The following is a 285,665-nucleotide window of genomic DNA, read 5'->3' as shown; positions in this document are numbered from 1 at the left end:
CAAATAAACTGAATACTGCCAATCCGTTACCGTCGTCGATAAATAATCAAACCATTTTAACACTACGTGCATTTAATAATAATGCCATCTATAATAGAGTAGCTAAACCTAGCTCTCTTTCCAAAGAGACACAAACCGTGGAGAATTATTCAATGCCTAATCAGGACATTGTGCGAACAATTGCCGACCATATAATCGAACAAGAGCATAATATTTTTGAGCAATGCCTTGAACCAGAAATTGATATTGAGGTATTACACGTAAATACATGTACAAGTTTCGAAACATCATTATATTTTGTTTATCCTTTTAAAGGAAGTAACCCTACATAAAACAGATGCGGCAAACAATGAAATTGGACTAAGTGTATCATGTAATGGGTTCTTTATAAAAAGCAGCAGCGATGAAGGTGTAAGAACTGCTGCCTATAACGACAATTGCGAAACAGATTTGGCGCCAGAAGATCAACTTACCGAAGCGGATGTTGATGCAGATGCAGAAGTTTTCATTAGCGACATACAGCCAAACAGTATTGCCGACAAAGACGGCCGCCTAAGACGTGGTGATCAAATACTTCGCATCAATGGCATTGATGTTAAAACGAAAGAGCACGCTGAAAGAAAAATCGCTGAAAATAAGATGGATGTGACATTGCTGGTCAGTCGTCTAATATATCCCGTAAGCCAATGATAATTTTAATTTGTTGTATATATAAAGGTTTTTTCATATATTTCAGGCTGATGAGTTCTCAGATGGTGATGGTGATAATGATGTTGACTCTGAATTGGATAATTTAAATGATGACATCGACAGTAACTTTGAATATACAAATGGTTTTCTTAATGATGACTACATAAATGTTGTTGACAAGTTAGATAAACTGATTTTATCCCAAGAGCAGGACATTCAAATTAAACCCATTAATGGGCTATTAACGGAAGTCGTCGCGAATTCAGCAAAGCCGATACCAGAAGCTCTGAAAGTTGTCCATTGTAAAACTTCTGTAAACACTATAGCGGAAAAGACACCATCCGTTGATCACTTAAAAACATCCGCATGTCATACCAAGTCACAGTTTGAAGCTACAGATGCCAATTTAAGTCAGGGCAGAGGATTACTATTGAAGCAACCGAAGGAAAAATCTTTGTTAAACACAAAAAATGTTGCCCACCTCACTGCTTCAACGAAATCAAATCAATTTGCTTATGATGAAAACGAACATATTTATGAAACTATACCTGAAGACTCCGAATCTGAGCCTCTTTATTGCTCACCATATCAAAGCTCTAACTACATGACTACTGTAGGGTCTTGCTCGTCCACAGCAACAACAGCCGAAACCAACGTAGAAATGCAGCAACAGAGTCAAAGAGTTGCTCAATGGCTAGGCATCAAGTCGCATCTAAATCCGACGAGTCCCAAGGCTGTGCAAATTTTGTCTGGCAAACTGAACTTTTATAATAATAAGCAACAACGCATTTTCAATCGTGTGTCTACACTGCGCAGTGCAGTAACAAATACAAGTGGATCAAGCAGTAGCGGAGCTGGATACAATGGTTTTGCCACACTTAATTTGGAAAAAGGAGCTAATCAAAATATATGTATAAATTTCAGTGAAGAAGTAGATAACTCGTCCAGTGCATATAATACTGGTGGTTCTAACAATAGTGCCAGTCCCCGCCAAAATCTAAGAAGTGTAGACACCGAAAATGTGGCAACGTCCATTGGCAATCAAGTCGCAAGTTCCAGCATTACTAGCCCCATAAACAGCATTATGATGCCATTTGGTAAAACCAGTCGCATTCCAACCTGTTCTCAACCCAACGGTCCTCTTAATGGTATACCATTCAATTACACCATACTAAATTTAATACTCAGTCAATTCATTTGATTTATTTCTATTTAGACATTTCGGCTCACAACAAGGTAATTGATGAACAAAATCAATTTGCTAAGACGGATTGCAACTCAATTCGGCAAAAATCAACCGAAGAACCACAATCGCAATGTCCACAATTTAATGCACCCAATTTGAGTAGCTATCACTTTGTCAGCAGTCAACAGGTAAACAATGATTGATATTCTTATTTCGCATAGCATTAGTTTTGTTCCTAATTTTTTCTAGGTAGCGAAAAAGTCTGAAGTCGAACTAAAGCAAAACTCGTTTGTGGTAACTACGAAGAACGCTTCAGAAGAAATACCCATGGTTTGGAAAGTTAAGCGTCGCCCGGATGGAACGCGCTATATTGTCAAGCGCCCAGTGCGCAATCGTATTCAAATGGGTAGTATACGTAAGAGCTTGCGGAGCAATGAAATTACTACAACAGAGGATGACACAATATCTGAAGTTAAGATTGGCAGATACTGGACTAAGGAAGAACGCAAGCGACATATTGAGCGAGCACGAGAGCGCCGACACCACCAAATGCAACAGCAACAGTTACTGCATCATTATCATCATCAGCAGCAGCAGAAATAACTATTACCTAGCTTTAAAATACATTTTTGTTTCTCTCCCGTTAGATTAAATTAACAAAACGAAAGTATATATGTATTCTTTCACAAAACCAAAGTATATATGTATTCTTTAAGTATGTATACGTATACAAAAGGCGGGCTTCCAGCTCGAAATCGTTACAGCTTCAAGAATTACGGTGTGTGGCTACCCGACTGAACTCATAAATATGTTACTCCAAAATGTAAGTAGATTTTCAGCTTAAGAACCAATAATAAAATTATTCAAGAAAACTGTTCTTAACACAAATTATAATTCCGACTTTTTAAAAGTCAAAATCATAGCACGAAAAACAGTGGATCAATGAAAACCAAAAAATGCTGTCTTAATTAGTAACTACTTTTAAAATTTAACATCACCGCGAGTTTATATTTCAAACCATAAATTATAGACATTTATTATTATCAGTTCAATTAACGTAATGACAAGACAAAAGCATCAGCAATAAAATTTTTAAATAAATAACGGTATAATTCATTCGAAATTATGTATTTGAACTTTTTCATAATTTGTATAATAAGTAATTCTTCAGTGTCACTGACTTTTATTTAATAGATTTGGATAAACTAAAGCTTTGAAATAAACAACTTACTTTTAAATGCCATTTAAATTAAACTTTACAGAAATACGTTACAAAAATCAACTTCCGAGTTATACCGTTGGATCCAAATTAAACACATTTTTGAGTCAGGAAATCGTAAAAGTATTTTATTCTTTAATTCAACTTTTTTTTTTTTAATGTAATTCAATTCTATGGTACAATTGGTATAGCCAGAGCAACAAAGGCCTTCAGACTATTCCTATTTATTTATATTAATTACATCAACAACATTATTTAGGAGAACAAACGTTTTTTTTATTTGCATCTATATTTTTGGGAACTCTGAACTTTTGGTTGACTTATGGCCGTAGGGCTATCCCCTTCCCAGGCTTACATACTCAAAAATTTGTTTTGCAAGTTTTTTTACACCTTGAAAAGGGTATCAAATGTATGTCTGCAGACGTATTTATATTCTATATATATGTCAAAAAGTATATACACTATTTTGTCATACAATTTTTCCTGCTTATCTTTTTATTTCTTTAAGCAACATTTCCAAGTTATTTATCGTAGTTAGCTCTATCCGTAAGCTTTCAAATATATATGGAAAAAGTCAGTTTTTTAGCGTATCTACATAGTAATTTAAAAACAAGCAAAACGATATAACCATGTACAGCTTGAATTTTCATATTTCGAAAATTCGAAATGATATTACGATATTCCTAACATTAATTCTTAGATATTATCTACCCGAGAGCCGGCCAATACCTGGAACTAGAGCAATAGTGAGCGATAGTTTTTCCTAACCAATAATAGCTATCGATAGAGCAAAACCACATTGGGACGCAGTGTATAAATTAGTATTTGCATTTAGTGGATTGTGATTTGTGTATCACACACAGAAGATGGCGTGGCCATCTTGTTTGTCTTTACGAATACCTAGATTTCACCAACTTGAGACATCACAGACCTTGGCATCTTAAGTCATTCAAGTTTATTTTAGTACATTGATGCAGCCCATTTCCTTTATGAAATCAAGAAGAAATGAACCAGGCATAGTTTTGAAGATATTTGAATATACCTAATTTAATTATATGCTGTTAATTTGCCTCAATTGAATAATAATCTCAGAAAATTAGTATTTTGTACTTGTATTTGTAAATAAATACAAATTTTCTGAGATTATTATTCAATTGAGGCAAATTAACAGAATATAATTAAATGAATAAAACTTATTATATAAGTAATGAGAACAAAATATATTTCAAATTAAATTTAAAAGTATTTAAAAATTAAGTTTTTGTTTTTAAATTTGATAAGCTTATAGATTGGGAGTATTAAATTGATCATAAACATGAGACCTAACATAATCCGTCGGTTTGATGGTTGTAACCGATAATTTTTATAAATATATCTTAATACTTTTTTATAATTATATTTTAAGATTCTTTTTTTTTTTTTTTTTCAAATCATGAAAGTTCGTGGCTTAGTAGTCGAACTACCGTATTTAGCTACGGAAGACGCGGTCTTGAATTCCAGCATCAATATTTTTATTATAATATAATGATCAATATTATTAATTTGTTTTTAAGTTAAACGATTAAATTATATTTTTTTTATGTATAGGGTCGCGTAATTACGGCTGCACACAAATTTCGAATTCGTATATTCCAGAACTGCGAAGCTCGCCATTAAATTTGTTGTGTTACACCCCTGATTTAAGATAACAGATATATCGATATTATTTTCTTTTCATATAAAGTCTAGTATATTCTTCACAACTCAGCAACACTGGGCGTAATAATTGTTCGCAGAATTGTTTTGTCAATTATTTAATAAATTTATCAAAAAAAAAACAACATATTTTTCACTTACACGAATATTGGTATTGATCTAATAAACAAAAGCATAATACATAAGGTATTTTATTTTATTTTTCCAATTTTAAAGCATTAATAAACGAAAAACGCCGGAAAATACATTTTGTGCCGGTAATATTTAAAGCGCGAGGCGTGGCTTTTGTCCTATAATCGTAGAATATATGTATGTACATATGTGTATGCATACGTATATGTGTACGTGCCGACGACTGTTATGTTTATAAATGTACATATGATATTAAGATTAAAAATACGTATGATATAAATAATAAATATTGCAATATTTAAGTACATACATAGATATGTATGTGCATGATTCCAAAACGCTAATATAATAAGGCAGCATACATACAAACGTATACGTATTTGTATACTTACATACATGCACATGTAAACATGCGAAAACATACATACATATTTATGTATTTACATATGTCCATGTAGATACATACATTCAGTCAGTCTGCACAGCGGGTTGAATGCGCATTCACATAGAGATTTCGGAATTAGTTAGGCTACGTATACTGTCAGTTGGCTGGGGTTCGGGTGCGTTTTGCCTCAAAAGAGCGATGGCTTTCCAAGGGGTGAGTGACACAAAACTCAGTGATAAGTTAGGGGTTGTTACTAAAAGGAAAAAAGATATCTCGGAATGTTCGACGGGAAAAATAGCAGCAGCCGCTAAACAAATTGCGGCAGTAAATATAACTATGAAATTACATTAAATCTATGGACATTTTGGTGAAATAAAATGCATTTTATTTTGCGTTGAACATGAAAACAGTGAACTACAAATTTAGATATACAAATAATTTGTGTATATAGCACATACATACATACATTACACCCTAATACATTCTTAAGTTTATATGTGCATATGAACATGTGTGTGTATACTTTAGGATTTTCAGACCATTTCTCTTTTATTATATTAATTGCAGAATTCATAGGATCACCAGTTTTAGCGGGAACTGTTCATAATATGATGGCAAATAAAGGAATTCAAAATCTAGTATGTATGTACATAATTTGTATGCTTATGATAAATTAGATTTATATTTTAAACCAGTGTATTTAATCTGAAGTATACTACCACATACATATGTACATGCATAAGAACGCGAAAAAAATATGTATGTAATGTTGGCTAATGGCAACAGAAACGATCGTTAAGTCCCCGAAAACCCGAAAATTTACCAAAGGCTATTGCCATAACGATGACAGCTTTATTTCCGACGCAGAATTTGGAAATGACGGCAATGGATTCAGCGTAGTGAGTTCCTCAACAACACTAGCACTAGCTTCGCTATCAATGTCGCCCCACATCAGATAATTCATTGTCATCTACGGCAACTTCGACGAGCTCTGAGCTGAAACTAACATCTCCGTTGAAGATTATTCATCAGCATTTTTCTTAGAATTGGAATCGTATACTCAGATTCAGCTCAGTTCCTCAGATATTATTATAAAAATGTCTAGTCATGAGTCTATAAGTGTAAAAGGATCTGCCTCTATCTCAACTGTCTCACTCATTACAACTAAAATGATCAACGACATCAACATGACAGATACCATTCATAAAATCAATCATCAATCTAATCCTAGTCAAATGATTGAGCAGCATCAAAGCAAAGTGCATCAAATACCTCTATCCGAAGATCCACGCACCTTGCAGTTGGCATTGGAATTGTCGTTGGCTGGGTTGAGTGAGAACCAAAACTGTTATACATCACAGCATCCTCTGCCACTGCCAATGCAAAGTGATTATGAGTTAAGTTCTATTAATGTAGTATCTGCCGCTTTCGCCAGGACTGACATGGCCATGAAAAATCATCCCCTGCCATTATTAAACACAGCTGGAAATAGCTCTGGAACTGAAAATGGAATTGGTCACACATCTGGATCAGCATCTGGTCTTTTGATGCCTTCACTTGGCTTAGAAGATCGCTCAAAGAAGTCTCAAAATATGACCGAGTGTGTTCCCGTTCCCAGCTCAGAACACGTTGCCGAAATAGTAGGCCGCCAAGGTAAGCTGCTCCAAATTCCATGTTCTATTTTATTACCCTAATTACCAATAACTGGTAATTATCCATTTTCAAAATATTCATTAGGATGCAAAATTAAAGCTCTGAGGGCAAAAACAAATACGTACATCAAAACACCTGTACGCGGAGAGGAACCTGTATTTGTGGTAACCGGTCGTAAGGAGGATGTGAATAAAGCCAAGAAAGAAATTTTGTCTGCCGCCGATCATTTTAGCTTGATTCGAGCATCACGAAAACCCTCAATGGAAGGCTTTAATACTGGTGCTAATGCTGCTAATGGACTCAGCTCTGGCTGCGGCGTCGGGGGCTTGGAGCTAACAACTGGTTCACGCATACAATCAGGCCCGCCTTCTCTACCTGGCCAGATAACAATACAGGTGCGTGTCCCTTACCGGGTAGTGGGTCTGGTGGTAGGGCCTAAGGGTGCCACAATTAAGCATATACAGCAGGAAACTCAAACTTACATAGTTACGCCATCTCGCGAAAAGGAGCCCATTTTTGAGGTGACTGGTCTATCGGATAACGTTGAGACAGCTCGCAAGCAAATCGAAGCACATATTGCCTTGAGAACAGGCAACAATAGCAGTACTAACAATGTGCAGGGCATAGAAAATTGTACTGAATCATTGGAGTCTAATGAGTTTACACATTGCACACTACAAACATTATCCCAGATACTCAGCGATGATAGCATTAATATTAATTCGCACATGTCATCTTCTATCTATAAATGCGAAATGACACCAGGGTTGAAATTCTCAGACAATATAATTGATAACGTGACTGCGTCCAGTGCAAGCAAAACTCATTGCAATCATTCGGGTATATCTTCTGTACCAGTGTCAGTATCTGTTTCAAACTGTTTGTCTAACTCTAATCAAGTTGACATTGAACAGACAACGACAGCTGGTGTCACAGATAAGAATTTTTCAATATCTCCAGCACTTAACGAGACAATATGTGTGGCAGCGGGATCGGTACCTTTACCAGTATCGTTACCAGTTCCCTTGCCACAGAGCAAAGTAGCCAGTATGTATCGTAACAACGTGAGCAATGTAATGGGAATAGGAGACACGTCTGTGTCTAATAAAAGCCAACCATTTTGCTCTCCCACATCCGCATCTGGGCATGGTAGCATAGGAGTTGCGAATATATTGACACGTTCGTGCTCATCGGCCTCCTCCACGGCATCCACCAAAAGCACAAACAATAGCGCGAATAGTACAAATAGCAGCAACACGCCTCCAGAGTTGTTAACTATATGGAAAAATTTAAATGAATCCATTGATGTTGATGAGGGAATTGGAGATTCACCTAGTATCTGGAATTTACCCACAACGGCAACTATAATGCCACAATCCCATTGCTCACCCACCTTCTCAATTAGTCCGACAGATTCGCTCTTGAGGGAGCATAGCCTGAAAAATAACAAGGACATTCGTCCTATAACCTTTGGGACTGTCATTTCCTCTAGCATTGGCACATGCTCTACAAATGGCTCAAGCTCAGGTCCAAATACTTCTCGAGAATGCTATGTTTGCAATAATAAAGAAGTTACCACCGCCCTGGTTCCCTGTGGCCATAACATGTTTTGTATGGACTGCGCTAATCAGATATGCGTCTCCATGGAATCCATTTGTCCAGTCTGTCAATCTATTGTATATCAAGCCATGCGAATTCTGCCCTAAGAAATTTATTACTCATATGTTTTCGCATCCAAATATTAGAGCTATGTATGTTTGCGACCCGATTCCCTTAATAATTTAAAATATGGAATGAAGACAACATATGGGATACATATGTATGCTTGGATGTATTTCCAAATTTAGATGGTCTGACTACCGTATACAGTTAGCTACTCAAGATTGTGCTTATTTAGTTAGTTAATACGCAAATAATGTATGTATGTTTCAGGTATTACGGTTTTTACTGTCCCACTACTCTCTACTAGTACATTCTTCTGTAATAAAGTTTAGTGAGAATCTAAACAGATTAAATGCACAGTACTGCACAAAACCCAAAAGATAAATTACATAAAAATAAAATCTAGAACGAGTCTTGCATTTAGACCGATAGTTGCATTTAAGTATCGATAGTCTCTAAATAATATAAGAAAGGTATGAAAAAAACTGCATGCCATAAATAATTTTTCAAACATACACATGCGAAAATTTTTAATTTTATGTGATTGCCAGTTTTGTATTATTAACAAGATGCAATGCATTTTTCTAAATTTAATAAAACATATAAATTGAATGTAGCATACATCTGTCCGAAAAAATTTTAAAATTACTTGAAATTAAATTTAAATAAAAAGAAAAAATTTTATAAATTGCACAAACGCAATACATAATAGAGCCAGTAAAATTAATATTGATAATGATGATAACAACGTATTAGGGGCGTGGGGTCAAAATCAAACTATTCATAAAAATCCCAATAACACTTATTGAAACATATTTTTTAAATCTTAAGAAAATTATTACAAAGAGCTCTAAACTAGGCACTAAACTAGTGTAATAACACAATATATTGATTGCATTTTCCCTATATATGTTAACGGCATTATAGTATAAATGTTTATTTTTTTTATGTATATACACTTTATTTTATGCTTAATTATTATTTTAGATTATGAATCTTTCCTAATGTATGCTTTAATTTATTCATGTTTTAACCATTTACTCTGGATGAAATTAACAGCAAATTTAACGATGGAGAGTTAATTTTATGATGAAAATATATAATCAATAAGTTTAACAAACTTACTGTTAACTCAACGGATATAACATTGTCAGTTTGTAATCAATAATAATTATTGGGCTTTTGTGATGACATTTGGAAGTAGTACTCCCATTGTCAAAAAAAGCTTAAGATAAGTTGACTGATAAATAAGTAGTAATATTAGGAAAACATATATAAAAGACAACTATATCATAATAAATATATTAATGTTACTTAAATTTTACGATATTTATATACTTATGTGAATAAAAAAGACTTTTAAAAAATATAATAATAATGGTCATACTAAATATTAAAATGAAAATGTATTAAATTTTTATGAATTTGTTAAAAACACAAACTGTATTCACTTATTCATTGTTATAAAATGTACCAGTTAAATGGTTTCGATTTTTGAGATTTTGTTATATTTAGTCATAATTTTCCTGTTTTATCGTACAATTTTTAATAAGTTATACTTTTTTATTGTAGCCAAGAAAGGCACATATGAGTGAGACTAATTAATGTTCAATAAGTGCGCAAATCAGAGACAACTTTACCATTATCGAATAAATATATATATAAATATATTTACATAATAATGCACACAGTGCTAGGAATATATAATTTGATACCAAAACCATAAGCATACACTCAATTATAATACCATAAAAATATATACAGTACATAAGCATTGAAAAATTACCAAACCTAACCTTTATAATGTATTTATACTTATATAAAACAAAAATACTCATATTAAGTAATTTGAACGAAATAGCCTCCTTAAATATTAATCACAATAAGTAAAGAATACACACAGTATATACAAACATATGTACACGACCATGCATATATACATATAAATATATACTGTTTTGTATCTTAAACATATATAACATTAATTAATAAAAGCCTAGAGTACTTAACATATACATACAAACAGATACAAAAAAAAAAAAAAACATTTCGCGAGAGAAAAAACTGAAAAGCACAGACAAAAGTAATATTTTTATATTTATGAAGGCAAAATAACTTATATTGTCTTATTTTCGTGCGGAATTTATCTTCTAATACAATAATTGTATAAGTTTACAAGATTTTTTCATTTGACACTTACTATGAGACAAAATAGAAAAGAACTCCAACACTAATATTCTACACACTTATTTATTTTGATTCCAAATTATTAAGGTTGTTAGGCATGTATAAAAAAAAAACACTCAAAAATAGTCTCTTACTCGTCATTTATACTATATATTATACTTACCCAACCGCGTGGGACATATTTTTTTATACAGTGTGTAAGCTTTTACATGATATTTGTGGATGGAGGTAAAAAATATTTACAACGAATATTTTATACAGAAATATTTCTTAATAAAATTGATTAATTTAAAAAAAATATGAATATAGTATATTAAATATAACATTGAATAAAAAAATAGTAAAACATAATAATACTCTTATCTCTAGTCAAATATCCGCATTGTGTTCGCAACAAAGTATATATGTATGTATTGCCTAAACATTCATTTTAACTCGTGCATACTAAGTAAATGCAAAACATAACAAAAAGATGTAATATATACAAATTATATATATATATATATATATATAATTTTTATAATATACAATTTTTCGAAAAATAACTATTTGTTTTATTTTGCTGCATAGTACCACTAAGCATACAACATGTATGTTGTATGTTGTACAACATGTATGCTTAGTGATAGTACTTTAACATTTGGTACGTAATAAATAAATATATGGACGTTATGGACTTGTACCAGTGCAATTGATTTTCATTTTTTGTTTAATAAAACACATAGATGAGACAGTTAATATTTAATTTGTTTATTCAATATATTCTTAAATAATATTAATAACTCAAATTCTGATGTTTATATTGATTTTTGTTTCATTAATAACTTGTTTATAGACATTAAAACAGTTGCCTGTTAGTTTATAAGTTAAAATACATAAGAATAAGTTTGAACAATGATAATTAAATTCTTGTATTCCACAAATGATAAAATAATTTTTTTTATCTACAAAATGTCTTAGGTATTATTAACGAAATTCAGATATATGGTACATATGTATAATAAATAATAATTATTGAAGAATTTCATAAACTATTGTTTATATGAATATGGCTTGCAGTTTTGACGCAAACAATACAACTGCTAAATCTAAATCAACAAATTTAAAATGCAAATATTCACATGTATGTATTTTCGGCTATCCGCAACAGCGAACCCTTACAAATCTTTTTTTTTATATTTTTCGTAGGAAGCAAGTAGTTTTATTTTGATTAGCTCTGAAACGGACACGATAATACATACATACGAATATTAATGATAATTTTATTTAAGTTTATAATCGTAAATAAGAGTAGAAGCGTAGACTTATATTATGGGGACGGAGATGCCTCCTTCTATATATTTCGAGTCTCATTCAGACAAAAGCGGCATTCATTAATATTATGTATTATGTTATATATGTATTCAGATTTTATATTGGACAAATTTGCTTATAATATTTCCATTCTTGTATTTAATATACATATGTATGTATCTTACGCACATTTTCCAAAAAAGGTCTTATACTGCAGTTTATAATCATGAAAAGGGCTATGAATCAAATTGATAACTGAGTAAGCCTTTGGTTTTATTAGGTTTATTTTTATTGAAATTTCCGATCATTTTTGATAACTGTATAATCTCTTCATCAAAATAATATTTATGCATGCGAATTTGCAAGGGAGTACCTTTTACATATAAATTTGCAAGGAAATGCATATTTACTATATGCGACATTTTTCTTAAGCAGTTTGCATTTAAGTTTACGCGTTTACTCTGGCTCGATAAATTCAGAGTATAATTGTACTTTATGTAAGTTTTGTCGTTGATATAATCATTTATTAAAGTATGGGCATGAGCGCTACCAGACTTCTCTCGGACAGTGGAAGGGCCCAGATTATTATCTGACACTCATGATATAGTGGTGATCCATGTACTATCCTTTTTTCTTAAATATTATACATACATTGTGAAACGGAAAAGTTATGCTTATACATTCATAAACACTGTGTGAAGTAAATATGTACGTATGTGCGCAAAATACTGAATTCTTAGCGGCTGCTTTCGGGTTATTTGTTGATTTTCTACGTTATAAAATTGTGGATTCATAATTTTTAATTTTAAAAGGAGATTTACATGTATTTGTTTTGCAACTTTACTCTTTATTAATCAACTCACACACACGCGCACATGAATATGTAATTCAAATTTAGTTCGCCGATGAGAACATGTTGGTGTTGTCCCATTCGAGCTGGCTGATGTGAGCGAAGCCATCCTTTATAACTAAACGTAAGAAAAAATATGCATTGGTTAATTTAAAAAAAACCTTAATTATATATTTACTTTCTTCATCATCCGTATCAGAATTATCAGAATCAGAGCTATCCTCAGTTGGAACATCTGTTTGCATTGGATTTATAGTTATAGTCAATGCCGAATCATCCCAGATTAAACCATCTTCGGAAATCTAAAAAATAAATAAAAATTAATAAAATTAGAATAACACAAATTGCGCTGACAATCTCTTTATTTACATACCTTAGGGCAAGGCTGGTGTCTATCAGAATATTTTTGATTATTTTTAAGTCTTGCAATCGATACGCCACAGAGAAGAACAACAAGAAATACACATATCAGAATGATCAAAATGGTGGGATGTGCTGATTCTGCTGTAAATGTTAAATTCTAATTAATCGATCTGAGGTTATGATTTAAGGTAATAAACAAACCTTTATGGATAATAGAATGTATGTGTGACTTTGGCTCCTGGACTTCATTTGTGTGTAGAAGCGAATATGAGAATAGTTTTGCATCTAAATGTACAAAAACATTTTTATTTGAGCTTTTCTATTAGTTATTTTATATATGTAGCATGTACCTGAACCTTGCTCCACATTGTCACTAGGTCCATGATCATTGTGAAATGGAATTAATGGATTTTCATTTTCCTCAGCATTGTATGTAACCATTAATAGTGGCGCACTTGTTGTTTTTGTTGATTGTTTGGGATGTAATACGGTTAAAGTGAGCGTATACTCAACACTCTTAAATTGATACCCTAGCTGAGAGCAAGTGAGCTTAAAAACACGGTTTAAGTAATATGCCGGCTTCTTGTTGCTATAAACTAAAGCGCGCAACACACTCAAATAATTGCCAATCGTATCTGTGCCGATCATTTCAACCCCATCCTTATTAATATTAGTTCGTATATCCATTGTCGACGACAAGGACTCATCACCATCTATTTGAATATCTTCATGATCCGGATTCAATGATGGAAATACAATTACAGTGCAAGAGTTCAATATTGCCTTTTGTAAATGTTGTTGAAACTTTTGTTGCTTCCGGTTATTATCGCTTTTAATCCCAATGTGAATTTTATCTAATATATGTACACCTGCCTTGATTTCTTGATAAGTTACCAATTTGTTTTGTGTGCCTATAAATTGTTCAGTTATGAACACAAAATAAATACATATATGAATATATATTTAGCTCAACTCTTATTAAATTTAAACTTCAAAATACATACCAATAATAGTTATTTCGGCAGCCTCCGTTTGTTGGTTATTTGTTAACATGGAAACCAGCTGATCATGGTGGTCTTTCGGTTGAAGCTTACCAAATTTATGCACAGAATTTGAGAAAGAGCCTGAGGTTAAGGATGCGGTTGAGGGTGAAGACGATGATGCAGTTAAAGAAGTCAATTGATCAATGTGTATTGGTATCGGCATCGCTATTGGCATTGTCGAGTCGGTCAAATCAACCGTAGCGATGGGTTCATTAACCATAATATAGGTCTCTATGGTGGGTAACCGTATGGCACTATTATTGCTGCACATCATGGTGGTGCGTACTTCGATATTTCGACGGCCGATTGTTGGCCTCCGCTTAATATTAATATATTGGATCTTTCGCAAAATCTGTTCAATTTTATGTTTGCTCTGAGCTTCCACAAATATCTCATTCATCTGCACATTGATCTGAACCTGGAAGTCTGACAAATCTACCAAGTCAGGGTCCAACTGATCGACTGACATATCTGTAGATGTAGTTGAAGCTATTAAATGCTCTGCACAACTTGTTCCGCACTTAATGTCATCAACAGAGAGTATGCTATTAAGGGAGACCTTTACTTCTGAAATATCCCCTACAAATCCATGCTTCAGGCGATTCTCGGAGCTTTGGTAACAGGCGCCAACAGTTAGTGTGGTATTGACACCGTGGGCAGCGTGCAACGGCCAGTCGTCAATGACTTCTGGGTTGGTGTGGCGATCCTCACCTGAGCTTTCAAAGCGTATGCCATCAATAAATAGTTCAACTTTTGATGACTCTTCGAAGTTCAGAACATAATGATGCCATTCATTGTCGCAAACCTGCGGTATTTTCCACCGCCATTCTGCAGGACTGAATATGTTTAAGTCTCCTTCATTAAAGTTTTTGCGTAGTAATAAGATAAGGCGACAGTTGCGTACAAACAATGCCATGTGATGACGATTCATCTTATGATCATCTGCACTGCACACAATATGCTCCTTCACATGCTTATTAGTGGCACTCTGACCTCCATGTCGGAATATGGTCACAACACTAAATGGGCGGGCTGCGAAATCGTGCCGTCCTATCACACTGCTTGGCACTACTACTCCAGTCGAGCCGTCAAAATGAAATATGGGTTCAGCACCTTCATCATAGCTTAACTCCTTTGTCCAATCCGCTGCTCGAGGTAAAATGTTGATCAAAGTAGAGCTTGCAGAGCAGTTAGATATATCCCGATCGCATCCAAATGATATGTGCTTTGTCTAAGTGCAAATACGTACATAAGTGCAGATTATTATCGGAATTTATAATAATTTCAATTTAATAAATAAATTGAGTTTTTTATATTTAAATTCTTGATTTCAATAGTTATAAATTTTGGTTAGTTAGACCTGTTTTTGCTCCTAGACAGCTAATTTTTATAAATAAAATATCAATATCATTTTTATTGTATTGTTAAACTAAATAATTGTCTTCTTTCGTTCATAGTCGATAAGCTATTGATCTGAAAGATCAATTGAATAAAATAATCGGTATTGCTCATGAGCGATTACATAAGTTTACCAGATAATATTGATATTAATATGGGACGTAATATATGCAATTATGCTTATATAAACTCAACTTTCATTAGAATATTAATGAGATATTATTGAGATCTAGATTCTTACCTTGAGTGTAATAGATGCGTGTATATTTAAGTCATCTGCACTGCACAATATATTGCAGAGATCAAGTCGAGCGTTAGGGAATAATTGCAGGCTCTCTGTGTTTTCAGACTAAAAATTAAAAAAAAAAAAACAAAAATTACTTCAATATGCACGCCCTTAACATGTCGATGGACTTTGGATGATGTAATAGAAAAAAAACATTTTAAAGAACAGTTTTATTTATTTATTCAATACCTTACCAGATAATGAGTGACTGACGTTAGAGCAACTGAGCATAAATATCTCAATTTCGATATAATACTTTCTCGGAAATGTGTCGAATATTAACAACTATATATATTTACCATATAGTCAATACGCTCGGGAATGCCCAGGAACTTTGCTTCGCAAACACGTCGCACTTTAATAGTGACCATAATAGGAGCGGACTCCATCATTGCACAATCGTAGGCCACAACAGAAAGAATATGGTTGTGTGAGACTTTATGGGAGAGTGGCTCAGTGTTTTTAATAGAGCCTTCATTGTCAATGGTGAAAGGCTCGTCGCTGTTCAATATTTCGTATTTGCATACATCTCCAAAAAGTGGAGTGCAATCCTTGTCAGCTGCCTCTACGCGCGTTATTTCATTGTAGAGTCTGCCTTCATCAACCTCAGTTACATACGAAGGTTGCAAAAAAGTTGGCGCATATTCATTTATATCGATGACGGTAATATGAACATTTGCAGAATTTGATGGAGTTCCATCGCAATATATGGCAACGATTTCAAAATGATAACTCTTGCGTTTCTCACAATTTAATGTGCGACGAGCTTTCAAAATGCCTAAATTATTTACTAGCTCAATCTGTAAAATATATAAAAATATGGGCAATTTATAAAATACAATTTATAAATCATCAAAAGCAATGATTTGTCACCTGAAATGGTATCTCGTGATATGGCTTTTGTAAAATTCGAAAGTTGCAGATTTTCTCCTCGTCAACTTTAATCAATGGCGTGATTTCCACCAGAGTCTCATTTTCTCTTATCAGACCGTGATATGACTTCTCCAATATATATTCTGAAAGAAAAAGAAAGAAAAACAAAATTTTGATACGCTTTGACTAGGGCATCTCAGCAAACACACGGTCGCACTATCAAATAACAGTTTACGCGTTACAGAACATATTCGCTGTAGCGTATGCAGGAATGCTTCCCTACTCCATTTAAATGGGAATATTTTCGATGTTTTTTAATCGGACGTTAAAATCTTTTTATTCGTTTTTGTGGTGTAAATGGGGTTTTTTCGATTTGCGAAATAACAATTTTTCAAATAAAAACGATATCTCTAGCTCATACAGACAGACGGACTTGGCTACATCAACTCAGCTTGTCTTGCTGATCAAGATTTATATATATACTTTTCCCAACTTTATGATGCATTTTCTATATATGTATGTATTTTAAAAATCCCAAAATGTTTATCTGATATATATAATTATAATACATAATAATAAAATTACATAAACATATAGTTGTCTGATTTTTTTTTTTTAATTATTAGTTGTATTTTTTAGTTATAATTTTGTAATTCATTACTAGATCTAATTAGTAACGACCAACCATATCCTCTATACACATCTTTTGATTATTATATGTATGCCTTAACTTACCTCGCTGTGTGAGATACTCGTCTTCATTTTCATTCGAGATCCCTATTCCTGAAGGTACTGTAGCAGAAGAACGAATCACAACAGAAAGAAGACAAAGAAGTATGACAACTTCAATATGGAATATGCTTCGTAACCAGGCCATTTTTAACATGCACATATATAGATGTTGTCAAATTACAAGATAAAATTCTGAAATAAGCCAAAGATACAGAAAAGTAGTTAAGTTATTAATACAAACTTTTTTACATATATGAACGTTCACATACATATATGTATATGTATATGTGTTTGTATATATTCATGTTCGAATGCAGATTTTTATGTATGTATAGATATACATAAATCTCATATTATTTAATGTTAAAATGTTCATGTGTTTATGTATGTATACCGTACGTGACTCCCATTTTGTGTGATACACATTTTAAAGATACATACATATTACCTGCCTACACACATGCACATGTATATTTTTACTTTTTACCTAGTACCTTTTCTAATGTAATATTTTGCTTATGATCGTTCTCTTCTGCAGGCCAAATGGACACGATTTGATTTTTTAACTTTATATCTTAATTCATCTCGTTTGCAGATCTGATGACAGTTTTACACCCACGCAGAGAAAATCTTGTGGAAAATCGATATTAGTACTAACATTTTTTCCGTTTATTATAATGTTAGCGGGTTATGTATATTCAATATTATAGCTTGAAATCTATATTTTAACGAGTTACAATTGCTTTAGGAGCTGAATTTGCCATTTATCAGTTGTTTATCTGTTATTTGAATGAAGAAAATTATAACACGTTAAAAGGCGCTGTTATTACTGCAAATTAGTGATGTGACGAAACATCGATGCAACGATTGCTTATCATCAAAATGTGCCAATGTATCGATAGGCGAATAGAATATTTTTTATATTCATTAACGTATAAAGTTTTGTTTTTGCTTACAGTCATCATAATCTTTAAAATTAAAACTATTTGATAGCAAACTGCAATCCATCGGAAAATATTTGGATTTTGTGATTCACCAATAGGCTTGTAAAATTTTCTGCTTATTAAAAAAAGGGCGTCACAAATCACAATAACTCTTGGAATATCAGCATGAAAGTTCACCTCGTAGATATGCAACGAAAACTGTCAGCCGTGGGGGATAGGAAATTTAACGAATAAAGAGTCAAATTTCTCAAACATTTCGTAAACATAATTTCTATTTTAATCTTTTACGGAGCAAAAATATGGTTACCTTTTCTGAATTATTAAAAAAAGTATAATAGAAAGAGATGAAATATGAAGACATCAAGGACGCAAAATAATTTTATCTGAAGCATATGGGAATTTCTGGCAAATGATAAATAAAATTTTGGGAATTGTATTTTTGCACATATTTCTAAAAAAATGTCTTAATTTTAGACTATTACAATTCATTAAGAATACTATACTATACTTTATAAAAACTTCAGAAAAAGCTAGAGTGTTAGTCGTTCAGCGGAAACGAAAATAAGAAAAGCCCAACAGCAGCTTTAGTTACAAATTCATTCATGGCATTTTTATATACATAATACAATAAATGTATGTATATACATATATACGGCTAATATAAGTATGTATACATATGTATGTACTGAATGTATTCATGTGTATTCAGAAGCCGAAGCAACAGCCGAGGCAACAAACTGAGAAGAGGATTTCGGTTCACGAGCTCCTTACGTTTGTACACCTACCCACAAGTAATTTAGTACATTTAGTTTCACTTGTAGTGCACATCAGAGAAGTCCTTATTACCAGCTGCATGTCTCTTCTAAAAATATTTAAAAATTGTATAGAAGAGGATAATTTGATAACATAAAATATATTTGAAAAAAATATTTACATGCCAACACCATTTAAAAAAGTGTTTGTAAACCACATAGTTTTAAAACAAAAAAAGTGACAAATTATTAGAAAAATTTTTTAACAGTGAATCAATAAAAAAGCTATATATTCATCTTATATATCTATGTATGTATGAGTTAATTTTATTATATTTGACGAGTACAAGTGCTAAAATCCAAAATTAATTCTGATAATGATATACATATATGTACATAGTATATAAATCCTTGTGAATGGATATTGGTATTTTCTGAATGGCGAACAAGATATTGCATAGTATTTTTATGCAAGTACGCATGTACGCATGTATGCGTTGAGATATGTACATACATATTTCTGTATGCATACGTAACACCATAAAAAAAAAAATGAAACAAACATTCCTTCAAAGAACTAAAATACTTTTATATAAAAAAAGATTGAATTACATTTATAAAATTAAAATTTTCCTACAGCGAAAATGGTTGATGCTTTTGATAATATCTTGAAACTAAGGTATGAGCACATCGAGAACGCGTACGACTTCACATGTGAATATGCGAGTAAAAAGCTACTATTATGCGACTTTCAAATAGGAAAAACTCATAAATATCGCAGAAAAGTAAATGAAATTTTTAAACACAAGTCCACGCCTTATCTTCAATTCAAACGAAATGCACAATTTAAAATTGTTTTTAGACCACCCAGCACCTGCACTAAGTCTATAATGCAAATAATATAATTGCACCAACTTGTATAAATACTCATGTTACATTAGCAGTCTAATAAAAATATTTAATTTGATTAGTAATAAGAATCACAATCTCCAATTGATTTTGAGTACTTTTTTTAAATACATTTGCATTAATATAACTCACTATTTATGTAAAGTACAAAAATTTTAATATTTTGTCGACTGTAAATAATAATAATCTGAAGACTTATATAGAAAACAAAATAAATGCATATATCAGTATAATATACTAGATGTAAATATAAATTATACTGACTATATTTTTTCTGACGCTTTAATTAAAAAACTAATTGAATGAACACTTAGGCTCATTTATACACTTTGCCAAAGAAAAGAGATCAAAGTTCATTTGTAATTACAGGCACACTTACACAAATATTTAAGCAGCTGTGATGATGGTCATCTTAAAGTTATGCTTGAGGACACTCTTGGCAAAGTATTTACTATCTTAGAAATGGTAATATGTATATGTACCTTTGTAGACTCAGCCTGTTCAAAAGCAAAAAAAAAAAGCGGTGGTTCGTATGAGACTAGGCAAGTTTCCGCTTGCCGGAATTCTGAACTAAAATGCTTGTAGAAGCCATGCGCTAAATTTTAAATATACTCAAAAAATCTTACAGCACATGCTTATTTGTCTATTCATTTTTGTAAAACAAGATACAATTTGTTCCAATTATCGAAAATGACCAAACTGTTTATATCTAATGCAATGTTAAAGATCCTGAAACATGTCGGCCGGAATACTGACCAAGAAATAATTAAATAAGATTTTGATTGAGTACTTATAAAATTAACTTACAATCAAAATGTTTTTATATTTAAAAAATAAATGTAATGTTGCACGTTTTTATTTAATGTATATGGATAAAACGGTTATTTTCTAGATTGACTTAATTTATTTTCTCTTTTACTTTATTCAACGATAGAAAGGTTATCAGTAAATAAAGCAATTGATGTATCGACTTTATGGAATAATCTCTACGAATTGATATTACATGAATTGTGCGTGCAACTGTATTATAAATAGATAATTGCTAAAGATGTTTTGTAATTGTAATGCGGTAAGTTTGAAAACTTATTTAGTTAGTAAGAAAGTTAATTTGATTCACTCCGCTTACATACATACATATTTCATTGTATGTTCATATTCTTATTTCAGAATAAATTCTTACATATCTATATACTGTTAATAATCACTTTCATGGCACATGGAAATGGAAATTTTTTCAATGTTCGCAATCGTAACTATGATGCGCAGAGAAATACGGACAGGGAAAACAATAAATTAAAAATAAAAGGTGATGTTAATAATCCTTTGGTTGAAGACAGAGCTGCGAGTGCCGTGGGTGAAGTTTTCGTTCCTAAAACGTTTCCTTTAAGTTCTCAAGAGCCATCATGCGAACAGCTGCGCGCAATGTGGATGTGAGTACACAGTTCAATATATATAATTTCGGCAATTGTTATAATTTATTGAAATAATAAAGATTCTCCAAGCGACAATCCCGAGCAGCGGAAATTACAAATGAAATACCAACGTACCGGGACCCCTTTACATATAATGTCTGGGAGCCACTCTACTCAAATGCACGAGTTCTTGGCTCGTAGGTATACGTACAAATGTAAAAGTAAATTGTTAATTAACTTTTTATTTCACTTCATTTGGTAAATCATAGAATACGTATGGGAGGCAGAGAGCGTGCCCGCTCTCCCGTGTTTGGACGAGTTATTAATCGGGAGCCTACAATTCCCCTTCGACCTAGTTTGGAGCAACGTCAACGACTTGTTGATGGAAATGTCGGAGGGGCCACTAATAGTGTATCTAGTACTTCTACTCAGGCTCGACTTTTTGGTGCCGAATCGAGACCTGTGAGTGCGGGTAGTAGCTCCTCGTCCCCACGCCGAACCAGTAAAAATAGATATATGGGAGTACCTACCAGTTCTGTGGCTAATATGCCCGGAAACCTAAATTCTGTGGCTGTACAGGGAAGTTTTCAAAAACTTAAAGAACTTATTTGGACGGAAAGAGCAAAAGAATTGACTCAACAACGACGCGCCGAAGAATTGGCTGCACGAGCGGCTGTACTTAAAGAAATTGCGAATGGTCAAAAGTAAGTATTGGCTTTCCAATAAGTAGGGTGGTAGAGAAGGACGGTTGTTTGACATTTTATAAAAAAGGGAAGGAAAAGGAGTGTGTGTGGAAGACCTCATAAAAGTATATATATTTTTGATCAGAGCTGAGGACACCAAATTTGGCACGCAGCTGCTACACTTACCACAGATTGCTTTTAATCTTTAAATTTAAATTTATTCCCCCAAAAGAAACAGATTAAGGTTGTATAACTTCCCCTAACTTTTATTCTAGTATACAAGCATCATATAAACCAGCTTTTAGCATGCATTCGGACTCTATTCTAATGGATGAGAATCGCACTCCGGATAGAAACGCCATACATGACGAGCGCATGTCTATTGTTAGTGATCAGAGGTTTGGAAGTAACCACAACAAAAATGGCCACAGAAACATCGTCAGCACTGCAGCCACAATACGGCGCATTGGCAATTCGTATGCCACTGGCACTGCTTTCAGCCATAAAGACAGTGGTACAGGAGCTGGCTCCATATTTTCTTTAAATGTAAACCCAAGTAATCAAAAAACAAATTCTCGCTTAAAAATACCAGCCACTGAGCTGAGGGTCGATAACCTATCTGAAAATAATCAGGCAGTTATTGGTATACCAAGAACATATCCAATACGACAATCATACTTCAGAGAAAGGAATCGTTCACTTTTAAAACAGGTAATCCATTAATATGCGAATATATATCCGCTTATTTGAATCCCATAAGTTGATTTTATATTATTTCTCATATCGTAAATCGCCTTGTATAGAATTCGCCAAATGATTATTTCCAACGGAGCATAAGAAAACTAAAATATCAACAGCCGGTCGAAATTGAAGATATAATGCTACGCGACATTACACCTGGAGATGATATTGAGATTATTACCAGTCCTTTATACATGGATTACAATAATAATGATCCAAGAGTTACAGGAATAAGACCTTTTCCCCTTTCGACACTGAATACCGATATTTATGAATACAATGACTATTAATGCAAAAAAAATTAAATTAAAAGTGCTGACAATAAGAATGAACGAGAATTAAAAAGTAACTTTGGATGAAAATCAATAAATTCAATCATTAAATAATGGCACGTAAACAATTATAATAGAAAAACCGTCTGTTGGGCATAATGTTTAAAAATGTTTCACAAAAATTAAATGTAAATACAGAAAACTCAAAAATACTAAGCTCAGTTAAATATTTGAAGAGACTCTAGTTTGAAATAAACTTTTAACAAAGCAAATGATTGTCAATTGATAATAATAAATATAAGCATTATATTTATTAAAACTTAAATTAAAAGTACTTAAATAAATACAAGTATTAGAACTAAAACAGTACAGGCTCACAATTGTACATATCACATAATTCTCGACTTTCATATGTATTATTATTCGATATATTATCCATTACTGAATCACATCGCCTAGAAATTATACACATATACATACCTATAAATACATATCTATCACAAGAATGAATGAATGCAATAATATCTTATCAGTTATATCGAAGATAATCAAATGCTTCCAATACAAAACAATCATCAGATATAAAAAACATAGCAAGAAATAAACAAAAAACAAAAAGAAATTATAACATGTATGCCTGAATAAATGTAAAAATATAAGTAGTAATTACCGAAAAACAAATATTATAAATGAGACATGCCTGAACTTACATACATATATACATCAACGACTAATGAACAAAACAATCACAATGGTTAATAAGAAGTGTAGTAATCAATAACGCACATGTTGCTTTTTTATATGAATTCCGTTCTGCTTCTGTTTTAACAATATTTATATATACTTTTTTTACTGTTATTTATGCTCTAACTATATTTGACTGTTGTCGGGTTAAAAATCGTACTTTATCTTTATAAACGGTTCGCAGACGTACATACCTAAATACTACAAAACAGAAGAGATATTTATACATACAACAAACACATGTACGTAATCTATTTGTAATACAAAATTATTATGTACTGTTAATTTGAATTGTAAACCTTAGTGCATACAATTGCAATATCATTTACATTTAATACGTGAAATATTCCATTACATACAAAAATAAATACGATGTCTTTAATAACATAATAAATCTAACAAAAGTTTGGATACCTTAAATAACCATTATTAAGATGTTGTACCCTATTGTATAAGCATCTCTTGTTGTGAGTTCCGTGACAATAATAAAAATGATTGAAAATACATATGCTTAAGTACAAAAATATACGTATACATAAAATTAAATTTAAAGATTGGTGTATACTTGAAGTTAATTAATATGGCTTGACATGCTATATGTAATTGCATTGAAATTGTCTACGCATGGTTGATGTTTTTAAATAAAATGACAATTAAAATACAATAAAATAAAAACCACAAATAACTAATATAGATATTATTGGGAATCTTATTGTAACTATAACATATTGTAAACAGATTCAAATAAACTATATATGAAACTATAAATATTTTTGTCCTTGGGTAAATATCAGGCAGATTATTTGGATTATACTTATTCCATTCCGCAACAAAAAAAATGCATGAAATGCAAATTGAAAAATTATATTATTACTATTATTTGTATAATACATAATCTAATCATTCATTTATAATTAGAAACATTTTAAATTCAATTTACTTAATATTATTAGGAAATTGTGAAGTAAGGACATCTTTTTGTTGTTCATTGGCATCCATCTTTCTAAACTTCCAACTACCTTGACCGTCGAACTCTAAAATATGTGTGTGAAATTTCCTAATAATGTAGAAAAAATAAATTATATTAAATAAAATCATATAAATAGTACCACATTTTACCAGAGGGTTGGTCTATGAGTAATAGTCAATAGTGTAATGTTCATGCTTTTTGCAATTTCATAGATCGAGCTCTCCACGTCAATTGATACAGCACTGGTACATTCGTCTAAGAGTGCATACCGGGGTCTGGACGAAATAGATAGTTTTATAAATCAAATCAGACTAAAATAACTTCTTTCTAATACACACTTGTGATAGAAAAGCCGAGCAACAGCCATCCGCTGTTTTTCACCACCTGATAGGATATCTTTCCAATCGCGCACTAAATCGAAGCTATCCCTGGAACAAATTGTTAACAGTCAATAAATCCAATATATATATATGTACGCAAGCTTACCGTTGTGCTATGTGCTCCAAACTGACCATTTTCAGAATGGATCTGAGTTCATTTTCAGTAATCCCCTTTCGCTTCATATCGTCTCGTGAATCGGGATATATGATCTGATCACAGAGACTGCCAATTGACATATATGGACGTTGTGGTATGTAAAACATACAAGGTCTATCATCAACTGGACGCGGTATATGTAGCTCGCCGGCATAGATTGGCCAAAGTCCACTCAAAATTCGGAACAAACTAGACTTTCCGCAGCCATTTGGACCGGTTATTAGCAAATGAATGCCGGGCTCGATGTAAAGTGTTAGACTTGGCACTACAACATCACAATTGGGTGTAACTACAGGGACAGACCGCAATGTTATGGACATATTGCCGGGATCATCTGTGTATATAATGCGACCCATAGCTATCGGTTTGCCATCACGGAATTCAATGATCCCGTTCATTTCATTGTTTTCTACCACAGTAGCCTTGCTGTAATTACCCTGAGCGGTTTCTTCAAACACATCCAGCATGCCGGCCACACGATAAGTGTAACCAGCAAGTGCTACTATCTCCTTATATGATGACATTAAACGCTCAATTGCATCTGCAGCCGAGATAAGTAAGTTTCGGGCCGTTGTCAAGTACTGAGTGCGCTCGCTAATATTAGAATCATTAGCATAATTTGCAGTTGATATGTTTGACGACGCACCGGTAAGTATCGGAAGAGAAACCATTACCATACCTGTTCCGGACCAAACATATTTCATAAAGAATTGCTCGAGCATTATAAACCAAAGCTTTTGGCTAAATATGTTATTCATCTGATTCACCAAGCGGTTATAAGCCTGGCGCAGCTGGAGTAGTTCAACCTGATTAAGTTAAAAATAATAAAAAAAATATCAGATATTAATTTTTACTTCCTTTACCTTGTGTCCACCGTAAAAAGCTATTTCCTCCGCGTTTGTAATAATGCGTGAATGAATATGTCGTAAATAGCCATAACGATTAGCTTCCTCCGAAACGAGCTGTCCAAATTTTGGTGATACAATACGTAATATGTGAGCTGTGAGTGCTATAACTGTTACTGATAAAGCGGGACCTATTTAAGGAATACACATAAACTTAAGAATGGTTGTTTGTTTTATTAAATTAAACTAAACTTTTTTAATACACTTGCCTGATAAAATGCTAGCGTTCATTTTGCTTGATGAGCGCATTAATGCCAAACCAATTAACATTAGGTCGAAGCAAGGCTTAGTCAAGCTACTATACAAATGAGCTACAGAGCTGGCAAAAACTGATATGTCCTCTGTTAGTCTGTTTTATTTATACAATCGAATCGTGACATCGAAAATATGACATCAATTAAAATGTTTTATCGTTACCAAAGGTTATAGAATGTATTCTTAGTTGCTACTCACCTGTGATCTGCATTTTCTATTCGTCCATCCAGATTCGAAACTCTATAGTAGTTCTGATTTTTAAAATACAGCCGATAGGAATGCCGAACCAGCCGAGTCCTAAGCAAAAATTATTATTATATTATATATTATTATAATTAGTGCAAAAAACTGTGCGAATAAAAATTGTCAAAAAATAAAATTAAGAGTATCTGCATATCAAATATGGTTGCTCTAACTCTTATAGTCTCTGAGTTCTTGTTGCTCATACTGACGGACGAACAAAAGACGGACATGACTATATTGACTTTATGGGGTCTGTCATCCCTCCTACTTCCTGTTACCATTTTTTATAAAATATTTCAATGTGTATAAAAGGCTCAACAGCATGAGTATTATCATATCTCTAACACATGGGAAATATTACGTACTTACCGAAAGGCCAATGATAGTTTACATTCTAGAAAACGGATCATAGAATTAATAAATGTTGCTGGAATAGCAATGCCAAACCATTTAAGAAGAACAATCGCAAATTGCTTTACATCTTTACGAACGATAAACTTTACAATAGCGCCTTCTAAAGCAGCAACATAGATGCTAAGGAAAGTACGGGAGAATAGACAGATGGTGTGTATAGTAAGTAGTCCAGTTTCATAGCAGAATTTTTGTGGAATCATTATGCTGACGAGTTTGCGCAACTGATCTAAAAACTCCTTGTTTAGACCCGGCTCAATCATCTGTTTCTGCTTTAATTGCTTTTCCACCAATAGTTTTTCGGCTTCTGCCAGTTTCAAATCATCATTAGATCCATCAATATCCTTTGGTGTCGGAGAACCTTTCTCTATTTTATAGTCCGCAATGCAGCTATTTTGTTTGCTTCTTCTTATTAGAGGTAAACTAGCTTTTATGCCGAGCGCTAACAAAGCAGAGCCCACAATAGCGTAACTGAACGCCTGCTTGGAAAGTCCAGCCTGTTCAAATTTTTCCGCAACACGGTCAACATATTTTGACAGTACTGTCATGTTTACTCAATAGATTAAGTACTTAAGTTTCTGCAAATAAACACGTTTATATATAATTGTTAGTTAAATTGTACGCAATTTACCAAAAATTTTATCTAAGCCAAATTTTAAAAAGCATTGGCAACAGAAAATTATATAATTCTAAATGTATAGTTTTTGTTTTTTTTTTTTCTTTCTTGTTACGCTCAAATATATATATTTTTTAATATATTTCTTTAATGATTAATTTGTGTTCGACTTTGACAGCGTGAGATGTGTCCTATAAGCTTAATCTCTTAATCCCCTTTAATTATTTGTATTATTTATATATATTACAAATGTGTGCTTCTTAGAGAAAAGGTTCACTCAAACTGTCTACCCGGAAATTAATTGATAGGTGCAAAAACTTAAAAACATTAAGATTACTTTAATCTATATACCTGATAGCACGCATGGATTAGATTACCTCAAATAGTGCTTTTTGCATATCGAACTTATTTTCGCGTCCGAAACGCAATCGCAATATCGTTATATGCTAACTTGCTTAGAAGAAATTGTGGTTGCTTACATGTTACAAAATTTACTGTATGTGGCGGCTAAAACTCGGTAATTTATACATATTTATTATACTTCTTATTTAATCGTTTGTGAAATAACAAACATAAAAAACATTGTAATATTGTTGGATATACATATGCTTAACCTATGCAATAATAAGTACGCATTTAAATAGGACCCGGCCTATTTTTTTTGCACTTTGACCAATGCATCGCAGCAACGATTTCCAGATTCGTCGTCGGCGACGTTCATGTGATGTGTCACCAAGTGACCCTCGCTGTCTTATGGAATATTGAATTGTTGAGTGTGAAGTGTATGCCGTCAAAAACGTAATAATTGTGTATGCTGAATTTGAACCAAACCCGTAAATCGGGTTTTCGATTTGCAAAGCGTTTTAATTTTCTTTGCAAAATTTTGTTTTTTTATTTGCATTTGAAAAAAATATAGAAAAATAAAGTTGGGCGCAACCAACTTTTATATACACTTTGACTAGATCATCGCAGCAAATACACGCACAAACACATACCCACAAAACACCCAACGCGTCACAGCTCGTTTTCGATGCGTCGGCAGTGACGTTTGTATGGTGCGTTAGCAAGCGCACCCTGCTGTATATATTGAAAATTGAAATGTAAATAATTCCTAAGTTCCGATCGTTCTGAAATGAACAAACATGATTATCAGCATATGTGTAATATTGTGGGTGTAATCCGTTTTTTTCGATTTGCGGGGTAGGGGGAAGAAAAATAAATAAAATTATGTATACGAAAAACCTACATATAAAATTAGATTGCTCTCGCTCTTAAAGTTGCTGAGAAACAGTTGCTCAAGCATTCAGACGGACATGGCTATATCCTTCTTTTTTTACAAAAAAGTCAAAGTGTATAATAAAAGCGATCTGGTTTGAAAATAAGGGTATATACCAAATTTGAAGTTTGTAGCTCTTGTGTATAATATAGACAGACTTTTTTTATCCTGCTGATCAATAATATCTGCCACGCCTTCTTTTGCCTGCCAAATAAATTTGCACAACAACGTCGTAATACCCATTTTCTATTTTTTTTATAATATTGACAAAGTGTATAAAAATGGTTTAATTTAATTTGTCAATGAATATCGTAATGTGGCACATTTGAAGTACTATTAGATTGAACGTTGCTTTAAGTTTATTGATTCTATACTTTCAGAGTACCTTCAAACCTTGTACTTTGAAACACAAGACATGTGCATACATACCAAATACATGTACACATGTCATATAGGGTGTTCCGTTATTGCTGGTGGCAAACTATTAAACGGAGTTTTACAATGGGTCGTTTGGAAATGGAAAAACATAATGTTCAAGTTTTTAAATAAACTCTAACTTAAGTTTAACAAAGAAGCTTATAGAGTTTTTTCTTATTTTTATTTTCCTACTTTTTTAATAAAAACAAAATAATTTTATTGAAATTCCGACGGGAGTTAACGGAACTCGAGAAATAAAATTAAAATAGAAAGCGATTTGATGAGTCATAATATTATCCTAACAAATTTTTCCTAAATAAACAAACGGACAAATTAAAGTTGGGCGCAACCAACTTTTATATACACTTTGATTAGGGCATCACAGCTAACGCGTCATAACTCATTTTCCTTGTAGCGTCAGCAGCAGCTCCCCTGCGTCGGGAGCGACGTTTGTATAGCGCGTCAGCAAGCGCTGTCTATATTGATAATTAGAATGTGAATAACTCCTAAGCTATTAACCCAAACTTTCTAAAATTTCGGTTGAAACATGGCCAGGCATTTTTTGATTTATTTTAGAATTTCACATATATTTTGTATTTGCTTAAAATCTTTTTTTTTTCGATTTGCGGGGGAAATTAAAAAAAATAAAATAAAAGCGATATGTCCTGGGTATAGGAGCACCTACATACCAAGTTTGGTTGCTCTAGCTGTTATAGTTGCTGAGAAACACGCACTCATACAGACGGACGGACGGACTGACGGACATGGCTATATTGACTCAGTTTGTCTTGCTGATCAAGAACATATATAATACTCTATTTCATCTTTTACAAAAATGCTATAGTATATAAAAAGAGAAAAAATTTGGGTGTGATTTTTAATGTGCGGATTTTGCTAAAAAAAAGAAAATCATTTTTGAGCGGCGCTCTGTGACTTGTTTCACCGAAATCGGATCTCTAACTTTTTTTTTAATCTTTGATGGCGTCACACATAGTACAACAACAACTGAACGCATACGGGGAATGGCTGAACAGATGGAACATCGTTGTAAACGCAGACAAGTCCTCACACGCAACGTTCACCAAAAGACGAGGAAACTGTTCACCTGCCAGCCTTAACCAGGTAGTTATACCCCACAGCGACACTGTAAAATACCTAGGGCTTACTCTCGACCGACGGCTCACCTGGCGCCCTCATATCCTAGCAAAGAAAGTACAAATAAGCCACAAGATTCTGCAAATCCACTGGCTCCTTGCGAGACACTCAAAGCTTAAGCTAAGAAACAAGCTCTTACTATACAAGACCATTGTAAAGCCGGCATGGACGTACGGAATCCAGCTATGGGGCACCGCCTCCAACTCCAACATTGCAATCATCCAAAGAATCCAAAATAAGGTGATACGCTGTATAACCGGAGCGCACTTTCTCACCACCAACAAAGAGCTACACAGTGCGTTGAAGATCCCTTGGGTGATGAAAGAAATACAGACAATTAGCGTCAAATACATGGAGAAGTTGGCTATCCATGACAACCCGCTGGCTATCAACCTGCTAGATAACAGTGCAACAATAAGGCGACTAAACAGATACCACCCACTGGACTTGCCTTTTAGAGACCCAGGCTAAGACATTCCAACCACCACTACACTAAATGTAATGTGAATCGTCAAAAATAAAATATATCCTAGGCTAAGCTATACCAGAAAATTTAATGATTGTCTCTGAAGGGACAGATTTGAAATAAACTCTTACAAAAAAAAATCTTTGAGATTTTGGTATCGACTTGATGATTGGAAGAGCGAATATTTTATAAAATTAATACCACTTAAAAAAGTATTCGTCAAACGGGACTTTTACTATTATTGCAAGCGCCCCTAATATCTAAATATGTTCATACATACAAACATAAACTATTTAAATTTAAATATTTTTTTTCTGATTTTCAAAAATTCAAATTTAAAAATAAAAACTTGCTCTGCTTCACTAATAGGAGTATATCAGAATTAAACCAACAGCTACGGACTATACCTATATTATTTAGGGACATGGCTTAATCCACTGAATTTGACTTCCTTATCAAGAATAAGAAGAAATAAAGTATGTTTATAGCGTTTACCAAAATACTCTTTTCCATTCATTATAAAAATGTCAATGACAATATTTAATATTCAAAAAACTTTATTTCCACATATACATACATAATTCTTCATATTATCATTTTAATGTACATATGTACATCCATATATACTTATATATGTACATGAATAAATTAAAATACGTATGTATGTATGTATATGTATAAGATAAGTATGAGTATACATATGTGTGTATATAAGTATTTCATTGATTAGGGTTAACGGAAATCTTTAGTTTATCAGCTGCAATAATTGAACAACAATTTGATTATTATAGTGAATACTTTTCAAGTGATTTTACTGAAATTCATTTCATATGTATAATACATATATACATATGTACATATATATGCGAATAATTATGTATATGTTTTTATGATGTTTCTATTCTCTATTTAAAAGAACTATAAAACTAGATGGTTATACAAAAAATTCCTTATTTCATTTAGTCGTATTAACAGTATTTGAATATTTACATATGTACATATACATATGTATATTATTAAAATACATAGGTTAATTATGTATTTATGTCTTGTAATCAGAGCTCCCAAAATATGCTCAACCAAAATTTCACAAGACTCGCTCACTCTCTGAAAAGAACACTTCTAACTTGTTTCTCTCGTGTTTTCTGTTTTATGCTGATCGGTGAGAGAACACACGAAGCGCTCTTGCGACAACAGTTTGAATGGGATATTTTTGGTTTGCGTTCAAGCACAAGGTGTCTTTTTTGTTGTTGTTTCATTAGTGCTTTGTTGTTGCTTTATTTCATCATAGGCAAAGCGTGAAAGGGTGAGTGAGATAGCTTCTTCTTCCTTTTTGCTTCTTGCACTTTTCGTTTTGTATACGGTGTGAGCAAATGAAGCTAAGTACCCAAACACTCGTGCTCTCACTGATTGAGCAAAGAGCACGCTGAGTAAAATCAGGGTTGAAGTGTCTTTTTGATCCCGTTTTCAATTGTGTCTGCGAGCAACAGTTCCTTTTGGGACTTTTTGCAAAAAGGGACCACTTCTTGTGAGCTCTGCTTGTAATACAATGATAAAGAAATTCTATAATTTTTTGTTATTTAAAGATTTTTTTTCTTAATTTTTATCAAAAAAAAAAAAAAAATGATGCTAAAGGCATTGTATTACAGTAATTTACCCATTTATGTATGTACATACATATATGTACATACACATATATATTTTTAGTCGCAAGAAAGCAATGACAATTTGCAACACTGGGAATTTTGGGAAAATCGATAGTTTCTCACTGACTGTTAAAAGGATATTCATTATTTAACACATTTTTGCATTTGATAAAACTTGGCCTTGATTAATTGGACATGAAGTTTAAAATCAGAACTATTAAAAATGTAAGCATTTTGCTTTATTTTACCACATATTAATAACATTTGTTGATTGTTGGCAACTCATTTTGTACATCCATATGTATGTATGTATGTACATACATACATATATACATGCATACAAATGTCTGTAAATGCAAAAGTTCTGTCTCTTATAGGATTATAATTTGTTAACATTACAATGTAGATACATACATATTCTTTATATATATATATATATATGTGTTTGTCTACCGCGTCACCTGTAGATATCAAATTGACTTCTGAAAAAAGCCTCAGTTGATCAAAACATTGCAAAATGTGTACATATTTATATACATACATATGTATGTATGTGTGATATCCGGTGTGTGCTCTGATATAGAGATTTATATATGTGTACACATTAAGTCGAGTTTGTGTGTACAAGGGAGTTGGGCGAAATTTGGCGCATAGTTTTTGCTGGTACTTTTTTCATGATTCTCTTACACTTACAAACAATTATTCGAAAAGCTTTTAGAAACAGCAGCTATGTGCATAATCAAACTATAAAGAGTTTTAACATACACATTTTATTACTATGCTATTTGAAATATACATATGTATGTATACAATAAATGTATTGAATTCACAATAAAGTCAACACCACACAACATGTGCAAAACAATTATTCGAACAGCACAACATCACAACAAATAAAAACACAACTGAATAACGCGAGAGCTTAAAGCTTAATGTACCCGCACTTGTAGATATGCACACTCATGCATACATACATACAATGTATGTATTCGCTTACTAGCTAAGCTTATCATTATTCTTCTTTTACTATTACATATAATCACGTTCATACGCATATGATCATCAAATTACACAGTATTAAATAACAAATATGTAGTATGTACATACATACATATGTACATATGTATGTTAAATACAGCAATATTTAATAGAATATAAAAAATTTAAGCAATTAAATACATATGTATTATATGTGTAGTAATGTAAAACACTTAAAAATTAATTGCATAGTTGTGTCTGTGAGTATGTGGCATTAGTCAGAGATCACTAATGAATGAGAACAAATTAATATACATACATACTTACATACATATACTAGTTACTTTTATTAACAGAGCGTAAAATATGCCTTTTCCGTACAGTACAAAGAGCATATGCATGTGTAGTCAACGGCAGTTCCATAAGTCCATATAAAAGTATATATGTACATATATTAATTCAAAATAAAACAAAGAAATGGACATTGACGATAGTTCCTCAGAGGTAAATTAGTGTCTGTACTAACTAGAAATATAACGTATTTAGTTAATGCAACTTTTTAGGAGTATTTTGATGCATGCTCATATCTGGATGTTCCGCCTGTGGAATCTTCTGCTGAAATGGACTTGAGTACATCATTGGAGGAAGCCAAACTGGCAATAAATTTTTTTTTTGATAATCGATTTGAAGAAGCCCGAACTCTTTTAAAACCACATGCAAACCAGAGCTTATACCACTCAATGGGAATGGCGACTTTTTCATTTCTTGAGGCGATTCTTACCTTTGACCACATTGATAACGCTGCAGAGGAACTAAAAAAGTGTGTGGAGCTATGCCAACGTCTGAGAAAGAAGAGTACACTAACGGAGTCAATTAGCAATACATTTAAAAAGGTCTATACAATGTTTGCTGAAAAACAATTTTTACACGCTTAATATTTATTAATAGAAAAATTTTAATTTGTTGACGGATTTGGAATGTCACGCTGAGCTGTGCTTGGCAGAGGTGTTACTTATGCGGGCGTTGCTCACATTTCTTGAGGACGAGAACCTCAGTGGACTAATACGGGGTAGCTTACAGGTGCGTCAGTGCTTTAATGGCTTTAGGTATGTAATCTATATGTAATATAAATATTTTCCAGTAAATTATCAAATTGGTACACACTAGATCTTGTGCACAGATAATGAAACAACGTATGTGGGATGAGAACTCAATTCCACTTAAAGTCCACTTCGATAGTGGAGTCCATATGGGCATCGGTACATTTAATTTAATGATATCCATGTTGCCTGCACGAATTTTAAAAGTTCTCCAATTTATTGGCTTCTCTTCAAGTCGAGTAAGTAAAAAAAATTACTTTTAATAATCTAATCCAATATCCTATGCAGAATACTGGTCTAAAAGAACTTCAAAAGGGATACCAGGAAAACGGTTTACGACAGATACTTTGCGCTTTGTCCCTGCTGGGATTTCACTTGATGGTGGTACCTATGCTTAGCGAGCGGCAATGCCTCTCTGATCTAGATCTATGTGATAAAATAGTAATGGCTCAGTTATCAAAGTTTCCAAATGGCGTGTGGATGCTGTTCTTTAAGGGTCGTTTGGAATTAATCAAAGGTGATATGAAGGCTGCAGAGCATTGGTATATAAAATCCTGGAAGTCCCAGGATGTTTGGCCTCAATTTCATCACATAAGCTTTTGGGAGCTCTTTTGGCTATTAAGCATGCAATGTAAGTGGTCTGATGCCCAGTTCTATGCACGTGAATTATTGGAAAAGAGCAACTGGTCAAGAAGCATTTATGCCTATCAATTGGCAGCAGTCAAGTTAATGTCAGACCCAAGATCTACAGATGACATACATCAAATTGAGGATTTAATGCAACAAGTACCCAATTGCAGGCAAAGGATTGCCGGCAAATCACTGCCAATGGAAAAGTTTATGGCAAAACGTGCTCTGCGATATGGCATACAACAAGGTAAACTGGTATTGCCGCTCATCGAACTTATGTATCTATGGAACATGTTTAAATTCATTGGTAAACATTTCCACATTGCTGATGGCGTTTTGCGCCTTATCGATACCGAATTTGCCAACTTTCAAGCAAGCATTGCGCCTTCATCGACTGTTCATACACAATCTTATTACGCAGACAATCGAGCGCTTTGTCTGCTTCTTCGCGGTGCTTGTTATGCTCAAATGGGTAAACCATCTCTAGCTTTGCAGTAAGTGAATTTTAATATATTTAAATAAAATATAATACGAATTCACCTAAACTAGTTACGGAATAATCTCTATTATTTTATTATTCAGGGATTTGAATGAATGCATGGCTCAAAATGGGATTAAGGAGGATCACTTTATATTACCCTACGCCAACGTTGAAGCCGCATTTTGTCACGCTGACAACAATCGTCAGCTTGCCATTGCAATGCTGATCGATACTAAGTATTCTCTATTCATTCGAAAACTAAAAGATTTGATTAACCAATTTTTAAATATAATTTCAGAAAAAAATATTCAAACTTTGCTCTTGAATCTAGGCTACATTTCAAGATACACGCAGCCCTTCTAAATCTGACAAAATTGAAAAGTGAGGCCGAGCAGTAAGCTATAAAGAAAAAATAATATCCTTTATAAATGCAATAAATGTTGACAGAATATAAATTGTACTTTTATAAATTTATATATATAAGATAATTTTTTCTTACATATACATATGCTTGTTTAATTTTAAATATTAATTATTATAAGAGAATAACTTTACTATTTGTATATAAATCCATGTATTATAAAAGAGTGTCAGCGTTAAATATGCGTTGGTATGTAAGTTACTTAGTAATATTCCTTTTTAAATTGTACATACGTATGTATAATTATGTTGATCAACTTTAAAAGCGTCTTTAAGTGAAAAAGTTTACGTACATATACATGTATGTACATATGTGTATGCAACATTACGTTTATGCATTTTACAACACATTTCTATCTCTATCAAATAATTGTACAATAAAAATGCAGAAGCCTTATCTAATCAGTACAATGTATTTACTTTTTAATGTAACAGTTTGTATTTTTTTGTTGTTTTTCTTTCTATTCTTTTTATTATTTGTATATGCGATTTTCCGTATAGTTAGTTGCGTGTAACGAAGACGTGTAAACCTTAATATTCTTGCAATTTAAAAATCGGATAGGTTTTTCTAAAAATTCTTCAATTACAACCTTTATCTACTGTGTATACTACAATTGTTATGATATCGTATGAAATGTACAAAATTTGGATTAACAATTTTTAAAACATAATATTAATCAGCAACTTAGAGATTTGGGACAAATTTAATTCAATGGTTTTACAAAAATTGATTAAAACGATTTGAAGTAATTATTACGCTTGCATTATTGTTTATCTTTAATAGTACTATAAATTTCATTATTAGAGCATTTGGGGACGTGATAGGTATTTAAAAAAATATGAAGTAACTGTAACTTTTAAAAATAGAAGAATCATGGTATCATGTTCGGCAAGTGTTTTTCCAAAACAGATTTATTTACAGTAATTAAGGATACGTGTACTTGTTTCTGTAGAAATAAATGTACAGTGGTCGGCATGTATATTTTGTTAAAAATTTTTTCCTATGTATCCTTTTATTTCTTTAAGTAAAATTTATAAATTATTTATAGTAGTTACCTTTATCTGTAGACTTTTAAAAATATATGGATAAAGTCAGTTCGGTATGATATTAATCCATAGAAAATTCATAATGCTATTAGTACGGCGGCATAAGTATAAAGATTTTTTAAAATTTTTTTTAACGTAAATGGTATTTTTGACAAAGTGGAAGTATTTTTTTTTATATACAATGCTTAGTCTCTTAAATAATTTTTTGAAAATTTCCAAATTGTATTTTAAATACCTTCAGAAGTATAAAAATCCAATTTACTATGAAAAAACGTAATGCTTACAAATAGAGCTAGCTACCACATAAATAATTTGGAAATTATACTTAAAGAAATGAAAAGATACATAGGAAACATTATTTGACAAAATATATATGCCGACTAGTGTCAAAAATCAATTGCTTACTTAAATGATATTCAAAATGTTTTCTAATTACAGTGGCGAAGATAATATATAAAGTATTAAGCTTAATTCGGTATGGGTCTCAAAATAACTTAAAACAAAAAATTAAATAAAAGGATTTTAAAAGAATAAATATTTGAGAAAATTTGTAATTTTAAAAATATCAAAAAAATATTAGTGATAATTTTTAAAAGCATCAACGACTCTAATACAGAGTTCTCAGTTCATATTTAAATACATGTTTGCTAACAGTATGTATGTAACATTTTTAGAATTTATGAGCTTTCAGTTTGCAATAAAATTAAAAAGGCTTACTTATCTTGATGTGCAAGGTTTACTTATGGTTAAAATATATTTTTTCTATATGTTCATGAAAAGTAAGCATTTTAAAATGAATGTGAATGTGTTTAAAATACTCATAGATAGTTATCTGAGACATACACATCTGTTAAATATTATTTACAAACAATGTGTTAGGCTTATTGAATTTATATAAACGTGAGTAAATTAACGTGCTGTTAATAATTATTTAGCTTTTGTTTTCTAATCTAAAGCATTGTTGTGTGTTAAGCATACATAATTATATAATTTACACATATGCATTTAAAAATGTGTAATACTAATAATTAATAGATTTTTTTGCATTTGTTTTTGTGTGTGTATGAGTTTTTACATGTATATATCACAAGTTTAAAGAGAATAGAATATGACAAATTTATTACAAGAATTGGCAGAAAGCAGCAGCAGCGGCGCCAGCGTCGGCAATCGATTCTCTTGCGGTTAAAACTTGAATGAATCTTAGTTTTCATTAAGAAATTCATTTTAAGTTTAGCTACATTACAAGAGCATGTACTACATTTTTTTTCAATATTTATGTATTATATTTATTTTGTTGCACAGTTGCCTTCGATTTTGTTCTGGATTTTTGTTTATTACTGTTTAATTAGCAATCTTTGCCATTCATATTACGTTTATTTAGCAATCTATGCCATTGATATTAGTTGCTGTCGTACTGCGACTATGTTGCTGATGCATGCCTAGAACACCGTGCTCATTTAAGCGAAATCGCAAGAATGCTTGCTCAGCGACACTTATACTGTCCGAGGCACTTGAGGTTGAAGCTTCTAATACAGCATCAACGGAGGATCCAATCGCATCGCTCTCAATGGTAGCATTTACTGAGCCTTCATTGTTTTGTACATGCAGTTGATGCTGGTGATGTTGACCCAGTTTATTATTATCGATTATGTTGGTTATTAAATTTGTGCACTCTACATTACCGCCTGTTAGCATATCATCCTCTTCTTCTCCTTCATCGTCGTCATCCTCAGAATTATGATTGTACTGATGCTGATGCCCTTGTTGTTGGAGCGATGTCTCAAAATCGTTGGTCAAATGCCGTTGTCTTTGACGCCCACTTTTTATTCCTTGAGGTTGATAGTAGTGTGAGCGGTCAACCATTGATAGAGTCTGAGCACCATTTATCACTCGCTTGCTGGCCCCAGGCACAGCATTTATTGCACGGCCAGATGTACTAGTATTATTATTTAAGGTAGTTCCTTTTATAATATTATTGAGCGTTCCACTCTTGCGTAAGCCGTTATACTGTCCACTTGCCCGATCATAGGAGTTGAAGCTTGAATACCGTCCACCACCATTTGAAGAGGAACAGGAATTTGTAGAATTGGAGCTGCGACGTTCTGGGTTCTCATAGCTAGCGCGTTCAAGAGTGCCATTATTCTGATGCTTTCGATCGACACGTCCTTTTTTAAGCTTATGAATATCTCTCTCCCGCTCTTGATCTGACGGCCAGCATTCGTTCTCGTTGCTTTGGCAAATGCCAGGCAACTTTTCTTTAAAAACGGGACGCTCAAAATTACTGAATTCATAGCTCGAGTTCTCCTGCAATGGTTCGGAATAACAACTGTCGCTCTGCAATAGCAGCATTTGCTGTTGAGAAGTTCCAGAAGAGCAACCAGACCCAGATCCGGATCCTGAACCCGAACCTGAACCAGAGACTGAAGCTGATGCTGAACCAGAAGCAGAGCTTATTATGTTTTTGGTTATTTTTTGCATTGCGCCACCTGTTACTGTTGCCGTGTGTGCCAAATCGAAGTTTGGATTTTCATAGTGATCTGTTGTAGCATCGGTCATATAATCAGCACTCATGTAGGTTACCGGATCGTGACCACGGATCTGATGCATCTGCATTTGCAAATGGGGATGCTGATGATGGGCACGACGATATCGATCGGCGGTTTTAACACCACTATACTCGGAAATATTCTGATTGACTGCATTTCTTATAGATCCAGTATCGTATGGTCGCTGATACATGGGCTCTTGCAATTGATATTCGGCATCACGTCGTCCACCCGGCGTTGCAGGAGGTGGTGCAGTTGCAGCTAACGGGTTAAGGGCATAGCTATCATCATAAATAAGTTTCCCCGTACGCATAGTGTAAGTGTGGAGATTGGTGTTCGTATTGCAAATAGCTGGATAATCGTTTTCGAATTGTTCTTGGCTGCTGCTTGAAGTGCACGGAAGAAAAAAGTTTGCAACATTGGTGTGTGAATTTTGTTGATGTCCAGCAGTGGTAGACGCAGCACCATTCTTTTCTCGCATTGTATTTGTTGCAGTGGTACCTCCTCCTACCATCCCTAACCCTACTCCTGAAGGTGAAGTTCCGACCATGCGGACACCCCTATTAACACTATTAACGATCCCCTGACCATTTCCTCCCATATTGGTTTTCAAGCCAGTCACCCACGATATCAAGGTAATAATGGCAATCTCAATCAATCGCAGAGAAAACTGATAGCCCCACTGAAGCCAATCAACTTCCACTATGTTGGCCTGACTCATCAGTGGTCGCGTCGAAGAAATACACACAGCACCAAAGATTTGTAGCACAGCTAATAACACAAAAAGTAGAGCTGTTGCAATGGTTATGTGTATGGCATATGAAAGGTTTTGATAGCCGTGTATATAGTTCTGGGATTTGCTTCTGAGTATGCGTTTAAGAATACGATACAAATATAGATAGAGTATGCCCAGGCTAAGACAAATAAATATATAAATAATTTGACAGATCAGTGATAGAACTCGCGGTGGTGGTTGCGGGTTCGCTATACTTGCCGCAGGCAGCATCGTGGACAGCAATTGCTGTTGCTGCTGTTGTCGGCGTAAAAATTGCTGTTGCTGCTGTTGTTGAAAGAATATATGATGATTCTGTAGCGTATAGGACTCTACATAATGCAGCGTAACACAAAGCACAATGTGTACACCACAACCAACAACAACGGTCAGCGGGCGAACTAGCGCAGAATAGCGATTGTTTTTGTGATTTAGCGATTTTAAAAACATATAAAGAATTAGCACTGAGAATGCGACAGTAAGCAAGGTCGCTGGCAAGTTAAACAATAGTTCAGCAATAAATATGGGAAATGTGCCATGTATATTGTATGCATCAAAGCATAAATAAATAATACGCATTACTCCAATCGAGATTAGTATAAGGTGAATATAAACAAAATATGATTGGGCAAACAAATGTGTAAGCTTATTGTACGTGCATAGTTTGTAAAGCGAGTACACAGACAGCATGGTAAAAAGTACCACTGATAGATAGATGTGTATGTTCCACGCCCACGTCCACGTACTATGAACAACTGACGCTGTAGCCGCAGCTTCTTCCCTACCCACACCTACTCCTCCTGCTTTGCCTGTGTTCGTAGGAGTGCTACTAACGCCACTTTGGCGTGTATTCGTTGTAACCGATGAAGTAAAGGAAGTTGCTGACGCTTCACCGATTGCCGCTGCTGCTGCTGCTGGTGTGGTAACTGTATCCTGATTTTCATTTCTCTCATTTAAATTGGCATCTAATTGAGTGGTTGGCGACGGCTTGCTTTTGTTTATATTAGAGCTAAAATCATCATGTTTGGTGTCGCCGTTGCTGCTTCTGCTGTCTTTTTCGAATTTTGGCAATGAATCATCAATCAACACTATTGGCGAAGCTGGTGGCTGATGATAGCTTACAAGTGGACGCTGGGTTACCTGCCTTAGCAGTACAGCGGGAATATCACTATTCTTGCCATTTGAGCCTAAAATTCTTCTAATGTTTGGCAGTACCTCTTGCCTCTTATTTGTATCAGGAGGTAACTTGTGGTTATTCCGTTTTGCACTGTTACTGTTTAACTCTGTTGCCTCTGCTCCTCCATTAGAGGCATCGTTTCGTGATGGAGTATTGAGAGCTTTCTTTCGATCCGCATTAACATTGTCGCCATTTTCTATCATAGTTTTTGGAGAACCGCCTACAGAGCTTAGATAACTGCCGTTGCTGTTACTATTAACATCATTTGGTTGCAACAAGCTGATGGCCTCACTGTTAGTGTTTCCTATTGAACCAGTTGTCAGATCAGGTGGACGAAATGGAATCCTTTCATGCCCAGGCATTAGACTAGGCGGTGGTATAGGTCTCCTATTTATATAAGTACCCGTATTAGCAATAATCCCTTCATTATTTGTTCCGCGCAATGTTGGCTTATCAGCGAATGGATTTTGATACTCCGGCGGCAATGGAGGCGTAAAAAATGATCGCGATGGCGGTGAATATGATGGTATATCGGCCGGATGCATTGAAATAGTAGGCTGTCCGTTAAACTTCTTCAGCAAATTTGGAACTGCAAAACATATATTATCAATTTTAAAATTTATAAATGTCATAAATTGAGTTAAAAAGAATATTTTTTCAGTTACTTGACGGCATCGGTGTCGAACTATATTGCATTGTATGACGATGGCGGTCTCTGTCTTTCTCGTGAGGGCTGCTATGATGTCGATTTGGATTGGGATACGTCGGATTATTGTTGCTCTTCAATATATCAGCATTTGGTGCTGACGTTGGCAAGGCATGATCTCTTTCCAAATCAAGTTCATAATTTCGATGTCGATTTCCAGAACTTTGTTGTTGATGCGCAGTTTGGTATCTAAAATATTAAACAATTTTTGCCACTTTTTATTCACTGAAAAATAAATATTCTATGATAGATCGCTCTTTTAATTAGAGCAATATAATTACAAATTGCTGTGCAGCCAAACAGCAAAAGATCTAAAATTCATATAATAGCTAAATGCTTCACAGGAGCACATTTTTGAGTTTCCACCGGGAAATTTGGAAAACTCCATCTTTGTCTCAATAAAAATGACTTTCACGAACGGCAAGAGATAGAATTCTGAAATTTGAACTAAAAATCTATGAATAACTCGCAAGAACGCCAAGTCATAACAATGTGAAATGTTCACTAAAATCATGTATGTGGAGGCAGATTAATATATATCGATAAATGTAAAAACTATCGAGAATTACAATAGTTAGCACATCTCAAAAGTTATCGAATAGTTTGAAATTTATCGATACGTACAAATATGAGGAAACACGCCATAAAAAGTGAAAAATGTCATAAATATTGATAAAAAGTAACATTTTCTACAAAATTAAGTTAGAGCTAATGACACTTTCACTAAGCAACTTTGGTCTTATAAGATTTGAAATATTTTATGAAATATATACGTGTACGTGTTTTAATTTGTATTTTGGGAATATACATATGTGTGTTTAAATATATTGACGAACGAACGCACCACATTTTGTATTACTTAAAACTGCCTATCAGAGTATTTGTGTACTTCGTATCGTTTCTAAACATTATCTATTAAATAATTTTTAATATAAAAATGTTTAATGGCTTTAAACAATTATTATTTATTAGCTCAAAAGATTTAATGCAATAACTTAAACTTATATAATACGGAAAACAAATGTTATTTTACAGAAGTCCTAAACAGCATGCTGACTTTTTAGTGCAATAGAACTTGGGGTTGTCGGCGTTCACAAGGTGAGCGGAGTAGGAAAGGAAGTCCCCAGTATAGGCATATATACCCCAGAATATAATTTAAGGAGGTAAAGCTGAATTATTCGATTTTAAGTCTTTCGATTGTAAAAATGGTCTTGAGTCTCAAAGTAGGTAAAGCCGACGCAAGGCATTTTCTTATGGTTGATTTCTATTTTATACTTCAAAAGTAGCAAATGAGTCAAACTATTCTTTCCCAGTTGAGCAACTATACATAACAAGAAAGATCTGCAAGACATGCTTGAATCAAAAGTTTTGTCCGTTTGTATGAGTGAAGCGGCCCATCCACAGTAGAGCATGTTGGGGACGACGAAATTTTCATCGTTGGTGGTAATGCTCGTCTCCAAATTTTGTGTTGGCCGAGCCGCTCGAAAGATATAGAAATCATTCTATCTTGTTTGTGTTGGCAAGCAATGTTGGCACTAGTTAGTGGCAAATTAAATTTTAGCTCGACGAGCAAGCTCGGCTTACATGCTCTACTGTGGATGGGCCGCCTTACAAGAGCTCAGAGACTATAACAGTTTGCGGCAATCTAACTTGGTATAAAGGTACTCTTATATCCCAGGAGATACCTTTTAATTCTGTTTTATTTTTATTTCCTCCCCTCCTACGCAAATCGAAAATAAACAAATGATCTTTTGTTTGCTGCTTTTGATTTTTTAAGATTAATTGATTATTTAAGTTTTGAGTGCCATCATTTGAAGGTTAGCATATATTAGCAGCTCATTTTTAGAGCATTATGACATATATTGTACGTTTAAAAATGAATTTCTATATAATACACACTTCAGAGCTAATAAAAAACAGAGATTATTTAAAAAACAAAAAGGAAATTTAAACATTTATAGCGATTTGAAAACTATAAAAAAAAACACGTTGAACTTTTACATACATTTTGACTAGGTCTTAACGCTAGTTGCTTGACTAGCCGGCGCGCACATCTGGACTGAAAGATCAGATACAATAAAGGGGTTCACCGACTTCCCCGTACACCTTATTAAATAATAATAGAAATTTGTCCTGGTCTTAGGAGCACCTACACACCAAATTTTCTTGCTATAGCTGCCAAGAAAAACGACATGGCTGTATCCACTCAGTTTGTCTTGCTGATCAAGAATATATATACTTGATGGGGTCTGCCACGCTATGGTTAAGCTCAACTTCAATTTTTAACTTGTTGGAGCTTTAAAATTGTATTTAAATATAGGTAGGTAGGCCCGATTTCCCAGCAGAAACAGTGTACTGTGACGTGTTAGTTCTTTGTGTATATGAGATTCGGTATGTGTTGTGATGCTAAAGTCAAAGTGTATTCACAACTGGGTTGTCTTACTTTAACTGTGCGTATAATTTGTATAACTTTAGAAAACTACACTTTACTACATTTTAAAAATGCTTTGTCACTTAAATTGAGTTGGGACTCATAATATTTATCAGTTGTGTTTATTCTTACCTTAAAGTAGTGAGAAGGGGTGTAGCGACAGTCGTAAGCCCCAAAATGTAGCTGTTGTCGGGTATACTGCGCTTTGTTGTCGATGTTGTACCATACGCAACTTTTATAAGAACAGCGGCTAAGCTCCGCTCCAAATTGTCCAAATTATCGAGGTAACCGTTTGTCGCAACCGAAGATGTCGAGGATAATGATATTGAGACGTTGTTATTATTATTGTTGTTGCTTCCTGGCAACAATTTGCTTTGGGTACGACTAACAGCAGTATTATTATTGTAAAAAGCTGTGCTTTTTACAGACATCTCATTGATCATATCTGTTGACGATTTCTCAACTAATGACGTTTGCGCGAAGCATATCAGAAAACATGTGGTAAAAAGAGCAAAAAGATGCATATTGCAACGATTTAGAGAACTATTGCAGTTTATATATGCTACAAATCTGTAGTAGCTGCATCCATATCTTCGTGAATCGAAACATTCTCCAATTCTTTTTCTTGTCAGAGAAGAATATCTATGTTCAGGGTTTGACAATTCTTTTAATACTGATTGGAAATCTTTTGTTGTTGTTGTTTTATCACTTGAAACGTCAGCTGTGAAATAAACTTAAACGCATTAAAAATACAAGTCTCTTTTGGTAATCCTTATGTACTTGCCATTGGTAGGAATTGACTCACTGGCTAATCGAATTTTAACCTTAACTCGGCGTTTTATTGTCGACATGGCGAATCCTCTGTTTTTGCAGCGTCGTTTACCCGACTGGCAAGCAAAATTATTTGTCCTCAATGCTTCAAATATTAATTTGACATTTTTACTGTATTAAGTTATCCTATGGACGATAACAAGATATAAACAAGAATATGAAATAAACATTTTGATTTCAATATCTAGTTAGTTTTGAAACAAAGTCATTTTTCAAATTGAAAATAAATTGTGGTAGTAAATTTATAAGCCATTAATGGGATAACATAATTTTACTTATAATATACACAGACCCACCCAAGTAACATGGTATACTATGCACATATATAAATAACACCATGAAATTCGATCGATAATGAGTTTGATAGCAGGTCTTTTTTGAATTTGTACACATGAATACGCAATTATTTATTTTTACCATCTTAAAATAAAATTTACAGAAAAGGTGGGGCAACGTCCTTAGACAAACTTTATGGAATATTAGTGTTTTTAAGATGCGAAACACATACATGCTTACCTGAACATACACACATGCATGCACACACATCTTTACCTCACAATTTATGCAGTTTAATACTTAACATTTTAGCCGAAAGCAACACTTACTACAATATTACACGTTAATGTTATACCGGAAATTTGCGCGACGTATGCATAACTAGAATATTTTCTTTATTTAAAATAACAATTACATGTATGTAACATATACATAAGTATGAGTATGCGAATCAACACTTGTCGAACATTATTTTTCTTAGGTTTTTTTTATATTTTTAAGTATGCATTAAGGTTATGGGAACCACAAGTCTTATCTAACATTTTTTTGGATTCGCTTATGAAATAATAACTTGTATTTCTGTTTTCGTTTACACAAATTTTTCACTGGTACACAAAATGGCGTAGCCATTAGTGATGCACAACATTATAATGATTATCACTGCATGTTTTTTAGTTACAATACTAAGCTATCGAGCAGAACATCGATTTACACTATATACATGGAAACAATAGATACTTGGACCATCGACAGTGAGTGATAGTTTTTTCGTTCCATTGTATATACCATACCGTTCAATAGTACTTTTAGATTTATAAATAAATTAAAGTACTGTATAATTTAAAAGAACTGATTCGATCAATTTCAGATTAATCTGATATAGAAAACAACAAGCAAGTCTTGATGCTAACGGATCACTACGTGGCACTGCAACGAGAACGTTCTGTGACACATTATGTCTTGAGTCCAAAATCTCTCCATCCTTTTTTTCCAATTTCACAGGTTTTAATATGCTTTCAAGTCATGAAAGCCATTCGAAAATCATCGTAGTACAAAACCATCGATAGTGGCGATAGTACTACAGATGGGACTCCACCGCTAATTTGTAGTAGAGCCTTCAAAGTAGTGATGTGAAAAACCATCGATGCATCGAACATCGATGTGTTTTTTGCGATTTTTTCCCGATGTTTTCCGATGTTTTTATTGATATCGATGTTAAGCGATGCATCGATGTTTTGCAAAAAATCGACTGTTGAATTTCACTATTATTTGATTGTTCTTCGTTACTTGTCGCTAATTTCGTCGCCCTGTATTTGCAATGCCAATGTAAGTAAATTTATTAAAATTCGGTTAAAGGCCTTCGGGTTAATGACCTTTTTGAAGTTTGCTTTGATTGTTACTACAAAAGAATTAATTTCAGAGTAACAGCAAAGACAAGCTTTTGCTGGAAGTATTTCAGCAAAATTGATACAAATGCAAATACCCAACAAAACATCGATGTAGTTGCTAAAGAAACACCCGAAGAAGCACCATCGTGTAGCAGCATGGTGTCACGACAACCTTCAATATTTCAAAGCTTTCAAAATCTAACGGATTTCGGACCAGACGGCCAAAGAACCAAAAAAAATTAATGAAGCTATCATATATGTGATAGCAAAAGATGTGCAGCCATTTTCAGTGGTTGATATTTATGTTATGTTATGTTAGTTATGTTGATACACAAATATGGTTTGAAAATAATACTAATTTTATTTTAAAATAAAAAGTAAACTTTTGCAAAACCAAATTAAAAAAAAACTAAGTTTATTAAACTAACAAACAAAAATTTAAAAAAAAAAACGGTAGGGTTTTAAAACATGTGACATACATCGATGCATCGAAGTTTTGGTCCGATGCATCAACCCAACATCGATGTTTAATTTTTAAATTTCGATGCTCATCGACATCGATGTTTCTACTAAAATTTACATCACTACTTCAAAGGTGTGCAACATCGATATCGATAAATTCAAATAAAAATGTTTAGTTTACAAAAATTTATAAATTTTTTACAGATGTATAAACTTAAAAAAGAATAATAATAAACATTTTCATCTAATGTATATCTGAAATGTATCTGAAATACTATGCTTTAGTTAATGTAGAAAATTACGGGGGTGATATATATGTAGATATTTTATAAATATATGTATATAAATACATTTTAATATTATAATTGTTTTAATTTATGATTTTTAATTAAACAAAATCTGTAAGTTAAATCTACAAAAAATTGAAAGAACAAAAGTTGAAACATATGGTAAACTCATTGTACATGTGAAAATAATACAATTGAATTATCTTTGAAAACATTACTAAAATAAGAAATACATTTAAGAAAAATTTATGTATGAATGGTCGCAATTGCCAATCTCCGCGTTTACTCGGACTGCATATGGAAAAATAAAATCTGTGCAAATTCTGTGTCATCTACGGTTTTCTTATAGAGATTTCAAAATCTACTTGAGGCAAATAGACAATAGCGCGCCAGGCGCACAGCACACACAAGCGGTCTAACTGCATAGCATTTTAAATCAAACCATTATGCGTAATAAATTTGTATTGCTTTTTCAAATCAAGTGTCTCTTCTTTATTTAATTCTTGGTAACGCTTAATAATTTCAGTGTTCGCAGCTCCTCAAAGTTGGATAGCATATGTCACACTTGTTGCGTCGATGCCATTGGCTAGTGAAGGCTTAGTAAAGCAAAACGATTCTCTCAGGTATTAAAACAAGTTGCGGCAATTTGTATTAAAATTGTACATAAAATGGTATTTGGTTTACAAGAAAAACAAAAGTTGTACAATAATAAGTTATTAGTACTAAAAGATATTAAATTAAATTATATGCTGTGTATACGACGATTTTTTTTAGGCTATTGACACACTATCTTACAAGCGAAAAAATTTATTGGCACATTTATATTATTACTATAAATACACATACATACATAAATAATGTCAATAATATATAACTTTTTAAATATAATAAATATATTGAGACTATATTGAACTTTATTTGACGCTGAAATATAGTTTAGCTTCCCCGGTATATTTGATATACTGATATTGAAATTCGTATAACAATGGTTTTATTCAACACTGTCATAATTAAAATAAAAGCGATATCGAGAAAATTGCAATTAAAGTTTAATCTAATGCAAATTTCCCTATACAAAGGTCGATATATTATTATCTATCCTCTTTTACACAATAAGTGTCATTTAGGTATTATTTTCGCATCAGGAAATTAAATTTTCTGCATATTCAGTAAACGTTTCATATGTAGAATAGTTAAATGGACTCGAAGCCAGATTGATCACTCTCAAACTGAAATAAGTAAATAACAAATATTATTAATCTTTCAATTGTATTTTGGTTGATCCAAAATACTTGCTTTATCTGTTTTATATAGATGGGTGTGCGGCAGCAAAAATGTTGAACCCAAATCACGTTCCGTCATTGTGTTAGCTTCCTAAGGCGCAGATTAAATTGTTATATGTATATGTCTGATTGTTTCTTACTTTTAGCATTTACCTCATTTGTGTTGCTCTGCGCTTGCATATCAAAACATAACTGCATTGACTTAGTTACTGCTTGGACTGTAGTCTCATCGAAGGAGCGGGCATCAGCCGAACTAATTTAATTGAAAAGAGGTAACCCTTGGTTAATAAATACCTCGCTTAGCGAAAATGTTGAAAATTTTTTACCAAACCACTTTTGGCTGACAACCATTCAAAATTAAAAGTAAAGACATTGCGCAGTGTGGCCGTGATTCTACACATAAAGTTGTAGAATTGTTGGTGAACACAATGCGACCAAAGACTATAGAAAAAATTAGACGCCCATAGAAACTAAATCTGGTTTATGATGTTTATGATGTTTTCGGTTTACAAACTTTCCGAAGCTACATTACCTCATAACATATTTTCATAATGGGTACTTACACGGCATTGGCACGAATATTACTTATCCAGGAGCTCATCCTCTGAATGTCTCTGAGTAGCATTTTATTATGAATACATTTAAGCTTTTCCCAAAATAAATCATTTCAACTTACTTGCTTGAATGTAAAATATCGCCAATGTTTTCTCGAGGCATGCACTGGTTCTTTGTTGATTCTGATTCATATGCAACTGGGATTAACTTGAGAGCTGTAGATGCAGTGGACTCATTTCTTACATGGTCGTTTACCATGGTAGAGACTTCAAAGCCGGCTGAAACTAAAGCTCCCATTGTTGTAACATTATTGTCATTAATATTTGGTTGATCGGAATTTGTTCTTATCGTCGTCTGAGGCTTTTCAATTTTTTCTGCTGTTAATTGATGGTGATGCGGTAAGACTGGCGGATGATAATATTTCGCTCTTGGAATCATTACCGTTAATGAGCGGTCTGTTTGATGAGTTGTCTGGGTCATAGGCTCCGGTTTTAATTGTAACCGTAATTGAGATGGTAACTTTGATTGGGATTGTTCTAGGCTTGTCTTGCTAACTTCTTGCTCGAGTTCATTTTGTTTATTTTTTTCCTTGTGCTTATCTGACTTTTCCGTTGTATTGCCGAATGGTTCCTAATAGAATATTATTTTTACACTTTTTGGGCAAGTCCTATGCAGAATGCACTTACCTTGAATATATATGTTTCCGAATTCTGACAAGATGATTCGCTTTGTGAATCGTCTAGGATGTCATGCTTTGCTTGCTTTTGAATAGTACAACCATGTACAAAGGCGGAGGAGATACGCGATTTGTTACTGATTTTTGACATCATACCGGGTTTCTGGTAGTTATTGCTGCATGTTGATATAAAAACGGGGTTGGGCGTAAGTCCGAAATGTGCGTTCTTTCGCCTCATGTTGATGAGCATCATGCTAACTATCAGGAATATGAATACGGTTCCAATCAAAATCAGGCATATCAATAGAATCTTCAAATTTAATTGGCACGTCACTCCCGCATACCAAGCGAAGCATTCACAGACAGATATTTCGTGAGGATTCTTACGTTCATTTACAGTTCGACCTTTAGTTGAAGTATCTCTGGAAGATACACAGTGCCCATGATAGTTACACTTATCGCAACCAATTATATGGCTGGCACATTGACGACCGGGGTAGATTGGGTTTTCCGATATGTCAGCATATCCATCTGGACAAATGCAAGTGTAGCTGCCCACTAAATTAAAGCATTGTGCACTGGAGGCACAGTCGTTGAATATTCCATTGTTACATTCATCGAAATCTATACACACACACACACACACATATATATACATATATATATATATTTCAAAGTATCATTTATAAAATGCTTTATTAATTACCTTTTATTACAAAATTATTGACAAGGTCCCCAGATGTATAAAGCTCGGTGCCGCCAATACTGTAGTTACTCTGTCGTAGCAGCTTTCTTAAAACAGTCTCCAAACGTTTCTCGTCACTGTTCTCAAATAACTAGTAAAAAATAAAAATCGAAAAGTATGATGGTATAAAATCCTCTCAAAGCAAGTTAGGTATATGAAATAACAACGCATTAAAGCTTAGCAGCAATCTTTTCACACACTTTCACTAGAGCATCGCAGTAAACTCACAAACACATGCACAGAAAATAGCTAACGAGTCACAGCACTTTTACGTCTTATAAGACCATGCGTTCATTTCCATTTATCGGGTCTAATAACTATAGAGTTATAGTATAAAATTTAAATTTAAGAGATTTGAAACTTAATTAACCCTTAATTTGAAAATTTGTTCTTTATTGACAGACGCACCAATCTAATAACCATACACAGACCGCTAGTCAACATGACATATTAAAAATAGCCAAAAACGAAATGCCTTTTTATTACAACATATGTACATCAGAGAACGGCAAGAGTGCACACACCCTTAAAAACACAACGCATACACCATGGTAGTACTGCCACACACAAGCGAAATTGTGGTTGAGACCAAAATGCAATTACTTGTGCGTATAAAAAATGATTTCAGCAGCATATTGTGCGCAGGCAATTCTTTCCCGAAGCACAACTCAAGAAAAAGGTCAAAATATTTATGAGTGCTTCTGTTTTGCTACCTGCTGTCGCGTCGGCGTCGCTGCCAATGCATAAAGAGCGAGACAGCAAGCGATATTGTTTCTCGCTTATGCTTATATGCTAGCCGATCGACCTCGCTAACATTTCCTTTGCGCTTGTTTCGTTGTAGCTAAAAACACAACGGACCTTTTCTCGGATCTCTCTGGGTATTTTGTGCGCTGTTTATGCATCGGGAAAATGTCCATCGACCATCAGCTCGGTCATGGAAGAAGCATTAAAAGAGGTGCTAAGGTGGGCCAAAAGAGCTGGCCTTGACATCAATGCAGACAAATCTGAACTGGTTCTTTTCACAAAGAAGTATAAAGTTCCCAGATGGATTCCGCCAAAAATAAAAGATATACAACTAATACCGTGCAAACAGGTAAAATACCTAGGAGTAATATTGGACTCGAAACTTACATGGAGGTCTAATGTGGAGGACAGGGTGGAAAAGGCTACTGTGGCGCTATACACATCGCAAAGGATGTTAGGTAGCACATGGGGTCTATCACCCCGACTTACGCACTGGATCTACATCTCAGTAGTGAGGCCGATTCTGCTCCACGGAATACTTGTCTGGTGGGTAGCCACCCAAAAATCAACATACCTCAAAACAATGGAGAAAGTACAGCGGCAAGCGTTAGTCTGCATAACGGGGGCGCTGAGAACAACTCCAACGAAAGCGCTAGAAACAACCCTGGGTGTCCTCCCTCTCGACATCCAAGCCCGCCTAACAGCAAAAAAGGCAGTGCAACGCCTAAGTGCGACGGGTAACATAAGAATACAACCCTTCGGGCACAGCTCAATCGGTAATGGTTCGGAAAGACTAACTGACTATATAACTCCCAGGGACAACTTCAAAAGTATCCCTACTATGCTGGGACCTAACGACTGGTGTTATGGTCTCAACCAACACGCGACCAACGTGTTTACGGACGGCTCCAATATGGTTTCGGGTGTCGGAGCAGGAGTCTACTGCGCGAGACCAGAACTAAGGCTCTCGCACAAACACTACCTGATTACTGTGGTATTTTTCAGGCGGAAATATTCGCTATAAGGAAAGCCGCAGAAGCGATCCAACAGCAGCTAAGGTCAACACGAGGTTTAATAAACTTCTTTGTAGACAGCCAAGCTGCTATCAAATCACTCCAAGCAGCACACATTTCATCCCGAAATGTCATGGCTTGTAAGGATGCGATAGACAAGCTAAATGTATCAAAGAAAGTGTGTATCTACTGGATTCCTAGCCATCAAGGCATAGAAGGCAACGAGACGGTAGATGCTCTTGCCAAAAGCGGAACAAGACAACGAAATACGGAGAACCAAATAAGACCTCCACTAAGATCTATATATAGCGATATGGAGAGTAAAGCAACAACCGAAACAGAACTAAGGTGGAACAGCACAACTAACTGTAAGACGGCAAGAATAATGTGCTACTCTGGGAATGATAAATTCACCAGATTCCTAATACAACTTCAACGAAAAGAGTGTAGGCTTCTGATGGGGATACTAACGGGACATTGTCTATCAGGCGTCCCATGCGAAAAAACTGGGCCTGTTAGAAGAAGACAGCTGCAGGAAATGTAACGAGCCAGGAATCAGGGAGACCCTAGAGCACCTGTTGTGCAAGTGTCCGGCACTTGCGAGAACGCGCACAAAATACCTAAACAAACACGAGATCCCCAACTTGAAAGCAGCAGCGAGGATAAGTCCCTGCTCACTGCTCAAGTTCGCAAAAAACGTCGACATTTTAAACGAGCTAAGCAACACCTAAACGCTCCATGACAGACTCCGGCGACACTAAGGACCAAAATTGGTCTATGTGAGGTCACTATATGGTGGCCTACCGGTCTAACCTAACCTAACCTATGCATCGCACAAGAAATTTTTTGTTGTGTCCGTGTGCGTATATTTTCCCGAGTTGTCATTGTCTCGCACTTGTTTTTTGTGTGTGCCATAAATACACATACATTGTGCTTAAAAAGTGCCACAATTGCCGTTCTCTGATGTACATACATATGTGAACTCGATAACTTTTACTATACGTAAATGTGTGTATCTGTTTCGAATTTTCTCTTCATTTATAAGTGCATTGAATTTTAACTTTATCAAACCTGCAACAATACGCTGCCTAATATTTGACCAGCTCGGCCTGCTTCTACGCTTTTCAGTTGAACTCCATAATAGACATCCCGAAAATCAGACTGCATAACCATACGATCTGTGGCGTCCAGAATAATAGATGTAAGCTGACGATATTGACTCGATGTTTTAATCGTGAACTCTTTTTTAAATTTGAGTAAAAAGTTTCCAACTCTGATAACAGCCATTTGCAGTTCGTAGGTAAACGTAGCTGCAATATACATAGATTGTTAAAAATTTTATTTAATCTGTTCTTTACTCTGTATGGTTACTTACGCTTGCAAGGACGGTCGGGAAACATGCGCGCAAAGCCCAATCGGCATTCACAGCGACTGATTTGACCATCAATAACTGTGCATACCTCATTTTTGTGAGACTTGCAGGCTGGTAGGCAATCATTTGTATACTTTGGCATTGATTTTACCTGCACATTTTCAGACGGTTTGGACTCACCATCGAAGTTTGAGGGCGTAGAAAAAATAATACCTCCTAGTAGTACGCTTTTTAAGTCAATGGGCGGTATTAACTCCTCGTCCCTTGTAGGCAATTCAAACGGTATATTCGTCTCATAATCGAAAGGTAATTCAGGCTGATAAAAATTAGACTCCTTATGATTTTCCTCCGTCCTCTGTCCCAGACTCTGACTGTAGACATGTGTGGTTTGCACTACAATGCTAGAATAGTTTCTGTCATTTGATGCGCTAGCAATGCCAACGGCACCATTGCTAGCACTTGTAACTAAAGTTGAAGCTGTCGTTGTTGATAATTGATGAAGGAATGATGCTTGGGATAGTGGAAGATGGTTTTTAGAGCCTGACATATATATGCTACCATTAATCGCAGAATTTAATGGACTCGTTGAATTCGACACGAACTGCACTGAATTCGAATTAAGCGTTGTATAAATAGTTGATTTGAGTTTCAGAGGATTGCTTATTGATGCGATATTTTTTGACTGAGTTGTAGGGATCGCCTGCCCACCATAAAGGTGTGAAGGTAATGTCTGAACTTTAGTGGTCACCAATATAATATCTGGAGTCGATTTATAATGACCGTCTGTTTGGGTTATTGTAGTCCAACTGGGATTATCTTTTAACCATTTAATTTTTTGCTCAGTTATTATTTCAGAAGATTCAAGTGAATGACTTTCGCTTAAGGACATAGATGGAGGAGGATAGATGTTTGAGTCAATTGTAGTAATCGTACTTCCAATCCAGATAGAATTTGTGATTAAAATATATGGCTTAGTTGCTATCTTATTTATCGTGTCGTATGTGTTCTTGGTCGTCCCATCTATTTGAGAAGAGCTTATCGTGAGAGCTATTGTGGTTTCTTTAATAATTGAGGACTGCAATGCTTGGTTAGTCTTCATACTGTTCACTCTATGATTGAAGCTTACGGAATGTGGCTGTCCATATCGCTCCCCATCTTCGGCTGTTGGTAAACGCACTTGCAGGCTAACAGTGGCCGGATTGGGTCTGGGATTGAAATGAGAATTATGGCTCAAACTTTCCGCTTTCGACGTCGATAACATTAACGTGACTGGAGCCGGTGGTGGCATTAAACCAATTAAATTTGTTGGTATTATTTCACTGTAAACTGTGACATGGGAGCTTACTGGGATAGGTGGTGGCAATAAAAAATTGGCAAATTTTTGTGTTGATTCTTGATATATAGATTGAGGTCTTGTAGGAATTCCCATTTGTTCTTCTTCGAGATTAAATCGTTCTCCAATATTGGGAAATATGCTCTTCTGGTTATTGCTCTTTAAAGAATATGATTTCTTTATTGTCTTCCTCAAGGGTTCACGTATTTGCTTGACAAACATGTGGTCATTGTTTTTGTCTATCGATTGCCCTAAAGATGGCCGTAAGCTAGACTTGCTAGATGTTAAATGGGTGGTATTTTCTATTATAGTTCCCAAGTTAATAATGGATCCCGGTTGTTCGCGTTTCATTTCCAAGGATCTGCTACTATTGCTACTATTAATCGCAACTTTAGATAGAATGTTTGTATAATCTGCATTTTGATCATCATCAAAACTATTGAGTGTAGCAGCATCTGGGCCTTTTACATCTTTTGTTTTCGCTGTCACCAGATCGGGCTTAAACCAATTTACTTTATTATGGCGTACATCATTTGCTGGACTTTGGGTCAGTGGCTTGAGATGCGCTTTAATTTGCGTATTGACAGAAAACTGGTGAGCTAATGAATTCATATTTCCAAGTGGTGCTGAGTGCTGTACAACAGCTATTTGGCTATTGTGCGGATTCAAACGAACATCCACATGTGTCTTATCATGTGGTATTTTAATAAGAGGCATAGGAGCTGGTGACATGTGGCCGCGTATTGCTGCAGCCAGTAGTGGGTAGACATCAATATCCGTACCACTATCATTGTCACTACCATTTTGCCTATCGTTATCATTGTCGTTTTCTCTTTTGAAGGTTAATGGTGGGACATTCATGTTAACGTTGTGGTTCAAAACATTTGTCTTAAGATTTATATGATGGTGTGTAGAGTATGTTGACGAATCGGGAAACTGTAAATGCATCTGCAGCTGACTGTATGCACTCTGTGTGGGTGTAACTACACTGTTTTGAATATCATTGGCTTTCAGATAATCGTACATTGTCATTGGAGGCACTTTAATACTAAATATTGGCGGAATCTGCTTAATTTCAAGAATCTCGTTGTCACTTAATTCGGAATTTAAATTTAATATCTGCTGTGAGCCACGGATCGGGTCCTTGAGTACAGCTTTATTTTTTACCGTTGGTAATGTAATCAGAGGCTGATGCACAATCGTATTCGCAGGATGTAAGGCATAATTTAGGGAGAAACTAGCTTCTGGTAGTAATGGCGGCCGAAGAACAATATTAAAGTCATCGATTGTCACTTTTTTGGCGCTCGGAGTGAGGGAATTGAGATTGGCATGATGTTGGGTTTGAAAATGAGAATGAAAATGCTTAAATGGTGGCCGATCAAGCAAAGGTCCTGCCGAAACTGGTATGAGCCGCGGTGGAGTGAGTGAAAGCGGTATATTAGATGATAGCCAAGTCTTCTGCAGTGGTTGAGCACTGAAGTTATAATTGTGTAAGTTTGGCTTAATACTGGTGTTAATTATATTCAGTATAGGTCGAGCATGCTGCGCATCTATACCATTAGGTCGACCAATGACTACATCTGCATTTGCGCTTATAATCTCGCCAGGACGAATGGCAATCCCATTATTGATGAGTGCAGCAGGATGATAGCTTGTTACTACAGACAACTGGTCACGATCATAGCCATGTTCATTGCTATAGCTATGGCTCCGGCTGGGGTTTCCGACCGAATGGATGAGAGAATCCTTATCTTCCAACATGTTTGGGTAGATAAGTTCAGGTGGACCAATATGCAAACTATGCGGCGCTAGACCGCCTATTCTTGTTTCGTGACGCAATGCGGAGTGCAAAGTTTCCTTATCGGTAGACTGCTTTATATGATTATTATTCGTAAGTCGCTTATGACTATCGGCAGCAATAAGGGGTATGTAAATTGGATTTGCGGTGGATACATTGTAAATTGTTGTAGACTGATTATTTGTATGCAACATATTGTGTATATTCTGAATAGTTGGCAGCCGAGTAAAAGAAGCTTGAATTATTTCTGAGGTCGCCGATGACTGACGCTTACTATATCTAATTTGTTTGTGAAGCAGATCAGCCATAACGTTGAATACAGGTCGCAAACGCTCTAAACTAATTGAGCCAATTAGTTGATTAACGGGGGATAATTCTGCCTCTGCGGGTTTTACTAATTCATTTTTATTTTCCGATTCAGCTGTATTGAGGTCTTCACTTGTGCCCGTTTTTGATTCTTCTATTGCAATGGTTTGCTTTGTAACAGAGCTTGGCCTAATATCCGCCATCAGCATGGAGTCACTATTAGTCTCGGCTAATAACTGACTAGCAGTTGTTTGGGATTCATTTTCCGAAAGCATATTTATAGCAGTTACTTGCAAAGTTTCACCACCCACTAAAGTGGCCAGCGTGATCAATATCTTGCCTTTCTTTTGCATCAGCTCAGTGCGAAATAATGATATAAGCTCGGGCTTCAACAGCGAACTTGGCACAATGTTGGTTACAACATTTTCAATGACTTGTGTCTTGTAATTTCCAGAGTCTTGTTCCGACGTCTCATAAGAATGCTTATGTTTTGTTAGCGGCTCTGAGGTCATTGGCAATGTAACTGTCGTAAAAAATGTTTTTGTGGTGAATATGTGAACATTCTGTTCAGGGATTGCAGTCCTTGTTGCCTTTGGAACATTAGCATTGAAACTGTTGCCACCTCCGGATGGTATGGACTCCGTGACAATAATTTGGGTTAGAATTTTCTCGGTTATAGCATGTGCTGAAATATCCATTTCTTGTGTTCTTCTCAAGGTCAGCCGACTGTAGTATGTATTTGTCTTCAATGTCGGTGTAGCTGCCTCGGAGGGTTGCAAGAAAGATATATAATCCTCTGGACCAGTGACAGTGTTTTTAACAGTGTATTGAGAACTTGTCATCAATTCGTCACTCAGTGTATTATAATAATAATAGGTAGTTGGAAAAATACCCTCAATCATTTCAGGTGTCTGTATGAAGATAAAACGATTTTTTTATAATTATAACACGTGATATCGTAAGGGCTTAACAGTGTTTGTCAGTGTAAAAAGCTGATATATGGCTAATACTTACACTGGAAAGTGTTACACCTAGTGGTAATTCGGTGCTACCTCGGAAATAATTTCGGTCTTCTGTATGTCGATTTGATATGACCTTTTCCTTACTGGTGACGGTAATTGTGCCATTTTCGACGAATGTGGTGCGATATGTATAGGTTGTAAGACAGGTTTTCGTTATGAATTGATTGTCATTGCTTGGAATGGCGTAATTATCCTGATAAAAGATTCGAGTATTTACGTCTCCGCAAAGATCTTACGCAAACATTTGTTAACTCACCTTGATTTTTGGGCTTGGCACCGCCAAGACCATATGGTTTTTTAAAGTGCTTGGTGCCAAGGTCACAGGCTTCTGGATATCAGGGTCCGCATATTGGTCTATATTTTTAATGTGAGTAGAAGTAATACCCAATAACTTATCGTTGAGTTTTAGTTTATCGCTGGCAATAATAAGTTCAACACCATTGGACATCACATGCGTGGCCAAGTTATATCTAGCCTCATCGTAATTCTTATTTTCCGAAAATGGCAAGTTCATCACACGGCCGGATTCGACTAGCAAACGCATTTTGGATATCCAGGGGCGGTATCTGGTGTCTGTGGGCCCACATTTTAAATGTGTTCTGAATTGTTTATTGTATCGCTTAAAGTAGCCTACATCAATTATAGTATGTATGGAAGAGATAAGAGTTCATCAGGCTCACACCCGATAAAATAGGTAGTCTCTTAACGGTCACTTGCGAAGAATATGTACAATTTTTTGAAGGTAATACCTTAAACTTTTTGTCTCTTACACTTTTTCTGTCGAGTTTTTTTTTTTTTTTTTTGAATATCCTTATACACCATATACATATATATATATATATTTATATTTATTTTTATTTGTAAATAAATATATTTAAACAAATAAATAAATGAGATATACGTGTATGTATAATGTGTTGATTTTTTGAATATAAAGAGGTTTTTAATTTTACAGCATATATATTTATTTGTTTACAAGGGATTATATATATAGTACAAATTTATATACATATTCATAGATAAATTTATAATTTGATTTATACATTAAAATTTAATTTGCATTTAGTGTAAATTAACAGTTTTAAGCTTACTCATTGTGACATCTGACAAAATTTTGAATGGCAGTGAATTCTGTAACTCCTAAATCAGGATTCTTAAAATCGTATCCATGTATCTCACGATTTGCATTCAGTCACTGATATAAGTTTGTTTTGTTTTACACATTAAGAACATAAAAAGAATGCGATGTTGATAATAATGATAATAATGTCCGCGTATGAGATAAAATTTTTGCACTACAATAAAATTTGCATATTTTAAAAAAATAGTTCAATTCTTTTAAGCTTTTTAATATATCATACTTATCTATGAATTTGTACGTGTGCGAGTCTATATTTGCAGCCTAGCATAGAAAGGGATCAGTTCACATTTGAGTGGGTTGTATTGCAGTTGGACTTATATCCTGTCTGCGTGTAAAAGTCAATGTTAGAGGCACTGTTCGAGTCGTGATTCGAGTAATAGTGGATAATAATTGGGTTTCGTGCTCTATACCATGTACCCGATCAATAATATAAGTGTAGGTGCGTGTATAGACTTCTGTTTTGCTTTTTGCTAGTGCTGTCTTATCAGTTTTGAATTGAGACACGTACAATCCTACACAAGTTGTTAAATTATTATTGTGGACAAGACTGCGAATTCTGGTAAAACTCGAAACAATTCTTTCTTCTAAATCAGAACTGGACTTTGAAGAGATTGTTTCTTTGGAACTGTGAAACGGATAACTTGTGGAATTTGTTACTTTATGCTTGAAAATTATAAAACGTTGTTTCTTTGGCAGTGGCTCTACTAATTTTTCGCTGTCCCCTTTCATATCCTGTTCTTCGTTGATGCTGGTGTTGTTGTTTTTGCTATTGACTAGTGTTTGGTGAATAATATCCTGAAGAGGCTTTCGTCGCACGAGCACTTTACGAAATGGCTGAGTGCGTCTCGAATTTATATGTCGCTTCAATCTATTACTTAAACATAAGGGTATCGGTGGCTGACAGGAAGGCGAAGGCAAAGCATCAGGTGAATGTGATGCGTGCAAGCTTTCAGTTGTGACCTGCAACTGAAGTGGGAGCAACTCAGAGAGGTCACTTAGGCTAAAAAATATTTTTGGGTAGGCTTATTATGACTGATCCGGTCCTGCTGAATGTTGAAAATTTGACTTGCTGATGGTACTGTTGGATCTGATAGTTTGGTGGTCTTCGTATACCATACACCAACATCGCCAATTATGCTCTCTAAAGATGCTGTGGGAGTCTTAGTTTCACAATTCGGCTGTTCGCATTTGCTGTTGTCTTGATCGAAATTAGAGCCAATTGAGTTGGACCGTAGCTCCCGCTCCTGCTCGTAATACGGTAAAAGCGATTGCTCTCGTTCACTGGTCTCAAAGTTAGGTGCGCTCGGGGAGCTAGAAAGAATTGCAGTACTCTGAATTTGTACATAAGCCTGCCGCTTCTGCAGGCTGGCAGAGTGGTCATAGCTATTATATACTGTGGATAATATAGTGCTGAATTCACCAGGACGTCGCCCAGAAACATAAAGCGTTATAACGCTGCTTTCTTCTTCATGCACCGGTTGAGCAGATGCTGGTTGTGGCCTTATGCGTTTGTTTCCTTTATGACCAGTCTTCTTCATTTTCTTTCGATTGTTCTTATTCGCGTGTAACTCATCTCCGATCGGCGATAAAATGTCATCGACAACGCCATCGTGTAAGATTCGTCCTCGTTCATGTTCATCGATATCCTGTAAATTTTCGCCAAGTAAAATTTGTGGTGCTATTGTATGAGTAGCCCCCGGTAATTGTGTTAGCTGTGGTAACTGCGGCTGCTGCTGTTGAAGGAGCAACTGTTGCAACAACAAACTATTCACCTGTGCCACCTGGCTAGCAGCGTGAACTTCATATTTCTGAGTAGCTACTGGAAGCGGGGTATTGATAATTGTGTCCACACTGTATTCCGTGGCCGTTATGGTTTGAGCAGTCGTATCGAATACCGTTGTGAGAATTTTTTTACCCTGAAATGTGATGGGCAGAACGGTAGACTTGCCATCAAATATTGTTGTAACATATGTCGATGTGTGAGTGCGATACTCAGTGACTGGCGTCGCAACAACCAAATCTTGTGTGGCTTGTGGCTGACCACCAAGCGCGCTAAGAAGAGGGTTGCCTGGTAAATTGATGTTACCGAGAAGCAGCTGGGACAGCAAAATATTTGCCAGCGGCGCATTTGCGGATATCTGCGGCTGTACAGTAGACACAATATTTTCCACTGAGTACACCGTTGAAGGTAGGACGTGGGAGAAAGATGTCTTCCGACCGCGAATCATTGTTGGTGTGAACGTTACCGATGTTGTGGCGGAGTCATGCAATAAGTACCGTGTGAGCTCAGTCACCCCGGCCAAATTAACGCTTGTATCCTCTCGGGTCAAGTATATTGACGTTAAGCCATTATTACCCACAATTTGTGTGTATTGATGAGCTCGAAGAACCTCGATGCTAGTTTTTCCGGTCACTATGTTTTTATATTCAGTTACTTGTCCATTCACAACAGGAACTGTCGTCTCAGATGGTACCACATGAGTAACTGTGATGATTTCACTTCCAAAATCAGACATTGCGCCGTCCAAGCTATGATCATTGCGATTTCGACTTCGGCTGCTGCCTCGCCCTCTATTTGATACATTAACGTTACTATTACGAGAACGGCTTCCACTACCAGATAAACGCTCCCTAGAAATATCCAAATTATTATTATTGTTGTTGGTATTACTAAAGTTCTTCAAACGTCGCCCATTGGAAGACGCGGAGGAGGTGCCTGAAGAGGCTGATGGTCGTCGCAAAGTAGATGCCTGTTGGCGTCGAAAATTTGATTTTCCTGCGGCGCTCGTTCTGCCGCTGCTATTGGCGGTGTCCTTCTCTCGAAGTGTAAACTGAGTACGCGCACTTGTTGGTCTGGTGGGACGAATGGAGCGATGACTTGATGTGTTTAAAGAACTAGGCGTTGTTCTTTCCTGTTTTGACGTTGCTGTTGCAGCTTGGGACTGGTATCTAGAGCCAAAGCGCGAATTTATTTTTGCCCGCATTTGCGTAGAAGTACTGGACATGTTCTCTATTGGTTCGTTAATGGACTGTGGACTCCGGATTGATGACGATGGCTCCTCATTTTGAATTGTTTTTGGCCGACGAAAGCGAAATTTGCTTCTATTTAATGAGTCCGAGACTTGACGTCTCACGCGTGATTGATTTGATAAATTAAAAACACTGCCTATGCTGGATCGCTTGCGGCGTCTTTCATCATCATCATCATCATATTCATAATCAGAATCGATATTGGAATTGACATCTTTTTCTGTTTTTATTGTATCATCACTCACAGTGTCGATTTGGTATTTTGGGCTCTGATTCACATTTCGATTTTGGGTATTTAAGAATAGACCACGTGGCGGATAAAGATTGTTTTGAGGTCTGGCTCGTGCCTGGAAAGATGATACAGTTGGACGTTGAAAGTTGCGTGTTCGTGGTTTTGCAGTTGTTGTTGTTGTTGTCGATGGTGAGCTTTGTTTTGCCCTCGATGTCAATGGACTCTTTCGGTTGTTGATTGCTAAGTTATTCGTTGAACTTAAGTTTGGTCGAGGTATAGGAGTAAAACCGCTGGGTCGATTTAGGGGTCGGCGGAAACGTAATATAGGATTTTGATTGCGTCGTGCATTTTCGGTTGTGGTTTCATTCTCTTCATTTACAAGGTTTTGCTCATCCGTTGAGTTTTCCACATCATCGTTTAGGTTTTCCAGCCCAATTGCATTCGTAGTTGCTGTCGATGATAGCCATAAAGAGTTTGCAGAAGTGGGTTTGATTCGTAATTTCGAGCTACCAGTGCCAAGCACAGATGGTCGAAAATTGCCAGCACTTGACGGACGGTAGGTTGAATTTATACTAAGACGCCGCGATAATATTGTACCGGTAGCACGCGATGAAGAAGCAAATCGATTTCTGGAAGGATTAAAGCCTGAGCTTGATTGAACATTGCTACTAGTGATAAGACTGAATGCCGCTGAACTTGATGGTTTCAATGGACGACCAAAGAGTCGTCTCGAGGAAGAAGGTATAAGGCTTGCATCATTAGGGTTATTAACTCCACCACGGCGAGACGAGCTAAACCTACCAATTGTTTTGAGAGCTGGTGTGGCCGTTATGGTGGGTGTAATATCCGACCTTGTAATTATGGTAGCACTGCTCGGACTCAAGGTCTTCTGCTTTGGTGCAAATGTGGGCCTGTTACGAGAAGCAAAAGGTCTAATAACAGGTGCAAATGTCCGTTTTTTAGTCTGCAATAATTGTTCTCCATCGTCGTCAACATCTTCTTCGGCAGTAAGTTCAGTGTGGTTCTCTTTTCCCTCTGTTTCAATCTCTTTATTGGTATAAATGCTGCCTTCCAGCATTCCAGATGATTGTAGATTCACAATTTTTGTGGGAACTACTGTTTCATAGTTGGTAACTGAGGATGGCAATAGATTACTCGCTATAGGTATGTCCTTCTCAAATAGGAAGCTTGAAGTACTTTCAATAATCTGCGCATAACGACTCTCAATTATGGTACCAATGACTTTCGATTGGTACAATGTAGTAGTCTTATTGCCAATCCGTGTTCCCTCGATAAGTCGCACAAGTCCGGTTTTATACTGCCGAGGAGCAGCATTGGTTGACTCGATAGCCAAATTCGATTTTTTTGTTTCATTTATGTATAAGCTCGATGAACTACTAGTAAGTTCAACGGGATTTCCTTCGATGTTCAGTGTTGACAAAATTCTTGTCGTGAAATACAGTGTGCTCACTTGGTCTGCATCGATGATATGTTTATAATCATAAAAGAATATATTAGATGTACTATTTTCAAGCATTTTGTTCCCAACATTATTTGTATGCTGATGCTGTGAAGGTGTTGTAGTGACCATGAATTGGATAGTTGGAGTTACTATGTTTGTTATAGTCTCAAATCGTGAATCTGTTACTGTTTTATTTGCTTCATATGAGGTTGTGTAGTACGTATAGGTGGTGTAATATGTTGTTAGCTCCGGTATGTTGGCAGAGCTCATTGAGTATACTAAAGGTGAATTATCAACGCTGGTCATATTGTCAATCTTCTCCCTGACTATATTATCATTATTATCAAGTGAATTTAGTGGGAAAGTAGGTGCAGTTGTTGACATTGCTTCGGAACTATGGACGGTGGAAAATTTCTCAGACTTAGTTAGTGGGTCAATAACATTCGATATTGTCTCCTCTCGACTTATGGTGGTGATCTCGCCGTCCTTGGCAAGTTTTGTCCAATATGTAAATGTTGTAAAATAGGTAATGGGAAGCGATGCATCCTCAAGGCTTAGCATCTTAGTAGGCTGTAATGTTTCTGTAGCAATATTGGTGACAGTTTCAAGGCTACTCACAATATTCGTACTATCCGATACATACATTGTGGTATAAAAGGTGAATGTGGTGAAGCTTGTCTGTAGGAGTAAAGTTGCTGAAGGTAATATTTCTTCAGTGTTGCTCTCTGAGCTCACTTGGTCATCAACCAAGCCCATTTTCTTTCCAATAACTTCTTGCTTACCATTGGAGCTACTTGATCGAACGTCTGTTACTAATGTTGTATGCTCTTCCCGTTGGCCTTCAGCAGCATAATTCGTTATTGCCTTCTCTCCACCTCCTGTAGTTTCCGTTAAATATCCAGTTGGGGATAGTACTAAATTTGACTGGTGTGTATTTGTGGATATGTCTCCTGAAGTGGTTGATTCGGTCACATAGCTGGAAAGAACTTCAGTTCGAGACATTATTTCGGTCTCACCTTCAGCAAAAATCGTTGTATAGTACGTATACGTAGTGTAATATGTCTTCGTGTACTTAATATCATCGAGGTAGGTAGTTTGTTGTGCAATTTCACTGACGCTATCACTAAGACTGGCATGGAGAATGCTTTCCAGATCCTCGGGTATTGTATATTTTGAGCTAGAAGCTATAGTTTTAACTGCTGTATCTTCTGTCCGTGTAATAGAAATATCATTTGCACTTATTTGCCCCACAACATCTGTGTGCTTAGTATATTGCTCATCCTCAGTGCCGATAGTCGATGTTATTATATTTGTAACAACCTCTGTATGGCTCGACACTGTTGTCGATTTACCTTGAAAGAAAGTCGTCAGATATGTATAAGTAGTATACAAAGTTTTGTATAATAGATCAATTTCATCAGAGCCGTTTTCTGTGTCATAGTCTTCGCTATCAAAACCAAAATCAGGCTCAGTGTGATCATCCATAGTTGGAACTCTAATAGTAGAGGCTTCAACCACATCGACACGCTTTTTGGTGAAACTTTCTTCTTTTTGTCCTGTGTCCCCTGTGATGGTCTCTTCTGTGATGGTCTCCTCTGTGACGGTCTCCTCTGTAATAGTCTCCTCTGTGATGGGCTCATCTGTTATGGTCTCCTCTGTGATGGTCTCCTCTGTGATAGTTTCGCCTGTAATGCTCTCCTCATCAACTAAATTTGTTGTAGCGGTATTCAAGTACAAAGGCTCATTTTTCGATTGCATTACCACTGGAATAGGTTTTGATGTTTCAACATGGGGAAATTGGATCGTTTGTGTAGTCCGAATGCAGTAATATTTTGTAGTCTCCTCAATATCGTATGTGGTGTATACACTGAACTCCATATTCTGACTTTTTGCCGTTACTGTTTTGGGTCGTTGCGTTAAAAACATCTGGGTGCTCAGCTTATCGCAATCTTCGCTATTTATGTTGTTGCCGTCTTCATTCACTTCATCTAAAATAGGGAGAGTAACCACTTGCTTTATCTCAGAAAATTTTTCAGCTGCTTGCACAATATCCGAAACATTATTAGCTGTTGGGTGCATGGTAGTTGTATTATCAATATCATTATCATCAACAGTGTTTGATTGTGAAGTATAAGCTGAATCTTCTGTAACTGATTTAGTTTCATCGCCAAAAGTCGCTGATTTTACTAGTTGGGCCCCCTCGACAGTAGACGGCTTCACAAAATTTGCAAACGGATCGTCATCAATAAAAACTGTTGTAGCTCCGTGGACAGGAAGTTTTTCATCAGTTATGTGCGTGACAAAACTCTGATGATCATTATCATAAATATGTTGAGATGAAGTTGGCGATAAAACTTGATCTTCAACCTGAGCCTGAGCTTTGGATAGTGACGCGTATATTTCAAGGATCTCTTGATCAGTTGGCAGCGAAAACATCGGTTTATTATTAGGATATTGAGCTGAGTTTTTGATATTTTGACTGCTTGTACTAATCTCGCTACTTTCAACTGTTTTTATCTTTAAAGATGGTATGCTTGTTATACTTAATAATTTATCTTCCTTATCTTTTGTGACATCAATTGATAAAAATGGTTTGGTTGTTTCAGTTGCTGTTGGACTCATTTCGGGTAATGACTTAAGGTTGACATCTCTTGTAGTCTGAAGATTGACAGTACTAAGCGTCGCCATGCCTTTGATTGAAGTCACATGGCCAGCAATCGGGCTTGCCTGGGAACTTTTGGGGGAGAACACAATTACACTATCACCCACTAACGTTGTGAAATCCGCAAAGCCATAATAAGTGACAGTCGACCACAATCTCTGTGGTAAATTAGATGATTTGACATGTGATTCTGCCTGAGCTTCGAAATTATTGTTTGTTTGTTGCATTCTATGAGACTGGTTTTTAAGCTGATTATGGTAAACTTTTGGAAATCGACCGTCATTATCATCAATATTATACGCCGATGCGTCAAGATCATGAAAACCGCTTGGTTTAAATTGGTTTTTTACAGTAAACGTGGGCAAATCACCAATGGGCAACACTTTGTGAGCAGCCAACCTGCGGGCATTTTCATCAACATGCCCTGAATGCTTCTCTAGCCTAACAACTGACAGGTGCGCCTGATTAGATATGGAAGGAGATTCAAGCGAAGATGTAGATGAGCTGAAAATAACTTTGAGAGGCTGACTTTCACTGCTTAGTTGGATGAAATCTGTGTTACCAACAAATTCATCGCGATTCATTGCCCTTTTGTCAGTTCCGAGGCTATCATCGATAGCTTGCCAATCTAGAGCATCGGCGTTAAACAAATCGTTGTGGCTTTGCAGATATAAGCGGGTGCTAGCCATAGAACGATCACCCACCCAACTGGTTACTACGGACGGCGACAAAAGCCCATTACCGTTATCATACAGAACTCTAGAGCTCTTTTTAAGATATTGCGCATACACACGGCCATTGTCTAAAGTCGTTCCCAAGACCTGCGTCGCGTATTCCGTGGTAATACCCTCTTGTATAAAAGTACGGGCAGTTGATGTTAGAAGTCCCACCTCCGGACGTACTGATAGAAATCGGCCATGACTGTCACCCAAACGTCCGACTCCATCATTATTTACCAATAGTACAGTAGTTATATCTAGTAGCACAACCGCAAACATATACACGCACACATATTTTTTTCGGTTATATATAAGTAAGTCAATATCAGTAATAGGATAGAAAATAGATAACATAGATATTGTATAAGAATATGGTGAAGTGCAGATATTTACAAACCAATGTTTTTAAATGTACAGAATGTACAGCATAGAGAGTTGGTGAAATCAGTAACATATAAAGAAATAAAGAAAAGAAATTATAGAGTTTATAAATAATTAAATGCAATAAAAAATTAGCTAATTAACTAAATGTACACATATTCAAAGTTATTATCCCAGCCCATTCAGGAAATGTTTTAGAGATGGCTTAGAATATATGAATGTTTTATATTGTACACAATCAATCACAAATAAGACAGTATAATAATTAGTAAATTAGTTAAATAGTTAATTTTCACAAAAAAGTATTTTATCAAATACCAAATAAAATAAAAATACATATAATATTTAAATTCTGGCAATATAATTATTATCACAACATTAGTTGTATTATATTTTTATCTGCCGCTACAGATATAGATTTTTCGGTATAGACCTGCAAATTATGTAGTTAGTGTTTTAGCTAAAGGAATAACCAGAATTATTAATGCTTATAGTCTAATATGCTGCATTCATTAATATATGGTGTTATACAAGTACAATTAAAGTAACATATGTACGATTCTCTTACCATCTGTACCTGACAACCGTAGTACTGGAGTTGCCTTGACACTAAATGGCTCATCTGAAAATATGATTAAAGATGCAAATTGAATATTTGTCCCTTGTAGAAAATATCGTGCAAAGAAATTTTTGCAATCATAACGTATAACACTTCACGTAAAACCAGAGACCGTAACGATTATAATTTTTATTAAAAAAATTTAAAAATTGTTTATTATTTTTTTTATTTTTATTTTTATTTTATTAAAAAAATTATTTTTAATTATTAAGATTGATTTAATTAATAAAAATTAAAAATAAATTTTTTTTCTTTTTCAAAAAAAATTATATTGAAATATCTTTTTAGCCAAAGTACCCAGATCAAAGATCGGACTATATATATAATCTACATATTAATACCTTTCATTTGATATATAATAGATAGATATTTATTTATTTATTGAATGTAAACTATATAGAAAATATATATGATACTCGATACCGAAAAAATAAAAAATATTCCTATGCTTGATTATCATTTGCACACAATTATGTATACAAATACATACATATGTATGTTATGTACAATGTACATTTAAATAGAGATGCGCTCTAAAAAAGCGAAAGCTACCAATACATACTATACATGCTAAGGCAAGTGTGGTTTTAAAGAGATGTCTCTCCTCTCGCTTTTTGTATGCATACATACATACATATATAGTTCGGTGTCTTAGTGAGTGTAACTAAAGTGCATCTTTAAGCATTTAAAAAACCTTCAATAGCCTAAGTTTCTCTAGAGTAACAGAATGTATGCGGACACAACGACTTCTGGTGATGCTGCTGCTCTTGAACAGCAAAAAGAAAGTAGCATGTCCAAAAAAAATGTCTTCTGAGAGATTAATCTTCACTGCCAGCAGCTAACGAATTTTTCTCATCTGTCTTGACACTTTTTTTACCTTATTCTTTCACAATTGACCAGGAATATGATTTTATAATAGAAACTGCCATTGTTAAACTATCAACTTTGGAGTCAGAGCGTTTTGTTTATTCAGTGTTGAATAATAATGGCAATGTGCTCTGCCACTTGCAGTGAGTTTTTCTTACTTTGTGAAAGCCGGTTAAAGCGCAAGAGCAATCTTTTTACATAGCTTATGAAAAGTAATCGTCACATCGCATTGCATCGCATCCGCGTCAGCATCTGTAACTGGCACACCCGCTGTCCAAGACAGAATAGCCTTAGAAGTAAAACGGACATAAATAAGCAACAAGTCAATGACATTGTTCAGGAAGCTACGATATACATACATACATATGTATGTACCTATATAATATGCAGACCAATTATATTTCTAGAACGTACAGATGGTATATACAAAGTGTATTGTTTAATTGTATTGGTAATAGCAATGAATAAATTTTATTCCTATTTTTTTTAGCAACTTTAATGAATAAAATAAAAAGGAAACTACAAATTTTAGTATATTGTATAGATAAGGCGCAAGCACATTCGCCCGCTTATATATACTACATATGTATATGTATATAAAAGAAATAATAGTTTGGATTTCCAATAACCTTACAACATACAAAGTTATTCACAAAAGTTTCTACTGTACTTTGTTTTGTTGTCCACTTTTTGGGCCAACATCCAATAAACTAGTCAACCAGCTTTCTCCTCTGTTGAGCTCGTTTGTATTTTATTTGTGATAATATTGGGCAATTGAAATCGAAGCTACCTTGATGCTACACATATTCATATACAAAGCATATACATACATTTGTAAATACACAGAAATATATCTGTGTACAACAATTTTTAAATTTGCATTCAATTCGATTACCTTTGTGGTAATATAATATATAACTATACAAATTTCGTTTTATATAGACTCTAAAAGTAAATCCGGTTTGTCAACTTGCGTATCTGTACCCTTACTCAGATACACGTAATATTAAATGACAATATCGAGCGTAAAATTTATTTAATTAAATCTTAACAAGTTAATTACACATTATATTTACGTTTTATATAGTATTTGTGTAAACTAGTATTATTAATGAGGTTGTTTCAACAGTGTAAATGAAGGACTATAATTTTTCATAAATGGTAATCAAAATGTAAGAGAGAGCTTACTTAAGTACGTACCAAACATTTCAGCAGCTGCAAAATATGGTGTAAGCGTCAGTGCAGCAACCAATAATATATACATATAGCTTAAGATTCGTGGCATCGTAAAAATCTGGTTCCGGAGTCGGATTAATCTTTGATTTTGTTTTTCCTCGATTATGTTGATTTCAAATGAGTCTTGTAACGTAGGAGATTCGTATATTTGTCGAATCTTGCTGTATTTCAAATTTAGGCAAATCTTTATCATTTTACCACAGATACATAATACTTATGTACGTTAGCTCAAAGCATTTGCACCTTTGGTTTTTTTTTATTGCATTTGAGTTTTTATTTTATTAACTTAATTTTAGTTTTGAATAACAGCTTTGTGCTTCGAAACTGAAATTTATGTATTTTTTATATTTATATGAACACACATGCGTATATACCACATACTATATTCTTTAAAAGGAAGTAAAATTTATATTTACATACACATATGTATTTATTAGTACAGAGTAATTATGTATATGTATATACATAAGTAAATAGTAATAAACATCTGCACGTTTACCTTTATTATCACTTGTCGCACTTGTTGTCTTACAACTTTTGACATTTAGCTTGAAGTAATTGAGATAGGGGCAAACGATTGCGAATTGTTTTTGTTGTTTCTGGTGGTAAAAAGAAGGTAACGGTGAGACTGCTTATTGGCTCAAAGACACAAACACAACACATACGCGCAGCAAGAGGCAATAGATATGTACGTGGGAAACTGGCACGATCGGTTTATACACAATGCACATATACATATATGTATAGCATTTATATATGCATAAATTACATATATGTACATATATACACTGATCGGTTATATATATGTTGTCATATTATTCACATAGTTATGCATATGTATGTACATATGGTATTCAGCTTTTTTGCGCTATTTCACGAACCTAGCTTGCAGACGAGAGGCAAAGAACTAACTCTTCCTCAGACGGTTGCCAGCTCAAAGCAAAGCATGAAGTTGAACTCACAGTTGAATATCGCGGCTTGTGGTGTGAACCGAAAAATCTGGTTTGGCTGCTTTGGTGAGCTCTTAAGATAAAGCCAGTAGCGGAGAGCTGGAACCGTATTTGGCAAGGTAAACCGATCTACAAATATCAGCAGAGCCGGAGTCGCAACTTAATTCACCACGATCAGCTTCTTCCGCTTGCAAATTTCATATATCAAAGCATTTTGTACATACATATGTACATACTTACATGCTTTAATTTCCCTCAGAAATCAAAAACAAAAAAAAAGAAGAAATTTACGAGAAAAATATTTTTCCAAATACGGAAAACACAAGCCTTAGCATAGTTTCGAACAATAACGAAAGATTTCAGACTGATAAATAACTTCAAAGATGTGATTGCATGTGTGTGCTATCTGAGATTTTCTAGTCAAGGTGTATGAAAAGCTTGCTGCACCCAACTTGAATACACTCTGGCTTTAAGAAATTTCTTTAGTTTTTAAAAAGTTTGTTTTTTTTTTCTAATATTGAGTGCAAATAATGTAATTACTACGACAGTTTGTATAACTTGCTCCTATATCTCATCCCAATCGCCAATTTCTACCAAAAACACGTACATATTTAAGCCTGTAAAATCTTTAAAAATTACCAAATCCTTGTGATTATTATTATTTAAACTAATATTAAATGTAAAAAAATACATTCTTTTCTGCTAATTTCCTCTCCGAAAATAGTATAAGCCGGAAAATACAAAATAAATAAATCCATCACAAGGCTTGTAATGTTCTCGACCGATACCGAAAGTTTCAGAATGCAGTTATACACATTTTAATTTCCCATTTAGACAGCACTTGTTGATGTACCATCCAAACGTCGCTGCCGACTCAACTGTAAAAATGTGTTGTTTACTCGAAAACTGTGCGGATATTTGTGCATCGATGCACTAATCAAAGTCTAAGAACAAGTTGTCGCTCTACCGTTCTACTTTCTTCAATGCTACTTTGTGAAGCTTGGATTACCCTAAATTTATTAAATACGAAAATGTACGATAATTTAAAATTATATAATCGTTTATATATATCACATACCTGTGGGCTTCGTTCCTATCTCCGTTCGTTTCGTGAGCTACGTTAACGTCGCAGTATAAAGTCGGACCGGTGAATAGGTATTCTCTAAAATACAATTTTTTCCGTCTTATATCAGAGTACGTTATTGCAGGAAGGTTTTGTATTTTGTATCTGTATTTTGTAGATAACGAATAATTTTAGGATTTCCGGCCCTTTTTCTCCGCCAACTTTTGAAATTATCCTAGTTATCAAAATATTATATTTTGACATATTTTGATAACTAGGAAATTTCTCCTCTCTACTTGTTTTGAAAATTTATTTATTGAGAGAAAATTTAAATTTAAAACTTGTTCTTCGAAGAACCTTAAATTTTTTTTATAGAGCTCACGAGTTCTTATAAGTTGAGCTGTACAACGATCACCCGTAACCCGTCAGTTAGGACGATATTTTCATTTATAATAATTGATCAACCATTATCAATAAATCAATTAAGCTAGCGTTTATAATAACAGACATTTTAACTTATTTATTTAAAATTGAAAAACTAGTAAGACATTTTACGCATTATAAAAGATATCCATCCCAACTCAAACAGGGTCTGTGTCACCTAAAATATGCATATCTCACAATCAGCTATGTTAATGAGAAAATTTGCACGAAGACTGAAATGTATATTTTTAATCAATTTTATGTATTTTTATATTGAATGGAAAACATCTATTGCTTGCCATTTTCCTACAACATTCCGTTATTATTAAATCATTTATTGATATGAATAGCAATTAATTATATGTAAATTGTGAAAAAAATATTTTTTTTTTATAATAGAAAATTAGGAAGGCACAGTTTCAGTAGTACCAATATCGATGCCGGGAATCGATCCAATCACGCAGTTAAATCAGGTGGGTACACTCATGCCGTTCTCTGATACATAAGTACTATAATAATTACCTTGTTTTGTCCAAATACTTACTTACTCAGTGATTTAAGCGTTACTATAATTTTAATTAATATTTTAGCAATGAAATGGGTCGCTGTAAATTTGCTACTGAAAAACGTTTCTGTACTGGTCCAATAAACTTTTTCGATACTCTCAAACATAAACATCATGAAACAAGTGGACAGTTTAAAGTTGGGCGCCACCAACATTTAAATACACTTTGACTGGGTATTCGCAGCAAGCACAACCTCCCACGCATGCACTCACAAACACATACACACAAAACAGCTAACTCGTCACAGCTCGCTTTCGCTGTAGCGTCAGCAGCGACGTTTTTATGGCGCGTCAGCACGTGCAACCCGCTGTCTATATTGAAAATTACAATGTAAATAATTCCTAAGTTATTTTTAATCCAAGTCGATTTGAAATTTTTCACAAACGGTCGAAACCATGACTAGCAATTTTGTGATTTATTCAGATTTTAAAGATTTTTGTACTCCCTTAATATATAGTTTTTTTTCGATTTGCGGGGAATGGGGGGAGGAAAATAAAAAAAAATAAAATAAAAGCGTAGTGTCCCTGGGATTAGGAGCACTACAATACCGAAATTTGGTTGCTCTAAGCTTTATTTATTCTGAAGCAAACACGCACTCCAATACAGACGGACGGACGGACAGACGACATAGCTATATCGACTCAGCTCGTCGAGCTGATCAAGAATATTTATACTGTATGGGGTCTGCCACGCCTCCTTCTCCCTGTTACATAGATTTGGGCAACTTCATAATACCCTTTTCCATTTTTTACAAAAATGTCAAAGTGTATAAAAATATATTGAAGAATTAAATGTTAGTAAGATAATTTAAATTTATTATTTATTTATTTTAAAGTTACTAACTTTGTAATCGAAAACAAACTTAAATAATTAGTTTAATAAGTAAAGCGCAGATAGCGTGAATTATGTGGTTGATAGCAGAGGTAGTTGTCTTTATATTATGAAAGTACTTCTATCACCACATAATTTCAGGAAATACTTTAATAAGTACAAATGCACTTCTAAAAATTGTTCATTTATCATCGCATACGGTTATTGTAAAAGTTCTTAGCTAAGTACAAGTTCATTTTATAATCTACAACATGTTTATTATTTTTTAATACATAAATATAGAAATGTTTCAATTTCTAGTTTTTTCTGCTTTGCTCCATAAATGGGGTCTAGAGTCATGTACTATGGGTATATTTTATATTTTTTATCCATTTTGTGTACATTACACATGTGTTTATGTGCACATAATAATACACATAATGCAGCATAAGCTTTTGTTAAGTATCATGTGATTTTTGGCGCGATATCCGCAGTCTCAAAAAAGCTAGGAAACTCATTGTGCTGAGGATCCAGATTTTGTTCAGCACTCAAATTTATGTATGTCGGCTGTTGTTGGTCTAGGCCAGTTAGAACGTGTGGCTCGTATATATCTGTTATGGGTGGCCAGTTATCAAATGTATTGATGCTGTATTCCAATTGCATATATTTGCGATTGGATGTCTTGTGATTTAGTTCACGTTTTACCTGCCACTTTTTGAATACCAAAAATTCAACCACAAGCGATTCGAGCAGTGTATGAATAATAAAGGCAAGAGCTCCGTATACCAGCATAATGTAACGAAATTTCATTTCTGGAGGTACGATAAGCTGGAAAAAGCTGGACACCCACTCGCTGGGATAGACAACTAGATAAACTACAATGCAAACATTCAACAGCAGTGTTAGGCACAGCGGCCAGTTAGACCAGATGGGTTTGCGATAAGGTGCACCCTTGGAGAAAACAAACGCGAGTATAATGTATTGAAAGCTAGATATTGCAAACATCGTGTAATTCTCATAGCACCCCAAGTGATCCTCATTATTGCTGGGTTGAAATGGTGTAAACCAATTTTGCTGGTGCAACTGAAACCAACCTGGAAAAATGGCACAAAATAAGAAATGTCAATCCAAAAGCAAAGACAATCATAATAATGATGAGAAAATAAATCGCTTACCAGCTACTTGGAATGCAATCACCACGGCAAGATGAAGGAGCAATGATGCCAGTGGTGTAGGTGATATTAGAGAACTGAGAGGGACCTGTTTCACCAGCTGGCCAGCATAGGCTTCGGTTTTGCCAAAAAAGAATGCAAATATTGATATTAATCCCAGGTCGATATATAGGTACTGTTTATCTGTCAGATTCGATTCAATGGAGTACAGTATCATCACGGATATGAACTGGACCAGAGAATATGCAGCCATGTACTTAAATATGCCGAACGAAGTGACCAAGGCCGCGCGACCCTCTTTGATGACCCTTGGTACAGCCGCAATAGTTGGATTACGGGATGTAAATGGTGATGCAATTGAGGATTCAGATTCGCTCAATGATATACCAGTGTGAGCAACCTTCAAGGCACCGCAATCATTGGCACCGTCCCCACACATTGCCACATAATAGTCTAAATTCTGTAGCTCCACGACTAGAGCTTGCTTCTGATCTGGCGACATGCGTGCATAAATAGCTCCACGCGTCAATATGATTTGCAACTGATGAGGGAATTGATCTCTAATCACTTGCCACGTCTTTCCATCCATGGCAAACACATACTGACGCCGCCAGTTGCCGTTTGCAGCCACGTGTCCATTCTTTGCATTCGCAGTTGCGGTTGTGGATGAGGGGTCAACGCCAAGTTCCATATCGTCGCCATCGTTGTGAGTCCACGTGTCCAGAGTTTTCACGCTAGTGAGGCTGTTGCTCTCGGGTAACATGCTTGTGGCATAGCTCGTGCTTTGTACTAACGAATATGTCGATTGCGTTAGGTCCACATTAACAGCGAATGCATCTGGCTCACCTCTTGCTTGTACATTACCATTACCACTCTTATTTGCATGGTCCGTAGATGAGATTGCAGTGGTGCCCAGCTCGAGCGTATATTGTAGCTCATACTGTATATGAGGGTCTGCATCTAACTTGCCCAGCATCTCGATAGGCACTGCATGTACTGTAACCACGGCTTGGTTAGAATGCACAATCCCACAGTCCCGGGCAACGCTCAACGCTGTCAATATATTATCGCCGGTGACCATAATTGGGCGTACATTCGCTATATTGAGGGAGTTTATAACTGTCGTCGTGTCAGGCTTCAGCCGATTCTCAAGTATAACAAATCCTAGAAACTCCAGATTGTGTTCGACATCCTCACGCGATAGTCGCTGTACCTTTGTGTAATTAAGTTTTGAACTTATTGTTTTGTGAGCAACGGCAATGATACGAAAGCCCTTTTTTGCATACATGGACAATTGGTGTGTGTAGTTATCCGGCATGCTATTTGGTTTACAGAGCTGTTGCAGCATCTCGGGCGATCCCTTACAATATACACTAAAACCTTGGGCGCTCAGGCATCGCGTTATGACAGACATCCTCTGCAAACTGGAAGTGAACGGGAACTCCCGCACAATTCCATGGTCAAAGTTTAGCTCGGTCTGCGATAAACCAACGTTGGCCAGTAGATCATCCACCGAACTCTGCCGTTGTACATTCCATTCGGCTGCTGGCACTGAAAACGACGGCTTTTGATTGGCTATGTTAACAGGTTTTGGTTGTCGAAGTATGGTTGGGTATATTAGGCTATATTTTTCATTCTCTGGTATATTATTCGAGTCTTCGAGTTTCCAGCCCGTTGAATCAAACATTTTTAGATCCAGTGGATCTCCCATCATTTTGCCATTCATAATTGTAATCGAATGACAAGTAACCATGCTAAAGAGAAATGGCTCATTTGGCAAACGCTTTACATCCTTCAATGGTATTTGAAATTGATTTGTCGACGATTTTGGCACAACCCCCCACATATCCAATCCATCCTCTGTCAGCGTACCAGTCTACAGTACAAAAGTATGTTATTGAAAAGTCTAAGAGATTTGGTAATATGTATATATCCAATATTTACCTTATCAAAACAACAGCAATCAATACTACCGGCAACGTTAATTGAGCGAGGTGATATGCAGTAAATCTCGTTATTTTTCAATCGCTTTTGCGCATAAAAACGTCCTACAGTCATGGCAGCAGGTAAAGCTGGTGGAACCACAATGGTTATTAAATCCAAAGATTCTACTACAATTTTTATCGGATCTGTTCCACGCAATATCTGAAAATAATTAATTATTCATATACTGCGGTGCCACAAAATTGAAATAAAACACAAACCAAATTCAGCTTCCAAATTCAGTTTCACAGATTCATCTTTTATAGGTAAAAGTTACATTCTAAGACAATATTTATTAACATTAGCAACTCATATCGTAACTAAATATTCCAAGCAATTAAATCTCAAAAGTTCTGCACCTACGATTTAGTTTACATGACCAATGAATCATTCAATTAAAATTAAAATTGGAAAAAATCGCTATCTATTTTAAGCAGAATTCTTTTCAAAATCAAAAATATATTTTAATTATTAATGAAGGTAGGAAAAACTAGAATAAAAATTCCTTTATGCATGCGAGTAATTATTGCAATAAAATATATTAATAAGTTTACATACTACGTATGCATATACGTACATGTAAGATGTATATACTTGGATGTAAACTTACCTTTGTGACTAGTGTATATACGAAGCCAAGACAGGCAATGGCTGCTAAGCATTGTATAAACTTATATGAATCCTGTTCAAACTTATAGTCCACCGGAGGTGGATATAAAATTGAGCGTATAAGTCCGCCTTTAGCCGTTATATTTCCTGTATTTATCACAAATGCTAGAACCTTTTTGGATCCAATGTAACGAGTCTGTATGACCTTGGTACCGCAGAAAAGTGTGTGTCTAGCGTGCTCTTTCTTGTCGAATATAATGTCTCGTTTCATAGGCAATGGCGTTTTGGTAACCGGAACACTTTCGCCCGTAAGCATCGATTCATCAAGAATACAATTACCGGATAGTAAAACAGCATCGCATTGCATAGTACAACCAGTTGAAGGTATTTCAATGATATCACCGGGAACTAAATCTTTCGTGGGTATTTCGTGGGACACACCATTAGCACTGACCACCCAAGCGTTACCAGTATTTTGCACGGTTTGCTTCAGAACGTCTTGATTCTGGAATTATATATGCATGCAAAGGTGGGATTAATAATAATAATATTCCATTGATATGTACCTTTTTTTACCTTTTTTGTTTGCACAATGGACATGATTATGCCGAAGATGGACATAAGCAAAATCACGCAGGCGTAGTAATAATAGTCATATGTGAACCACAGAACAACTGAGAATATTTGAAACACATAAAATGGATTGAGTACCTCTAGAAAGAGCAGTGTCTTCACATTGCGTAGCGGTATTGTAATCTCATTTTCACCAAATACAATACGGCGCGAAATTTGCTCCTGTAAAGTAAGGCCTCGTTGATGATGAAAATAGAGACAGGGAACGTTTGTGTCTAAACCATTAATCTTGCTAAACATATTGCAAGCGTTGTCCCAAGCATACACCAGTTGTTTACAGCGAAATATCCTTAATGTATGGCAGCCTGTAAGAACCAATCATTTAAGAATAGCGGATATGTCAAAAAATATTTGTTAATAGCAGTAACAGTAAGCAATGAAATATATGATATTATACTAACTACATAAAAAAAATGCGCTTAAGGCGAACACGAGTTGAATTGCCATCGTTAAATAACTTATAGACAAAAATAAATTCTTTTCTTTTTAAACTGTTTACCTTAAAATAGTTTGGCAATAGTTTTTAGTGATTTAAAATTTTATTGATTATAGAAGGATAAGCTTAAAAGTTTTACTCAATTACATTTAATAAACAAATATTTTATTATACAAGATTACATACTTTTAAAGTTTGCCGAATTAAAGTGAAAAGACAGATTCAGCTTGCTGTCATCAAAGTGTTCATCCGGCAGTTGCTGCTCTAATAATTTTCTATAAGAAGTTTCATTGAAAAACAAAGTCTAAGATAAAGGCCAACAAGCTGACTTTTAATTATACTTACTTTAACTGTTCTACGCTTAGAAGACGCACAGGCTTAACGTGGTAAAGTTTGTGCTTTCCCTGGTAATCCTCCTCTATTAGCACTTGTTGTGCCTCCTGCAAAGGGCATGGCTTGCAGGTTGCAAAAAGGTACCAATGACGCCACCAATGTAACACCAGTCTCAATAGTCCGCCACTTAGGCAAATGCATACCCAACATAGTATTGTGCGCAATTTGGAACGGCGATAGCCGCATATTTTCATCTGGTCCGATTGGTCCTGATTTAATACTCCTATGCATTGTTTCACATCTAAAACAAAGAAAAAAAATAATACATACAAAAAGCGGGTACTATCATAAACCATCGTTTAACATATATAGTTGTAGTATCGCACAAACTGATTTGCACAGAGGTTCATCTGCGTACCTCGTAATTTCTTACAATTCATCTTTGCTTAAACAGTATCATATATACATATATATATTTATATAGATATGTGTTTAGTATTTATGTTCACTATGATTCCTTTTTTTCTTTAGAAACATTATATGCCTAACGTGATACTAATTTAAAATTATGATCTACGTATAAGACTGGAAATAGAAAACCTTTTTTTTTGCTAGAAAAATGACTAAGATTGTCATTATATCATACTGAATAAGCTACAAAATTTTAAATATTAAAAACCATTTATAAAAAATCTAAAATAATGTGATTAAATTAGAAATGTGTCTACACGTGCCACATTCACTGGTAACAATTGTTTCTATCTTAAATTTTAATTGGCACCTAGCCAAGGCAATACTTGAACAATACTGACTTAATCAGAATACTTAACTTTGTGACACAATATATATGTACATATGTAATATTAATATAGACATGCATTCATATATTTCTACATATACGAACATAGATAAAACAAGCTTGATAAGTAAAGCTGGTGAGAATTATTTACTACTTGCAATTACACAAATACATATGTTCACCGTGTATTAATGTCTTTGAGACAAAATCACTTTTTTAATAGTTTGTTGTTCTTTTGAAGAGAATAATGAGTTACTCTTGAAAAACAGATCCAGTAAAAGTAAGAGCGAATTGTAAGAAGTGTTATATAACATTTAAAAGCCTTGATTTTGAATAACTTTCTTATTTGTCGACTATAATTAAATTCAACAATACCATTATAAAAAAATTTTTTTAGTTTTTGAAAATAAAAGATTATAAAGAGTTTACAAAAATTAGGATCACATTATCTACCTTAACTTTTCACATTCCGAAACTCTTTCAAATGCTGTAGAAAGACATCGAAATTCACTAATACTTCGAAAATATGTGGCGCTAAGCAACAAGTAAGAAATCTTAGTCAATTAAGGAATACACACACATACAAAGACGTACATATATGTTTACGATTAACGTATGCTTGTGTGCAGATATCAGGCGAACACAAATAAAATAACCGGACAAGTGTCTGTAGTAAATCAAATACACAATGTTTAACAGAGTTTAGTTAGATAAGAATAAAAGCTCTGACAGTTTTGGTACAACTTTTTTAAAAGCACTTTACATTTTACCTTGTGACTAAAGCTCGTCCACGTTTAAATGTCCATACAACACAAGCATATGCAAAAGTGTGTGTACATATATTGAAGCATACAGCTACATTATTTTATGATTACTTGTCACGCACATAAATATTTTATAAATTAACTCGCCCTTGCCCTCAATCGTTGCATACTCCGTGAAGTTAGATAACGACCTCGTGTTTACTTGACCCGAAACCTATAGATAACTGCGTATGTACATATGTATATTTACATACTTGCATAGCTAATAAAACACCTGTTTATTATTTTTTAATCGCAAGTTGAATTGAGTTTCTATTTATTTTTCCATACAAAATAAATTAGACTGATAAAATTTTCACAAATAACTGTAGTTTCTCTACATTTCATACATACATACTTGAAGGTCCATATAGTATTAAATATACAATTGAAATGCAAACTGTATAAAAGAACAAGACACTCAAACACAAAAGCTAACTGCAATAACGATCCAACAAATATCCACTCTCGCACTCTTTTGGTTCACTTAACACAATGTATAATTCAAAACTGAGCGAACAAAACACCGTACTACGGAACTAATTTGAGCTGAACCGAACTAAACTGAACTGAACCAATCCGAGCCGTTCCGATCTGATTCGATCTTATGTCAACGACACCGCGCGCGTAATCATCAGCACGATCCACTGGCTATTTATTCAGTCTATAATAATATCTCATGGCTATCTATCCTAATCTCATACGAATCAATACAAAGCTGTTCTTAATTTAACATATCTGTTAGCAAATTAAAAACCTACATACATATGTACATAACTAGGACTGATTTATAGACATGACGAACAGTTGTTTACTTAAAACGCATACAATTGTGGTGCTTCTTTTCTTTCCACCACTTTTGATAAATAATTATAAGTAACATTTATTTTGTGCGTAAAAATTTGAAACTCTGTTGAACAGTAATTAGAGACCTATAAAAATATTTGACTGTATTTTAATTTTGCTAACACGATAACAAGATTTGGCAACTGGTTTGAAAGTCAGATTTTCTGGTTATTGATAAGAAGTCAGCAAATAACAAATTTTTATTTCTTTTTTTACTATGGACAATCGACGGAGAGTCTTTAAAATTTATTAATCTAAAATTCTTGAATAATTAAAAGAAAACATGTGGACAGATTAATGTTGGGCGCCACCAAGTTGTAAATACACTTTGAAAAGCAAACACACGCATGCACTCACAAACACATACACACAAAACAGCTAAAGCGTCACAGCTCGTTTTCGCTGTACGTCACACGAACGCCCAGGCGCTGCGTTGGCAGCGACGTTTGTATGGCGCGTCAGCACGTGCACCCCGCTATACATATACATATGTATATTGAAAATTGAATTGAATGAATGTAAATAACTCCTAAGTTATTTATCCGATCGTTCTGAAATTTTTAAAATCCCGAAAATTTCAGAAATTCCACTTTAGCTCTGTTGATAGAAACATTATTTTGAACTTATACTATTTTCAGCAATTAATAAGCAAGAGGTTTAAATAATATAAACTACTCATTGTGTTGTGTAATATTTTTTGTAAATTAAAAAAAATAAAAGAAGATGGGTCAAAAACTTATAATCTTAGGATGATGTGAAAGATGTTAATACACAAAACACAAAATAATGAATTCTAGATAGAGAATTTTAGTTACCTTTTTGTAATAATTGAGAGTTTTGATGGTCATCATCATCAGCATTGGTGGCAAGATTGTCAAAACTGGAGATCGCGAAATCCTTATCCTTTATGCTCAAAGGTCGGTGCGTGTTCGAATAAGTTGGACTAGCAATTGGGCTGGATGCTGATGTTAAAACTTTTAACTTTGGTTTTGATTTTGTTGGGGCATTGAAGTTGATTGGCGGAGTAATAGTCTTGTTATTATTGTCAATAACAGGACTAGATGAAGGTGAAGCTACCTCCTTAGGGACTGGCGCTGAAGAGTGCCACCAGTTGAGTTTTATTTGATTGTTTCTTGTTGCCATTCGCGGGCATGTAATTGTTTTTGTTTCAATCGGTTGCAATTTCTTTAGGGTTTTAGCAGTCTCATAAACCTTTTGAAGTGGCAGCAGTTCTGTTGAAACAGATTCTGCAATCAAGCAAGCACCAGTTCCGTCTTTACCACTTTGACAGTGAGACATTTCAATATACCCCGCTCCAAATTAATATTAATGGAATTATAGGGTTAGCAATATTTGTTTTCTTGTTTAGATGAGGGTTCTTTAATAACTTTTACTTCCTCCTATTGATTTAATTATTTTCGGGCTTGATTAATTTTATAATGCGCCTGTATATTACGATTTCTTCCAGCAAGGTCAGCATTCTTTTTGACAATTACAAACGATAAGACGTAATCATTGGCTTTTTATGGAGTCAGCCCAGACCAAACCAATATGTATATGAAAACAGTGGAGCCAACAATAAATTAACGTTAACATGCGATTTAAAGCGCTTCCGTTTGCGCCGGCGCAAGGAGTGCGAAAATCCACCTCTTAATAGCTTGCAACTATCTAAAGCTGGAGAGTGGACAGCCACTACCCCAATAAATGTCAATCATCCAAAGTTGGAACTGAAATGGATCAAGTGTTCTGTAAGCCACGCTATCGTTCCAGTGCCTTCTACTCCTGTTCCTCCACCGCTGCCGACACGCTTCTCGAAATAGAATTGCTTCACGTATTCCTTCTGTAGTAGCGGCAAACCAGGCAAAACTTCACAGTCCCCTTCAGCGTTTCGAGATCTACGCAACCTTTTCTTGAATGACCCGATTTGCTCCTGCTGCTCGTTTACACTTTGAACTGAATTCATTACGTTTAAACTAGAATAAGTTTCCGGTCTTTTGTGACAAACCAAAGGTGTGTCAGTCAATATTAACTGAGCGTTATTTTTGCTTTGTTTGTTTTGTTTTGTTTTTAGGCTTTTTTCTTTTGGCTTCAGTAAATTTTCACAAATCCACTTTCACAATAGAATCTATTTTTGTATTGCACTATGGTTAAATAGATCACAGTTTTGCGAATTCATTGAGATGCTTATATTAAAAAGGTTTTTAAATTTTCAATATATTGAATAAATAATGATTCCTTCTTGCTGTTTATGATTGGTTTATATTGATATCCTTCAAATGAATTGCTAGACTGTTGTAAGATTGGTAATTGACAATTGCTAATCAAAGCGGCACACATTCCATAGGTTGGGATATTCATCTTCACAACAAGCATACCGGGAAACTCAACGGACTCATGTGTACGCGCTGAGTCTAACGATTTAAAAATTGTCTGAAATAGGAACAAAGTAATTAGGGTAAACTACATAAATTGTATATACACCTCTACGTATATAATAATATTTTATAGTTTAATAAAAATGTGATCGAAAATAATGTGACTAAGGAAATACATTTACTACATATGTATGTATGTATGTGTGTGTACATATGTATATACCTACATGTATACATTTTGGCGAATGAGGCGCTTGCGCTATCTGCACGGTTATACAAACTCACATCCCATACATTTGTACATATGCTGACCAATGAGTCATTAATGAGATCTTATAGGTGACATAATAAGATATAACATATTATATATTTACACACGTATTCATTACTTTACTTGCTTATTACATGTATGCATTTGAATATATACATATATATGGAAACTGAAATTTATACAATTGTTTTTGACATTATTCTAAATAAACATTAATCTATGTTTAATGCCGATGTACGTGATTTCTTTTATTGATTAAGACGTTTATTTTCTTGTCCACTCACTTTTATTCAAAATATGCAAATCGGTGAAAGACTAATAATAATTTTCCATTTGCACGCGCTTATTCGCTAGATTTATATCAGAGCTGGAAATAAATTCGATATTTTTCTCGATATATAATTATGGATTCTTATTTGAGAAAAATCGATCTTATTCAAATTAATTTAAATTTCATAATTCAGAATTATAATGACGATATTCAAAAATGAATGCTATCACAAATAAACAAGTACTTTATTAGAGAGGTTCACAGATATCGATGGTTGACATTACAAGAAAATATATCAAAATATGTAGAATTTAAATAAATAATATTTTATTATCTTTCGTCTATGCACATATTTCCATTTGCCTATGATATATTGTCTAATAAAAATACTATCAAATGACATCTAGCATTATCGATGGCTTGCACTTATCGCGAGAAAAACATGGGTGAACAAGTAAAAGCAATGCTAATAAAAATATATTAATATACTGCGGTTACAACATCGCACTGATATTAACATACAACATCCAGAAAATATCATTCATCCTATCTGTCACTTTATCAAGTAAAAAGCATATACTCGTAATACAAGTCTCGTATATTAAGGCGGAGTGAAAAGGGCCAAATTGTTTTTTTGCATCTTCTGTTCTTTTAATCGATGATGCTATGTACATAATTTCTATGTATGTATCGGAGAACGGCAGGGGTGGCACTTTTTTAACAACATGGTGTCATCCGCAAGTCGTGGCTGTGGGTATGTACACGCGAACACAACACGAGGCTATGAGAAACATACCCACATCCACAAGCATGAGCAAACGCGAATACGCGTATGCAAAGAAATAGAAGGGATGTCTTCAGACACCCACAGAACAAGGCCAAAGGAAAATTGGCGCACGCACAAAATACGATCGGCAGGCATATAAGCATAAGCGAGAAACAATATCGCTTGCTGTCTCGCTCTGTCTGCATTGGCAGCGACGCCGACGCGACAGCAGGTAGCAAAACAGAAGCACGCAGAAATATTTTGACCCTTATCTTGTGTTTTGCTTCGGGAAAGAATTGCCTGTGCACAAAATGCTGCTGAAATCATTTTTAATACGCACAAGTAATTGCATTGTGGTCTGATCCACAATTTCGCTTGTGTGTGGCAGTACTACCATGGTGTACGCGTTGTGTTTTTAGTGGTGTGTGCACTCTTGCCGTTCTCTGTTGTTTTGTAATAACATACCGTTTTTTGCACACAAATTTCACTCGCCGATTGTGAGGTCAAACGGAATCGTATCTGCCAATGCTATATATCGTTTTATAGGTCTTGGCAACACCTTTTAAATGGCGTATAGTTTGTTATCGGTTGTAGACCTTACGAATTATAATATAATAAGCAATTTTTAAATTTTATTTTGCGCAAGGAAAAATTGATGCCAACAGATTGTTTCTTTCTAAAGAGATAACAAACTATCAATTCAAGCCGCTAAACAGTGGTTTATGCCACTCCGAAGTGTTGGAAACACCCAAGCCCGCCGGACGACCAGAGATGGATAAAATCATAAAAAAAAGTGGATCGATATGGTCATGTGACTGTTAGAGACTATTAAAAAGATCACAGAGGAGCTCCAACTACGCACGGAAACCGTCTATTGGCATTTAAAGTCGAAAGAAAAAAAAAAGAAGCTAGATGTATGGGTGCCTCATGAGTTATCACAAAATAACCTTACGGACATTGTCTCAATCTGCCTATCTCTGCTGCACCATAATAAACTCGACTCATTTCTGGATCAATTGGTCACAAATAGATCACATGTGACAACACCAAGCGTAAAATATCCTGCTGGAAGCTCGGCGAGTCGTCTCAAACGATAGCAAAGCCAGGATTGGTGGCTAGAAAGGCTTTGCTGATTATATGGTGGAATATCAAAGGAATTATGTACTATGAACTGCTGCCCTATGCCAAACCATTAATACTGACCTCTACTGTCAACAACTGGAGCGATTGAAGATCGCACTGGAACAGAAGCGGCCAGCCATGGTGAAACGTAAGGGCAATCATGACAACAAAAGGCCCCACACATCTTTGGTGACTCGTCACAAGCTACGGGGGCTTGGCTAAAAATTTTTAGTGCATCCACCCCATAGTCTGGACATCGCCCCAAGCTATTGCATTTTTTTTTTGCAAAATTATTTTGATGGCCAGAAATTGAATTCAAAAGAGGCTTGTGAAAATCGACTCGCTGAGTTTTTTCAGTAGAGGCATATATGTAAATATTACCATAAAATTGGTAGTAAATTAACGAAGAAAAATGTATATATTGCACTTAAATCGGACAATGCTAAATATGTTAAAATAATCGTCAAAAAACTAATATGAATTTTTTTTTTTAAATTTCAAGTCTACCTTAAGAAAAAAAGAAGAAGAACGAAAGAAAGAAAGCTGAAAAAATGTTTCCACTCCATCCATACATAGATTTCTGACACAGATCAAGCAACACAGCTGACCAATCAAGAGAACAGAAGCGCATGGGACAAGAATACCCCATATTCAAAAATGGTATAGTTTTATATGATAACAAACAACAATATATGAAGTACAGATTAGCATTGTTAGAATTCAACAATTTATTTAATTAATAGGTTGATTACAATTTTCAACTCGAAAAAGTATTGCGAAGCCATTCGAAATTCGAATACTGGGATATAAATAATTTAGATAAGTAATTAAAAACATTCATTGTGTTGAGTAATTGAAAAATATTTGAAGTTATCGTTTCAAGAGTCAAAATGTTTTGACTTTCGACAATAGTCACGGATAAAATAGTTTATCAACATTCATCAGTCTAAAAGACTGTATACTACATTAACCTCGATTGCAAGTTTAAAAAAGGTAGATAAATACGAAAAAAATTATATTAAATAAAATAAAAATATGTATGTATGACGACGGTATTTTTGTATATAAACTATTTCTCTAATTATTGCTCCTGTTCTGTACTGATATGCCTCTGTTGTTCCTGTTCGTTGATGTCACCGTTATTACAGCTGTCAATATTGATATTCTGCAACACATTCGGTTCGAGAGGCAAGTTGCATTTATCGGCTAGGGACTTTAGTAGAGCATCTTCGGCTGCAACAGAAATATCTTCAACCACTGCAAAGGCCATAGTTTCAATGACGGGATGAGCATCTGTTCAATTAAATAATTGTTAAATTGTTTACTTTCACTAAAACTAACAAACACTCCAGCTAACCTTGTAACTTAATGATTTTCTGTTGCTTAATCGGGTGCATGGGTGCTTCATCGTCGCCATTGAAATCAGTTGACACAGATTGTTTAGTATTTTTTCGTTCTGTTAATTAAAAAACAACAGTAGTGAACCACTTTAAAAAGAGAAGACAAACTTTATAAAAATTACTTACCATCGTTGTCATTTTCAAAATTTGTAAAAGGTTCATGTTTGAGTATATCAATGTTTCGTGTTAAATCAGGCAAATCTGCCGAATGGCATACAGGCATAAGCTCAACGTTTTGTTGTTGGATTCTCGCCGTGGCCATACCGTGCTCCACCTTGTCAGTGACAGGCTGAAGATTAAAAATGCACATATCTACAATATCATTTCTCCCAATACGATTCAATGCCTGGGCCATGGCGTTACCGGTGGCGCGAACACCCTCCTGATTTAACCAGAGGCGTAGCATAACCAGACTTTGATGTGCCAATGCCTGATTCGCATACTCCGCTTTGACTAGGTCGATGTCGGTCTCGGAAACACCCAGTTCCTTAGCAAGTTGCGGCCACTCACTACCAAGAAGATTCGATATATCTGAAAGTGTAATGTCGGCGCGCTGAATTTCCTCATGCAATTTCTGAGGTATCGTTGAGTTAGCCTTTATTTCGGCATTTATCATATCTTTTTGGTTAATCGCATTTACTTTCAGTTGGTTTTGTTCGTTTCCATTTCTTTGTGGTTTAGCATTTCGAATATCCAAAGTTCTTAAATTTCCATTTCCAGTGCAGTTTTCCTCTTGGAGTATTTGCTCATTAACATTTTGGGTCGAGTTAACAGCATTCAGAGAGACATTCAAAGCACAAATGGGTTGCAACGGCGCTGCACCGGCGCCAACTTTTGGCTCGTTCATGAAACAGACGCGAGCGTAAGGATCTTCTTGGTCCTTAATGTGAACAATGAAGGATAGTCGATTCTCACGAAATGCCTGAAAATTTGTGTAAAGTTGTTCACCAGCTTTTAGCACAGGTATTAGATTACCAGCGAACTCAAGGTAAATATTTTGATCCTGCAATATCTCGACATCTCGACTCTTTGCCACTTCAGTAAAATACTCTTGATGCTCCAGCGTTTTATCCTCCTTATCATCGGTCATGCAAAAAACGGAGAGTTTTGCTTCCATTGCTGAAATACGTTTTGCAAATACCACAAATCTAACTATAAACGGCACCTGGGCCATACATGTGTACAGCTCAGTAGCCATGCGGCTTGCGTCAGCGACATTGCGGCAATCCATTAGCCAAAATCGAGCTGATACTGTGGTTGTGAAACTGACGCTATCCTTGACAAAAGCCAGTGGAGTTGACCCAGTCACATCCTCCCATACAGCGTGGTTCTGACCACCGGTAATAGAGCAAAGTAGTCGCAATGTTGGCGAATTGGAATTTCCATTTGTTCCGTCATACGGCATATTAACCATGCCTTGCTTACATGCTTTCGGTGCGGGAATGCTCAACGTGATCGCCTTGTGGAACTTGCGACGACGTGGCTCAACCGTAACAACTGGTGAAACAGCAACGCCTTGACCAAGCAGTTTGGAGCAACCAATTAAGTCAACTGGTTGTGCCTGAAGACCGACTCGAATTTTTTTAGTCAATGCATGCGGTGGAAATATCGCCTGTACCTGGGGTACAGCGGTTGAGAAGACCGTTCCGCCATCTGGTCCGATTGGATGCACCTCCTGTCTCACCCGTGACACAACAGCAAAGAAATGTGGGACAATCAGCGTAACAATGCGTACGATGCGACTAGTGTGTAGATCCTCCAAAGGGTTTACCTCTCCTCCATCGATCATATTGCTCAGTGCTTCCAGTAAATGGTTTTCGTTTTCGTAGGCACTATGCTCGCGCCAATTCTCTCCATTATCTGACCGCAAAATTATTATCTCTCGTTCCTTTTCACGTAGCGAACCAAAATGAGGGACCTCCAGTACAATGGGACTGTAATAAATCCACATATTATTATATGTATTTTAGCTTATGCTTAGAAATTGTGGGTGTACTATTTATATACTTTGACATTTTTATAAATATGGAAGAGGGTATTATGAAGGTCGGCAACTCTATATAAACAGGGAGTAGACGGAGGACCCCATAAAGTGTAAATATTCTTGATCAGGAATATAAACTGAGGCAATATAAGTTTGTATGAACTGAAACTGTAAAAGCTAGAGCAACCAAAATTGATTTGTATGTATGTTTTTTTCTTCCCAGCAAATCCGGAAATAAACACTTAACCTGAATGCATTCTTGTTTCTGTATAATATTTCATTATCCCAAACAATATTGCCGAGCTATAAGCAAACCCGCACAAAGCCAGGTTTCTGGTTTCAACAACTGATTTGTGAAAATCAAGTTTTTTTTAATGCTATTCATTGTTTCGTACCGACATAAAAAATGACTTACTAAACAAAGCTAGCTTATCTGTGTCTTTCATATATCTTGGATTACACCAGAATATATCAGAATATAAATACTCTTTTCGCTTTTGTTAAAAAAATAATAAATAATAGTCTTTATATCCTCACCTTAGGAACCTGCTTTCGACTGGTGTCATTTCCAAAATGCGACTCACAAGCGCCTCCCCTTCCATAAGTGGTGGGGGATTTGCTACCCTTTGTGGCTTCACATACCGACATGTAATGCGCGTTGGCTCAGCACACGCCTTTGGTGGTACAATTATTCTCACCCCACTATGACGACAGCCACGCATTGATCCGCCGCGAGCATCCACTAGAAACGATACCAGAAATCTACAAGACAAGGGAAAGAAATAGGAATAGATGATCATGAGTTTTAGTATGAGTCTTAGTTAATGCTTACCCCAGATGTACCGGAGGTCGAACGATAACAATATTGTCAGTTTGCTTCTCCATTAAGATGTCGTTAGATTCCGTATAATTTAAATTAGTCTCCGTTCTTTTGGAGTCATCTAAAAAAAATATATATATATATATATAAATAAAAAATTTGCTCGTATATATAACGCACGTACCCTTTTCGAAAGCTGATCCGCCTAAGCCGTCTAGTTGATCATGTTCCGAAATGACTGTGATGTTTGTGGTGTCAAAATTTTGATTATCGTTTTCATTGGTTGTTTTTAAATCATCTGTCGCCATGTATTTGTATTGATTGTGATCTAAAAGATCATCGCCGCCCTCGTCTTCAGAATCGGATATAAGTGTTTCGTGCATAAATTCAGGTGCCACTACTGTGAATTTTTCCTCAATCACACCCGTCATTGTTTTTATTAAGGACGTTTGCGTTACGACTTTGAGTGTTTCCACAGCGGTTATATAGCCTAAGTTGTGAGCGATATTTAATGCTGTTTGTCCATTCTAGAAAAAACAATACAAATCATTTGTCACAAATCATTTAGCCACTTCAACATTCACCGAAAAATGTTCAACAATTAAAAAACTACGCCCAAAAAATATCTCTAAAGTATATACACACAAATATACATTTTCCCGTGTCCGATAAACAAAAAAAAAAACGCATTAATCTGTATCACTCTCTGATGGTCACTCTCACACAAAAGCAGCTGGAAAATACAACCTGAATTTATAATTTAAAAAAATATTCAAAAGAGAAAAAAAAATAATAAGTGTATCACTGTGCAACATACAAGCATTACTGCAATATTAAAAGCTTTATATATATATTTTTACACTGTCCTCATTAAAATGGGAAAGATTACTCAGTTGAGTAAGCGAGTGGAAATAAATAATAAAAAAAAACCGTTTAAAAATAGAAATTGATGCTGTTCATCTCTTTGTTTATGTGAGTCTTGTTTATTTGAGAGCATCTTTTAGATGGAAGGCATGAGTTAATTCTAAAATTAGAATATATTAAAAGTTTGGCACGAAATTCCAGTTTCAAATTGAGGCAAGTACGTTACATGTTTAAGTACGAGCAACTTAACTTTTAACACAATATTTTAATTATATGCTTGGCATTTTTATGAAAAAAAAAAATGGTTTCTTGATTCGTTTTACAAGCTCTTTCTGTTCATCTACAGTTATGAGCACCGAATCTCTGCAAACTTGGTAGGTGCGTATATATCCTATATCGGTTAACTAAAACCATACTAAAATAAACCATACGCTTAATGTTTCAAATGACTTGTTTCCAATTCAACGAACATAAGCATAAATGCAATCTTGGTCGATCCTGGAAATTTAAACCGAGGATAAATAAATTAGGAAGCAGGCAACCGATATAATGGGTTATCTATTATGTGGAGACTATTACAGTACTTATTGTTAGACGTTTTATTCACATGCAAAGTCTTATACTTATTCTGTCATCCCCACCTTGTTTTCAGAAATAAATGCTTTTTGCAACGTGTGAAGTGAAATTAAAGCTTACATTGGTAAGTGCATCGGGATTGGCTTTATGTCGTAATAACAGGTTGATCACCATGGTGTGGCCCTGTTGAGCTGCCTGATGAAGTGGTGTGTATCCTATATTTGTTTTCATTTCGATGTTCGCATCATTTTCGAGAAGAAACTTGATTTGATTGATTTGGTTGTAATGGGCTGCAATATGAAGAGGTGTATATCCGGCCTTAGTTCGTTCTGCAATGTGACTACCATGCTCTAGCAGATTTCTCGAAACTTCAACATGTCCTTCTTGCGACGCTAAGTGCAATGGAGTGAGTCCATTTTTGGCTGCAATATTAGGATTAGCTTGATGATCAAGTAGCAGTTGCACCATCTCCATGTGACCCTCCAAGGAAGCCAGATGTAATGGTGAAAATCCAGATTTACTTAGCGCATTCGCATTCGCATTGTTCTCGAGTAGCTGCTGAGCTATGTCTAGATTATTCTTTTTTGCAGCAATATGCAGAGCACTGTGACCGTTGCGAGCGCTTATTTGAGTCGAGGCACCCTCTTTAATCAGGAGCGATACCACCTGCTGATGATTGTAATGAGTGGCCACATGCAATGGAGTTACATCGTTCTTGCCCTGGCAATCTATATTCGCTCCTTTCTCAATTAACAAAGCGGCCACTCGTTCCTTTCCGTACTTGCTGGCCAAGTGCAGCGGTGTAAATCCCTTCTTAGTCACAATATCTAGCTGAGCCCCATTCTCGATCAACAGTTGGCATACTTCATCGTGACCCTCCTTAACTGAAATATGCAGTGCCGTATACATATCCTTAGTGCGAGCGTCAACCTTAGCCCCATGCTGTAGCATAAGCATTATAATGTCAACGTTTCCAAGACGAGAGGCCACATGTAATGGCGTTTGACCTTCTCGAGCAACTGCATCCACCTGAGCGCCATTACGAAGCAAAATCCGTATAATGTCCGTCTGTATTTGCAGAAATACACAATATTATTTCAAAGGGATTTTTACAGTTAATAGTAGCAATGGCTTGGAAAACTACAAACCTGATTAGCACGCGATGCGAGATGTAGAGGAGTCTCTCCACGCACAGTAGGTATATCCGGGTTGGCCTGATGTTGCAGTAAATAAATTACAATGTTCATGCAACCTACACGCACAAAAAAAAAAAAAAACAATTAAAGAACCAAATAAAATTAAAGAATATATTATAATTTGTGTATGTACATTTCCCATACAAGAATTTTTACAAACAGTCGAATGGGTCGAATATCCGTCGAATATCAGTGTGAGCAACAAGATTTCAGAAATATAAAAGCTAGGAATTTAAAATATCCTTCTCCTGATGCGAATTCACCATGTCGAAATGAGCGCCCAGAGCACATGCATAATATTCACATTAAAATTGTTCCGTAATGCTTTGGTGTGCGGTGACGCTGTAGCAGCAACTGTTAACTGTTTGTGTGTTGCGGTACGCTAATCAAAAAGTATAAAAAAAAAAAAGGATGATGCTAATCATGTTGGCAGAATAGGTTTACCATAGCTGAATTTAAAAGACAATTCTTATACGATCGATCTGCCATTGTTGGCAGAATAGGTTTACCATAGCTGAATTTAAAAGAATTCCGATAATTATTTTATCACTACCTCTACTCTTTCATACAGGCGGGCATGACTATATTGAATATCCTATCTATTGCTGATGAACAATTTATATTATTATTTTTGGATCCGAATCTCCCATTATGATACAACTTGCCACTTTTTACAAAAATGCATATTTCAGAGAACTATCTGTTTATAGCTTACCCATAAAACTAGCTACATGTAATGGTGTCAGTCCTGACTCGGTGGTGGCACCAATATTCGCGCCGTGCTTGAGAAGTAATTCGGCAACTTTAATGCGATTCTTCTTACAGGCAATATGAAGAGGTGTGAAGCCGTTGAGTGCACGCGAATCGGGATTCGCTCCATAGTCAAGCAACAGTTTAGCCACTTTAACATGACCGCAGTGAGCGGCGACATGCAAAGCTGTAAGATAGTCCACAGTTACTTCGTCGACAGGTGCTTTATGATCCAGCAACAAGCGAGCTGCCTCATCGTGTTCTCCCTGCGCTGACATGTGCAATGCAGACAATCCGTTCTTGGTCTTTGACAAAATTGGCGCATTGTTATTGAGAAGTAACTGTATGACGTCGACATGGCCAGAGCGTGATGCGCAATGCAGCGGGGTAAGGCCATCGCGGGTGGTGGCATCGATGCGTGCATGTTTTTCCAACAAAAGATTACATACAGCCTCTTTACCCCACTTGCAGGAAACATGCAGAGGCGTTATGTTGTGCTTTGCCGTATAATTGACATCTGCTCCGTTGACGAGGAGCAGACTAGCTATGTCAACGTTCCCATAATGTGCGGCAATGTGGAGTGGCGTGAATCCGGACTTCGACACAATGTCAGCATTCTTGTCGTGTTGGAGCAGCAGTGTAGCTGCAGTTACATCATTCTTTTTGGCCGCAATGTGCAATGCAGGCAATCTAACCTTGCCGCGCACGTCACTCTCCAATAAGACGGCCACTACCTTGTCGTGACCCTGTTGCATGGCTACGGCTAGTGGAGTGAAGCCATCCTCGGTGGCCAGCGATGGATTGGCCCCCTTGCTTAACAGCAGACGACAGCAGACATCGTGATTCTCCTGCGCGGCCATATACAACGGTGTAAATCCGTTAAGCGATTGCACATTTACATTAGCATTGTACTGTATAAGCTGCTTTATAACCTGATTTTGTCCCGCCAAAGATGCGATATGAAGTGCGGTATTTCCCTTCTTTGTGGCACTGTCCACCTTAATTCCTCGCTTTAGCAGTTCGGCGCAAATGTCCACGAAACCATCTTTCGCTGCCAGATGGAGGGCATTCAATCCATTCTAAGGATTCGATTAATTGACAAAATAAGAAATTTTTTTTAGGCTATGTAAAAATTTGATAATTAAAATATATATTATTGTATTCATATATCTATATTAGAGGTCTGCACAAATAGACTCAAAATTTTCGGTTATTTGAGTACAACAAATTTGGTTCGCAATTCGGCGTGCCAAACCGGTTTCAACAGAATGAGTTGCGTATTAAGTGACACTTGCATTCAATACAACAAACGCTCAATGCGAAATGAGTAAAATTCAAACCAAAACGTAATGAATAAAATGAGTAAATGCAGCAAAACTGTATTCAAGTATTCGAATACAATTTTGGCATTTTCGGCGTTCAGTTTTAGTTTTATTGCTTGCAGAGCCAATGCGCTTGCATAAAATGTTTTATACTTAAAAGCAAAACAAAAACGCAAAAACAAACACGCAATAAATTTGACGTCGGCAATGCGGCGCTCACTCGAATTTTGCGCCGAGTACTCGAATTTTGAGTGAGTGTGCCAAATGCCGCTTTGGCTGTATTCATGCAGACCTCTAATCTATATCTGAAAAATTCGCTTATTGCATTTGATATCGTAACTCTGTAAAATGTCGAAAATATCTTTTTAGATGTATATTTTTTGAATATCTGGCAATATTAACAAGTGGACAAATTAAAGTTGGGCGCTACCAACTTTTATATACACTTTGAGTAGGGCATTGCAGCAAACACACACACGCACTCACAAACACATACACACCACCAGGGGACGCGTCACAGCTCGCTTTCGCTGTAGCGGCAGCAGCGACGCCGCCGCCTGCGTCGGCAGCTACGTTTGTATGGCGCGTCAGCAAGCGCACACTGCTGTTTATATTGTATCTGAATTATTCTTATGTTATTTGTCTGATCATACTGACATCGGTCAAAAACATATTTTTGAGATTTATTTCAAATTTTTAAGTATTTTTTAATTGCTCAATATTGTGAGTGACTAGTAACCTGATCAGAAACCGTATCAAGCATCACCGATACAAGGAGCTCGCAGAAAATTATTTACAAGCCACAACAATAAGAATTTAACTGGATAGTGGTAAGCAACTTACTCTAGCCGCAGTATATTGCCCCCCTCGTTTCACCATAATGAAGGAGAGGTTCATGCATTCTCGACCATTTATAACAGCAGGAGACTTACAAAGCAAAGCACACACAACTGGGGATCTCGCCTTGTGACTCCAAAAGGAAAGCAGCTCTATAATGCAATTATAAAAGCCAGCAACACGACCACGTTTCCCCCGGTTGACCAACATACTGGCCAACAACCCAAATAAACTGCCTTGACTTAATAGACTCGCATACCAAAAATTATACCTCAAACATTTAATCAGTGCCGAAAGTCTCTCAGATCTCTCATCTGACCACTCACCCGTCCTTATTAATTTACTCAGTCATCCAGTAACTGATGATGAACCGCTTAGATTGACCTCACACAAAACCAAATGGATCTGCTATAAGAAAGATATAAGCTCATATATTACGCGTAATCCTGTACTCAACGTTAAAGATGATATGGACAGTGTTATCAAAACACTAGAGTCCAATTTTGTCACCGCAGCCCGCATTGCAGCTCCTCAAAACGCACAAGCGCCTTACACTCAAAAGAAGACAAATCAGCAAATCGAGCAACTCGTTCTAGAAAAAGCGACGCCTACGACGAGAATGGCAGTCTCCCAGGTCGCCATTATGCACGTCAAAGGCTTAAAGGCGCCACCCGCAAGCTACCAACGGTTTAAGGCAACAAGGAGGCAAGATGACAACATCGCTACATCCAGCAACTATCATCCTCTCTACGAAAAACTCACTGTGGAAAGCTCATCCAACGCTATGCCCACCAACAGAAACCGTGATGCCTATAAGAAACCAACTAGGCGGCTGGGCCCGCAGTGATGAAAGACAGAGCCAAAACATTTGCAGGACACCTTGAAAATGTGTTTCAGCCAAATCCTGCCACAAATTCATTCACAATACCAACATTAACAAGTGACTCTCAGCTTCAACAAGAGCCAATGGAAATTTCGCCCAAACGAAATCGCACACATCATCAAAAATCAGTTGAACCCGAAAAAATCACCAGGCTCCGACCAAATAACGCCAAAAATGATTATTGAGCTCCCATATTGTGCATTTGCACCCTCGCGCAACTCGTCAATGCCATCACCAAGCTTGGTCACTTCCCAGAGAGATGGAAAAAGTCAATAATAATAATGATACCAAAGCCAGGCAAAGATCTCACAAATCCATCGTCATACAGACCCATAAGCCTACTATCATGCCTATCAAAACTCTTTGAAAAATGCTTGCTGGCTCGGATAAATCAATATCTAAGAATCCTTAACAAAATCCCATCACATAAATTTGGGTTTCGTGAAAAACACGGCATTATCGAGCAGGTCAATCGCATAACATCTGAAATAAGAAGCGCATTCGAAAACCGAGATTATTGCACTGCAATATTCTTAGATTTATCCCAAGCATTCGATAGAGTCTGGTTAGAAGAACTAACGCATAAGATCAGAGCAACGCTTCCTAATACACACAAATTATTAGAGTCGTATCTATATGACAGGAAAATTGCAGTGAGATGCAATTCTGCTATGTCTGACAACTATGTGATCAGAGCTGGAGTCCCACAAGGCAGCGTACTTGGAACAACACTATATTCCTTTACACAGCAGATATGCCAACAAGTTGACGACTAACAACATCCATTGCTGACGATACAGCTATTCTCAGGCGTTCGAGGTGCCCTATGCAAGCAGCAGCGCAACTGGCTCTTCATATGGTCGAAGTGGAGAAATGGCTCTCTGACTGGCGAATAAAAGTAAACGAACAAAAAAGCAAACATGTTACGTTTACCCTAAACAGGCAAAATTATCCATCGCTCTCACTAAACAATTCCGCACTCCCGCAAGCAAACAAAGTGACGCATCTTGGAGTACAGCTCGACAGAAGACTCACATGGCGTAGGCACATCGAGGCCAAGAGAACGCAACTAAATTTACAATTCCGTACTTAAACCATCTGGACCTATGGCTCCCAAACTATGGGGGAACGCCAGCATAGCAATATTGATATTGTCCAGAGAGGCCAGTCAAAAATCCTTAGAGCTATCACCGGGGCACCGTTGTACGTTCGAAACGAAAACATACAGAAAGAGAGAAATATTCAAACAGTCAGAGATGTAATAGCTGAACACAACGTAAAATACTACAGCAAGCTTTCTTCGCATCCTAATCCCTTCGCGCGAGGCCTAACAAGGCTGTACAGCCGCTCACGTCTGCGTCGTAACGACCTACCAACCAGCGATAGAATCTAGGAACGTGCCATCCTAAAACAGTTTAAAGAAACTGTTAAATAATGTTTAGTTTTAAGGTTTGTAATACGATTTGTATACTTATTATTAGTCTCAAGTTAAAAGAAGCTTCAATAAAAACAGCAAAGTTTCAAAAAAATATATATATAAATTGTGGGTGTAAATAGTTTTTTTTTTCGATTTGCGAGGGAGAAGGGAGGAAATAAATAAAAATAAAATAAAAGCTTTTGGGTTTGGGTATAGGAGCACCTACATACAAAATTTGGTTGCTGTAGCTCTTATAGTTGCTGAGAAACAGTCGCTCAAACACCCAGACAGACAGACGGACATGGCTATGTCGACTCAGTTTGTCTTTCTGATTAAGAATTTATACACTTTGTTAGGTCTTCCACACTTCCTTCTCTCTGTTTTCCATTTTTACAAAAATGTCAAAGTGTATAAAAATTTAATATAAACAAGTTTATATTTCAGATTAAGATTAATAATCTCGACCAATTAAAGTTGGATGCAACCAACTTTTATACACACTTTTACTAGGGAAACAGCTAACGCGTCATAGCTCGCTATCGTTAGCAGCTGTCGACTGCGTATTTTATATTGCGCTTCAGCATGCGCACCCCGCTGTCTATATTGAAAAGTTTTATGTAAATAATTCCTAAAAAAAGTTATTCATCCGATCGTTCAGATTCGGTCGAAAATATGACAAAGCGTATTTGAGTGTTTTTCAGATGTTTAAATGTTTGTAATGAAACGTTTTGGTTGGGGTATGGGAGTCCCTACTTTCAAAATTTGGTTGATATAGTTGCTGAGAATCAGTTGCATAAATATTCAGACAGACAGACAGAGAGGCAGGTAGACGGACGGACAGAGGGGAATTTTTGTAAAAATATTAAAATAAAAAGGATACGAAAAATCTCAAATAAATATGTCTGTTATTGTGCTAGATTTATTATTTTATCTTAATCTTCTTCGTAAATCTAAATCATACATTTTCCAATTTCAATACTTAAAAAGTGTATTTAAAACTATATTCTGGAATTTTTTGAGAATTTTTACACTTTGACATTTTTGTAAAAAATGGAAAAGGGTATTATGAAGTTGTGCAAATGGGAGAAGAAGACGTGGCAAACCCCACAAAGTATATATATTCTTGATCAGCAAGACAAACTGAGGCGATATAGTCATGTTCGTTTGTCTGTCAGTCCATCTGTATGAGTGCGTGATTCACAGCAACTATAAGAAATAGAGCACCCAATTTTGGTATGTGGGTGCTACTATATCCAGGACACTACGCGTTTTTTATTTTCTCCCCCCACCCCAGCAAATCGAAAAAAACGATATTAGGCAGTACAAAAATCTTTAAAAATATCTAAATCATGGATCTAAAATAAATCTAAATATTGCCTAGTCATGTTTTCGACCGATTGTGAATCAATCAGAACGATTGGATTAATAACTTAGGAATTATTTACATTTCAATTTTCAATATAGTCAGCGGGGTGCACGTGCTGACCTGCCATACAAACGTCGCTGCCAACGCAGGGGGCGGCGTCGTTGCTGACGCTACAGCGACCAGCTGTGACGCATCCGCTGTTTTGTGTGTATGAGTGCATGCGTGTGTTTGCTGCGATGCTCTAGTCAAAAAGTATATAAAAGTTAGTTGCGCCCAATTTTAATTTGTCTACTTGTTTTTATTTAAACATATCGCAAATATCAATATACTACAAATTTAAGTTATTTGTTGTGTTACAAATCAGTGTGTTACAAATTAGTGAGATATTGTGACGAACACAAATAGAATATAAAATAAAGAAAAGAGATTTCACATCGACTTATTACATGCGATGCATTGCTAATCTACCAACTTTGCTCTAGTACAAAATATTTAGATATATAAATATGTTATAACTATATTAAATTTACTTGTATTTTTAAATTATACATGTATAATACTTAGCTATAGTCGAACTATAAATCTTACCGCATTGCAAGTGTTGATATCCGTAATTAGCCCCTCTTCGATAAATTCAAGTACCTTAGGAAGGTCTCCACTGCGAGCAGCACGTAAAAATGATATTGTTGCATCACTCTGTGTAATGTACAATATATTTCAATATAGTTTATGAATAATATCGATTAATATTACTAAACAAAACAAATAAGACAAAGAATATTATACATTTTAATCGAATTTTTTAATTTATTTAGTTGCTCATACATCCAAACAAACGGGCGACAGACGGACATGGCTATATCGACTCATTTTACCTTGCTGACCATGCCTCCTTCTCCCTGTTACATACGTTTGCTCAACTTAATAATACCCTTTTCCATTTTTTATAAAAATGTCAAAGTGTATAAGAAAATGTTTATATAAATTGTCTTTCAGATAATAGTGTGTTTTGGGGTTTCTTTAAAAGGCTATTAAATGTCTTAATACTGACATAATTATCATAGTAACTTTGATATTAGCTAACCGATTTGCAAGACATGTTGTGGAAACATTATTCAGTGAAATTCTAAATACGTATCGTTTCACACTAAAACAACTTGAATTGCAAAACACTTTTATACAAAGATTTGAAATTTTTTAAACATAAAGCTTAAAGCCTTCGCAAGCAAATAGATTTTCGGAATGTATCCTAATCCGGCCCAACCAGTCTACTTATTGTGAAGTCCTATTAAAGCGAACTAACTAAGCTCTAGACCATTGAACGAGCTTAACGAAAACAGTCATGCTAAAATTATAAGTAATCAAATGAATGTCTAATGCTTAATCATTTTTAATGATTCTTAAAGCTCAATTTGAATATTTTTTAAGGCCTTATAGAATACGGCGAAACGTACCTTACGTAAATCTAGTATTTTCTAATACAACAAAAATTCAATCGACCGCTTTACATGACATTTTACCATTTGATTTTAAAATTCAGAACAATCAAAAACATTATTTTAGTATGTTTCAGAATCAATCGGAATTAAAAAGCTGAAATCTTTATTATACATATATAAACATATGATCAGGGTAAACGGTTTTATACATATGTATATAAACATACACACATTTACAAAGTTAAAATTGTGATTTTATTTTATTTATTTTATTTTCTACTGTTTTTCGGGAACAGCAACAAACGGATGTGCACTAAGCATACCATCTTAATCTTTAGGGTTATGTTGTTTATATAGACAGGAAATTGACTTAGATTGCTTTTCAGATTGAAAATATATTCATTCATATTCCTGACGACTTTTCTAAAAGGCAAGCAAAAATTTTGAAACAATGTGTTGTTACAAACCTGTAATCAAGGTTGTACATCGTTTTTTTAGAAGCTTACAGAGCTTAGCTTAAAGAAAATATATCTACCAAACAAAGTAATGTGAGTACTGTAAAAAAAATGTATGAAAATTTTTTTTAATGTTTCCAATATTTACACTAATTCAACATACACAAGTAGGCAAAAGTAATTGGACAAAACTAAAGTTGAAGGTACTCACCAGAGAACGGCATGAGTGTAACCACCCCTAAAATCACCATGTTACTTACATGGTAGTACCCACACAAGCAGCCGAATTTGCGTCTGTTGCTGACCAACAATATTTCGTAAGCCTTTACAAGCCTTTTGAATGTGAGGAAACACAAAAAAAAAGGTCATAGAATTTTTTGCTTGCCTAATATGCGCGACTCTTTCGCTACCTGCTGTTGCGTCGGCGCAGCTGCCAGAGCAGACAGAGCGAGACAGCAAGCGAGATTTTTTCTCGCTTATTCTTAAATTCCTGCCGATCGTATTTTGTGAGCGCACACATTTTCTTTTGCCCTTATTTTTCGGCACTTGCAAGTACCCAGGCTTGTCTGGTGTATATGAGTAAAAGGCTTATGCATCTGTTTTGCTTGCGCGCGTATTTACCCACACCCATGATTTGCGAATGCCACCATGGTGTCAAAAAAGTGCCACCCCTGCCGTTCAACACATGTTAGCTTTGAACGTCATAGAAGAATCCAAAAGTCGATGGAGTAGCAATTGTGTGTTAGTAAAGAAAGGCAACAAGAACCTGTATTTTAAAAAAGATACAATTTTTTAATGGGTACTTAATGGGTTAAGACAAATTTTGTACCATTAAAAAGGGATTTTGAAGACCTTTCCATTAATACCAATATGTCAATAACAAAATGTTCAATTGGTGAGTACCTTCAACTTTAGTTTTGTGAAATTACTTTTGCCTACGTGTGTATGTCGACAAAATAAACTTATCTTTATTATTGCATAAAACAATTTTATCATGAACTTAATTTACTTTGATTGGTTAAAGCGCCCGACTGCTAATACTTTAAACAAAAGTGTCTGTGTGCGTATACATAGATACATACACTATGTAGAAATTCATATGAGCAAGTGATCTCATCAGCACTATTTAACCGCTAGGTACATATGTATGTATACATGTACATGTACATACATATATGTACATATATCACAACAAATAGAATGTTAGCAAGCCCTAGTTATACAATTTTAGCTAATTAAGGTTTTTTGACTTACATGCTTTTGATTTTTGGCACTACCATTTGTATTTTTTTCAACGTTAACATTTTCTATTTGTTCTTTTTTACTGTTTTGATATGGTGTTTCTGCTGTTGTGGACGCCATACTCGTATTGCCCTTTGATTTAATTTGCAAGTCTTTATCTGCCTGTATCTGGCAAAGTTTCATGTTTTGCTAAGAGCTGTTCTGCAAAATCACACACTTTTAAACATGCTCTTCAATTGTTAGGTTGCACATAACGAATCTGTAAACACAACTTAGATTACCCATTCACTAACAAGTATTTTTACACTTTACATATATGTATGTATACACACATAGATATAATTTGTACTACGTAAGTATGTAATTACATATGTAAGTATGTAATTACATAGTTGCAAATATTTGTTTCCGTGTTTTCTGTAATTCTGTAGTAAAATAGGCTATTTCAAAAAGTACACCGGTACAAAATACCTACACAATTAATAGCACAGCGATTTCTACACTTTACTTTTTAACTTTAATTTACCTACATATGACGTCATTTCCTAAGGCATCATCTAATAGTAGATGACATCTAAACTGCTTTCAACAGCCACTGTTAAGACCTCCAGAGTTAACATAGAATATCGATATAATATGTGTTGTTGATAACATTGCCGGCATAAGACATTTTCGTTAAGAATAAAAATTCAATTTTAAATTTAATATATTAAGCCACCTGAACATTTAGTTATTTGTTTCTCAATATCAATATCTCGATAGCATACAACACAGCTTAAATAACACAATTCGTGCACAACGATAATTTATTTTAGTACTCCTGTGTGGAAAGTCCTCCGGATGGAGTCCAGCGTTGCTAGTTTGCTATAAATTGGGGGATAAATTGTAAACTAGAGGGTAGCGGGAATTCAGCTATTACATAAAAGACGGATTATGAAAATTTCTTTGAAAAGGGACCCTTTTTTGAGTTGCGGTGGAAGCTTATGATGAAAAGACTTTTTAGCTATTTCTGAGTTTTTTGAAATCTATCTAGGACCATCAAGAGTTGGCAACACTGATGGAGACTTCTTAGGCGACTTGTAGTGTTGCTGTTGTACGCGTTTCGTGTATTCAAAATAGTTAAAATAAAAAAATCAATAAAAGTTTGTTCACATTTATAAACATCTATATATATTTTTATTTTGTACATAAAATAAGTCACATTATTTTTTTATATACATATATAAAGCAAAGCTAATAATATAGTAAATTGCCAACGATATTAGCGGCAGATTTATTCATATGTATATAATAAATATATATTTTATTTATGCATAATGTAATTAATAATTATTATTTATATTATAATATATATGTTTCATAAAAACATAAGCATTGGCTTATTTAAATATAAGTCTTCTAGTTAAATAAGCTTAATAGATTTTATTTTAGCTTTAGTCTCTCGAATACTACAATGTTGTTAGTCTGGATTACAATACAAGTCTTTTATTGTAAAATTTGTTCACCTTTCGATTCTTATGCATTAGACCAGTTTTCTGAATATTCTCTCGGATTCCGAAGTATTTTCAAAGATGTACATATGTATGTATATTGTAGGTACTTTTTCGCTTCTATTTCGCCTCATTTTAAAAAGTGATGCGTGTAGATTATTCAAGAGAAAGAGAGGTAAAAATTTCGTTTTATTCACTATCGATAGTTTTAATTTTTACTCTCGATATTTAGAAGAAAAATGATCGTCGATGTATCAATAGTTTCCCATGGTTTGTTAAATCTTTAACACGTGCTTCACATTTATAACTATCTGTTTTGTGCTTTTTTAACACGTGCTCAGCTTTGAATTAAAATGTCGTTTGGTCGTGGTCGTGGCGGGAGCGGAAGAGGTTGTGATGAAATCAAATGCAAATTCAGCATTCATTTAACATTTTCGTATGTTCCAGGTTTCCGAGGAGGAGGCGGTAGCGGTGGCGGTGGTTTCAATAAGTTTAGTGGTGGCGGTGGTGGCGGCTTTAGAGGTGGCCGTGGAGGAGGACGCGGAAATTTTGATCAGGTAAATAATCCCGCTATCCTCAAAATACTTCTTTGTTTACTTATGCAAATACATATGAAATAATTTTCAAAGGGACCACCAGAGAGAGTTATACCATTGGGCAACTTTAGTTATACATGTCAAAATGACCTCGTTTGTAAAGTCAGCATTGATGATGTACCTTATTTTAATGCTCCAATATTTCTCGAGAACAAGGAGCAGATTGGAAAAATTGATGAAATTTTTGGCACAGTCCGAGACTACTCCGTGTCCATAAAGCTAGCAGAAAATGTGTACGCAAACAGTTTTAAGGCAAGCCAGATATTGTATATTGATCCAAGCAAGCTTTTGCCAATCGCAAGATTTTTGCCAAAACCGCCGCAGCCGAAAGGAGCTAAAAAGAAGGCTGGTCCAGGTGGAGGAGTTTTTGGAGCCAGGGGTCGTGGCGGCGGTGGTGGCTTAGGTAAATACATACATATGGTAGCCCCAAGCCAAATGAAAATATAAAATTTCTAAAATATTTTTAGGACGCGGTCGCGGAGGTGGCTTTAGAGGAGGCAATCGTGGCGGAGGTGGCTTCAATAGAGGTCGTGGTAGCGGCGGAGGTGGTGGCCGAGGTGGAGGACGTGGTCGTTGGTAATAAATTAACGCAAATTAGATGTAATCATTACAAATTATAAACTTTCATTATAAATTGATTTCTTAAGCATTTATGTATTCTTTATTTGCTCAAAACACATACAGAAAATTGGAATTGTCGTTTTACGGGAGCATTTGTTGTTTTCGTAGGTATGTAAGTATGCACATTTTGTATTTGTGCCTTAAGAATATTTGTGTACTTAAATATTGTGCAGATTTTTATTATTTAATTTTAAATGACTGACGCAGCCGCACGATTTATAGGCCCTTTGATGCTGTTTCAGTTATATTTGTGATATAATTGTTAATAAATTGCATATCCTCTACTGCGTTATCCGACTTGTTGATGGATTTCTTGCCCATATAACGGCTAAAGCCAGAATTGTCTCCCACGGGGTTATCCTTTTTGGACGTATAACCGTCATCACTGTGATTTGAGTTGCGAAAGCTAAACGAACGATAGTAGATAGGTTCTTGCCAGTGCTGTGACTCCAGTTGTTGCTGCGCGTCAGGATATACATGCTGTATAAGTAAAATAAATATATTGGTAAAGACTCTTTACAATAATGAGAACGATATTCAGTCTAATGCTTTAAAATAAGATTTCAAGTTGCTCCTTTATGCCAAAATAAAACAATATTTTACCGATATGCCAGTTGTAACGCTGTTTCGAATTATATCTTCCGAATGATGGTGATAATAAAGTTGTGGCTTCTGGTTTTGTACATATCTGCGTGTGGTAGTACTGACCACCTCTCCGCTGTTAAAGTGTCCTACGTTGCTATTTGTAGGGCCGCTATAACCATAGCTGTTTTCGTTGCCACTGCTACCAAACATATCGTCAACTAAGTTGACTGAACTAAACTCGCTGGGATACACGTAGAAGGTTGCTATTAAAGTAGCGCACACAAACAAATGGAAAAGTATGCAGGTCCAGATAAGGTTAATCTGTAAAATAATGGATTCAAAATATTAATAGTTTGAAGATTATGAATCAATATCGAAAAAAATTAGCAAATTATTCCAGACTATAGTATGTTACATATGTATATGTACATACGGATGCATTTCATGTCAATGTATGTATATATATAGGAATTTTTACCTTTTTCCTGCGGCCGTACTTTGAGAATCCTGCAAATGGCACCAGCGATATGGTTAAAAATCCTCCACAGGCAACGCCAGCCAATAGTCCAGCAAAATTAAGCTGATAAGGCAGTGTACCAATTCCAAAGAACACTATGCACAGAAGTAAAAGTTTTAAAAGCGCCACATACGGTTTTTGAAGGTACTTCCAGTGCATCCAGATCAGCAAAGCTATAAGCGAAGATACCACACCACAGAGGGATGCGGAAGGTCCAACCTGTCAAATGAATATCTCAATAGTGGCTAACACTCTGATGCCGACCAGGTCTCGATCAGGTTCTGATCTAAAGATTGACTTACCTCGGGCCTGTGGGGCACAAGCACAGCACTAGTTATGTTACCAACCAACCCGGACATTATATAGACAACCGCTGTACGCAGTGTGCCAATCAATCTTTCCAAATCGGCTAAGAATAGGTGTTGAAATAAAAGCGTAATTGCCAGGTGTAAAATGCCTGCATGCATGCACAACGATGTCAACAGTCTGTATATCTGATCAGGAATTTCTACTGAGATGAACGGAAACATGCCGCAAACGTTGTTTAGGCAGGATATCTGTAATTTATTTGGTATTTTGATATGTGAAAGAATGTGTTAAAATAAATAATTAATTTAATAATTAAAAGTAAGAATGCCCAAAAATAACATTGCCCTAAAAAAAACTACATAGATAAAATTTCAAAAACTAGCTTAAAAGCTGACTAAAATATTGTTATTAAAAGTGTTGTTAGGCACCTGCATCAACTAAATTAAAAATTTATTACCTACTATTTATGTTGAGAAAAATTTTAAATTAAAAATTTTATATATTTTATGCGAGTAGAAATGCTTTTTACTTTTATGTTGTTCATGCTTATGTACTTCTATAATGATAAATCTAACAATGTCTTTTCTCATTAGAATATATCTTTTTTGTTTTTAAACCGTACAATAAGTTTACTTAGTTCGTCTTTTGAAAAAATGGTTTTTCTTTTTCATTCATTTATACATCTATTTGGTAGTGCACGTTGATGCGGAGGCGTCAGGGACACAAATTTCAATGAAATCGCAACGTAAAATGGAATATAAGAAATGCATTGAAATGCATGACAGTCGACACTGTGGACTATCAATAACACAAAATTTGGATTGGTCTACGAAACTGTCTAGGAATCAAATGATTTATGAATATACCTGTGAGCACAGAGAGGCTTCCTCGTGAAAATAGCCATTGACAAAGTCACAGTATTCGCGTGTCGTAATGCGGCATTCGCCATATAGACCAGTGCAGCAAGGATGGCCAATTACCTCGCAGACCATATGCTCTGCTGTGTGATCCTTATAGCGGTATCGCTGCGAAAATGAGTTGGTCTTACGACAAATTGGCCATTTGGTGATATCATCAGGCCACTCATATGGTGCAATCGAGGCAGGAGCATCACAAAATTTTGGGTCTAACCCGCATACGGATCCTGAAATTCGACCGCCCGGACCAGATTCACCCGGTGACCATTTTTTCCAAGTTGAAATGGATTTCTAAAGAAATTATAAAAATTTTAACTTAGAATCATTGTCAGTTTTCCTGTCACTTACAGTTGGATATAATCCGCGTATAGAGCAATCGGCTTGAGAGCTCTGAACACAGCCGGAGTCATCATTACGTATGCAGCACGCTGTCTCGCGCTCCTGTCTCCTTGTTTTAGTAAGTACGTCGATTATTTTTACATCTCGCCGCATGCAGGCCGCAAACTTGGCGCCCATATGCACCAAGTCATTGTTTCGCGGCCCAATCCACATATTTCGCTGCTCCACATGCTGGACCGTCTGCAAGCTCAAGCTGGTAACCAGAACCTGGCCCGTTCTCTGCTCTGTTCCAAGGCCAATCGGAGCGATGCCATAGCAGGCTATTGACAGAAAGAGCACCACTATTTGCACAGTGTTGATCCAGTATGTGAAAAATGGGCGATGGTCTAGACGATCGTCCAGATCATTTGAATTGAAGTACTTGATACGTCGCATTGGTGGTCGTCTTGAGTTCTCAAGAACTCCATCGAGTAATTGAGCTGTTATACGGACACCTCGACAGCTACCTGATGTGCCACGCAAAGCTGACTGACTGTGCCCTGAGCTTGGGACACATCCTGAAACGCCTCCGGATCCTGAACCTGAACCCGATCCAGAGCCAGATACAGATGTAATCATCTGATTCGATTGTGCATTTCCATCTCCAATTATGTTTATATCATTAGATGCTGAACTCGGTGCTGATGTGCGCCAACCAATATGATGACGGTCAGCCATATAAACTCCAGCGACAGCCCCATCTACGCCAAGTGGCAATCCAAGTCCCACGTCTTGAACGGCATTATTATGTTTGGCACTATTCTCGTCGCTTGTGTGAGAGATTCCGTTTAACATGTCACTGGGGTTATCGAAGAAGACCTCATCTTCAATTAGTGCTGCCAGACTGTCGGCCGTGTCCAAATCCAGTTCCACGTCCATCATCTGCTTTTCACCTACATTCGATCTTGGTCTATGAACATGAATAGGCGCAAAGCTGCGCGACCACTGTCGGTGCCCACGATTACTGCTGCTATGCCCATTGTTTAGGATTGTTCGGGGATTGCGATTGAACACGTTGATAAGGTAACACACAGTGGATATCAGCATATGTACCACCGATGCCTTGCGTTCGACAAACTCACCGGCATTAAAGTTCATATTTGTGTGACCGTGGCCATTGCATTTTCGCCATCTGCAGTTACTGGCGAGCGACAGGTCTGCGTTCTGGGCATCTTGAGCCGGCAAAATATCTGGTCGATCAGCTGCGTAGAAGCTGCCATTGCCAGTGGCATGCGAATCAATTGTATTACTCTGCCGATCACTAGAGCAGTTTCCCTCTATTTCGGCTGCATTCAAGATTAATGAACCAAAACGTCTGACAGCCAATCTCCGATGCCGTCCATACCACAGCGTAAAGTCTTCAGATTCAGTAGTAGACTCTACTCCGAAGAAGATCGAAATTTCACGCCTCATGTAAATACCAATCCGTTTTTTACATGAATAACTATGATTCTGTTGTTGTTGTTGCTGTTGCAGTTGTTGTTGATATTGTTGTTGCTGCTGATGGACATGCAAGGTATGAAGTTGACTTTGCTGTAACCGTGGCGAATTGGTGCTTGACAACTGATCCATATACAGCTGTTGCTGTTGTTGTTGTGTTTGAGTGACCTTTGATAATTCATTTGGGAGTGGAAGTGTGTGTGGGTGTCCTATTTGCATATTAATAGCGGGCATCGTCACAGGCACAGGACTAATAGGTCCAGTAGTCTGCGTTGTTTGATGCACTCCAGTTGTCCGGCGCACTGTGTTGCAGTGCAAACATGTACCGCTGGTGTCAATGGCCATTCCTTGAGTTGCGCCTGACGGTAATACAATTATAGGCTCATTCTCATCTTGCGGACTTGAGTGCAGTAACTTACTTGCCGAGCTACCGAGGACTTTTACCGAGCTAAGTCCACTGCTGCTGTTGCTATTGTTATTAATCTTTGAGTTGTTGTTATACACACTTGGCGAGCAGACTCTTGACACAGTTGCTGGGAATGTGACTGAAATGCCAGACGATGCGGGCGATGGACAGGGACAGGTAGATGACGATGATGAAGCTGATGCTGATGCTAAAGATGCATTTATCACTATTTGGGAGGTCTTATTATAGTTGTTGCTGCTGTTGTTATTGCTCGTCGGGGTTGCAGCTGATTCAATTTCTCCGTGGCAGCACTTTGGCCGATAATTATATGACATAGACAGTGGCATATTCACGTATTGCGTGCTCGCCAGAGGGAGCGCTGGAACTGCCGGCGTCAACTCGCTGTAAATTTCGCGTGCAGTCGTCGTCGGCGGCGGCGTTGGCACATATCGCTTAACCGGTGTGTGCACAGTCGACCCAAGGTAGCCGCTGTACCCACTGTCGGACTGCACTTTCGGCGGCAAAAAGAAGCGGCCTGAAGATGTTGACGCACTTGCGTTTGCTGATGCTGCATATGTTGCAGCTAATGATAACTTTTGACTCTGCTGTGGTTCACGGTAGCGCTCCAGTCGATAACGGCTGCTAACTGCAAATTGAACCAACATGCAAGCAAGAGTCGAAAGTGATAAACATTAGGATCTACAGTCATTTTTTAGGAGGCTATCTAATGACCTTCAGAATCCATATGCTTGGGCTAAAGGTATAAATATATGTATTCATACATACATATGTAGGACTTGCCTGATTTATGCAGCGCTGCATGATTATCTGGCGGTGCTAGGGTCGAGCTGTTGCAAAGTGATGACGATGAATTTGACAACGATAGTGGGAACGAGCAGCTAGTGATTGAAACGGAAACAGAAGTCGGAGCTGGATTCGGGCTCATGGGTCCAGTAGTTTGTGTTATCTGATGAACTCCTGTTAGTCCATTACAATGTCGCTGCTGGAAATTGTTCTCAAGTTTAGAATTTCTAATATATTTTAATACAATTTGATAAATTAATCAGCAATAACACCTTTGTGTATAAATGTATGCATGTATTTGTATGTTACTTGAAGGGGGATCTTAAACTTGTGCAAATATAGGTATGGAAGTATGTACTTGTACAATCTTACGTGAGTGTGCATGTGACCCATTCCTGTTGTTAGACAGTCACTGTTTGGCGCTGGAGATGGCGGTGGCAAGCAAACGTTGGAAATGGGATCGTCGAACTTATCCAACGGAGGCACAGCCATCGTCAGCTTCGATGACTGCTGCATCAAAATCTCTTGTGGATGCGGACTGAAGCGACCAGCATCATCGGCGTGCAATTTTAGCGATTGATAATTTAAAGACTTTCTTCGACCACTGCAAGCACTAGCCGAAAACCCGTTTATAGTGGCTGCAGTTGATGCATTCCGCCGTTGGTTTGCAAGGCCATGGGGAGATTCGGTTCCTGTATTCATCTTCGGAAAAACTTTCCTTATGCCAGAGTCAAATATACATATGCCGTTTTTGTTGTGTATTTTAATTTAATACCATTTGTGCATACATATAATGTACATACATATAACTTTTATAATATACATCCATATGTATGTATTTTTTGTGTTCGCTTAAGAGACGAACATAATAGGCAAACGTTGAAAGAAATTATAGTTTATTTTTATAATATTAAATTTTTTATTAACTGTGAGCCTCTTTCAGAGATAAATATTTTAATTTCTATCCAAAGCTAAACAGCACAAATTGTTTGCAGCGTACACTGTATGTATGTACATATGTATGTATGTAATACATAAGAAAATAGAAAGAATAATAACAATTGTATATTAATAATAACACAGATCCATAAATGTACTATTATCCGTACTCTATCTGTATACATTTTTTAGATTACCTTCTGTTATCAGTTGGAAATTTATTTTCTTTTTAAGGAAATATATCAGTAGAAAATGTGTATTATATCGATTTTTCCAAACTACATTAAATGAGAAATATAATTCATAGACGAAACTTACAAATATTGTTCTTCATTTTTCATATCCAATAGTTATAACTTGAATATTTTAATAATTTTTTTTATCTTTTATAGCAACTTTTAGCAGCGGCTTTTCACCAAATCTTGTGTGAAATATAGTTATGTATTTAAAATCAAGAATGATTTGTGCCTGTGTATGGGTCTATATAATGTATATGTGCGTGTAATGCATTTCCACGGAATGATATTAAAGACATTCACCCAAGACATCATATCTTCTGCGCATGGTCAAAATTTGTGACGTCATCCGCTTTGATGAAAATAACTATGTATGTATGTATGAATTCTTATATGCATATGTACATATGTACATACATTACGTACATTATCACAATCCGGGAACTTTTATCCCCAACAATAGTTTAAAGGTTTCCTTATTCATTTCATATACATACACATGTCTGATTACAACAAACTTTATTGTGTTATTAACACAACAAATAGACATGTATGTATGTATGTATATAAAAGAGTGACTTAGTCAAGATTAAAGACGGTTTATGGGTTATCGCGAATATTTATAGAACAGAACCCACAACTCTATTAAAAATTTCAGTTCTGAGAAGAAATTAAAAGCATCGTGCATTAGCTTGCAAGAACGATAGATACCTAAACTTTCACTAAAAATCTATGAAAGAACAACAAGAAATAAATCTTTTAAATTAAAAAAAAAATGTCTATGAATATTATTTAATGACCTTGACGTGCTCAGAATGCCTTTATAGCAGTCCAGCAGTAGCTTGGCTTTTTCTTGTCCTTGTCTTGTTCTTTAGAAATAAATTTAAATAATAAAGCTTAAATGCTTAAGTAAATAAATGAAAATTGAAATGCTAAACTTAAGACAATTGCTAAAAAAGCTTTTGGGTAGTTTTTATTTGGGAGGCTTTAATCCTGGTAAATTATTAATAACTGAAACCACGGTGCGACCCTGGAATTTTTAAAAATAATTAATAAGTGCACTTACATACATAACATCTTAGGCGTGCCGCAGCAGCAACGCTGAGCTCTTGTTGATCATACAGACGGTCATGGCTTTATCGACTCGGCTTGTTTTGCTGATTCGTCACGTCTCCTTCTTCTTTTTACATACACTTGCACAACCTCACAATATTTTTTTCCATTTTTTTTTTATAAAAATGTCAAAGTTTATAATAATTCTATTTATCCACTGTCTGCAATGCTTTTAAATGGCACTAAGCATATGCTTAGTGCTACTATACAAAGAAAGTGTACGCGTACATTTTCTGTTCGTTATACAAAACTTCGTACGTCAATACGCGACAGAAAACGTAATCCTTATCCAGTGAAATGATATATTGACTTAGCATGCAGCAAATGCAAATAATAATTTGTCTCCTTTATAGAAACTTTACATATTAATTCTTTGAAATCGGTGATGAGCGTGTTTATCAAAAAACAAATAATGTATAAGCGGTACCATGGATTTTGGACTGAAGCTATAATGGGTGACTAATTCTGATTTCTAATTGATGATTTGCACAATCAATATATTTCTAAAATTTTTAACACTAATGCTAGCATCATATTAAAAGAATGCTGAATTTTCCGGCTCCTCAAAAACATAAGACATTTCCATAGATTTTATGTAAAAATTTAAGATTTTTGTCTCTTGCTGATTTTGCATGCTAGTTTAATTCTAGAGAAAATCCATTGATATGCCATGTGTCAGTTATGACTTTCAGTTTCAGTTTTCTGAATTCCCGGCAGAATTTTACAAATTTCTCCACCTTAGATACTTTTGATAGAATTTTTGTGAAAACCATTTACATAAAGCACTTTGTGTCTCTCCGACTAGTTTGAGATCTTGTTGCTTACATAGACTGGGAGCTATATAGACGAGCTGTTGAACTTTGTCTTAAGGATCAATAATCTTGTTGAAGAATTTATGTATTTCATTGTTTCGGAGTTGCCTTTTTGACCCATCATACATGAATATACCCTTTCCTACTTTTATAAAAATGTCAAAGTGTATAAAAATTGAGTAGTTAACTATAGCAACGAATTCGATTTTCGATCAGTTGTCTTTCGTGCGTGAGATAGATTGGTTGGCGTCGTGCATACAAGTACTCTCAATCGAAAAGAGAGGGTGATACATTACATTATTAGTTAACCAGTTTTAACACACGTATTTGTGTACACATACAAACTTCATAATAATAATGAAATCGTGTTGTTGCTTAATAAGCATACTTTCTATTGTTGGCCTTAAATATATTTCAATAATAAGTGCAAATGGTATTAGATTGGATCAATCTTTTGAAAACTTACGCCTCAATCCACCGAAGGGTTCATTCCAGCATAACCAGCAAGCTAGCAGCAGGACAGACACTCAAACATTTCATGTAGTTAATGAGTGGAAATATTTAGATTTCGAGTATCCCACTTTTGTTTCAAGACAACAGGCTATACTGAAAGGGTACAGCATAATATAGTGTAAAAATAACAATGTCAGGAAAATACCCAATTTGCAACTGGTTAATCTTATTGTATTTTTATGAATGATTGCAGAGATTTTATACCTCGAAATAATTTGCCCTTGGGTATAGACAGACACCGAAACCGATTGTTTTTAACCACACCACGCTGGAAGGACGGCGTGCCTGCGAGTTTGGTCACAGTGCCGTTTCCGACAAAGGAGATTAGTCCGCAGGTGCGGCCATATCCCAACTGGGAAGCCCACAGCAGCCCATACAATCCAGACTGTACCAAGCTTATTTCAGTTTATCGGACAGCAATCGATAGTCAATGCAATCGTCTGTGGCTGATAGATTCAGGAATTGTGAATGCAACGATCAATCTCAACCAAGTCTGCTTGCCAAAAATAGTCGTTTATGACTTGGACACTGATCAAATGGTGGTCAGCTTTCAGCTACCATCAAGTCAGGTAAAACAGGACTCTCTGCACTCCAACATTGTGGTGGACATTAGGCAGGGACGGTGCGAAGACGCACATGCGTTTGTCACAGATGTCTGGAGATTTGGCATAGTTGTCTACAGCTTGGCTCGACATAGAAGTTGGCGCATTACCAATTACAACTTTTATCCAAATCCCGCTGCGTCAGATTTTAATATTTATGGTTTAAATTTTCAATGGATGGACGGAGTTTTTGGACTAAGCCTTTCCCAAAAGAATCGTTTCTTGTACTTTCATCCAATGGCTAGCTTTAAAGTAGGTCTCAATTGCGTGAATAATACTCTTGCTCTAATATTCTTGTATTTTCATAGGAGTTTATGGTGTCTGCTGATTTGTTGTTGGACGAATTTCTCTGGCTAAATGAAAGCATAAACACGTCGAAATACTTTGTGCCTATTGGAGATCGTGGCTCAAATGGGCAATCGTCGACATCTGCTATCGCTAGAAATGGCGTTATGTTCTATACCCAGGTACAGAAGGATTTGATTGGCTGTTGGGATACATCTAAGCCGTACATCAGAGAAAATCTAGGAACGCTTATCGATATTACAAACAGTTCAAATACGATGCTTATTCAATTCCCCAACGATCTTAAAGTAGATAATGAAGAGTTGCAGAGTCTATGGGTAATGAGCAATCGCTTGCCAATATACTTATATAGCCAGCTTGATTATGGAGATATTAATTTTCGCATATTAAGAGCTGATGCTGAAAGCGTCGTGGCAAACAGCGTTTGCAATCCTATCTATTTATCTACAAATACCCAAAATATGGCGGTTATCTCGCTTAAAGAAGGAGAATGCTATTAGGTATAAAAACACGAAAACCAACTCATATTTTTACCAGGGATTACAAATAAAAGTTTTGAGAAATATAAAATTGTTTCGCAAAAAAAAAAAAAACAGCATATTTGGTACCAGCAGCCATCCATATATTCTTCGATTTTTACTTTCAATTTTATTTTTTTGATTATATTTTATAAACATGTTTTCTTGCCAAGTTCTTCATTAATAAAACCAATCATAGATTGTTATTTTCGAAATTTTAATAAAAATTATTTTTTATTTTAAGTGTCAAAAACGAAAAAAGTTTGAAAATAACTTAAGAAACAATGATGTAATATTGATCACAGTATTGATAAACCATTGGGTTTATCGCTTTTAATTTGGTATATCAATTATGTATGTATATATTGGGATGGGTTTTTCATTTCTTGATCTTCATATATACATATGTATATATGTATTCTTATTTTAAAATCTTAAAATGTAAATGTAATGTAATGTAAGAATTGTTTACTTTTATTCATTTGAATGTCTTAAAATAAAATCCTTCTGACTTTCAATTAACGTTTTTTTATTTTCAGACTTTTAAATGCAATTTAAGAATACATGAACAATAACCGATGTGGAAATACCTTTATTTAATCGCAAATATTATATGCTTTCACGGTCTGATAAGAAGTGGACCAAAAACTTTATTTTCAAGTTATTTGACAATGTAAAGCTGTTTTTAAAAGCGTCATATTAAAAAAATTACTTTATTTCATCTTTGCTACGATATTAAATTCTATAGAGATTCAAAATTCTGTTATGTTGAATTTAAGTTATTTACTATGTGTTTAAATATTATAATGGTTCATAACCAGAATAAAACTCGTTTTGTTCTTTTATCTACAACAAGAGTAATCCGCAGCGCACTTAAGTAAATAGTAGCAGGCTTCTTAACTAGCGTATCAGCGTTCATGTGAATACATATGCATTTGTGTGTAGTTATCTCTTTACTAGTATCTGTATCTGTAGCTGTTTCTGTATGTCTATCTCTATCTGTACTTACATCTGTATCTGTAACTATAGCGTGCGTTAGAGAAAATAATTTCTACTATATTCACACAACGGAAGTCTCTCGACTGCCAGTTGCAAAGTTGCCTTCAAAAGTACTTTACAGTATCAAAACGTATTTAAATTTAACAACATTAACATCAAACTATGCAATCTTCGATCCATCATCAGTTCAGTAAGGTCTATGCAATTATCCTGCTCTTAACAATTGGTCATGTAAGAGCTGAAGGTATGTCAAACCAAACACATATATTAATATTATTTGCTTAGTATACCATATACTATATGTATATAATATATATAATTAATTTCCTCAATCTGTGAAGAAAATCAAAACCCCATTTCAATAAAAGCACAAAAACTAACAAATTCATGCGCAGCTAAAGTAGGATGCAGCCAACAGTGAACACACTTTGACTATCGAGTCGCAAAACCGAAAACTCAGCAAATATGAGCACAACCAAAATTGGCATGAAGGTGCTTCTATGTCCTTAGACAGTACGGGCGAGGCCCGACTCAATGTGTCTGATCAGTAATAGATTCCTATTCCATTTTTTTTTAATTACAAAAGTGTATAAAAATGAATTAAAAATTTGAGAGTTTGTTAATAGCATACGTGTCTTAACCTTCTTAGATTATTCAAGCAAAGATAAGAAATCCAAATATTCTAATCGTCTAGTCTAGATACAACTATTATTGTCTAAGATAGCATAATGTCTTTGCACAATGTTATCTAATGCTGCAATAGCAATTTTGTCATTTACTTATATTAATTATTTGTAATTAGAATGTGGAAGACTTCGCTAAATCTACGTAATATAAATTTTTTCTTTAATAAAACCTTTTTCAACTGAATATTCAAAGAGCAAATTGCGGACCATATTCGAAAATGTTGCATAAACGGTCTAAGACACGCTCGCATCACAAACAAATGCGATGGGGTAACTACATCCGTATTGAATATTCCACATATATATTTCGGGATGTGTTCTTCAACATTTGGTGTATGCTGCTCAAGAGAGCTTGAGCGTCAGAGCTGTGATCTGGGCCGCTTAGCTGCACTGGAGGGGTCCAAATGCGATAAGCAACCCGATGCCGGTGGCAGCATTAGCTCCAACTCTAGTTTCATCACCTGCTCTACAACATATACAGCCTGCTGTCGGGCTTGTCAAGGTCTGTGTACATTGCACATACATATATACATACAAACATTCATGCATATGTATTTGAATTTTTCAGTGGGTCTGGCGGTTAAGGCAAGCCAACAGAACTGTAGAGATCCACTCTTCTCATTCCTGACAAATATTGAATCTTATAGGATATGCTGCTCTGATAAAGAGTTTTCAGAATCTGATGAAGAAGTTTTGCATAATCCGGCAATTGAGTTCCCAGAAGATGCCAAAGTGTCAGATGTGGAGAACAATGAGGGAATCAAGAACAGTCAGGAGAACAGCGATGGAACGATAGTTCTAAAAGACGACGGTAAAGCATATACATGTGATATCATAATTTGAATCTTTGTTATCCACCATTTATATTTACAGATGATATTTGTGGCAAGGTTCCCAACCTTTGTCAGCAAATATGCGAAAACACATTCGATGCCTACAAATGTAGTTGTAATCCCGGTTACGTATTGGACGACAACAATGTCACATGCACTTGGAACAAGATAAATAAGACCACGACTAAACAACACAGATCAGAGATATCCGGTTCGAATGTATGCCCTATTGGTTATGTACTGGCGACAAGTCAAGGTCAAACTCAAAGCAAATGCGTAGATATCGATGAATGCAAGGAAGAACTGCATAAGTGCAAGACTACTCAATATTGTCATAACACAATTGGCGGATACCGTTGCCTCAACGTAAAGGCCACGAGCTGCGAGGAAGGTTATCGTTATAACATCGACACCGACCAATGCGAAGGTTATCTCAATTTTTTATAAATTAAGCGTGCTTTATAAATATCTTTTTGTATACATATGCATCTAATTCTTTGATCAGACGAAAACGAGTGCAAACGCTCGCCGTCACCTTGCAATTCAGGCCTCCAATGCATAAACTACCCTGGTGGTTATGAATGCCAACCCGGTTCCATACCCCTTGAGAGCAGGACTTGTGGCATTGGTTATTATTTACAGGATGACCGTTGCACTGATATCGATGAGTGCCAGAATGGTACAACAAACACATGCAACGCTGATTTACACCAGGAGTGCAAGAACACTTTGGGTAGTTACCACTGTAACTGCCTGCCCGGCTTTAGCCTGGATGTAACCCAACATGAGTGCGTTGGTATGTTAGAACTTTTCAAACAATTTCCTCAAAAGTTCAACTATGTAACAAACCTATGTATGTCGTGACCAAAAAAAATATGGTAATAAGATATCTTCCAAACTGAACATTTTGACAATAACAAGTATTTTATTACCTTTTCTCTTATTATGTAAAAATTTGTAAATAACAAAATAGTTTCGGTCCCTACATGCAAATGTTTAACTATATTATCATATATGTACACAAATAAATCTAGTATTGAACTCATTGAAAAACTTATCACAGATATAAACGAGTGCTCGATAAACAATCACAACTGCTTGCCAACCCAAAGATGTGATAACACGATCGGCTCATATATGTGCACGGTAATTTTTATATATACATACATATTTATAAATACTTAAATGTACATACTTATATATGTATATACTTATGTATATTTAAGACCACTATTTTAAATGATACTCTGTTTATATAAAACCATTTTTTAGCGCTATACATCATGTGGTACTGGATATACACTCAATGCGCAAACTGGCCAATGCGATGGTGAGCAAAAAAAAATAATTAGAGTTTCAATAGAACTATACTCAGTTCAGTTTCAAAAGATTCAAATAGCAGTACAAAAGCTTTAGATTTTAAATTAGTTAGTATGTGCATGTTTTTCAGATGATGATGAATGTGCGGTAGGCACACATAATTGTCCTCCAAATTACGATTGTTACAATACAATAGGATCATTTCGTTGTCACAGAACGACGACAACAACAACAACAACAACAACTCATAAGCCATCAACTGCAATATCAATGAGCACAACAAAAGCAACAACACCAAAATATGTGGCACATCAGGTCTACAGTCATTTAAATTATACTCCTAGTTTTCTAACTCATATAGCGGACCGACGGTATCTGCCGGCCTGTACAACCGGATTTTTCAGAAACCATCTTGGAGCATGTGTTGGTAACTATACGATATCTCACTAGAATATCTTTTGTATATATAAATATGTATAATAAATGTACAATTTCCCTTTGTTACAATTTTAGATGTAAACGAATGTATTGAATTACAGCCTTGCAAAAGCCATGAACGTTGCCATAACACCAATGGTTCTTATCGATGCGAGAGCCTATTGCACTGTCCCGTCGGCTTCAAGTCAACGACCGATGGAAGCTCTTGCATTGGTATGTAGCCACATATATATATATTCTGACATATGTATGGAATATACATATGTATGTACGTGTATGGTATGGTGCAGTATAAAATTGATAATGCGATAATTATAATTTGTTAATGTCCAGATAATCTAAATGCCCAGATTACTGATTTAGGCAAGTTGACAAATTAAAGTTGGGCGCCGCCAACTTTTAGATACACTTTGACTAGGGCATCGCAGCAAACACACGCATGCACATATGAACTTTATGGGGTCTGCCACGCCTGTTACATACATTTGCACAACTTCATGATACCCTTTTTCCATTTCTTACAAAAATGTCAAAGTGTATAAAAAACTTAAATGTGTATTGCATTTACAGATATCAATGAGTGCGAGACTGGCGAGCATAATTGCGATGATAAACAAATCTGTCATAATCGAAATGGAGGATATATATGTGCCTGTCCCACGGGACATCAGGTAACTCGGCTATCTAATGGAATCAATAGTTGTGTGGACATCGATGAGTGTTCTCAAGATCAACCACCATGCTCGTCTAATGCGCACTGCTTTAACACCATTGGGTCCTTCTACTGTGAATGTAAATCTGGGTTTCAAAAGAATCTGTCTAATGATAAGAATATCGATGAAACTGGGAATACACATAATGCTCAATGCTTTGATGTTGACGAGTGTCAAACCATACCGGGCCTGTGCCAACAAAAATGCGTTAATTTCTGGGGTGGATATCGGTGCACCTGCAATCCGGGATACCAGCTTAGTCGGGACAATCGTACTTGCAATGACATCGATGAGTGCGAAGTGCATAAGGATTACAAGCTATGCATGGGGTAAATATATATTTTTAATCTCTCATGCATACTCGTATAGATATCAAACTTTACTGCCATAAAGAATATGTTTTAATTCCGCTGGCTCTTACCAATGCTCTTGTCCGCGAGGTTACACCTTGGCGGCTGACAAGACGTCTTGTCACGATATCGACGAATGTGCTGGATCCACTGGCATGACACCCAGCAATCATGTGTGCACCGGCCGGGTATGAACAGTTACTTCAAAAATTTATTAAATTGCTTGTGTTAAATCAATTGACAGAATGATGTTTGCACAAATATTCGAGGAAATTATAAATGTACCACCATCAACTGTCCGCACGGGTATATTAAGGATCCAGATGTCGACAAGTAAGCAACTTCAGTTTCTTTTTGAAAAGTATATAGTTTTTAATACATTTAGTTACTCCATTTCTAGCCGTTGCCGACAAAGCAGTAACTTTTGCGAGGGGGAGGAGTGTTATACCAAGCCATCTGCATATACTTATAATTTTATAACATTTATATCCAAATTAATGATACCTCCAGATGGACGAACAATTTTTACGTTGCGTGGGCCTGTGTGGTACGATGATATTGATTTTGATTTAAAAATATTGAGAGTTCAAGCGGCTTCTAATATAGAACGAGCTTCAGACAGACACTTTGAGTAAGTCCTTACCGGTTTAAGTATTTGCATTCCAGGGCTTAAGATCTCTACTTATATATAGCATCCTTAAGAACAAGAATCAAGTGAATCTAATACTTAAGAGATCACTTGAAGGGCCACAGGATATAGAATTGGATCTAAGCATGACAGTATTTACCAAAGGAATGCCCCGAGGAAAAAGTGTGGCGAAATTGTTTCTCTTCGTATCCCAGTATACATTTTGAATTGTACAAAAATTAATTCTACGCTTATACTGTACTATAAAAAGCATTTTGTTTTGTTTAATTTTTGAATAATATTTATATCAATTATTCTTAAATACTTCACTTCTAACATTATGTAGAAAATGTAAGTTTTACATATGTATATCGTATGTATGTATGTATATCTGTCCTTAACAAATTGTCTTTCGAAAACTTAAATTACGTATGTATGTATATATATGTAAATATATTTTCTTAATCACACAGCCGAATTAAAACATAAATTGATATGCGTGTATACATATGTGCATTTAAAAAAAATGGTATATGAGTTGATTTGTTTAACCCAGTAAATTTATAGTTACTAGAGACACGCATATTATTGACCAAAGAATAACTAACCCGAGCCATATCTTAGATTTAAATGGGCTTTGGTATTGATTAACTATTCCACAGCCCAATAGTTCAGAGCAAGTGGATCTGGAGAAATATACTAGACAAACGGGTATTATGTACTGTATTCCAGCGCCAGCATACGTACCTGTAAATGCCACAAGAGTTGAAAGACTTTCCGTAAAATACGTCACACAAAATGGCGGGATAATGGCTAGTAGAGGGAATATTGAGCGTGTAATAATGTGATATGAATCGTATTGGGTCATGTCTAGAAACAATATCTTAAGATTGTTTTTAAGCGTTATTGCGATGACCGGATAGCTGGTTGACAGAGCAAACACAGGAAATAACGATAAGAAATAATTAATTACAATAAGTAAACCCGTTAGGAAATCTTCATATTTCACATTATAAGGTAGAAAATTAAGCGTATAAAGCTCATCGACATGCTCAAAAGCAAAAATTCCTGTCATTGCCAGAACAATATAAAATGCACATATTAATATATAATCGAACGATAGAATTTGTATAACCTTTTCTTTATTCCTAAGCGGTGCTAAAAGACTAGGCAACGAATGATGGCACATAAATGAGTAGACACAAGCGCCAAATAATGATGGACTTCCATAAACGTTCACAGCCACTGGATGTCCTTTAGGTCCACTTGTAATCAACATCTTTGTTGTAATGCATATCATAAAAGTAAATGCTACATAAGCAACAAAATAATAAAATTGAGTTTGAAGCTAACTGTAAAAGAAATAGTTTTGATACTTACCTAGCCAACGTAAGACAGCGGTAAATATTTGCAAATATTTAGTTTTTTGAATACTTAATGACACTATAGGACCAACAATTAAAGTGAAAAACACTAGAATTATTCTGTACATGCTCAGTCGAGATATGACGTGTTCTTCCCAGCATGTACGGTTTGCGCTAAGTTTGAAATCCTCAGATCCGAAAATCATAACATCAGAGCGATTATTCGAAATCGTATTATCACCGTGATCACTGTTATAATATTGATGTAAATTTGGTTATACATATGTATATGATGAGGAACACAAGATGTAACAAAACTTACCAAATTACGTCGCGTAAGGTGCGCGCAATTGCTGCTGAATAAATACTTAAATCACCATAGAGATAAATAATGAAACACAGGTAGAATAATGTTCGGCCAATTTCACTGAAGAATAATGCGGCCATTTCCGCCAATTCAAATTTGTAAGTCAGTTGATAATATTGAAATTCTTCATTTTCAATGTTTAATGGCATTGTTTCAAGTTCTTCGCTGTGCACATCATTATGACTATCATCAGTATGCTGATTGTAATGTTGAGTATCAAGATCTACTGAATTTCTGTGGCGTCTCAATAATTGCAGATTCTGCCAGATCTGGATGGCATTCGAACAAGCCATAGATTCAATAACAAATGTTACTGTCATATAACTTACAAGCGCCAATATCGAAATTACAATAAGGCTTAGGCACCATCCTGCTTTAACAAACACTGCAGGTAGAGTTAGAGCTCCAGTTCCAACAATTAGATTAAAAATAAAAATAAAGCCAACCTGCAAACAAAATTTAATATATAGTTTTTTTCAATCCTCATTCACATGCACTTTTCAAGTCAAATTACTATTTAAACAATGCCTTTGCATGCAGGTTCATATATACATGCATACATTTACAGATAGATATGTACATATGTATGTACATATATTTATTAAATAAATAAAAATATGTTAGATGTTCTACTTACTGTACTTGAATATGAGGCCATAGAATTACCAGATGCGTCGGGAGCAACTTGCCTTCTCATTCTCTTTATTTATTAGGACGTATATGGACCAAAAACTGTTTTTTTTTTTCAATAGTTACTTCAAAGTCAAATCAGCTGTGAATACAATAATCGACTAAAGATAATAATAATTTGTTATGTTATCGATTATGTTTGTTTTTTGATTTAATCGACATTGAGAATATTTGCATTTTATACATTTAAGCAAATACAAGTCGCACAATAAGTTCACAAAATTGCTACTCCATATTAACGATTTATAATAGCATTTTTTATTATAGCTGCTGCAGTTTGGCTTAATTATTGAATATAGTCGAAGTGTCGCACATAAATATATCGAATACCCCTAACAATTAAAAGAACGAAAATACCAAACATAAAACACTCGTAAATTAGAATACAACTTCAAATAACGCTTGGTAATTATAAAAATTATCTACATACCATGGATACATTTGATGTATCGGACCGCAGCAGGTACACTTTATACTTGTTATTTTTTAGTCTTTAATACCTCGAATGGTAGTAATAAAATGCATGTACTTACGTATGCATACATATGTATAGGTACAAGTGTATGTACCCATCAACATACATATTGTATATACATACATATGAATGTATATTTATGTTCAAATCTATGTACATATATATTTAATAAATGTATTTTAAGGGTATATAATTATATGGCTCTTTCATAATGCAAATACATACATACCATATATACATAAAACTGTGTGCTTGAAAGCACATCTGCATGTACATTTGTACGTATGTATGTATGCCCATACATACTTTATTATGCATACAAATTCTTACATTAGGGAACTAATTAGTATTTACTTAACTCTTCTGTGAATATATTTTTTTAGTTGGTACTTTGGATCAATGTCCCGGCAAGACGCTACAGAAGTGTTGATGAATGAACGAGAACGAGGAGTGTTTTTGGTTCGGGACAGCAACTCAATAGAAGGAGACTATGTTTTATGCGTAAGGTATACAATATTTGGAGTCTCTTAAATTTGTATTTTTAAGATATGTATAAAGAAGGTTTAAATAAATTTCTTTCAATTTAGAGAGGACACAAAAGTGAGCAACTATATAATCAATAAAGTACAACAGCAAGACCAAATTGTTTATCGTATAGGCGATCAGTCTTTTGAAAATCTACCAAAGTTATTAACCTTCTATACACTTCATTATCTGGACACCACACCGCTCAAAAGGCCTGCACAAAAAAAAATTGAAAAGGTTATAGGGAAATTCGATTTTGTAGGCAGCGTACGTATCGTAGATTCGGGCAATAAAGAGACTTAACAATAATTCTGCATTTATAGGATCAAGACGATCTACCGTTTCAAAGAGGAGAGGTTCTTACAATTATTCGTAAGGACGAAGACCAATGGTGGACGGCACGCAATGCCACAGGGCTGATTGGACAAATACCGGTGCCCTATGTTCAACGGGTAAATTAAACTATTTTTGCAATTCCAGTCTTCTCAAGAATGTTCAAGAAATCCATATAATATAAAGTTACAGTATGATGATTCAATGGAGGAGAATGACGTCGAACAGACAATTCCACAAAACTCAATCTTAAGCAGTGCTCGTTCAGCAGCATCTTCAGGCAGTAATTCCGATTCACCTTCAGTATCTTCGAATCAGTGTGGCACATTAAAACGAACTGACTTAAATGTAAGCATTTGAATATTTCATAGATTTATTTACCTATGATTGAATAATTTATGATTATGTTTGCATTTAGCGTAAGTTGCCGGCTAGTGCTCGCGTAAAACAATCCCGCGTGCCAAATGCATATGACAAGACTGCACTGAAACTTGAAGTCGGCGACATAATAAAAGTGACAAAAACTAACATTAACGGACAGTGGGAAGGAGAGCTAAATGGTCGGAGGGGTCATTTTCCATTTACGCATGTTGAATTTGTAGACGATTGTGATTTACGCAATAACTGCTCCGACATTCGATTGAATAGTGGCAATAGCGATTGGGCGGAACAACAATAATAAACAGTCTTATTATAAATTCTATTTTAGATTTAAGGCATAATTGTATGAAAAATGTATAAGTCGTGTTTACAAATTGTTAAAAAATTAAACTATATTATTTAATCTTATTAAATTCTCTACACCTACATATGTATATATCACTTATATCGATCAGATTAACGAGTTTATTACAATATTAGAAGCACTAATATTTTTGTTGCTGTAAAACTGAAAATTATTGCTGAACTTTTCAAGACACCCGGGTATTCTTGCCAATTTATTCTAAAGCAGCCGAAACCTAATGGTCAATAACCGGGATACTTTTAATTTAATTGGGTTGTCTAAAATTTACATTATTTCTCATTTTTAAAAATTAACCTTAATTCTTTCATGATAAAATATTATCGGGTTGCTGAGGGCCCTGTTACGGTATTAGCTGTTTCAACTTATGGCCTTCTACTTGTGAATAGCAAACCGCATACGATTTACAGTCGTCATATGCTGCCACCATGTTAAAAATAGATGTGCACAATAATTTTAATTTAATACACGTTAAACTCACGAAATCTTGAAGCTGTGATTAAGTTAACTGAATTTACTAAATATGCCTCATCATATAACATGAGCAAAGCGCACATTTAATAGAAAAGTAAGGATTCCGAATTTCCAAATTTCTGACAAAAAGATGGTGATTGAAAAATCATATTTAGAAGATTCTGTGTCAGCTAATATTTTTATGTGATTTGGAGTACATTTGAGGTTGGTTTGAAATTCTGGTTCACCGCTGATATTTATTTTGCTTATTTATTTGTTGTATATTTTTAATTATAAAACAAAACTTTTTCATTTTTGTTTTTATGCATTCCAGGTTCGATTCCCACCCCACTCAAGGGGAAGAATTTGTTTGATAACTTTGTTAAGTCTTTGAACTAAATTTCTTAGAAAAATGTTATAAAGGAATAAATTTCATAAGAAGTTCATAGCCTAGTATTAACACTGACGGCTTTCGCAACAGAGGACCCGAGTTTGATCATAAATATGTTAAATTTTTTGTTTTGTTTTTATATTATGGAATATTTTAAACTATTATTTGTTTTTTTTAGGTAACTTATTTACAAGGAATTTAAATTTAGCGATGTCACAATCAAATCGAATTGAATCAGCGCTATCAACTAGTGTCTGATAATGCCACCTAGTCCGATCTCGGTTTGCGGAGTCAGGCTTGGTGATGACTCATTTTTAAAGTGGCCGATTAACTTTTATATTGCTTGATGCGCTAAAAAGTAAATGCGCAAATTTTTTATATTTTAGTTATACAAAATCAAGGTTAACATAAAATTCAATTAATGTCAAAAGTCACAAAGGTAAACCTTAAAAAGTTGCTAAAAAAAAAAGCTATTGGGTAATTTTAAGCTAGCAAGGTGACACTCCGGATAGGCTTCCTTTTCTTTCTGACGTTCTTCCTCTTCATAATGTATGCTTAAAAACTCAATCTGATGTACATATATGTTTTTTGTATGTGTATTGTTTTTTATATACTTGATATTAACGACTTCTAGGACAACATACTGTCGTTCACAAAGTCAGTTCATCAACAACTAATGAAATATTATTGTAGGGTCCTTCATGAAAGTGACGTCAAAATTTCGTAAAGTCGGTTAAAAACAAACAAAATATGTGCAGGTTAAGCCATTAAAAGCGCATTGACCATTGACAAATAGACATGTTGAATTAATAATTTTTTGTTTTGTTTATATTAGTTTTTATTAATTAATTTATAGGTATGTATATATTAAGTAAACATACACAAATGTGTGTAATGTAAAGCGGTTTAATGCAATTTTAGTACAATATAATTTGTTTAACTAATCAAAACGTAACTATAACTACATTGAACATTATTAAGAAGGATTGGATAATAATTCACCTAGTATATGTGTATAATCTTATTTTTTTTTACTGTACTCGCTTGTTTATATCCAAGAGTTATAATCGGCTGTGAGTAAGCTATACTTGTGTTACTGAATTTTAAATTATGGCGTTAAGTCTCACCACTGAATTAGTATTAACTTAAGATAAAACTAAATTGAACTATTAAAGATATGTTAGTTATAATTACAATAAGATACTTTTTTAGAGTTAGATAGCGCCTGAAAATAATGGGTATATAAGTCGTACATAGTTAAATTTTAACAAACAGTAGTCAATATTATTCGTTGATAGTTAAAAATTTAAATGAATTTCTTAAATTTGAATTCACTATTCAAGCGAGTTGATATTTGTGTATATTCGCGCAGATGAAGAAATATGCTTGTGTAAAAATATGATGATAACATATTAAATTTTGCGGTTACTTCCATTACTTATTTTCATTATTTCAATATTTATGTAAATACTAAATACTATTAATATATTCGCGCAATATTATTTTAGAGGTAATAATGTTTTCAAATATATATACATATGTAATTGTATAACACAAAAATAAATAAATTTATATGCATGCTGACCTAGCGCTAGTGCGGTGCACTACACCTAGGTAACGTTGAAGCGACATCGTGCTGAGACATATTAACTGTGTATGTGTGTGAGTGGGTGTGTGTGTTTGTTGCGTCCAAGTGTATTAAAGTGTTGGCTGTATCGAACGGTTAACTTATTTCTGGGCAGTCAAGAGCCACAAAGGAAATATATAGCTATAACCCTAAGCTCCTTTGTAAAAAAAAGTTTAAAAATTGACAAATTTGCTGTCAGTTTTTAAAACAAAAATGTATGGTGTTGCGCAATGTGTGGCGTTTATGTGATGTTATTTATAAAGTATAAGAAAATACGCTTATCGTAACGGTGTATAATATTCATGTTGTTAGGCTTACAAAATTAAATTGAATTTACTCAATTGAGTAGTAAACATGTACATATAATCGGGGTTCGTATGAATTAATTGCTTGGTTGGTTTAAGTTTAAAAAAAACTGAGTGTTTCCCTTTTCGATTATTGAAATATTGCGTGTGTGAACTTGGCTCAGTAAAGCTAAGAAGCTAGTACTATTATGAGTATATAATATATTTGCACTGTTTGCCAGAACCGTTGATCGATAAATTGTGATCTACATGAACATTCAAAACCAACCGCCACTTCCTAGCTTTGAGCTAAGTCCACCAATGCCTTTACCAAGTAAGTTACCGACACGACCAGCAACAACGTTGGTAACAGCCGCTGCCTGAGATGCTGCTGCCATTTTAGGCTTCGGCATACTGCGTGCTGCATGAGCGGCCCCCTCATCTCCAGCAGTATCCTCATCACCGTTAAGCACATCGTCACTGTATCTATGAAAATATTTTCAAATTAATGTAACATATTTTGATAAAATTCGGCTACGTAACTTACTCATCACCGTCGCCAATCTCTGGCATTGTTAGTGCGCATGTTGCCTCCTCGGTAGCCATGCGCTGTGCAACCGATTGGTACGCCTTCGAATTTAATTTATCCTCCAGAACCCCTTGCAGCTCAAAGTCCGAATAAATTTTCTGCAAGTAAAATTAAAAAAACATGATAAAAAAAATAATTGTTCAAAACGCTTTTCGCTTAAAAAAAACGTGAGGAGTTTCTAAAATTTTTACAAAATTAATGATAATAATAATTAATAATTTGTACAAAATAATAATAAATATTCTTGAGCAAGAGAAGCTAAGTCGAAACATAACTATCTCTCGAAGACTATATAAATTACTCAACTGATAATGTTTTAATTAAAACTTTAATTTTGCATATTTCACAAATCGAAATTTGTGTATAGTTTTCATCTTACATACTTTTGCACAAGTTATTCATTATTATTACTAATAATATATTATTATTTTTATTTAATATCTTTTAAAATGGATCACTCACTTTTATTATATGAGAGATTGACGTGACCTGAGCGTAGTGTAAAGCGTGATCCATACGTTCTGACAACCAATTAGAGAGCATATTGATTTGTTGGCAATACCATTGCTCAAAAAAGTTTAGGGTCCACAAATCATCACCAATTTTCCCGCGAATTTGGTCCATGTTATTTCGAAAGAAGTTCACATAACCCTGGCCAAGATCCTTTCCTGAACTGGATACGTTTGTAAAGCTAAGTATAGACCCAATTAGACTACCCTCATCGTAGCGCGCTAATTTGGACAAAGTCGAGTCTAGCACTGACATAAGCTTGCCGCTAAGTCCTTGTGTCATGGCTACATTCGCTTTGTCGATCTGATCATCGATTTTAGCATGAAATTTATACTATTTAGAAAAGAGAAATTTAGACAATTATTATAAATATTCAGCATGTTAAAGCAAATAACAAAAGCACATCGACTTAAGTAAGTGGCCAAGTTTTTTGATATTGCAAAATATAGTGAAATAAATAACAACAAGTATTCTAAGTCGCTCGGGTACTATTTGACTTAGAAGCGACATAGAAAAGACCAGTCAATATAAATTTGAAGGATTCATAGGAGTCGATGTGACAAATTTGACTTACCAGATCAATACCATCAATGGTAGTTAGTTTAAAGCTTTGGTTTTTAGCATCTAATATCACATTAACCATTGCGCACATTTCTGGCGGTATTATATAATCCGTTGATATAAAGGCTACATTTTTCCTCAGCCAAGACTGAAATGATGAATCCGTTCGCTGTATACATTGCTCTATCATATCAACGGACATCATCTTTAATCTTTGCTCCAAATGCTGGCGAAACTCTGGATCCGGCCAATGCAGGTCTCTGATAAATGATTGTAGTGCATCCAACTTCCAGAAAAGATCCTCCGATGTCGCGCATCCGTTTCTAAATGCAAATTAAAGATTATATATAAACCAACGTTCCAAAAGTTAAAAGAGTAAATTATAATTTTTTTATAAGTTTTTTATAGCCCTTTTCAGCGTGAGGCATTTATTGAAAGATATGAATTTGATATGAAGTAAAGAGAAATTATGTGTATTTATAAAGGGTGGGTCATCTACATATAACCTATCTATGTCTGAAAAAATTTTGTAATGAAATAAGCATGAGCTGAAGTCTACGCGCTTGACCACAACGTTCGAATTGCTCCATATAGATACATATATACAATATATAATTATGTGTTTCTAGCCCTTATTGAATAATCTTAAAAAATATAGGAGCTACAGAAACACAATCCAATTCTTATAATTTCTTTTCGTTTTATAAAATCACCTTATTTCCCGGGGAAAAGCTGGAAATCCTGCAGCAGGGATTCTGGAATTATTATAATTCTGTTCTTCGCTTCTTTTTAAAGATTATATTCGATTTTCCCTGCAGTTTGTGTAATCTCGTTTAAATCATATGCAATTTTTTGGTTGCAAACAATGTGATCTGCGTGCTTATGAGCATGCAAAAAATAGGCACTATTGTTAAATAAAGCTTTCAGCAAAATACATTAAAAATAATAGAGCTTTTATTTAATTAACAATAAAAAAGTTTCGAGCTCAAAAGTAGCTGATTGTGCTCTAATTTAACCTTCTGACTTCAAAAGAGTTTCATAAAAAATGTACGAACACATTTTAATGTTGTTAACATATATCGAGCCCTATTTACGAGAATAACGTATGTGTAATTTTCAGAAATTTGTTTTTTATGCAAATGTATTAATAAACATCAACCGCATCTGTACCCAACATTTTCAATTTATATATATTTACGGTGATATTGACCTGTCAATTATAACGTAAACGACGAAACTACTATTAATATTAATATTAATATGAGTTTTCGATAATCATCCAAATTGTTTATACATATATTAACGATTTCAAAATATCTTTCAACAATTTAAATGATTTAAACATACTTTGTAAAAAAAAGTATTTATTTAATCAGGCCTAAGACATCCAAAAAATCAAAGATACTTTAAGCGAAAGCGACGAAGGTAATATGACTTCAATTTCTTCTTCGTATTTCTAGAACTGCCACACACAAGCGAAATTGTGGTTGAGACCACAAGACAATTATTTGTGCGTAGAAAAAAAGATCCGAGCAGCATTTGCGTAGGCAATTCTTTCCCGAAGCAAATCACACGAAAAAGGTCAAAAAATTTCTTGTATGTTTTCTGCGTGCTTCCGTTTCGCTACCTGCTGTCGCGGCGGCGTCGCTGCCAATGCAAACAGAGCGAGACAGCAAGCGATATTGTTTCTCGTTTATGCTTATGCCAGCCGATCGCATTTTGGGTTTGCAAACATTTTTCTTTGCGAACATTTGCTTCTTTGTGCCTAAAGCACAACGGACATTTTCTTGTGTCTCTCTGGGTGTTTTGTGCGTTGCTTGTGCGCAGCACACACAATTTGTTGTTGTGTCTGTGTGCGTATACCGTCCCGTGTTTTCTGTGCGCGCTTATGGTCTCGCACTTGTTTTTTGTGCGTGCTACCATTGTGCTTAAAAAGTGCCACAATTTCCGTTCTCTGCAACACACACATAATTCGTGTAAGCCATTTTATACAAAAATAGTATATATATTCTAAAAATATTATATAAAAAAATTGTATAAAAAACTTAACGTAAGCGGCATTTTTTTTAACCTAAGTTGCCGTAAAGGCCGGGTTAGCGGAATAAATAACCTAAGCGCCAAAAACCTTATTAATATCAAATAAATTCACTTGCTTTTTGGCGCATACGTTATTGTCGAAAATAGGGTTCAATATGATTATTACTATTTTTCTTAATCTTTTAGAATAAAAACAATATACACCTTTTGTATATCACAGAAGTAATGTTCAGCTAATAAACATTTTTCATCGCTTTTCTCAAGCCAAAATTAGTAAAAATTGACTCAAAAATGAAGTAAGCAAAACAAATAAATTTTTTTGGGCAGTGTTATTATTTTATTTATATCTATTTATAATTTTTCCGTCTTTTCCCACTAACAGCTTAAGTTCTTTTGGTTCAAGCTTCTTTAATAATCATATTATGATTAAAAGGAAAATTAATCTTCATTTGTATGTAATGAGGTCTTCACCTCGCCAGATTGCGGTTAGAGTGATTTACACCGTTCGATTAACTGTTATACTGTAATACCAGATGTTCATAGAAATTCCTGCCTTTAATCGGCTACTTTTTATCTTTCATTTAAGTATTAAATAAACGTAGTAGAGGTTATTTTTTCTAATGATTTATGTATATATGTAGCATGTACGGCTTTTCCGTGTAGGTGTATAACTTTCTTTTCGAATGTCTGCTCTTAACTTCAATTATGTTATGTAATAGTTCTAACAAAACTATATACATATGTTACATGTAGTTGACCCACCCTGTAATTCTGTGGTTGTGTCTGATTATTTATTGTCAGTATAGAAGCTAGTAACATATTTTTTTTACTGATCCCTCTTAATATCGAATGTGAAATACAAACAGTTTGATGCGAAGCAAACAAAGTTGTTATTTGTTGCGTCTGATACAATATGGAACTGTTTATATTTAATTGATTTTGATTCAGCTAATTATTACTACATATAATGCAAGTAGCAAAAGAAATAATACTATTAATAGCTTTAATTAACTTGAGGCAAGCAATGCAACGGGGATTTCTTTTATCATATTCTACATTAAGGATTAATGCAATAATTTTCTTATGAAGTCTAAAAAGCATGATCTAAGCATCAATAAATTCAATTAAACTATGTTGTTGAAATTTACCTGATTTTCTTTCATATTTTTTAACTCCTATATTGTCAACGATAAATCTATAATTACTTAATTTACTTAGCCTGATCGAAAAAAGTGAAATACTAAATTATAACATGATTTAGGTTCACTCTTTACAGTAGGTATCAAGCGAAGAGACGATGGAGACAGTTGCACTTGAATCCAGCTTCAGAATTTAATATTAATGCATTTTTAATCGCTGGGCGTTGAGCAGAATTATATAATCTTGGTTAATTGAGTGCCAATACTCCAGTACCAATAAAAAAAATTTATATTGCTATATGTTTAAAAAAAAGAATTTGAATACAAAATTAAGTTAATATAATTAGAAGAATTTTTGCTTAATGAATTCAGCTGAAAACTAAATCATGAACAACGTCATTCATGAACAATAACCCACAAACTGAACGTAACTTTAGGGTTTATACATTATTAACTCATAAAACGCCTCTAGGATATTGTCAAAAATTTTGAAGTCCATCGAATTCGAATATAGAAATTGCTGAATTGCGTAGTTGTTTTTTTTTTTTGAAATTGTGTTTTCAAAATCGGCTGTCAAGATTTATCGAAAATTAGTCAGCCGATACTGATGAAATGTTGCACATGTTGTATGAATATCATAATGTTAAATCAAACAAAGCAAGCAAAGTCTAAAATTCATAAAGATAAAATGTAAATGATATCTAATTTTGAATTTAAAACAACTGGACAAATTAAAGTTGGGATCAACCAACTTTTATATTCCCTTTGACTAGAACTTCGCAGCAAACATGCATGCACTCACAAACACATGCACACAAATCACACAACGCGTCACAGCTCATTTTAGCTGTAGCACCGACGTTTTTATGGCGCGCCAGCAAGCGCACCCGCGGTAGTCTATAATGAAAATTGAAAAGTAAATAATTCCCAAGTTACTTACACGATCTGATATTTTCAGCATCGGTCGAAAATATGACAAAGCGTATTTGTGATGGAGGATGGAATAAAACAAAATTTATGTGGAAAAACAGGCACTCAAACATTTAAACAGACAGGTGGACATACGGACATGGCTTTATCGACTCAGTTTATCTTGCTGAGCAAGAATTCAATTATTATACTTTGTAGGGTCTGTTATTCCTGCTTCTCCCATTTACATACATTTGCACAACTTCATAATACACTTTTCTATTTTCGACTGAGCAGTGAAGTAAAATATGTGGCCCATGAATCCAAGGTAACTCCATAATAACCAGTTTAACTGAAGTTATTCAGATACAAAATTATTCAACTTTAGTATTTACATTTGTAGTAAGTAATTGCAATTATATGATTAAAGTTGAAAAATTCTCCTGTTTTGTACTTTAAAAGCTAAGCATTATTATTTCAAATACATAATTGCATCGATAACACAAAGGTCCATGCATTTTTAACAGTTTTCATGCAAAAATTAAAATTAATACTTAAGTATTTGAACTACAAATTCTTATATTTTCCTAGTTCCCAATTTTAATTCCTTACATAATTTCTTCATTAATCATTAATATCAGTAGGATTTGTCCGATTAAAATCATGAGAATACGACAAACACAAACCCTAATATTTTAGAAGTTCTACTAAGTTGTAATTTAGGATTTGGCATTTATAATCAATTTGTAATAATTAAATTATTTTAATTTTTGTATTTCCGGAACACGAAATTTCTTCTCAAGTGAAATTTATGTTTTAATTTGTCAAGATGCAACCTGCATTTAAGCAATGGAAATGATGTGCTTAGAAATTTTTTTTGTTAGACTATTTTTTTATATCCAAGCAATTTATTTAAATTACTTTAATTGATCACTCAATTTATTTTTCGGATTACTTTTTCTTAGTTATACTTGAGTTTAAAAATATAGCCTGGCGAAAATATTTATACGAATTTGTTGATACCAGTCGATAATTTTATAATAATGATTTACTTACATTTTATATATCGACCCCTTTTGTTCGAAATCATCGTTTGTCACAATTCTTCTTGAAAAATATTTAAGTGATCTTTCGTATAGTTATATAGATATTACAATTAACATAACAGATATATAAGTATCGCAATTTTGAGTTTATTCAGGATGAAATCCGAAAAAGTTATCCTATTAAATATGATTTGTGTAAAATAGCATAATTTCCCAAAAATGAGTCGATATATACATATGTTACTCGCCCGCATAAAAGAATACGAGTATGAAATTTGTATACGAATAAGTCTAGGTTAATTAAATTTCGGGCAATGCAATACATCTGGCTGAAAATTAAAACGTAAAAGCAAATGCAATTTCAAACGCAAATGAAAATAATTTTGGAGTATGGTAGAAAATAAGTGTAGGTTGAAAATTATGATTTTAGTTTGTTACTCTATTAGAAATTGTGAGAATGAAATCGTCATTTAAAAACCTCATATCATCACCAGCTGCAGTGGAAGCTGCAGTGGAAGCTGCACGCCTTGGTAGCTTCGGCACATAAAAATTGACTTGATCTTTCTTGCCGCTAAGCAATGCCGCCGGGTTGAGGGCTGCCGGATTCAATGCGGCCGGGTTTAAAGCGGCGTTAATCCTAAATTTTTTACAGAAAAGGGAAATAGAATATACTTAAATGAACGCCGTTAACATTTTTTCCAATTACGAGAAGATGCAAGGTGAAAATTAAGCGACAAATGGTTTCAAATCTTTAGGCAACTTGCAACATTTCCATTAACATACATACACAAATTATGGCCCCTAAGCAACATAGGTAATTCAGTTTTCCATTGATTAGCACAAATCAATCAAATTAATTTCATAATATTTGAATAACCTAAGACATTCAAATTCACTTTACTTTTATGTATAGATTGATTTTTTATCATGTGATTACAATTTTGATACATACAAATTGCCTGGTATATATGTTAGTAGGCAAATAAAAAAAAAACAAATGTAATTACATTGTATTCAATAGTATTAAAACGTTTTCGATACTCGATTGATAGTTGTTGTTATTGCTCTGATGGGAACATAACAATAACCAACTTACCCTTTGCTTTCCCAACGCTCTTTCTCGAAACCCTTGTGAATAGACTGCGCTATTGAGGACTCCATAAGATCGACATAGCGCACAACTAGCGGTGCAAAAGTGTCACGCAGATGTTGATGAAATCTTCCATTTCGCAAGTTGTCTACGTTTTAAATAATATTGATATTTTTTTTTTTTTGCAAATTTTGAGCATTAGCATTATTATTATTCTTACCGTCTGCTCTTAAATAGTCGTTTAATATTTGAAATAATGGAAACGAGTCCCATGTATCCGGAGCCTGCTCAGAAAGTACGCGGTCCATATCAACAGCGAAAAGGGACCAAAATATCTCCGCATGCTCCACCAGGAGATCGCTAAACCAAGCAAAAGCCTAAAGAATATAAATAAATTAGGAATTAGTTATAGAAAAATTAACTGATGCGTATATATAAGAAAAAATAAGATGAATTATTTGTATCTTTTCAGTACAATTAAATCAAACAGCAAAAAATTTACTCATATAAATTTATATAAAATGTTTTTATTTTTTTTCTTCAGGAATATATTTTATTTTAATCCAATAAAAAGATTTAAAGTGTACCGAATTTTAAATACCAAACCTAAATCTGCAAATATATTTAATTCCAATTAAAATTAGCTAAAATGTTTTTTGATGTAATAGGACATTTTATTTAATTTTTTTAATTGCTTATTGGTTTGCATATTATATAAAACTCTTGCAGATGAAAGTTGTTGTCAATGATAATACATATATAAAATTTATATTTTAAAGCATGCGTCAACATACGATGAAAAGTACAGTTCTGCAGGAGTTTTACACAGCGCTAAAAGCATACGTTTCCTTAAAACAAATTGTGCTAAGCGATTGAAATTATATAATGAAGTTTGCTTAGATATGTATGTACATGTAGTGGAATAATTATAAATAAAATTTACCAAGTGTCACCAACAACATATTGGCTTAAGCTCTAATATTAACAAATAAAGCGCTAGACGCGCCAGTTTGGACTCAACTACTTGAGGAATATACAGGAAATTATAGTACAAATTAGCTCAGTCATTTTACTTAATTATTTTGTTAATTACTGCTGTCGCTAACTTAATTTGTATTTGATAAAGATATTTTCATCAGAAAAACTATTTTTGATTGCTACTGTTGGAAAATGGCAGCTACAATTGTAGAATACGCAGTACGAAATATACATTTTCTAGCCAACCCTGTATTTTCTCACTTCTATGGGTAATATTCTCGCGAGAACGAATAACATATGTATATTCAATAAATATAAATTAAAAAAAATGATTACAATAAAACATAACAAATGCAATAATAAATAAAAAAAATGTTGTATTGTATACCATGGTACAATTTACAATAAATAATAAGGCTTGTCTAACTATAATTATAAATATAAATTAAAATAAATATTCGAAGTACATATGTCCTTTTTTTGTTACTTTTTTGATTATGGAGCAAATTAAGTATTTGTTTAATTCTCGCATTCTCTACAGTCACTCACATTTCTGGTAAAATTTAATAAGACAAGAAATTAAAAAAATGTATTTGTGTCCATTTGCTAAATATATAAATTATACTCAACAATATGGGACAGGCAAAACTTAAAAATTGTATTTTTATACTCACAATACATTTCTCATTTGCTTTTACTATATTGCTAAGATTCTACGCTGAAGTTTAAAATTCAATGTAATCAATGATTATCGAGTTAGAATGTATTCAGAGAAGATTATCTATGTACTCATGCGTCTACTTTTTCTTAACATGGATTATAGAATACAATGACGGCATACATGCGATTCTGTTGTATGGCGGGTAAAGATATTATACAAGAATGTCGCATGTAACCGAGGTTTAAACTACGGTTTCTGTTCAGAGCTGGTTACAATTTATACATGCCTTGTCATAAAGGGAGCGTAATTATTCATAACGGTAGGAAAACATTGTGTAAGCACGATATTTGGTTACACTCGAAATAAGTAAGATAGACAATTACAAATTGAAATAAAATTACAAATTGAATAGCTAAGAATATATTATTTTTAAAACCTGTGGTTTTTTGTAAAAATTTTTCAATGTTTAAAGGCACCCTACACAACAAGCTCAGTTCTTAACAGTGCGTCATAAATGTATTCAATAATGTTAGTAAGAATAGATATGCTCATGCTCTTTTCACTTGGAAGTCAAGGTTTATACATAAGTATTATGTGTTTTTTATGTACTGCATGCATTGTTTAATTTAATTTAACATATGACTTTCACTAAGTATATTATTGAATTTTTAACCTGCCTATGACAAATGTATATTGTCTGAGTCTATGATTCTGAAAGCTAAGAAGGAATGACGAAGCGTTTTATGTTGAAAGTATATGCGTGTGCTATGCATATATGTATATGTGTATGAGTATAATACGAGAGGTACGTGCCGTTGGAACTGGCGATGTGTATACCGCATGTGTTGGCATACAATAACGAAATGGAGGTGGTCCTTGCATACAACTAGATGCACTACCAGAATCCAGTACAGCTTGCGATGATACCTGGTCCATATTAAGAGATGATTGACCATCAGTCACAACTAGTGGAACATCGCCGTATCGACCGTCGTCTCCTGTTCCATCCCCGCATTCCTTTATTGACTTTAACTTATCCTTTTTGTCAAGTTCGCAGCTATTTATTATGGGTTACTATAAGAGATGATTATACTAGTGATATTATATAATATATACTATTTGTTATATATCGATTATGCAAATAAAAATTTACAAAAACAGAATCTAAATTCTCATTAAACTTTTAAGAGCTTTTTCAGATGATCTACACTTAACTGTAAATAAGCGATTGGATTAAGTTTTAATACATATAACAAGCAGTGGTAGTCAATAAGTTGCACAGGTAACTGATCTCTTTTGAAACGCTATATATAACGATATATTGCACTATAAATTCAAAGCAAAGTCATCGATGATAAAATTCAATTATTTAAATAGAAGAGCTTTTGAATATAATAATAAGAATAAAATCAATCACTATTAGCATTTAATGCTGATATTATGTATTTTTCACATTTTTCTAAGCATCATAACCTTTAAGGCAAATTAATTGTAAGATGAATTTGTAGCTCATGCCGAACTTTCCATTTCAATATTATTAAATCAAACACTTTATTTTGAAATATCTTGTTCTTCGATGCTTCTATATTTGTATTATGTTGGTCCAATATGATTTTTCTTAAATGGGCTCCAACCACCACTCTTAAAATTGAATTGTGAGGTATTAAATACTATAGATTATATGTATATTAAAAGTATCTATGTGTTTCGGAGTATTGAAAAAAGGCACAGAACTTATATACTTATTAATTTTGTTTTCAACTCGTTTTCATAGCTTAACTACTACATATGCATTAGTTGTTTTGTCTGTATCAGCAAAAGAAAAAGGAAATTGTCATACCTATGTATGTAAATGCGTTGATGTACATATATCAGAGTAGCAAAAATGAATATGGCAAATAGCACTAGACATACAAGTAAATTAGCCGACAATAAGAGTTAAAACAACACACACATATATATATATATATATACTTGTATGTATATATATATATATATATATATATAAAAGACATCCATTCGTAATATATGTGTACAAATAAAAATCATAAGCTTACGTAAAGAATATATATATATGTAAATTAGTAGTTTTCGTAGGGTACACACATTCAGCAAAGAATCAAGTAAAACACAAGTTAATTGGAAATTCGGTAGACAAATAGTAAATAATTCTTAATTAATAATATTAAACATATGATTATTGAACAGTGCTGATGCGACATCTATGTGTGAGCAATCGACACTAGCGCACAACCCTATATTTATCGTTAATGGTCAGTAATTTCCAAACAGTGCATTTTTTACATCTCTGCCAAACATATACACAAAAGACTATTAACATACTATGTATATTCCGGCGCTCATTAAGGTTTAAAGGAGTTAAATTCTCATGACAACTTACTTCGCCATAATGCTCTTCATTTTGCTGCAACAAATCAACACACAGCTCGGATAAATGTATTAGGTCTTCAAGTTTCTTCGGTGGCGGCACAATAATTTCACCCCGCAAGTCCTCTGTTACAAATATTAAGCCAAAAAAAAAAAAGAAAACATTTCCGTAAGCATTAATAGAAAAACCACTTTTTCTGACATCACCTTCAATCTTAGCTTCAGCAGAAAGTCGAGTGTAATTGATAAGAGCTGCAGTTTCCAAGCTCTTCTTAATCATTTGTCGGACTTCCTCTGGTGGAACTGGCGTAACGATGTCTTTCATGAGCACACGTTCTAACAAAGAGAGAGTGGCTTTAAGAGAGCCTTCGGGACGACCAAAGGGAAAACAATATCTGAAGTTTGTTATTTGAAACTCCAACAACTGGCGCAGTCGCTCTTTAATTTCAGAAAATTTTTCCTTCTCTTCATGGGTAATGCTACCTACACCATCAGGTCTATAAATACAGACAAAATGTTAACAATATAGATTTGAGTATAAATGAAAATACTGACAGTAAACAAAAAATTCTAAACACTAACAAAAATTATAAAATATGTAAAGTTAGACGCATCCAACTTTTAAATACTTTTTGACAAGGGAGCCACAACTTACAAAACACACGCACTCACATACAAATAAACTCGTTGCAACACTTGCCCGGTACTCTGTATATGTAAATTTTAAGCTTGAGTACTGTGGAAGTTATTTATCCAATACATTGGTTATTATATAGGCTGAATTGAAAAAAAAAGTAAAATATTGTAGCCTTCAAATGTTTTTTTTCTAATTTTGGGGAGGGAGGGAAATTTGAAATTCCAAAGAAACTCGAACTGCTTGGGATTCGCTATTAAAGTCAGTGCGATCTTTTTCCATTCATACAGGCAAATGAATGTGGCTGCTTCTTCCTGTTTCATATCTACTTTAACTCTTAAAGAAAACTTTTAAAATGTTATATAAAACTTTTAAAATGTTGTATAAAAAAACGTGCAAAAAGTATGTATTAGTTCCAAGTATACTAATTTATAAAAACTACCAGAGTGTTAGAGTTATGTATTATATATATATTAATATATTAATATGATATATATTAGATATATATAGTTATGAATATAAAAACTTACAGACTGACAAGGTCCACATGGTTGGGCTTGTCGTCCGGATTACAATAGAGGGATTGACTTCTACCCTTTGCACACATTTTAAATAAAAGAACAACCGAGCGTATATTTAAACCATTCACCTGTTTCCATGTACATGACTTGCGCAAAATGCAAACGAATAATGTATGAGAGTGGGATCGATCATATGCTGCTTTTCTGCACGATCCAAAAGATCCGAAAGATAACATAAATGCCTGTAACATCCTCGAACGCCATATCGAGCACAGTACTCATCCAACACAAAAACCTGACCTGGACTGAACCAGCCCTATGTAAATTTATGGTCACAATATTTAGTACTGTGTAACTATATAAACAGAATGCATTATAATGCTTACAAGCGATGCGTATGGATCATTTAGACGATACTCGAGTGTTAAATTTTGCAATATTTTAAATAGATTCGCATGATCAAATGTACACGGATCAGCACTTATGTAATCCTCCATGCCATGCTTTCGAGCTTTGTCCGCATCTGAATAAGATCAATTAATAATTACAGATTAAAAAAAAAACAATTCCAACTTACCACCCTGTATTTTTGACAATGCCGAATTCTTGTCCTGTGTTATTGGGGGCGTTGGCTTATGAGATTGACCTGTAGCTCTATACATAGCCATTACCCACAGACTACATTCATTCTCGTCTTCACACGCAAAGGCAATACTATCACCTTCGCGCACTGCATTGAAAAAGTATCGTCCGCCATTTAAATCTATGCCAAACATAAGGTTTGCTAAGAAATAAAAGATTAACAATCATAAATAAATTTCCAGATCAGAAAGCACATTAAAAGTTGTACCGAAAAAAACCTGAGTATACCTAAAATTGGAGGGCCATAGAGGAATAGATGGTGCAGTACATGAACTTATGGTATAACCCATGCGAAGACGACTTCAGCGACAAAGCCCAATAGACAATTAAATATTCATTTACCAATTCATAACTTTGTAAACTATTAGCATTAACCTATCCTTTAGACTTAGTTATATTGAAGGTTAACTAAATTTAATTTGTTGCTTTTAAAAAATAGCCGAATTTTTAGATATTTTAAATTTTATTTTAAATTTATATATACGTATATAACATACGTATGTTCGTACAGCCCTTGCATTGTTCTGTATTCTTATTACAATCTACATTCTTTAAATACACATTAATGCATACAGTATGCATAATGTATAGCCGAACCCAAAATTCGATGAAAAATATCTCAGGTGCCAAATTTTTTAATTTCCAATGGGAAATCAATTTTTTCTTAATAAAAATTGCTTTTGCAGTGAGATAAAATCCAAAAATTATCGAAAATATGATCGGAAATTATTCGTAGCTTAGTATCGTTTCTATACATTATCTATAAAATGTTGCAAAGCGGAGTAAGGGCAAAGCCCACTCCATTTTTTTAAATATCAGTTTGTTAGATGACAACATTTTAAGCAATTTTTAGTTTTAGTTATTAGCTACGGGTTCAAAGTTCTGTTCTAAGTAAGACTAGTGGCGAGAACAAAACAAGATACTACAATTGTGTAGTATTTCAAACACTGATAAAGTCAATACACTTACCGCTGGCAGCTTCTATATAGTCCACTGTATAGCCATCAAGCTGCATCATCTCAGAGGGTTCCGATTTTTTCTCTTTATAGCTACACATTGCAAAGGTGTACTGGGACACTTGAACTAGAACAAAATACCGACGTTTCCACTTTTTCCATACTGACTTTCCAATTGCATACAGGTGCCTATAAATTGCCGTAGAGTATATAAAATATTTACTTTTCAACCATTAATAAATGAAAATTCATACTTACCCACAATGTTTCATATTTAATGGTTTATCAAGTCTGCATGCAATTTTAATTCGTAGATCCTGATCTGGTAGATTTTTCGATACGATCATGCGGTGCCATTCAGGTGACTATTTGTACAAATGATATGATAATTCATACAATAGCGATTTTTATTAAAGATATAGAAACATTTTACCTTGGAGGAAAGCGGTGTAGGCTTTATAGTCACTTTTCCTAATTCCTTATCTTCTAAAGCCAACATGCCTGGATTTTCAGTGTACAACTTTACTTTGACAATTGGTAAAGGATGTGTTGTTGTGAAATCGCCCTGAGTATCCCACCTAATATAAATAATATGTACATATTCATTAAATACATACGTTAAATGTATACAAATTTATAAAAAGCTTCCTTACATAGGCTTTGAAGCTTCCGCTTGATCCGTCTGCAGCTTTTCTCCATTTTCGACTTCCATTGTGCAGTATACAATTCGGTTAGGGGCTAATGACTTAAGCCCTTTTACCTCCATCACAATAACTTCCAATTGAAAAGTAAGCACAACATCTAGCTTAGTCAATTGGGACGTACCATCTTCGGAGTCACCCTCCAATTTAGAGAGAGATCCATGGGAACGCAGTATCATTTTTCTTATGTTTTGTAAAAGAAATCATCATTTAAATTGTATAATATAGAAACTTAAATAAGTTTTTTTAATGATTACGTAACAATACTATGATTTTAATTGAGAGGAAAACTCACAAAAACGATGGAGTGCTGTACAAGATTCGTTACGTAGCGTACATATGGGAGAACGGAGAAAGATTAAGAGAAAAATGGGGAGAGACAGAGGGCATTAGAAATGAAAGAGCTTGAAAACTTTTTATTATTAGGACTCTACCTATGGTTGTATCGCTTCAACTTTTGCAAGCCGTATTTACTATCCATGTTCCCCTTAGAAACTGGCAGGGACTCAAGATTAGCCATCAAAAGGTTAATGGATGATTTCAATTCCTCAATGTAGAGAGATTCCATTTCCTTGAGCACAAATTTAGGCATAAGTTTTCTATTCTTTTCCATTTCACCTACACGCTGCATACGACCATCCAATTCTCTTCGAATGGCCGCTGCCTGCTCATCTGCTGAATCGAGCTAAAATGTAGTCAATTTTATTAATGAAATTCCTATTCTTATGTTGTAGCAAGAAATTTTACCATTAAAGCGTTAAAAAGTATCTGATGCTCGAACTTTTTTACCGATAATATTTGTTGAAACATATCGTATAGCTGCTCCTTAGATAAAATAAGCTCACTATTAAGGGACTGTTGCATTCGCGATGGTCTCTTTGTATCTTCTTCACCGCTACCCTTAAGAATAATATCAAATTTTGCCATCCAAGAAGTCAATACAGTTTCCTTGCTCAGACCGTCAATTTCAGGCAAAGATCTGAAAAAATATCCACAGCAGATATTTACAGTATATATACATTATATATTTTTTCACAAATTTAATCAACACAGAGATGTCACTTACCTAACACGCTTTTCGATGTTATTCCGAAAGACTTCTCGGAAATCATGCTGCGAGCATGCTCCAGATTGTACCATTTTCAAAACACGCTCCGATTTTAAGAATACATCATGATAGCTTTGCACAGCATTTTGGAAAGCCTCATCCGCCATTATCTGCGTTTCGCCTTTTAAGAACGCCTATTTATAAATCAATTTTGAGCAGAAAAGACGTAAATAAATAGTTTGCAAAAATAATTAATTTTCGAAGAAGTCTGATTAAAGATAAATTGGTAAGGTTCCTACCTGAAATCTTTGCGTGATCATTTCCAGTTGCTGTTTTGTAATCTTTGGTTGCCTTTTAGTCATATCCGTAGGTTGCTTAGCATTGAAAGGATACGATATGCAGCGTGATATAAACACATATAACTGAATACGGCGTTTCCGTTCCTCCTCTTCTCGTTCATGCTTATCCTGTTTTATAATAGGATTTTAATACTTATATATTTATCAAAGTCTGCGTTCTTACATGTGGATCACCGGACTCTTGTTTGTCACTTCCTACAGATGGAGAAGGAGACAGGGGGCGTGGCAGTGAGTTGGCTCGTGAAGATCCAGCACTTGGACTCAAGGTTTCTTGCGATATGCCACTAGATGATGATAGCAATGTTTTATTATTACACTTGGTTACCTTTGGAAACGGTGCCTCCAACTGCGGCCGTCCGCTGCTGTTGTTGGTGGTGCCCAATAGGCGCGTTGAAGTATTTCTTATTGGCGGTGATGCACCTGTCGCACCTCCTGTGGCACTACCAGCTAGCGGTGCAGCAGTTTTCTGACCGTTGAAATTTATGTGCAAAGGTAAGATGTCCCATTGATTTTTATAATGTTGATGCTGATATTCATAATTGTGTTGTTGATATTGATATTGTTTCTGAAGATGAGCTGTCGGGCCAAGTTGTTGTATTATAATTCTACTATTGCCGAGTTGCTTACTGTTTGATCTCGCTCTATGCGCCCCAAACCATATTTATTCAAATGGTTTTTACAATATCATATTCAAATAATATATATACATATATATGTATATACATATATATATATATATATATATATATATATATATATATAAATATGTTTGGCTAATATGATCATGGTGATGTGAAGTATGATTTGTTTCAAATTTATAAACACGTTTATATTTTGCCAATTATGTCAAGCAGGTGAGTATCAATGCGGGAAAACTATGCGGAAAGAGGCGCACCATCAAGATCTAACAAAAGATCTAAAGAGGTGCTAAGGTTATCGCCAGATTTACATTGACGTGTGGTGTCACACACTGATTTTGTGCCTACTGTAAGTCTCCCGAGCTGTCCACACGGGGTTCATATATTCATTTTGTGTCGATGTTATTCAAATCATAAAATTTTATTATTTTGTAAAATTATTATTATAACAAATGCAATAAATTAATTTTTTGTTTTATTGTTTTTGTGTACGTAAATATGTTGTTTTAAAATATGTAAGGTGCCAATCAAATTGATGAATTATGTACATAAGTTTGTACATTCGATGCATGTGCAGATTTTTAAATTTGGATGAATGTCCAGCCCAGAAGATATTGTGTTTATAAGAATATGAAATTCATTTTATATGTTATTGTGAAAAAAAAAAAACAAAAGCCATTAAAACCACGTAAGTAAGCCAAACACAATTAAATGACTATACAATTATTTCTAATAAAGTTCAACTATCTTTCCACATTTCTCATTTTATCGAATTATATATTAATACTATGTATAATAATTACACACAGATTATACGCAGTGATATTTGATCTCATACCAGAAAGTATACTCGTTATAGTTATAAAAAAATAAAAACCTAACCTCAAGATCCCAAAAACTCACAACCAACAGATAATATTTTATTGTTTTAGTAAATAATGAAAGGCATGAACTTTGCAAACTAATTAGCAATTAATATGAAGTATACATTAAATAATAGTTTGTACTCATATACAAACCTAGGAATTCCATTGTTGGGTACCTCAAGACTGGCACTTTCGGTAGGGCACTGGCTTTGCGACTGATCATTTTTTCCAAGACCTCCAATATTACCGATACTCCCAGTTCCTTCTTGCCGGATATTTGAAGAGAGGGCAGTCTGCGGCTGTGACCTGCCGAAGAATTCGCCATTCTGGACATTAGACCCAGTCGGCGGTATTGTGGCTACTGACCCAGCGGTTGGGTTGCCAGTCGCAGCCGTCACTGATTTGGACGGCACTCCAATACGGCCTTTGTTAGGTAAATCAACGACAGTGTCGTCGTCCCCCTCATCTTCACTAGAGCTAGGGTCGATCATAGCAATCCCTTTAATGGTTATAAATACATGAAGAGAAAAGCAAAAATGTAATATTATTGAGCTTAAGATACTTCTAGCATATGTACATAAAGTCTTGTCATACGTAAACATGTATAATAGTTTACGTCATATATTTCTATCAAACCCACAACACGTCGACGCATTTTGGCAAAAAATAAAACTCATAAAAATAAAATACACTCATGTAAATCGTTAAAAATTTCAATTTCGAAAGTGATATACGACGCAAAAACGCGTCGATATGTGCGGGTTTATAAAACCTACTTTTAGCGTATTGCGTTCTTTTTATTGGTTTTATAAATTGATTTGAAGGGTATCATGAATTTGTGCAACTGTATGTAAGAAGGAGAAGGAAGCGTGGTAGTCCTATTCGCCTGTATAAGCAGCAAAAACTCAGAGACTATAAAAGCTATAGCAACCAAATAATCGCGAAGCAGTATGTTTTTATTTTGTCCTGCTCTTGACCGATGCCGAAATTTTCAGAACCAACGGATAAATAAATTAAAATAATAAAATTAAATATGAATTTTGTATACAGACAACGCTTGTTTATGCACCAAGTAAATTCCAAAATATCATAAACGATTACATTCGAAGTGCATCAAAAAGGTTGGCGGCACCCAACTTTAATGCATTCTTGCATTTTTGTAACTTGGTCAAAAACTATTTGTTTTGGGGGAGGAATATATTTACTTATGTATGTTTATGCAGATTTTATTTATAACGCTCAGAATTTCTTAATGCGCAAATAAAAAATGAGCTATTCAATTTTGGTAAAAATATACGCTAATCACATTCCGGGAATATTGTGTATTGTTACTGTATTTAGGTATACCCTAATATTTATGTAACATGTATGCAATTTTGTATGTATGCATACACAATTATATCTACATAGGTTAGAGCTTTGTGAACAACCAACGTGCCAATTTGCCTTACTAGCCAGACCGAAATTCATATCAAATTTTAATGTGGGTTACAACAGAACCCAGAAACCCACCTCTCAATGCCAACGACTTAGACAACGCCAGCAAATAAACCAACCCCAACCCACCTTGAACCAGTTCCAACCATGTGTTACTAATAAGGGTGGATAGCACAAAGAGGAGGCTCCCATTGCTATGACAAAATATAAAAACCAGAAATAAAGTTTGTACTTACTTTTTTATTTTGCAAATGTCAATAAAGCAAATGTTCACGATTTTTAACTCTGTTCATACCGCTGAGATGCCCGTTTGCAAATATCTTACAAAAATGGCAATTTAAGGTAATTCATTCGCATAATCACAACGGTAAAAAGTATTCTTCATGTCTCTTTCTTTGTATAATTGAGTATTTTTATAACTGTTAGTTACATTCCAGGTTTGCAGACTACATATATATGCATCATTTTAGGCTTATAAGCACTTGCGTACATATTTGCATGAATAAATTTGGTTTCATTTATTATTGGGCACTAAAAAAATTATTGTGAATTAAACATTCGTTGAAATATTAATGGACTTCAAACTGGTCGATAGTGTGTGGCGGCCGGCTGATATATTATTTAAACTTCATGTTAGAGCTTTTAATAATTTTAATGTTGCGTGCCTGAAAAATTTATTTAAGTCCGCATATCTATACTAAATCCACTTTTCCGTTTTATAGTTATTTACGCTACCGCCTCAATCGAGCTACTATTGATAGCTTCGATGTTTAAAAACTCATTCCACTATCGATAGTACGAGTGCACGATCTGAAATTTAAGTCTTGTTTAGTATACAATAATAATAATAATAATAAGCAAAATAAAAAAAACCCACGAATTGTATATTTGACGTTGTTTTTGAATGATTTTGTTTGCTTAGCACATATTATCATAATTTCGTGCAAGCAGTGCAGAAAAACAAAAGCAATAAGTGCGACCGGGATGCAAAGAAAGCAACAATTAGCGAGTATTATCCACAATAATACTGTCCGAGCAATGTATCGTTCTGAATGAGTTTTACTCACCAAAGTGAATCGAACTACAGATATACGTATCGGATTATATTTTGCTATATTGAAACGATAATGGGACTGAATCATGTTCCTCTTGGAACTACAAAAAAATCACTGTACAAAACGCACCATAAAATGACTGAACTAAAATAGAAAAATAATATACTAAATGTACAAATGGAGAGATCATTATAAAATATTTTTAAGATCATTATAAATATTTATCTCAGCCAATTCCAGCTACATATTTCGAAATCTATTCACTTATTTTCATGCATATATTATATTATATTATATATATAATATATATATGTCATATATATATATATATATATATATATATTAAATGATATTTTGACGCTTTAGTAAAAGCAGTATATACCAGTATAATTCCTGGTATCTTCATAACCTTTTTGTGTGTTTTAATTAACATTTTTGGACACTGACTATCGGAGTAACCGAAACGCTTGCAAAGCCGTTTAAATAAACAGGAGGGATTAAAAAAAAAAAGTAGAACATTAAAACTTTTGCTAGCCGATAATTAGAACTATTTGCGAAACATTCGATATCTTTTGTTTTGTAGCACGGTCATACCGAACAATTATGCTCGATGACACTTGCAGATATACAAGTTGGCATATAATTCCGCGTAGCTATGAATTATTTTGAACAGATTTCGAGCATGTATATTTCGTTTTAAGAGTGCAAGGAGTGGCTAGCGGCTGTGAGTTAGTTGCGGTTGTTTTAAATCGGAAAAAAATATGTTTTAAAAGTTTACTTAATTTTGTATCTGAGGTGTCAGTAGAAAGATAAAAACAGCAAGATCGTTTTGCCGTCGCCGACGCCTTTTCATTAACCTGTATGTGTATGCGATCGGATCGTCATCGTTTTAGTTGTATTGTCGTGTTGTGCACGTACATACATAAGCATATGTATGAAAAGTATTGTGTAGCATGTGCGTGTAAAGAGAAAAAGTTTCTAAGAATAAAAATTAAGAATAAGTGATAAAAAAGAATATGGAAGTTTAAATAAAATCGTAAAATAATGAAAGTCAACATACTACAGCAAAGGCAAAAAATTAAATAATTAAAAAGTGCGTATGCATATCTAATAAATACATATATATATCTAGAAGATTACATTTGAAATACATATATATATATATATATACATACATACATACACATGCAAAGCATATATTATATGTACATACATACATATGCATCCATGTATGTTAGTGTGCATGCGTTTTTGTGAGTGTATAGCGAATATATAGTAAAAGCTTATGTGTATGCACATGCTGCATATATGTAGGCATGTGTTGTTAATATGGACTGATATATAGAACTTTCGTAATTGTTCCGATACCTGTGCCATAGACTGACATCTCAAGCGTCAGACAGTTTTGTCGCCGGATAATTGATTATAGAAACAAAATAATTGCGTTTTTCACAAAATAAACACGCATTAAATTCTCAGATTTTTAAATGTGTATGTAAAACAAAAATGTGCATAGGGTTCTCCTTAATTTTTTACGTTAGCTTGATAAGGGGAGTATATATAAAGATTCCCTAAAACTAAAATTTTTCAACACTTTAAACACGCTAAAGTGTTATTGTTTATTTTCTTACGGGTAGATATACATACATACCTATGTTTGTATTTATGTATAATATTTGCTTAATATACAATAGGTACTATTTCAGGTTTTTTTTGTTTCGCTCGTTTTCTTTTCTACCTGTTGATATCCTACAATCTTGTCTCTAAATAGAAACTCGTTGTGTCATTAGTTTCATACCGTGGCCGTTGTTGTCGTGGTTTTGGGTTTGCTTGTTACCTTGAACTAATAGTTAGCGTTATTCCCTGCTGCGAGTGCACACACACACACACAATCACAATCTGTTGCGAGAGACAAAATACCCATACCCACACCTCACCGCAGGTAGATGACGACGCGGCGTTCGGTATATGCGAATGTTTATTTCTATATATTCAGTTCTTGCGATTGTGCATGTGTGTGTGTGTATTGTGTTTTTGAAAGAGACAGTGGCAACAACAGTTGGGCACTACTAGCACTAAAACAAATACAAGCCAACTCTCTTCTAGGAAGTTATCGCTAGATGGGAGATCGTTGGAGATTAGGAATGGCTGGTCGCGATATTTGTTTTTGTTGCAGGACAAGATAGTAAAGGAATTCTGCTTGTATGATGTTTGGAAGCTAATTCCAAATCCAAACTCATACATAAATAGGTCTGACATCGAATAATTTAAAATTAACAATGATAATAAAACGTTGTGTTCTATCTTATTTTAGCTTTAAAATACGACTTAAATATTATCTTAGAGTAGTTGCAGAACAATATATTTAAAGTTTCATAGAAATATCAGTGAGAAATTAATAATGGCTCCACCAATTTTGAGAAATTTAAGACCCAGTATAAGCTTCGCAAAGCATATACCACATATTTTAATGCAATTTTAATTTAGAGCCCGAGTACACCATACATACAGAATAGTTTTGTCGTATAAAATTTAAACTTTGTCGTTTGATGAATCCAAGAACTTGATTTGGGCCATTGACAATTAGTGCAGCATGATTAATCACATATGTATATATTTTAAACGTAATTTTTTTTATTTAAAATAATATTTTATTGTTTCTTGAATAGTAGAATACGTCTCTGGTTCCAGTTGTCGCCAATTTCGTACGATTAGTTTCTAAAAAATCAAAAAAGCTTAGAATCTATTTTTAAATTATGTCAAAAAATAAGCGAAATAGAACGAGCATCAAACATCTGAAATATTTTTATTAGTGATTTTTAATAATTATTCATTTGGATGTATGTACAAAGTTTGTATGAATATATGTATTAGTATGCTTAAAACGAACAAATTAAGGTAATAATGAACAGATATTTTATAATTTAAAGTTGAGCAATTTCAAGTTGTTCTCAAATTTTTGGATCAAAAATTTTTTTTACTTAAATTAAAGTTCGGTGTGTCACAGACCATTCCGCGGAATGGAACAGCGCTCAGTAGTAGGTAGGTAGGGTAGACTTGTAATAGATTTTGTAGTTTTATACTGTATATACATATAAGATATATATCTATAACAAAACTAGACTTCTAGTAGATTTTGTATTATATAATCTCACATAAGACACCGCCGTCGATGTCGAAACTTTACTGAATACATAGAATATTCAATCTCGAATTCGTTTGCGCGTGAAATTCAACATCTGTAAGTCTATGTATAAGCATTTACGTAGAGGCGCTAATATATATATATTCTATATAGCCAACTCTTTTCTGACAAGTATTAGGACATTATACGTTACCTTTAATTACACTTATGTATATAATTGTAGCTATTTTTTTTTTCAGACTTCTTTTTGTGTGATCTGTGTATGTCCCAATTAGACACATCGGTTCAGTAGATAAAGGTGCATAAACGTCAGACCAATGTGCCAGGATATCCAAACATCAAGGTTGAATGAAATGATGCATTATGCTTCTGACAAAAGTGTGGCGATTTTCAAGTAATTTAATTAAAGTTGAGAAAAGGAGTAAACAATGCCGCATACACACACGCGACATGGATCATCAGGCGATGATTTAGGTAGCACAGACGAGGTCAAAGTATTTAAGGATGAAGGCGATCGTGAAGATGAGAAAATTTCATCCGAGAACCTTTTAGTCGAAGAAAAGTCTAGTTTAATAGATTTAACGGAGAGCGAGGTAAGTACAGAATTTACACACAATGTTGCTATATAACAGCTTGAAAATTTCAAATTAAATAATAAATATTTCTGTACGTAATACATAAATGAATTTTAGGAAAAGGGAAGCAAAACAGTTACGAGGCCGGATCATAGCCCTGTTTTTAGTAAGTATATTTTTTAGAAATAATTTTTTTAACGTTAAAATTAAGTGCTAAACGTTTCTTAAAATTAAATGTAATGTGTGTAATGTAAAATGTATATTATCGGCGCTAAGGGTATGGTATGACAATGTTAATATTTGTATAATAGTCACATATACATACATTTTAGAACTTTTAAACTATTCCCTCTTTATATATATTTTTTCACATATAATATTTTGCCTTGTTTTTGTGTAATATTCTTGTGGAGCGAATCAGATGATATACATGAGAATTTCATTAATCTCTTCTTAACTTATGTTAGTATATTTTTATTAATCGAAAGACATTTTGAAAGAAATTAAATATTTTATTTGTTTTTTACCTTTACACTAAAGTAAACAAAATGGGAAATTGTTGCACGTAAAGAGTATTGAATCGTCGCTTTGGTGCATATTTTTCGAGTTTTTATAAACAAACGAATGATTGGCCAGGGCATGTGCTTCATTGGTAGTAGTAGTGGTAGAGGGAGATTCTGTGTATGTATGCATGCGTATGAAGCGGATAAATAACCGGCTGGGCTTACTTAACTTAAGCATACGTCGTTTGTCGTTTCTCGTTCCATGGTGCTAACAAGGTGATGCAGATCGCCTCGTCGACACGCTACTTAATTTCTTGTTTCTTGGGGTTTTCTGTTCTCTGTTGCTACATTTTGCTTTCTTTTGGGTCGTCTCCGTCTTCTACATACACATGCCCATATACATACACACGGGCACAACTGTCTGGGTACCTATGAATGTATTTTTCATGTGATCATACCCTGTTGTAATTTAGCTTCATTTTACACTATGAGTTGAAGCTGTATCATTCGGTTAAATAATATTTTGATACTGAAATAATATATAAACAATTGTTTAAGAATTGCATTAAATTCTGCAATAAAAACTGACAATTGTTTATTTATGACATGAATTAAGAGCAATACTTTTGCCTCTTTCAGATTGTATCTCGTTTACTTGCAAAATAAGGAATTTTCTTACAATGTACATATTTCGTATTGCCTATATATATATATATATATATATATAAACATACTTTCGTTTAAGTATATACATAATTATGTATGAACATAACTCGTTAGCAAGATTTTTCCGTATACATGTTGTTCCTGTTTCGGTAAACTAACGAATTTGTGTGTGATCCTTATTGTTTTTGTTATTGACCAGAAATTTGTTGGCAACAAAAATATGAGCAGCAAAAATATCGTAATCAATTCCTTAGGCTTAGGGAATCATTAACAGCAAGCATGTAAGTATCAACGGAGTCTCAGACAAACAGACAATCATCCAAGAATTAGTGTTGGCCAGCTCATTTCGAAACAACCCGTTTTGGTGGAACGTCACTGGATCTAAGGACACAAACAAATAGTTTGCGTTATACATACATACATATATATATATATATATTTCAGACATATACTTATGTATGTACAAACGGCGAGTGCACAAGCATACATATATGTATATTGTGCATACATATACTTTTTGTTTATATGTAGATACATATGTATATGTACATCATTTTGACTCTCGCCTCAGCACAGTGGGGTTATTTGTCACAATTTTTTAAAGGCGCTACCATAGCAAAAATCCAGAAGGAGCCTAGCCACTTTTCAATATGTAAGCTGATAATGTAAATTTAAATAAAAGTAGCTTGTATTAAAATCTGAATTATGTACATGTATGTGCCAGTTGTTGGCAGAAGAGAGAGTTATATGCGGATGTAAAGACCACAACTCGCAAATCATTAATACGCTTTACTCTGTACATTTTTTTAGGATGGCATTGTAATGTTCTTATATTGCTATAAATTTCGGTTGTGCGCACTTTTTGTTTTCTTTTCAATATATCGGCTGTTGATTTTAACATACATAGTTGAATTTATTAACTATGTTAGCACAAAAAAAGTGATCGGAAAAACTTTGAATATATTTATAAAATTTACAGATGTTTTATAACTTAAAACATTGGATATAAATATTAATTAATGGATTTAAAAATTAACAGCTGAGTGCTAAAAGCCCATCAATCAAAATCAGTTTGTTACAAAAGTAAAGAGTTAACGGAATTAAATAAATTGTGTATATGTCCATAAAATATCTACTAGGTGATAAGTTATGAGTCAAAAGCAATAGTTATGTAAAATTGCGCATCCCTAATGTTCACTATCCAGCACAGTCACAACTATAAAATAAAATTATGTTAAACCCACGGTGCGTCGATCGTCTTGATTTTTTTTTAAGTACAATATACTTATACATACATATGTATACAAACATAGTGTCCATGCACATCGTAGTATGTTTGAGAATATTTTATATACATGTAGTAAACATACAAACATTCCCAAGTACGGGATCGTATTGAGTATCCTTGGAAATTAATGAGTTTTCGTGGAATCGAGCCAGTCTGTGCGCTCGTCCCTGCCTTTGCCGCTAAAATTATTCTTTTTCGTGCTGCTGGCCTCTGATGCTGATGCTGAAGCAGAAGCAATAACTAAAACATACATCTGTACATGTTTGGGTTTGCTGCTAGCGAAAATGCGTTTTGTTACCTTACTATTTGTCCCGAGTATGTGTATGTATAGACATACATACATTTTCTTCGTTACTTAAGTACATACATATGTGTATGTAGCTCATTTTTATGCCCTGCTTTTTAAGCCACCGCTCTTTTAAGCAGTTGATTTAAGTCTCTTTCGAATAAAACCGTTTGATCTCCACCAAAATGTATAGCAGTTTATTAGTCTTGGCAGATAGACACAAATAGTATATGTGTAATTACATTAGTATCTTCTTGAACAGGTAATATTCATACACAACCGCACATACATAGTAAAAATTAACATTCCTTTTTTTTTAAACGCATCGACTTGATTTTTAATAAACTTTTGTATGAGTAAGCATGTATGTTTGGGGATGTATTTGCTGTTATCCCATAGTCAAAAGTTTGCTGCGTCTAATTTTATAGCGCTCTTGTTTTTTTATTTAGTGCACTATCTACATATATGTATATATATGTATATACATAACAAATTTGCTAGAACTTAAATTAACCCCATTCATTGGATTAATCGAAACCAAAGTTCTGAATCTTAAGCGACTTTGAAAACTTTGCTTTTTGGTTTAGCTGATAACACTTTGTATTGAAAATAAATATGTCAAAGAGTAAAAAAGCTCTTTTAAAACAATAGTATACTAAGGTGCCAGAAACTCTTTCGATAAATCTAAAAAAATAGTTTAGGTATTAGTTAAAGGCATTTTTAATAAAACCATGAATTAACTTTTGTACTGCTTTGCAGCCCTTGCAGATCTCTGTATATTTCTTTTTTTTACTTTATTTAAAAAATGCACGATGTACGTATATATTTTAGAGACTTTCTAGTCTATTCTGCTGGAAACACCAAATTTGGTATTTAAATATGTACATCTAAATAGAACGCAGATTGTGTTTAAATTACCGTTAGATGAAACTGTAGTGTAGTACTGTGACGTGTAATGACGTGTTATATGTGTCTTTGCTGTGATCCCGTGGTCAAAAAGTTTGCTGCGTCCTTTTTTTCGAGGTCTGATATATAAGTTTATGTGTTCGTTTATACATTGTATGCTTATTAAGATATTAGAATATCATATTAGGACCATCAAAGTTACAAATAATCGTATCTAATAATTAACAAACTCAGAAATTTAAAATTAACAAACTCATTTTACTAATTAAGACTTCAAATGACTATAAATAAATAAGCAATGGTAAATAAAAATAATCATAAAATAAGCATTTTTGTCTTTAAATATACATGACCTATTGATAATTGTAAAATTCTTCTAATAGCAATCACTGTGACAGTTTAATTTAATATTTAATTTTGTTTAACTTTTCTTATTATTTAGACAAGCTTGAGCCACATACACCCAGCTTTAATATGGGATATCTAGTGTCTCCTTACTCCTATGCGAACGGAGCTCCAGGCGGGCTGCCAGTCACAATGGTGAGTTATAATATTTGTATAATAATTTTTAAAATAACCATTAAGCCACGGGGCGAAGGTTACAAATATAAATATTGGCTGAAAGCGCAGATTGTAGAATAATATGTAGCTACATGATTTAAGGAATTCATTCTTTTTTATCAGCTCCTGCTCACATTTCATGCGTTGTCCTGGAAATATACAATTTTTCAATCTCTCTTTGTTGCTAGATTTACACTCTTAAAATAAAAAAAAAACATAAGAAGACTTACATCTAAGAGCATTAAAAATGCTTAAGCATACCCACAAACGACCAAACATGATTATCTTATTGACAATGCATATAGATACGAGATGAATAAAATTCAATCTTTTGTTGTTAAGCTTTTTACATTTTATGTTATAGGAGATATTTTACATTACTTAAACAATTTGCTGACATAAAAAAACGAAATTCATCTCGTGTGAGTAAGCACTATCTAAGCAGAAACTGTTTATAAACTGTTTTTTATTGGTGTTATATTATAATTATAGGCAATATAGGGGTTGTCTCCTGGTGCTCAATAGGCGGGGCTGTTTTCTATTATTATTGAGGGCAATGGGAGAGAGTCTATTATTGGGACATGCATATGAAATGTAGAGGTCAACCCTTCACAGCAATAAATTGGTTATTATATATGTATGTATAACTCAAAAATATTTGGGGAGGTTTGTCACATTATCACGTATAATTTTATCACTTAAATTTAAATGGTAGCATAATATGGAAAGAATATACAACACAATTTTTAATTCTTGTGTTCACAAGTATTGTCGCTTCCAGTTACAACCATTTTAGAGATATATACATGTACTGTAGTTTCTAGTTTGGAATAGTTTGAGCAAAATAATTTATTTGATTAGCCTATGATCAATGGTGAACCGTTTTAGAATTAGAATTATCAAAGAATATATTGAGTTACACTTAACACACATATACCTTCAGTATTTTACTGACACCTGTTTCTGATTGTGTTAATTTAATTTCTCCGGTTTTCTCAGCCAGTGCGTATTCTATTTATTCGCCCCATTCTTAAACAAACAGTCGCAAAGCGGAAACACACACACGCAAGCACACGGAACTATACCGGTAGACCAAATAGTTACTTTCGCTTGCAAAGTGTTTCTATTTCCTTACAGTAACACGCCTGAATAACTTTTCTCCAAGCAATAACCTCTTCATCTTGTTTTTTTTTTTGACAAACATTATTTTTGCTAGAAAGCCGTTTGCGGGCGAGTGTCCAATTGCTTCGGATAAAGACTACAAAGAAAGGTTAAATACAAAAACTGCCAGCAAACATTCTAAGCCATAGAAGCAACACGACAGCAGTCAACAGGTTCACGTTCGTACATTCATGACCCACTCCATGATTATCGTAGCTCAGTTTGCGGCAAACGATTCCGTATTTTTAGGTTAGACGGTCTTATATTGTAGTTTAAATGAATTTAAGCATAACATGAAGAGGGAGGCATGGCACAAGCATGTCAGCTTCGGACGACACCTGATTTGACGCTGTTTCATCCCGGTTGTGGTCTGTACCACAGCGGAATAAAATTATAAGTGAATTTCAAGCGCAAGCCCTGATATTCTTGCCTGGTCAATAAGCTCGGTGTATATAGCGCAGAAAATCTGTACGTTTCATGGAGCTAGAACCATTTACAACAAATTTAAGTTGGGCGCCACCAACTTTTAAATACACTTTAGCTAGGGCATTGCAGCAAACACACACATGCACTCACAAACACATACACACAGAACAGCTTACACGACATAGCTCGTTTTCGCTGTAGCGTCAGCAGCGACGGCGCGCTTGCGGCGGCAGCGACGTTTGATTGGCGCTCAGGCTACGTGCACCCCGTGTCTATATTGAAATCGAATGTAAAATAATTCCTAAGTTTTATCCGATCATTCTGAAATTTCACAATCGCGTCGAAAAACATCGAAGGCAACTATGTGAATTTATTTTCAGATATATAATATATATTAGCTTTTTTCGATTTGCGGGGGAAAGCGTAGTTCCTGGATATAAGGAGCACCTAATACAAAATTTGGTGCTTCTAGGTCATATAGTTGCTGAGAAACAGTACTCATACGACGGACAGAGGGAATGGCTATAATCGAGCTCAGATCTCAGCTATCAGACTATATATATTTGTGTGGGTCTGCACGCTCCTTCTCCGCTGTTACATACATTTGAGCAACTTCATAATACCCTTTCCATTTTTTACAAAAAATGTCAAAGTGTATAAAAATTTAAGTTTAGACATTAAAGGTTCATAAAAATTCCATTCCAACTTATATTTCTTTTGTTTTCTATCATTATAAATTAACACTTATTGAAATCCATAAATTTCACTATACACAAAGCGTGGGACATTTAAAATATCCGCGACAGATGACAAATTCACATTTAACTGAGAACTTTTTGTTGCAAGCAAAATTTGTTATTAAATGTATAAAAAGTTTAATTAAATTTAAATAAGAAAAACTGCTGCCGATCTATCAATTTTATAGCTTTCGAAATAAATTATTTTACAAATTAGTTACCGCAAAAAAAACAAATATATGATTTTTTTTATAATACTCATGCATTATTATGCAATACGCCACAGTGAAAATAGCGTGCCTTTCGGAATTGCCACCGCGTATTTAAAATAAGCTAAGGATTTGCAGACCATTTTCACACTGGACGACGCAGATAATTAGAATTATTGGCGTAGTGTTAATTTTCAAAAAATTAAGAAATATCAACAAAATTTTAATTTTTATGTTGCTTAAACTACTTATTAGATTGGCTGAATCGACCACTGTGTGCAGGTGGGAATTGAACATGTACCTGTGTTGAATCAGTCAACACAAGTGCTTTGACAAATTTGTCGATTTAACACCCTTACATTAGATATTGTTACCTTAATAACTTTTGTGTTTAACTGTGCTAATCAGCTTGATCAATAATATATATTCTTCTCTAATAATTATAACTTCCTTTTTTTATGTATTGCGTCGAAGACAATTTTTGTTTTCAATCAGTTCTATCAAGAGTGGAAATATCTATATAAAATTTATTTATATTTTTTATTTTATTAATGAAATTAACGGAAGTCCATGTATTGTATTAATTATTGTTAATAACAACATCCATGATCATTGTAATATAATATGAAATCAAATTTGAAAAATCTATCAATAATATGCTTACACTCGATAAAGCCATTATTTGTAATTTAACAGTATTTTTTATACTTATATAAAATATTTCGTAGCTCATTTGTGGAGATTGTTACTTGTCATGTTATGAAGACTGATGGAAAGCGGCCATCTATATCGGTCCAAAAGTATTTAAATTTAAATCTCTTTAATAAACGTTGTACCCAACAACTGTGTACACCCCCAAATGTCGTCTACAGCGCTTTGCTCCACCCTTCTCTCTTGTTGGAGGTCGGCTATTATCGGCTCGGTGTACTTTGGTGGTAGCACACACATACATACACACACACGCACACATACACAAAGAGCTCAAACTTGTGCTATCTCTTTCTTACTCGCCAGCTAGTCTCTTTTTGACTAACGTATGTAAACACACCGAAACCCATATACAAAAGCTTCATTTGTATTCCGAGCCCAGGAAGCAATCTAAAAAAGCGCGCCCACTGCCAGAAGTAGACGCAAAATCAGGAGATGCAAACCTAGGCAGGAACCAAAGGCAAAGCTACGGCAGTGCAGTGTGTTGAAGTGGAAACGAAAAAGCGACCAACCACCCAAAAGTTCTGAGTACCGAAGCTTGCGAGCATTTTAATAAGAGACAAAGAACAACCCCCAAATTCGAATCCTTCAAGTCTATAACTGCAGCTCACTTTTAAACAATGGCGTCCCATTTCAATTTCACAGCATATAAACAATTTTTTTTAGCGCCCTGCCACCTACAAGGCTTACCCTTTTTCTTTTGCTTTTCAACCAGGAAGCAAAATAAGCAAAAAAAAAAAAAAAAATACAAAAATCTAGGTACTAACTCAAAATAATTATAACATTTTCGATTTGGGAAACTTATATTCTACTGAGAGCAAAATGCTTTATCGAGTTTTGAGAGGCCGATTTTTATTATATTTTTGTATTATGTTGGAATATAAAACAGTTTAATGTTCACAAAGGTCGCTAAAGTTAGAATGAATCTATTAATATTTACAACCAATCCGTATTGGGCTAATTTTGTGACTCCTGAGAAACTTCAATACGCTGCTGTTTTTGTTGAAAATTCAAGTTCCCCAAAATTCCGTGAAAATCGCTGAAATATCTATCTTAATCAAAGGAAAAATAATAAATCAAACCTATCGAACCCACGTAGCTATCTAATTTCAGATATTTCTAAACACACCTCGTATATGTGATCATTTGCCATTATTGCTGATGTTATTGTCACCATTGCTATATGAATAAAAGAACACTAATACAACAACACACAATTATAATAACAACAAGTAGCAAAAGATATAGCAATACCATTACAACAAATACAGCTGCAAAGGCAAGCAAGTCAGCGAAACCGAAAATATGTCTTTGATGTAGCCGCCGCTAAACGAATATAAAAAGTGCCGCCAACGCTGCTTTCCCACTGTTTCAGTCGCTGCTACCCCACGCCAACCTCGTCGTCTATGGTTCCATGCATGGTATAAAACACTTATATACATTGTATAAACATACATATGCGTATGTGTGTGTAGTGTTTACTATATGTTTGGCTTGCCTTTAGATCGCCTTTTTATCTTAAGCATATGCACATTTATAGTTGCTCTGCTTTTTAATGTTTAAAACTAACCCAGCAAAGTAAGATGACGAAGAATTGCGTACATTAATCGTTTTGATAAGTAAGCAAGTTTCTTGTCGAAATTTGGACCCAGCCAACTTTTAATAAAGGACGGACCAATTTGTTCTGGTGATCAAGAATCTGTTTACTTTGTGAGATTGGAAATGTCTCCTACTCCCTCATAAACCTAGTAGAGGGTGTGTTGTCATTCAATACGATGTACATATGTAATTTACTTATCTCCATTGTAATAAATTTAGGATAGATATTTTTAACCCATTTCATACTGTTAAATTGGTTTGGTTTTTATTTTGTAGTCAGTCATTATTAACTTTAATATATAGTGGTATAAGATCTTTTTATGTCTATAGCTCATTTCATAAAATAATATATTTAGGTAATTTAACAAAAAATGTAATAATATTTAATTACAAATCTGCTATGGGTCGACAGAACCTTCAATTTTATTCAATTAGAATTTAAATCTACGTATGTATTCATTTTGAACACTTTTGTGTGAATTCTTTAAGGGTTAAAGGTGAAATGAAAAGGCCCCGCTCTAATTTTGCTCTCTTTACTAGTCGCTCTTAATTTGCTGTTTTTATTACTATAGCTGTTGCTTGTGCGTGGTGGCTGGGGCTGCGATTGAGAGTGTGGGTGGTGTTCTAGGGGATGGATTTGGATGTGGTTCACCGTAGGCATAGTAGAGTTCAACGAAATGCAAAGTTTAATGCCCTCGCTCCTTTCTTCTTGGATGCATCGTCATTGTCTCGCAGTCCCTCTATGCGAGTATTCTCGTTGACTTACAAGGGCACTAATGTAAGCATATGCGATTTTACTTACTCTTATTACAGAATGCGCTGTGAAAGTAGTAGTTAGTACATTTGTTTTTCCATGCAATTCGTAAATCTTAAAAAAAAAATTTATAGAGAAAGCGTACGATAGTGGTGATGCATTTGTACACCCAGTACATAAAAAATGTACATATCTTATAAGTTAGTCAAATTAGATTTCTATGTAACAGGCAGAAAGAGCCGTGATAGACACAAATCAAGAATTAAAGGATATAAACTTGCAAGGTAACAATATCTGATGAAAAGAGGGCTGCTTGTCCAAAAGCTTGTGTTAACTAATGCGAAAACAGTTCCTAGATGAATTCCGACTCACGCCAACAATTTGGAAGCCTAGTGATTTCCCGACGTAGACCGTCCGTTTGCCGGCATAGTTTTTTTAATTTGTTATTATTATATTAAACTTACATTTGTACATCAAAATCTCATTGTCAGTCTCGGCCGCATTATGTTCTTATTTTTTTAATTTAATTTTTGCCATTAAAACTAATCACGCTGAAGTAAAAGTAGGGCTTTAGAGCTTTGTAATGATATTTTAGAATTAAATATTTACGAAGAAGACGGAAAATTACAGGAACATAAAATACTTGAAAGTTTCCATAACAAACAAAAATTAAGATGTTTTTTTCAACGAAATTACTTATAATTATATAATTTTATTTTGATATTTATATTTTCACATTTTTATTTTTTGTTTAATTCACTGAAAACAAGTCAAGACCGCTTACAATTTATTTAACGCGCGCAACTTGCAACTTTAAGCAAACATAATGTGTTTTTTAAACAGTTGATAATTTATTTAAGTTTGAAAGCACGCTCCACGAAATGCATTTTCTAAATTTCATTAACTTTGAACATTGAAATTTCACTTTAACTGTATTAGTATTAACATTAAAATGGGCTTACAAATTTACCGTTCGCAACGACGGGTTTGGCTATATAGTAAATAAAAATTGTAACCATTGTAATCATTTCAGGCCAGCAAAATTGGACTACCTCCATTTTTTTGCCCTAATGGCGACCCATTAACTACTCCTCCACCGGCACATTGTGGTATACCCCCGTATCGGTTGGATCCTAAGACAATGGGTAAGTACTATTGCTTGTGTGAATTTATTCATGTCTGTACATTTAAAGAAGGCCAATTAAAGTTCAAAGTGTATTCGAATTTGAACTTCAATGCAAATGTATTCGTTCCTTTGAACGTAGGCAGAAAATGACTTGAGCAATATGTAAATTATTTGGCAATTGTGTGGAAAATTGCAATCATTGTCTCAAGTATTTTATACGCAAAACACAAATATATTTTCTTAACAAGTTGAAAACATGTAGGTGGGAAAAAACAAGCGCTAAGCGAAACAGCATAAATTTAGTATTAATATATAATATTATACTAATGCTTTATTTTTAGCAAAACACGATCTATATTGTAAAGATTTTTTGTCTCCAAGCGCTGTATTAGAGTATAACGTGCGAGAAATCAAACCACAACACATATGAATTTCTAGTGCGCTTTATTATAGCCCTCTTGTGCTTGCTTTAACACAAAAGCAGTAGAAGGAACGGGAGAAATAAATATAGCTAGTGTTCATCTATTGCTGTGATTTTATTGTGTTATTCAATTATTAGTATGGCACCATTGTTAAGGATCATAATGCCATGTAATCCGCAAGCAGCTCTTAAGTGCATGCCTTTTATTTACGCTGTTGGTTCCCATTAGATCAACCAGCCAGCCGGAGCTCTTACCGGCCAACCACCGCAAAAAAAAAACCCTACAGCCCAGAATTCTGAACGAGAACCCATTCAAAAGCAACGATAAGGGAAATTTTGGACAAAATGAATGAATGGATGGTCGTAATCGAGCATACACATTACGAGTTAAATCGCATCATGTGCAATTATTATTTCATAATTTGTTTGAATTTCGCTTTTGAAGCAGAAACTAATGAGGTTGAATGAGGTTCATCTGCAAGGTGAAGGGTGAAAAAGTCAATAGCTTGCGGTTGGCTTACTCACAAACTATAAATGTTGTCTTTCTCTTTCTGTCTCTCATTCGCTCTTGTTTTCATCGTTGCTTGATTGTTAAGAAATTTAGGTTCCTAAATATTTGTTGAGCTACTATTATTATACACTTTGACATTTTTGTAAAAAATAGAAAAAGGGTATTATGAAGTTGCTAAATGAATTAACAGAGGAGAAGGAGCGTTGGCAGAACCCCAGAAAGTAATATATCTTGAATCAGTCTCGACGAGCTGAGTCGATTATAGCCTATGTCCGTCGTCCGTCTGTATTAGTGCTGATTTCTCAGCAACACTATAAGACGCTAGAGCAACGAAATTGGTATGTAGGTGCTCCTATATCCAGGACACTACGCTTTTATTTTACTTTTTTTTTTATTTCCTCCCCCCTCCCCCGCAAATAGAAAAAAACGATATATAAGGCAGTACAAAAATCTTTAAAAATCCGAAATAAGTCACAAAATTGCCTAGTCATGTTTTCGACCGATTTCAGAAATTTTCAATATAGACAGCAGGGTGCACGGGCTGACGCGCCATACAAACGTCGCTGCCGACGCAGCGGCGGAGCGGGTTTCGCTGACTGACGCTACAGCGAAAATGAGCTGTGACGCGTCCGCTGTGTTGTGGTATGTGTTCATGTGTAGCATGCGCTGTTGTTTTGCTGCGATGCCCTAGTCTAACAATAAGAGTTGGTGGCGCCCAACTTTAATTTGTCCACTTGTTTTAAGTAAGTGATAGTAAGAAAATAAATGTTCAATAATAGCTAAGAATATTTTATAGTGGTTAATACTGATTGGTGAACTGGTGTAGGATGCTGATTGAAGGAATTTCAATTTCTGGCCAATGCAAAAAAATGATAGCGCGGGGAAAGTCGGTAGATTATTAGATGGGTTTGCTCAATCGGGGCTTTCAGTCGACATGGAAATCATGCTCTCGGGCTGTGCTTCTTCCGGTACGAGCTCATGGGTTTAAGCAGCTCGTTGACAAGCGACGGAATCTTCCAGAAGGTCCTAAGTGTGGCCAGAAAAATTATATTAGGGTAGATCGATGGCTAAGTACCTCAGATTTACATTTAGTACCCTAAGCAACGCAGGCTTCGCAAACTTCAACTATGACTATGGCGGTAAGATCAAAGAGGACATTGTATTTCGTTCTCACTTTGGAGACTAGAATCACTGAGCTCAATGTTGTTCTGAAAAAGGTTGCTCGCGATGCAGCAGTGAGAAAAACTGTAAACGGCGACTGGTATCAAACATTACGGAATAGGTAACTAGGAAGCATAACGAAGTTTATCTTACCTTACTTGGACACGGGTTCTTCAGCAGTAAATTCATGCATATTTGGTTTAACTTTGGGAAACTTAGCTGTATCGAAGCAATGCTTCAAAACGTGTTGATGAAATTTTGCCCCTTTTCATTCCCTTTTGGCATGTTTTTTATACATATTATTACATATATTAAAGTATAAATAAGATTTAATTTAAGAAAAATGACAAAGATTCACTGATAAAGAACATGTCTAAAGTATTATTAACTAAAACATAAATGAAAAATAAAGAATTTAATTAAAAAGATAATAAGGTTAATTCATGTTTATACACATGTACTACCATTAATGATTGTTCATTCAATCAATGTATATTATAAAACTGCGAGCCTTATTTTGACAAAATCAGTTTGAATTGAAAAAAAAGTTTAGTTGCCTAATTGCTGAGCTATTAGTGTTGTGTGTTTTCTTTAAGCGGAGAATAAAAGCGTGAGGGCAACCGCCTGCTGTGCGGCACTAAAAAAGGACGTCGTTGAGGGTCTGTGGTGGCGGGTTGTCATCAACCCTTGTGGGCCTGAACAATTTACACATGTTTCTCATAGTGATCAGGATCGCAATCGGCACATCAATTTTCAAAATCCCCCTTCGCAAAATAATGATATGCTCTCGTAGCTTAAGTAAAAAATACTTAAATACAAAGGAAAGGAAAGAGAATATACTGACAAAGGAAATATCATTAATAGCACAATTAGCAATAAACTTTGAGTTTGGAATTGAGGACTGGCACATACTCTTTATGTACACATACAAATGGAAGGTGACATGACTTGTATTACTTATTTGGGACGTATTTTTTCAACTATCTATTGGCAAAAATTAACTATTTTTGATTGCAACGATACATTTGATAATTTAATTTAAAAGAAAATGTATGAAACTTTTGAACTATAGTTGAGTGTGGCATAAAAACTGCCGACAAGCAAATACCAAAAGAGTACTGCATCTGGTGTCTGTATCATTAATACACACAAACTCATTCAACTTGAAGTCTAAACTAAAAAAAAATACATATATAAATGCGACTAATGAATAAAAACATGTTGCACAACCACATAATAATGACATCCTTTTTGTCACAAGCCCTTATCCTAGCTCTTACCCCTGTTTCAATCCATTCCATGTTTACACCCCATTCCCAGCGGCGACACACGCACTCGCCCGCGGCTGATTGCTGTGGCAATGACAGCCACTGTACACCCTTTTACCCCACATTCTAAGCTGAAAGTGTCCTATGCCTTCTCTTCGATACAACATTGGCTTACTGCTGCTCGTACAATAAAACTTCAAAATGACAACAACGTTGAAAAGTTCATTCATTGTTACAGAATACCAGGATAATCACAACATCAACTGTGCATGAAATCGAGACAGGGACAACAAATTTTCAATTAAAGTAAAAACGGCTTGAGAATAAAGCAAAATTGTTAAATAATCCTATATTTACACGACGGTCCAACCAAACGCATTTCCGCCCTTGCAAGTTGGCATGTTATCCTTTTGGGCAATCATTTGTAGCTGATCTAGATTTGAACTCATGGCTATGGCTTTGGTCTTGTATTTGTCCTTTTGGACCTATTTGAAGCTTATGTGATGCTTTTTATAGATAAACAAATGCTCACAATATTTGTTATGCACATGCATTTTTATATGGGAATATATGTGATATAAGTTGGGTACCCTCTCGCAAGAATAGTTTGAATTTGATTATCGAAATCCAAATATGAAAATTCTACAAAAGGATATAGTACAGATAAGATCAGATTTCTTTTTCACTCTGCCAGTCAATTAAAATATACCTATGGCACCTTCCTTTGATGTCGTGAGAACTATTTGTTCTGGAGAACTATTGTAGCAAAACCATGTTTAAGTTACATATTTTATTAAAAATACTTCTTGACCATTTTCAAGCATTATCGTTTCCTTTAAATACATTATAATGTCTTGCTAGTCCTTAGCTTGGCAGCGTCTAGTTTTTTACTTAAAATAAATAGGCCATCACATGTGTCAACTTGATCCCAAAAACAGCACAAACGAAAAGATTAATTTATTGATGTATATTCCATACATGAACATAAATTGGCTGATATATTTCGCAGATAGTCTAATATAAAAGTTTAAGTCTTTAAATTTTCGATTTTTGCTAGCTAACAGGTGTGCAAATGAACATAAAGTAAATAAACAGTCATACCTTATATATATACCGATATGAAGAAAGATAGCTTGACTTAGGAAAAATAAATTTATTAGAATTATTTTGACTTGACTTTAGTCATGTTATATTATCCAAAATCTGATAATTAATGTGTACAAAATATATATTTATATTTCAGGTCTCCCACGTCCTGCCTTGTATCCTTTTGCTGCCAGCCAATATCCCTATCCGATGCTCAGTCCCGACATGTCGCAAGTAGCTTCATGGTAAGTTATTGTAAATTAAAAATTCATTGTATAATTTTTTTTTTTCATTTCAGGCACACCCCATCTGTATACTCCTCATCTAGCTTTCGGACCCCTTACCCATCTACATTGCCAATTAGCACAACATTATCAAGGTGATTGTCTTTTTTGATATACTGTAATGATAATTATGATAAGAATTCCTTTTACTTTCAGTGACTTTCCATTTAGTTTCTCCCCCAATCTTTTGCCATCAGTACATGCTTCCCCTCACCACGTATTGAACTCACATCCATCAATTGTGGCGTCTAGTTCAAAGCAGGATTGCAGCGTTCAGGATATCACAACGAACAACCGGTATTCAAGGTAACGCAAATAATCAAAAGATAAAAAAATATTTTAAATACATATATTTTAGACAGACTATGTGTATGCTTAGAGTAGTATTTATAAGTATGGGTTTTGATATTTTTAAACTTAGCAGGGATAGTTGAGTAGGTGGGACCTAACAGACGCCATATTTAATGCCCATGCACACACACACAGGTCCATACACAAACGTGAAAGAATCCCATTGGCCCTCTCATCATAGACGAGCGTGCGCAATGAATTCCAACCCTTAAGAGTATAATTTTCTTACTTAGATTTATTTTCATTATTTAAATGCTAGGCATGTCTGAATAAAAAATATAAAAGTAAATAACGATTTAAATCACGGGAAAAATTCACATTATTATTAAACAGACCACATAAAATCTATTCAGATTTAAATTTGCTTTGCATACTTTGTTCTGTTGGCTTAAAATTTTAAAGCTTCGGACATGATTTGAGAAAATTTTTAAGTTAAATCCAAACGACAAAAGATAAAGATAAACCTCTATCGGTCGTGCTCATGGCTAGTTTTAACCAATGGTAGATGGCGCTGTAAATTAATTGCTGTAAAGTTAAAAACGGAAAACTGAGCACTGTAATGTTAAAAGGTGAAAAATGTTAAAAGTTGCGCCACCTATTGGCTGGCAGTAACATTCTGTTTCATTTCTTCGATTGCATTTGAAAATGTAAGGAACTAATTTATCGCTCATTTTCGGGTATTTTCATGGGCTTTTTATTTTATTTTTATATAACGGATTAATGGTTTTATTAATTCTATAAACATGTTTATATTGTTGTGTCAGTAAAAAGTGTAAAAAAAAACTTTACGGATCATATATTTCTCTTGTATAAAATAATGTTAATAAATGACAACCACAACGATATGCGCTTGGAAGTTAGAATGCGCCGACTTGCACTTTCATGTTCTCTATGCGCAGACCGGCCTCTCACAAAACCATAGAGAGAGAGAGAGAGAGAGAGAGAGAGATAAGGGAATAGGAGAGTTCACGGGTAAAATGTTAGCCCCAAACGTCGAAAGTAATTCGTCAAATTCTTTAGCAGCAGTGTATATACGAGATAGCAAAAAGTTTAATTTGCGGCCGATTCGCAATTATTATCAAAAGCCCCCAAAAGCAACCATTTGCTTATAGCACATTTAAATCAATAAAAATTAATTTAAAACAATATAACTAATAACTAAGCTACCATTGTAAATAAGAACATCCACAATTAGTAATATAAATAATATATAATTATTCTTCAAAGCATTTTGATTAACGCATTCGTTACGTTTAAAGATGCATAAGTGCTTGTTGAGTTGTATGTGTTTCACTTGTCTAACATGTGAAAAACTGATACAATTTCAAGATAAAAAAAAACGCCTACTTTAAAACTCTCCATTTCCAAAAATATTATATGCCTACATAATTGTGTGTACATACTTGTTTGTATGTTTCAATCATTACTTACAAATCAATCCAGGCAATACATACAAACGTGAAGTATACTCACCCGCGAAATACTTTAAACGAAAGCTTCTTAAAATATGTGAAAGTAACGCTAAGTATAAAATTGAAATTAAAGACCGTAATTGTCAATGTGATATATATTACTAAATTGAATATATGTACAAGTATACATATATAACGTTTCAAGCTCTCCCATTTGCATCTGCAACAGGCAGGCAACAGGGCTTTTGTGGCCATTGCGCCTGTCTAATTAAATAAAGAGAGTGCGTAGAGTTTTTATAGTTACACATTATCAAAGCGAATATGCTTATTTTTTTATTATTATAAATTACTCTTTAAAAGACAACAGTAAAACAGTCTCTATTACTACAAACATAATTATTATAGAAAACTAAATAAAAAGCATAGTGTTTCTGATTCATATCCATAAACTATTTAATATAAATAATCAGATTTTCCTGTGGAAAATATGAAGTGATGTTATTGCTAAAAACGTTTTCTTTTAATTTGCATATTCGCTATGTGAATATCAAAAGAACACATTCTGTGTCATATAAGTACATGAATAATTGAAAATTGCTAGATAAAAAATAAATGCAATTGTTCACCGAAAAACAAAAACTTATAAATTTGCTAAAATATATATGTGTTTGTCTCAAAAATATATCATTTGAACATTCATTAGCAAATAGTGTTGCTTTAACTAAGCACGCTTATAAACTAAAAGTAACAAGTAATTGATTACTAATAAAAATTATCATATTGCTTATCAATACTATTACATCTATTAGAATTTCAATTCCGATACCAAGTTACACCCTAAATACGATAATGTCGGATGAAACTGAAGTTACTTCTGCAACAATTGCAAATCAAAATACTTCGAATTTGACACACGCCATAGTCTCCTCAAAATCGTTATCAAGCTCATCTATAGTAAAAACGACATCAACAGCTTCTGGAATAGCTCTAGTCAATTACCAGCTCTCTAGTAAAACAGCTTACCCCAATCCTGTTTGTGACGATTATAATGAGAATGTTGTGAAAAATATCTCAGAAAAGAAAGGGGAACATATATTCAATGCACCCAATGTGGCAATGCCTGTTGCGTCCGCATTGGTATCAGAGCTGCTTCTTCGCCAGCAACAGGATATAATGCAGCATTGGTCAAGGTTGGCCGATCCTATTGAAAACAGTGGGGAAGGAGAGTGCGGAACGGCGCCTGAGAATGCGACCGTCATACATAATCGTATTCCTTTAGCCTTGGCACGCATATATAGCAGCAATATGCTGTCGAATCCGAAAACTTCAGCGCAACAACAGCAACAAATGTTAGCGTCACAATTGTTCTATGCTCAATTTCTACAACAGCCATATTTATCATCAGCGGTAACGCAGGACCGAGAACACGATCAACAGCACCAATGGGAGTTGACAGAATCGAGTAATGTAAAAAGCGCATCATTAACAAGGAGATCAGATGCAGAAACAGAAGTAGCAGCACAAGCCTTTTATTTATCGCAAGATAACAACAATAATAAAAGAAAACAAAGCGATATAATTGAAATTGATATGAGTAACAATTCCACAAGCAATAACAATAGCAAGAGTTCGCCTAACAAGACGGAAAAAATGGCAAAGAGTTCAGGATTCTCAAAATCAAGATCGACTTCAAGTTCGACCAGCTATTTCTTTCAGGAGCAGAAGACTCTACTGCTCGATGTCAAAACAGGACTAGAGCAACTTATACTGCTCGGGAGTCAATTTCGACAAGGCTTGGGAACATCCCAATATGTACAATATAACAAATCTACTCAGTCCGATGGAATGTTGGGTAAGCATGCCGCCAACCCCAACCTCAACCTTTATCCCAATTGCAAGTCAAGCTTGAGCTCAAAATCAAACACAGGCTCGACTCTGGAGTTGACTGTGCAAAGGCAATTGGATGACAATCGCAGAGAGATCGAGAGTATGCTGGACCAAGTTCAGCGGCTCTACCATCAGTGGAGCAGTGCCGAACTTTACTATTTGCGCAGTCTTCAGCGCTTGGGACTCACTCCACTAGATGTACCCAGAACACCCACACATAATGTGATGGCTCTAGCTTCTATTGCTCTGTCTGCTGAGAGCGATATGGAAGTAAAGGATTCAGAGGATCTCCGAGCTGCAGCGCAAGATCGAGAACAAGAAAATATTCACAGACAGGAGTTAATGACAGATGGAAATATACAGTCGACGTCAAGTTCTACAAATACTGCGCATCGTACGCTTAAAGACATTGAAAATATAATATTGCAACAAGCTGCCTCTGCTAATCACCAAAAATACTTTTCCTTTTTGTCAGCAAGTCAAGCGCACAGTGATCCTGAAAATAGCGGTAGTGATGGCGATGGTGACGGCGAAGGCGATACCGACAGCAATAATGGCAATGAGCATAATCATGCATTAGGGCCTGATTATGAGGATGAGCTCGAATCCACTCCTTCCCCCGAATGCATTTGGCATCCAAAAGCAAATACATCCGGTGAGCCAAGGGAAAATTGTAGCACTGCAGCAGAAATAATCTTAGAATATGCGTCATTATCTGCAAGACCGAAGCTAAGTTCTCTCAGAACACCAGGTGGCATAGATCTTAATAGTCCCGAAATTGTACACAGTCAACAAGAGAATTGTCCTCTAAGCGTCGTAAATCTGTCACCGATTGCAGCCCCCCACCTCGCTACCATTCAGCGTGACTGCGATTTGACAACCGGCTACCTGAGTGAAATACAATTTCCACCTACGCCTGCAACACCTCCTACCAGCAGTAACAGCAGTTGCTCAACAGGACCCATGGTCGCTGCCGCTAATTCTACTGGCGCAGGAATAAATAATAAACTTCATCGACGAAAATCACGATATGCGCGCCGCATTGAGACCCCAGTTCCCTCATCCTCGACATCGACCTCAACTTCAGCATCACCGCCTGAGCTTGAAAGCAGCTCTTACAAAGTAGTTGCCATCCGTCGTGCTCATGCGTGTGTTTCTAGCTCAATGGCAGCTGCAACTCCACCACCAGTAATTCGGTGTGGATCTGCTGTTACCACTCTTCAGGAACGCACCTTCACCGACATCCTTAAAGCTCAGTTTGGTTCACTGAAAGCAACTTCTAGAGCATCCAGTGTTAGCAGCGTTGGGAACACACAAACCGCTGCAGATGGACGTAATGATAGCTGCGATGGAGACCCAATAAGTGATGCTCCTTACGACTTAAGCATAGGAACAAGACTAAAAAAAATGTAAATTCTTTATGATACCTACTACTACAAGCAATCGTCTATTAAGATTGAATTGGTTTCTCAATTAAAAATGATTCAACTTAAATGCGATTAAGAAGAATATAGTTTATTGCATTCATTTTTTTTTTTTTTTTACTATATTATAATAAAATTATTAGATATTTAAATGTGTATGCCAAAAGGATAGTTAACAAATGGACAAATTAAAGTTGGGCGCCACCAACTTTTAAATACACTTTGACAAGGTCATCGCAGCAAACACATGCATGCACTCACAAACACATACACACAAAACAGCTAACCCCGCTGTCTATATTGAAAATCGAAATATAAATAATTCCGATCGTTCTGAAATTTCCACATCGGTCGAAAGCTTGATGAGGCAATTTTGTGATTTATTTCAGATTTTTGAAGATTTTTTACTGCCTTATATCGAACATGGCGACCATGGCTATATCGACTCAGCTCGTCGAGCTGATCAAGAATATATATACTTGATGGGGTCTGCCACGGCCTCCTTCTCCCTGTTACATACATTTGGCACAACTTCATGATACCCTTTTTCCATTTTTTACAAAAATGTCAAAGTGTATAAAAAAACCATTTTCTCATTTCATGTGTACAAGTTTCAAAAAAACATATAGTCAAAGTTTTGAGCTTTTATGTGTTTTTTATTCCTTGTTTGTTACTATTTTGCTGCCTGATTGATTTAAAACATTTTTTTTTAATATATTTTGTTTGCTGAACAAAAACCATATTTATTTCCCCTATGATGTGTAATTTCTATATATCTCTCTTATTTCATAATCTGGGTTTTATTAGATTAATATTAAGTTAAGTTTAAGTGACTTGCTCGAAGTTTGAATTCTGATCTTGTACTTTCAGAAACTTGGATAGCAAAAGCTCATCGAATTCGCAAGCAAACGATTGTAAAGATAACTCAAACGATAAAAAAAAACCACATATCAAAAAGCCACTGAATGCATTTATGCTCTACATGAAGGAGATGCGGGCCAAGGTTGTGGCAGAGTGTACACTCAAAGAATCTGCAGCAATCAATCAGATACTTGGACGACGGGTAAGCAGATTTAGATAAATTTTAGGGGATTTAGACTTTCTTTATTCTTGCTGCCTTCTTGTAAAATTTATATCGTAATAATCACAGATGAAAGGCGAAAAGGAAATACGAACAGAAAAACATTAATACATAAATTGACTGAATTTCCAACATTAATTGATTCATCGTACTTTTGTAGTGGCACGAGCTTTCCCGCGAAGAACAAAGCAAATATTACGAAAAGGCGCGGCAAGAGCGTCAATTGCATATGGAGTTGTATCCGGGGTGGAGTGCACGAGATAACTACGGTTACGTGTCAAAAAAGAAAAAGCGTAAAAAAGACAGATCGACTTCGGATTCGGGAGGTATTGCACAAAATTGTCAAACATCATTTTTATCTTTCACCTCAAACAATCATATTCTTTCACACACACATACACACACACACATACTAGCATTAATACATAAATCTTACCTATCACTACATTAAACACTATACGTTATGCTATTCGTTTTCGTTATTCGCTGTTATTAACAATTACCCATACAAAAGTTATACCAGCAAATAACACACACATACTAACACACAAACAAGAACTAACATTCGATAAAAATATTTCTAATTTATGTAATTTGTGTAAATAAATATAGTCTAAAATTAACTCTCGTAACCATTCGCTCCGTACCGTAGCTTAATTTTGAATTGAACAACGCATTTGAGAACAATATAAGATCAAATATTGAAAATAAAAAATTAAATAATATCAGACAATCTTAGTTTTATGGCCTAACTATGACGTAACTTAGTTCAATAATAGTAGTTGTACTTAGAAATTCGCTACAAATCATAAAGATATAGACTGATTCTCTTATGCAGAATTCCTATTTACATTGAGATTGTAGCACTACAATATTATTCGGAAGACCGAAGCTTATGTACATTAATTAATCCGATCGCTATAAATTAATACCATGTACAAATTCTTACATTGTTAAAGCAAACGTTTTTTGTTTAAGTAGTGCGTTCATATGCTTATACATCTGTAGGTTGATTACACACAATTCTTATGAAGTGATGAACTAAAGAGTAGATAGGGAGAGGTAATCCAGCTTCAATTGGCAAAGAAAAAAAATTAGATATTAAAACAAAGACACTTACGCCCACACGAACACAGTTTCTGAAATTGGCATTGAAATTGAAAAGAATACTCTACGAGAAATCTAATCCAGAATACATATCATTTTATTTAATGCTTTCATTTTCATAGATTCTTAAGTAAAAGAATCATATTAAATAAACGTTTTAAGCATACTGTACCTAAACGCGTATACTTCAAATTGGCGAATGCATGCACCCGAAGCCGACTACATGATCGATCCGTCAAAGCTTTTCCAACGATTTTGCGCGGAAATAATGTGAATTAATTTGTGAACTTTTAGGGCTGGGACAAATCGTATTGTGATCGATAGTATCATACCATATCATAATAGTGATTGTGTCGTATATAACTATATTCCAAAGTATGGATCGACACACAAGAGATTTTCTTACAATTACAATATCGGACGAATTAAAACTTAGTTGAAATTGTAGCAACTTAAGAAAAATGTTTAATTAATGTTTATACATTTATTATCTATCTTTATTTTTCATAATTTTGATTTGCGCATAACGCAAACAATATCTGATCGATACGTTAATTCCGATATCTTACCAAACAATTACAATATATTGTATCGATTGACTCACACAAATTATGGCTTTTTGCGAAATGAATCCCACGCCCAGTGGCATGCCTTGGGGCGTGAGGAGCAAGCCAAGTATTACGAGTTGGCGCGACGGGAGCGCCAACTGCACATGCAAATGTATCCCGATTGGAGTTCACGCACAAACGCCTCACGCGGCAAGAAGCGGAAACGGAAGCAAGACGCCACCGACGCTGGAGGTTAGATTTTCATGTTCTTTCTCTAAATATATCGTATATATCATATAAAAAAATCGATACACAAAGAAAATATCTAGTCCAGTGATCAGAAACTATTTTTGAATGTATGAAAGTGAATTTGTATATATACATACACAAATGTATATACACATGTATGTATGCTAATAATAAACCAAAGCCGACTGCAAAGATAATAAAAATATCAAAAATGGAATTTATAATTTAAACCAAAATGGTTAAAAAAAAACAAACATTAATAGAATAATTAAAAAAAACGCCAATTGACTTAAGTATATAGGAACTTGCATAGGAACAATTCATCACACTTTCTAGGCAGGTTTCTTGGCAATCTATTTCGGCTAAGCCGAGTGTATTTCGCCCTATAATTTCGAAATCATTTATACCTCATCCACTTGCACCTATAAATCGTCAAGATATTCCATATAAATATGTATATACAATTCATGTATGTACAGCCATGCATACGTACATGCTACTTATATGTGTGTGCGTGTCTGATCGACGAATTCTTCTCATCTAATTTCATTTCATCTAGTATAGTTGTAGTGCCTGCTTTATACATATGTAAAATGCATCAATAACAATCAGTGCATGAGTTAAAATTTACAAAATAATTACACTTCAAGCATTAATTACCTATGTATTACGTATGTTCAAATTAAATTATATCCTTTTTACAATTGCCTAGGAATTATTGCATTACGTTTTAATTCTCATTTTATAAATGCTTTAAGTAATGATAATAATAATTATGATTAATCACAAATGTTAACCAACATATAGGCTAATCACTAACTAACTAACGCTTTAAACTCATGTTATTTTGATCGAAGTGCTCAAACGATTACACAACTTTTCTTTTTCTTAGGTAACAATATGAAAAAATGTCGTGCCCGCTTCGGATTGGATCAACAGAATCAATGGTGCAAGCCCTGCAGGTACGTTTTATGTTCAGCTTTAGTAATTTCTAAATATACGATAAAGCCCGTTTTATCTATTTTGAACCTACATGCCAGAACATCCAATACACATATTCGTACACACACGCCCACGCAATATCACTTACATACAAACACTTCGAAAATTTACTTATGCTTACTTGGGAATGTCGAAGAGTCATGTTGATTAAATATTAGGCATCAATGAAAGGAACTTTGAATTGAATTTATTGTTAAAAGAATTTCATTAGCTATCGAAATCTTCTCATATCCCATTTAACCCTTATATTATATTGTTCATATTGTTACTATCACGTCTTGAGTATTTGGAACTAAATCGGGGTTTGTTAATATTTCATATATGGATAGCTTAATATATAATTTAATATTTAGCACCAAGTCTATAATAAAATATGCTCATTCAGCCGCCACTACGTTACAGATTATAAAGTGTAAACTCATAAATAAATACACTATGTAACTATGTATGTATGTATGTGTGGTATGGATGTAGTTTTAATGCGTTTATTTCGCATAGATAAATCAAACTAATTTTCTTAAGTTTTTCAAATACAAATCATTTTTCATCTGACTCAGTTAATCACTAAGACACATATTATCAATCTAAACAACAATCTACATAGTCCCTTACACAATATTGAATTGACGAAAAAACATTATTACACGTAAATCTGCATGTAATCAATTACGAATTCGTATTATTCCTTATTCACACCAAACATACATTCATACATATGTGCACATGTACGATAAAATCGATGCCTCCTGCTCCTGCTTGCACATCCCGCACAAAAGGAGGATTCATTTATTATTTACGTACATAAAATTTTGTTTCTGATTGGAAAAATTATATACACCATATAGAAAATATCTAGTCCAGTGATCAGAAACTATTTTTGAATGTATGAAAGTGAATTTGATCTCACTAACTGACCAATTTTTTTGGACTTACGGAAATTCAGCCTTTAATAAATTTGTAAGAGCTTTATACGCTTTGACATTCACTTATAGAAAATGTATCAAAAATTTGTCTAAATTCATGTAGAAAAAGGGGTGGTAGAGACCCCATAGAGTGTAAAACTTAGCCGATTGAGTCCTGTCCCTTAGAGACTATAAGAGCTAGGAGACACCAAAGTTGACGCGACTTAACTTGGACAGCCAGGGCACTAATGTGTATGTGAGTGCGTGCATTTTGTTGCTGCGATCCCTTGTAAAAGTGTATTAAAAGGTGATTAAGCCCAACATTAACATTAAGCAAGAGCTTACACTATTTTTTTTTTTGGGCAAATGGCCCAAGTTGACTTTGGATATTTTAGACAGTAGATCATCGTGCGAAAAAACATGAATGCATCAAATATAAAAAACAACCACAAAATTATCCATCCCGAGAAATGAATGTGCGTGTTCACATTGGAAAAATCCTGAAAAACATATAAAATATTAACATACTTTTTTGATGGATACTCAAACGTGAACAAGTAGCGCCAGAAATAGTAACAAGCTAATTTTGTTTACTATTTTTGTTTAATTAATTAAAGTTTTTGTTTTTTATTAAATACTAAACTTATTTGCCCAATTTCAATTTCTCTGAATACTGTATCACAGAAACTGACAAAATTATTATATATACAATTTGTTAAAAATTCCATTTAAATTTAAAAATTAACAAACTTACCAAGTTAAAAAATTCACACAGACCACAAAAATCACTAGCGTAAAGCATTTTAGTGCTGAAATTTCCTAAGTTTCAGTTTTTTTTTTTTTTTTTTAGCATTTTACCAACCTTTTTTTTTAGAACTCGGCATAAGTGTTGCCACCTTTCCAGATTTAAGTTACATAAGAGTTTGTTTAGCAACTTTTTTAAGTTTATCAGTATTTTCAATGTTTCTTTTTTAATTTGATGCACTTATGTAAAAAATAAATTTATTGCGCGTCCTATAAATATTACTTTAAAAATGTTGCATTCCTAACTTTGACTGCGAAAATCGAGATTGGACTACGTGGCAGCATCGAGCACCAGCTAATTGAAAGCTATTTCGTTCAGCGCAAACTTAGTAAGCTAATTCGGCTATAGCACAATTGAATGAAATTTGTAAACTCTTTATTGAATAAAAAGTTGCAGTAGCACCTTAAAAACATTGCACAAATTATTGCGAAAATAAATCCCGTTAAAAATTTCGATTATCCAAATCACATTTGGATACATCACTTGAAGTACGGGAGCTTAAATCGATTGACTTATAATTGATAATAATTGAACCTGAAATCCTTAAACACAATTAATCTTTGGGTCTATCTAGCAATATTAACTGTATTTAACACATTTTTATTAATTTTCTTGACATTTTAACAACTTTTAAAAATATTATATTCTTACATACTTTAATGTTAAACAAAGTGAGAGGCTAGAGAGGTACATTAAAGTTGAGTTAGGTTAAATTCTTCCTAGTTAAAGTGTAATTAATCTGTATGAATTAGATGACAATTCACATTTTATTATTGACAATTTACACAAGCACACTCTCACACACAAATGCGTTTACACAAATATATCACATCTTTTTTGTTTGAAAATAAAAAATTAAAGCAAATAAATGTTTGTAACTGAAATGAAATATATCACTTTTCTTCCCAATGCTATACCAAAAACTAAAAATATTTTGGACTCTTACTGACCCCCTAATAATATACTCCAAATGATCGAATGATCAATGAATCCAAACTTTAGTCCCAGTGTGGGATTGGGCATCATTTCATCGACAAACAACTGTGTTGGTGGCATGGTCAGTGGTTGTGGTGCTGCTGGTGGTGGTAGTGGTCCTGTCGGTATAAGTGTTGGCATGCTGGCACCTGGAATGGGCATGGGAGCAACTGTCATGCTGCCAAACTCGTCGTCCTCATCTTCTTCCTCGCAGACTAGCAGTAACGGAAATGGATCCGCACCCCTTAATGCCAACACTTGCTCTCAGCCTTCCACTGATCGCAATGGTGGTGGTGGCGGTGGTGGTGGTGGTGGTGTTGGTCCAACTGCTAGTTCCCAACAACTTTCGCCCCAGGCACCGCCGACCTATGTAAATTTATAAAATGACTTGAGAAACCAAAAGCAACAAAAGCATCAACCAATATAACAGCCAGATCCAGGAAAACTTCCATCTAATAGATTTCACTGCAGTTGGTACTACTCTGAACAAAAATCAGTAAATACATTTAAATAAAATTACTTACCGTCGTACACATTTTTACGTAAGACTACTTACACCAAAAATGGTTCCTTTCCCTTCCCCAAGAATTTGAATTTGAATCAATTTTACTCTCACTTCAATAGTTGTTTATTTTTATATTTTGTTTATATTTATTTAAAAGTACATTTGTAAATATGTTTTTGAGGCTATTTTTAAATCAAAATATATCTTTAAAATCCCAGTTTATGAGTTGCTATTTAATATTTAACTATATTTAAAAGCAAATGTTGGCTAAAATAACTGGTGAAATTAATTTAAATTATTTTTGGGGAAGGGGTTGAACATTCATAGACATAACTTCAGATACCCTCGTTAGAAATACAACTCAAAGAGAATGTGTGTTAATTATTGTGTTAAAAATCTAATAAAATACTTACTCATATTTATTATATCCACGAGCCTTTTAGATATTGTATGTAATTTGCTTTCAAAATTTGAAATTTATCATATATTTAAAGGATTAAACATATTCAGATATATTTATATATTTATACCAAATACTGAAGTGAAAAAAAAATATTCTTTTTAAATTGTATTACTTCACCAAAATATTTTTGTATTTCTAATATTATATTTTATCGACATTGGCTCGATTTAAATTCATGATTTATAATTTTACAAAATTTATTTTTGATTCAACCTCTTTTTTACAATGGAATGTCACATCAAGAATGTCACCACGTTGCTTTAATTAGAATGGTTCTTAAAATCATTCTGTTATGCAAAATAAATATACACAAAAATTGTGCATTCAATTGCACCCTTAATTATAACTTTAATTAAATTCCGAGCACCATACAATGTCTTCGATTTATTTATTATTTGACGTTACTTTTAATTATTGCATATGGGAAAATTAGTATTTAATAATTTGGAATGAAAATGTTTCCTCGATGTTGTGGTTGGCTTTTTTATCTTGGTTTTATAATTTTAAGACATTTATCTCGATTGTTGCTATTTAATTATTTGTTTTTATTGTATTTGACCAAAAGAGGTTTTAATTGTGCATGGTTGATTTTATGAACAGTTAGAGAGAGTCAAGTGAGGAAAAGAACTGAGGCTTATACAGTTGTTTTTCTTAGTTCTCATTTGTTGAATATATTTAAATTATATCATATTGTTTCAGTGCCTGAATATTATATTTTTGCACGATCATTTGCCATTTGTGAATATTTATATTCTATATGTACATACAATGTATTCATATACAATTATATTAAAGCAGTCCTAGTGCATGCATTATAAATCATGCTGTTTGCTATTTGTTGTGTAATGCTTTTATAACTGCATTTTTGTCATATAAATGTGCTTTATTTAATTAATTTACAAGAGCTATTAACTATTTAATTAATATGCAATTGTTGATCATTTGCAGGCGCAAGAAAAAGTGTATTCGATACATGGAGGCGTTGAATGGCATCGGCGCAATGGGTGAAGATGGAAGTGGAATGGATGATACGGGCAACATCAGTCAGCTCAGCGATGACGATGACGAAGATGATGATTTAGGTGCTGGCAGCTGCGGCAGTGCGGACGAAGTCGAGCGAAATAAAGCGCCTGACACAGAGGACAATGAATCTATGAATCATTCGCTGTCTAGTCCGGGCTGCCTGAGCGGATTGTCGAGCCTTCAAAGTCCCTCTACAACGACAAGCTTAGCCAGTCCACTAAATGCAAACATGTTAACTAGTCCAGCGACACCATCTGTGCTTTCCCTCTCTCTCTCCGTTAATAATAGTGAGCACGCATCGGCGACAACGCCCTATAGTCAGCCAAGGTCTGGATCTGGATCCAGCAGTGGTTCAACCTGTAGCATTAACCACAGCATTAACACGCCCAATACCTCAAGCACTACGTCGCCGGCGACGACTACAGCTGGCAAACAGCCAACAGGGCCAGTTCTTGTGAGCGCGACAACTTCGACATCATCTATGTCATCAAAGGCCAATGAGCGTGCAATGATGCTCGGTACACGTTTTAGTCATCTGGGCATGGGTCTAAGTCTTCCAGGGGGTGGCAATGTTGATCAAATGTTCCACACTCATTCACACACCCAACCGCATACACATCTTGCAGTCAGTATAGCTAATATGAACACTAGCATTAGCAATAGCAGCTCCACACCTACGAGTTCCAATACTGCGGCTACAAATAATAGCAACCCTATTACATCTACCTCGTTTCAAACAAACAACATCTGCAACTTAAGTAATTACAGTAAAAACAAATTGTCAACAACAACTGTGACAGCCACAACTTCCGCAATCGCAGCTGTATCTACACCAGCAGCATTGACTCCAGTTGCAACAAGCCTACATCGCAATCCCATTGGTGCCAATCCACATGACATTAACAATCCTCTGAGTATTAATCAATTGACTAAGCGACGTGTTATTCACAATATTCCTTTAATGGATGGCTGTGATGCTGCTCAGTCAATCAATATGGCTTCTGCATCTGCCACCCTGCGACATAATCACAATACTGTAACGCCAACGACTACTCATCATCACCGCCCATATTCGCACGCACACTCTCATCCGCAAGGACTGCCGCCTCCACACCACTCATTTTTTGCCAACAGCAACTTTAGTCAACAGTTTCATCAACATCTCAGCAATCACTTAGCAGCTACAACAGCCACTACTGGTGGAGTCGGAATCGGTGTTGGCATTGCCGTTGACTCAGGGTCAGGGCAAGGCTCTGAATTACCAACATTAAAGCATCGCAGCACAAGCGAGGCAGCTGCGGCAGCTAGCAGTTCTGCGACTCCTAATGCTAGCGAACCTGGAGCTATAAGCGTCTCATAGCCGGTCGACTCGGAATAGAACATTCGATCCAGATGCCTTCTCATCTTCATTGCCTTTAATCACCACTTACTCAAATTTTGTGCAATAAGTATCGTGACACATAGGAAATCAGCAATCCAACATCAAAACTATCGGAACTAAATTAACACATCCAGCACATCCCTTCGCCATTAATAGTTGTAACATGAGGCCATTGTAATTGGAAAGTGCCAAAAAGTACTTCACACAATTTATGTATAAGGACTTATGAATTAATTAATAAATACATAAGTATCATATTACATACGTTGGAGTCCAGAGTAAAGATAAAGCAGAAATTATAGTCAAATCAGATCTGTATAGAAAAATATAAAATCATCATTTATAGCATACATATGCTTATGCTTTATGTATGTAGTTCAAGCTTATTCATATATAAATATGTATGTATTTGTAAATAAAACATTTCAATCGAAAATTAATATTCGTGTAATAATCCATGAATATAGTTGTTCGAAACGACATGTACAATATACAGAGTACAACAAATTAAATCAATACTGCATACTCGTTTAACGCCCAGCTGATGTTTTTATACAATCATGTAAAACACAATTCTAATCTAGAATAATATTCATGGAATGCTTATTAACTCCATGAATATTTATTTATGACATTTATTTATTGTACAGAAACGGGACCTATGATAATTTTATTACAAATGTAATACATTCATACATACAAAAGTTTGTATCAAACATGTAAGTAGCAATGAAATGCTGGATATCGTCAATATCATCATCAGTATTTTGTGTATTTCCACATGTAATTATATAGGTATTGGCGATAGTGCACGAGCAAAACATACGAATTTATAGACTGTAAAAAATATTAAAAAATTACTGCATACATAACATATTACGTACTTACTAACATATGAACTCATACTAGCTAAGGCTGTTAAATAAAATTTGAAGTGATTCGCTCTAAACACACAATAAAAAAATTGTTTTTCACAATTATAACTCACATTAAAACTTGTCTATAACTAATTTTATTAACATAATCCTATCGAATTGGCTTATAAAAAAAACTGTATTTGAATATCTTTTTTAATCAATTAATGTAATTTTTCAGTATATGTAAGTGATATGTATGCAGATAAAAATCTTTCAATATTGTACGTACATACAAAACTATTTAGAATGAGTTGATAAAATATTGTACTCAGAAAAAGATACCTTCACAAAAATATGTGTATGCATGTACGGGAATTTTGTTATAAATATGTACATATGTATATACACACAGTTAAAGCTCTAACTGAAATTTTCGAATGCAAATTTACGTTTCCGTTATGTTAAAAACTTGTTTTATGGCCTACGTCAACGTCATTTCACTGTTAGGGCTTAATATTGTATGTATGTTGGTTAGTAAAAATTAATGCTAATTTCCATTGTTATAAAAGAAATAACAGAAAGAAAATGACAAAAGACTGTTTAATAGTTTGAATGTGTATAAGAGTATTATTACAAACATAACGTACTACATACAACATTTATAAGTGCACATTGTACAGGCTGAGCTTTTTTATGCTCGTTTACTATTATTTAACTGTGGATTATAGAAAGGCGAACCACGCAATAAACATTACTTGCATGCATACATATATATATATACATATGTATATATATATATATATATATATATATGTGTATATATATATATATGTGTATATATATATATATATACCTACGTACAATCATATGTAATTATTTAAGAATATTTTATAAATCAAAAATACAACTGAAATATTTAAAAATTTATATGTATACACCTACATATTTATGTTAACATTGCTTCCAATTATTCTGTGTTTTAATTTAATCTTAAGCTAGCTAATATTATTCTTGAAACGATTTTGCAATATTTACGGTTTTATTTATTAACCCATTTAAAATTTACATATTCATGCAATTTTGCATTGAAAATTTTCAAATATCAATTTTAATGCAATAAAAATGTTACATCCTCTACAGATTACGGGAAACTTAATTTAATATAATTCTGTCTTATTCATACGTAAATTATTTTTAACAAGATGATAAGTTTGTGTTTTTCTTTTTTTTTTCATTTTTGTATGTACATGCATATTATGCAATAATAGAGAGAGATAATTATATCAAACTTAAATTGATTGGTTAATTGTTCCATTTTACTTTAATATCCCTTGTCGGACTGTAAGTAGAACTTAATATAGTATAAGTTATCATTATAAAACGTACATATCTAGAATTACGAAATATTTATGTAGTTATATACGTACATACTATACAAATTACATGTTATATACATACAATACATTTATAAAATATAGTTGTAATATGGATACAAAACCAATAAATTACAATTCCCATAAGCAAAATTTTTAATATGAAGTAATTCTACTATATTATTTTATATTGTGCAATGGATAAAGAGGCGTGGCAATGACATAAGTTATTGATAACATAATCGCGCATAAGCGCGATTTGCCAAAATTTAGCTTTTGATGCAAATATAAACACCATCTACATCTGCACCAGAGAACGGCAATTGTGGCACTTTTTAAGCACAATGGTGGCACACACTAAAATCAAGTGCGAGACCATACGCGCACAATGACAACTCGGGAAAAAATACGCACACGGACACAACAAAAAATTGCTTGTGCAGCGCACAAGCAGCGCACAAAACACCCAGAGAGATCCGAGAAAAGGTCCGTTGTGTTTTTACCCACAACGAATCGGCTAGCATATAAGCATAAGCGAGAAACAATATCGCTTGCTATCTCGCTATGTCTGCATTGGCAGCGACGGCGACGCGACAGCAGGTAGCGAAACAGAAGCACGCAGAAATATTTTGAACCTTTTTCTTGTGTTTTGCTTCCGGGAAAGAATTGGCCTGCGCACAAAATGCTGCTATAATCATTTTTTATACGCACAAGTAATTGCATTGTGGTCTGATCCACAATTTCGCTTGTGTGTGGCAGTACTACCATGGTGTACGCGTTGTGTTTTTCGTGGTGCGTGCACTCTTGCCGTTCTCTGATCTGCACCCAAAATATTCGATTTTAATTGTATATATTTACGGATGTATTGGACTGTAAATCCACCTGGAAAATCTAAAATACTAGAAAAATCCTGTAAAATTGACTTTTGTCGCATACGTTATTGTCACTTTATCGAACTTAGTCAAGCATATTCACTTATCAATTTCGTTAAAAAAAAATTACTGGGACACGTATTATGATGATGACGTGCATATGTATACTTGCAGCTCTACCAAACATTAATTCGGCATCTGTCATTCTTTTATCGAGGAACTCCAGAACTGCTCCGTTGATTCTCCGTCGCATAATGATCAAATGTGTAATGCTTTTTTCAACTACACTGCGTCCCCAGAAACTAAGAATTAAACGGAAATCTGATCTACAATTGATGCAGATCGGAATAGTTATATTGGATATAACATTATGTACAGATATAACATTATTAAATAAGACATTAAACATCAGATTCACAGCGTAGGAATACTAACGTTCAGGGATATACCTTATTTGGTTTCGAGACTTTTAACTACCCCTCGAGTTAAAATACAATCGAGTGTCCAAGAAACAGTTGAGGGGTGGAAGCCTACGACAAGTGCTTCGACCCACTGTCCATCACCAACATTCGGGGGTTGATATTTCATTCGTTTTCGATCCGATGGACTCTGGTCGATGCTAGTTCGTTCTATGTCGGCTTTGACATAGGTTTTTAGGACTTGAAAGTCCACTGGCGTAGCTTATAGGGGTACGACCACTGGAAACGTTAACCCCTCTACAATCTACAATCAGTCTATTGACCATAATTTCCAACTCAAACGTACGCGTGCTAAGGGTTGGCAAAACGCTGCTGACCAGAGTAACAAGGGTACAGGTACAGGTGCAATCGACAGCCCTTACTGCAGTATACTTTAAGCTGTACATTCGAAACGGTCTGCTTTGGATATATTTAAATAATTGTGAAAAATATATACGACGAAGCTTAAAAATAATTCAACAATAGCGTAATTTATTCGGTAAATAGTTTACATTTTACCCACTCGCAATAACAATTACTATTAACATTATCTGGTGCTTTTTATATTGTTTCGGTTCTCCTGAGAACGTTATTAAACTCTTATGAAATATAGGAAAATGTGTATTAGATACAGAAATGTAAGAGGCTGATTTGTAAATAAAAATTAATATATTAAGAATAAAATAAGTTTAAGTTTTGAGAGTGGAAAAATATAAATAAACTTACGATCGAATAACATATTTAAAAGAAAACATCTCAGAGTAGAGTGAGCTTTTGTCGACTATTCACGCCCATTTTTGAGTCGCACTCATTTGCCACCCTTGTGCGAGCCAATCGCACCATCGCTGTGGAAAACTGAGGCCCAATTAAAAATATCGACCATTATATGAAATGTGGGGATGCTAAGTGGGGATTTAGGCTTTACACAAAAAACAAGCCCCGTTATATAAAGTTATATAAATTTAAAAATAAAAAAATTATAAATTTTAGATTCGAAAACCAAGTTCAGTGGGATGATTACAGCAATGAAAGATTCAACAGAACGTGATCATTCATGTAGTTTCATAAAACCTTTGGACCTCCACCTGGACGAGTCCGATGACGACGAGGAACGTGAATTGACTAATTTAAATTGGCTACTTCGCAACCAGAACTTAACATGGCCAAACACCATTGAGGCTAGTTCTGAAGATGAAAGCAAAGGTAGTATGAAGTCAAAGTCCATGGATTGGTCAACTGCAAGGAAAGCGACGAATAAATACATATCTGCTCGGAATCTAATTGTTTATCCTGAATCAAAAAAAAATGTATCAAAAACTATAGATCCGAACTTATTAACTGGAACAACACAGCATTCAAAAAGGCTAAGCCCGTCCGAACGATACGACATATTCATAAATAAACTCAAATGGTAAAAACAAAATATAAGGCATTAGACAATAATCCAATAAAAAAATCGTTCTCTTTTAGCGATTTGGTTGAATACGAAAAGGGTGCTGTTAAATATAAAACGGATGTAAATGAAAAGCCACCTTTCAACTATTCACATATCATAGGCATGGCAATGCTTGAAAATGGGCGTGTGACTTTACAACAAATTTGCTCTTGGATTGAATCGAAGTTCGCCTTTTTTCGGGTGCGTAAAAAGTGGAATGTGAGTCTTAGACAATTAAGCTACATGAATTGCACGAATACTAACAATTATTATTTCGCACTTGTAGAATTCAATAAGACACAATTTGTCACTGCACCATTGTTTTCGCAATCAAAAGCGCGAAGAGAAGGGTAAAGGTGGTTATTGGGAATTGGGAGTTGATCTGAAGAAGTGCGATAGAAAACGTGTTCGTAATCGTAAAGCGGCACAATTGAAGACAAAACCAAAAAGATTGAACCAAGTGAACGCAAAAACTGAAAAGGAACGAAATTTACTCGAGCAAATGGAAAATAACAGGAAGATCCATGTTCAAGGCGAAACTTTGTCAAGTACCTCGGACATAAAATCTATGCAATTACTTTATCGAAAACACCCACATGCAAAGGCGGACACACTTAGCAACGAGGAAATGGGAATGTCTATCGAGTCGGTCCTAGAGATGCAGCAAGAAGTTCGGCCGACACACTTTAGAGAACAGTGCCTTACCTTAAGCGGGACCGAAGTAGGACTGGAACTTCCATCACCCAGCTCCCGCAACCAGTTGATTGATACGAATTCGGAAGAAACATTGCTATGCCCAAGCACCGATGTTCTGGAGTCAATGGGGCTTAGCAATAGTGAGTGTGTCTATACGCAACAGCAATATGAACTTGGAACTATTATAATCAGCACTACGGGCATCATAGATGAATCCTTCAGCCTAAATAAGTTCTCTTGCCCTAATATGGTTTGATGAAATTACAAATCTAGTTTGTACTGTCCAATTTACACTTTCTCTGTTCGCTTTACAGATATATGCAGACGACGAGATTCCATTGGCTAGTGAAAATGTGATTATATCATCTAATAAGTCCACTGATGTACATGCTACGTCTGTTCACATGAATGCATCGGATATAACTAGACCAGAAGTTCCCAGCAGCTTAACTATAAATTGCGATTACTCGAACTTCAGGCCGTACATGGATGGTCTTGACATCGGGATTGAAGAACCTTTTGATTACCTCCACAACAACGAAATTAGTCGGAACGAGGATATTTTGGATAACCTGTTGGACGTATGTGTCAGAGATTATTAGCTGACCAAAATATGTTTTTAGTCACTCAAATATGCTGTAAAAATTCAGAATATATTATATAATCTACACAATATTTGTAAAATCAAATCTTTTCCATTTCATGGTGTGTTGGATATGCAACATTCTGATATATTTTTGATCAGCAAAATAAACTGAAATTAGAAAAATTAGTGTCTTCAATAGTTCAAGCTGGAACATGAGTGTTGAATGCGCAATAAAGTCGGTAATAATCCGCACAGAGTATTTTTTAACTTAACTTGTAACTTTAAAACGATTGCCTTTGCCACGTCAGTTTGCTCAAGAACCTTTTGTGAATTCTAAAGAGAAGTCATCACGAATACCCAATTCAGTCGATTTATTTTCTGACTTTTTAGAACATACAAAAATATAACTATATTTCAGAACCTGGGATTATAATGAACATTTATTTATGTTTACCTTTAAATGCTGCTCAATCCCTTTCATCTAGAAAAATTAACTTATAATAACTTAATAAAAAATGGCCGTAAGCGTTATAAGTGAGTAATCTTATGGCTATACCAAATTGTCTTTTACACTAAATCCGTAAGAACTACATACATGGCTTTCAATATTAAATGTAGACTTACGTTATTTAGAATGATTTTAGTTAATAAATTCCAAAGAATCTTTTATTTTGACTAATATAATTAAAAAGGGTATTCCCAAGCCCAAGCCAGTATTTGTAATATTAATATTCCCAATGTATGTACATATGCTGTTTAGAATGCTTTTTTTAGTTTGTGTAAATTTAATTTATTTAAAGCTGTAAAGTTATGTCTTTTTATAGATATTCGACTTAAATCGACAACATTGATCACTAACAACATTGATCGACAACATTGATCACTTCAATATATTAACAGAAGTAATTGAATTAGGTATTTTCCTCTATCGTAAACTACATATTTAGTAGACATGTTTCTCTGACTATCAGTAAGCTATCAATTTACAGTTATCGGGCTTATAAATCATTGGGCAAATGATCCTTACATAACAAAATTACCTTATATGTACATACATGTATATCTCTTAATCGGTCGATTCTGAAATATGACTCTATGTATGTTTGTCCCCTTGCGTAAACCGCATGCTCATAGTAGATTACAACAGACTTTGTTCTAACTTACACAGAAAACTTCAACTTACTTAACTATTAATATCTAACACAAGGCTAGCTGACCCTCTTGCATACGCTTTGACATTTTTATAAAAAATCGAATTGGATATCATGAAGTTGTACGTGACAGGGAGGCGTGGCAGACATCATATGTTATATATTATTAGTCAACAAGACAAACTGCGCCATAACTAACAAACCCGGTACATCTGAATGAGAAAAACAATAAATTAGAGATTAGTTAGAATTGTTATTACCAAAGGCCATCGCTTTTATACAAAACAAATAATTTTATTGTGCTAACATATGTGCTATAACTGCCACATTAGTCGACAATGTATCTATTAATATAAATCAATGCAAAGTCAAACCCACACACTGTATATATATATTTACAAATATATTATATATTCTTTTTATTTATGAATGCTTGGTAAAAGAAACTTATATTTATTTACAATGATTATAGAAATTAATTATCAATAAAATGCAAAAAAAAAAAATAAATAAATAAATGGAAATCATAACAATTGAAAATCGACATAGGTTGAGATTGCATGTGGATGATTTTGAAAATATGTATAAAATAAGGGCCTAAACAATTTGTACTATCTATGGCTTCCAGTTAATAGTTCGAAAATAAAGTCGTTAAATAATAATACGATAGTACAAATTTTTACTTAAAAAAAAACTAACATTTCGATAGTCAAATCAGATAGGCTATGCTTTTTGGAAAAAATTCATAGGCATCCCTACCCTACGTCTATCATTCAATTCGAAAATTCCTTAATAATAATACATATCACATCTTCTAATGTCCTACAAGTACAGTGTAGCCAAATAAAAAATGATATTATTTTTGTTGCAATAAAATATAACTTGAGAACGGAATATTATTAAAATAAATAGAAATCAAGAACAAAAACTAATCTACTTTAAATTGTAGCTCAATAAAAAATATAGTAGTATAATGATTGGTGGCTTATGAACTAATTATTAATTTGAACTTACTTAAATTTGCCTCTCCAGAAAAGATTGAACAGATGATTAATTGGTGAAAAAGCCGATATGATTATCTAACGATAGTTTATGTATTTCCACGTAACATACTTATAGATAAGTATTTCTATGTCTTATGTATCTAAAAGTTTGAATAAATTGTAAATGCGGTGAATGTTGTCATTAACAAATTTGTGCTCAATATCTAGCAGACTTTGTTTTTACATACAATGTTATTTTAAAATAAAGGAATATATAATTATATTTTATATACAATTACATAAAATATACTTATATATTTGTATAATATATAATAAATATTTTAATGATTTCTTTTAGTTGGTTTTCTGTACAATTCAGTCGTAAAGTATTTCGTTGCAGTGCAAATACTATTATCGTATTGAGTTAAATAATAATAAAAGTAAATGTAATAAGAATGTCAGAAACTACTAAATTCCTAAGCATACATTTTTATATTCTATTTTGTTTGTAATATTTGTTTGCATGTGCTAAAATAATTTTTATGAAATAATCACATGTGTCAAAAAAATTCTTTTTAAACAATCATGCATTTTACAATAATGCAATGGTGCACGAATTTTATGCTTTTTTCATTGGCACTTAAGATTAAAATAAAATCCAATCCTAAATAATAATCAAAATAGATATCAAAATGATTTAAATTATGCGAAATGTAATTCTCAAGTGTTCGCTTTCGTGGTTTATGCAACGATGGTTCTTGTCAGCAGTTGGAAGTATCCTCTCCATCGAGAGTACAAGCAACGTTTTCTAGCTTGCGGGACAGCTGCATCTTCTTGCAATTGAAATCAGTATCCAGGGCATTCATAATCTGCAATATACCATTAGCTCGAGAGCAGCTTTTGTGAATACTCGCCGCACTTACCTGTTCCCTGTACTTGGTGACGTAAATGTATAATTCCTTAAGTGCAGATATTGTATCAAATTCCTCGCATTGCTGCACCGAAATGTGTTGCATAGCCGTGCTCATCTCTTGATCGCTTATTTGAGGCAGGCGGGCAACATCGCGATAGAATTCTTTTACCATTGCCCTATAGTTCGGTATATCCTAATATAAACAAAAACAAAGGTAATGAAATTTTGCAAAATTCATTTTTGTAACGTATGGGCACACATACCTTTGCAAAAAGAAGCTTGTTTGATGGCGAATCCTTTCCTAGTCTGTGCTCCATTGTTGAACACGCGTCCATAAACGTCTGCGCAATCACACTTAGACAGGAATCCACCGAGTAAGTCTTGTTAACATCAAATATGAAATCGGGATTCTTTATAAAGTTAACCCAAAAACGTAATGGCAAACTATTCGATTTCCAGGCATGCACAATGTCTGAGTCGGCGATGTCATGACGGCGGGCGGCTTCATCCAGCAAATCGTATAGCCACTTCACTGCCGGCGGCAGCTCTTCATTTACTGTCAGTATAGTCGAGAAAAAGTCATCGACAAACTTTTGTATAGTCCCCTTGGTGGCCAACAGGCGGGTCAAATATACTTCTGGAATGGTTTTGTTTACCCGCTCACCTCCTGCAACGCCACCACCACCACCACTTGGCGGGACCGTCATGACTCCAGCCGATAAAGATGAGTTCTTGATGTTCATGTAGTGGTCGGGAATGATCGGCTTAACAAGATGGTAGAGTCGCGGCTGTTGCAACCCAGATTCAATATCATTATTTATTATGATGTGGCTCTGCGAGTTGTTGATGTAATAAACTGTAATAAAAAGAAACAAAAAATATGAAGATAGCGATGACAGAATTTCAGGATAAAGCTACGTACAGTTATGATAGGGTGCTGCTCCCGGTTGCTTGGTGTATGGCATGTTGTAGTTGTCGTTTTGTCTAGCGATCAAAGACATGAGTGCCGACTCTTTGACCCCATAGTGAAAGAGAGTGTTCAAACGCTTCCAACCATTGATTGTCTTGGTAGTAAGGTCCTCATCCTGAAGAGTCAAGTGACCACCACGTCCGTGACGCCATTCTAAATCCACCTCGTGGACTGAGGGTCGCATTGTAAACGGTGTATTTTTGAAAATAGCGTCCAGTATTTTGAGCTTAACTTGCGAAATGGTGTCCCAATCGTTTACGCGACACTGCACCTTCTCATCGAGATCGTCCTGCAATATATGTAGCATGACCACAGAGTGGTTGACCTGCTCGTGCAGCAGACGCTCTTCGGATAGCGAGTAACGAGCATCGTTCGTTATCGCATCTACCAAACCCTTCTCGACTTGGTGCTTAATGGCCTTAAATAAAAGAAATAGACTCGACCCGGCGTACTCCCTTAGATAGTCATACATGCAGATTGCCAAATAGTTTGTAAGCATTTTCTCGACAACGCTCTCGGTCCGCCGCAGCATTAGATGAGGATGCTTGCTGGTTAGTGACTTGTCGATAAGCCGAAGGAGCAGTGACTTCATTATCTCTGTCGCATACTCCATTTTGTTCATCAGCACTACCATCAGCAGCGAAGCAACATTAACGCGATCCCGTATTGAAAATGAGGATCTCTGTGCCTCCAGAGTTTCGATAAATGTCAACAGGAAATACTTGTTGACGACAAGTTGCTCGAACTGCATCATGGCCACATCATAGTTGGTGTGGGGACTGCCGCAACCGCCTCTGTTTCCACGCAGCTTATGTGAAATAAGTATGGGATGGTCTGAGACACCGGGAAAGAAGACCTTCATGATGTAGTTCACGTGATCGAGCGTCGGAATGCCACTGCTTTCAAGATCAGCGGTAAGATCGGTCATATCGGTCTGTAGTTCGGCGAAAGCCTGTTTACATTCGGAGCGCACATTGCTTTCGAGAGTTATCATTTGGATCTGGATACGCTTGTACTCGCGCTCCGCTTGAGTGGATCTACGCCTGAAAATAACCAGCACGACTACCAGGACTGCCAACAAAAGAGCGACGCTAAAAACGATGCCCAACATGGCGTGCGAAAAAGCGTACGGCGTATTCAAATCGTACTTGATATGACCAATGACGAAGCGTAGATTGCGACCCACCGTGACAACGACCAATGGTAGATCGCTGGACTGCTCGATGCCATTCTCATCGGTGGCCGCTGGTTGCTCCATAGGCGGTATGCAGAGTAATTGCGTCAGCGCTAGACTAGTAATATTGCATTGAGCTGTGCCAATAGTTACATTAACGTCATACTCATCCGAAGCTAGATTAAGAAGTTCGCCTTCAATGACCAAAGTATCACCCTTGTAGAGCTTGATCCCGTCGTTGGGAAAAGAAAAATATTTTGGGTCTGCCATGTACACAATGGTGCTGCGTATGTCGTGGAAATACTTGTTCAGATCCCGCACCAGTTGTACGCTGTCCATAATAAAGCTCAGCTGCAAATTTAGCTGCGTTTCGTGCACCTTGGCGGCTATATCCATGTAGGTCGCCACTGTCGAGCCTCCAATCAACCCCAATCCAGTGGAGAGCCCCATAATGTCGGAGTAACCAGAAGAACTGCGCTTTCGCTTTCGTTCACGCTTTCGTCCACCTTCACCTACAGTTTCAGCTTGTGCAGGTGTTTGATTTCTTGTATTTCTTTGAAGCAATTGAAATTTCAAATTAACCGGTGGTGAGGGGCATTCCATTTGACTGGAATTGATGACAAAGCAAGAGGTTTTATTCACACGCTCGTTATCAAAGTATACCTCCAACTCAGGATTCTGTACAGAGTCAAGGTACATGCCGTGCACTGTCAAAATACGTCCACCGCTAACGAAGCTGCGCAACGGTTTTATCTGCATGATACGAGGATCTTGAGTATAGTTGAATATGGAGCAAGGTAACGGTAATGCAGAAGGTATATTATAAAAGGAGCCGTAATTGATGCGCGATGTGCTTATAGTGCCCGGATATGGATATGGATACGGATGTGGATACGAGTGCGCATGTGAATTGTGGTCCAACTGAACTGGAGCTGGAGTCTGGCAGGTAAATGTACGATTCGCTCCATCAACAATTAGACGTAAGGATCTTATCGGTTCCGGCTGCGTCGCCTCGGACGTGGTACACGTAAGTCGTGAGGACGATGCCTGGCTACTATTGATATAACATTCGTACTCGTCTAAAAAGGCTCTTATGCTAGAACCAATATTTAGGTACTTGCCCATCACTGAAAGCAGAGTGCCTCCAGACTTGGGCCCCACCATTGGATACAAGCCTGTGAGTTGCACATCCTTAAAGTGGAATTGTACACTGGATTCTGTATAACCGGCATCGTTTGCCACCTTAATGGGAGCAGACATCTCGTGCAGTGCTGCTCCTGTACGACACTCGATCTTTACGGATATTTGATAGTTTATTAGTTCGCAGGGCACCGAACCAATTGATATTTTCCCACGGACGTCCTCTTCGCGTATGCCTAAGTTACTACCTTCAATGGTGACGAGCGTCCCGCCTTCAATAGGACCAGATAGCGGCTTAATGATGTCAATTCTGGGGCGTGGACATTCATTCTGCTGCACAGCAGGGGATAGTAATCCTGTTTCCGTTCCCATCGCCGTTCCTAATGCGCATGTTTCATTATAGACACATGAGCTGCCACACCAAGCGCACTGATACTTGGGATCACGCGTAACACAAAGGCTACAGTCAGCGTGGTCACGATGGGACCCAAGAACATCGCACTTGTATAAGATAACTGTTGCAGTGTCTACGTAGTGCTGGCGATTCCATGTGATGTCAACCTTGACTTCGTACTCATGTCTGTTAGCTTCATAGAAGTAGGGTGTTTTCTCGCATACAACCACCTTATTATTCTCAACGTGGGCGGGCAGCAGCATTTGGGCTGCCTCTATTTGGATTGTACAAAGATACCCGGCATGGGCGCTCTTCGGTTTTGGTAAGTTTTCAATTTCAAGACGGATTTCCTTAGGTACACGCACCGGTAGCAGAATGGGCTTGCGATTACGTTTTAAGTGTGGACAATGTGCTTCCATTCCTATTGGACTCTCATTGTTGCGGCACTGCTCCCCACTTCTGTGGACGCACTTGTTGTCAAAAATGCACCAGCTGCAGCTCCAGGAGCTGCGCACGCACGCTTGGCAGTTGCCATGGTGCGAACAGTCAAAAAAAGCAAACGAGCGTGACACAAAGTCCTTGTTTGTTTCGGAGCTGCGCACTGCCAGTGGAACCAGCACATGGTCTATGTTGCTGGGTATTTCCGGCCTTTGATCAAGGGGCGGCGTGGCGCAAGCGAGTCCAAGCCCATTGTCCAAAATCTCTGCATCAATAGGTGTTGAATTGCCGAAAACGCAACGGTACTTGGCATTAAAAGGTTCCGGCAAGGTGCGTATTATTAACTGTAGCTGCGCATGCTCTGTGATGGGTATTTTATCAGGCAATATGGATTCAAAGTCAATGCACTGTTGTCCGCTGCCGAGTGAAAGCCATCGGGATGCTGACGTATCGCGCTGGCAGGTTGACCGCACGGTGCAGCGCTTCTCCAGAGAACACCAGCCACAGAATGGGTCTCGCGACTCGAGGCACGCCGAGCAGTTTGTGTATACGGAACAGTGCTCAATACGCAGTTTTGTGATCTTACGCAGCGACAACACGTAGAGAAATTCCTTTTTGGGTGACATCATTGTATTGGGCAGAATTCGATTGCCGGGGTCAACAACAATCTCCTCGTATTCGCCCGGTTTTTGGCCGGACAAGAGCACCTTCTTGATGGTGCCTGCTTCAGTGCCAAGAAAAGCCAGCGAATGCTGCTGGTCAGTCGTCGTCGTCGCCGTTACTGAAGTTACTGACACGTTGTCAAAGTGGAACAGCGCATGCGCAGAAATTGGCGATACACCGCTTATCTTAAGGCCAACGCTGCAGAAGTTGTAGATATTGCCAAGCGAACCGACGATGGGACATCTACCGTCGTTAATGGTGCCTGATATGTACCCCAAGTTTCGATCCTTTATGGTTCCGTTAAAGCACATATGTATGTTTTCAATAAACACATCTTCAATATCCTTTAGGCTGTATATGCACATAGCTGACTTGTTTTCCGGCTGATCGCTGATCTCTTTCGAAGGGGAGAAGACAGTGACTAGCACGTGGTCGTCCCGCTTGATACCAAGCTGGTGGGCTAGCTTCTGGCTCGCATGCGTAATTTTGGCGTCGCGAAGAATATTATAGTCGATGGCGTCATCCGTGGCCGTACACTGAATCGTTATTTCTGTGTAGCTATCGTAATTGGGATCCGTGATACAGATGCGCGCCAGGCGCGTCACATAGCCCGCCTCCTCGAGCAGGTGTGACTTTTTCTGAACAAGAACGAAATACGCGTATTCGGATGAATTGAATCCGTAGATGTAGTCGACAAGAAAGTGATCGCGGTATTTCACGTCTATGTTGATAATCGACTGCTGAATTGAGAATTCGGCGTAGTTGAGGTCGTCCAAGCGGCGTGATGAGATAGCTGGAACGTCGTGTCGATAATCGCCTACATTGGTGAACGTTGTGCCGACATAGAGTATGTCCTCCTCTTTCCAGGAATACCGCGCGGGACCAACGAAGGCGTATGTTGACGCGTATTCATCGTTAGCGGCCAACGGTAACGCAATGAACTGAGGAGCAACGGGGAAACGTTGCAGATTATAAATCTCGCATGCCCCTGAAATTAGTCGCAATAAAAACCATGTATATATCATACATGTATATCAAACCTTACCTTGCCGTATGCTGCCGCATGAAATGAGAATGCCATCGTTGTGTGCATAGCTTACAACCAAGATCTTATTGTAGTTGTTTACCAGCGCCGTCTCAACGTCTTCCGGACATCCACCGGCATGGCATTGGGGTGCGTCGTACTTTGGGCCTGTCACTGCTTCAGCCAGGACACGCAGATTCTCATTGAGTTTTAATATCTTGTTCGTCGCACCGGCGTAGAAGACTTGATGCGTGTAATCAAACGTTAGGTGTGTAAAATAATTCTTGTGCTGTGCGCTGGCGCTGCCAGCATCAGATATTGTCGGTGTGGCAATTGTTTGATTGTTTGCCAAGTTTGGTACCGTCGATGTGGAAATGGGATTGCGACTACTGGGCACGCTGCCGCTAATAATTGCAGGTAGTATAAACTGTGCAACAATATCGCCTGATGAAAACTGTTTCGATGACGCTTCTTTAATAGACCGCACCTGCGGATGGGCTGAGATGCTGGGAAGATTGACACAACTAACGGTAGTGCCATGATAAAATAAAAATGCACACAAGACGAATAGAGCACCATTTCTAATAGATTGGCGAAACATTCTCGGCATATTATATTTGTTTGCTTGTATGCTTGTTAATTCAAAATGGTGTTTTTCATGAGGCGGAGCCTGTGTGTATCATTGGCAAGCAGAGGTAGAGAGCCACCTTTACCAATAATTCTCAGCACATTCTGATTTCGTTGATATTTTTTTTTATATTTTTAATTATTTACATTGGATGTAACAAAGCCACCACAAAAGACAACAAAAACCATTAAACTAAAATGTCTTTTGATACATACACACTTTTTCGATATCGATATTTATATATTTTGTATTAACATTAAAAAGTGTTTCAGACCTAATTTGATATGTAAATCGAATACAATCGGTTTGGTAGCAGTGCAACCATTTTAGCAAATTTATAGCCAGACTTAACTATTTTTAAATTACATTGCAACTATTGAACTACATGCTCAACTTTTTTAATTTCTATGATGTATATCTGAAGATTTGACGTATAATAGGTTGCTTTAAAAAAATTAGTACTAGCCGTACTAGCACCGTACTAGCAGAAGCACACATGTTATCATTAAGTAAGTCAATCAATTCAATCGGTTGTAGCATAAGCGAACTCTTGTGTTTTTGCAGTGTGATATATTTTTAAAATGATCCCCTCGATCTCTTGGTCATCGATGTATTGTTAAGGTGACACTAAATTTTCGAGCGTCGCTCAAAAAGTGTACAGTTTTGGTATTTTTTAAATGCTTTTCGGTATTTTGGTGTGAACGCGTTGAGAATAACGTGATTGAGAAGAGTTTAATATATTTTCAAAGCTTAAAAACAAATATTTAGGGTTGATCGTATATAGCAGAGAGAATCATAAAAATATTGGTATGCTTTTGCTACCGCTCTCATTTTGCCACAGATTTTGCAGATTGTCGCAATTTAGAATGCGTATGAGATTTTGTATGTAGATTTTAACAATCCTGCACTTTAACCCTTATAACCACACCGTTTTTTTACAATTTATTATTGTTTACAGCTTATATATAATATAAAATAATAAGCAAACTTAAACTTGTTGCTTAGCTTTGCAGTGGCTTTGAATATCGTTCCTTTGTGGTGAACTTGTAGCATGAAGATCAAGTCTATAGATCCCATTTAGAGAAGAGCTTGAAGGCAGAGTGGCTGTACAGTCAAGAACGTGGTCGGCAATATCGTGTGGACGATCAAGCTACTCTGGCCAAAAATACTTGAGCTCCATCTGTCCACTGGAATGAAAACCATCCCAAGCTACGTTTATTATTAATCAAGGAGCAACATCATGTTTTTAGTGGCAGCAGCTGATTGAACGCTGCTTCATTTCGCACAAACATATTCTGCGGAATGATCTGTGGAACAGCGGAGTAAAACTGAACTGAAATTCAAGTGGAAATGTTTATTTAGCTATTATTACTTTATTAGCAAAGTAAATAATTTTGATAAACTTCTACTCCCAACATTTACCTTAAAATTGGGTTGTAAAGGAAAAACCAAATAAAAACATTCATATACACATATGTATAATATGACATATAAAGTTTCTTAAAATATATGTGTTTATTGAAATCGATTATTGACGGAGTCATTTAACATCTGGAAGACAAAGACATACGTAGCTATTGAATATCATAAATATTATATGCATATATGGCTTTACGATTTAACTTAATTTAATGTATTTCATTCAGTTTTCTTCTATGTTTTGAACTTCATATAATGACATCAAACATCCATACAAATGTAAAACGCCGCATCCAGGCCACAGCTACAAATACTTAGGTGTACATCGGTCAATAAATTTATTGCATCATCTGCAAATATCGGTTCTCTTCCAGAAGGGAGCTTAACGATGTAGTCATATCATTTATAATCATATTATTGCCGGTATGTGCTTGTGGATATGGAGAGGCGTGCGGATGTGGGTGCGTCGAGCTGGTTACATCGGCCCAAACAGGAGTATGACTCGTTGACAAAGAACTACTGTTGGTCTCCATCCAATTCTGGCAGCTTTGTACATACTCTAGTGTGCGCTGATATGTGTCTGACTGCATAGATGGCAAATTATCACCCTCTTGGAAAGACTTGATACATTGACTTCTCAATTCATTTCCAGAGCTCTTGTCCTCAGCCGGAATACATTGATTCGTACCATTTGCACCCATCTTTATAGCCGGTGACATCTGTGATTGGCTGACAACTCCGCATTGGATTTCGCTTGCGCTATTTTGCTTCTGTTTCTGATCAGCATCTGCAGGCATAGACAGCTCTGGCAGGCTCGTCATTGAAGAATCAGTAATAATTTGATCCCTTAGTGGCGTTTCAAATTGAGGTCCTGCTTTTGCTGCTACTGTACCTGTTCGATCACGCTCTTGCGCATAGCGATATGTATATTGATCATTCATAGGTGCTTTTGTGTTCTCAATATTTGCAGTTTGATGATACGCATTGTCTGGTACACCAGAAACGTTGCTCCGCTCAGCGCATGGGGGCGATATCGTCTGTGTTATGGGAGATGGGCCGTAATGTGCGGTTTCGGATGGGGCCGTGGGTGCAAATGATATAGTGGGCTTGATCATTGTTGATCCGTTACTTGTCGGTGGATTGGTCTTTGTAATTTCAGCATCCTTAAATAAATTTAAGTACTGGAGCATCTCATCAGGTAAAATTAGTTCTTCAACTTTATCTAGATCAACCTTCTCATTGGGGTGATGGTCACGTGAATTAGCCACGCTCACTCCCGGCGCACTGCTTATAGCTAAACTAGCCTTGGCCGGCGATACAGTTGATGGGATGGGACATTCCCTAGCCAGCCTATGAAAAGCAGGCATAATTCCACCCATGCGCTCCAAGGTCTGCTGAGCTAAAATTGGTTCCGATTGGCGTCTCAAATGTACACTGTTTTGCAATTGCGACTGCGGCACCAACTGATCTGTCTGCTCATATGTAGAGTTTGAGGTGGGAGAATTCGGAATTGAATAACGCCCAGGCAACCCCCTATGTTGAAGTTGAACACTTGTTGAATGTTGTAGCTGTTGTAGATGTGTGGCAATTACGTGAGATGAAGGCGGCGGCGGTAGACTGGTGCTGTTGCCAGACATAATCGGAGGTGCAGATCCCAGGTACTGTGTCTGGCATTGATCATTAGATAGTCGATTGTAGAACGTTTGGATATCTGTGTGAGAGCTGGATGGATATTGCGTATCTACGCACTGCATACCACATTGCATGTTTGGACTTATATTAGACTGAGCATTCGACATTTGACTTGAGCGACGAGAGCAACCTGGTGATATGGGGTCGTACAGAGAAACACTCGTTGAACCTGAAGTCGTGCTATACAAAGGACAACCAGCAGGGCGCATAGTCGATATGGATGACAGCTGTGAGGACTGACTGCTTCGACGACTTGGCATGCTACAATAATAGGTACTGGCATTGGAGTTTTGACTATCTCGGCGCGATTGTGACTGTGCTCCTACTCCTCCATACGAGTTACAGCTTTGTTGTAGATGTAATTGTTGCTGTTTCAAATGCGTTGACGATCGGCAATGGGATACGTGAAGGTCACTCAGCCCAGAAGAAGCAGTGATGCCCGGTTCCATTTTGAGCTCGGTTATGCGCTGATTTAGCTCGCTGATGCCTATTACACGATTGCTCTCGGGTATGTTTGAAAGCATGGAGTTGGTAGAGTTGATTACTTTAGTCTGGAGGCGACTGCGGAAGCGCTGACGCCCAATGCCATGAGCGCCCCCAAGAGACCCACCCCCTGTATTTCCTCCATTACCAATGTGAACCATAGCGCGCAAAACAATTGGCAGATCTGCAGCATCTATGTCATCATCATAGGGCCAACCATCATCCAGCGAGGGCGCGGTATCGCCAACTAAGTTGCCCTCACCATGCCTTCCGTTATTGAGGAACATTAAAGATCCATCGGAGGGATTTGTAGAGCCAACGTTTAATTGGGCTGGGGAATTGGCGCCCGACTCGGACTTGACGCTTGGACTATTACCGATCGCGTTACCAGAGTTAAAATCATCACTGCACGGACTCGAGTCTATATGCTGTTCTTGTAACTGTTGCCGATGCATATGCTGGCTGTTGCTCTCCCTATCGAGTCCAGAATTGCCATCATGTAAAGGCAATCCTTTGTGCTTCTTATTTGCGTAGAAATCTGCGCCATGTACAGTCTTCACATGCTTCCGAAGTGAACTCGGATCTGTATATCGCTTTGTACACCCGGGTGCCTTACAAATGTACGGTTTCTGTTAATAAAAAAAAATATTATTTATGATTGATGGAACTACATAATAATTTAATAAATAATTTTTGCCTAAAATACACATTTAAATTTAATTTTAAGAGCTGCTGACAGAAATACCCATATGTATATACGTACATACATACACACATATTATGTCAAAAATTTATATAATTCCGCTTTAAATTGGTTTCTTAAAAAATGTTAGTATAAGTGTTAAGCTGCGTGCCACTGAATATTATATGTACATACCTCGTTACTGTGGGTTCTGTTCTGGTGCTTGGCACGATCACTAGCATTGCTGAAGGCCTTACTGCAGCCCGGATACTCGCAGGTATAAGGCTTCTCACCCGTGTGCGAACGTAAATGAGTTTTCAAATTTTCCAAGCGCGAATAAGCCTTATAGCAACCTTCAAACTGCGTAAGGAATAAGAAATAAAGTGATAAAATTAACATATATGCATTACGGAAAAATTTTCTTTTCAACAATAAAAAATTTGTTTTATTTTTTCCAATATAACATTTTTTAAATACGGATAAACAAACTTAGTAAATTTTTGCCATGTAACTATAGTCAGAAAAAGACTAATCGCTAATCTGCTCAGTTCTGACATCATACTGGGAGTTGTTCACGGGTGATATAAAATATTAGGACACTATTAAATCATCTCCACCACCAATTTTCAAATCTTTACCACTTGGGTTAGAGATTTATCAGTTTTCAACAATATAAGGCATATAATGCAGAAAAATTATAGTATGTATATAATAGATTTGTTATTAAATAATGTCTAAGAAAGTTCGACTACACTATGCCATTCGCTGTTAGAGTTCATCTCAATTTAGAGACATAATTTTAATTAATTCGGAGGTTTTTATTTTGTCATTTAAAGATTTGTGTTTGTGTTAAACGAACAAGCGAAAGCAGTAATTGTTGACAGATTCACGAGTTCAATGTTTATTTATACATTTTGATTCGACGTAAATTTTATTATTACTTCGAATCAAAATGTATAATAAACATGGGATATGGGATAGCAGCAAAGACACGCACGCACTCACACACCGGTAGCTTGGTGTGTCATGCCACGCCTCTTTCTGGCCTGTAACAGATATTTGCACTGCTTGATACCTTTTCCATTTCTATAAAAAATATCAATAAAAAGACAATGAAAAGGGCACTTAACTAAAAATTTAATTAATTCTAATAAAAGTCAATCATTAAAATAAAAGTAATCTTTTTTAAAAATTACGTATTATTACACTTTACAAGCCTCCAAAACATTGAAATATTAATAATTTTTAAAGGCATTGTTAAACGATAATAATAAAAATAAATGTTATTCAAAATTGTTTCAATGCTTTAGGTGCTTAATATAAGGTGCTTAATTTATGATTAAAAATAATAAATAATATTAATATTACTTTTTCTATCTCTTTGACCTTTGTAAAAATGGATATAGGGGTTTATGAGAGTTGCCTCACTAATGGTATTCTACAGGGAGAAGGAGGCGTTTGGCAGACCCATAAAGATTATTATATTTCTTGAGCAGCTCGACAGCAGTTGAGTCGATATAGCCTGGTTCTTGATCTGTCCGTCTGAATGGTTGAGCATTGTTTCTCAGCAACCTTAAGAGCTAGAGCAAACCAAATGTTGGTATATGAGGCTCCCCAATCTAACGCTTCTTATTTTATTTTTTTTATTTAATATAAAGCTGCGCAAATTTTATGCTTGACAATGCCTAGTCATGTTTTCGACTGATTGTGAAAATTTCAAAACGATCGGATAAATAACTTAGGAATTATTTACACTTCAATTTTCAATATAGACAGCCGGGTGCACGTGCTGACGCGGCCATACAAACGTCGCTTCCGACGCAGCGGCGGCGTCGCTGCTGACGCAACAGCGAAATCGAGCTGTGACGCGTTAACTGTTTTGTGTGTATGTGTTTGTGAGTGCATGCGTGTGCTTGCTGCGATACACTAGTCAAAGTGTATTTAAATGTTGGTGGCGCCTAACTTTAACCTGTCCACTTGTTTATAATAATTGTATGTATGTATAATGTACATACTATGTCTGTAAATGTTGTTTGTTAAACTTACAGTGCATTTATGAGGCTTTTCGCCAGTGTGACGACGCATATGTACTACAAGCATATATTGGGCTTTAAAAGGCTTTTCGCCACGTGAGCAATCCTCCCAACGGCAGACAAATGCCTTCTTGTTGCTTTGAATGTGATCGTTATTTATGTGCTTCACCAGTTCATCTTGGGTTATGAATTCTACGCTGCAGTTACGCCAGTGACAGTTAGTTTCGACAAAATCACCTGGTTCGTCCTTAATATCTGTGGTGTCTGCTGTGGTGCAATCGTATTCATTTAGTGGATTTGATATGGAACTTAATTGTTCATGATCGAAGGTATCATGATGATGAAGTCTCTGACGGCCCTTTTCACGATCGTGCACATTCGAAGAGGCGCTGTCAGCCTCGACCTGAGCAACACTCTCCGAAGTTGATGACGGTTGCTCGGATGGCTTAATCTTGCCCAGTCGACTGAATCGCTCACTGCTTACATCGTGAAAGTTCTGAAAATCCCAGTTGAATCGGTCGGTCCATCGGTTAAATCGTTAAATTTTTCATAACTATATTATTTACACTTACCTTGACGGATTTAGAATTATGTGGGGCCTTAATAATTGACTCGTCTGCTGTGGTTACACTCAAGAATGTCGACGTAGGCGTCTGCGTGGGGGTAGGCGTTGGCGTGGAGACTTGACTGCTCATGGCCACATCCTTAGCATTGATACAGACCTCGCTTAGACCGAGCGCCGCGGCATTAGCGACATGTCCCATTGAGTAACTGGCAGCAGCTGCCGCTTGCTGGGCCGTCATTGGATGCAGGAGTCCAGCGCTAGCGCGTAACAAATGAGCCTGCAATTGCTGCAAATGAGGCGTCATGGCAGAGTGCGCATGCGATATACCAATAGGACTTATGGCACCCGCGGATAAATGGCCATATGAGCCACTCGCTGCACTGCTGGCACGCGACGCGCTCATCATGTTTGCCAGCGAGTTCGGCGAAAAACGAATCATTGAATTAATGTCAAAAGAGTCTGAATATGGTGATGAGGAAAGTGCACGCTTCCGGCTAACACTAGCACGGATGCTTCCTCCTGCCCCAGCCGCAGCGGCAGTTGCAGCCGTACGAGAACTGTTAAGGCGACCATTTCCATCAAAACTGAAGTGAAAATCGGTGCTTGCTAAAGATCCAGCAGCAGCCGCAGCTGCTGCAGCTGCTACAGCAGCATGATGAAGTTCACTCAATGAACCCATTCCACGTGCGCTCAAATACTCACTGGAGCCCAGTCCCAGCCCAGCCAAATGAAAGGCTGGTGCGCAATTCGTATATGGATCTGCAATAATTTAGTTTGGGAAATCAGCTACTCTCTGAATCACATATGTATATATGAATATCGATCACTTACCGTGATAGGACGCAGTCGGGCTGCTACGTTGCAAGGAGTAGAACTGCTCCATATATCCCGGGATTCTATAAGCCGGATGAAAGTCGTGTGTCTGTGGTTGCGAAGTCACAGTAACTCCTACATGATCAAGAGCATGCGTGTGATGATGATGGCTTTGTTCTTGGCCTTGCCCGCCCTGGACAGCATTATTCACCACAGTGAGGACATCGTTGGACCTACCGTTTGTGGCGGACGTTGAATCTAAAGCACTTGTAGCTATTGAAACTGAACTGCTAACATCCGAAGCATGAGGATGGTGATGAGTATGCATATGTCCATGATTTCTAGAGGGTGTACATGGCAACACTGTAGCTGCGGCAGCTGCCGCCGCAGCTCTTCTCGATGCTAAAAACTGCAACTCCGAGTAGCTGCAAATAAACGTAGTTTACAGAATCGAAGACTATGAATATGTAGGGCATACAAACATGTTTTAATGTAAAGCCTCAAAATATATATATATATAATGAAAAAATTGCAAATAAGACAAGTACGCATTAATGTGGGGGCACATCCATCATTTTGATACACATGCAGGCGTCAGCAAAGACGCGTTAATTTATATGTAGATATGGATATGTGTATGGAAAACTCAAATGTGTATAAATCCGATGTTGTTATCTGAAAATTTCGACTTCGTTTGAAGCCATATAAAGATATAGAAATAAATTTTGGTATGTAGGAGAACCTACACTTTCTCATATTTTATAAAAATGTCAAATGTCCACTTTTGTTTATATAAAACTGTCAAAACGCGCATCTGCAGATCATATAGTCATACATATGTATATTAAATCGTATTTTTTAACAATACAATTATAAGTTGCTCAGTATAAAGCTATTTTATATTATCGATTTCAACGATTTGCTTCCAAAAATAGAGGCAAATAGAGATTACTAGAAACGTTATTAGCATATGTATGTACATACACGTGGTCTTGTTAAGTTTAGAATTAATAGGTAGTACAGAAAAATAAATTCAATTCACTCATAAATAAAAAAAAATAACTTTCTTTACTTGAAAAAAATATTTTAGGTAACGGTTTCGTGAAAACAATTATAATTTTTTACTTGTCAAGGAAGATTTTTTAAAATTTGAGGAGATAAATATGAACCTTCAATTCTTTTCACAAATGCAATAATATCTGCAGTTATCAGTTTCATTTCGTTCTATAGTCCTTGATTCGATTCGTTTCATTGCATTTTAAACATTGATTATTGTATCATAACAGTTTAGTAGCATAATAGATTTTTTATGATAATAAAATGACTTCCAATGATATCCCGTGCAAAAAGAAGTTGAATTTTTGTATGTGTGTCAAAAGTCTTTGATTAAGTTTTAGATCAAATTTTGTTGTCGTTGTGAATGTTTTTTTATTGATCTATCTGATGTCATCGACTCTAAGCTTTAGCGCTTTAAAGCAACATTTTGAACAACAATTAAAATAATTGTGCTATATATATTCTAGTCGTTTGACAATGTACCTTATTTAAAAAGTTTGTATTAGAGGTATGTACATGTATCTACTATGTGCATATATACAAATAATATTATGTGAATATGATTTTATACATGATAACTTGTTATTATTTGTATTGATTTATTATTTAAAAATAAGTAATAATATGTGAGTGCTCTAGAATTTCTTTGCCTTAATCATAATATTATCAAAAGGTAATCTAAAAATAATATTATTTTTACAAAGTTTTTAGCCGACGGTGTTATAATTGTGAAGACACAAAAAAAAAATTATGTTCAAAACGCGTCATTTCCTTTCTTAGGTACGCAATATTTAAAACAATTCATTTCGAATTATATTATTAAGTAATATGCACATATTATATATTTTTTATTTGATAAACAATGATACTTACGCCAGCGGAAAATACGTAGGTAACGCATAAGCATCCATATTAGTTTTTAGAGAAATTGTTGAGAATTAAAAACTTTTGTGGTTGTTGAAAATTTTACACATAAGTAACAACCGCATAATGACAAAAGCATATGGTGTCTGAATATGATTCTCGTTAAATAATCAATTAAAACATGGTTTATTGAGTTGAACGAGAATAGATGCACACAAATCTTAAATATATGTAAGCAATAAACAAATACGTTTTACCGAAACGAACAGCAACCTTATTACAATCAATATTATTTATAAAACTTTAATTTCCAATATACATATGTATGTTTATAACATATATTTATTTATTTGTTATTTGTGTGAACTCAATTGTATGAATATACTATTGTATTCAATATTGTATTTCAATATTTGCAAAGCAATTGCAGTTTATTCTTCAATAATTCATTAAACACACTGTAACTTGCGATTAACTGAAGTTCGTATGCCCGATTGAGAGATTTTAAATAAACCACTTAATTTACTTTTGAGGCAACTCAAATTAATTATGCATGTATGTATGTGTGAGCAACTTAATAACAACGAACGTGCGTGTGTGCGGCACTTGCTCGCGTGTTCATTCCGAGTAGACAGAGACTGACGCTGAGACTGAGACTAAGACATCGGCTACAGCTCTTGCAATGCCTCAAATGCTTCAGCTGGAGCAACGCGCTGTGCGCATACAAATACATACACACGACTATACATACACATACAAAGTCCGACACACACACACTTAAATAGTGAAACGACTGCCATAGGACACAAGTGTACAAACACAGGTCACGATCTGATTGTCTCTATATTCTCTGTCTCTCACAAAAGTAACTGAAGGCGGGCATTCTTTAAATATGGCAGTCCAAGCGCTCTTTAATACTTCGGTTCTCTTCACGAGAGTTGGGCTGCTGCTCATAGTTTAAATCTCGCTGTTCATCCCGCTGTTTTTTTATTAACTTTGCTGTTTTTATTGAATCTTCTGTTAAATTGAGACTAGAAATGATTTTACAAATCTTATAACTAAACATTATCTAACAGTTCTTTTGTTTTAGGATTGCACGTTCCTAGGCTCTATCGCTGCTTGGTAGGTTGTTACAACGAAGACGGGAGCTGCTGCACAGCCTTGTTAGCCTTCGCTCTAGGGTATTAGGGTGCAAGGAAAGAAATCAAAGAAAGCTTGCTGTATTATTTTTCCTTGTGTTCCGCTATTACATCTCTGACTGGTTGGATATTTTTTCTTTTCGAACTTACGACGGTGCCCCAAAGATAGCTCTAAGGACCTTCGATTGAGCTTTCTAGACAATCAATATTGCTCCTGCTCCCACCATAATTGGGTGCCATAGGTCTAGATGGGCTGAAGTATGGAATTGTAGAGCAGGACTTTATATTCTATCACTTATTGTTAGAGATGACCGAGCGTTGATAAGCCAATGGAGGCTATTGGCATTTAGTTTTAATTGTTCTATCTATATAAAAATGTTCTAGCTATTTTAAAATTAGTTTGTTGAATTTATTATTATTTTTTTTGTACATACCCTATATACTTACCACATTGAACACTTATTGTAATTGTCATTAATTATGTGCTGCTTATTTATTTTCTTTTATTTTTTTAATAGATCGGCAGTTTATATTTGATGTGCTTGCGCTTTGGCGATAGTACATTATATAAATTATTTTTAGCCAAACTGTCAGCACTGATAGAAATGTCTTTGCCTCAATCTTTTGCTTGCTCTTTTTCTCGCTCTCGCTCTTTCTCATTCTTTCAGGTATTATGCCCTTAAGCAGGTACAATGTATTTATGCATGAATGTACATATGTACGCTTGCTACTTTGATTTTGGTCTCAGCAAGCACTAAACCACCATCAGCAATTTACTACTTGTTATGCATCATTCGTGCACACGATCGTTTTGGCGCACCCACATTGGGTTAGCAGAGTACTCTCTTTACTATTGCTCTCTCTTTTTCGCGCTCTGGTTCTCTCCATTTGAATCCTCTCTTTTAATACAGTCTTCTGTTTTTTGTACATATATGACATACGTACACATGTTTGTATAAAATGTTCATGTATGTATGTTGTATATGTATGTATGTATGTATATTGAATGCTCAATTAAGCCAACAAAATGCTCTTTTTATAAAGAAATTACCCGGATGCATTGTAACTTTGGGACTCGGTGTACGTGATTTGAAAAATACCAATCTCCCCTTTAGCTTTGAGTTGGTTTTAGAGGCAAAATGTAAATTTCAAAACATTTTTAAAGAATATTCCAAAAAATAAATTCTCTCTATTTTTGCACATCCTACGATTTGGCTTGAGAGTCTCTAACGATTTCCTTACACCCCAAATGGTTTAGTTGACTGATAAATTATCAGTGATAATATACATATGTATGTACATATGTATGTACATATGAAGGCGTGATCTTGTGGTTGCAGAAAAGGCTTTTGGAATCAAAATACTGGGCTTCCATGCATAAATATTTTAATCTATTAATGACTAATTAATGTGAACAACAAATACGAAAAATATAAATTTGGATATAGATTTAGATACATACATACATATGTATGTACATATGCATGAATATTGTAAATTTTATGTAGTCGGTAATAGAAAATGATTACTATAAATAAGTATTTGAAATTAAGTTTTTTTTTTCTGTTTATTAAGTTGTATAAACTTATATATTGGGATTGTTAAACAAACCCCAAAATTTGTTTCAAGGATATACATACATATGTACATATGTATGTAAGTATACGTACATTACTGTAATCGAATGTGTCAATACCAAATATACATATATAGATGTATGTATGTATGTACATATGATACATATACATACATAATATTTATTTTTTATTTATTCGTTAATTTGTCAAATGACCAGAGCGTATACATAACTACTGAGAACCAATGACTTTGAAGATGTGCGCATGTACGCACATTAAAACAATACTAATACATCTTTTTATATACATATTTTATTAATATACATGTATGTATGCATATACATATGTACATCTTTCGTCGAGGTACCTGCATTCGTATCATCAACAGCAGGCATTTGTCAAAGGCCTTAGGTAGTTACAATCATCGGTCTGAGAAAACCTTCGGGTAACCTGTGGCGAGGGCATGGTGTATGGGCACACAAAGAGTATATTCAACGTAAACTGCTCGATCCCTGAGATGATGCTTCGTCTGGGAGAGCACAGCGGGAATAGGACAGGAATTGGGATCGTGATTGTTTACGAACTTTAAACAGCGCTCGTTGCCTGTTATTCGCTTCTTGCCGCCTGCCGCTTACTCCTATGTTCTTATTATATTTCTGCCTTTCGTAATTTAACGTCTTATTCAAGTCATCCAGGCTATCTACGCTATGTAGTATATACATATGCGTGCGTGTGTGTGTGTATGTATGTACGTATGTATGTACCAAAACAAAAATAACAACAACTATACAAAGCACTAGCGCATCATATGTATGTATATACACAAGAGCTGTGAAGCTGCTGCCGGTCTCAGCATCCGCATATGAACGTTTACACTCACACTTGCACGATATTCATCTTATTTTACGAGGGAACTTCTGTCGTTTCTTGGAAACAGCATAAAACCAGATATGGATGGTATACATACATATATACATATGTACATAGATCTATAAATACATATACAACTGGCAAAACATATACATACATATGTATGTAATTACAAGCATGCATATAAATTTATGTATGTATGTATGTAGATGCATATGTTTGTATATACAAAATACAGTAGACGCTTGTTATTAAACATCTTAGTCCCCATGAATATTGCAATGAAACATTTGATTCGCAACATGTGCTCTGAATATCGTAGAATTAGTATAATTAATAAGTATGTACATATGTATGTTCATAGACAAGACTGAGGACATTTTCTTGTATACTAATTAAAACATTTTTTTCGCACGTATAAGACAGTTGCTGCATACATACATACACATCTACATCTATGTACATCTACATCTATGTACATCTACATCTACATACATACAATATGTACATATCTACATTTATGTACATATTACACTAGATTAGACATTAACGGAACACCCACAGTCCATGCTGCCTATGCTGGAGTAACTGGGGCGTGTGGTGGTTGATGGGATGTATGGAACACCCATGTGTCCTGGCACACAGATAAGTCTAATAGTTTGTTGCTGGCAGTGATTCAGCGCGCTGACTGTGCTTCGAATTAATTCGCTCTTTATGGTATTCGCGGCTAGAGCTTTCATAGCTGCTTGACTGTCGATATAGATCGACAAGTTCCTTGACGTATTTGTCAAGTTGCATGTTAATTTAATCGCTTGCCAGAAAGCGTAGATCTTCGTCTGGAACACCGTGAAATAGTCTTAAAGGAATAGACTCCAGATCCTGTGCTTTCGATCGTCTTCGATCCGTTCGTATAGATTGATAGCTCATCAGTCCACGTCGAGGCTTCTTGCTGCCAGTCTGTTCTTGTTTGAAAAACAGCTTGAAAATGTCGTTCCATTTAAACTCTGAACGTAGATAGTGCCTTTCTTCCACACATCCTGTCCTACCGAGAGCAGGACTGTGCTGTGGCCAGTACTACGCAGCTTGAAAACTCTTAGGGCTCTCGTACTTGAGGAAAATTCCTATCAGATTCAAATCTATGTTTGCTTGAGGAGTAGAACGTAAGCATCCTGTTAAACTAGGCTAGTCTTTCCAACTTTTGGAGGTTTTTAATATGGGAGTTGTGTTGGCCACACTAACGCTTCGTAGGTTAGGAAGGGCCTAAAGACTGCAGCATCCAGACGTATGTCTTCTTGCATATGAAAATGGCTTGTAGTGTCTTTTTCATTCTTTCCTCCGCCAAGAGAGCTTAGAGTCCAGTATTACTCCCAGGTACTTTGCCTCTCTTGATAGTTTGATAGGGAATTTGTATTTTCGTGTGAACTGAACGAGTTCGGTTTTCTGAGGGCTGGCCCCAACTCCGATTCGCCCTGCCCAGCGCAGAGTTTGGCCAAGTGCGTTTTCCATATGCTCACTGATTGTAGGGGTTCCCCTTGTAGCCTTTTTTTCTTATAGATGAGGTGCAGAGTTGGGCGTTAATCATTCTGCAGCTAATAATATTACTTAACCATTGATTGATCATCGGGTGTAAGCCTTGACTAGTGCTGTCGTTATTCACTGGATCTTGACATTGGTGAGCATACATTAAACATATGTTGTATGTTTGTACATATTACAATTGTTCACATTGACCAAAGGAGAGCCATTGGTGCAGGCAATTTTAAGTAAGTCGTTCTGCCTGAGAAAAGTCATCTTGATTATTGATACATCATATATATGATGATATATAATATATACATGCAAGATACAATACATGAATATCTGTTACTTCACAGTTATAACAATTTTTAATGATATATGTACGTACAATACTTACGGGAATTATTTAATGAAAACTATAGCTTACTTCTTAATTCTTTAAGTAAAAGTTTCAGTGAGTGAAGGGTCATCAGTCAAAAGATGACTGGTCTGTTCTTCGTTTTTTCGTTTGATTCGCTAAGCGACATTATGTTAGCTAAAGAATAAGCTTGACACCAGGATATTTTCACATACATATACATACATATGTATGCATACAAATTTGTATACCCTTCGAAATATCATAAAGTATAAAGTATATAAAGTATAAAGTATATATATATATATATATATATATATATATATAGAGAGAGAGAGAGAAACTATAGCCATGTATATATGAGTATGAGTATGAGTGCTTAGCAACTATAGGAGCTAGAGCAACCAACTTTTGTATGCATGTGCCAAATCGCTTTTATTTTATTTTTTTTTATTTCCTCTCCCTTCTCCCGCAAATCGATACGATATTAAGCAATTAAAGAATATTTACAAATCTAAAATAAATCACAATAACGCATGGTCATATTTTCGACCGATGCCGATCCGGTGAGGACAATCGGAATTATTTACATTTCAACTTTCAATATACATACATATGTATGTACATACATTCATATGTACGTAGACAGATGGGTGCGCCTGCTAACGCGCCATTAAAGCGTCGCATGCACTCATATTTTTCTTAAATATGAATCTATATTTAATCAATTTTGAAACCCGAATATGTAAATTAATCGCACATACATATGAATGTAAAATTGTATGTACATATATTGAATAGTTATGAATGTTCTTATGTATGTCTGTATGCACATACATATATAAACAAATAGTGCACACAATAATTATAATTCATACATACATACTATATACATATACTATATGCCTAAAATCTTTATTTGGTCGCGGTCCCACTCTGATTATGACGGAAAAGGCAACGACCAAATGACTTAATTTTCAATGTGGCTCGAGCACTGGGTCTGGACCGATTTTAAAGGCTTAATTAGTCAGCAAATCGAAGTCAAAAGCGAGGAAGAAGACATCTCTGGCTCGGAATTCTGGTCGGTAGAAAGAGACTCTCTGCAAATCCAGTTTCTTTTATGAGCATCAGTGCTGTCAATTTAGCCTCTTTTTGGCTAGCATACATGTTTTATAAAATGTTTATTTGATTCTTCTATATACATATGTATTTTAATGTCAATGAACAAACGGACTTAAATAACGAAATCTAACACAGAGAATTAGATGAATCTGATATCTACTTTTAAATGTTATTAGAGTTACTCAATAAAGATACAGCTTGAAAAATACTACTTTTAAAATAAAAGTTAAAGAGGATAAAGACCAAACTAATTTTTTTATTTTAGCTTAGTTTTTGGTCTTGAATAAAAAATTAAATTCATTTTTATCCCATTTTAGCATTATTTTCATCAATCTAGCCTATTTTCAACATCATTCTGGGGCATCGCTGACAAGCGCTTAAGTCATTCATCCATCCATACATACATTTATATACATATATATATATATATATATATATATATATATATATATATATATACAGCATCAGCAACGCGAGCAAAAATAACTTGAACGCAGGCAGAAGATCAACAATTATATACAAACATATATTTTTTGTGTGTATTAATGTGTGCGAGTGTATGTTTGGGTAAGAAAAAGAGTGAAAGAGTTGACAAGAAGAGCAACAACAAAATGAAGTAAATTATTGCTTTCGTCGACTTATAGAGTGGGTAGCTTAAGTCTTTGTTGAAATCTTATGTTATTCACAAAACATTTTTAATGGTTTAGTGGTTCATACTTTAATAACATTATATCTAGTACATAAATAATTTCTTAAAATATATTTTTAATAAAATATAATATAACATGTATTAATATAAGTATGCTTAAATATGTATTTATTATGTATGTATTTACATACATAATTTCCGTTGGTTCTGACTCAATTGAATATTGTTTTATTCAGTTTTATAGCATAACTTGCTGAAACTGTTTGACTAGCCCACTCGGCTGCATGCTGAGGTTAAGCTGCGTTCTATGCAATCGGATTTTTCTGAGCACAGTCTGCTTCATGCTGAGCGTCAAGGGCGTCGCCAAGGGGGTAATATATAGTTAATTGTGAAGCTTTCATAATCAGTCCTCAGTTATTTATTATTTAGTTATTCTAAGGTTTGCATTTTGGGACCCACCCCCATTGAAAAGCAACCGACACCCTTGCTTCGCGTCGTACATTTGATCTGCCTTAATCGACTGGCACAGCTCATCGTGGTGCTGTCGCTACTCTTGCAGATGAAGACATTATTATTTATAAGGCCAACCACAGCGAATATTGCGTGTCCATATGCAACGCGGGATATGGACTTGTACTTGTATGGGTCTACAGGTCTATATACACACATACTATATAAACGGATCAGGAAACATTAGATAAAGATGAAACTTTGAAGTACAAAAATACAAGCTCTACATACATACGACCGAAATGTTTTTTTCTTATTATTTTAATGAGGTAATTTTAACATCATTTAAAACCCGATGTACATTTAAGAAAATTTCGACAAACAAACGACTTTAAATATTGTGGAGGTATATTCCACCTATATAATACATTTGGACAACTTCTACACTGTTTTAGATTTTTTCAGTATATAACAAAACTGCATCATAACATTTAAATGCATTAAAGTTTTTTCTAACTGTTTTTAACTTATGCGTGGAGGAGACGTGGCGCACCCCATAAAGTATAGATATTCTTGATCAGCATGACAGACTCCAATTATTAGGCCCTTTTCGTGTGTATGTCTGTACCAACAAGAACTCAGAAACTATACGGACTAGAGGCATCAAATTTCGAATGTAGAACTTCTACTCCCACCGCAGATAGTTTTATTTTTGAAAATTTTACCCTCTCCTCTAATCAAAAATAAACAGATGTACGACATTTAGGGAATGTGTTTCAAATACATCACTCAAAAGCTTAAGCATTCTCCTAACCGAAGTCATTTCATTCCGTTCTCCGCTCTCATTTTCTATTGCCAACGTTGCTCATTCATTCAAAACTTAAATTTAAAAATTTTTTGTTGGACCTAAGCATTAAACAGGAATTTGAGTATATTCTTGCTAACCGCAGGGATAAATTAAGAAACACCTACAAATACAAAGGGAGTTTTATATTCATAAATAAATTGAAAGTAAGCATTCACAAAAACCTAGTTTTTAGGACAACAAGCTTATAAGGACTCTATCTCGCGTTATTTTATGTTTGGTTAGAGTATTTAATATTGGATCTGCCAACAACATTGTGACCAACTAATGAAGACATTCCACAGTTGATGGCTTATGCTCGATGAAGTATTCCACTAAAATACAAAAGAAAAACTCACAAGAAAAAACCGGTCCTAACGAACTCAATTTTACATTTACGTGAGTGATTAAGTGCATTTGTGTGTGATATTAACCCGTTCTGTACTTTAAAGAATTAAATTTTATTAACCCCATAAAGCTTGAAAAACGTAAAAAATTTACCTTGGCGGAATTCGCAGACTACAAAAATAAATTGCATCTTTTTTAAAATCACAGTAATTATTATTGTTATAAGATGTAAAGTCTAGGTTAAAACTGAGCAACAACGTGTTAAGTAGCTCTTTTCAGGGGAATATGTTTTGAGAAAAGTTAAAAGAGACCAACTGTAGCCTTCAGAATACAAGAGCACGATCTGTATTGCTCTCTTTGGTAAGGGCTTTGATATGTATGTATTGGAACTATTTATGGAGCAGCCAAAATGTAAAAACAGGTTGCATAGGAGGAGCTTCCGTCGAATAAACAAAATGGCTTTCAAGTGCAAATCTCCTGCAATGTGCGTCATATTAGTTTCCAGATACAGTTTGAGCTTGTATTTCTTCCAACAACTTTAAAGGTTCAAATATTAGTTTGGCAATTAAAAATAATATGTATATGAATATAGATATGTATATATATGTTGTATGTATATATATAAATTTTTTATAATAATGTCAAAGTGTAGAAAAACTGTTTAAAATGTGCAGAATGGCGAACAAAAATTTAAGTTTCGAGTCAAGAAGCTTATAGGCTGATTCATGTTTGTCAACTGTCATTTTGTTTCTTGTCCCAAGACTCAAAGCTTTCAAGCATTATTTTACAAAATTGAAAGCAGCTATATTTATTTGTAAAGTATAATTTTCCCGCCTCCACAAACCAAAAAAAACGGTTAAGAAATCGAGCAATAACGATTAAACGCGTATGGCGCGTCAACACCCCAGAACCTGGTGTCTATATGGAAAATCGAACTGAATATTCCCCAAGATATTTATCTGAAAGTTTTGAATAAAATGTGTACAATGTATTTGACAATTTTTTTGTCTTTTAAACCGGGCTCTATAATTGGTGTACTTTTTTTGAATAGGAGTATTAACATCCTGCCGGACTGGTAGAGCTTAATCGACTCCGTTTATCTTGCTGATCATGAATAAATAAATCTGCCACGACTTCTTATGCCTGTTACATGCAAAACTTCTTCATAACCATTTTTTATAAAATGTCAAAGTGTATAAAAACAATACGATTAATAACCACTTGTGATGCTAAAACGCAAACGTTCTGTCTCGCGATAGCTGTTGTATACCTGGATGTATACCGAATTCAGAACTTTGGACATATTTATAGTATTAAAATATTGTCTAATATATATGTAAACACAACGTATGTACATACATATCTGTACACATGTACACACGTTATATGTAAACAAAAGATTAAATAATTTCAGAGTTTTCCACGTAAATTTTAAAAATATATTTCCAAATATTAATATTCATGTACATGTATGTCTGTAATGGCATTGCTCGAAATCATCTAAAGCTAGTGTGTTTTTTTCAATGTTGTAGGCGCAAATCGTTGTTTTTCTCGTTTTTAAAGCCGTGTATTTTGATTTGCGGAGGAGTGAGGAAGGAAATTAAAAAAAGGAACATACATATGAGTGTACTGCTTAGGGATTAGGACCACATACAATTTTGTTTGTTGGTTTTTGTACGTATAATTCGCCAAAAAATATGTAATTCATACGTATAATTGACACAAAAAAATCTAATTCCTAAACTACCCTGTAGAAGAAAAATGATTCTTTATTTTGCCAGTTACCTTAGGTAACTAGTTTACCTTATTTCTAAGTCAGTATAATTATTATAATGTAATAACTATTAGATTACACGTTACAAGTAAAAATATGCTCACAACAAGCATTTCTACGAAAGTAAAATAATTGATTTATTTCTATTTAAGTGAATCAATTAACAACATCAATTAACTACTTTATTGACTTTAATTATTTTATTTTATTGACAGAGAATATGTGATGTCGATTTTTGGAGATTATAAGTCTAATTAAAAATGGTGAAAATATTCTTTAATCTTTCTTTTCAACATCTTTTGCCACTTCAGGATACTCCAATTTAACACCTGGCTCACAAGTAAAGATCGGACAACAATATGGAAACGGTGCGGTCTTGTTAGTTTTTTCAGTGTCTAATTTACACTTGTCGTTTGCCAATGACAACGGCAAGGGCCCACAATCCTCGACGAGCTCCAAAAGCCTGTAATTAATTTTCATTAGTTAGTCAATAAGTTCAAAATAATAATAGTTTGTTAGCTACTTTGCTGAATCCTCCTCGTTTTGTACGCAAGTTGATCGTCCGCAAAACGGCGTTAGCTCCCAAGTTTTGCCTGGCTCTACTGTGGCACAGCGTGTTGAAGCAAAGCACATGCCCGGAAAATCTATGAGGAATATGGTCAATTATATTTTTAAAATAAATATAACAAATACGGATTATATTGTACAATTAAGTGCACTTTAATTAATTATAAACCAAATATTAAGCGTAACTACAGCTGTGCACTCCCACGCGATCGTTTGTTTTATTTATGTATGCATACTATTAGAAATATTCTTTGCTTTAAGTTACATTATGGGATTCAAGTGGTTGGTTTTTAAATTCGCGCGCTCGAACTCATTCCCTTGCAAATGGCCATGAATAACGAAAGCTTCTGAGCGATTCGAGATTAGCATGAAGGTTTGTATATACATACGTATGTATGTATGTACATAACCTACCAACATATGTACATACGTACATAGCAGGTGTTAAAAGTAAACGAGCCGAAACCTCAAAACTGGATTTCGGTTTCGCACAACTAAAGCGGCGACCGCCAAATAGCTGCCGCTTAGATGCACACACATACACATGTCTGCATGTACATGCATATGTATATTTTTATTCATTTGCACTTTGATGGCATTGATATGTATGTATGAACATACATATATATTAAAGCATTAACGTTGAAACTAACTTTATAATAAATAATAATAAAAGTCAAATATGTTATGCCAACAACCAGTTAAATGACTTCCATAAATAAGTTTACAATCACCAAGTTTAATTGGATAAATACTTTCTTTAGATGTAGGTACATACATATGTATGTATGTATGCGCAAATTTATACATACATATGTATATTATAATAAGTATGTGGGACTCACCTCGAAGTACATCAGCGGGTATGAGACGTTTATAAATTTTTATATCTCCGTCGCCTTGAATTGCTTCTACTGTTGCTGCCTTTTCAACTGCCTGGCCATTGGAAGGGGCTAGGAGGATAACTAGGGCACAACCAGCTATAATTGAAATAAAAGCATTCATTTTTCAAATCAATTCGATTGGAACGTCAATGTATCAGTATTATGCTTGTAGGTGCAGATCACCGATCCCGTCCGCCGACCAGAAACAAGTCCGCTTCAAGCGAAAGTGAACACCGAATTGAAACTACAGACACAATCACTACCAGCATTTATAACCAAAACCATAGACATATGTAGCTTTCGAGAGTATGTGAATATATGTACATATGTATGTATGTATTTATGCCAGCTATGATTAAAATGTACAAACATCCATATATTAATTCCACTAGTTGTGACACCTTGAGACCAACTTCGTTGTTTCTTGCTTTTGCTCTCAATGGTTATATGTTCATATTTGTGTATGTATGTAGGTACAAATGTGCATACATATGTACATTGTATAGTGTTAAAAACAAGGAATTTTTTGTTATCCAAGCAAATCAAGTTTTTCTTAAAACCTAATACATATGTACATATGTATGTATGTACATATGTAAATACATACACATATGTAACTCTTAATGAGTACAGAGCAGTCCAGTAAGCAGTCCTGCAATTTCATATCAGCGCGTCATAATAATTTATTATATGTATGTACATATGCATGTATGCATGTGTGCTTGAATATGAATCATACTTGTCATAAACTTTAATGAAAGTATAAACTTTACAAAGCCATCTACGAATGTATGTACAAACATATTTAATATATTTGTAGTAATCTATAAGGATCTGATTCTTTTAAAATATGTACAATGTATAAGTGAAATTTAGTCGATGGACGAGAACTGAATCCAAATTTATTTTTCCATATTCTATTTTTTTTCCTCAAATATTGTGTGATCTAATCAACACAATATATCGATCAATTTATTTTTCAATACAATATTTTCGATTTCGATGATATTCAGCGATAATAGTGAAGTTTAAAAATTTCGATTTGCAACGGAAAGCGTTAGTGTTGGTACGAGTTTTAGTTGTATTAGTTGTTCCTTTGAATTTAGTTAAATATTCTACTCCGCACATCCCGATGATATTGAAATATACATACTTGTAAGATTTAAAATCCTTTTAAACCTATCAATGTAGCCATTAGCAGAAGTCAATGAGGAAATAGCATAGGAAACGCAGCTACACAGCCTTAGAGACAACTTGGGTTGGCACAAAAATCACTTTAATTTAAATTTTACTTCAATTTCAAACTTGCGCATAGTCAACCGTCGTCCGCTGCACTATGGTCCCTAAGCCGATTTTTTGGCATAAAGTCTACTAATAAAGCTAGGGACTTGAAAATTTGGCATGAACTTTATTTAGAATATTTTAGAATTTTGTATATTTTTTTTGTGTTTCAATTTTTATAATTTTTATTGTTGGAAGACGCCATTGCACCGCGCACATTGTACTAATTTTCAACAATTTCCGATTAAAAATTCACCTGCAACATATGAGTTTTTCTAGAAAAGGGGGAAAATGGGCCAAAATTTTTACTGCGCGGTCAAATACGGTACGGTAAGAACAAACATACGTAATTAGTTTTTCTCAGAAAGCCTCAGCTTGTTAGTTACGCTCTACGAAAAGTAGAGAACGCATTTTAATTTGTTACACAAATCCACATAAGCAATACACGCATACACAACTAAAAAACTAGGACTACACATAAAAATACTATTCAAAATAGATAATACTTTTGTGGTTTCCAATGATTGCTGACTTTTAAGAGCTCACAAAAAACTTAACATAAAATTATAAATTTTTTTTAAAATTGGCTCAGCACCCAACTTGTTAATACAATTTTTGAGAGGACCGCAGCAAACATACGCACGCAGTCTCTTTACGTGTGCATGTATGAGTATACGTGTAACATGCGTAAGATGGCCCAGAGATTTCATAATGCTGCTCAATACAAATCTCGTAATGCTGAAAAAATACTACTACTAAATACAACTATTTTCAACTGTGTGACAAATTTTTTATGTGTTTGTTTTGAGTTTCATATGGCCTTTAAGCAAAATTAATAATCTGTCTACCGATATGAATAATATGTAATTTTCCAAAAATTCTATTTCTTCTGTTTAAAACTATAACAAAAAAATAAGAAATACATTTTTAGACCTTTTTTTATGAATGGTAGCTACTATTTTTCTGTTCCCAACTGTTTTCTTTTAGAGTTTTCAAAACTCACTTAAGTCAAAATCGCCTTATATATCTGTGGGACCCCTGAATACACCTTAATCGAAAATCGAGCATTGTATATCGCATATTAAACAACATGTATCGATTACCATTGATTCATCATTCCTTGAATATGTGGAAGTACCTATCGATTGTTTATCGTTACACGTCAATTTTTGGTGACAAATTTTGTGAGAAAAACATTTTTTATTTATAATATCCTGAGTGCAAAATGGGTCTGACGATATCAAGTTTGCTGACGCGACTCTTTGGAAAAAAACAAATGCGCATTCTAATGGGTAGGTAGCATGCTTCTTTACGGATGGTTTCATTGGTAATGCCGGTAGGCCACGCCACAGTAATGACGAGTACGACATTATTGGGTATAATTGAATATCTAAGCAATTCGGAGCCGATTAATATCCTTTGCTTATCAAATTTAATTGAAGCTCAATGTATGTACGCACAAAATCGTTACATTTTTGCCATATACATATGTATGTATATTGTTTATAGGTCTATTATTTTAATTGCAGTTGGCTTGGACGCTGCAGGCAAGACTACTATATTATACAAATTGAAGTTAGGAGAAATAGTTACAACCATTCCGACAATCGGGTTTAATGTGGAGACCGTCGAGTATAAAAATATATGCTTTACGGTTTGGGATGTTGGCGGACAAGATAAAATTCGCCCATTATGGCGGCATTACTTCCAAAACACACAAGGATTAATATTTGTGGTTGACTCGAATGACCGTGATCGTATTAATGAAGCTGAAAAGGAACTTCAAAATATGGTTCGTTGCTTTTAATTCAATTATTTATTTATTTAAATTCTAATGAATGCATTTTGTGTAGCTTCAAGAAGACGAGCTACGCGACGCCGTGCTTTTGGTTTTCGCTAATAAACAGGACTTGCCGAATGCCATGAGTGCTGCAGAGTTAACAGACAAATTGCATCTAAATCAATTAAGGAATCGTCATGTAAGTAGCTGTTCTGGTCTGATGATTTTCATAGAATTACATTTTTGAATGTCGTTTCCATTTGCAAATAGTGGTTCATCCAATCCACTTGCGCTACCCAGGGGCACGGCTTGTACGAAGGTTTGGACTGGCTGTCTGCCGAATTGGCCAAAAAATGATAAATGAAAAGGTTGCAATATTTTTCAATCAAGTGTTAGAAATTTGATGTCTGAATGCTAAACTAAATAACTATTGGACTAGATTCTAAATAAATATAAATGTATATCGATTTGTTTTCTTTTTTAGATATGTAAGTCAACAACTTTTATTTACTACTGTACATCAACAAAATCATTTCGAAGCCAAAAAGATAACGTACTTTATATATAAAAATATATAACATGCTTGTGGCTGAACAATTGATATAGTGTATAACTATCAGTTAAAAAAAACAACAACATTATAACATAAACATGCGATAATAAATCATACAATAGAATTTCAGGACTGCATTGAACTGAACAAAATTATATATACATAAATTATAAATAGTTGAGAACAGAGGTAACTTAGGTTGCTATAGAAAAACATTGCAACAAAATATAATACACAGGTAATATGCATTTTTGTATGTACGTAATAATAATAAGTACAATAGATATTGCAATGTTGTTTGTTAGGTTATGCAGATAACTGAAGCCCATTGGAATGCATTTGTATGGATATATTTATCTAAAAAAGAGGAGTACACATATATAAACACATAGTGTCCTTTGCGTCACATACTCCCAATAACAATTGGCAATCGTAAATTAATGAAATAAGATTTTGATTTTGAGACATTAGTCCAAGGATAATAATACTTATATCTGTATACATTGGACAATGTGTATTATAATACTATTAGATCAGAGGTCAATGTCTAGCGTATCAGACGCTAAAAGCATAGGCTCGCTATGGGCATCATCTACCAGCGAGGATAGCGAGTCATTTATCATAGAAGCGGATAAATCTACTGATTGGTGCTGCTCATCGTCAACTTCGTGGGATCGCTGCGATGATGACAGCAAAGGATCATGCACAGGACCATCACAATCAGCTAGCATATCAAATGCTGTATGCGTGTGATTATCATCTATGTGATGGCGCTGGTGCGACTGTTGAGCAGTTATTCCTCGACGGCAATGATCCGAGTGTGAGCTACATTTACTATGGACACCATCGTTTAAATTAACACCTTCTGTTGTATCACTGTACAGAGCTGCAATTGAGTTGCTCTTGGTTCCAAAGCTACAACACTGTATCCTTGTGTTAACTGGCGATTGAGGAGCTGAAATCAAATGGCTACTGTGCGAGGAAAGCAGTGGATCACCGCCCTGCACTGGATGTTTGCAGTCTTCCATTAGCTCATCAATTTGGTTCATACCCAGGTTTGGACCACAGTTCATTACAGATATCTGCAAAAAAATATATATATGTAAGTGTTTATAAGTATATTTATAATGATAATGTTTATATGAATAAGCTTAAAAATGTATTGAGCAAGAACATATTTGAGTTGAATCTGCAAATTTTTTCAGGGCATCGCGCAGAAAACACACGCATGGACTCGCAACACATCCAAACATAATAGCTTAAGCGTCACAGTACTTTTTCGCTGTTGCCCGTTGAAAAATTGAAATGAATAATATAATATAATATAATATTTCTCCGATCGTTCTCAAATGTTCAAAATCTGTCGAGAAAATAGTAAAGAATATGTGTGTGCTTTTTCCGTTAAGTACTTTGGGCGTAAATGGTTTTTATACACTTTGACATTTTTGTAAAAAGAAAAAGGGTATTATGAAGTTGCGCAAATGTATGTAACATCGAGAAGGAGGCGTGGCAGACCCATAAAGTATATATATTCTTGATCAGCTCGAAGAGCTGCTGAGTCAATATAGCCATGTCCGTCTGAATGTTTGAGCACTGTTTCTCAGCAACTATAAGAGCTAGAGCAACCAATTTTGGGATGTAGGTGCTCCTAAATCCAAGACTTTTATTTTATTTTTTTAATTTCCTCCAACCTTCCCCCGCAAATCGAAAAAAACGATATATAAGGCAGTACAAAAATCTTTAAAGATCTGAAATAAATCACAAAATTGCCTAGTCATGTTTTCGACCGATTGTGAAATTTTCGGATAAATAACTTAGGAATTATTTACATTTCCATTTTCAATATAGAACAGCGGGTACACGTGGCAGCGGGCGGCGTCGCTGCTGGACGCTACAGCGAAAACGAAGCTGTGACGCCTATAGCTGTTTTGTGTGTATGTGTTTATGAGTGCATACGTGTGTTTGTTGCGATACCCTAGTCAAAGTGTATTTAAATGTTGGTGGCGCCCAACTTTAACCTGTCCACTTGTTTGATTTGCAATGTATGTATATATTCTTGTCAGCAAAATAACCTGAGCCATGTAGTATGAATGTAAATCGGATCATAAGCAATAACATCCTAGAGGGTTTATGAGCTAAATACAAATTTACCATGTAGACAATTTGTCATCAACGACACATTTCACTTGTTACCTTCAACTGTATTATAACCTAAAGTTTAATAAAAATGTTACACTTACTGGTAACTAAGCAATTCAAGTTCTCTTTTTCATCAAACGATTTAATGATTGAATTTTTAGTCTGTAAAATTTTGAAATGAGGTTCTTGTGGTTGGTTACCATATTACCCGAATGAAAAATTTTTTTTTACCATATTTCACTAATAATATAAAAATAATAATAAAAGCTGAAACAGTTATGTTCGTTTTTGGACTGCCAAGAAAAAACAGTCATATGCGTACAATCATACATTTGCCGAAATAAAAGTTAGTCAATTTAAATAAGTAGAAAAAGTATGTAAGCTATATGTATACAGTATATATATGTACCCATCTGATTGATTCCGCGATTGATTTTTCTTACTACTAAGTATTTTAAGAGAACTGTCCGAATATTAAATACATCCATGAAAATAACGAACGCAATTTGTAAAATTCAGTTTGTGAAGAAATCACAAAATTAAAAATTGTTCCATAGTCGTGTTACCTTGTTTTCCCTTACATCGTCTATCAAGGAAATTGCAGACCTACTCTGAACAGCAGAAACTGACGCCGGAAAAGGACGAGAAGGACTTGAGCACTTGATATAGGCAGGAGTTGGCGCCGATACAGATGTAATATTGTAGTCAGGCAATGGAATTCCGTGTGATTTGGCTTGCATTTCCAATTCCTTTAAATCCACAAATAAAAACAAATACGTTAAATTTCCTCACTTCCAAACACTGGGTGGTAAATTTAGTTACCCTTATCCGAGCAATGAGCTTTCGGTTTTGCAGCTCCATTTGGCGTTGACGACATTCATTTTGCCTCAGGCGTGAAACCTCATGTTTTAAACACTTAATATAATCCACCGATGACTTTAAAATTGTGCCCTTATTGGGTCTTATATCACGAACCACTTCGTAGAAAGCTTCACTGCCCTTTGGCAGCAACGTGCCAAGCTCTTTGATTCTATCATTTATGTTAAATCGCCGTCGACGCTCAACTGTAATGTTGCAATAATTGAGTATATGTATGCATTCACTATTAGAACTAAATATTTTACTACTCACTCATGTTATGGTTATCCTTTTTCTGTCGGTCTTTGGCAAGTGCATTTATTTCGGCATCCGTTAAATTTTGAGGCTCCTGCTTAATCGATAACTCAGAGCTAAAATTTTTGTCAAAATTAAAAGACTCATTTTGCAGTATGTCATCAAAAATATCATCTGCCTGAAATTTCAAAAATTAATTTTGATATCTGATTAATTAAAATTTTTAATTAAAATAAAATAGATTTTTGAAACATTATCAGGGATGCCACAGAAATCTCTAGAGATTTTAGGCAAATCGTAATTACGGCGACAGGGTTGCTAATATTCATAAAACATGTCCCCAGCTGATTTGAGGCTGAGATTGGTTTATTTTGAGAGATAGTCGACATGATATTGAAATTAAAAATCAAATGATTTGAATGCTTTTCGAAAAATTAGGAATCATAAGCAGGCTTATATATAATGACTGACAGTATTATAAAAAGCTCAAAAGTAAAATTTTATGCACTAGTAAGGGCTACAAATGTTAAGTTTTAACTATTTAAAACCTTAGTCGATGCTCCACAAATTGGTGTGAAGTACAGCGGTAAATATAGTACAATATAGAAATATTATATACACACACATGTACATATACATGCTTAATAAGTGTTCATTGCTAAATAGTTTTTTATTCGTGAATTCATTTGCACCAACATATAAACATTCTAAGCACATATTGACAAGCACACTACACACACATAAGTTTTTAGGCTTATGGGTGTGAGAGAGCACGCATACAGATACGTTCAAGGTAAACTTTACTATAATTTTTGTTCAGTCAGTGCTCAATGTAAAAGCGGTTATTAAATAGTCGTGATCTATTTATTAGGAAGCTATTGCATCCACAAACTAAAAATGTATTTAACTCTTTAGTTTATCCATCCTAACTTTGAATAGTTGCCATGCAATTGCAGATTGGATATTAGCTCGGAATTCCATTTGCGATGACTACGAATCATACTCTGCAGTAACAGAGAGAGTAGATATACGTATATTGTATATATATACTTCACAAAAATACAATTTCAATTTCGTTTTGACTAGCTTTTATTATTATGCGGGTAGCTTCTCCAACCCCACTTCCCTGTTTATATCATTTCGTTCTAATTACTCATAGATCAGAAAGTCCCGCTTGCTGTTATGGTGTCGTAAGTGTTAACTCGAATGGACTTTTTGTATACCCAAAATAACGAATTAATCTTAGAGCTCTAGGAAGAGTCAACAAAAACGTTAATGATTGATCAAGCAATTAAGTACATACATAAAGTGTACATAACACATACACACACAGAACTCAACCAATTATACGTCAAGGGAACTACTATATGTCTGAATGTGTGTACATATGTATGTAATTTGTTTCAGTTCTCATTTGTCTTATGTGCGAAAAAAAAAACATTTTATAGTTACAAATAAAAAAGAATATAATCACTTACATCGCTGTCAAACGAAGGAAGCTGAAAGAGGAAAAAATAAAAAAATTAATAATTAGGCGATATTCCTTCTTAAAAATTAGGTTTACATCATTTAAATTCAAAATATGAATCATGTTTTTGTTCATATTTTAATATAGAAAATATCAACTAATGATAACTTGATGTGATATTTCAATTTTAATGTGATTGTGAGTGCGTGTGTCTTAAATGTGACTCCATATTCAAAGTGTATTGAAAAATTGACGGTATCTTACTTTAGCGAGCTTGTTATAATATTTGTTATCTAGGGACTGATTTTAAATATATACATTCTATGTATGTAAATCGATACTGGAAGAATTGCTCATTAAATCATGACCATCCCAATGCCCAATAAGGAAACATTGTTTAATGCTAAAAGAATTTACTAAAATCTTATTTATTTGATATCGGGTGTAAAAGGTATGTAGATTGTGCTAATAGACTCAACAAATACGAAGAACTAAATTGACCATTCATTTAATATGACATGACACCGTGTATAATCCGACGGTTAATAAAAGAGCAGAGACATCTGAAATTCAAGCTATAGTCGAGCTTAATACACCTATATGTTAATATATCTTTACAAACAGTTTATTAACTCATTCTATGGTCGTTTCTTACACACTGTGGCATTTTTATAAAAAATTGAAAAGGGTATCATGAAGCTGTGCAAAAAGGCAGAAAGAGACGGCGGATGCTTATGCTGTGACGCATAAGTTGTTATATGCGTATGCCTTTGTGAGTGCGTGTGTGTGTTTATTATGATGTCCTAAAGAGTGTACCAAAACTTTAAGCGGGTTCAGAAAATATATTTTTCTTTGATTGACATATTTTTTCTTACTAAAATTAACGGTAATTTTAGAAAATCTCAACACTTGCCTATTTAAGTTTGGAAGATCTAGTTTAGAAAACAAATTATTTATTTATATTTATCTGAATATTTTTAAGAGCGTTAATCTTAACAACCATCAACAACGTGGGCTAAAAAATGCCAACATTGTTTAGATAATTTAGAATTAAAGGTATTTTTCGATTGATTTTAGTTCGGCAGTTAAGCCGCCAGCGGCTTATGCAGTTATTGCATTAAGTTTTCTTTACGATTTTTAAAAAATAAGCTTTATGAGTCTTACAGGTATTTGTTAAAAAAATGTATCCAAAACAAATCAATATAACAGGAGTGAAGCCTTTCTTAGTCAATTATTTGAAAAATAACACTCTTTATTATATATATTATATTTATAAAAAACGAAAAATCTAGCAACAAAAATAAAAAGTTGAAACGACCCAGATAATACAAGTTGTAGATAGATAATTTAAACAATGTGCTCACAATGTATGTACATATGTACATATGCATGTATGCTTATGTAGTTGATTAATACCTATTTATTTGTGTGTGTGTGTCGGAGAGCGTATTGGGAAGGAATCTTGATTGTCACACATCTTTCGCTATGTACATACCTCGGATATGTGTTTGTTGAGGCATTTATTTATAATTGAAATAAAAACATTCAAGTACGATTGTGGCTGCGAGTACGAATAGGAGTACTCCAAGTTGACATTTCAAAAGTAATTAATTACACAATGATAAGATTTGAAATCGTATTTACGAACATACATACATACATATCTACATATGTATATATTAATAAATAATTGAGAGACTGACATAGGTATTCCATATACATACAATAAAAAGAGTATTTAATATGACAACGTCGACATTAATTACTCATGTGCTGTATGTCGCAATGGGACAAACGCATACATAATAATTGCATACACATTTATGTATACAAAACAAGGAAAAATTAAGAAGAAGAAAACAATATTATTTTTCTTGAATCTTTTTTCCTGATCGTTTTATGTCCAGAAACGTAAATTTCCGAGCATCGCATCTGAATATCGTTTAACATAGTAGTATATGCGTTTTTATCATGCATCTATATTTGTATGTAACGGAAAAAATAAATAACTTTTCTATGGCTGTTGGTAGCAGCACAAAACAAAAACTAACAATATACATCACTTATACTGAGATTGTGTATGTCGTACATACATTTGTGGAGATAATAAATAGAGAATATTAATAATTAGTCTTATCTAAGCTACAGCAAAAACAATATTATTAAGAAATCATACTGTCTTTTGGTGGACCACAGAAGGTAAGATAACCACAGAGATGTAAGATATCATAATAAGAATTTACATATGCAAGTAGATATATATATATATATATATATACTCTATACATATATTGTACGTAATTTTAGACCATATGTATGTCAATAACAGTTCACCGGTTCGAATCTTGAGCCGGTTTCAAAATGCGAAACATGCCCAAAATTGAAGGCCCCAGAGACGCGCTCAACATTCTCCCCACCCACCGCCTTGCTTTATCATAATTATACATACACTTATGCACAGTCATTCTAAGCTGGTATCACACCAAATTCTATAGTTCCATATAGTACATATGTGTGTGTGTATGAGCTCGATTACATTTTTTTTTTTAAGTACATACATATACTACTGTGCAATATCAATGTCATACATAATAAATACAATTACATAACAACAAATTTATATGGTACCACAATTGCTCAAATATTTGTTAATTATAATTAATTGTAAATATTCACAATTGTTCGTTTGCCTGATCGTTCCATTCATTTGTTGGCTAACATATACCAGCATCTAATACAAAATATGTATGTATATACACATTGCATGCATATGAATTTTCGAAAATTATTCACAACAAATACTCACGTACACACAAATCAACAAGCGCGCTTACTCAGTTCAAACAAGTTTCATGATAGGTTATTAAATTACACAAAATGTATATACATATGTATGTATGGATGTAGGTGAAATATACTGTATATTTTGCAAAGATTTGTGTAAAAAATGTTTAGGCTTCATTGGCCGCCTAATTTACATTTGTCAAATATATGTATGTACATATGTACATATTTTACGTAAGAAACAAGAGTTTATCTCTTGATTAATGTATGTATGCATATTTGTATATATACATAAATATTACATTTACCTTTGATTGCCGGCGCATTATTAAACTGACCGGCATTTTTATGTGAACACGACTAACACGATCAGTTGTCACAAAAGCCTTTCTCTTGTTTTTGGTATGTATTCGAATCGAGGGAGCCTCTCTTATGCCAGGGTCACTCCTATAAGCAGCAATTGTTGTTAACAAGCAACGTTTGTTGCGCCTTTGCGGCACACTGGCTGCACTTAACCAGGGTAACACGTGCATTAAGATCACAATTCTGTTTAACTACTTTTTAATTTCAATTCGCATCACCTCAAAAAACTTAACGAGTGTTATGTAATTACATATGTATGTATGTAAGTCCCGTTTCATATTTTCATTTTATTTATTTTTATTTCACGACTAACCAACCGAAACAGCACTTAATATTGACGGATTTCTGAACGGACTAATTCTCGTCTTACTTCATTATTTTCAATAATACTCTTTTATGAAACTTTTGCGTCTCATTCGATCTGTTCCGCACGCTTGTAAATTTACGACTAAAACCTAAAAATTTACGGCTTTAAATTTGCGTGAGTTGTAGCTTCTTAATGATAAGCGAATGTTAACATAAAACAATTTACACTCAATCATATTTTGAATATCAACAAGTCTTTAGAGATTGCTTATGAACGACCATATACTGTAGTTAATTTTAACAGTGAAGTTAACAGGCTGCAAACCAGTATGCCTGTTGCTCAATTTGTACATGTTAGATACATTTTCTGTTGTGGTGCATATGTAAAGCTGCTTGCTAAGAAGCAGTCATCTTCTGTCATGTGCAAATTAACAAATTAAGAATATCAAGACCTTATGCTGCACACATAGTACATACTACATATTTTTTGTAGGACACTGAACCTTTACACTTTTTTGTACCAAAAACACTACAAAAATATATATAAAATTTGTACTTGTTGTAAATAAAACCAAGCAAAGCCCACCATCTCTTTTTTTCGCGACGCTCAGTGGTTGTGTATGTTGATCACGAGCGATCCTCTTTTAGCAAATGCGACGCTTAACAGGAACGCATTAAAGTTGGGCGGTGCCAACTTTACGATACACTTCGACTAGATAATCACACCAACAGCACGAACGCTAAATATTGTAGCGCTCAAGACGAAGGATAAACATTATTATTTTTTTCAAAAATGAAAGCGTTAAATACTTCTTCGGAAATGGAAGTATCTACATACCAAATTTTAGCACTTATAGTCTCGAAAATCTTGTTGTTCATAAAGACAGACGGACAGAGCTCAATCGACTCAGTTTGGCTTGCTGATCAAAATGCATACATTTGCAGAACTTCTTGATACCCTTTACCACTTTTTATAAGAAAGTCAAAGTGTATTATTAAAGCAATAGTTCGACGCCTTTTAGGTGAGAAATGAGACTTACCTCTGACGCACTTGTCGCCACAGAGCTTAGGCTGGGGGACATTGGAGCGGATGTTGATTGTATGGGACTCGCTGTACTGGCTCCAGAGTAATTTGAGTTTCGAATTGCATTTGACATGGCTGCACTTCTGCTCGTTATTGATGAGCTTAAACTAGATGTTACTTTGTTGCTATATAGATGGCTTTTTTGAACAGCATCGCACGAATGTTGGTTATCAAACACATTAGTACCCCTTCTGTTGCCATTTGGACCGAATTGGGATATTTGCATAGATGATGAATTTTCATCAGAATTGTTTTGCTTTTGATTTATATTAGCAGCTACTGCATCGCAACCAAAGCTATGGGGACGATCATTCATTTGAGCGAGCCTGTTGGCAACGGGCGATGTTTGAAGATTTCCAGTGGATGATGAAGAGGGATTTGCAATTTGAATGTTAGACTACAAAAATAAATATTATATATATATAACAAAATCGAAATGATTGTATTGTGAGTTACTTACATCTAAGTTCGTGTGATTGTGACAACCCCATAGTGATGGCTTGAACGATTCACTAAGATATTGCCTCACTTGGTTTTTCTGCTTCTGGATAACATGATACCTTGTTGGGTTCTCCAGAACAGTACTTACCTAAAAGATACACAGAATCAGAAACTGAAACAGCTATTAATGGAAGTCCCAAAACTTACTTGAAGAACCTGAGGTGGAACATCGACACCGATACTGGGTAAAGGGACTTTGAGTGTTGCGGGATTGGATGTGATAGGATGCAGCCGATCCTTTTGCGACAGTTGCGACAAGTGGTCCAGACTGGATGCTCCACTTCCACATGCACTGGTGTTATTACTATCAATTATATCCGACTCAGTACTTCTTTGCATTCCAAATATATTGAGCATCGATTGATCTTCTGCATGTTGCAACTGTTGTTGAATCAGCATTTGTTGATGCTGCTGTTGTAGCTGTTGCTGCTCTTGCTGTTGCTGCTCCCGTTGTAATTGCAACTTTAGTTGTGTGCGGGATGTAGGTGTGACAGTTTTAAAGGTGGGTCTGTTAAGTACAAGAACACATGTATGTATAACAATAATTAATGAATTAAGCTTATTCATTTTTAAATTAGGATTAGTTAAAGGTTTAGAAAAAATGAAAAAGGGTTGCAAATTTTCAAACTAAACTGGAATACCTACCCACCCGTCAGTGGTGGCAAGCCAACAATCCGGGTTTCAGTTATGTTTTCAACATTACCCAAATCCACAATACTTGGATCCATTTCTAAGATCATTTCCAAGTCCTTATCTATTCCCACAGTTACACGTATGTTAGTGGATGGTATGGGCTTCATTTTATTATCTCTGTAAAGCTCATCAAGTTCCATTAATGTAGATGGCTCAACGCCGAGCTCAATACCTGGACTCGAGTGAGCATGACGCTGTTCATGATGATACGTTGTCGGGTTCATTAATTTGTTGTAGATAACCGGCTGCGTTGACAATGATGACATTTGCATTGTTTCCAGACGTTTTAAAAACTCTTGAAACTCCTGCAGTCGTTCATCTGATGATGACGATTGCAACACGTTTGTCTCCTTTGTTGTCACATCCATATTTTCAGCTTCATTTTTCTCCAAGGGCTCCAATGATTTGAGACCAGTCGGCGACGCAGCCTTCTCTCCAGTTGTCCTATTCACTTTTTTAGACCAATAAGAAAACATGCTCGTTCGCTACTTCCGCTTTCAATATGCTCTTCTGTCGCTTTTCTATTCACATATGAATGTACATAGGCCTTGATCTTGATGTCGTTCGCCCGTCCGAATGTAAATTCGAAATGATTATAGTTTGGCAACGAATTTTTTTTGAACGCTTTTTTTACGCTGCCAAATATTCAAACATACGTACATACATATGTATGTGTACGTACATACATACATATGTTTATATGATCTAACAATCTGGCCATTGAAGGCACATGCGCAGTGGAACTATAAAATCTCTTAAACGATGCTCAATAGAAATTCATAGATAGACATACCATAAATATGTATATACATGCATACATATTTATATTTATTATGTTCATTATATACATTTGTACATACATATCTAGGTCTGTATTTTCTTTGGGCTGCTAATCAATATATTTCATCCATAATTTTAGTCTGGGCCTGTACTAATCATAATAAGAATGTGAATACCTTTAATTATGGTATACATAGGTACATATGTCAATTTTTTCTAGAAATATGTGTCATAATTAAGAATTGTTTAGCACATCCATTCTGATGATGATAGTGCTTTTTGTTCATTCGTGCGATATTTCCAGCCAGTCGATCTATACCGATTAATCGACTGTTACATACTCCGCACCACAGAAAATTCACTTATGCACACATTCACACACACACGCACTCACTAAACCTGATGATAAAGCTTCAATGAACTACAAAATAAATTGAATTGATAATTCACACACAAGCCCAAACATTTAGATACATGTACATATGTTTGTATGTACGTTTGGATGTACATATGTCCTCATAATTATAATTATCAAATTGATAGTTACGTATTCTAAAATAACGGAGAGGCGTCAAATTTAAGTCACATACACAAGCATACGTAGACTCATAATCTCAACCCAGTGATAAGATAATAAAAGAGCGCTAATCATGCGCAAATTACAACCATCATCATACACATACATACATATGTATGTATTTGTACTCACATTTCGTTTGGCCTGAGAGAGTGCGTTGATTTGAGCTCATAGAACTCAACATTTTCCGAATTTCCAGCAACTGTCACACTCGGCAAGAAATCCATTGCGGAGTCGTTGTCATTGAGCAAATTAAGATTCAAATCAAACTCCAGATCGTCGAAACCCAGGTCAACACCGGACTCAGCTGCCATATCTCCCAAAGTCACGGCACTAACAGTTGTACAGAATATGTATATACTATAATACTATATATTAATAAAAAAATAATTATGATCGTCGATTTGTGTTGCCACAAGTTTCATGTTTGATTGCAATTTCAAATTGGAACTTCGATCTGCACTTCCTCGGCTTGCACACCTTTACACTTTACTTTGCTTTACTTTGCACCAGTGCTGCCAATTCGACCTTTTTCCGGATAGATTTGCTTTTTTCAACTGTTCCAGCAGCGAAAAGTGTCATATAGCTTTTCTGGCCTATTTTTAGATATATTTTAAAATAATTCTACTAAATAACCTTTTGAAATGGAAAAATATTGAAAGTACATCGAAATTTTGTGCTAAAGCAAAAAGACATCGAGACTCTAGTACTCTAGGTAAATGAATGAATATTGTAAATTAATTCAATTTCATGTTTTTTCGGATTGCGTCGTTATGTTGCTATTCCTATACTTGGCTGGAAAAAATTTAACACTACTAGGTTCCATGGCGACATACGACAAGGGGAACGAAGTATCATTGCATCTGAATTAAAACCACTATTTTAAATAAAATGTTAAACAATGTGACCGTTTTTCGCTCTTTATATTTAGATTTTTAGCTTTTCATGTTTTAATTTTTTTGTTTTGTCTTTTTTTCGAGAAATAGCTGACACCACTGCTATTGCTCTCAAGCCAAAGAGCGGTTGTTCTCAAACCAAATGAGATTCCAATTCGAGAGTGGCTGCTCGCCAGCTGTACAGGGGAAGTGAAATTCAACTAGGAGCGGTGGCTTTAAAACTGTGATGAGCGTGTATCATCTACAAAAATTGTGTGCGAGCAGGCAAACAAAAAAATATCTTATATAATTATTTTAAGCGTTATTTTTGAAACAAATTTAATAAAAAGGTAGGGCACCTAAGCACGCCTCTTATGGATTGAATTCGCTATCTAATCGATCCATTGGAAGTAAACAAATCGGATAATACCGGTTTGAAAATGAATCGAAAGAAAATGTGCTTACTCCCACAATTATTAATGGGAAAGAATAAATCACATACAAGCTTTATCATGTTTTCGTCCGATTCCGTAAATTTCGGAACGATCAGATAAATATTCACCTTTTCCATATACATAGATAGGTGTGCGCTTCCTTTTTTTTCGTTTTTATTTGCATGTCTCAAAGTTTGATAAATGGATGAAAATAATTTTGAAAGTACAAATGGATTTCTTCTACAGATAGTAATTAAAGTTACACTTAGGAGCAACCAGACTTATAACGATTGCGGTAAAATTAACTACAAACGTTACAGATCTGTAAGTTATGTATAAGTAAGAATTTAAAGAATTTAGAATGGCCTCGAACATGTTAATACGCTAACGGATAATTGGAAAATTACCAAATGTAAAGATGTTCCTGCTTTTTCTTTTAAATGCCCATAAGCCTCAGATGTCATTTAAAATGAAATCCAATATTAATACATAGAAGTCCCCAAATGCATGTGTATGTGATTTCCATGGCTTTATTTATAATTTTATAATATTTGCATACCTTATGCCATTAATTTTATAGGAACTTTCTAATTATAAGTATATAAATATGTACTTATATTTTTGTTACAGTTTCTTGATCTTACGGATTTTTGCAGCAACTCTAATAACATTATTCATTTTATTTTATTACACATACATACTATAATATACTACATAAGGTATTAAAGATGCATATTAAAGTCTGATATATGGATTTCCAACGGAATCAAATGTACGTGCCCGTGTTTTTAATGTCAGTGTTTTTTATGCTTGTTAGCTGATAGTTATACGAAATAATTTGTAGATGTGTATGTGGCTAGAACTTTAATTGTGGATATTCGACAGACTATCGTTATTTTTTTGTTTGTCTTCGAATTACTTTCTTTATCTATTCACGAGAAAGCGATGGACGCTGGCTAATATGAAACAATTTACATGTCATACGGAAGTGACTTAAAAAAAAAAATTAAAGAGAGCAGAAATGTTTTTTTTTTGTGAACTCAGAAGACATTCACATATGAATTCAGTTACGAAGCTAAATTCATTCGTATTTCAATGTACCCTCTTAGCAGTTTTTATACACTTTGACATTTTTGTAAAAAATGGAAAAAGGGTATCATGAAGTTGTGCAAGGGAGAAGGAGGCGTGGCAGACCCCATAAAGTATATATATCTTGATCAGCAAGACTAACTGAGTGGATATAGCCATGTCCGTCCATCCGTCCGTCTGTATGAGTGCGTGTTTCTCAGCAATTCTAAGACCTAGAGCAACCAAATTTGGTATGTAGGTGCTCCTATATCCAGGACAATACGCTTTTATTTTATTTTTTTTATTTCCTCCCCCCCTCCCCCGCAATCGAAAAAAACGATATATAAGGCAGGACAAAAATCTTAAAAAATCTGAAATAAAAATTGCCTAGTCATGTTTTCCACAAGCTTTATATCGAATCAGACCGATCGGATAAAATAACTTAGGAATTATTTACATTTCAATTTTCAATATAGACAGCGGGGTGCACGTGCTGATACGCCATACAAACGTCGCTGCCGACGCAGCGGCGGTGTCGCTGCTGACGTTACAGCGTTGCCCTAGTCAAAGTGTATTTAAAAGTTGGTGGCGCCCAACTTTAAGTTTTTTATTTGTGGTTTTTATAAAAAAAAACCGTTAGTATTCAAATTATCTATAAATGTTAGGTAACCCAACTAATATTAAATGAATCAGCGTAATAAAACATTGCAAAAGTTAGAAGAATTTAGAAGTTAGAAGAATTGTCAATTTTAGTAATTTCTTCCGCTGCCTAAAACTAAAAGTTTGAAAATAATTAGAGTGACGCGATTAAATGCCGCAGGATACCAATAAAAGTATATGTAGATAATTGCTTGTAGATGTATTAGAGTACATTATTGAATACATGTATGTGTACATTTTTATGTACATTTACCTAAGTACCTACAACTAGTTAGTATTTATGTTTGGTTGTCGATATATGTATAGGTAATGTACCTATATAAATATAAAATGCGGTGATATGTGATAGGTGTTTACCAACTCAAGCAGTGACAGCTTTAATATAGTGTCATATGCATGGGTGTCGGTCATGGGCTTGAGTTCTACAGCAATTTACACTTAATGCATCCTCTATATGTACGTTTATGTATGAATGTGTATATTTGTATGTATGTATGTGTATATATTTATGAATATTTTAATATTTTTTAATTCGTATGTGTATTCAAATATATTTACTTTAATTATTGAGTTAGTCAAGTAAATATTACAAATGTTGCGAGGTCATTTTTTCTGACATAATAAATATTCAAGTACTAAAATATTTTATGTTAACATATACATTGTTATGGTCAGATTGTACATAATAATGTGTTTGTTTGCTTCTCATTTTGTGAGCAATATTTACTGATTGATGAATTTTAATATATCCAGTGTTAAAATAATAGATTGTAAACTCTTAAACCTATTTTTATATTTTCCACATCATATATATCATTTTTTAAGAATATTTTAAATACTATAGGAACTTTTAATTAAAGTTAATCTTATCCTAAATCGTATATAACTGCTAAAATATTAAGTATTTATGTATATTGGTACACGTGAGAATTGCAATTTGTTGTATTTTTACTGTCTTGTTTCAATTGATGAAAGTATATTAAATGAATCAAATTGATGTACCTAAGTACTTATTAGACCTCGGAATTTTATAATTGTATCATTTTTATTGTTAGAATATTGCAATAATATAATATTAAATAGGAAGTCTTCTTTGTCAATAATAACATAATTTAAATGAAAATATTCAAATATGTACGAGTAGATATCACAGTAAGCAAGATTTTAGTATTAAAATATGGGACAATGATACTAAGCTAATTCGGCCAAAATACAAAATGATGCCTGTTCTTATTTGGAAAAATGTCCTGTTTTAATAGTAAAGAATATTAAAGAAACAAAACATTTTGTAAAAGGCTCCCTAATTTTGCATAATACATAATGTTATGGATTTTAAATAAAATTTTTGGTCAAGACGTTTTCAGATTTTTTCCTCAAATTTACATAAAGTAGTATAGAAGATATAGGGACTTTAGCTATATATATATTATTGCATGCCTTCCGAGGCCTAGTACTTAATAGAAGCCAATTCTTCCTATGATACAAAATGAAATTTAACTCAATATAAGGATGCAATAACGGATATTCATATACTAAAAATACCGAAATAAGTACTGAGCACGGAAATTTACGTAAACTAATAAATTTGTGAATTTACCATTGTTAAAATATGGTTTTCAATAGTAAAATAAAGCGCTCCTTTGTGATAAATTGTAAATTCCTTTTAAAATTGTAACGGTGTAATAAGATAAGATAAGTCCTCAGTAATTTTTAGTTCGTTCGTAAATGGCTACTATACATTTGGACCTACATCTATGTATTCTACTACAAGTAAACATGGACATAAATGTTATTAAAACAGTAATTGTAAATTAGTATTCTCCTTTAAAATATATAAAAACAAAGTATATAAAACGAATTAATTAGAAAAATAACAGATAAAAAATGATCTTTCACTTTTAGCAAGAGTCTAGTAAATGGACTACCATATATGAGGAATGATGCACACTCGGAATGCACACATATAAACTATGAATGAATTCCCTATAAAGCAGAATCTTGGCACATTTTTCTTTGCTTATCTAGTAAATTTGCTTATTGTGTGCATGTATACTAGCAATTTTTAGATATCATATTTTTTCACACTTAGGAGGATTGACTATTGCGATTGATAACTTTTGATGTTGTTTATATAAAATATGTAATTTTAGGAATGTATTGACTTTAAATTATTATTGATTTGAAAGGAAGTTCTTAATAATTTTCTTGATCTTAATTTATGGATCATACGAAAATATATATACATACACGTGTATATCATTTGTTTTCTCTTAAAATTTCAATAATCGTTTATTTAGAAAACAAAGGCATGAAGCAATAATTTGCTAGGAACTCAGTTTGATCTCTCTAGTTGTTACGTTCACTATTTTGTTTATAGATGTTTGGATGTATGTATATGTATACATTGATTATATCTAATTTTATGTGCAATTTTTTATGAGTTAGGTAAACTGCCTTAGTTATGCTTACATACTTTTGGATATTCGGTTACTTTCGTGCTCGCAACATATACATGCAATATACATGTAAATGCAGCTTTTTTATATATAATTTTAGATTACACATAGTTACATATGCATATTTTGAATAATTAGGAACACTTTTCGTAGAATTTAAATTTCTTAATAGTTATTTACGGTTGGTTTCTTAAATTTACATATTTTTATAAGTGTATATGTTTTCACTCATACATAATTACGACGCTGCATAATATAAAGCGAAATTTAATGCTTTTAATTATTTTTTAAATAGGAACTTTCAATTTCTCATAGTACGATTATGTGTATGTATGTATATTTTATATACTAAAAGGTTGTTAAACAATCAACGATTTCCATTTCCATTTGTCTCTAATTTCCGATATATTTTTTTGTAGCCTCTTTTATTGGTCGCATGTTCAATGTGAGCACGATCTTCCAGAATTCATGAATATCTGAAACATTCAAATAAATGTAAATTCCTTACAGACAATATTAAGAAATTATTTGCATTTAAACTTACCCATTGAAAAAATATTATAACGTTTAAAACAGCTCATTGGTGCGTCCAATTTAATTGCCACCTATAACTGTTAAAATAGTCATTTAGGATTCTTTCTAATTATATAATTTTAGTCATGTGTTTCAGAATTTCTATTTCAAAAATTGTGAAGCATTTAATAAATGAAATCAAAATATATATCTTACGAATGAAGTTGAATTCTGAATAATATTTGAGAAATAAAGTTATATTTTGGTTTCAGCCTCTTACGTTGGCTTTGACTTCATTCTCATTTCTCTTCCGATTCATGTCCTTATCAAAATTTTTTGATAAATTTAACATCTGACGTTTGTACTTAGATTGTTTTTATTTTATTGTGCCAAATTAGGAATAATAGAAAAATGTAAAATAAAACAATTGCATAAAAAGAAAATAAAAAATTGACTTTGATTTAATGAAAATAAAATGTTTATTTATACATACTGATAATAATTAAAATTATTATTAGAATTGTAATTACACAATATGCTTTTATGTAAATAATACCCAAACTAAAACATTATTATTCTTTGAGGTACGCACAACTAAAATTTAAATTATTAAAATTACTATTGTGCGTTTATGAATATATGTACATATATGTAAGAATGAATCGTAAAAAGATTTGGGTTTAGCTATAAGGTTCAAAAGCCATACAAATGTCTTCGAACGGGAAAATAATTTTTTCTTAATTTATGTACTAATTACGAGAATATATGATAGTTGTACACTTTTAGTGCTTCGTTATAATGCCTAAAAATTGCTTTGTGGTCCAGGCTGGCAATGGCCACTTGAGATTTCACCTTATACATATTTGAAAGTAATATTTGTAACGAAATTATCAATTTTTGCGTTGGTAAAAATAGGCACGTTGCAATAAGTGCTATATAAATGATAAGTATATGTATATACAGAGGAAATAAGCTTATCGTTTTTAATTATTATTATCAAATGCGAGGAATGTATGGTTGATAACTACGGTCTATTTAACTATGATTATAGTTTTTGTTTAAAACAATATTCAGCTTAGTCCTTGATTATTTAATGCTTGAAATATATCATTTTTATATACTTTGACATATTTTAAAGTTCTGCAAATAGGTAGTCTCTGACTCCAGAAAGTCTATATATTCTTAATTAAAAAGGAAAATCCAGTGAGTTGTTCGATGTGTGGGCAGCGATCTCAGAGATTATAAATGCTAGAAACACAAAATTTTCTATGTACGAAGATGGTGCTAAAAGCTCGAAGGAGATCGAGTTTTTCAATCAAAAAACTACGTCAAACCTTACGATAGACTGAGACGCAGTCTAGGCAGATCGTGAATAGGCTGAATTTTTCGCTTGTTGGTGATATACTTAAATATCAATTTTCGTGCGTGTGCCAAATGTTTACAGCGTTGATTGCTTTAATTCTAAACTATGACATAAACTTTGAACTTAAGCCTTCTCTAGAATTGGGAGCAATTTACAAATAATTAAATCAATCAATCAAAATTGGATAGTTCATACAAATAGAAACTGCGTACAGTGTTATTCACTACGATGTGTATAAAAAGTACTGTCTAGTCTTACCGGTGATGTGACTACGGCTGAACAATTGTTTCATTATGTCTCGGTCCCGACTGCTAATTGAGTTAGAGATATTCTTATTTCTTTCTGGCCCACCATCCCCATTACTACTTAAATCAGTGCCGTTAACAGAAGACAATGTCATATCTCCAGCCATGGGACATCGCGATTCTGGTGCCCGGCTTTGCCTTGACGTTGAGCTAAAGGGTATACTAGCATCAGATTGGCGATCAGGTTCAATGTCGGCATCATTAGTTGACGAATCTGCTGCATCAATGTTTAAATTTAAGCATGTTTCTACTGCAACCCGATCGTTTTCGGAGGCAAAGGAAGTAGGCGCTATTCCCGTGGCAACGTTTTGCATAAGAAAAGTTCTTGATAGGCTGTAATTGCGCTTTTCCTTATCAGAATCGTTTTCGTCACTGCCGCTTGCATTGGCGTATAGCTCAGATGTTTGCTCCAGTAACTCCCTCATCTTACATATATGCTCCACACTAAAGGCATGCTTCTGCATATTTACTTGTGGAACCTGGCATAATTGACAGTCCTGCAGGCAAACGTCTAGCTCGGCTTTAATGACCGAAGGAGTGGGAGTGATTGAAGGAATACTTGCAGGTGTGCTCTTTTTCAACTCTGTGGATGATAAAATATGTTTGCCCTTTAAGCCATTGACACTAGTGGTATTGTTAGCTTCTTTGCCACATGATCCATCATAACTGTTATTGTCATCAGAGATGTGAGCATACTGGCGCTGATTTCGGGACTTTTTATCCTTCGCCCGAGAGTTCTGAAACCAAACCTGAAATATAAAATAAATCAAATAAATTTATAAAGAGATTGCATTGTATTGTAATTAAAGTGCAAGCATTAGTAATTAGGCATAGAATATTAAACAAATAATATAAGTAAATCATGAAAAGATTAGAATAAATTTAAAAGTGGTCATAGCGAATAAAGCGAAAATTGTAGGAAAATTGTGATGTAAGCTCCCTTAATGCAAGATGTGTTTCTATTTAATATACATATGTACCAATAATTTTACGGTATTAGAAATTTTGAGAGAAGTTTTTTTTTATGAGCTTAGGTGACATTGACATACTTAGTCATAAGATAAACCAAATACAAAAATTAATATGTAGGTTCGTGAAGTTTTAAGTTTGTTTCAAAATTTTATGCTTATTAAAGATTATTTTTTAGCCTTTTCTTAAAAAAAATGTTTTTTTTAAAGGGTCCATGTCATAAAGCATAAAAGTGTCATATCGCACATTCCCATTTCCATATGACACTTTCAAATTGTGTCACAACGCCCAAAGCTGTTGCTTTTCACAATCCAGCAGTAAAGTTTAAATTTATTGTCAATACACATTTTATTTTTGCCTGTATTTGTTGTAATTTTTTTTTTCATATGGATGGTTGAGGGCGTCTATAATAGATAGATATAATAAATATTAAGTTCAGGGCAGCATTTCTCCGCCGGGCTTTAAACACAAAAATTTGTCAAAAATACATTTGCATCATGGGCGTTATAGCATGTACCCATTTTAAGGATGTGTAATAAAATATATTCATATATTCTTGATCAGCAATACAACCTGTCTACCCGATTGGCTGTCTGTCTGTGCTAAAACATCTCACAGTCTAAAAGCGCTAAAACTACCAAATCTAAAACATGGAATCCAGTACAAAAAGCAGATCGAATATTTTCAAATGATTTATTTCGAAATTACCTGCATAAACAGCATTCAACCCTAACCGAGCCAAATCCAAGTTGCCATTATGTGTTGTTTTAGTTATAAAGTTTTTCGCGATTCAAGTCTCATTTTGTAACTGCATTTGACGAATTAAATGCATAACGATAACTTCACCAGTTTTGATTTATATAAATTTGCACATCTTTGATTACGTATATTATGATACGGCTGGTTTTTGTCAACTGTAGTGTATGGATCTTCAAAATTTTTTTAAGTCCATCTTTTTTTGCTATCACTATGTAAATAAAAAAAAAAACGAAACAAAAATAAACAATAATACAAATATTTGACTAGAAACGTTGTGAATTAAAAAAAATGAATAAAGCATATATAATCACAAAAGTCCAGCCATCAGACAAAACTTCCGATTATTGAACTCTCTGTTTTTAAAGAAGAAATTTGATTGAAACTTACTTGAACGACACGTTTTTTGAGATTTACTTTTTTAGAAATCTCCTCGAGCATTTTTCGACTAGGGTTCGATTCAGTTTGATAACATTCATAAAGGAAGTTAAGTTGTTCTGGAAGTATAGTAGTACGCAAGCGCTTGTTTTGTTTTGATGGCGCACTTAGCTGGGCTGATGCGGTATCTGATTTATCACCTATAAAATCTTTGGATGTAGCTGTAGCTGCATCCACATTGTCAACTCTTGCACTAGTGTGGATGTCATCATCATTAAAGGTCAACATTTGTGAGTTGTTTTCAATCATGGTGGCATCGAGAAAGTCTTCAAGATTTTGAAAGTATTGCGTTTTATCAGCATCGCTAGAACTAGTTTTCCTCTCTCTTTCTCTACTTCGCCCATGTATAATCTCTTTTAGGTCATCAGATTCTTCTTCATATATCACGTTATCAACCTGAATGTGGTTTTGAGTTTCATTCAGATCTTCATTTACGTTTTCATGTTGCGAAACATTTATTAATTCAAAGTTTTGTTCTTCCGATAAAGTGTCAGTTATATTGATGCTGTTATTGTTTAGTTTTACAAGGTTATCGCTTTCAGGGAGGTCGCTTCTCCCACTAGCTCCATTCTTAAGAGTTTTGTCTACACTTGATCCCTTTTTTACGTCAATAACCTGTCCAGTTTTTGCGTTCGTGGATACATTTACATCATTTTTAGACACTTGACCATTACAATCGAATATATTATTTAAATTGTTGTGCGGATGCATCTGCTCGCCGATCACACTATAATTTTCATCCGTCGTCGCGCTCGGCCGCTGCGACGACGGCTGCGACCCTGAGCCATCAGGTACTGTTTGGGGCGAGGCAACTAACTGAAAAAACTTTTTTGATTCATTAAGTTGATAGAATTGAAGTAGAAAATCAATCGATGGCTGAGTGCTTGAATTAAAGGAATGCTGACGATTGTCCTCAAGCTGATGAAGATGCTGCTTATTGTTTTTTCGATAATACTGTATTAAAAAATCATAGCTGCTGACCTTTTTCATCTCACTCTGTTGGTAAAAATTACTTAGAAAATCGATATCAAAATCAGTATCATTTCCTTGCAGCCTTTGCTGATGATGTATTTGGAATTGCTGCCTTAGCTCAGCACTCGTTTCATGCTGCATATAGTAATGGTATAAAAAATCATATTTCTGATTAGCATCAATATCTTTCGAGGATATGGTCTCTTCGGCATTCGAGGAGCATCCCGACAACTTTCGTTTTTTTGAAGCGGAAGGAAGCGATTTTTGCTGTTGTTGTTGCTGTTGCTGCTGAGCTGCTTGTTGCAAGCTTTGCAAAATGCTGCCAAATGGTCCATATGCTGCAGCTTCTGATTGATTATTTGACTGATTGGTAGAGCACCCACCGTACAGGGTCGGGTTCATTAGGTGCATTAGTTGGTGGTCGCGTAAGTGCTCCAGATGATTGAACTGTAGCTCACACTTATCACAGTCGAACTTAGACATACGTTGTTGGTCTAAGCTGTTGCTTCGCTCTCGCTGCGGTGGCGTTGGCGTAGTCGATGGGCTAAAGTCAGTGAGCGAAGAGGACTTGCTAAACAAGTGCTGTGGGGATAGCGAAGCGTTAAACTGCTGTTGGGTGCCGACTCCCGATTGAGCGGCAGCTGCGGCAGCAGCGGCTACAGCAGCGGCGACATTTAATCCTGAACCCGTAACCCCAGACGGGTGATGGTGATGTATATCCATTGATGAATTTGAGTCTTCTGAGCTCAAGTTTTGAGCTATTTGCGCAGCAGCAATTTGAGCTTTTGCCGACTTTTTATTGTTTTCTTCCTTGAAGCAATGATTCTTCTGGTGGCGTATGAGCTCGTAGTATCGCTGAAAGACCAAGCTGCATTTCTTACACGCATAATTTATGTTCTGTTTCTTTGCCTCTTCATTCTCGTAGAGCGAATTATTTGGCTGGTTTTCGTATATCTTGCGCTGCTTTTGGCGTGCATTTTGAAACCAGACCACAATCACCCGGGGCGACAGAAGAAGCAGCTTGCTCAAGTACTCAAGGTCGCTGTCCTTGGGATATGAATTATTTTCAAAGAACTCTTGCAAAACTTTGATTTGGTAGTCTGTAAAACGAGTGCGATTGGCACGCTTACCACCTGATGTTGAAGACGACGAATTAGATGAATTAGAAGATGTGTTCTCAAACTGTGCACAGGCTGCCGCCGGTATGCCGGGTACAGCAACAATACCTCCAGTCCCCGTACCTTTTTCAATGGACTTACTTACAGCTGTTTGCTTTTTGGGTGGGCCCATGTTACTGCCCATGTTTTCTAATTGTTGGTTTAATATATCGTTCATGTTGCTGTACAAACTACACCCTGCCAGACTGTTTGGAGTGGCCGGACGCGACAATACATCCGAGCTGCCACTTTCCGACTTAGTTTCAAAGCAAGTGACTTGATTTGACTGCAGTGACTGCATGGACACAGGTGTTGGTAAAGGCTGATCTTGTAAGTAGTCGGCTTGGGGATCTGACTGTACCTGGTGTGATTGCTGAGATTCCACAACTTCTGATATCTGCTGTTGCTTGCAAAAATTTGAGTCTTGCTGAAATTGATACTGGCGCTTTATTTGTAGCTCATTGACCAGTGGGTGCTCGTCCTGCGGCTCAGTCTTTATTTGCATATCCAGTGAAGACAAAGGCAGGCCAGCCAATTTTTCTTGGTCTGTTTTGGAGTCTGCCATCATAATATTTCTTGTCGAATATTCCAAAATGTTACCTGTCGAATTCGCTGATGATGCACGTGAGCTTGTTCTACGTGCTGTTCCAAATGTATGGACTGTAACGCTACTAGATTTCGTAGTTTGCGATGGGCTTGCAGATGATGCCGTCGTAGCATCGGTTGCAACAATAGTTGATGGTGGTGCGCTTATTGCAGAGGAGGCACTAGAATCACTTAGGGGTGTCACCTTAGCGTGGCCCGTACGCTCATACTCTTCAAGGTTTAACGTTGTCGAAGGTGGGTTGTTGAAATTGTAAGGTGAATCCTTGTTGCGCTGCCTCTCTTTAAACAACGTGTTGCGAAACCAGTGCTTAACCACCTAAAATAAGAAATTTCTAATGATTTAATCATGTATGTAATTAATATCTTATTATTAACCTTCATTGGAAGATTCGCTTTTTGCGACATATCCATTATACTCTCTTCACTGGGAGAGTTATTAATGTCAAAGTGAGCGCGAAGGATTTTTAACTGATCGTCAGTTATACGGGTTCGTGCACGCTTCTGATTGCTTATCAACTGTTGCTGCAAAGAATAATGAAGTAGATTACAGATACGTGTTTGATGGTTTTATGTTACTAAGAAGCGACTTACTTGAACACCACTAGAGACGACATTTTGTGGGTTTGTAATGCTACAGTCGCTCGTCATACTAGGCTGTTGCTGAAGATCGGAAAGACTGGCTGTATTAATAGCCATAGATGAGTGTGGTTGGGAGCGAGCTTGAGAGGGAGATACGGCACTAACACCATTATTTTGAACACCTCCGATGGGGGATGAAGAGTTGGTGTTTGTAGTATTGCCGCCAAAGATTAGTGGGGGCGCCAAATTCATAAAGTTAAGAGACATCAGGTGGTGGAACTGCATTAAATTAATCATATCTACAGGATTCATGGGTATCCCTGAAGAAACAGCGGCAGTAGTTATCTGTTGCTGTATTTGATGCAAATTTTGCAGGCCCTGGAACGATTGTGGATTCAAACTTGCAAATGGATTGTGCATCTTATGCACGTCGTTGGGTGATATTGATAGTCTGCTATCTCCCGGGGAATTTGACCCCATATTATCTTGCTGGTACTTTAGCAATGCAGCAGTCAAAGCAGCCAAGTGCTGTTGCTGTTGTTGCGCTTCTGTTAATGGTGCGTTCAATGCGTTTGGCGATAGAAAAATAGAGTTTTGATTAGATTCCTTAGGCTGCGAACTTATCGGGACCGGCGTTTGGCTTTTTCGGGGACTTTGAGCGCCCATCTCATTGTTCTTTTCAGCTGTAACACATGCAAGCATGATTGTTCTCAATATAGTTGTTAAAGAATATACACGTGCTCGAAATTTAACCTAACAATAAAACTAAATAATATGCATATATATTGTAATCATAATGATATGAGTTTTATTTAAAAACTTTTGTATAGTGCGTTTGCAAGTGCACCCAACTGAATATATGGAGAATCGAATTGGGAATAACGATGTTATTTATCAGATCGTTATGAAGTGTTCGGTATCAGTCGAGAACGTTAAATATTGCGTTAATAGATTTGTTTTCGTTTTGCAAAATATAAGCGAATTGCTTTGCAAATAGAAGAACCTTTATAAAATTAATTGATCTAGCTATTATGGTTCTTGGTGCTCATACGGACGGACAGACTGACAGTTCGGATCAGTTTGGCTTGCTGATCAAGCATATATATAGTATATGGGTCTGCCACGCCTCTTTTTTGCGGCTACAATAATTTTCATAACTTCATACCATTATCCATTTTTTATGAAAATGTCAAAAAACAATGAGTTTACTCGTACTATGTGAAAGAAAATCAAAAGCTGTGATTAAACTGATTTTATCTTATGTTAATAGTTTCCCACTTACCGTATTCACTTGCGTGGGTAACGAAATCAAAGAGATTTGTCTCATTTTTGCTTTTGTCCATTTCATTACTGCTAAGTGAAGGCGAAAGCTCGCGGGGGCTGTCTTCAGGAACAATATCAGCATGCGCATTACCAGAAGCTGTTGTTGTAGGTGCAGCAAATTCAGTAGCATGAGTCTGCTCCATGTGCTTCTGCAGCGCTTGGGTGCTGCGAAAATTACGCTGGCACAGTGAGCACTTAGTTGCGTCTCGCATTGTATGGTATAACATATGTGTGGTTAGCTTTTCTTGTGTCTTGAACGCAAGCGAGCATTGCTTGCACCGATACTTATAAACGTGCCGCTCAGAAATCACCAGACACATGTGTGAGTCCTTAAAGTGGTTTACCATGGTCGATAAGGTGCTAAAAGTCATAGGACAGGGCCTACTTATGTGGGTTAGAGCCAGGCATTGATATTCACCGTTTTGAATTGGAAAGTGTTGAGTTTGCTGTGCGTGCTGCAACAACTGTTCTTCGTGCTTGAATGTAGATTCGCACTGTTGGCACGAGAGTCCCTGAATACCCGTGTTTGTATTGATATTATTGTTAGGTGAACAGCTTACTGATAAAACAGGTGCAGTGGATATCGTATCATCGGCCGTTGGTCTAACACAAATGCCGTCCTGTTCCTTCGCGATTTCCAATGAGCTTGTTACTCTTGAGATAGAAGACCTCATTGGCTTAGGGTCTACTAGGTGTAGCAGCCTAGCAAGTCCATCACGAGTAACACTATGTACGCTCACGAGGTGTGTTTCCAGGAAATGTTTTGAGCTGAAGCCACTTTCTAAGCACAGTGGGCATGCTAAACAAAGTTTTGCGACCGAATCGGAGATATGCGGACGCAATGAATTTACCGTATGTGACTGCGTGTTTACCTTGAGAATATCTCCTGAGTCAACATTATCATCTATGGTTTCATCAATTCCTTCAAGGCGCTCTCGCTTTATTTCAATTGGGCAGTCGTCTACCGCATCGGACTCTGTTGCATGGCTTGGTGTTGTCATTGGTGTGAGAGTTGGAGACCTGTCGACATTGCAACGCTGAGCAGCCGCGAGAGCAGCGGCTGCAACTGCGGTTTGAAAAGCTTGAAATGCCACTTCGTTGGTCGGAATACTAATGTAGTCATCACTCTCCGACGTTGGGTGTATGGCCTCCATGTGGGCTTCTATGTCCTTTTTTGTTTGCACAAAATACTCACAAATATTACACTTAAACAGCTTTATAGAAGCGCCTAAGCTCAAATCGTCTGGATTTAATGAAGGTGACGAGCTGCGAGCCTGCATTTTCCCATATGATGTCGAATGACTAGAAATGGACGCAGGCGAAAATGTATTGATATCAGCTGGTGTCGTTCTACTTGGTCCAAACCCAGGTTCAGAGGCTGAAGTTGTGCATTCAGTCAAATTTAAACCGGTATCTATCATTTCATCTAAAAATATAGACACAAAATTACATTTTAAAGTTATGAAAAGTTTTTGTTAAGGCTTCCGGTTCAGTTATATTCGGTCTATACACTTGAAACTCATAACTATCACTAATTTTGGTTTTTATTTGTCAGACTAGAATTAAGAATTTTAAGGGTTGTGACCGTGAGCCTTGAACTGGTCGGATCCGGTATTTTAAAAATGTACAAAGGGTATTATAAGTTAATGGTAACAGCCAACAGGAGGCTGTTATAAATTATATTTGGTTACGTTGGTTGAGCCCAACTTTAATGCGTCTACTTGTTATACACTTTGACATTTTTGTAAAAAATGGAAAAAGGTTATCATGAAGTTGGTCAAATGTATGTAACAGGGAGAAGGAGGCTTGGTAGACCCCATATAAAGAATATATTTCTGGATCAGCAAGACAAACTGCGTCGATTTAGCCATGTCCGTCCGTCCGTCTGTATGAGTGCGTGTTTCTCAGCAACTATAAGAGCTAGAGCAACCAAATTGGTATGTAGGTGCTCCTATATCCAGGACACTACGCTTTTATTATTTTTTTTAATTTCCTCCCCCTTCCCCGCAAATTGAAAAAAACTATATAAGGCAGGAAAAAATCTTTAAAAATCTGAAATAAAACACAAATGCATAGTCATGGCATTTCGACTAAATGTGCCAATCAGAACGAACGATAAATTCCCATTTACATTTTGATAATAGACAGCGGGTGCACAGTGCTGACCGCGCCATAAAAGTCGCTGCGACGCAGCGGCGTCGCTGCTGACGTTACAGCGAAAACGAACTGTGACGCTTGACACTTGTTTTTTTTTACATTATTATAAAACATGTATGCCCTAGCTAAAATGTATGCAAAAGTTTGCAGCGCCAAACTTTTATGCACTTTTCTTTATTTTTATACACTTTTTTATATGTTACTTTGAAACTTGTATTACGTATTACCTCGGATCTCCTCACTTTACCGTACTTAACATTTCCAATTTTTTCGGTGTGACGTAATGAAACTATAGATAACTACAAACAAAATACAAATCTTGAAGCAATATCCATACAGCTTGATTGTATTAAAATAAAAACCCGACTTTAAATACAAATCAAGCCCAGTGAGTATAAGTAGAAACTGATAAACACGGTACTGAACTTACCAATATAGGTATGGCTTTTTAAGTTCTTGTAGTTGTTTCTTTCTTACTACAATAATCATGCGCAGCTGTTACCTTTGAAGCAGTCAATAATAATGCTACTACACCATCAGCATAAGCTTTTACGCCAAAAAAAAGGAAGCATAAAGAGAGAAAAAAAATGCAACACCCTAGTCAAGAACGACACCAACACAAACAAAAGCACGAATACAATAAAGCATCAATAATACAAACAATAGGTAGACGCGTCAAGGGTAGGGGAAGGGTAGTTTAGGGGATCATATGGTACTAACAAAAAAGTACGTACGCTGAAAACTGTTACCTGTTCTACAACAATTTATGAAAGTCCTATGTACTGTAGTCCTATTTTCTATTATCGAACATACTAATTTGTTCATACATTCATGAATCTTTTCCTTTGCCATTTGAAAATAAACAACATTTCCTCGTACTTAAGTGCATATTTTTTTAAGAAATTCTCTTTCAGTTTTATATGTGTCAAAAGGCCTGCAACTATCAATATCAAATTATTTCAGAGCCGGACAACGTGGATTGAACCCACTGTCATTGCATAGAGATCGAAAAAGCTGATCCTAACTATGTGCACTTATTGCAAGCCCTTCTATTTTGCATACGGTTATTTTTGCGAACCGTCCAACTAAATGGTGCAACAATGATTATCATTGAGCTCAGTACTAGACAAAAGCTCTTCATATATAATATCAAGGGATACAATATGCTTTAGGGTGTGGGTGCTTTGGGTGTGAAGAGCGCGATTCGGTTTTTCGTTGATGACGCCGTGTGCTTGGATGAGGGGAGCTCAGATGTGTAAAGACCGGCAATTGATTGTTGTGTATCTGGTTTTTGGTCTTGTGCTCTGTGGTTAAATACCAGCATGAGGTTTGGCCCCGCACGACGTCGCATCTGATATGAGAATCTCACACTGTGGGTATACATACGTACATATATATGTATGCGAGAGTTTTGAATCTTGGTAAAGCATCAGCTTTACCGAATGGACTTAAGTCTGGAACAACGGCTGTGAGTGCGACTGTGACTGCGGTTGGCGTGGAGTAAAGTGTGCACGTCACTAATTGCAAATTCGATGGATACACATAATCGTTTTTGCATTCTTAAGTAATTTGTAATAATTTCCTCAAGGGTCAGCGAATAAATCTCACAGCGACGCAAGGGCACGTTTTGAAGCATTTAAGTACGAGAGTTGCAGTATTCAGCTGTATTGTGAATGATAATAATCAGAAGGCGCGGTTAAAGAACTGAATTGAACTGAAATCAGCGCCTAATGATGAGTTACGAACCAACGAATGAGACGTTTTCAAAAATATATGCTTATGATACCCACAAAAAAAATATAATTTTTAATATATTACCCGAAACTATGATTCCCTATACAAAGAGTTCATACAAGCCAAACATACATAAAACAGTTAAAGAAATATGGAAGAAATCGATAGATGAAAGGCTTTGACAAATTTAAATGATCAACATCACATTATTATTTTCTGTGAGTGGAAAATAAAATTAAGAAAAGAATTGTGGCTGCCCCTTTCAATAATAATAAGATATTGTTACTCATTACATATACTAAAAATAATGCTGAGTTGGTACATTGAAAACTGTGTCTGCTACAGATTTCCTTGATTTCTGGGAGTTTCTAAATTTTAAAGCTACGATGATACGAGTATATGTTTGATATGCATGAATCTACATATCTAGTGTGAGATGTCTTATAGTTGCTGTGATCTACTAAATTCAACTAAACTAAAAGAGTCCAACTTATGTTTTTCAAGTACATGTTTTAAGAGAATCAGTTCATCCACTTTAAATATTTCATTAGACTTATATTTGATGTACTTATTCTTCTTCTTTTCTGAAACTAATTCAGATATTAAATTGAATCGATATTTCGTTTCATTGGTACACACTTTTTCAATCAATCAGTCTTTAAAAGCTAGATACACCTAATTTGGCGTGTAGATTCTCCCAATTCTGAAGCTTATTTTAATTTAGTTTCTTTCCCTATTAAGAGCTCTATGTGCCCATTATCCCTGCGCACATATATTTAAATTATCTTACCTTCATCGCTAGCAGGAAGGCGTTCAGTGACCTTAAATACTTCGTTTAGTCCCGGCATCTCAAGGTTCTCGCTACGTCGTTGCAGACAAACAAACTGTTCTACTTGCATGTGTCTAAATCCTTTCACATGTTGTACCATTTCTAATAGACTCTTTGCCACAAAGTTACATAGGTGACAGCAAAGCGATTTTGACGGAGATTGTGTTTTCTGCTGCTGGTTTTGGTCCTTTTCGAGAGATGACTCCTCTTCTGATTGACACTGCCCAGGTTCAGAAGGGTTTGAGACCAGCCGTAAGCTGCTCTGCTGCACAATGTACAACAAGTGCTGAAAAATGGTACGCATTGTGTCATGCCTCATCTGCTGCGTATGCAGTGAGAGCTTTTGTATGGAATTGGTATGAAAGTCACAACAGTTGCATTTCAACTGCACCGCACCAGCTGCCGCCAGCTGTGACTGAAACTGAAGTTTATACTCGTTTCGCGTTCCGCCCTCACGAATATGATTGATAAAGTTTAATTTTTGCAAGTGCTTATCAGTCTTACTATGAAGCTGAAAGTTGGCTTTAAGGTTCGTCTTGTAGTTACATAGTCGACAAATATAGTTATTGTTGTGTATTATCATGATATCTGAAGAGGATGTGGAACTTGCACTTGAGCTTTGGCGTGTGCGGTCGATTTGCAAGTGCTGGTTTAGCTCATCCATATTATTTGTGCTGAAACAGTCACAGATTTGGCAGCTATAAAGTGCTGTTGGCCAGGCGTCTGCCAAGGAAGTTGGCTGAAAATGGGAATCCTGTGTCTCGCCAGTCTCGCTCCAAGCTAAGTTCATGGCCAATCCATGTGGTACCTTCAAATTGTGCGATATTCCCTGCGTTTGTGACTTTAGAACGGGTGAGAATGGGAACGACGCATGTAATTGTAACTGCTCCGTGGGACTTACTGGTGAAGACGCAGTGGATGACAATTTAGTGTTGGGCTGCTGCTGGATACTACCAGGTTGGGTGGCGGTTGTGTTCTGTTGCAACAACTGAATCATTAGCGCTTGGTTGTACGCTAAGTCGGCCAAAGCTGCCTCGGGCGCTGCTAAAAACGAGTTGACGTTTCCCCCAACACCCTGCTGCTGCTGTTGCAAAAAATTTAAAGCCTGGATGTGCTTGATATTATTTTGAAGAACTGCCATGTTGTGCGTGTGCTTTTCGCTTGTCATATGGATACGAAGATTTCGAGCTACGGACGTCTCATAGCTGCAGATGTCGCAGCGAAAAGACGGTTTCGACTTACCGGTGCCCGGTATTGCAGTCGGTACTATTACAGTGGAAGTTGCAGTGCTGCTAGCGTAGTTGGTATTGCTACTAATGCTAGTACTAACGCTGGGCGATCCCAGCACTGTTGGCTGGCTGGACGAGCCACTACCGGACGATGTCGGAATGCAAGCACCTTGAGACGACGGGCTAGGTAAAAGCAACTTGGCAGCTGCAACCATATTTTGTGAGCTATTCAGCTCCTGCATATTGTTCAAATGTTTATCCGATTGCATGTGTATCGAAAGATTACCCTTAGTAGTCGTGGAGTAATTACATATCTCACATCGGTACGGCTTATAACCGCAAGAGTATGATTCACCCCGTGCCAGTCGTGGATGTTGTTGGCCTGTGGATTGCACAAAAGAACAGGGCTTAGAATTTGCGATCAGTATGTAAGACATAGTCACTATGTCACTAATGTCGACTTTTTAATATAATTTGAGACATTGAAGCAAAGTTGTTCTAATCATTATCATTGTCAGTCAATCATTATCTGATAAATTATAATATTGATATTATGATTATAGCTATAAAGATATTACGATTTAAATGTTTGCGTTTGTTCAGGGCGAAATTAGAAATAAATCAGAAAAAACTCTCTCCTGTATTTGTTTTTTTGACATCCGATACTTTCGTCGAAAAATAAATACATCATTTACGGTAAACTTGGGTAACATAATGCTTACTTATCTAAAATAAAAATGATCGTTAAATTCCTGCATTTAAAATGTGTAACACATATGTGTGGATCAATAACTTGTAAATCATTAAATAGAGGTAAAGTTATGTATCATAAACATGTTTTAGGCTTCAAATCAATCATTTCTTTATATCACTTACTTTCGTACAACTTCTCTTTTGTATTTTATATCTCTATAAAATAAAAGTAAACATACCTGCCAAGCAATATCCACAAGCACTCTCACCGTCTGGGTGTTTCTCTCGCATATGGATTTCCAAAGTCTCTTGATACTTATAATGCCAATTACATTGAGGACATTTGAGGGTCTTACACGAATTTCGTGTGGACATCTGCACTCCGCTATTCAGTCGCGCCGAGTTTAACAACATTTCACAGCTACAGAGACAGAGACATACATTTTAAATCAAATAAATGAATTATAACTCTGAGAGCGTATTTAAATTGATGCAAACGCTAACCCAGAGCCAACAATGAGTAAAGTGATTCCATTTGTATAATAAACTTATTTTATAGGGGTCTCATCCAGGCCTCTGAAAATTATGTCCCTTCTATTTTCATCCTCTTACCCTACAGCAAAGACAGATCATTGTAACTGATAATATGTATATGCCTAATAATTGATTCATTTAAATTCACTTCGCGACCTTATTGTGAAAGAATGCAAGATCGCACCCAATGTACTAATATAAAATAGAACTTTCAGTTGCCTACCCCCAAAGTGTTGATGAAATTTTATGATTCTACTGCTAAGTACTTAAATGCCAGAACCAGAACAGGCAGTAAATTACTACAATTGCCGCTGAAGCTGAATCTGTGCATGGCATTTATTAAGTGAAATCAGTACAATTGGTTTAATTTACTTTAGTTAAGTCGCCTCGTCTTAGTTTCCGTCCGCCCGTTTCTCTCACCTAATAGATCATGCTCATCATGTTTAAAAGCATCCCTCCATAATGATTTAAATTAAAGACTTTGGCACTACAATATAGCTTCATATTCAATGTGAATACAATATATATATATATATACATACAAATTGTGCTCCAAAGCTATTACCTTTAATTAAATAATATAGTTTTTCATCCAAAATATAAATTAAGCACTAATTTAATGAGCATGATAAATTTTTTTAAATGCATACACATTTACAATCATACATACATACGGCTACAAATAGTATTACTACTACTGAATAATAATTTGTGTCAATTTTGCGATTTTTTGAATCTGCTATTTGATATCAGTTTGAGCCCACATCGCATGGAATAATTCCCTTAGTTCATTTGCGTTTAAATGAAGAACCAGTCGTGCCCAAAGGCATAATAAGAGAGGCATTGGACGAAATGTGTATTGTGTTCTGGATCCAAATTGACGTCGCATGTATATATTAGACTAATGAGTTATTGTGTGGCACTGGTCGCTCAATATGCGGATGAAGGGAAAGGAGTAGATTCCCTTAGCACGGCGAAAGTTCAAACAGCAGCAATAATTACGCATATTTTGTATACCCAGAGTCTATGAAGAACCCGAGGCAACCGAAATTCAGACTGCATTGTATTATCATCACGCAGCCAAACCCCAACCAGCTATTTTGTTTTTAACTAACACATATACATAGACTTATAACCATACAGTCATTGCGCTGCACAACCCCTTACGGTAATAACCATGTCAAATGAAGCGCCGGCGGCACTTGTTTTCCCACGCTTTAATTGGACTTACAGTATGACTGAATAATTTAACACTCGATTATAATAAGTTATGTTATATCAAGCAAAACCCAACTAATTCTAACAGTATCTGGTAATGAACCTATGACAAGAATAACACTTTGTAAAAATTTACTGAAAAAGTTGTAAAGCCTTAAGCGATCAGATCAAAATATATATTCTTACATTTGCAAACACTAAACTGTCTACTGAATAAAATTTGTGGGCAAAAGAGTACACTGATCTGATTTTCAACAATTTATTTTATTAATATGTTCAATAAACTGAACATTATTATAAATATATTCTATAACTAGCTCTTTCAACAAAAAATATTTTAATTAAAGTATATACCTATTTTTGTATATTTTTTCTTTCTCAAAATTCATAAATGGGCAACAAGTTCTAAGAAAATCATATTTTCATCGACATAAATATGTAAAAGCATTAACATGTTTTTGCGCATGCATGAGAACAATCGAGAGCATATGCTGTTTACTTAGCCCTTATTGGCTTTGATCCCATAGTCAGTGTTAATTATAAAAATAACAAAAGCGAAGTGAACAATATGATTAAGATGATAGACAATTGGAAACCTATTCTTATCGAGCGAATGACCGCAGACTCAAAAAAAAAAAGGAAAAATATAAACAATCAGGAAGTAAAATGTATAAAAGAACTAGTGGTCAAATTAAAGTTGGTCGCCACCAACTTTTAAATACACTTTGACTAGGGGAACGCAGCAAACGCACGCATGCACTCATGAACACATACACACAAAACAGCGGATGCGTCACAGTTGGTCGCTGTAGCGTCAGCAACGACTGTCGATATTGAAATGTAAATAATTCCTAAGTTATTTATCCGACCGTTTTGAAATTTCCACAATCGGTCGAAATCATGACTAGACAATTTTGTAATTTATTTCAGATCTTTAAAGATTTTTCTCGTTTTTTTCGATTTGCAGGGGAAGGGGGAGCAAATTAAAAAAAAAAAGTGTAGTGTCCTGGATATAGGAGCACTTACATACCAAATTTGGTTGTCCTAGCTCTTATAGTTGCTAAGAAACACGCACACATGCAGACGGACGGACAGACGGACGGACAGACGGACGGACAGACGGACGGACAGACGGACATAGCTATATCGACTCAGTTTGTCTTGCTGCTCCTTCTCCCATGCATTTGCACAACTTCATGATACCCTCTTACCATTTTTTACAAAAATGTCAAAGTGTATAAACAGACACACAATTAGAGCATGACTTTTATTTTGAATATTATGAATTTCTCGAATTTTACTAACTTACCGCGTGCAATCTACTCCTTGGGGACGACCGTTAATGTGCTCAGAACAGGCTCCAATCGTAAAGCTAGAGGCAGGCGGATTGCCTACACTGGCCACAGAGGAGGTACTGGGAGAGATAGGCATTGAAATTGATGTCGAAACTCCTCCGCTGCTTCCATTTGTGTTATTCGGAGAGCGTGGCTGAGAATGTAGAAGGATTTGGGCTTGAGTCTGGAGCTGAGTCTGCGCTTGAGACTGGGACTGGGAATATGGTTGAGACTGCTGTTGCAGAGTTGGCGACTTTATTTGGTCTTGAATATCAATCACCTCACACGCCTTGCAGTCCACTCCCTTCCCTTCCTGGTGCTCTGCACAGCTGTTGGAAAACAGAATTTGTTGCTGCTGTTGCTGTAGTTGTTGTTGCAAGAATTCTGTTAGCAATTTAACACCTCTCGCATTTTGCTCATTAGCCAGTGCGGTGAGAGACGCGTGAAAGGAACTAATTTGTGTTTGAGCCTGGGACTGCATCGGAGGGAAGACTACGCCAGTGCTAGTTGCAACCTGCTGCTGGAGTGACAAGAGGTGTTGCTGCAGAAGTTCAGATGCTGATGGAGCAGGATCCAAATCGACGGAAGGCTGGGGTGATTCTGGTGGTGGGGAGCCAGAAACTTCACCAAAGCGAGATACTGGTATTGTTGGGATAGTCTCCTGAGTAGCACTTAGGCATATGGGCGAAGCGGTGTTGCGCGTTGCTGACGACTTATTACTACTTATATTATCAGTACTATTGGCCTCCAGGCCGTCGGGAGGAAGGCATACCTCCCGGATTGCGGTGTTCACTTTACAGACATCCGTAGATAGGGCGGGTGGTAAATGTGAATGTTCCGTTGCGGTAGTTGAATTTTTTAATATTGACGGCTCGAACTGTGGGATATTAGTCTTAGCTGTTACTGAATTTAAGGAACCAGATTTCACAGTCGACTTAACTGCTACTTCAAGTGGTGATATTGCTGTGGTGCAACTGCTGTCACTAGGCGACGGCAACACCCCCTCGCTACCAGCAATAAAAGCGACATTGTCAAAATGTTTACTTTCACTTTGCTTGTTAGTACCGTTACCGGAACATGGTTTAACGGATGTGTGCGTCGGGTTTGAGCCATCCATCTCATTGCTGCCCACTGCTGATAGCTCCGTTAGATGCAGTGACTCACCGGACTCAATGGCAGTGCCACCAGCATCCAATGGTTGAAGGAACGATATTTGAGGCTTTTCATCCATGTTGCGCTGAATGATGGCACTGGAGTACTCGCGGCTCAGCAGCTGCTGCTCCAGCTCCTGTAGATTTAACCTGTGCTCTGTGTTCGCATGTAAACTGAATGAGTTCGCGTTCCCAAAGGATAGTTTACATATAAAGCACATCAAAATCGGCTTGTGATTCTGCGTGTGAAAGGCATTGACTGAGTCCTGGCAATGCGTACCTGCAGCCGCATCTTCGGCAGATACCACACGAAAGGAATGGATCTTTGGAGTTAGCTTCCGATCTCCTGTCCTTGAAATCGATAGCACACTTGATAACGATAAGGAGTCCGATGTTTCCGCTTCCTCCTCTGCAGTGCTCAGCTTTTGCGACTCCAGGTATTTATTTGACTTTGCTTTTTCACTGCCTGTTGACCTAAGAGTCGCTTTAAGAGCAGCCACTGAAGGAGGTATGTATGTAGATGGTGCCGCTGATGTATCACCACTTGAACTTAATTTTATGTTAGTATCGCCTGCATCGATAATAAGTGCACTTCCGTCAATACTGTAAACTATTTTTCCATTAAAAGTTTCCACATCGGAATTGGACATTGGAGAGCCGTCATTAGCATTGTGGGGTTTCTAAAAAGAGACAAAATAGGAAATTCTTTAAGTAAGGTACATCAAAACACCAGGACATTGTGCCAACACACGTGTCTAAAATCGCAAATATTCAAATTACAGGCCTTTTCACTGTCAATAGTCTTTAATGAAACATGGACCAACTAGTCAACCCTAAGTTCATATTTCCAAAAGAAATAAAGTTCTTCTGTACACGAACTAAATCTACAAAGGGCTGTTCGCTGGTCAATCGTTTCTTGTGCCGTATAAAAAGTTGTTTCATTATAATTTTTATAAAGCGTTGAAAAGGTTTTTTTTATTAATTTAATATTTTAGTTAATAGTAAATGTATACATATATAATATTGAAATAAATAGAAGATTGGTTGCACACGTAATAATTGGAATAATAAAGGGTTCACAGGGCTATCGTAAGTAACTTTGTTCATTTAATTTTCATCAGACAATGAACAGCAATTGCAACTCTGCTTACTGTAAAGGTAAGAACTCTAACAATGAAAAATTATAATGAAATGGGTAATTGTTTGGCAATTATCTGAAATACGTTTTCAAAGTGCTTTATAGCTATTTAATGACAACTCTGCTCTGATGACAATTTAAGTACATATAGTACATGCATCATGCCAGTAAATTCATGTTATTAGAATTTGCATTTTCAACTCCTGGACGGGGTCACGAACCTACCTATGTATATATACATATATTTACAAATGTTTGTATACATAATGCAATGTAATACATATAAAGGCGTAGTATGAAAATGTAAATTACCAACGATAGGGATTGACGATGAATGTAAAAAACAACGAAATGTGACAATATCTATTCATGATAATTGAAAAGGGTGGAAACACACATGCACACATGCAGTTAAGAGTGCCTACAATTACGTAATACATTCTGGGACTCAGCCATGTGAGAAGTATTCAGATTCTTGTTGGTTATAGATGGTTACGTTATAAATCTTTTATGCACTTATAGGCTATTGAATAATCAAATTAACAGATTTCATATGCCTGTGTATATAACAAATAACATTGTTATGACATCGAAAATAATTATAATATAATTCTATAATAATATATTTATATTGTTTCACAAGAAAATTTACCTGAAAACTGAAAATCTTGTTTTACGTATGTATAAGCATAACCTATATTACGTTCAAAATATGTACATATGTTATGTTTACACTCTTCTCCGAAATCTCTTTTGAAATCAAATTTTGAAGAAAGAAAAAAGTGAAAAGACTGAGGAAAAGTTCGATAAGCCTTTAAAAAATCGTATATAATATAAGCGGAGAAATATTTATTTTCCTTTTTGTACTCACTATAAACACATACAAAACTTTATTTTCTTTTAATTTTTAAAAAATTAAAACAGCAAAATTTAAATTCTATATGTACATATGTATGTATGTCTGTATTTAAGAATAGTGTAGTTTGGCATTATGCTGCTTTGCTGACTAGTTGCCGCGAATAACAAGAAAGAAAAAAATTATTAACATAAGCGAAGGTGTAATGGAAAGACACGAAAGATCCACCGCAGGCCTATGACTTCAGACAGTACAGACATGAAGAGTGCGTTGAGTTTTTGCATACCAATAGTCCAATACAGCCGAAAGCCAAGAGTCAGACACAAAGCAAGTCGAAGACAAAATTAAAAGTTAAGACCCAGCCACAAGCAAGCAATCAAAGTAAAAAAAAAAAAAAAGCATAAACAAAACAACAAAAAAAAGAGGAAAATCACATTGGCCAACCTTTACACTTCTCGATGGTGGAGGCTGATATATCACGGAATTTGTGTGTGGGTGTACTCGTACTCGTAGTGTAAAAGCAGAGACGAGCTGAATATAAACCAGTTGAGGAATATGAAAACAGATAACGACCCCAAAGAAATAAAGACGTACAACAACAACGCACGTGCGAATTCTCTCTCATACACATATACATAGTCCGAGAGATCTCGTATTTTCAGGCGCAGGCAACAATGATACCAATGTCTTAGTGCACCACAAAGCAGAAGTTGTGACACAGACTAAATAACGGGGGAAAGAGCTGGGCCAGAACAGCGACAATCCGAGTCTCAAAAGAGGAATTGGTGCAAGGAGAGAACCTTGACTTGCCTTTGTATGATTCAAGGCAGTGAACCCTTCTATTTTCAAGCACTGGAAGACGTCTAGTCTACAGTGCTCCGGCCAATATACAAACCTTCTCTTACTCTTTAACAAAGACGTACATACATACAAACGTACATACATACATATATATGAACATATGTATGTACATATGTATGACCATTTTGTGGTTATTTGTCATGAATGTAACTTTTTTTTGCTATGAATGTAAATTTTTAAGCTTATGAAAATTAAAACTCAATACCTTGATATATGTATGTATGTATGTATCTATGAACTCTCTTCTATCAAAAAGGTTTTTAATAATTGATTTTCGCATATATGTACATACATACGTATGTACATACATATATATTTAGGTATGTATGTATGTATGTACGGATTGAAGTTATTGTGTGAGCCCGCAAAGGGTTTTACTAAGAAATTGGCTTTGTGTCGGTTTCAAAATAAAAAGTTGCGAATATAAAACAAACATTGTACTTTCTGATCGTTTTTGTCGCCGAATACACTTCAATCTTAGTTTAGACAAGTCACAGTCAACCTCCATTGTTTTTCCTTTTATTTTTATTTGATATACATATGTACATACATATGTATGTAGATAGCTGTAGGCTCTGACCAGATTTTTTACATACATATATGTATATGTACGTACATAAGTATATGTATGTACATTCATGTGTTTATGTACATATTCATTCGCACATACACATGCAATATGTACAGTACATATATACATACATATGTGTGTACATACATACGTATATGTACATACAAACAAACGCATGTTTGCCTGCGATCATTTGATTTTTTATTTAACAATGCTTTCACAAAAACTTTACAATCATTCATTTCGGTAAGATCAATGGATCGATACGATATGCGACAAAAAGTAAACCAGAAGGCAGCCCATCTTCAGGTCGGTTGCGGCTTGCATCCCAGGCCACGTCCCAAGCAACGTCCCATGCCAGGGGATCAGACTCGCTGCTTGACGGTGATGAACTGTTTTCAAAATGCGCTCCGCGGTCAAGTTAAATGCGCATTGATATACAGAACAATAAATTTCATTTATTTTTAAGCCTTTCTGCCTTCATTAAAATTGTCGCGAATTGTTTCCTTGGCATGAATATGTTAATGAATTATTTTCAGCACACACATACATACATACATACATACACATAAGCACTCGGACAAAGTACCGGCACTGCAAAAAGTGTGATAACAATCGTCCTCTCAGAAATAGTTTCTTCCTTTAGAGACAGAAAGTATTATATGTAATTTAAAAATAAAATAAATTTAACCACGTTCAAATATTTGTTGTTGAAAAAGTATATACATATGTACATATGTACGTATGTATATGTACAAACATACATGCATATGCATATGTCATTAAATCCATTTAATATACAAATGTACATATGTACTAATAGTTAATTAAATTAAATTAAAGACAATCAATATACCCATCCATATACTATGTACATATACTATGTACATATCTTGTGTATGCACACATAAATTATACTACATAACATACATACATACACACATACATACATACATACATACATACATACATACGTAAGTTGTACGTACCCATGAATAGCATTCAATAAAGTGTTTGACAGAAAATACTTTAACACAGAAAAATTCAGCAATTCACTATTTTTTTGGGGAAAAAAACACTGAATCAATTGTGTACATACATAAATACTTTTAGCCATTTATACATACATACATATGTATGTATATGTTTATTAATATAAAACTGAATATGATATTGCATAGTGCTTAAAAAACTTCGTGTTAGCGCTCGGATCTCTTATATGTATATGTATTTCAAATCAGCTCATACAAATTTTTAGTTTTGGCGGCAACACATACGTTTTATGTGAATATGTTTACTAATGAGAAAGCGGATAATAGAGTATTAATTCTGATTCAATCGCAATTGCCCTCTATTTGCAATGAATAGCATACTCAGACACACAATTCTTGCGACAAAGACTAAGCCGCTGCAACACAAAAAAAAAAAAAAATGAAAACAAGGGAAGTCTGAAGAAAAAATTGCAAAGGGAGCACTATATTTGAATCCGTGAATTCATAAGCTATCTACATACAATACCAAGAGCATACATACATACATAGCCAGAATAAGCTAAGCATTAAAAGAAACAGAAACAAGGGACGTGAACAAGAGCGAGGAGTGCGAGAGCTAAGAGAAAAATTAATAATGAAACGAATAAATGCACTGTATATATATGTATGTATGTGCATACGTATGTATGTATTTATGAGTGGTGTGTGCGTACAGACAAAGTAAAAAAGGACAAAAACAAAAACGACATAAGAAGAAAGGAAAAAGAATTGTATTGAAAGAATTGTTTCCTTTACCTTCAGTTCCCAGAAACGGGTGCCGTATGTGCATATGTATGTACATTTGTAAGCATATATGAATGTTCATATGTACATACATACATACATAGTTGAGCACACAATATAGCTCAGGACTGCAACAAGTAAAGGAAGGTGAATGCAAAGCGGCAACGGAAGAGGTAGATCGAGTGTGGTCATGGTCAAGGGGGGAGCGGTGTAAAAAAAACCAAGCCAAGAGGACGATGAGGGTGAGCGCGTCTGAGTACGCCTGACAATATGGTCAACAAGCAACAAAAACAAAAGCTCCAAACACCAGGCCTGCAGGAGCAACCACAGCACATCACAGTATCGGAGCCGCACGATGAACGTTTCGCTAACAATGAGAAAATATGGCAACAATGACAACAATAGGCCAGTCGCTGCCAGTTAAGATTCATATGCTTCATACATTCATATGTATATATGTACATATGTATACATGAATATATATATGTACATGAACACACATATGTATGTATGTATGTATGCACATAAGGTATGTATGTATTTGCAAAATAGCAAAATTATTTAACCAAAAATAAAAGAAAAGCGATTTAAACTGAAAAAAGACAATGCTCTACAATTGTTGGAATACCTATTACGTTTATTGGCTCCTAAATAATTTATAACCTAAACACAGTGGTTAAAGTCGATCAACTATTTTTCTAATACCTTAAATTTTAATATTTAGGTCCACTTGCATCCGTTTTCATGTTTGAAATGACAAATTTAATAATTATCAAATTTATAAAATCTTTATACATTTTCGAAATTACCATCCGTTTGTACCATTCCATTGTACGAAATACACATTCCTGAATTTCAGTTATGGTCATATGCACAATAATAATACTGGACTTACCAGTTCAATTAGGTGATTCATCAACGCCCATTGCAACACTGTTTCCTAAAAAGAAAAATGTGTAAAAGAAGAAATCATAATATTGTTAGACATATAGTACATATGATATCAATTCACTCAAAACAAAGTCCAGAGCTTAGGTATCACCACACTTATAGAGTTAAAAAAAAAGAGTTCGGTATGCGAAACAAATCATATGCACATATACATTATCGATAACTGGAGTTGAACAAGAGTGATAATAATAAAATATGACAGGCCCTAATAACGAACTTTGTTTTGTTTAAGTACACGCAATTTCACATGTTAAAATCAATAAATATATTTTTTTTTAGAGATACTCTATCTGAAGTGAAGACAAATTGTGTGGATCCACGGCATAGAGGTAGTACTTAAGACAAAATACTTAAATCAGCAAACTGGTTCTAATTCAGCTCTAATTGCCATCCAACTTAATTTTAGATCTTTACCTGAATCACGGAACCGACTGCACCAGACAGGACCACGATTCGTCTTATATTCAGACACCCTTACGGCCACATTGCTATTATGCGGTTTATCGGACGAGGAACTGCTTTCTAATTATCTATAATTATTGTTTAACATTGTTTTCTTTTTCTACAGCGTTCTTATGTTCGCTTTTATGTATGTATGTATGTATGTATGTATGTATGTATGTACATAGATATACTTATATACCTTCCATGGGCAGCAAGAGAACATTCGATAAACAAAATCTATAGAATGCGTTGGTGTGCAGATTTTCCAGTCTTGAGAAACAGCAAGATTTTATTATTTTGTAGTTTTTCAATTAAAGCGCATTGACTGATGCAAATTCTATTCTAGACTTGAGCTTTTACCTTTTAAAGTCATTTAGCGGCTATAACAACTGAAATCTTTAATTTCTATCGGGCAGCAATTAATTATTGCGTTCACGTAATCTGCCAAGCACGCACTTGTTGCTTTTTGTACATATTTAGAAACCACAGTCCCAAAAGTTGACGTATCTCACCATGTCTCACATCGAGTATTTCAACCTAGCTTCGTCTGCCCCTTAAATTCCGTCTTGTATTTTGTCCGTATCGGTAAGCATACATACATATACGCATGATCTTGTTAGGCATTAAAGCCCAAAAAAGAGTTCAATGCCCAGATCTGGCAGCGATATAATTCTTGTCACATAAACACAAAAAAGGTGTTAAAATTTTCCAAACTCACGAATTTCGAACTCAACAGCAAAGGCTCACAAAACTAACGACCGAACAGGTATCACAGGTAAGTGTTTACGTATACATGTTCAAAATATAAGAATTATTGATAGTTGATGAGACAAAGCAGAAAAAGTTTTGTAATTAATATGTTCTAATATTTGTAACTTACATAAATAACTGAGTCTACGAGCTTGAGCTCTCTCCATCTTTGAGTAACATCAAAGAATATACATATTGAATTGTATACTCTTTGGTAACATACAAAGATTATTAGCTTTGAGAACAAACAAACTTCATACTCTGTACAAACATAAAAGTTATAGTATATTCTGTCTTAAGGTGAGAAACCGTAATTTGACGCACACATGTGTATATGAACTCCAAAAGCAATTAGAGAAAAAAGTGCCAAAAGCAATGCACAGAACGGAAGTTGTCGAGACGCTTATTCACTCACAATTAAAATAGGTTATTATTATTGCTAAAGGAGCTTATGTCTTGTTTTTTTTTTTGTGTATGTACAGATATGAACATGTATATATTTTTTAATGTGTGTCTCTGAGTATACACATACATAATTGCACATATACATATACTATTTACTAACGAATATGTGTATAAGGTAGGCATTGCTTAGGACAGATAGCTCAGTGTTACTATAACGCATTCATCATATGCATGATCATAAATATGTGTGGGCTTGTTCGAATAATGGGAGCACTGCTTGGGTGCACACCAAGTGAAAGAGGAAGACGATAATGATTCGCCAATTTAACGATAATTTCTCTAATAATTATCCGTAACTATAATTAGAGCCAAATTAAAAAACAACTAATTTCGTTGAAAATTTTAATTTCAACAAATTTGTGTACCATCATCAAAGTGTATTTATATAAAGTATGCCCTTATACCCACTCTTTCTTTTTACTTTTTTTTTATTGTATTTCACCCCGTTCTTCGCATTTTTTTTTAATCATATTAATTTCGTAAGCAATTATAAAGCGAATGAACAGTCTCAGGGCCAAAATTATTTTCATACATACATATGTATGTATGTTCATGCTTAGTATAAATGTATCAAAATAAATGTACATTAATGTATAAATGTATACACATTTTTTTCAATGCGAATGTATATGTGTGTTTTTATTTTTTATTATTTGTTGTCAAATAAACAAATTAGTTACTATTTAAACAAAAACACTAAACGAAAGCAGCTCTATTTTCAACTCACAACGGCTTTTGTGCAATTTATCACAGACCAATGACAAAAATGATACGACAACTCCTTCGACCAACCCTGACCAAGAATTGCCAATTAAATCCAAATATGTACAACGAGGGTAGCTGGGGATAACACCCACGGTTAATTAGTGCCCGTTTCAGAGCTTGTCGTTGATGCAGGAGCAAATGAAGAAACGTCTGTTTCCCATTGGCTCTTGGTAAATTACATAAGGCAAATTACGCGCATGGAGTGTGTATATATATATATATATATATATATATATATATACGTACAATTGAACTTAAGCTTAATGCTGCCCAGTTTTTGTTATTTTGTACACCTAGTACATTAAATAATGTACAGAGGGTGTTATATGTACCTACATATGTACATATGTTAGTCAAATGCAATTCTTGCGCAACTGTCAAAAGAAGGCGTGGCAGTCCTGAAAAAGTACATATTTTTGATCAGGCAGATGAACTTAGTCGTTATAACCAAGTTGTCTGTCTGCCCGACCACTGGATTTTCCGTCTGTATGAGCACAAGATCTCAGAAACTATAAGAGCTAGAGCAATCAAACTTGGTATATAAAATGCTTCAGAGAGCAATACGTTCTTGGAGAGAAGGAAAAAAGAACCACCGATTCACCGACAATACTTAACGGATTTATTCAGCATATACAATAATATTCGCATTCGATCCCGAATATCGGAAAAATAACTTTCTACATTTCAATGTTCCATATAAACAGCGGGATGCGAACAGTGCAAACGTCGCTGCCGACACAGCAGGTAAGCGTCACTGCTAACATTATTCGGAAACTGGCTGCGACGCGTAAGCTATTATGAGTGCGTGTGTTTGCTGAGATCCCTTAGTCAAAGAGTATTAATAATTATCCTGCGCCCAATTTAAATGCGTACTTGTTTATTAAAATAAATGGCTAATATTCAACCCATACACCGTTGCTCCGTTTTCGAATTTTTTTGTTTGTATCAGTTTTATCAAACAAATTGACTATTTAGCAATTTAGTCTTGTCAGCTTGTCTATGTGTTTGTCAATAACTTTGTCACGCATTTCAGACAAAAACTAAACCCCTATTAAAAGCGATATTTCTAAAGTTTACATGTACATGTGCATACATATATTATATTATATGAAATTGAAATTTAACAAACAGCCACACAACGAATAAATAAAACCTGATTATTTGTATTAAATTCAGGTAAAACAATTTTTTTAAATAAAAATCGACAGCTGACGCTGGTTCGATTTAAGAGCCAACAATCCAACTACTACAAACAGATGTACATGTGTATGTATTTAGTTGTATAACCGAAAAGAAGCAGAAAGAGGAATGTACGGGCGTGTAGGCTAGTATTAATGCTTTGTGTGTGACTGTGTATGTGTGAATGAATGCCACCCTTAGAGCACATTTCAACAAAATAAAAAAATCTTTATTGACCGTAAAGATAAAAGTGAGCATTTACGTGGAGGAGTAGGTGCTAAAAACACAGGAACACACACACGCGGACATGTTCATACGTAGTTTTATGTATATACATACATATGTATGTATGTATAACAAACAAACTGTGGTCAAACATGCAATATTGCTGCCTAAACACAGCAAAGACTTGACCCGACCCAGTCACGTGAGCGTAAGTCAGGGTCTGTCATAGTCTCAGTGAATGTAGTACGCATAGGAGGAATGAAAAAATAAATTTAGCCGGCAAGTGTTTGGGTCTTGTTTACCTGCTGTAAAGTAACAATCTAAAAAATAACAAAGCCTTTCCTCTATCATATTTGCGTATGCTCAGTCAGCTCCATGGATTAGGGATATCTGGATCATCCAGACTGGATGATTGAATGTTGGAAGTAAGAAACCTTTCTGCATGGTTATTTTCGAATGTTAAGAAATCTTTTTCTTTAAGTATATGACTTTCTATAGGACATACCAAAATTGATTTTTCTCTTTTATGATCTTGCATATACATACATATCGACGTATTTCCGCGAAAGTATCGTATGTCACTTTTTATTGAAATTGAGATTTTGATGCAAACTTGTTCTAAACTCCATCATTTATCATCTGGGCAAATATTAGAATGATATTCCCTATAGTTATAAAGATAGAGTGAAATTATTATCATTATAAACGCTCTTCTGTAAAATTTGTTTTTTTGACATACGATACTTTCGCGGAAATGCGTCGATATGTACATATGTCACCAAATAAGTGTAACACTGTTGAATTTAAGTGTTTGCCTTAGCAAGGGGTGTATAAAATGGTCAAAAGTCCTTTAATTTAGTCGAACGAAATTTATATCTGTCAATTGTCTAGAGATACGTAAATCCTAAGCGATTAAAGTTTATTTTAGAACATTGATTATTACACAACCTCTTAACATAAATAAAAAAGAACTGTAACAGGACAGCTTTGAAAATATCAAGTTGCGGTTTTGTATATGCAAAACCAATAAACATATTATTATATCCAAAATCGTACGACTAAAGGAGAGCTGCAGCATGTTTCGTTGCAATTCCCAACTTGGTGCTAAACTTCTTTAATTTCTTAAAGAGTTAGTGTTCGCTTATCCATTAACTCCTAATCTAATTTACTCAAGCCGAAAATATTTTTTTTATTTTTTTTTATTATTACTTATGTTATCATTTTTTATTTCAATGTGATTTGAAGATTTTTGTTTTTTTTTATTTTTTATTAATGTAATGCATAATATGAAATTTTTCATCAGAAAGCTTATAGTATTAGTCCTTGAACGGGCAGATTTCACGACAGATGAACCCGGAACCCGCTTTGGTCCTTTCGGGGGTCCTTATGTTGACTGCATGCATACATATGTATATGTATGTGTATACATATATTGGTACATATTTGTGTATTAACTAAGTATTAATCCTATGAAATATTGTAAGATAATCAAACTTCCTGCTTAGGAAAAGTAACAAGTAGCATAAATTTGGTACACGTTTGTGGAAACTAAGAACAAACTCATATTGTTTTAAAAATCAACCACTTTTCTTCCTTCCATATTCACATCTTCATAAATGTATGTAAGACTAAGACTTGGCTCTGGGTGTTTAGCTGGGTGGAGCCTCAAATATATTGTTCGATGGATCATCCACGAAGCGGACAACGATGCACAGCACCAATTAAAAACTTCTTTTTGGACAAATAGCAAAGTTAATTAAAGCGTTCACAGGGTTGGGAGCTGATTGAACAAGTGGGTGGAAAAAAGTGGTGGGCGTAGCAATGGGCGCTGGCGCACAAACGACCAATCAGAAGATGCCATGCAGAAGCCGCATTCGTAATCTCTAAATATTCCACGCATATTCCGACTCCTCACATCGCTAAGGCATATATGTGTGCGTGCGAAGCTGTCTGCACACACACACAAGCAAAATACATTTAAATATAAGTACATACATGTATACTATATGCATATTAGTATGTTTGTATATACATACATGTACATACATACATACATGTGTGTGCCACTTTGGTTTCGCGACGAATTGTGGGTGGCGCGACTGCAGCTTTCATAATATTATAGAGGCTACATTATGCTTAAGTACATGCATGAATGCACTTATATGTATATGTATGTATGGCATATGTATACATTTGCATGTGTATATTGATATATGAATGTATGAACGTAAGCTCAACAAAGGTTTTGATTTCATACATATGTACATACATATGCATATGCAGTTATAATATACAGTATATATATATATATATCTATATATATATATATATATAAAAACATTTAAACATTATTATTGTACGTAGTCCGAGTTTAATTCTCTGATTCCACCTTCATATGTATGTGCGTACAATCCTTTCAATGTGTCTCAGTACAGTAGGCAGATTTTATCATAACAAGAGCAGCCGCCGGCGCAGCAGCAACAGCAACAATACCCAGCAGCAACATGATTATCCAGTCTAAGCTGCTAATCAATAGTTGCTATATAAATATATATATATATACATATATATATATATGTATATATGTATGTATATACATATATATGTGTGTGTGTGTGTGTGTGTGTCTGTGTACATATGCATGTATGTATACATTCCTCCCAGTCAAATCCCTGATTTCGCTGAGCATCATTTTAGGGTTACAGTAATGAAAGAGATTCCCTGAAGTCACTACAAACGAGCTTGTGAGTGGTAAAAAATGTAAGGGAATAAATGAGAGGAAAAACGCGACTGTTCCTTTTCAGTACTTGCGAAAAAAAATAAAAACAAAACAAAACAGCGAACGAATTCATTGCCACTAAGCTAAAATATAACGCACCCATCTCGCTCCTACTCTTTCATTAATGCATATTTTGTATATACATACCCACATACATAAATATATGTGTATGTATACGCACATCTGCTATTTTTCAATGTGTGCACGTGTGTAGGTGTGAAAAGAGAGCAAAAGTATGCCGCGCAGATATTTTTAAGAGTGTTCAATCCAAAAGAGAAAACCCACAGAGAGAAAAAATCGTGTATATTTAAGTACAGAGAGCTACTTTTAATTGAAGCCGAATCAAGAAAATGAGTCGCAAAGCAATAAGAAAGAGAAATAAAAAGATAGAGAGAGGGAGATATATATATATATATATATGTATTTATAGAGAGAGAGAGAGATAGAGAGAGATAGAATTAGTCTCTTTATATTAGTTAGCCTGTCTCTGTCACTTGTTGTTCATCTATCTCGTTCCTTTAGCATCACTACTGCTCTTACTCAATACCCACGCCGTATTGATAATTGTTTAAAAATATGTATGAATACAATATGTATACTCGCGCACTCTCGTGTAAATACATTCATTTCAACCTCTCATTTTATACCCCTTTATGTTACGGATTTGCAGTGTAGTAGCTATCTACATAGCATACACACCTACACACTCGCTTATACACCATTGCCCAAGAAGGCGAATGGATTATGGGCACAGCAGCGCTAAGACAAACTGAATTTTTTGTTTTTTTAATTCTCTCCTGGTGCATGAGACAAAACGGCGGCCTTACATGCAATTACAAAAGCGACGTCAGCGTTGGCAGTGCAGCACGACTTTTCTCTTGATCATTTGGCAGAGGGCTGGGGGTGGTTGCTCTAGTAGTGGGCATAAATATAATGTAAATAAATAATTTATACATAATGCACCGAATGTGTTTAAGTCTATCTCTGTCTTTATTTCTGCCTCTGTTGTGCATATTCTGTTTTGCTTTTTGCTAGTCGGCGAATATTTTCTTCTATGGCACTCCATACCCCACAAGACCGAGAGCACTCGCAGTTTTATTTTCTTGTGGGTGTTAAAGTTACTGAGAGCACCGAGACCTAAGCTGCGGAGAAATAAATAACGAGGGTGAACGAGACCAAGACAACCACCCATTTCCCCTATCCGACCTCTTCGACCAAAACACCCCGAATACCTTATCACCTTATCCTCTCTGCTCAGAAGCATAAAATACACAATTACGCGCGCGTCTCGCGTCAGTCTCCCAGCGCGACGATTTTTATTCCACTTTATTGACGAAGTTTTTTCTTTCTTTTTTTCTTAACGAAGTATGTTTGTATGTGTAATTTGTATGTACATATACACACACATACATTCACATTAATACTTGTACATACAGTATGTGGAACATATGTATCACTTACATATATATATATTTACATATATATATATATATTTTTTAAATTGAAATGAATATATATATATATATATATATATATGTATCTATTCATTTCAATTTAAAATTTTAATTTCAACTTTTGCTGTGGAATTAGTAGATATTTGTGTATCCATGGATACTTCCAATACTACTTATACAGTTATGTTAGTGTCTGTTTTAATCAACTTTTATTATTAATGGTATAATGTATTTATGTACATAGTCTTTGCACGACTAGGCCAGCGCTTATATGTGTAAGTGTACGCCAGAGTACCATCACAATACACAATATAAAAATTTTATAAATTTTGCATATGTTGACTCCATGATTCGATTGATGAGACATACATTTATATAAGTACTATGTAGTTATGTAAATATGGATGAATTATGTACCAATGAATGAGTATAAGTTCAGAGTTAGGTTACTTACTGCTACTACTGAAGATTTTTTGTTTTTTCTTAATTTTGTTAAAAAGAATGAATAATATTCCATACGAATAACTATCGAATCGGAGACACGCTAACTCAAAATAAAAACCACCCTACTTGAATTAACATACATTGTACGAGCACACCCACACAGACAACCCTATAGCCCTATACGACCGCCACCCCCATCCACTCCCTTACAAAAATTCTTGTAAAGAAAGCTTTTTTTTTGTATATCGTTTTTTTTTTTTTATTATAATTTCGCTGTGGAATATCGATTTTTTGTTCCCTCCACTTCCTTTTTTCTGATTGCCATTTATATGGCTGGGTTGCATTTGGGTAGCTTTGTATATACATATTTACATTTACATACATACCCATAAAGGATCATTTGTTATTAGCAGTGTTTTATGTGAGGGTCACAACTGACGTACATGTATTAACACACATGACGTACATGATTCGGCCACACCCTGAGCACCAATTAAAAACGAAAAGATGAATTTAGGAATCGTAAATTGCAAATTCAAACAAGGCGAAGAATTATATGTATACATATACATTCGTACTGTTATTGAAAAGAGTCGCAACTCAATATTGCTAAAGTTTTGCCAACTCTGGTTGTCAAATCATTTATCAGCTTTGTTTTAATTGGTTAAACGGCCACGAAACTTCATTTATATGTATGTGAGTAAATATGTACATAAAAGTATGGCTTTGCAGATTACTTTTACGAGTACAGTAGCGTATGGCAGCATATGTATTTTTGTATGTATTTCTCTGCTGCTTTTCCGCTGGTTAATTGCTTGTTCGTAATTAGTGTTTGCGCATCACGCATTACGCTCTTCCCCTCCGACGCGATAGCGAATCAAAAGTTTCCATCTAGGCGAGAGTCATAGAGTTATCGCACGATTGAAACTCTCTGTGGGGGCGAAAAGCAGCAATTAGCTAGCCATAATATGTACATACATACATATGATGGAATTGGAACTCTCTCGCGGGCGTCAAGTGTGCATTCACACAAAATATGTGTGTATGTAAAAAGAAGAGAAAACAGACACCATACAAACAACAGCTGCAAAAGAGGCAGCAAGCACAACCATATAATCTAAAGCAAAAGCAAACAAAACACATAAACACGTAGTGGCAGCGAAACACTGGGCGATGAATGGAGATGGAAATGGAAACGAGTGGGCTGGTAGTGATGGTGACGGTAGGTTTGGGGCAGTTGGGGCAGGGGCTGACCGACGAGCATCGACCAATCAAGTCTCGGGCTGTCGGCATTCTGTCGCACACTGTAGCTGTTGCTCCACTCTTCTACTGCTTTGCCGTGCTCGTATGCTGGCGTTGGTTAGGGCTTGCTGGCTCTTACCTCCAGCATCATCAGAATCAGCAGCAGAACAACAGCAGCAATCAAAGAGAGACTTATTTTACGCTCTTTAGTTGTGTGAACGTCATCATTATTATTGTTATAATCATCTCAGTTTCCCGATGTCCTGGCCTACAACTTAATTACTTTGACTAACAACGTTCGGCATGGCTCGGGTCGGCTCGTCCGCCTAACCAACACACGTTGCAACTGCCCAGTCATTGGCTAATTAGAGCGCGCCCATTAATTATCATTTGAAAAAGTCTTATTCGGTGTCCGCGCAAATGCAATACAACCGATTTAATTGGCCATTCGTCATTATATCCATTCACCCAATGCCTCATTAGGCACTGAATTGGTATCACATATTTTAACATATTTTTTTTTATTGTAAAAAATAAAAGCTTTCATAGCTCTTTTAGAAGCATCAATAATATTATCTTATTTTTTTTTTAGATTAATACCAATGCTATTTCAAAGATATATAACGATTCTACGTAGATACATACGCATACACGTATTTTAAACATGTGACACCAAATAAATGAAAAGGTTAATCTTACTTAATACCTAATACGGCCTGAAAATTTCATTACATTTTCAAGAGACAGTTAAATTGGTTACGCCTGAAAAAATTTCCTACAAATCAACTTGAAATGCTCTAATAAAAGAAGAGTGACACACTTTTGCATGTAACTTACTTTGTGTTCATGGGCAGATCGCGGTCCGGCTCATATGTGCTCCTCAATACCGTAGTCTTTATCTCATTAGTGCAGTATGACAGGCTCTTGATGATTCCACAAGTACATCCAACTTAATTTCTCGCTCACATAATGAGTATGGGATATTCTTTATTGGTATCGATTGTTGTTCTTGTTCTTGATGGTGGTAAAGTTTATAATGGGTTCTTCAATTTATGGTGTTGATTTACATAACTATGTACATAAATATGTAAATAGCTTAACGTATTATTATTATAAGAATTCCTTTTCTTATTACTTTATAGTTGTTTTTATTATTTGTTTGTACTGTTTTAACTCTAGCCTTAAATTTATAGGAACTTTGAATCGAGCGTGTAGCGTGTCAAATTTAATCTGGCTTGCACCTGAAATGTTAAATAAAAATATGTATGTACATTTAATTATGTACACATGTTTCGTTTATTCACAAGCAGTAAAAGGGCTACGCCCATGCCGGTAACTGTATGGGTTGGTATTTATATATGTATGTAAATTACGTATCTTTTGAACAGATTTTAAGCATTAAACAAATTGTTTTAATACTTAAAAGCTCTTAAGATTTTTTTCAATATTGGCGCGTGTATAAAACTTATTTTTTGGTCGGCTTTTATTCGCAGATTACGAATCAAACAAAAAATTCAAAAGGATAAAAAACACAAAGTCCAACTTTTAAAAAATGACTCAAAAATAACTATTTAAATGTATGAAAAATATTCTTCAAATAACATTTTTATCAGATTTGTTACCCTAAAAATTACGCTGTTCGTTATACGCTCGAGATTCAATAACCAACATGATAATGAGCCTTGCATATACAAAACCTGCGCCAGCTACAGATATCAAGATTCTTACATAAACTTCATTTGTTTAGGATGTACATGGACCTGCTTACAAACTTGAATATCTATAGGTCTATACAAGTTGCAGAAGAATGAAATTTTTAAAAATTAAAATGATCTTATTTACTATAGTAACAAATATGCAAATTAATTTCGACCGACGAGCTGTGGTAAACAAGATCACTTTAATTTTTATAAATTTCAAAATGATGAGACAGAACATTTGATTACCACTTTTTTTTTATTCACAGTTAAATCAGAAAGTTTAGGTGCATAAGATTACATAAGATTACACTCTCAATATTACGATGGTTTGAAAAAACTATCTGTCACAAAGTTTGTTAAGAATTAATTTTCTATGATAGCCACATTCGTCCATAATACGGTTAATTTTAAGTCTATTGGCAAGTCAACAAGCATCGAGTCATAAGCTCTAACACACATGCATTTTTTTCGTGCAAGTAATTATTTTGTTTGAAAACTTAGAGAAAACGCAATCCCATAGAATATATGTATAACACACGATAATTACGCAAGATAGAATCTAAATTGTAAGTGATAACACTACCTCTGTCATTTATGTAACTGTGTATTTAAAATGTTTATGAATAAAGCACAGCTCGAGAATATTTCCGAATTCGGATAAATGTAATTATAGATTTATGGAAATATTATAATTCGAAGATACACATCTACTGCATAAATATGCAGTTAAGCATTCATGTGTATTAATATGTAAGTACATATGGATGTCATTATACACATCTTTGAATACCAACTGTTTTGATTTGTGTGAAAGAGACACTAGATAGTGCAGTTCGAGTTATACGCCCGCCGATTTAATTTGCCAACTTCAGCTGTTTGCATTTTAAACATCAACACTTTTATTCCTACATGGTTATAACGAATGAGACAGTTGTCTCTTTTTATTTTACACATACACTCACTTGCACTGATGGGGGAGAATCGATTCAGTTTATTTGCATACATATAAAAGTATGTGTATACATATGAGCATATGTACGAAGAAACATACTTACATTTATGCGTAAGAATTTACATACGGACATACATACATGTAGACTATACATATATACATACTATATATTGTGTATGAAAAAATATATTATACTATATATTTAAACTATATAGTGTATATATATATATGGACCACGTGCCCTTTATTTTACCGAGAGCACATCAATGTTGATGTGCTCTCACCCCTTTTGAGCGCGTAATTTCTCTCTTTTTATCTCACTTGCTCACACTACAAACATAAAAATTGCACCGATTTGCACTATCCCTCTCTTTTTTTAGCATAACCAATAGAGAGTGTAGGTATACATATGGATGTACAGTTGAATATCCACTAAGAATGCAATTATTTTGTAACAATTGTCCCTGCGCCTTTTGTTGGTCGGGAGCTTTATGCGACGTTTTCGCTGTATTGTTGCATTGTATATGTAAGTATTTCGTTTATGAGCTTGGGGATGTACATATCCATTGATATCCATACATACATGTGAATGTGTATACATATGTAACATTACTGTTTTTGTTTTTAATTTTATCACACTCATATCTACATGTCATTTAATACCCACAAACATACGACAAGGATGCAAGCAGGCATGTATTTGTATTTTTAATATTGTTATACCTGCTTATTTATAAAATATGTAAGTATATAGTTTTATAAGATTCCCTTTAGGAGGTAAATAGAAAAAAAAATACATAGATAAGTACATACATACATACATAAGTACGCATGCTAATATTAAAATTTATTTGTTTTTGGTAAAAGCATTTCAATTAATTCGCTAATATAGACTCCGGCGATAATGTGAATATGTACGCATATGCAAGGTAAACAATAAGGTTATTATTCGTTCAAATAAATTTTTTAATTTAATATTTAACAATATTCTATCAGCCAAATTTAATCGAGCTGTAAGAATAATCATGCTTCACTTTTTATTATTATTGACACTTTAATCTATTTTATTCACATTCACTCAATCCAAAAGTGGTGCTGGTTGGTGTAATTTATTATTGGTCGTTTGTTTTGTTTTATATTAATATGGATGCACTTCGAAGCGATAATTTGTATTGCACAAAATTATATATTAAGTTTAAATTAGCCGATTAATTTTATTTTATTCATTAAATTGTATACGCATGTATACTTAAAGTTTCAAAAAATTATTTATAATTAAAAGTGCTAACAAGCATTGCCCGCTGTACCTCGATAACGCGAACCTGGCCGCTTCCACCGTCAATTTCGTACTACCAATTTTTATCCGTACTTTTGTATTTTCAAGATACAAATACTTTTCACCCCGAAAGAGCACTACGGTTGCTTAGAAGAGAAAACCGGAATTTAATGCAGAGAGCACCAAAACGAGTAGCATTGAACGATAAGCCGAGTGTGGAAGAGAGACGGATATTTAAAGAGAGAATAAAAAGAGAGCAATGACGTTAAAAGAGCACAGGGGTAATTATTACTACGCCGAGTGGTAATTAGGATAGAGCGAGACGAAATATATCATGAAACAATGTACCTGTGCGGCTCTTTTCTGTACTATGTTCACCTTCACATTCATACATACATACATACTGCATATGTACATTTACACATACATACGTGTCTGAATGCTTGTTTCCGCTACTCGTGTAGGAGTAGTACAGGCAATGCTAATGGCAATCATCGTTCATTATTTTTGAATAGTTTGCTCTTTGTGTGTACTTACCTTCAGATATGTTCTTCGGGTTGCGAGCATACATACATATACATATGTACATATGAATCTTGTATATTCCATTACGCATGCATGCATGTATGATTGCAAGTATGTACATATATATATATATATAAGCATGCATATATTCATACAGTAAATTTATTTTAGCGAAAGATATAACATGAGATCTTGTTTGGTATGTATAGTTTTGAGGTAAATGGAATATTCGATCCTAATTAGAATATTGAACCATATTTTAAAATAAATAATTCAAATTTAATAATGGGTGTAGATGCGGATTGTGTTTATGAACATCAAATTTCGGAAAATGGCGTATACGTTATTGTCGCAAATAGGGCTCGACTACTAGTTACATCAATTATATAACGTAAGCGACAAAGCTACTAAAATTAAGGCGTTTTCATTATCATAAAAATCAATGTTATAATAAATTATTTATGAAAAATAGTATTCCAAAAAAAGTCAATGACGAAGACTTTACTTTAATTTCTTAATTCCAGTCTGTTAACTCACAGTTACAATAACTTTCAAGACATTTGGTTGATTACAACAAACTTGAAAAATGCATATTAAATTATTGTCCCAAATAGGGCTCGATATGTATGTACATTAGATTTAGATTTAATTTTATAGAAGTACTTACTCAAACTTATTTATTACCGAGCCAGACGTCGAACCAACAACCATCACGTTAAGGGGCGCCCGCCTTATCCACTATACTAACGAACTATATAAAGAACGTAATTAATCCTGAGACAGAATTAATTACTTATAAAAAAAACTGCTTAAATCAAGTAGTTTATCCTTGATTTATTCGTGCTTCTGTTTTTTCTCTATGTGTACGTGTAAGTTAGCAATTAATATATAAAAAGCTTATAGGTCTATTTATTTATTCAAGCATTAAAATAAAAACAATTTAATCAAAGCTGACAGAAAATTGTTATCATAGAACATTTTTAC

General features: G+C 35.0%; 26 protein-coding genes across 78 annotated transcripts in view; 11 read left to right on the top strand and 15 right to left on the bottom strand.

The window, feature by feature from the left end:
* LOC108607423 (slo-interacting protein 1) overlaps window positions 1-2,498 on the top strand; it is a 3,525-nt gene extending 1,027 nt beyond the window's left edge. Inside the window, exons 3-7 of one of the 3 annotated variants that reach the window (XM_017998229.1) lie at window positions 127-251; window positions 316-678; window positions 737-1,838; window positions 1,907-2,064; window positions 2,126-2,498. In XM_017998229.1, the coding sequence (XP_017853718.1) occupies window positions 127-251; window positions 316-678; window positions 737-1,838; window positions 1,907-2,064; window positions 2,126-2,479 (2,102 nt within the window). In that variant the 3' untranslated portion in view covers window positions 2,480-2,498. Of the gene's footprint in view, window positions 252-315; window positions 679-736; window positions 1,839-1,906; window positions 2,065-2,125 lie in introns of those variants that run through there. The other 2 variants (XM_017998228.1, XM_017998230.1) reach the window with 2 other exon arrangements.
* A 2,401-nt stretch (window positions 2,499-4,899) lies between these two features.
* Window positions 4,900-9,699, top strand: LOC108607419 (RNA-binding protein MEX3B). 5 transcript variants are annotated; one of them, XM_017998219.1, is made up of 5 exons: window positions 5,343-5,520; window positions 5,875-5,945; window positions 6,003-6,960; window positions 7,045-7,355; window positions 9,682-9,699. In XM_017998219.1, the coding sequence occupies exons 3-5, from the start codon at window positions 6,405-6,407 to the stop codon at window positions 9,688-9,690; spliced, it is 876 nt and encodes a 291-aa protein (XP_017853708.1). In that variant the 5' UTR covers window positions 5,343-5,520; window positions 5,875-5,945; window positions 6,003-6,404; the 3' UTR covers window positions 9,691-9,699. The 5 variants fall into 5 exon arrangements, with proteins under 5 accessions (XP_017853705.1, XP_017853708.1, XP_017853704.1 ...); XM_017998218.2 differs by lacking the exon at window positions 9,682-9,699 and having other exon boundaries at window positions 5,370-5,520; window positions 6,003-6,206; window positions 6,743-6,960; window positions 7,045-9,164; XM_017998216.2 differs by lacking the exons at window positions 5,343-5,520; window positions 9,682-9,699 and adding an exon at window positions 4,900-4,976 and having other exon boundaries at window positions 7,045-9,165.
* A 2,138-nt stretch (window positions 9,700-11,837) lies between these two features.
* Window positions 11,838-18,436, bottom strand: LOC108607407 (calsyntenin-1). Of its 2 annotated transcripts, none has more exons than XM_017998192.1 (11): window positions 18,142-18,436; window positions 17,651-17,839; window positions 16,916-17,058; window positions 16,342-16,842; window positions 15,998-16,105; window positions 14,320-15,589; window positions 13,666-14,226; window positions 13,517-13,600; window positions 13,326-13,453; window positions 13,131-13,254; window positions 11,838-13,070 (listed from the first exon to the last, which is right to left on the bottom strand). In XM_017998192.1, exons 2-11 carry the CDS (start codon window positions 17,805-17,807, stop codon window positions 12,997-12,999), a joined length of 3,150 nt encoding a protein of 1,049 aa, XP_017853681.1. In that variant the 5' UTR covers window positions 17,808-17,839; window positions 18,142-18,436; the 3' UTR covers window positions 11,838-12,996. The 2 variants fall into 2 exon arrangements, with proteins under 2 accessions (XP_017853681.1, XP_017853680.1); XM_017998191.1 differs by having other exon boundaries at window positions 13,326-13,456; window positions 18,142-18,435.
* Window positions 18,437-19,497: 1,061 nt separating this feature from the next.
* On the top strand, window positions 19,498-23,598 carry LOC108607348. Of its 2 annotated transcripts, none has more exons than XM_017998032.1 (8): window positions 19,498-19,548; window positions 19,983-20,128; window positions 21,187-21,321; window positions 21,420-21,682; window positions 21,745-21,861; window positions 21,934-22,368; window positions 22,623-23,058; window positions 23,151-23,598. In XM_017998032.1, exons 3-8 carry the CDS (start codon window positions 21,301-21,303, stop codon window positions 23,376-23,378), a joined length of 1,500 nt encoding a protein of 499 aa, XP_017853521.1. In that variant the 5' UTR covers window positions 19,498-19,548; window positions 19,983-20,128; window positions 21,187-21,300; the 3' UTR covers window positions 23,379-23,598. The 2 variants fall into 2 exon arrangements, with proteins under 2 accessions (XP_017853521.1, XP_017853522.1); XM_017998033.1 differs by lacking the exon at window positions 19,498-19,548 and adding an exon at window positions 19,637-19,653.
* Window positions 23,599-25,025: 1,427 nt separating this feature from the next.
* Window positions 25,026-33,901, bottom strand: LOC108607387 (ATP-binding cassette sub-family D member). Its single transcript, XM_017998136.1, has 9 exons — window positions 33,695-33,901; window positions 27,384-28,003; window positions 26,970-27,068; window positions 26,726-26,865; window positions 26,475-26,647; window positions 25,561-26,417; window positions 25,413-25,502; window positions 25,224-25,349; window positions 25,026-25,161 (listed from the first exon to the last, which is right to left on the bottom strand). The coding sequence occupies exons 2-9, from the start codon at window positions 27,971-27,973 to the stop codon at window positions 25,041-25,043; spliced, it is 2,196 nt and encodes a 731-aa protein (XP_017853625.1). The 5' UTR covers window positions 27,974-28,003; window positions 33,695-33,901; the 3' UTR covers window positions 25,026-25,040.
* LOC108607388 (tetratricopeptide repeat protein 39B) lies at window positions 33,548-36,634 on the top strand. 4 transcript variants are annotated; one of them, XM_017998137.1, is made up of 8 exons: window positions 33,561-33,664; window positions 34,363-34,483; window positions 34,543-34,872; window positions 34,928-35,085; window positions 35,147-35,318; window positions 35,368-36,203; window positions 36,292-36,426; window positions 36,489-36,634. In XM_017998137.1, exons 2-8 carry the CDS (start codon window positions 34,457-34,459, stop codon window positions 36,586-36,588), a joined length of 1,758 nt encoding a protein of 585 aa, XP_017853626.1. In that variant the 5' UTR covers window positions 33,561-33,664; window positions 34,363-34,456; the 3' UTR covers window positions 36,589-36,634. The 4 variants fall into 4 exon arrangements, with proteins under 4 accessions (XP_017853630.1, XP_017853626.1, XP_017853627.1 ...); XM_017998138.1 differs by lacking the exon at window positions 35,147-35,318 and having other exon boundaries at window positions 33,562-33,664; window positions 34,928-35,059; XM_017998141.1 differs by lacking the exons at window positions 35,368-36,203; window positions 36,292-36,426; window positions 36,489-36,634 and having other exon boundaries at window positions 33,548-33,664; window positions 34,928-35,059; window positions 35,121-35,206.
* A 2,074-nt stretch (window positions 36,635-38,708) lies between these two features.
* On the bottom strand, window positions 38,709-46,242 carry LOC108607403. Of its 2 annotated transcripts, XM_033294634.1 has the most exons (5): window positions 46,074-46,242; window positions 45,422-46,010; window positions 42,818-43,047; window positions 39,340-42,741; window positions 39,152-39,271 (listed from the first exon to the last, which is right to left on the bottom strand). In XM_033294634.1, exons 1-5 carry the CDS (start codon window positions 46,138-46,140, stop codon window positions 39,246-39,248), a joined length of 4,314 nt encoding a protein of 1,437 aa, XP_033150525.1. In that variant the 5' UTR covers window positions 46,141-46,242; the 3' UTR covers window positions 39,152-39,245. The 2 variants fall into 2 exon arrangements, with proteins under 2 accessions (XP_033150524.1, XP_033150525.1); XM_033294633.1 differs by having other exon boundaries at window positions 38,709-42,741.
* A 3,199-nt stretch (window positions 46,243-49,441) lies between these two features.
* On the bottom strand, window positions 49,442-59,924 carry LOC108607323 (CG33978). The gene is made up of 11 exons (XM_033294644.1): window positions 59,637-59,924; window positions 59,373-59,573; window positions 54,925-59,269; window positions 54,621-54,859; window positions 51,754-51,883; window positions 51,058-51,671; window positions 50,493-51,001; window positions 50,380-50,430; window positions 49,970-50,069; window positions 49,830-49,907; window positions 49,442-49,762 (listed from the first exon to the last, which is right to left on the bottom strand). Exons 1-11 carry the CDS (start codon window positions 59,922-59,924, stop codon window positions 49,727-49,729), a joined length of 6,591 nt encoding a protein of 2,196 aa, XP_033150535.1. The 3' UTR covers window positions 49,442-49,726.
* Window positions 59,925-60,417: 493 nt separating this feature from the next.
* Window positions 60,418-71,955, bottom strand: LOC117134627. The gene is made up of 3 exons (XM_033294647.1): window positions 71,694-71,955; window positions 69,576-69,629; window positions 60,418-68,883 (listed from the first exon to the last, which is right to left on the bottom strand). The coding sequence occupies exons 1-3, from the start codon at window positions 71,920-71,922 to the stop codon at window positions 61,517-61,519; spliced, it is 7,650 nt and encodes a 2,549-aa protein (XP_033150538.1). The 5' UTR covers window positions 71,923-71,955; the 3' UTR covers window positions 60,418-61,516.
* Window positions 71,956-75,584: 3,629 nt separating this feature from the next.
* On the bottom strand, window positions 75,585-84,541 carry LOC108607368 (probable cation-transporting ATPase 13A3). 4 transcript variants are annotated; one of them, XM_017998083.1, is made up of 8 exons: window positions 83,971-84,541; window positions 80,720-81,008; window positions 80,561-80,649; window positions 79,882-80,243; window positions 79,307-79,810; window positions 78,658-78,858; window positions 76,717-78,589; window positions 75,585-76,635 (listed from the first exon to the last, which is right to left on the bottom strand). In XM_017998083.1, exons 1-8 carry the CDS (start codon window positions 84,452-84,454, stop codon window positions 76,007-76,009), a joined length of 4,431 nt encoding a protein of 1,476 aa, XP_017853572.1. In that variant the 5' UTR covers window positions 84,455-84,541; the 3' UTR covers window positions 75,585-76,006. The 4 variants fall into 4 exon arrangements, with proteins under 4 accessions (XP_017853572.1, XP_017853574.1, XP_017853576.1 ...); XM_017998085.1 differs by having other exon boundaries at window positions 80,017-80,243; window positions 83,971-84,540; XM_017998087.1 differs by lacking the exon at window positions 83,971-84,541 and adding an exon at window positions 82,101-82,116.
* A 4,105-nt stretch (window positions 84,542-88,646) lies between these two features.
* LOC108607367 (ankyrin-3) lies at window positions 88,647-105,067 on the bottom strand. Of its 3 annotated transcripts, XM_017998082.2 has the most exons (12): window positions 104,524-104,783; window positions 101,964-102,071; window positions 96,483-96,629; window positions 95,516-96,398; window positions 94,753-94,856; window positions 93,725-94,672; window positions 92,349-92,691; window positions 92,177-92,285; window positions 91,882-92,106; window positions 89,487-91,294; window positions 89,318-89,416; window positions 88,647-89,253 (listed from the first exon to the last, which is right to left on the bottom strand). In XM_017998082.2, the coding sequence occupies exons 1-12, from the start codon at window positions 104,692-104,694 to the stop codon at window positions 89,042-89,044; spliced, it is 5,157 nt and encodes a 1,718-aa protein (XP_017853571.1). In that variant the 5' UTR covers window positions 104,695-104,783; the 3' UTR covers window positions 88,647-89,041. The 3 variants fall into 3 exon arrangements, with proteins under 3 accessions (XP_017853571.1, XP_017853570.1, XP_033150540.1); XM_017998081.2 differs by having other exon boundaries at window positions 95,516-96,629; XM_033294649.1 differs by lacking the exon at window positions 104,524-104,783 and adding an exon at window positions 105,042-105,067 and having other exon boundaries at window positions 88,648-89,253; window positions 95,516-96,629.
* Window positions 105,068-106,265: 1,198 nt separating this feature from the next.
* On the top strand, window positions 106,266-107,248 carry LOC108607400 (probable H/ACA ribonucleoprotein complex subunit 1). Its single transcript, XM_017998178.2, has 4 exons — window positions 106,266-106,391; window positions 106,449-106,558; window positions 106,631-107,000; window positions 107,065-107,248. Exons 1-4 carry the CDS (start codon window positions 106,355-106,357, stop codon window positions 107,175-107,177), a joined length of 630 nt encoding a protein of 209 aa, XP_017853667.1. The 5' UTR covers window positions 106,266-106,354; the 3' UTR covers window positions 107,178-107,248.
* Window positions 107,232-113,341, bottom strand: LOC108607399 (inactive rhomboid protein 1). 3 transcript variants are annotated; one of them, XM_017998176.2, is made up of 9 exons: window positions 112,947-113,341; window positions 112,572-112,773; window positions 111,784-112,416; window positions 109,895-111,723; window positions 109,496-109,837; window positions 108,623-108,877; window positions 108,282-108,539; window positions 107,822-108,124; window positions 107,232-107,698 (listed from the first exon to the last, which is right to left on the bottom strand). In XM_017998176.2, exons 1-9 carry the CDS (start codon window positions 113,274-113,276, stop codon window positions 107,435-107,437), a joined length of 4,416 nt encoding a protein of 1,471 aa, XP_017853665.1. In that variant the 5' UTR covers window positions 113,277-113,341; the 3' UTR covers window positions 107,232-107,434. The 3 variants fall into 3 exon arrangements, with proteins under 3 accessions (XP_017853665.1, XP_017853663.1, XP_017853664.1); XM_017998174.1 differs by having other exon boundaries at window positions 109,895-112,416; XM_017998175.1 differs by having other exon boundaries at window positions 109,895-112,416; window positions 112,572-112,770.
* A 2,564-nt stretch (window positions 113,342-115,905) lies between these two features.
* On the top strand, window positions 115,906-117,794 carry LOC108607343 (protein yellow). Its single transcript, XM_017998027.1, has 3 exons — window positions 115,906-116,288; window positions 116,381-117,041; window positions 117,098-117,794. The coding sequence occupies exons 1-3, from the start codon at window positions 116,032-116,034 to the stop codon at window positions 117,593-117,595; spliced, it is 1,416 nt and encodes a 471-aa protein (XP_017853516.1). The 5' UTR covers window positions 115,906-116,031; the 3' UTR covers window positions 117,596-117,794.
* A 914-nt stretch (window positions 117,795-118,708) lies between these two features.
* On the top strand, window positions 118,709-123,847 carry LOC108607411 (fibulin-1). Of its 4 annotated transcripts, none has more exons than XM_017998196.2 (14): window positions 118,723-118,856; window positions 119,492-119,800; window positions 119,867-120,109; window positions 120,172-120,558; window positions 120,637-120,927; window positions 121,195-121,277; window positions 121,404-121,461; window positions 121,582-121,878; window positions 121,965-122,102; window positions 122,460-122,931; window positions 122,996-123,140; window positions 123,197-123,285; window positions 123,353-123,583; window positions 123,645-123,847. In XM_017998196.2, the coding sequence occupies exons 1-14, from the start codon at window positions 118,775-118,777 to the stop codon at window positions 123,805-123,807; spliced, it is 2,988 nt and encodes a 995-aa protein (XP_017853685.1). In that variant the 5' UTR covers window positions 118,723-118,774; the 3' UTR covers window positions 123,808-123,847. The 4 variants fall into 4 exon arrangements, with proteins under 4 accessions (XP_017853687.1, XP_017853686.1, XP_017853685.1 ...); XM_017998195.2 differs by having other exon boundaries at window positions 121,564-121,878; XM_017998197.2 differs by lacking the exons at window positions 122,996-123,140; window positions 123,645-123,847 and having other exon boundaries at window positions 118,718-118,856; window positions 121,564-121,878; window positions 123,353-123,525.
* Window positions 123,848-123,927: 80 nt separating this feature from the next.
* Window positions 123,928-126,078, bottom strand: LOC108607412 (transmembrane protein 104 homolog). Of its 3 annotated transcripts, none has more exons than XM_017998201.1 (5): window positions 125,949-126,031; window positions 125,641-125,757; window positions 125,267-125,297; window positions 124,961-125,193; window positions 123,928-124,891 (listed from the first exon to the last, which is right to left on the bottom strand). In XM_017998201.1, the coding sequence occupies exons 2-5, from the start codon at window positions 125,678-125,680 to the stop codon at window positions 124,128-124,130; spliced, it is 1,068 nt and encodes a 355-aa protein (XP_017853690.1). In that variant the 5' UTR covers window positions 125,681-125,757; window positions 125,949-126,031; the 3' UTR covers window positions 123,928-124,127. The 3 variants fall into 3 exon arrangements, with proteins under 3 accessions (XP_017853690.1, XP_017853689.1, XP_017853691.1); XM_017998202.2 differs by having other exon boundaries at window positions 124,491-124,648; window positions 124,716-124,891; window positions 125,267-125,757; window positions 125,949-126,078; XM_017998200.1 differs by having other exon boundaries at window positions 123,929-124,891; window positions 125,267-125,757; window positions 125,949-126,078.
* Window positions 126,079-126,260: 182 nt separating this feature from the next.
* LOC108607350 (adapter molecule Crk) lies at window positions 126,261-128,143 on the top strand. 6 transcript variants are annotated; one of them, XM_017998037.2, is made up of 6 exons: window positions 126,281-126,464; window positions 126,860-126,982; window positions 127,064-127,268; window positions 127,325-127,453; window positions 127,527-127,682; window positions 127,753-128,143. In XM_017998037.2, the coding sequence occupies exons 1-6, from the start codon at window positions 126,433-126,435 to the stop codon at window positions 128,011-128,013; spliced, it is 906 nt and encodes a 301-aa protein (XP_017853526.1). In that variant the 5' UTR covers window positions 126,281-126,432; the 3' UTR covers window positions 128,014-128,143. The 6 variants fall into 6 exon arrangements, with proteins under 6 accessions (XP_017853530.1, XP_017853529.1, XP_017853526.1 ...); XM_017998038.2 differs by having other exon boundaries at window positions 126,283-126,406; window positions 127,521-127,682; XM_017998036.2 differs by having other exon boundaries at window positions 126,283-126,464; window positions 127,521-127,682.
* A 1,801-nt stretch (window positions 128,144-129,944) lies between these two features.
* LOC108607405 (calcium-dependent secretion activator) lies at window positions 129,945-151,491 on the bottom strand. 6 transcript variants are annotated; one of them, XM_033294655.1, is made up of 25 exons: window positions 150,778-151,077; window positions 149,471-149,603; window positions 149,258-149,410; window positions 147,764-147,884; window positions 147,541-147,708; window positions 147,260-147,435; window positions 146,941-147,172; window positions 146,628-146,878; window positions 146,489-146,503; window positions 146,146-146,376; window positions 145,926-146,070; window positions 145,751-145,857; window positions 145,506-145,681; window positions 144,472-144,678; window positions 144,281-144,417; window positions 144,023-144,210; window positions 142,947-143,236; window positions 142,753-142,865; window positions 138,933-139,089; window positions 138,719-138,860; window positions 138,101-138,259; window positions 132,505-132,814; window positions 131,883-132,263; window positions 131,379-131,518; window positions 131,110-131,317 (listed from the first exon to the last, which is right to left on the bottom strand). In XM_033294655.1, exons 2-25 carry the CDS (start codon window positions 149,593-149,595, stop codon window positions 131,110-131,112), a joined length of 4,332 nt encoding a protein of 1,443 aa, XP_033150546.1. In that variant the 5' UTR covers window positions 149,596-149,603; window positions 150,778-151,077. The 6 variants fall into 6 exon arrangements, with proteins under 6 accessions (XP_033150545.1, XP_033150546.1, XP_033150544.1 ...); XM_033294653.1 differs by having other exon boundaries at window positions 149,258-149,602; window positions 150,778-151,079; XM_033294654.1 differs by lacking the exon at window positions 150,778-151,077 and having other exon boundaries at window positions 129,945-131,317; window positions 149,258-149,595.
* A 748-nt stretch (window positions 151,492-152,239) lies between these two features.
* Window positions 152,240-187,125, top strand: LOC108607389 (protein pangolin, isoforms A/H/I/S). 11 transcript variants are annotated; one of them, XM_017998152.1, is made up of 12 exons: window positions 152,240-152,689; window positions 154,981-155,334; window positions 155,434-155,482; window positions 159,408-159,505; window positions 166,154-166,265; window positions 170,851-170,938; window positions 170,992-171,072; window positions 171,134-171,283; window positions 176,922-177,114; window positions 178,883-179,039; window positions 179,929-179,998; window positions 182,748-183,211. In XM_017998152.1, the coding sequence occupies exons 2-12, from the start codon at window positions 155,170-155,172 to the stop codon at window positions 183,100-183,102; spliced, it is 1,518 nt and encodes a 505-aa protein (XP_017853641.1). In that variant the 5' UTR covers window positions 152,240-152,689; window positions 154,981-155,169; the 3' UTR covers window positions 183,103-183,211. The 11 variants fall into 11 exon arrangements, with proteins under 11 accessions (XP_017853641.1, XP_017853637.1, XP_017853636.1 ...); XM_017998148.2 differs by lacking the exons at window positions 178,883-179,039; window positions 182,748-183,211 and adding exons at window positions 177,293-177,458; window positions 184,637-187,125 and having other exon boundaries at window positions 152,246-152,455; XM_017998147.2 differs by lacking the exons at window positions 178,883-179,039; window positions 182,748-183,211 and adding exons at window positions 177,293-177,458; window positions 184,637-187,125 and having other exon boundaries at window positions 152,246-152,551.
* A 3,520-nt stretch (window positions 187,126-190,645) lies between these two features.
* On the top strand, window positions 190,646-192,444 carry LOC108607354 (forkhead box protein O1-B). 2 transcript variants are annotated; one of them, XM_017998048.2, is made up of 4 exons: window positions 190,646-191,063; window positions 191,123-191,288; window positions 191,374-192,033; window positions 192,098-192,444. In XM_017998048.2, exons 1-4 carry the CDS (start codon window positions 190,666-190,668, stop codon window positions 192,383-192,385), a joined length of 1,512 nt encoding a protein of 503 aa, XP_017853537.1. In that variant the 5' UTR covers window positions 190,646-190,665; the 3' UTR covers window positions 192,386-192,444. The 2 variants fall into 2 exon arrangements, with proteins under 2 accessions (XP_017853537.1, XP_017853536.1); XM_017998047.2 differs by having other exon boundaries at window positions 190,647-191,063; window positions 191,123-191,306.
* Window positions 192,445-195,011: 2,567 nt separating this feature from the next.
* Window positions 195,012-201,997, bottom strand: LOC108607404 (plexin-B). Its single transcript, XM_017998185.2, has 5 exons — window positions 201,241-201,997; window positions 196,339-201,183; window positions 195,680-196,272; window positions 195,427-195,609; window positions 195,012-195,372 (listed from the first exon to the last, which is right to left on the bottom strand). The coding sequence occupies exons 1-5, from the start codon at window positions 201,827-201,829 to the stop codon at window positions 195,265-195,267; spliced, it is 6,318 nt and encodes a 2,105-aa protein (XP_017853674.1). The 5' UTR covers window positions 201,830-201,997; the 3' UTR covers window positions 195,012-195,264.
* A 1,366-nt stretch (window positions 201,998-203,363) lies between these two features.
* LOC108607409 (transcriptional activator cubitus interruptus) lies at window positions 203,364-211,591 on the bottom strand. Its single transcript, XM_017998194.2, has 6 exons — window positions 211,464-211,591; window positions 209,553-209,959; window positions 208,729-209,480; window positions 208,170-208,652; window positions 206,319-206,483; window positions 203,364-206,070 (listed from the first exon to the last, which is right to left on the bottom strand). The coding sequence occupies exons 1-6, from the start codon at window positions 211,499-211,501 to the stop codon at window positions 203,605-203,607; spliced, it is 4,311 nt and encodes a 1,436-aa protein (XP_017853683.1). The 5' UTR covers window positions 211,502-211,591; the 3' UTR covers window positions 203,364-203,604.
* Window positions 211,592-222,298: 10,707 nt separating this feature from the next.
* LOC108607351 lies at window positions 222,299-224,315 on the bottom strand. 3 transcript variants are annotated; one of them, XM_017998042.2, is made up of 4 exons: window positions 224,294-224,315; window positions 223,516-223,650; window positions 222,627-222,747; window positions 222,299-222,566 (listed from the first exon to the last, which is right to left on the bottom strand). In XM_017998042.2, the coding sequence occupies exons 1-4, from the start codon at window positions 224,298-224,300 to the stop codon at window positions 222,380-222,382; spliced, it is 450 nt and encodes a 149-aa protein (XP_017853531.1). In that variant the 5' UTR covers window positions 224,301-224,315; the 3' UTR covers window positions 222,299-222,379. The 3 variants fall into 3 exon arrangements, with proteins under 3 accessions (XP_017853531.1, XP_017853533.1, XP_017853532.1); XM_017998044.2 differs by lacking the exon at window positions 224,294-224,315 and adding an exon at window positions 224,162-224,180; XM_017998043.2 differs by lacking the exon at window positions 224,294-224,315 and having other exon boundaries at window positions 222,300-222,566; window positions 223,516-223,805.
* A 1,667-nt stretch (window positions 224,316-225,982) lies between these two features.
* Window positions 225,983-226,977, top strand: LOC108607393 (ADP-ribosylation factor 2). Its single transcript, XM_017998159.2, has 4 exons — window positions 225,983-226,127; window positions 226,365-226,627; window positions 226,689-226,814; window positions 226,886-226,977. Exons 1-4 carry the CDS (start codon window positions 226,061-226,063, stop codon window positions 226,970-226,972), a joined length of 543 nt encoding a protein of 180 aa, XP_017853648.1. The 5' UTR covers window positions 225,983-226,060; the 3' UTR covers window positions 226,973-226,977.
* A 208-nt stretch (window positions 226,978-227,185) lies between these two features.
* On the bottom strand, window positions 227,186-239,342 carry LOC108607392 (microphthalmia-associated transcription factor). Of its 4 annotated transcripts, none has more exons than XM_017998157.2 (9): window positions 239,109-239,342; window positions 237,074-237,434; window positions 236,886-237,014; window positions 236,382-236,822; window positions 231,899-231,919; window positions 230,439-230,598; window positions 230,130-230,371; window positions 229,874-230,056; window positions 227,186-228,250 (listed from the first exon to the last, which is right to left on the bottom strand). In XM_017998157.2, exons 1-9 carry the CDS (start codon window positions 239,288-239,290, stop codon window positions 227,702-227,704), a joined length of 2,268 nt encoding a protein of 755 aa, XP_017853646.1. In that variant the 5' UTR covers window positions 239,291-239,342; the 3' UTR covers window positions 227,186-227,701. The 4 variants fall into 4 exon arrangements, with proteins under 4 accessions (XP_017853646.1, XP_017853644.1, XP_017853645.1 ...); XM_017998155.2 differs by lacking the exon at window positions 239,109-239,342 and adding an exon at window positions 237,572-238,274; XM_017998156.2 differs by lacking the exons at window positions 231,899-231,919; window positions 239,109-239,342 and adding an exon at window positions 237,572-238,275.
* A 5,513-nt stretch (window positions 239,343-244,855) lies between these two features.
* Window positions 244,856-281,269, bottom strand: LOC108607384 (zinc finger protein 2). 3 transcript variants are annotated; one of them, XM_017998123.2, is made up of 12 exons: window positions 281,066-281,269; window positions 270,426-270,470; window positions 263,154-265,009; window positions 260,332-260,513; window positions 258,132-259,781; window positions 253,410-254,876; window positions 252,140-252,810; window positions 251,924-252,070; window positions 248,766-251,864; window positions 246,604-247,399; window positions 245,014-245,080; window positions 244,856-244,945 (listed from the first exon to the last, which is right to left on the bottom strand). In XM_017998123.2, the coding sequence occupies exons 2-11, from the start codon at window positions 270,444-270,446 to the stop codon at window positions 245,064-245,066; spliced, it is 9,906 nt and encodes a 3,301-aa protein (XP_017853612.1). In that variant the 5' UTR covers window positions 270,447-270,470; window positions 281,066-281,269; the 3' UTR covers window positions 244,856-244,945; window positions 245,014-245,063. The 3 variants fall into 3 exon arrangements, with proteins under 3 accessions (XP_017853612.1, XP_017853611.1, XP_017853613.1); XM_017998122.2 differs by lacking the exons at window positions 244,856-244,945; window positions 245,014-245,080 and having other exon boundaries at window positions 245,675-247,399; XM_017998124.1 differs by lacking the exons at window positions 244,856-244,945; window positions 245,014-245,080; window positions 246,604-247,399 and adding an exon at window positions 248,338-248,586.
* Between the last annotated feature and the right edge of the window lie 4,396 nt (window positions 281,270-285,665).

The sequence above is a fragment of the Drosophila busckii genome, chromosome 4 (assembly GCF_011750605.1).
Source record: "Drosophila busckii strain San Diego stock center, stock number 13000-0081.31 chromosome 4, ASM1175060v1, whole genome shotgun sequence".
NCBI classification, from domain to species: domain Eukaryota; kingdom Metazoa; phylum Arthropoda; class Insecta; order Diptera; family Drosophilidae; genus Drosophila; species Drosophila busckii.
This window is presented reverse-complemented; position numbering and strand designations above follow the sequence as displayed.

What these genes read in the sequence shown, in the direction of transcription:
- LOC108607419 (XM_017998216.2), top strand. Translation starts at nt 6,405, where the DNA reads ATGTCTAGTCATGAGTCTATAAGTGTAAAAGGATCTGCCTCTATCTCA. An exon ending in CGAAATAGTAGGCCGCCAAG is followed by an intron (nt 6,961 to 7,044) that starts GTAAGCTGCTCC and finishes AATATTCATTAG; the next exon opens with GATGCAAAATTAAAGCTCTG.
- LOC108607407 (XM_017998191.1), bottom strand. Translation starts at nt 17,807, where the DNA reads ATGTGCATGTTAAAAATGGCCTGGTTACGAAGCATATTCCATATTGAA. An exon ending in CGAGTATCTCACACAGCGAG is followed by an intron (nt 17,059 to 17,650) that starts GTAAGTTAAGGC and finishes TTTTTCTTTCAG; the next exon opens with AATATATATTGGAGAAGTCA. An exon ending in TGCCGAAATAACTATTATTG is followed by an intron (nt 14,227 to 14,319) that starts GTATGTATTTTG and finishes AACAATTTATAG; the next exon opens with GCACACAAAACAAATTGGTA.
- LOC108607348 (XM_017998032.1), top strand. Translation starts at nt 21,301, where the DNA reads ATGTTTTGTAATTGTAATGCG. An exon ending in AATGCACGAGTTCTTGGCTC is followed by an intron (nt 21,862 to 21,933) that starts GTAGGTATACGT and finishes GGTAAATCATAG; the next exon opens with AATACGTATGGGAGGCAGAG. An exon ending in GAAATTGCGAATGGTCAAAA is followed by an intron (nt 22,369 to 22,622) that starts GTAAGTATTGGC and finishes CTTTTATTCTAG; the next exon opens with TATACAAGCATCATATAAAC.
- LOC108607387 (XM_017998136.1), bottom strand. Translation starts at nt 27,973, where the DNA reads ATGACAGTACTGTCAAAATATGTTGACCGTGTTGCGGAAAAATTTGAA. An exon ending in ATAGAAAATGCAGATCACAG is followed by an intron (nt 26,866 to 26,969) that starts GTGAGTAGCAAC and finishes TAAATAAAACAG; the next exon opens with ACTAACAGAGGACATATCAG. An exon ending in TTGGAGCACATAGCACAACG is followed by an intron (nt 25,503 to 25,560) that starts GTAAGCTTGCGT and finishes AATTTGTTCCAG; the next exon opens with GGATAGCTTCGATTTAGTGC.
- LOC108607388 (XM_017998137.1), top strand. Translation starts at nt 34,457, where the DNA reads ATGGACATTGACGATAGTTCCTCAGAG. An exon ending in TTGACGATAGTTCCTCAGAG is followed by an intron (nt 34,484 to 34,542) that starts GTAAATTAGTGT and finishes GCAACTTTTTAG; the next exon opens with GAGTATTTTGATGCATGCTC. An exon ending in TTGGCTTCTCTTCAAGTCGA is followed by an intron (nt 35,319 to 35,367) that starts GTAAGTAAAAAA and finishes TATCCTATGCAG; the next exon opens with AATACTGGTCTAAAAGAACT.
- LOC108607403 (XM_033294633.1), bottom strand. Translation starts at nt 46,140, where the DNA reads ATGTCGACAATAAAACGCCGAGTTAAGGTTAAAATTCGATTAGCCAGT. An exon ending in TGAGTCAATTCCTACCAATG is followed by an intron (nt 46,011 to 46,073) that starts GCAAGTACATAA and finishes TTTATTTCACAG; the next exon opens with CTGACGTTTCAAGTGATAAA. An exon ending in CCCCTTCTCACTACTTTAAG is followed by an intron (nt 43,048 to 45,421) that starts GTAAGAATAAAC and finishes TTAATATTTTAG; the next exon opens with ATACCAAACTGCGCATCAAC.
- LOC108607323 (XM_033294644.1), bottom strand. Translation starts at nt 59,924, where the DNA reads ATGCGTTTGCTAGTCGAATCCGGCCGTGTGATGAACTTGCCATTTTCG. An exon ending in TGCCAAGCCCAAAAATCAAG is followed by an intron (nt 59,574 to 59,636) that starts GTGAGTTAACAA and finishes ATCTTTTATCAG; the next exon opens with GATAATTACGCCATTCCAAG. An exon ending in CGGAAACATATATATTCAAG is followed by an intron (nt 51,002 to 51,057) that starts GTAAGTGCATTC and finishes ATATTCTATTAG; the next exon opens with GAACCATTCGGCAATACAAC.
- LOC117134627 (XM_033294647.1), bottom strand. Translation starts at nt 71,922, where the DNA reads ATGATAAAGATTTGCCTAAATTTGAAATACAGCAAGATTCGACAAATA. An exon ending in TGCAGCTGCTGAAATGTTTG is followed by an intron (nt 69,630 to 71,693) that starts GTACGTACTTAA and finishes TCATATTTTCAG; the next exon opens with ATGAGCCATTTAGTGTCAAG. An exon ending in ACGGTTGTCAGGTACAGATG is followed by an intron (nt 68,884 to 69,575) that starts GTAAGAGAATCG and finishes TTGTGCTACTAG; the next exon opens with ATATAACTACTGTACTATTG.
- LOC108607368 (XM_017998083.1), bottom strand. Translation starts at nt 84,454, where the DNA reads ATGTCTCACTGTCAAAGTGGTAAAGACGGAACTGGTGCTTGCTTGATT. An exon ending in CTAAGCGTAGAACAGTTAAA is followed by an intron (nt 80,650 to 80,719) that starts GTAAGTATAATT and finishes AACTTCTTATAG; the next exon opens with AAAATTATTAGAGCAGCAAC. An exon ending in ATTGCTGTTGTTTTGATAAG is followed by an intron (nt 78,590 to 78,657) that starts GTAAATATTGGA and finishes TTTGTACTGTAG; the next exon opens with ACTGGTACGCTGACAGAGGA.
- LOC108607367 (XM_017998081.2), bottom strand. Translation starts at nt 104,694, where the DNA reads ATGAAACTTTGCCAGATACAGGCAGATAAAGACTTGCAAATTAAATCA. An exon ending in ATCCCGATGCACTTACCAAT is followed by an intron (nt 92,692 to 93,724) that starts GTAAGCTTTAAT and finishes TGTTTTTTCTAG; the next exon opens with AATGGACAAACAGCATTAAA. An exon ending in TTTTGAAAATGACAACGATG is followed by an intron (nt 89,417 to 89,486) that starts GTAAGTAATTTT and finishes TTTAATTAACAG; the next exon opens with AACGAAAAAATACTAAACAA.
- LOC108607400 (XM_017998178.2), top strand. Translation starts at nt 106,355, where the DNA reads ATGTCGTTTGGTCGTGGTCGTGGCGGGAGCGGAAGAG. An exon ending in GACGCGGAAATTTTGATCAG is followed by an intron (nt 106,559 to 106,630) that starts GTAAATAATCCC and finishes TAATTTTCAAAG; the next exon opens with GGACCACCAGAGAGAGTTAT. An exon ending in TGGCGGCGGTGGTGGCTTAG is followed by an intron (nt 107,001 to 107,064) that starts GTAAATACATAC and finishes AAATATTTTTAG; the next exon opens with GACGCGGTCGCGGAGGTGGC.
- LOC108607399 (XM_017998174.1), bottom strand. Translation starts at nt 113,276, where the DNA reads ATGAATACAGGAACCGAATCTCCCCATGGCCTTGCAAACCAACGGCGG. An exon ending in TGCAGCGCTGCATAAATCAG is followed by an intron (nt 112,417 to 112,571) that starts GCAAGTCCTACA and finishes TTCAATTTGCAG; the next exon opens with TTAGCAGCCGTTATCGACTG. An exon ending in GCGTTACAACTGGCATATCG is followed by an intron (nt 107,699 to 107,821) that starts GTAAAATATTGT and finishes TTACTTATACAG; the next exon opens with CATGTATATCCTGACGCGCA.
- LOC108607343 (XM_017998027.1), top strand. Translation starts at nt 116,032, where the DNA reads ATGAAATCGTGTTGTTGCTTAATAAGCATACTTTCTATTGTTGGCCTT. An exon ending in CAACAGGCTATACTGAAAGG is followed by an intron (nt 116,289 to 116,380) that starts GTACAGCATAAT and finishes GAATGATTGCAG; the next exon opens with AGATTTTATACCTCGAAATA. An exon ending in ATCCAATGGCTAGCTTTAAA is followed by an intron (nt 117,042 to 117,097) that starts GTAGGTCTCAAT and finishes GTATTTTCATAG; the next exon opens with GAGTTTATGGTGTCTGCTGA.
- LOC108607411 (XM_017998195.2), top strand. Translation starts at nt 118,775, where the DNA reads ATGCAATCTTCGATCCATCATCAGTTCAGTAAGGTCTATGCAATTATC. An exon ending in TGGTCATGTAAGAGCTGAAG is followed by an intron (nt 118,857 to 119,491) that starts GTATGTCAAACC and finishes GAATATTCAAAG; the next exon opens with AGCAAATTGCGGACCATATT. An exon ending in AACCCAACATGAGTGCGTTG is followed by an intron (nt 120,928 to 121,194) that starts GTATGTTAGAAC and finishes AACTTATCACAG; the next exon opens with ATATAAACGAGTGCTCGATA.
- LOC108607412 (XM_017998200.1), bottom strand. Translation starts at nt 126,008, where the DNA reads ATGAGAAGGCAAGTTGCTCCCGACGCATCTGGTAATTCTATGGCCTCA. An exon ending in TGGCCTCATATTCAAGTACA is followed by an intron (nt 125,758 to 125,948) that starts GTAAGTAGAACA and finishes TTTTGTTTGCAG; the next exon opens with GTTGGCTTTATTTTTATTTT. An exon ending in CGCTGTCTTACGTTGGCTAG is followed by an intron (nt 124,892 to 124,960) that starts GTAAGTATCAAA and finishes TTGCTTATGTAG; the next exon opens with CATTTACTTTTATGATATGC.
- LOC108607350 (XM_017998036.2), top strand. Translation starts at nt 126,433, where the DNA reads ATGGATACATTTGATGTATCGGACCGCAGCAG. An exon ending in GATGTATCGGACCGCAGCAG is followed by an intron (nt 126,465 to 126,859) that starts GTACACTTTATA and finishes ATATTTTTTTAG; the next exon opens with TTGGTACTTTGGATCAATGT. An exon ending in CGGTGCCCTATGTTCAACGG is followed by an intron (nt 127,454 to 127,520) that starts GTAAATTAAACT and finishes TATAATATAAAG; the next exon opens with TTACAGTATGATGATTCAAT.
- LOC108607405 (XM_033294653.1), bottom strand. Translation starts at nt 149,595, where the DNA reads ATGATCGACCCTAGCTCTAGTGAAGATGAGGGGGACGACGACACTGTC. An exon ending in CTACACCGCTTTCCTCCAAG is followed by an intron (nt 145,858 to 145,925) that starts GTAAAATGTTTC and finishes TTGTACAAATAG; the next exon opens with TCACCTGAATGGCACCGCAT. An exon ending in ATGATCCATACGCATCGCTT is followed by an intron (nt 144,211 to 144,280) that starts GTAAGCATTATA and finishes AAATTTACATAG; the next exon opens with GGCTGGTTCAGTCCAGGTCA.
- LOC108607389 (XM_017998142.1), top strand. Translation starts at nt 173,857, where the DNA reads ATGCCTGTTGCGTCCGCATTGGTATCAGAGCTGCTTCTTCGCCAGCAA. An exon ending in GGAACAAGACTAAAAAAAAT is followed by an intron (nt 176,037 to 176,921) that starts GTAAATTCTTTA and finishes TTGTACTTTCAG; the next exon opens with AAACTTGGATAGCAAAAGCT. An exon ending in ATCAGATACTTGGACGACGG is followed by an intron (nt 177,115 to 177,292) that starts GTAAGCAGATTT and finishes GTACTTTTGTAG; the next exon opens with TGGCACGAGCTTTCCCGCGA.
- LOC108607354 (XM_017998047.2), top strand. Translation starts at nt 190,666, where the DNA reads ATGATTACAGCAATGAAAGATTCAACAGAACGTGATCATTCATGTAGT. An exon ending in TTCATAAATAAACTCAAATG is followed by an intron (nt 191,064 to 191,122) that starts GTAAAAACAAAA and finishes GTTCTCTTTTAG; the next exon opens with CGATTTGGTTGAATACGAAA. An exon ending in GGGTGCGTAAAAAGTGGAAT is followed by an intron (nt 191,307 to 191,373) that starts GTGAGTCTTAGA and finishes TCGCACTTGTAG; the next exon opens with AATTCAATAAGACACAATTT.
- LOC108607404 (XM_017998185.2), bottom strand. Translation starts at nt 201,829, where the DNA reads ATGCCGAGAATGTTTCGCCAATCTATTAGAAATGGTGCTCTATTCGTC. An exon ending in ATGCGGCAGCATACGGCAAG is followed by an intron (nt 201,184 to 201,240) that starts GTAAGGTTTGAT and finishes GACTAATTTCAG; the next exon opens with GGGCATGCGAGATTTATAAT. An exon ending in TCACCAAGTACAGGGAACAG is followed by an intron (nt 195,373 to 195,426) that starts GTAAGTGCGGCG and finishes GGTATATTGCAG; the next exon opens with ATTATGAATGCCCTGGATAC.
- LOC108607409 (XM_017998194.2), bottom strand. Translation starts at nt 211,501, where the DNA reads ATGGATGCTTATGCGTTACCTACGTATTTTCCGCTGGC. An exon ending in ATAATTCTAAATCCGTCAAG is followed by an intron (nt 208,653 to 208,728) that starts GTAAGTGTAAAT and finishes TGGGATTTTCAG; the next exon opens with AACTTTCACGATGTAAGCAG. An exon ending in ACAGAACCCACAGTAACGAG is followed by an intron (nt 206,071 to 206,318) that starts GTATGTACATAT and finishes TTTTATTAACAG; the next exon opens with AAACCGTACATTTGTAAGGC.
- LOC108607351 (XM_017998043.2), bottom strand. Translation starts at nt 223,675, where the DNA reads ATGAATGCTTTTATTTCAATTATAGCTGGTTGTGCCCTAGTTATCCTC. An exon ending in ACCCGCTGATGTACTTCGAG is followed by an intron (nt 222,748 to 223,515) that starts GTGAGTCCCACA and finishes TATTCCTCATAG; the next exon opens with ATTTTCCGGGCATGTGCTTT. An exon ending in AACGAGGAGGATTCAGCAAA is followed by an intron (nt 222,567 to 222,626) that starts GTAGCTAACAAA and finishes AATTAATTACAG; the next exon opens with GCTTTTGGAGCTCGTCGAGG.
- LOC108607393 (XM_017998159.2), top strand. Translation starts at nt 226,061, where the DNA reads ATGGGTCTGACGATATCAAGTTTGCTGACGCGACTCTTTGGAAAAAAA. An exon ending in ACAAATGCGCATTCTAATGG is followed by an intron (nt 226,128 to 226,364) that starts GTAGGTAGCATG and finishes TTTTAATTGCAG; the next exon opens with TTGGCTTGGACGCTGCAGGC. An exon ending in ATCAATTAAGGAATCGTCAT is followed by an intron (nt 226,815 to 226,885) that starts GTAAGTAGCTGT and finishes ATTTGCAAATAG; the next exon opens with TGGTTCATCCAATCCACTTG.
- LOC108607392 (XM_017998155.2), bottom strand. Translation starts at nt 238,095, where the DNA reads ATGTTTTCTTATTGGTCTAAAAAAGTGAATAGGACAACTGGAGAGAAG. An exon ending in ACAATCACACGAACTTAGAT is followed by an intron (nt 236,823 to 236,885) that starts GTAAGTAACTCA and finishes TTATTTTTGTAG; the next exon opens with TCTAACATTCAAATTGCAAA. An exon ending in TTCCTTCGTTTGACAGCGAT is followed by an intron (nt 230,599 to 231,898) that starts GTAAGTGATTAT and finishes TTGAAATTTCAG; the next exon opens with GCAGATGATATTTTTGATGA.
- LOC108607384 (XM_017998122.2), bottom strand. Translation starts at nt 270,446, where the DNA reads ATGAATCACCTAATTGAACTG. An exon ending in TGAATCACCTAATTGAACTG is followed by an intron (nt 265,010 to 270,425) that starts GTAAGTCCAGTA and finishes GTCTCTTTTTAG; the next exon opens with AAACCCCACAATGCTAATGA. An exon ending in CAAGGAGTAGATTGCACGCG is followed by an intron (nt 260,514 to 263,153) that starts GTAAGTTAGTAA and finishes CTGTCTCTGTAG; the next exon opens with CTGTGAAATGTTGTTAAACT.